The sequence below is a fragment of the Triturus cristatus genome, chromosome 3_1 (genome assembly GCF_964204655.1).
Source record: "Triturus cristatus chromosome 3_1, aTriCri1.1, whole genome shotgun sequence".
Classification (NCBI taxonomy): domain Eukaryota; kingdom Metazoa; phylum Chordata; class Amphibia; order Caudata; family Salamandridae; genus Triturus; species Triturus cristatus.
This window is the reverse complement of record NC_140583.1, coordinates 137,034,597-137,322,954: the sequence shown is the minus strand read 5'-3', so window position 1 is coordinate 137,322,954 and position 288,358 is coordinate 137,034,597.

Here is a 288,358-nt window from a genome sequence, read left to right as displayed (position 1 = left end):
ACCTGTACAGCCTTAGCATGTTAGTACAGTGAACAGGTCCCTAAGCAGCATGTCTGACATGTATGAAAAGCCTTCATCAGCATGTTAGTACAGTACATGGGGCCTCAGACACCATATCAGACATGTATGAAGAGCTGTGGACAGCATGTTAGTACAGTACACAGGGCCTTAGGCAGCATATCTGACATGTATGAAGAGCTTTAGGCAGCATTTTAGTCCAGTACACAGGGCCTTAGAAAGCATGCCTGACATGCATGAAGAACCTTCAACAGCATATTATTACAGTACTCGGGCCCTAAGCAGCATGTCTGACTTTTATGAAGATCCTTAGATAGCACGTTAGTACAGTACACGGGACCCTAGGCACCATGTCTGGTCTGTATGATCAACCTTAGCATGTTAGTACAGTATATGGGTCCCTAGGCAGCATGTCTGACCTGTATAAAGAGCCTTAGACAGCACGTTAGTACAGTACAGGGGGTCTCAGGCACCATATCTGACATGTATGAAGAACTTTGGACAGCATGTTAGTACAGTACACAGGGCCTTAGGCAGCATATCTGACAGGTATGAAGAGCTTTAGGCAGCATGTTAGTCCAGTACCCAGGGCCTTAGAAAGCATGCCTGACATGGATGAAGAACCTTCAACAGTATATTAGCACAGTACACATGGCCCTAAGTAGCATGTCTGACTTGTATGAAGAGCCTTAGATAGCATGTTAGTACAATACACAGGGCCCTAGGCAGCATATCTGACCGGTACAGCCTTAGCATGATAGTACAGTACACAGGGCACTAGGCAGCATGTCTGCCCTGTATGAACAACCTTAGCATGTTAGTACAGTATACAGGTCCCTAGTCAGCATGTCTGACATGTATGAACAGCCTTAGCACGTTAGTACAGTATACAGGGCCCTAGGTAGATTGTCTGATCTGTATGAACGACCTTAGCACGTTAGTACAGTACACAATGCCTCAGGCATCATGTATGATCTGTAATGAATAGTCTTAAACAGCATGTTAGTACAGTACACAGGGCCCTAAGCAGCATTTCTGACTTGTATGAAGATCCTTAGATAGCACGTTAGTACAGTACACGGGACCCTAGGCAGCATGTCTGGTCTGTATGAACAACCTTAGCATGTTAGTACAGTAAATGGGTCCCTAGGCAGCATGTCTGACCTGTATAAAGAGCCTTAGATAGCACGTTAGTACAGTACATGGGGTCTCAGGCACCATATCTGACATGTATGAAGAGCTTTGGACAGCATGTTAGTACAGTACACAGGGCCTTAGGCAGCATAGCTGACATGTATGAAGAGCTTTAGGCAGCATGTTAGTCCAGTACCCAGGGCCTTAGAAAGCATGCCTGACATGTATGAAGAACCTTCAACAGTATATTAGCACAGTACACAGGGCCCTAAGCAGCATGTCTGACTTGTATGAAGATCCTTAGATAGCACGTTAGTACAGTACATGGGACCCTAGGCAGCATGCCTGGTCTGTATGAACAACCTTAGCATGTTAGTACAGTATATGGGTCCCTAGGCAGCATGTCTGACCTGTATAAAGAGCCTTAGATAGCACGTTAGTACAGTACATGGGGTCTCAGGCACCATATCTGACATGTATGAAGAGCTTTGGACAGCATGTTAGTACAGTACACAGGGCCTTAGGCAGCATATCTGACATGTATGAAGAGCTTTAGGCAGCATGTTAGTCCAGTACCCAGGGCCTTAGAAAGCATGCCTGACATGTATGAAGAACCTTCAACAGTATATTAGCACAGTACACAGGGCCCTAAGCAGCATGTCTGACTTGTATGAAGAGCCTTAGATAGCATGTTAGTACAGTACACAGGGCCCTAGGCAGCATGTCTGACCTGTATGAACAGCCTTAAACAGTACATTAGTAAAGTATACAGCAGCATGTCTAGAGTATGAGGAAACGTAGGCAGAATGTTAGTACAGTACACAGACCTTAAGAAACGTTGGTGCAGTACACAGAACTTTCGTACAGTACTCAAAGCCTTAGCAGTGAGCCCACACAGACGGCAACACCTTAGGCAGAAGGTCCGCTTGGTACAAACAGCCATAGAAAGAGTGTAGTTAAAGAATATAGTATTGTCCAGTTTAGCTGAATAATTGCCCCCGTTGGAATTAGGCAATGGCAGGGCCGTGGAGTTTTCCACATAATTATGGATTTACTGCACTTGCCACATTATCTACCAACTGCTGCAAAATTTTCAAAAAAATAGATTGTTACTACTTAAACCATACCCAGTGCCGCCCAGTAGCAGACTCTTTGCAAAGATTAACAGATTACATTGTATTTGCTCATTGCTCAATTCAGTTGTAAGTAGTGTTTTTTTTTTTACTATACTATTTTAATATGGCCTAAAATAACAAAACAGCAAAATAATGCTGACACAGAATGTGCGAAATTAAACTGCGTAATTTGCATTTAGTAACCACCCTGCCACATATGTTTTGGTCCTAAATTGCCAAATAATTCCTGTGGCCCTAAGTACAGCACTGGAGAACCTACAACAGCATGCCCGCGTTGTACAATGAGGGCTAGGCAGAAATCAGCACACTATGCCCGGCCTTGGGCAGCGTGTCTCTACAGTATGCGTGCCCCCCACAGGGAAGCAGGCAGCAGAAGAGGGAAACAGTTGGCTTCACCACATTAAGTGCGCCACAGATCGGTGTCGACTCAATGGGGCTATTCACCGACATGTGATGAACACAGTAGGTAGACAATCCGGGCATATCTGGGCAATTGTATGTTTTCTCCCCTCCACCGAGGGTTTAGCCTAACAATTTGGCCATTGTGGAGGTGGTATTCCTTCCCCTTCCCGCTCACGCAGCCCTCTCATGTTACTCCATCGTTTTAGGCCCCTAATAGGGCTGAGATGAGTCCATTGAAGTGGGCGCGCGGGGGCCCGCTCGCGGCGTGCCTCCGAAGCCGGTCTCCTAGCAGCAGCCACTCAGGTCATGCGGGCTTTCAGCTCCGGTCGGCGGGCCTGCGCCCACCCCGCGCCCCTGACCTGACTCCAGGCATTTTTCACCGCCTGTTCCGCGTGAATGGGCGCAGGCCTCTCGCCGATTGTCTCGGCTCTGAAAGGCCGCCTCAGTCGCGGGCGCTTTCAGGCCTGCTCCCAGAGAGCCGCGCGGGCCGCCGCCATTGTCGCCAGCCCGGGGCCGCGCGCAGGATAGCGGCGCAGACGGGAGGCCACAATGGGAGGTGATTGGGGCTTCATGCAGTCTCCGGATGCCGGCCTGTTTATTAATTTACAAAACTAATGTCACTGTCTTTAGAAAGGGGGGCGAAGGAGGAAGACGCCCTTTGAGGAGCAGGCATGCTTGGGTGCATTAACATGGCATTAGCATTCTTATTAAAATGATTTTTTCAAGTCAATTAAAGTAAGACTTTTTTTTTTCTAAGGGGCACAAGCCAATCAAATATTGCAGAGTTTAAGTATCAAGTGAAGTACAGTAAGAGATGAAATAATCATTCCTTAGGTGTGCAATCAAATTGAATTGCATGCTTTTAACAGCAATTCACACATCGCTGACAAGCACCACTTTGCGAGACAAAGTACACTGAAATACAGTGTGCTCATGCTAACATATTATTACTATTATGATGGCGATTAAAATTACCATTATTATTATTACCATTAGTTTTATTTATATTTTTATGCTTATTATTATTATACTTGCTGGGACAGTTATTATTATTATTATGATTAAATCGTAATAATAGTATTGTTTTTTATAATAATATTAATAATAATATTGTATTCTTGTTATTATTCTCATTACCCGTATAGTTATTATTAGTATTATTGTTACTATTATTAATAATAATAACACATAATGAAAATTTAAATAGTATCTTTGGTATTATTATTATGACTAATGCAACAATAAAACTATGAATAATAATAATAATATCGACCTCGAATATGACTACTTCCACAAATGGTATGTTCTCTTTGAGTTCCAATACTAGGTATTTTTATTGGCCAGGCCACTGGAATTATAGGGCGCTGAATGACCACATTAAGATTCAGAACTGACAAAATTATGTCACAAGAAAAACCAAATTATGTGGCACTATTTGTAAGAGTATTTTTGCCATCCCATGCGGTTTTACCAACTAATAATACTGTCTGGGCGTAGTTGCACCTCATTAGTACTAGTTTAACACTTGAGTATATAAATTATCAACTGAAAGGTGACCAGTTAAACTTTGAAAATTGACTTTCTCTGTGTAGAACCACCTGTGACACATTTTCCAACTTTTGAAGTAATTTATGAACTACAAAAAATTATTTTTAATGAAATCTGAAATTATGTAGCAGATGTTGGATTATGTGGTAATGCATCGAATCTATAATTATGTGGACAATTTGCATAATTACAGTAGCCCTGATTATTACCAAACTAAATGGTACTACTTTGAAGGATAAAATTCAGTATCAGCCCTCCTGATATTTGTACCTCTGACCTGCAAGTTGACCATGTGTCTAACAAGTGGAAGCTGGAGCAATGGAGGTATCTTAACCCAGGCGGACACAAGAAACACAAGCTACCAAATAACGTAACGGAGTAAGGCAAAATATCTTCAAGCTTATTATGACAGTACTACACAAGCATGATCACTAACGTACCTTTGTACGTCTTCTCAACTATGCACTCACATCAGTCGGGTTCATGGACACGGTACTGTATCTGGGATCACAGAAACAGTCCACTTCCAGTCAAGATGCAAGTTAAGAAATCCCTTTGATTGATTCTCAGCAGTAGGCTCATCCTTATTACTTCCTTCCTCATAGTTGTGGCAGTAACAACATTGTGCTTGCCTCAGAGCACTCATGTTTTTTAACTTGTGTTGGTTTCAAGAGACATAGCTATCAAAGCAGTGGATGCCTGGGTCTCTGGTTGCTGTTATATCTGTGCCTCTCATAGAATGTTCTCATACTGGCATCTTTACTCAAAGACCTTAACTTAACTTATTGGACTTTGCTTCTTTCTGCAAGTTCCCCACACCTCCTATGCGCACATGAAGAATATAGATTGAGTATGCGCAAGACATCTGGAAATATGCGATTCAGCAACACCTGCTGTATCATTTGCTGATTCCACACAAAAAAGTGTATCTAACTCAAGTAGATCAAAAGTTACTAAAGAAAGAGCAGCACGTGGTGCTGTGCAAGGTAGTAGTGTATGGAAAACACCCACATAAAAGGCAAGATCACTGGCAACTGGGAGATCTGCAAATTAGGACGGTAACTGCCTACAACTACCCCGGGTTCTGGTTTTCAGAAAAAGCTAATTAAACCACCCACCAAAAACACCTTAGCACAAAGACCAAACAAGTCATCCATACACTGAAACAACTGAGCCACCGCCAGCTAAGTCCCACCGCAGAGCCAATGCTGTAGTTTTAAGAACAAACCTGCTACCGGCCATTAGCTACGGTCATCTGCCTTTCCTGGAGCCCGGGAAAGGTCTTTAATTACTGGATAAGGCCAAGGCATATAAGTTAGTGCTGCTAGCACCGCGGCACGCCAGAAAAGCAAGGTTGAGGCTGGAGCTCAGTCTTGGCAGCCTGAACTAACCTAATACAACTCTACATTAGGAACTTGAGAGCCCCAGTAGACACACTTAAACACCAACTGACCTCCATCTTTCAAGGAGGAGGGCTGCCCCTCGCTCATCGGACTAGGCCAGGTAATCGACACCTTGAAGATTGAAGTTGCAAGCCTGCAATCATTCGAGATTCCTCTCTCAGCTTAGAAGAGAGCAGTGAATAAGCAGGTTTTGGTAACATCGTCTGAAAAAGACTGCAACCTTCCGCCCCAGCTCCATTTCAGAGCCACTGGAAAGGACATATATTTAGGGGAAAGCTAAACCCTATTTTTGCGATGCTTTGACAGCACAGGCACGGATGAAGATACTCCACATGTGATTTATCGCGTTACGAATCACAGATTTTAATCCAGCCTGGGCACGCAAGGAGAAGGTGGTAATTGTGCAGACTATGTTTTTACCACAAAGAATCTTGGCTGCATCTTCTGTGCTGCTGCCCCAAACTGGCCGATGACCGTAGTCGCCTGATTCGCCCTATATTTAGGGCAAAGGGAGTCAGGACTTGTAGGGAGGCTTCGGACCTGTGCTTTACTGAAACCACAGCACACAATTTAGCCAGATTGGGGAAGTTCATGAATATAATCAGAATTGCTCTTAATGGGTCGCCACAGAGTATCGCCTCCTGCTGGACGGGCTAATGTCTGCACATTTTTAGCACACTGCTCTTTAATCCTCTAAGGGGGCAGCAAGGCAGGGATCTGACAGGTTATAAGGGGGGGCACAACAAGGGCCACCATACATTCACTAATTAGTCTAGTTTACTCATTTTCGACTAATAAGTCCCTAACATCTACCGATCTGCATTTACTGAGCTGAAATAGAACAATCAATAGGCATTGGAAAACACCCACACAAAAGGCAAGCACACAGCACTTTAAAGCAGTACTAATCTGCACTTTATCCTTTTTAACGCATCTGCACAGTAGATCCATACTAGGAGCAGATGATTCGGACAACAAGGGCCTCTTTGTCCACCTGCTTATCCCATCTTGGTTAGGAAGTTCCAGCTCACTCATAAATCCTTAGGACGAGGCAGGCCTTATGTAGGGTAGCTTAGTACAGGCTCAACATGAAGAGACTGGCTTTAATTTATGATAAACAACCAACTGTATAGGAGGAGTTGTCACCACCAACAAACAGCCCTGCACCCAATTCTTTATCCACCTGCAAGCGCATGTAACTCTGACTCAGGAGCTCACGCGGGCCAGGGGAATGTTGAGGTTCTAAGGACTCAATGGAGGGTGTGGGGGAGGAGGGCAAGGGGGTACAGAATTGCACATTTTACTGCAATGATTTTAATTGATCGAACAGTTAATAAAGAAAGTATAAAGCACATGGTTCTGTGTAGTGGCAGACACATTGGAATTGTGAATGGATCCTCCTCAAGAGTTGGGGAAGCCATCTGAGCACACTCGGGGACAGCCACATTACCCACTGCTTCCTGTAAATCTCCTATGGCTTCTCCATCTGCAGGTCCTCACAATATCTGTGAGGTGAGGTGGTCACCTTTGTGCTAGAGATTGCTGTATTCAGGTGTTAATGAGGTGCATCTTTGCACAGACGGTATTATTAGTGACTAAAATGACAAAATAAATAATACTGCTGCAGATTGTGCCAAATTAAGTCAAATCATTTGTTTTTTTGCCACATAATTTTGCTAACCCAGCAGAGAGATATGGTCAGTATGTTAAAGATGGAAAACCCGAGGTGCGCCTGAATACCCTGGTGGGTGATAAGCAGTGCTTTATAAATCCTGATTGGTTGATTGATGTGGAAAAAGAAGCAATACGAAAGACCTTCAGGCGGAAGAGAGGAAAAGGGCTACTGTTAGGTATCTGACAGACACATTCTATTGGTCATTTGCTTTAATAATGGCTTCTGGCAGCAGAGAAATCACAGAGGAGCTGCTATCTTGGGTGCCAGCTGGCCCCTCCCCTTGGCTGGCTGTATTCTGAAATGAGGTCTTGAATGGAACTCTAAAATGATGACTGAGCTCCAGGTAGAGAGGTCCCACTCCCTCTTTCAGACTCGGGTCTGATTTAGAGTTTGGCACGGGGGTACTCTGTCTCAAAGGCGATGGAGTACCCGGACAACCAAACCCTTGGTCCTACTGCCTCATTTAGGACCTTAAGATTTCTGTCGACAGAGGCACATTAGTGCCAAAGATGGAATCTTTCCTCTGATGATCCAATGCAGTAGAGGCCATCACAGTGTAATGTCTTTTGGTTCTGGCCATCACCATCAGGAAAAACCTGTCCGTGAGGGAGAGAAAAAATATAAGGAACCCCCGCCCTGGGAAAAAAATTCTATGATATGGAAGTCATTCGTTTTTTGTTTTTCATAACCAAACTCCCAAACCAAAGTTTGGTGGATGGCCATCAAAACAGAAGGCGGCGTTCATCAAATATTTCTGTATTTTGCAGGAGACCAATGTGACTGTGGTTCCCTGCAAGGTTTAGAGATGACCATTGGGCTGGTGGTGATCGTTATATTTGACGGATGTTAATCAGGATTTGAACTTGCGGCTTGCACATTTTACAGGTTACTGTACAGTAAAAGCATGAGTTTAATTCCCTCTCACAATTGTGAGCTCTCAGCCTATGTCTAGGAAGGTTTGCAAGGGTTTGGAGGGTGTTTGTCCCCAGTATTTATAACCCAAATGATTCACAAGAGAAAATTGGCGAAGTGCCACGTGTAAGTCGAAGCATGTCCCATGCAGGTGTAAATCTATGCACTAGTTCAGGGAGCCACTGCTGGCCTTCTATTGGTTTGTATATTGTGTACTAGACAAGCCTCCCACTCCCTTACTACAGGAGTGCCATGCTTACTATGCAAGAACACCCTCTCTACTGAAGAATCAGGATCACTATGCAAGTACTGTGCTCACTTTAAAAGTTGGCCATACATATATCTTCATTTCTCACTATATTACATACTTTAAAAGTATCCTGTTTTCATGCAACCAACTAGCTCATCATAGATGTACCATGCTCACTGTACATTTACCCCCTCACCATAAACTAATAGGCTCACCATAAAAATATATTGCTTACTATACAAGGACATAGCACATAATACAAGTCCAACACACACTATACAAGCACATTATATAAGGAAGTCAGGAAACATACAAGTACCTTACCCTCAGTACAGGCCCCCCACTCATTTGGCAAGTATAAGTATAACAATTACTGTAAAAATGTCCCATAAGTGCCATTATCGCTATTCCAGCGTGACATACACTATGGAAGTAGAGCGCTTACTCTGGAAGTACAACACTCACTATAACCCTTCCACAATAACTGTATAAGAGACTCCCTCACTCTGCGATATCTTCACCCACTATGCAAGTACTCCACCCACTCGCTGTACAAGTACCCCACACACTGTCTTCACCCAACTCTGCTTCACTCAGTATGTTACACCCTTCCTATATACAAATTACAATGCTTCACTCACCAGGACATCCACTTCTCTCAACTAGATTATTGAGAAGTAATTTATCCTCAGTTTTCACCTGGGGTTACAAGGAATACAGGCCACTACAACTCAGAAGCAATGTTAATCTTGAACTTCAACTCTTAGACCATATTCAACTGGTGCCGTAAAGGTTCCAGTGTCAGTCCACACTCTGTTTAAGGCACTCTGCTCTGCCCACAAGCCAGTCTTACGGGAAGGCCTAAAGTATCCCGGATTGCTATAACAGGAGCCCCAGATTCATCTATTGCAGCTATCCTTTTTGTCAGTCTCTTTACAAAGAAGTTCTAGGTGGTTAGAGGGTTGTATTTCTGGGTCCACAGCTCTGGAATACCTTACTCAACTATCTAAGTGGTTGCATACCACCATGGGTTGAGAGGATAAATGCATGTCCTCTGTCAGATGGCATTCATTTACGGCATTCAGTAGTGCTTTCCCAATGAACAGGTCATGGATAGCACTGCTCCTGAGCCCTGACACGCCCTTCTTGCCCTCCATTTTGAACCTGTTTATTGTAACGCTGTCACCGATATACATAACATTCATGCTATGTACATTTTGAGACTATAAACGTGTTGCACAAATAATAACTTTATTTAATACCCTCACTTGGGTCCAGATTTACTAAGGACTTGTGTTGTCTTGTTTTTTGCAGTTTTATATAGCGCAAACTCGACACAAAGTTATTGGAGTGCTTATACATGAGCACTAGTTACATTACACAAGGACACATCTATATTTGTAGGCACAGGGAGATTAAGTGATTTGCCCAGAATCACGGGATGGTGAGCTGACGCTGAGACTCAAACCTGATTCCCTAGCTCCAAAGTTGACAGCTCTGAATGTTATGCCACGTTCTCTCCCAAGTCATCATACAGATATGCAAGTCCTTCACTGGATTTACTAAGCCATGCTATTTGTGTCACCTTGCGTAGTTTTGTACAGAAGTGGTAACACAATACAGCCCTTGGGCTGTGTTGCACTACACTGCATCTGGGAGGAATTCCACGCGTGGAGCATGGATGTTCCAATGCATCCACCCTTGGATTTTGGTGCACTTCCAGATTTACTAAAGCTAGTAAACTTGGGAAAGCATCAAAATGCTGTGCCTTCCTCAGTGAGAGGTAACAAGGAGAAATATCTTTATTGCTGTTGTTACCTACTATTTCTGTGCGTGAAGCTTTCCACATCACACATAGAAAGATGATTGTATTTGTGCAGGAAGGTGTTGCTACCTGCACACAAACATGCTTGCCCATAACACAGGCACCCTTGCACTATTGTACAAGGGTGCCTGCATCAGAGCTAGGCAGCACATAGTGCTCCAGCTCCAGCAAACATCAGAAATGCTTCTTATCTCTGTAAGTATGGAACATTTCGGATCTCTCCCGCAACACAGTACTGCTCTTTGCTTGCGGCCCTGTGTTGCGTAAAATACTGTTAAATATGCCCCTCAATCTCTAGGGCTGGTCTGTTGGGGTCTCACCTAACCCTCATTTGGAGGTTATTACCCTCATTGGAATCATAAAAACGACCTAAGCAGCCATATGTCTCCATTGATCTCCAAGGAAACACCCACTCTACAAACCCACAATATCATTGATAAACTAATTTGCCTTGTTTACTTTAAATGGTTTCCTTCCCACCCTCAAGGTCTAATTGAAGAGTCAGCAGGTTGATGCTGTCTGTGTTTACCTACATACATCTCCTATTTCATAGGGTTTTCTCGTATATTAAAGTATCACTATGTATCCTCAATGTATTTAGTACAGACAGTGTACTGCAGAAAATATCTCTTTACAAGCAGATGCACCTGAGTGCAGCCATATGCAACTGTGTCAAGCTGGGTGTATCTAAGTACAGCCAGATGTATCTAAGTACAGCAGGATACACCTGAGTACAGCCAGAGATGCCTGGGTACGGTCCGATGCACCTGAGTTCAGGCAGATGCACCTGAGTACAGTCGGATAAATTTAAGAAAAGCCAGAAGCATCTGAGTACAGCCCGACGGACCTGAGTAAAGCCGAATGCACCTGAGTACAAACAGGTACACCTGAGTACAGCCGGATGCATCTAAGAACAGTCAGATGCACCTGAGTATAGCCAGAGGCATCTGAGTACAGCCAGAGAAATCTAAGTACAGTCAGATGCATCTAAATACAGCCAGATGCACCTGAGAACAGTTAGATGTACCTGAATGCAGCCGGATGCATCTAAGAACAGCCAGATGAATCTTAGTACAGCCAGATTCACTGAGTGCAGCCCGGTACATCTGAGTACAGCTGGATACATCTAAGTGCAGCAGGATGCATCTGAGTACAGTCAGGTGTACCTGAGTATAGCCAGATGTATCTAAGAACATCCAGATGCACCTGCGTACAGCCAAATGCACCAGAGTGCAACCGGGTACACCTGAGTACAGCCAGGTGCATCATAAAACAGCCAGATGCATCTAAGTTCATCCATGTTCACCTGAGTACAGTCAGACGCATCTCAGTACAGCCGGACTCAGTTCTAAGTACAGACAGATACACCTTAGTCAAGCCAGATACACCCGAATTCAGTCAGATGCACCTGAGAACAACTGGATACACCTGAGTACAGCTAGATGCATCTGAGTACAGTCAGGTGCACCTGAGTATAGCTAGATGCATCTAAGTATAGCGAGATGCATCTAAGTACAGCTGTATGCATCTAAGTATAGCGAGATGCATCTAAGTACAGCCAGATGCACCTGAGAACTGTTGGATGCGTCTAATTACAAGCAGATGCACCAGAGTACAGCCAGGTGCACCTGAGTACATACAGATGCACTTGAGTATAGCCGGATAGATCCAAGTTACACCGGATGCATCTAAGTACAGCCAAATGTATCTAAGTACAGCCAGATACACCTGGGTACAGCCGGATGCATCTAAGTACAGCAGGATACACCTGAGTACAGGCAGACACACCTGAGTACAGTCGGATGATCAAAGTACAGCAGGAACCATCTGAATACAGCCAGGCACACCTGAGTACAGACGGATAAATTTAAGAACAGCCAGATGCATCTGAGTACAGCCCGATGCACATGAGTATAGCTGGGTACACCTGAGTACATCTGGATGCATCTAAGTACAGCCAGATGCACCTGAGTACAGCCGATGCACTGGAGTGCAGCCAGGTACACCTGAGTACAACCAGATGCATCATAGTACAGCCATAAGCATCTGAGTATAGCCAGATGTACCTACATACAGTCAGTTGCATCTAAGTACAGCCAAGAGCACCTGAGTACAGTCAGACACATCTAAGTAAAGCCGGATTCTTCTAAGGTCAGAAAGATGCACCTTAATCAAGCCACATGCACCTGAGCACAGCTTGATGCACCTGAGCATAACTGGATGCACCTGAGTACAGCCGGATGCATCTGAGTACAGTCATATGCATCTGAGTATAACCAGATACATCTAAGTACAGCCAGATGCATCTAAGTACAGCACGAGAAATCTAAGTGCAGCCAGATGTATCCAGTGCCGGCTGCCATATACGAAAGGTAGTGGTGCAGGGGAGAGGAGCCCACAGGAGGGGGAGCACACAGGGGAGTATAATAGAAAAGATTGCAGACCGCGTCCCGCTGGGTGTTTCCTCTTCTGTGTCCCAGCAGGCACTGGGGCTGCATCAGACTCCTTGTCCAATTCCTGCCTCTGCTGCATGGGGATTGGCCTGAGTAGGCTGAAAAGATGCTCTGCTCAGGTCATGGAGTCTGTGGGGTTTCTCCAGTCCTGGCTGCTCAATGCAGACGGGCTAGAGAAACCTTATTGCGCATTTGTGTTTTGGTTGGCCTGAGACTGCCGGGGAAATACATATGTGCACTGAGAGGGTGCACATAGCATTCCTCCTACCCCCGCCTATCCCCGGCTCACCCCTCCCTGCACACGCTGGCTGAGCCAGCTGCTTAAAAGTAAAACGATAATCAAATATCGTTTTATGTTTTCTAGCTTCTGGCTCTGCCAGTGGGGCGATGCTCCTCCGCCATTGTGGAGGAGCCGCCCCTGGATGCATCTAAGTATAGCCTGATGCACCTGAGAACAGTTGGATTTACCTGAGTGCACCTGGATGCATCGAAGAGCAGCCAGTTGCTCCTGAGTACAGCCAGATGCACCTGAGAACTGTTGGATGCGTCTAATTACAAGCAGATGCACCAGAGTACAGCCAGGTGCACCTGAGTACATACAGATGCACTTGAGTATAACCGGATAGATCCAAGTTACACTGGATGCATCTAAGTACAGCCAAATGTATCTAAGTACAGCCAGATACACCTGGGTACAGCCGGATGCATCCAAGTACAGCAGGATACACCTGAGTACAGGCAGACACACCTGAGTACAGTCGGATGATCAAAGTACAGCAGGAACCATCTGAATACAGCCAGGCACACCTGAGTACAGACGGATAAATTTAAGAACAGCCAGATGCATCTGAGTACAGCCCGATGCACATGAGTATAGCTGGGTACACCTGAGTACATCTGGATGCATCTAAGTACAGCCAGATGCACCTGAGTACAGCCGATGCACTGGAGTGCAGCCAGGTACACCTGAGTACAACCAGATGCATCATAGTACAGCCATAAGCATCTGAGTATAGCCAGATGTACCTACATACAGTCAGTTGCATCTAAGTACAGCCAAGTGCACCTGAGTACAGTCAGACACATCTAAGTAAAGCCGGATTCTTCTAAGGTCAGAAAGATGCACCTTAATCAAGCCACATGCACCTGAGCACAGCTTGATGCACCTGAGCATAACTGGATGCACCTGAGTACAGCCGGATGCATCTGAGTACAGTCATATGCATCTGAGTATAACCAGATACATCTAAGTACAGCCAGATGCATCTAAGTACAGCACGAGAAATCTAAGTGCAGCCAGATGTATCCAGTGCCGGCTGCCATATACGAAAGGTAGTGGTGCAGGGGAGAGGGGCCCACAGGAGGGGGAGCACACAGGGGAGTATAATAGAAAAGACTGCAGACCGCGTCCCGCTGGGTGTTTCCTCTTCTGTGTCCCAGCAGGCACTGGGGCTGCATCAGACTCCTTGTCCAATTCCTGCCTCTGCTGCATGGGGATTGGCCTGAGTAGGCTGAAAAGATGCTCTGCTCAGGTCATGGAGTCTGTGGGGTTTCTCCAGTCCTGGCTGCTCAATGCAGACGGGCTAGAGAAACCTTATTGCGCATTTGTGTTTTGGTTGGCCTGAGACGGCCGGGGAAATACATATGTGCACTGAGAGGGTGCACATAGCATTCCTCCTACCCCCTCCTATCCCCGGCTCACCCCTCCCTGCACACGCTGGCTGAGCCAGCTGCTTAAAAGTAAAACGATAATCAAATATCGTTTTATGTTTTCTAGCTTCTGGCTCTGCCAGTGGGGCGATGCTCCTCCGCCATTGTGGAGGAGCCGCCCCTGGATGCATCTAAGTATAGCCAGATGCACCTGAGAACAGTTGGATTTACCTGAGTGCACCTGGATGCATCGAAGAGCAGCCAGTTGCCCCTGAGTACAACCGGATGCACCTGAGTGCAGCTGGGTACACCTGAGTACAGCCAAATACATCTAAGTTCAGCAGGATGCATCTGAGTACAATCATGTGTACCTGAGTACAGCCGGATGTATCTAAGAACAGCCAGATGCACCTGATTACAGCCAAATGGACCTGAGTGCAGCCGGGTTCACCTAAGTACAGCCAGGTGCACCTGAGTACAGTCAGACGCATCTAAGTACAGCCGGACTCTTTTTAGTACAGACAACTACACCCGAGTAAAGCCAGATGCACCTGATTACAGTCAAATGCAAATGAGTACAACTGGATGCACCTGAGAACAGTTGGATTTACCTGAGTGCACCTGGATGCATCGAAGAGCAGCCAGTTGCCCCTGAGTACAACCGGATGCACCTGAGTGCAGCTGGGTACACCTGAGTACAGCCAAATGTATCTAAGTTCAGCAGAATGCATCTGAGTACAATCATGTGTACCTGAGTACAGCCGGATGTATCTAAGAACCGCCAGGTGCACCTGAGTACAGCCAAATGGACCTGAGTGCAGCCGGGTTCACCTCAGTACAGCCAGGTGCACCTGAGTACAGTCAGACGCATCTAAGTACAGCCGGACTCTTCTTAGTACAGACAACTACACCCGAGTAAAGCCAGATGCACCTGATTACAGTCAAATGCAAATGAGTACAACTGGATGCACCTGAGTACAGCTGGATGAATCTGAGTACAGCCAGATACATCTAAGTACAGCTGTATGCATCTACATACAGCCAGATGCATATAAGTAAGGCCACATGCACCTGAGAACAGTTGGATGCACCTGAGTATAGCCGGATACATCTAAGTACAAGCAGATGCACCGGAGTACAGCCAGGTGCACCTGAGTACATTCAGATGCACTTGAGCACCGCCGGATACATCCAAGTAACACCAGATGCATGCATCCAAGTTCACCAGGATGCACCTGAGTACAGCTGAATGCACTTCAGTACAGCCGTATGCACCTCAGTACAGCCGTATGCATCTAAGTACAGGCAGTGCACCTGAGAACATATGGATGCACCTGAGTATAGCCAGATGCATCTAGGTACAGCCAGCTGCATCTAAGTACAAGCAGATGCACCTGAGTACAGCCAGATGCATCTGGGCATAGCCGGTTGCATCCAGCACAGCCAGATGCATCTCAGTGAAGCAAGACGCACCTGAGTACAGCTGGACTCATCCCAGTACAGGCCGGACTCATCCCAGTACAGGCCGGGCTCATCCCAGTACAGGCGGGTGCACCTTAGTACAGGCGGGCGCCTCTTAGTACAGGCGGGCACATCTTAGTACAGGCGGGCAGGCGCATCTTAGTACAGGCTGGCACATCTAAGTACAGGCGGGTGCATCTTAGTACAGGCGGGCCCATCTTAGTACAGGCGGGCGCATCTTAGTGCAGGCGGGCGCATCTAAGTACAGGCGGGCACATCTTAGTACAGGAGGGCGCATCTTAGTACAGGTGGCCGGGCGCATCTTAGTACAGGCGGGCACATCTCAGTACAGGCGGGCGCATCTTAGTACAGGCGGGCACATCTTAGTACAGGTGGGCGCATCTTAGTGCAGGCCGGTGCATCTAAGTACAGGCAGGCGCATCTTAGTACAGGCGGGCGCATCTTTGTACAGGCAGGCGCATCTTAGTACAGGCGGGCGGGCGCATCTTAGTACAGGCCGGCGCATCTTAGTATAGGCCGGCGCATCTTAGTGCAGGCCGGTGGGCGCATCTTAGTACAGGTGGGCGCATCTTAGTACAGGCAGGCGCATCTTAGTACAGGCGGGCACATCTTAGTACAGGCGGGCATATCTTAGTACAGGCGGGCGCATCTTAGTACAGGCGGGCGGGCGCATCTTAGTACAGGCGGGCGGGAGCATCTTAGTACAGGCCGGTGCATATAAGTACAGGTGGGCGCATCTTAGTACAGGCGGGCGGGTGCATCTTAGTACAGGCGGGCGCATCTTAGTACAGGCGGGCGGGCGCATCTTAGTACAGGCCGGCGCATCTAAGTACAGGAGGGGGCATGTTCGTACAGGAGGGCGCATGTTAGTACAGGAGGGCGCATGTTAGAACAGGAGGGTGCATGTTAGTACAGGAGGGCGCATGTTAGTAAAGGAGGGCGCATCTTAGTACAGGCAGGCGCATCTTAGTACAGGCGGGCGCATCCAAGTACAGGTGGGCGCATCTTAGTACAGGTGGGCGGGTGCATCTTAGAACAGGAGGGTGCATGTTAGTACAGGAGGGCGCATGTTAGTAAAGGAGGGCACATCTTAGTACATGCAGGCGCATCTTAGTACAGGCGGGCGCATCCAAGTACAGGTGGGCGCATCTTAGTACAGGTGGGCGGGTGCATCTTAGTACAGGCGAGCGCATCTTAGTACAGGAGGGTGCATCTTAGTACAGGAGGGCGCATCTTAGTACAGGCGGGCGCATCTTAGTACAGGAGGGCGCATCTTAGTACAGGCGGGCGCATGTTAGTACAGGCAGGCGCATCTTAGTACAAGAGGGCGCATCTTAGAACAGGCAGGCGGGCGCATCTTAGTACAGGCGGGCGCATCTTAGTACAGGCGAGCACATCTTAGTACAGGCGGGCGCATGTTAGTACAGGCAGGCGCATCTTAGTACAAGAGGGTGCATCTTAGTACAGGCAGGCGGGCGCATCTTAGTACAGGCGGGCGCATCTTAGTACAGGCGAGCACATCTTAGTACAGGCGGGCGCGTCTTAGTACAGGCGGGCGCATTTTAGTAAAGCCCGATGCACACCCAAAACTCCCCGACAGGATCATGGAATATGTAAATGCTCCTACGTAATATCTACTGCCCACCTATCTCTGGCGCGCGTGCTGTTCTCGGGCTACGCTTGTTGCACGCACCTGGCTCGTGTCCTCTGCTAGTGAACACGTCACAGACAAGGCCTGTTGCCTGCTGAGGTCGCCTGATATCAGCTCCCTTTTCAAGAAGTCAAGTTCTACTGGAGGCGCTCGTGCGTCTGACGCGTGGAATGGCTTGGCTGGCCCTCAACACAATTCAACAACATGCGCAAAATAAATACATATATAAACCCAACAGGCACCCCTAAGACGTCGGATCAACAAATAAATGCTGTTCTTCACGCAGGCAGATTGTGAGTAATTTACCAGAGGTCACCCGGAGGTTTTCCGGCAGCGGGCACGGCTGCTGAAAGCGCCTGTGTGCCAGGCCAGGGGTGTGCACGGAGGGGGTGGCACAGAAGGGTGAAGCACTCGGGTGAAAGGCTTGAAAAGGCATAAAGGCCTGCCTGCCTGCCATCCATCAGCTTCAAAGAGCTTTGTGCGGCAGCGCGAAGGGCTGCAGCCTCCGAGGCGATCAAATGCGTCCCAAGTGACAGGGCCAAGTGAGGGGGGCAGGGGGCTCCTGTGTGGGATCGCCCCCCCAGTGATAGCGTCCCGCCGCCGGAATGCGCAGCCTCCCTCCCAGGCAGGCTCATCTGCATAGGGCCCAAGGTTTCCTCAAGGTCGCCTGTCGCCGAGTCATTGAGGCCCGCACCTCACGGCGCGACAGGCCCATGGCAGGCACTGGGAGTCTGTGTACCTCACCGGGGATGCGGCCAATTGTGGCCGGGCAGGCTTTGTGTCGCTGTTTCAAAGCAAGGAAGCGCCCCAGAGAGGAGGTAAAAGAACTTTTTTTTGGAGTGTCTATTCCCTGCTAGAAGCCACATGAAGGCAGCGAAAACTAACGTTTGTATCACAAAAATAATTTATTTGTATCTCTGGGTAGAAATATTTTACCGTCATTAGATTGTTGGTGGCAGAACAGGAGGCAGGAGTTGGCACCGGATATGACAACTTGGTCAAGTGATGGATCCTTGGTAAATTGCTTCATTTTCTGAGTTCCCTTTTTAAAAAAAATAAGAATTGAACTGATTACAATCGGGATAAACACGAGATACATACATACATACTGGTCAGTATTATTTCTGTGACATCCCAAAAGACAAACAGCATATTTACAACAGAATGGCGTCGCGTGACATTAAGCAAAAATTGCTAACGCCACACTATGCCATTCTGAAAACGCAGAGATGCGCTGTATTCACAAGAATGCGATGCACCCTGCGTTTTCCCTAGCAATTGCGCTAAATTAGGCTGCCTAGCGCCAACGCAGGAACTCTTGCACCATAGTGTAAGGGTGTCTGCGTTGAGGGGAATAATTGTTTATGTGCAAGAAGATGTCCCTTCCTGCACATAAACTATCCAGAATGCCAATTTGCAACACCTATGTGTACTGCATTGTGCAGCACACTTGGAAGTTGCAAATCACCATTTGTTTAATGATTGTTTATGTGCAGGAAGTGCCACCTACCTGCACATACACAATCATTCATGACGATTTGCTGTTTCTATGTGTGTTGCACAATGCAGCACACACAGAAACAGCAAAAATAAGGAGAATAACAAATGCGTGTTTGCCGTCAATGTCAAGAGACAGTGAGGAAGATCGGTGCGTGATGCCAATGTTGACTGCTGGAGGACGTGCACATGTACGATTAGCTTTGTGCAAGGAAGAATGTCGTCAAAGCTATGTCAACAAGTGAAAGTGCAAAATTAATTTGGACACTATCCCAAGATCACACTGAAAGTGAATGGGTGATCCATACCAATTATCATAGGCAGTGGTGGGCCGATAATTATTATGCCAGTGGAATAGTGCAATGACCTGTCGACCTCAGTCGAAAACCAAAGTGTATATGTTGGCTGCTACAATGCCACTGCAAAATCAAGGTTGATTCATAGCAACTGTGAAGCATAAACATACGAAAGTTTTAGCATGATTCATGTTTTGCCAGGCACTTCATCGAGTGCATATTTGCTCAGTTTCAGTACTGTTGCCAACATGGCCTGATTTCTGTAAACTAATATGTCAATGCCTAACATGAGATAGTGAATCAGTTTCATCCTTGTTTTATGGACTAGGAAGACTTAAGACTATGACAGTGTAACTTCACATTAATGAGGACATTTGTTTTATTGCTCAACGACGTCATTGCATTTCATTAACAAGAGGATGTTGAGAAAGAATTCGAGACACTCTTAAAACACAACATAGTTCAGCGATCAACTGGTCACCCATAGATGTAATGCCGAAAAAGAATAGTATAGGAACCATGTGCATCTGCGTTAATATGCGCCAAGCAAACAAGGCGAATGAAAGAGAATAGCATCCAGGTCCGCACATTGCTGCCATCTTTACGCAACTGAATGGAGACAAAGTCTTTTCCTGCCTTGATTTGAACAAAGGATATCACCAGTTGAACTGGAATAGAATTGTAAGTACATTACTACCTTTTCGACACATGTTGGTTTATTTAGATACAAAATGCTACGTTTCAGAGATTCATCAGCTGCAGACCTTTTTCAGGATGTTATTTGTCAAAAAATACAGCCAGTCATAAAGGATTTCAATTACAATGATTAAATACTAGTTTTTGGGGCCACACGAAAGGAACGTGATAAAACTCTTACACAAGTGTGTCGTATACTTGCCGATGCAGGTCTCAGTGTGAGTTTCATCAAACCAAACTCAAGTTCTTTGGTCATATCTTATCTGATGGGGGAATGACTCCGGATCCAAATGAAGTACAAACCTTGCCATTCACTTCTTCCCCACAAGATGTAACTGTTGCGATCCTTCCTTGGTATAGCCAGTTACTGTTCAAGGTGTTTTCTCCCGCAACAGAACGGAAATTAGACTACCTTCGATGTTGGCGCTTAACATGGTGCTGAACTAATTGATATATCCAAAATGAATTTTTTTTGCTGATTTCATACATAGTGCTCTATTTGTTGGTGGCATATCTAAAATGTGGGCCTTATACTCCGGAAGGTTATAGACCACACCGCATACTTGGTGCCGGCCTCTCATATGCTGCTGAACAGTGTTTATTTTAGGAATTGATTGACATATCTACTCTTGAATTGTGCCAACCACACTTGGATTAAAGACGTTTTATCTCTTCTGGATGCACTGTATACACCCAGCAACTAATCCTTGAATATAGTTGTTTATAACTATTTTAAATTATTATCGGAGTGATTGAGCTGTCTGATCTTCAGTCATCTACTTCGGCCACAGATATATTGGCCCATCGTTTAGAGCAAAACCATTCCTGCCCTGAAGAAGTCCATCTCTTTGGACGAAACGCATTGGCTGGTCTACCCTATATGTTGCTTGATATTCCTGATCAATAAAAGACGACTTGAAGAACAAATCTTGTATACAGACTCTATAATTGTTAATGTATTAATGTGTTGGTGCACCAATTGCTCTCTATGTGGAACATTTTGGGTCCAGTAGGACCGCACTTTGACAGTGGGTGCTTATTTTGAGTGCACACATTTTGGGGTACATTCCATTTGCTCTGAAGTGATATATTAGGGACAATAGGTTATGTGCGAGCCAGTATAGGGTTTCACTGTCAACATTTGTATGATACTGCTCAAGGTATATACGCGACTTTGCCACTGTAAGTGCCCAACCTGCTGTGGTGCCTGTTTTCTCCTCACGGGTTGCGATGTAGCTCGCGGTGCCACTCCCTCCTCTTCGGGGGCGCCGTCGTGCGACATGGCGGCCCGCTGTTGCCATTATGGCGGCGACGATTAAAGCACCTGCAACGCCTGTTGGTTTGCTCTCTTGGGCACGCCGCTTACTTGCACAGTGGCCCATCCATGTCATGAGGGACTTTGAGGTACTACACTTACTTTGTGTTGTCATCTGGTGATCCCCCTTCCTTGTGGGCCATATTGTTGCTATCCTCTTCTCAGCCTTGCTCCCAGAAGGCAGTGGGGGAGGGTTACCTTCCTTCCTAACATGGTGATCTTCCTATACTGCACTTCACTCCTTTCCCTACCCAAGATGGCGACACCTCTCCTTCCTGTTTTGTCATTTCCTGTTCCTGTATGTCACTTCCTGTTTTTTCTGTATATAAAGGATCAGAACCTTTCCTTCCTTACGTTGCAACACTCCTTGTTCCTGCTGGTGTGTCCTCGCCCCTGTTGGTTCCTTGACTTTTATTTTGGTGTCCCCTTCCTTCCGATGGCGGTCCTGGTTCCCTTGCGACTTCTGCTCCAGCTCGACTTCCAGTTTTTTCCGGGTTCCTCAAGGGCTCAAGTATTGTAAGAAAGACCCTAAACCCAACAATTACAGCTACTGACACCCCCACTCACTCACCAATACAGACACTCACACAGTGACACACACACCCACTTATAGACAATACAGCCACCCACGCAACCACTCACACCCCATGCAGCCACTCACACTCTCACGCACATACAGAAACACACAGTCACACAGCCACACACATAATATAGGCTATAAATACTATCTCTCATTAGTACTACACAATGCATACTAATTTATATATGTTTAATACTCATAAACCTTTAGAAATCACTCACTCTCACTGGATGATGTCATCAGTGATGTCATTTTAGATACATCAGTGATTTCGCTGACCATGTCATGAGTGATTTACTATGTGAGGTAATAAGCAGTGTATTGTAGGGATGTAAGTAAGTAAGCATTTAAAAAGCACAGAGAGTGCCGAGGCGTCTTGGCGCTGGCAGTAGTATATGCATCATCTAAGAAGGTGGGGGTAATACTGCAGTTTACTTTGGCGATGTAAGTTATTGTTATCGCGGGTAACTATAACTGCTGAATTTCTAGGGTTTCGTATGAGTGAAATCTGAACCTTACTATAACGTCCCTATAACCTTTGTTTTTTTTAGTGAACATATATATATATATTACCTACTGGCTGTCGCCAGTAGGTAGTTATAGTTAGGACCTTCTTTCTATTCAAAAAGCTTTTTTGTTTTGCCAATATCTTTGGTGCCTTTTGACGAATCTTCGCAAAATTTTCAAAACTAATGGTTCACTCAGGTCAGCTCCTGTCCTGAAAGTGTCGGGGTGATTTGTCAAGCGGGGGCCGAGAAAAAAGGGGGTCCCAAAATGCGTTTTTCCCACGTTAATTTCCATAGGAAACTTTAGACACAGCTACAGCCCGAACTGCTGAACGGAATTACACCAAATATAGCAACAAGGTAGCCTTTGGTCCAGAAAGCACTCTTTTCTTTAAATGGTGTAAATCTGTTCAGTAGTTGATGAGAAATTCAAAAAAGAAAAATATCGATATCTGAGCGCCGAAGAGGAGTCACGACTCCTCCCAAGCATGAGCTGACTTCTGATTGGCTGCCAACACTCCAAACCAGAATGGGTTGGCAGCCATCTTGTGACTTGGTAGAATGAGTCACCAGAAAAGAGTAAAATAAAGGTTAAAAAACAAGAAAAGGTGGCAGGGTAGAAACACCCTGATCCCCTATGCCTGCCCAGGGGTCCCACAAGGACCCCCAGGGCTAAAAAAAACATTTTTTTAAAACCAATTTCGGCCGAATTTGCGCTGGGTGTGCGAACCCAGCCGATAATATATAAAAAAACGAAGCGCGGTCTCCCGTGCTTCGTTTGTTTCAAGGCCCCGGGTGGGCCAGGTCCTGGGGGCTATTGTTAATTATGGTGTGGCGGTCTGTGAGGGCCCTCACAGCCCCAGAGACCGCCACCTCCCTGGGGCTTTTTCATAAAAAATTTGTTGGGGAGATCCTGCCCCCCATGCTGCCCGGGGGACTGCCACCTCCCCAGGGCATTCTGTAATATGTGGGGGGGCCTCGTGAGCCCCCCATTCCTCGGAGACCACCACCTCCCCGGGCCTACCTGATTTAAATGCAGGGGGTTACATGGCCCTCACGCAGCCCCAGATACCGCCACCTCCCCGGGGCTATATTCAAAATTAAAGTGTGGGGGGGCTCAAGCCCTTCCACACTGCCCCAGGGACCACCACCTCCCCGGGGCTTTAAAAATGCTGGGAGGGGGCCTGCATGGCCGTCCTCCTGGAGCCCTTGATGGCCCTGGGGACCACCACCCCCAAGGGCCGGGTCCTGCAATGTCTTGGGTTGCCCACCCCCCGGAACATTGCCATTTGCAATGGCAAGGCGGGAGCAGGGCTCCCACCCTGTCATAGCAAACTACTGCTTTGCTTCGTTGAAGCGAGAGCAGGAAACCTGCTCTCGCTTCAACGAAGTAAAGCAGATTGCTTTTGGGCAAGGGGAACTGCATGTTAGCAGCTCACCTTGCCCAAAAGCAATGCTGGCTCCCGCAGGAGGCGGGGAGCCGGCTGGGACTGTGGGGGCATTGGGGCTTTCCCCATGGTCCCCATCAAGGAAACCAGGCCCCTGTGGATGGGGTCCCCTGGCCAGAAGTGACCAAGGAGAGGGGCGACGGGAAAACAAATAATGCCGGGGCCACGGGGATGGGGTCCCCGGGGCTATAACTAGCCTCAGGAGGGGGGCCACGCAGCCCTCATCCCCCCAAAAAAACATGATGGCCAGGCCTTGGGGGATAGGGTCCCCGGGGCCAGAAGTGGCCCAGGGGAGGGGGTCATGCAGCCCCCCTCCTGGGAAAAATAATTAATTTTTTTTGTTTTTAAAAGGAAGGCCGGCCCCGGGGCCATAACTGGCCTGAGGAGGGGATCCACACTGCCCCTCCAAAATAAAAAAATATATAAAGGCTGGCCAGGCGCCAGGGGATGGGGTCCTGGGGCCAGAAGTGGTCAAGGGAAAGAGGGCCATGCGCCACCCCCAAATATTTAATTATAAAAAAAAAAACTCCCTGCAGTACTCAGCACATGCTCCCCCTGGCGCATTCTAAGTTGGGGGATTAAGTCCCCTTCATTGCTGAGGATCCCTGGGGGCCAACTAGCCCACCAGGTAACTCCAGTATGCGTCACACAGCTGGATTGCTGAGAGGTGGTCTGAGGCCACGTCCCTTCCTCTCTGCAAACGCACCTCTTGGCGCACGGCTGATGGGGCTATGAGGTCCTCTTGTGTCCTGAGGACCTCAGAACACAAGTGGCCTTCATCCCCCGAGCAGCAGTGCACCAGGAGGTGCGTTTGCAGAGTAGTGTAAAAATTGAAGTATCCTCGGATCACCTATCAGCAATCCCACTGTGTGGGGCCTACTGGATGTACCTAGTGGGCTAGTTGGCCCCCAGAGACCATCATGAGAAAAGAGGAGTTCATCCCCCGACCAAGAGCGCGCCAGGAGGCGCGTTTGCAGAGTGGTGGAGAAAGGGGGCATGGTCTGAGTCCACCTCTCAGCAATCCCTTTGTGTGGGGCTTACTGGAGGTAAGAGGTAGGCTAGTTGTCCCCTAAGTATCCCCAGCAGTGAAGGGGACTTCAGTCCCCAACCAAGAGTGCGCCAGGCAGCACGTATGCAGGGTGGTGGGCAAAGGGGGCATGGCCTGTTATGAGAACTTAGCAATCCTGCTGTGTGGTACTTACTGGAGGACTACGGTATGGGGGATGAAGTCCAATTTACTCCTGAGGGACGTTTGGGCCAAGAAACCCTCCTGGTACCTCCTGTAAGTCCTATGCAGCGGAATTCTTGAGTGCTGGTCGGAGGCCCAGCACCCTTTCTCCACCACTCTGCAAATGTGACTACTTGTTAAAGTAGCATGTTTCTGCACCTCTGACTTAGAGGTAGTTTTAATCCCCCTGCCACATTATATACTAGGGCCTTACAGGGGAGCCCATGCCAATCACAAGGGGACCCCAACCCATAGTGTATCATAGCGTATGTTGGTGTTTTCACTGTTTTCTAAGTGTCTTTTAGCATAGCACTGGCTCTAGGCCTGGTTAGTCAAAGTAAGTTACCACCTGTACCCATCAGCAAAAAGTTGGGATCACAGTATGACTTTGCAACAAGGCCCCTTTCTGCACCTCTGTGGTTCTTTCTGCATATTTTTTGCTTCTTTCTGCACCTTTCTTTGTTTTTCTGGACTTCTGCTGCCTCTTTCTGCATGTCTCTTGCTTGTTTCTGCGCCTTTCTTCCTCTTTCTGCACATGTTCCTCCTCTGTAGGCATAGGTAGAAAATAGCATTTAAAAGACCTTAGAAATTCACTGAAAAAAACATAGATTTCAGGGACGTTATAGTTAGAAATTAGCATGTAAAAAACCTTTGAAACTCACAGAAAAAAACATAGGTTTCAGGGATGTTATAGTTAGTAATTATCATTTAAAAAACCTTAGAAATTCCCTGAAAAAACCATAGGTTTCAGGGACATTATAGTTAGTTGGACATTTCACTCGTAGAAAACCAGAGCAAATTCGGCTGTTATAGTCAGTTCAGCTAACTATAGCTCGCACCCCCGCAATGTGCTGCTGATGATGTCACATATTACATCATTCATGACATGGTCAGTGACATCACTGATGACAACTCAAATGACATCACTGATGACATCACTGATGACATCACTGAAGACATCCAGTGACTGTGTGTTTCTGTAAAGTTTAAATATGTTTTATATATATATATATACATGCCAAGGTGTACTGAAGTATGAGTAGGTGTATGAGTGTCTGAATAGATGAGTAATATGTGACTTTTTCAGTGAAAAAAAAACTATATATATATAATATATATATATATATACCCTATAATTGGTTAATTGATTATCATGGTATTCCCAATAGCAGTTAATAGTCAGCCCCAGTCCTAGCCTATCACTAATTGCTTTGTGCCCAAGAGACATATAGACCACTGCGAAATAACATCCTGCACACTGCACATCACCCCCCTTCCCCCTCCCAGGTTACACATGACACCACCAACTAACCAGAGAGAGACCATATCATACCAGAAAGGTCGTAGCAGGTTCACTCCCATTCTGGTCTGCGATGGAAACCCTGCCATACTAATGGCAGAGTGAGCAGCTCACAGCGCCTCGCAGCAAGGGTTCTCTCCCCGGCGCCCCTCCGCGCTAGTACGCGAGCTTGCACCTGTTTGTAAGAACGTTTCCCCTGCAGACAAGTACAGACTTTTACTCGAAAATACAGCATCCTAAAACAAAGGGCCAGCTCAACGCTATACCACGCTTTAATGTATATAACAATATAGTTATTCTTCAGGGGGAGACTTGCTTGATGTGTGCATTGACCAGGCTAAACTGCGCATGTTAACATCTCTGCCTCCAGCCCTATCCACCTCCCCTCGGAGACTGCCAAGTGAAAGCAGATTACTTGCTCAGGCACGCGCTTCCCACGCTCATAAAAATGCTTTGATCCTCCTGCCATGATGTCATGTTTGTGGAATCTGAGAGGCCAGCTGAAAAATCCATATTCGTGAATCAGCAACTGAGCGGGGGCCGTGCGGAAAGTAAAATAATGATTTTAGAGTGAACACGGGAGATAAAATCTGGAAATGTCGGTGTACCATTATTGCTGACCATAATTATTCCGTTTCCAGAAAGCGCCTCCTGCTGGGGTGAGGAGGGACTCTGGGCGGCCCATCACAGCTCAGATGCAGGTTACTAGAGTTCACGTGTAGAAAGGCCCGGCTCTAACAAGACCGCACCTGTTCACTAAAACCCAATGCATAAATACTCAGATGTAAGATGCACGCCTGTTAATGAAGAGATGTGCACACCACTAGGGTTATTAAAACTCACATGCATAAATACTCAGATGTAAGATGCACGCCTGTTAATGAAGAGATGTGCACACTACTAGGGTTATTAAAACTCACATGCATAAATACTCAGATGTAAGAGTTACGCCTGTTAATGGAGGGATCTGCACAGTACTAGTGTATGAAAACTCACATGCATAGAGACTCAGATGTACGCCTTTTAATAAAGAGATCTGCACAGCACTAGGGTTATCAAAACTCACATGTATAAAGTCTCAGATGTAAGTTGTACGCATGTTAATGAAGAAATCTGTAGAGTACTAGAGTATTAAAACTCACATGAATAGAGTCTCATATATACGATGTAAGCTTGTTAATGAAGAGATCTGCACACTGCTAGGGTATTAAAGTGAGCAAGGGTCCCATCGTCTGAGCATACCCTGTCAATCTATGGCGAACAAAGCAAACACAAGGAGATGGTGAACGGAGCGCTGAAACGTTCCAGACACTCATCCCCAGCCAGAGATCTGGGTTGAATCCTTTATCGTTCTTTAGCTCACTTCACCACCCCAGTGTAGACCCAGCCATATGCAAATCAGTCTTGACCCTTTTCCTTATGGGAACTGTCCACCCCAAACTGCCAAGCCAGGCCTTCCCTGGACCAGAAACAAGCATCCTGGGACCGGTTTTGGGGTAACACCCCTTACCAGCCAGACTAGCGTGAATCTAGTGGCAAATGAAATGCCTGTAAATGAAGAGATCTGCACAGGGCTGGGATTATCAATGTTCACATAGAGAAAGACACAGTCCTAACAAGATGCACGCCTGTTAATGAAGAGATCTGCACAGGGCTGGGATTATCAATGTTCACACATAGAAAGACATAGTGCTAACAAGATGCACGCCTGTTAATGAAGAGATCTGCACAGGGCTGGGATTATCATTGTTCACACAGAGAAAGACACAGTCCTAACAAGATGCACGCCTGTTAATGAAGAGCTCTGCACAGGGCTGGGATTATCAAAGTTCACATAGAGAAAGACACAGTCCTAACAAGATGCACGCCTGTTAATGAAGAGATCTGCACAGGGCTGGGATTATCATTGTTCACACAGAAAAAGACACAGTCCTAACAAGATGCACGCCTGTTAATGAAGAGATCTGCACAGGGCTGGGATTATCAACGTTCACATAGAGAAAGACACAGTTCTAACAAGATGCACGCCTGTTAATGAAGAGATCTGCACAGGGCTGGGATTATCAATGTTCACACAGAGAAAGACACAGTCCTAACAAGATGCACACCTGTTAATGAAGAGATCTGCACAGGGCTGGGATTATCAACGTTCACATAGAGAAAGACACAGTTCTAACAAGATGCACGCATGTTAATGGAGAGATCTGCACAGGGCTGGGATTATCAGTGTTCACACAGAGAAAGACACAGTCCTAACAAGATGCACGCCTGTTAATGAAGAGCTCTGCACAGGGCTGGGATTATCAACGTTCACATAGAGAAAGACACAGTTCTAACAAGATGCACGCCTGTTAATGGAGAGATCTGCACAGGGCTGGGATTATCAACGTTCACATAGAGAAAGACACAGTTCTAACAAGATGCACGCCTGTTAATGGAGAGATCTACACAGGGCTGGGATTATCAATGTTCACACAGAGAAAGACACAGTTCTAACAAGATGCACGCCTGTTAATGGAGAGATCTGCACAGGGCTGGGATTATCAATGTTCACACAGAGAAAGACACAGTCCTAATAAAATGCACGCCTGTTAATGAAGAGCTCTGCACAGGGCTGGGATTATCAACGTTCACATAGAGAAAGACACAGTTCTAACAAGATGCACGCCTGTTAATGGAGAGATCTGCACAGGGCTGGGATTATCAATGTTCACACAGAGAAAGACACAGTCCTAACAAGATGCACGCCTGTTAATGAAGAGCTCTGCACAGGGCTGGGATTATCACCATTCACATAGAGAAAGACACAGTCCTAACAAGTTGCACGCCTGTTATTGAAGAGATCTGCACAGGGCTGGGGTTGTCAACATTCAACATTCAAGAGCATGAAGACTCAGAGCGAACAAGATGAACACCTATTAATGGACAGATCTGCCTCATCTTGGAATTATTAAAGCTCACGTGCATGAAGGCACAGATCTAAGAATATGCCAACCTGTCAATGAACAGATCTGCACAGGGTTGAGATTATCAATGTCAATGTATATCAGTGGTAAACATTATTTCAAGCATTCTTCCCATTAGGTGTTTGTTTACCTCAGTGTGACAGCCTAAGTATGATTTGTATGCCTCGACATGGGACCCTCACTGGCTGTGCCACTGGAACCATGCTATGCTTGCTTGTGTTCTGGTGAGAAGGGAGCTGGCCAGACAGTTTGGCTGCATTGTTCCTACTGGAGCAGGACCAATGTCGATTTGCATATGGCTGGTTTCTGTCTGAGCTGGATTGGTGGGCAAAACAATGATGGCCTGCAATTAAAGTCAAGGTGCTGAGTATCACCCACCACAGGTACAGGACAGGGGCAAAACCCCACCTACCTGCCGAAGTTGTTGCACCACTAAACATCTACCACAGACAGCAGTGGCCCATGCAGGTAAGAGCAGTGTGGCGGTTTAATTCACCCTTGTCATCGTTCATCGAAATTCTCTCCACCCGGCCCCGCCGCCCCACCACTCTTACCTGCACTGGCCGCGGCTGACCATAGATTTCTGTTCTCTGCCAGGTCATACAATCAACGTATGATTCTTCACAGGAGTAAAACACAGGCAGATGTCTGGGTGTACAAGGATTAAGACTATGGAATTTAAGATCCGAACCCAGCCCCATAAAGTTCAGGAAAGTCCTGAGAACCATGGGCCAAATTATCAAGGAACGGCAATAACATTATCACCGCTTTAGCGGCAGGAAACTGCAGCTAAAGCGGCGATAATGAGCTTGATAATATGCCCTTGTGAATTCCCATAGAAGCCCAGGTTCACACCAGAACCTGGGCTTCTATGGGAATTCACAAGGGCATATTATCAAGCCCATTATTGCCGCTTTAGCGGCAGTTTCCTGCCGCTAAAGCGGCGATAATGTTATTGCTGTTCCTTGACAATATGGCCCTATATTTGTTCGACTTGCATTCAACTAAAATTGCCTAGAAATAAGCAATGTGCCGATCAACATCATTCATGGTTTCTTCTCGACCTGCTTGTACTCTAACATCATTCTCCAAAAATGAAGCTACACATGCAACAAGTGCTCTGAAGTTACCAAAAGGCGCAAGATAGTGCTATATAAATCTCCACAAATAATCCATTTGAGGTACAGTTCTAGTAACGCCCAAATCTGTTAAGGCACAGTATTATAAAATTACTTATTTATTGATGTTCAAATTAGTTGAATCTTTGCTTTATCAGAGTTTTTGAGTACCAAGCAGAGAAATCACAAAGCTCACGTCTTGCAGAGAATATCTACTCAGAAAACAAAATCAGGCTATCAGGCTACAGGTGTATCAAGTACGGATCTGTTTCTTGTCTGCTATATTTTCTCGTGCTACGCATCTGCTATACTCATTTGTGCTATGTATCTGCTATACTTACTTGTGTTACACATCTGCTATACTTACTCATTCTACACATCTACTTACTCATTATACACATCTATTATACTTACTTGTAGTATGCAGGCGCTATACTAACTCATGCTACGCATTGCTAATACTTACTCGTGCTTCACATCTGCTACACTCACTCGTGCTTCCCATCTGCTACACACACTCGTGCTTCACATCTGCTACACTTACTCGTGTTTCACATCTGCTACACTTACTTTTGCTACACATCTGCTATGCTTACTCATGTAATGCTTCTGCTTCATGTACTCATGCTTCTTATGTGCTTTACTTATTCATGCTATACATCTTCTTTAATTACTCGTGTTTCTAGTCTGCAATATTTTTTGTGCTACGCATCTGCTATATTCCTTGTGCGATATATCTGCTATACTTACTTGTGTTAGGCATCTGCTATACTTACTCATTCTACTCATCTGATATACTTACTTGTATGCAGCTGCTATGCTTACTTGTGCTACACATCTGCTATAATTACTCATGCTATGCATCTTCTATACTTACTCGTGCTTCACATATGCTACACTCACTCGTGTTTTGCAACTGCTACACTCACTTGTACTTCGCATCACATTCACTCACTTGTGCTTTGCATCTGCTACACTCGTGCTTCGCCTCTGCTACACTCTCTCATGCTTAGCAGCCGTTACACTGAGTCGTGCTTCACATCTGCTACACTTACTGGTGCTTTACATCTGCTATACTTACTTGCGCTTCTGTGCTACACAACTGCTACACTCACTCGTGCTTTACATCTGCCCACACTTACTCGTGCTGTGCATCTGCTACACTCTCTCCAGCTACGTATCTGCTACACTCACTCATGCTACGCATCTGCTAGACTCACTCATGCTTCGCATCTGCTACACTCACTCATGCTTCACATCTGCTACACTTACTCGTGCTTCACATCTGCTATACTTACTCATGCTTTGCTTCTGATTCATGGATGCTTCTGATGTGCTCTACTTATTCGTGCTATACATCTGATTTTATTACTCGTGTTTCTAGTATGCTATATTTTCTTGTGCTACACATCTGCTATACTCACTTGTGCGATATATCTGCTATACTTACCTGTATTACGCATCTGCTATACTTACTCATTCTATGCATCTGCTATACTTACTCGTGCTACGCATCTGCTATACTTACTTGCGACGCATCTCCTTTACTCACTTGTGCTATGCATCTACTATACTTACACAGGCTTCGCATCTGCTATACTTACTCATTCTTTGCATCTGCTATACTAACTCGTGCTTCACATCTGCTATACTCGCTTGTGCTATGTATCTGCTTTACTTACTTGTGTTATGCATCTGCCATACTTACTCATTCTACACATCTGCTATACTTAATTGTAGTAAGCAGCTGCTATACTTACTTATGCTATGTATCTGCTAAACTTACTCATGCTATGCATCTGCTATGCTTACTCCTGCTACGCAACAGCTATGCTTACTCATCCTATGCATCTCCTATACTTACTCCTGCTATGCATTCGCTATACTAACTCCTGCTACGCATCTGCTATATTTACTTGTAGCATGCATCTGCTATACTTACTTATGCTATGCATCTGCTATACTTACTTGTAGTATGCAGCTGCTGTATTTACTCATGTTATGCATCAGCTATACTTACTCTTGCAACGCATCCGCTATGCTTACTCATGCTATGCATCTACTATACTTACTCCTGCTATGCATCTGCTATACTTACTTGTAGTATGTATCTACTATACTAACCTATGCTATGCATTTGCTATACTGACGTGTTGTATGCATCTGCTATACTAACTCATGATATGCATCTGCTATACTTATTTGTAGCATGCAGCTTCTATACTTACTCATGCTATGTATCTGCTATACTTACTTCTGCTACGTATCTGCTATGCTTACTCATGCTTTGCATGAGAAATTAAAGCAGATGTATAGCAAGAATAAGTAGAGCACATCGGAAGCATGAGTACATGAAGCAGAAGCATAGCACGTAAGTATAGCAGCTGTGAAGCACGAGTAAGTGTAGCAGATGTAAAGCATGAGTGAGTGTAGCAGATGTGAAGCACGAGTAAGTGTAGCAGATGCGAAGTACGAGTGAGTGTAGCGTATGCGTAGAAGAGAAGCGCAAGTTAGTATAGCAGATGTGAAGCACGAGTAAGTATAGCAGATGTGAAGCACGAGTAAGTGTAGCAGATGTGAAGCACGAGTGACTGTAGCAGATGCGGAGCATGAGTGAGTGTAGCAGATGTGAAGCACGAGTAAGTGTAGCAGATGCGAAGCACGAGTGAGTGTAGCGGATGCATAGAACAGAAGCGCGAGTTAGTATAGCAGATGTGAAGCACGAGTAAGTGTAGTAGATGTGAAGCATGAGTGAGTGTAGCAGTTTTGAAGCATGAGTGAGTGTAGCAGAGGCGTAGCACGAGTGAGTGTAGCAGATGAGAAGCACAAGTTAGTGTAGCAGATGCAGAGCACAAGTGAGTGTAGCTGATGCGAAGCACGAGTGAGTGAAGCCAATGTGAAGCACGAGTAAGTATAGCAGATGCTTAGCATTTCCCATAAGTTCTCTTCTCCATCAGAAAAATATTTCTCCCAGTGGAGAAAATCCTCGACCTGCAACACTGGTTTTTAGGGATGTTCCATTCCTTCTCCTGCCCTGCTACTACAATTATTCAAAGGTTTTTGGAGCATGTATGTGCTTCGAGGATGGAAGAACATCAAGAGCACTTGACTTTCTTGGGGGCATATCAGCAACCACCGGCTATAATTAGCGCTAAGCGCACTTAGCGCTAGGATAATTATCGCCGCTAACATGGATTTTTATCGCTGGGTTCACACCAGAACCTGGGCTTCTAGGGGAATTCACAAGGGCATATTATCAAGCCCATTATCGCCGCTTTAGCGGCAGTTTCCTGCCGCTAAAGCGGCGATAATGTTATCGCTGTTCCTTGATAATATGGCCCTATATTTGTTCGACTTGCATTCAACTAAAATTGTCTAGAAATAAGCAATGTGCCGATGAACATCATTCATGGTTTCTTCCCTACCTGCTTGCACTCTAACATCGCTCTCCAAAAATTAAGCTACACATGCAACATACAAGTGCTCTGAAGTTACCAAAAGGCTCAAGATAGTGCTATATAAATCTCCACAAATAATCAATTTCAGGTACAGTTCTAGTAACGCCCAAATCTGTTAGGGCACAGTATTATAAAATGACTTATTTATAGATGTTAAAATTAGTTGAATCTTTGCTTTATCAGAATTTTTGAGTACCAAGCAGAGAAATCACAAAGCTCACGTCTTGTAGAGAATACTACTAATCAGAAAACAAAATCAGGTTATCAGGCTACAGGTGTATCAAGTACGGATCTGTTTCTAGTGTGCTATATTTTCTCGTGCTACGCATCTGCTATACTCATTTGTGCTATGTATCTGCTATACTTACTTGTGTTACACATCTGCTATACTTACTCATTCTACACATCTACTTACTCATTCTACACATCTGCTATACTTACTTGTAGTATGCAGCCGCTATACTTACTCATGCTGCGCATTGTCAATACTTACTCGTGCTTCGCATGTGCTACACTCACTTGTGCTTCGCAACTGTGACACTCACTTGTGCTTTCCCTCTGCTACACTCACTCATGCTTCGCATCTGCTACACTCACTCGTGCTTCACATCTGCTACACTCACTCATGCTTCACATCTACTACACACACTTGTGCTTCACGTCTGCTACACTTACTCGTGCTTCGCATCTGCTACACTAACTCGTGCTACGCATCTGCTACACTCACTCGTGCTTCGCATCTGCTACCCTCTCTGGTGCTTTGCATCTGCTACACTCACTCATGCTTCACATCTGCTACACTTACTCGTGCTACACATCTGCTATGCTTACTCATGTAATGCTTCTGCTTCATGTACTCATGCTTACGATGTGCTTTACTTATTCATGCTATACAGCCGCTTTAATTACTCGTGTTTCTAGTCTGTAATATTTTTTGGTGCTACGCATCTGCTATATTCCTTGTGAGATGTGTTTGCTATACTCCCTTGTGTTACGCATCTGCTATACTTACTCATTCTACTCATCTGATATACTTACTTGTATGCAGCTGCTATGCTTACTCGTGATACACATCTGCTATAATTACTCATGCTATGCATCTTCTATACTTACTCATGCTTCACATCTGCTACACTCACTCGTGCTTCGCAACTGCTACACTCACTTGTACTTCGCATCTCATTCACTCACTTGTGCTTTGCATCTGCTACACTCACTCGTGCTTCGCCTCTGCTACACTCTCTCATGCTTAGCAGCTGCTACACTGAGTCGTACTTCACATCTGCTACACTTACTGGTGCTGTACATCTGCTATACTTACTTGCGCTTCTGTGCTACACAACTGCTACACTCACTCGTGCTTTACATCTGCTACACTTACTCGTGCTGCGCATCTGCTACACTCTCTCCAGCTACGCATCTGCTACACTCACTCATGCTACCCATCTACTAGACTCACTCATGCTTCGCATCTGCTACACTCAGTCATGCTTCACATCTGCTACACTTACTCGTGCTTCACATCTGCTATACTTACTCATGCTTTGCTTCTGATTCATGCATACTTCTGATGTGCTCTACTTATTCATGCTATACATCTGATTTTATTACTCGTGTTTCTAGTATGCTATATTTTCTTGTGCTACACATCTGCTATACTCACTTGTGCGATATATCTGCTATACTTACTTGTATTACGCATCTGCTATACTTACTCATTCTATGCATCTGCTATACTTACTCATGCTATGCATCTGCTATACTTACTTGTGTTATGCATCTACCATACTTACTCATTCTACACATCTGCTATACTTAATTGTAGTAAGCAGCTGTTATACTTACTTATGCTATGTATCTGCTAAACTTACTCATGCTATGCATCTGCTATGCTTACTCCTGCTACGCAACTGCTATGCTTACTAATGCTATGGATCTCCAATACTTACTCCTGCTATGCATTCGCTATGGTAACTCCTGCTATGCATCTGCTATATTTACTTGTAGCATGCATCTTCTATACTTACTTATGCTATGCATCTGCTATACTTACTTGTAGTATGCAGCTGCTGTATTTACTCATGTTATGCATCAGCTATACTTACTCTTGAAACTCATCTGCTATGCTTACTCATACTATGCATCTACTATACTTACTCCTGCTATGCATCTGCTATACTTACTTGTAATATGTATCTGCTATACTAACCTATGCTATGCATTTGCTATACTAACGTGTAGTATGCATCTGCTATACTAACTCATGCTATGCATCAGCTATACTTATTTGTAGCATGCAGCTTCTATACTTACTCATGCTATGCATCTGCTATACTTACTTCTGCTGCGCATCTGCTATGCTTACTCATGCTTTGCATGAGAAATTAAAGCAGATGTATAGCAAGAATAAGTAGAGCACATCGGAAGCATGAGTACATGAAGGAGAAGCATAGCACGTAAGTATAGCAGCTGTGAAGCATGAGTAAGTGTAGCAGATGTGAAGCATGAGTGAGTGTAGCAGATGCAAAGCAAGAGTGTGTGCAGCAGATGCATAGAACAAGTGAGTGTAGCAGATGCGAAGCACCAGTAAGTGTAGCAGATGTGAAGCACGAGTGAGTGTAGCAGATGTGAAGCACGAGTGAGTGTAGCAGATGCGGAGCATGAGTGAGTGTAGCAGATGTGACGCACGAGTAAGTGTAGCAGATGCGAAGCACGAGTGAGTGTAGCGGATGCGTAGAAGAGAAGCGCAAGTTAGTATAGCAGATGTGAAGCATGAGTAAGTGTAGCAGATGTGAAGCACGAGTGACTGTAGCAGATGCGGAGCACGAGTGAGTATAGCAGATGTGAAGCACGAGTAAGTATAGTAGATGTGAAGCATGTGTGAGTGTTGCAGTTTTGAAGCATGAGTGAGTGTAGCAGAGGCGTAGCACGAGTGAGTGTAGCAGATGAGAAGCACAAGTTAGTGTAGCAGATGCAGAGCACAAGTGAGTGTAGCAGATGCGAAGCACGAGTGAGTGAAGTCAATGTGAAGCATGAGTAAGTATAGCAGATGCTTAGTATTTCCCATACATTTTCTTCTCCATCAGAACAATGTTTCTTCCAGTGGAGAAAATCCTCGACCTGCAACACTGATTTTTAGGGATGTTCTATTCCTTCTCCTGCCCTGCTACTACAATTATTCAAAGGTTTTTGGAGCATGTATGTGCTTCGAGGATGGAAGAACATCAAGAGCACTTGACTTTCTTGGAGGCATATCAGCAACATCCGGCGATAATTATCGACGGCTAAAATGTATTTTTATCACTGGGATAGCGTGCTATTAGCAACGCTTATCTCAAAAGCGATAAAAATCCTAGCGCTAACTGCCAAACAGTGAGATTATCGCTGGAAACCCAGCGATAATCTCACGAAGATTAGCGCTAGCTTGATGATAGGGCCTCACATACTTAGCCATAATATCCACCTTCCATAGGATATCATGGCTAAGTCAGTTCTGAAGCAGGCGTAAGGAAAGTAGCGTTAACAGGGGTTATTGCTACTTTTCTTGCCGCTATGCTTCATAGCGTGGGGCTTGATGATAGGAGAAATGTCGCTTAGTGACATTTCTCCAGTCATGTCAGGGCAGGAACGCCCACTTTGCATCTCATTAGAGATTCAAAGCTGGGCGTTAAGAATCCGGGCGCTAATGCAAGGTGACCTTGCTAATTAGGCGATAAAATTATCGCCGCTTTTCGCCCGAAAACGGACGCAAAAGCGGCGATAATTTTATATCGCCTTGTTGCTGATATGCCCCTTGGTGTTCTGTGCCATCCCTTAGGTCCCCTCCTTCCTCGATCGTCGCTCTGGACTTTGACCTGCAGAAGTTCTTCATTTTAATGCTTTTTTTACCTGGTGGAAGATTTGTCTGCAGCCCTGACTCTCCACACACTCTGAGTTTGCACCCACTATCTGGGAAATGGTGGTTGCACGTGCTTATTTTACAAAGTTAATTCTTACTGGTGTGCAAAGAAGTTTGTAAATTCTGACCTCTAAACATAAGGTTATCACCAGCCATGAGTATAGACCCACACGTGTATCCAAGCGCTGGCACTTCACAGCTTAGACATACAAAACCTAAACGCACATATATGTATCTCAGTTCTATCAGAGGCCAGAGGTCACAGCCGTCAAAACTAAGATCTGGCTACCTTGACATCAAATGGCCCTTTTAATAGCACTCAGAGGTGTCAAAGCTCCTAAAGCAAATATCACCATCAGCTCCTCCCTATCATAGGTCAGATCTATCAAAAGGAGTGACTTATTACCACACAATCTCACCATGGCAGGACTGAGCACCCACTGAGCTAGCTACCTGCAACTGACCAATCACGGCTTACCTATGGCGGCACTGGCCTGCTGCACACAAGATGTCACTCCCGAGCCTCTGCCTTACAAGGATTTAACGTCCTGACATCAGTGAGGGATCCAACTGTCACGAGGGAGAGGGGGGAGGGGGGGCTCTTAAACGTGCATGAAATGCTGAGCCTCTAGGATTCACAATATTCAAACAGGGGGCACACGGGTGGTCCTGTCTCTCCTCATGTCACTTCAGACACCACTATGATCGTGACATTCCATGCATGACATTCAGACACCACACTGACGCACTGAACACGTCATCCCTCACATGACATTCAGAAACAGCACTGATCATGACATTTCTCACATCACATTCAGACACCATACTAATCATGCCATTCGTCACATCACATTCAGACACTACACTGATCATGCCATTCGTCACATCACATTCAGACACCACACTGATTCTGTCCTTCCTCACATGATATTCAGACACCACACTAATCATGTCATTCCTCACATCACATTCAGCCACCACACTGATTATGTCATTCCTCACATGATATTCAGACACCACACTGATCATGTCATTCCTCACATCACATCCAGACACTACACTGATCATGCCATTCGTCACATCACATTCAGACACCACACTGATTATGTCGTTCCTCACATGATATTCAGACACCACACTAATCATGTCATTCCTCACATCACTTTTAGACACCGCATGATCATGTCATTCCTCACATGATATTCAGACACCACACTGATCATGTAATTCCTCACATCACATTCAGACACTACACTGATCATGCCATTCGTCACATCACATTCAGACACCACACTGATTATGTAATTCCTCACATGATATTCAGACACCACACTAATCATGTCATTCCTCACATCACATTCAGACACCACACTGATTATGCCGTTCCTCACATGATATTCAGACACCACACTAATCATGTCATTCCTCACATCACTTTTAGACACCGCATGATCATGTCATTCCTCACATGATATTCAGACACCACACTGATCATGTCATTCCTCACATCACATTCAGACACTACACTGATCATGCCATTCGTCACATCACATTCAGACACCACACTGATTATGTCGTTCCTCACATGATATTCAGACACCACACTAATCATGTCATTCCTCACATCACATTCAGACACCACACTGATTATGCCGTTCCTCACATGATATTCAGACACCACACTAATCATGTCATTCCTCACATCATATTCAGCCACCACACTGATTCTGTAATTCCTCTCATGATATTCAGACACCTCACTAATCATGTAATTCCTCACATCATATACAGACACCACACTGATTATGCCCTTCCTCACATGATAATCAGACAACACACTAATCATGTCATTCCTCACGTCACATTCAGACACCGCATGATCATGTCATTCCTCACATCACATTCAGCCACCGCATGATCATGTCATTCCTCTCTTGAAATTCAGACATCACACTGATCATGTCATTCCTCACATCACATTCAGACACCACACTGATTATGTCGTTCCTCACATGATATTCAGACACCACACTAATCATGTCATTCCTCACATCACATTCAGACACCACACTGATTATGCCGTTCCTCACATGATATTCAGACACCACACTAATCATGTCATTCCTCACATCACATTCAGCCACCACACTGATTATGTAATTCCTCACATGATATTCAGACACCTCACTAATCATGTCATTCCTCACATCATATACAGACCCCACGCTGATTATGCCCTTCCTCACATGATAGTCAGACACCACACTAATAATGTCATTCCTCACGTCACATTCAGACACCGCATGATCATGTCATTCCTCACATCACATTCAGCCACCGCATGATCATGTCATTCCTCTCTTGAAATTCAGACATCACACTGATCATGTCATTCCTCACATCACATTCAGACACCACACTGATTATGTCGTTCCTCACATGATATTCAGACACCACACTAATCATGTCATTCCTCACATCACATTCAGACACCACACTGATTATGCCGTTCCTCACATGATATTCAGACACCACACTAATCATGTCATTCCTCACATCACATTCAGCCACCACACTGATTATGTAATTCCTCACATGATATTCAGACACCTCACTAATCATGTCATTCCTCACATCATATACAGACCCCACGCTGATTATGCCCTTCCTCACATGATAGTCAGACACCACACTAATCATGTCATTCCTCACGTCACATTCAGACACCGCATGATCATGTCATTCCTCACATCACATTCAGCCACCGCATGATCATGTCATTCCTCTCTTGAAATTCAGACATCACACTGATCATTTCATTCCTTGCGTGGCATTCAGACACCGCACTGATCAGGTCGTTCCTCCATGACATTCAGACACTGCAGAGACGGTACCTGGCTGGTGTCTCCATGTATGTGTGTAGTGCCTCGTTGGTCACATAGTGCCTTGTAGTATATGTGTGCAAACATCACATTGCAAGTAGCAATGATCTGTAGTGCTGGCGAGTGTGGGCTTCACCTGCACCTGGGTCTACTGTAGGTGAATAGGAGGAGGTTTCATTTTAATGTTCTTGTCATGAACATTGTGCTCTGTCAGCCACCAGCATTCTCGCTTTTGCTTTTTGAATTTACGCCAGTGTTCATGGATAGTTAATAGATGTATACATAAGGCCTGCGGAACGGGATTTTGATTAATGTTTATAACTTAAACGCCGCTGAAAAACTACAAACAAACTTCTGTGGGCGCCATTAACTAAATATCCGTTTGCTCTACACAGCAGTGAAATCTGATGTATTTCCACTCAGCACCACTTCTATTAGTTGCATAAAAAGTTCACGTAGGAATCAAAAATGACATTGTTCGAGGCCGCACCTGTAACTTTTCGCCCCTGACCAATCAACACCAAGGGGCGTATTTACAAAGAATTGTCGCGGGGCAGCACCGCAAGTCATTTTGCTTCGTAGCCCTGCGCCAATTCTAAAGCACAGCAATGACCCGCATCTTCAAGATACGGTTCATTCCTGTCCTTTCAGCCAGCGTCGGTTCAAAATGTGCAGCCATGTGCCAACGCAGGCCCCCTTGCACCATGGTGCAAGAATGTGTGTGTTGTTGGCATGATGCCTGTGCACAAAAACAACGTTCTATATGGGCTGCAGAATGCAGCACTAATGGAAAGAGGAAAAAACGAGGAGAAATGAAAATGTGATCATTTTTACGCCTGCTCTGGGAAGGTGTATGTTTTTGGCACTGCCCTAGATACACGCTATATTGTAAGTCTGGGGCAGTGTCAAAATATATGGGTGTTGATTGGGACTACCCACAGCAGCACCCATGGCACGCCTCCTTGATGCAATGCAAGGCAACGCAGCGACTTGCGCTGGGTGACCTTACATCTCATCCACAAGGCCATGAAGTACCATTCGGAGTGACGTTTTGTGGCCTTGCAGATAAATGGGCCTGCACTTTGCGCCACCAGAGCATAAAAAAGTGACACCCCGGTGGCTAACGGGGCTTGGAAATATGCCCCCTAGTTGGAAACCTGCATAGTATGTTTTCCAAAGTTTTTTGATAATTTGTTCGGATGGGAAATGTTATTAAAGAAGCAAACGTACTTTTTCTATGATATGTTCCATCAAATCAAACACCCTGAGGCCCACGCGCACCTCCGTATTTCAGTGGCAGGAGTGAGGTCCTTGTATTCCCTCCCACTTACAGCAGATGAGTGAACTCAGGTAAATGTGAGTTGTGCAGGGCTTAGGAAGTATGTCAATTGGGGAAGACAGAATTCAGGCTTTGCACCGCCTCCATCAACAAATTAGTCACAAGACCACACGCAGAAGTATCTCGGCTTTCCACCAGAATGTAGATATGTAGTTAATTTCCCATGTGGCCAAAGAGCCTCCCGTTGAAAGGTCGTCAAGCAGTGACCACTTACAAAGTCCTTGACCCAGCTTTTGTTTTGATGTCTAACTTTCACCGCATTAATACCTTCCACCTTTCAAGTGCGAGGAAACCAAAAAGAGTACATTAACTTTGCCGGCCATCTAGGCCAGTACAAAAACATACGAAATTTGGTGAAAGTAGCTTGAACATATTCATTCTGGACACCATGAGCTTCTACCAAATGTAGGGCCCTATGTGCCAATATTAGCAAATGCTATCTCCAAATTGCGATTATTAACGATAGAAATTCGGAAATTACAATCACTGATGTATGAAACTTTTACTTATAAAGTAGCAGATCCTAGCAGGTTGCAGATCGACCTACCTCATGAATATTAATGAGGTAGGTCACAATTTGCGACCCACTAGGACTCAACAGTATCACCAGGATGGTGGCCTGCTAAGGTCAGAAGACCGTCATGTTTGTGATTGCTTTTATATGAAGCAGATTTTTTCGTTTTTATAAACCCGTTTTACTTAATGAAAAGCCGGGTGAGTTTAAAAATATTAGTTTTTGGTTTTTGGTTTGTTTAAGAAGACACAGTGGTACCGTGGACCATTGACTCCTCTTAAACAAACTTATTTTCACATTCACAAAGCGGAAGTGGCCCCTAGAGAACTCCCATTGGGAGCTAGTTATAAAACAAAAAACATTTGAAAAGTTTGATAGCCATGTTTGACGGTAGCGTCCGTCAAACTTTCCTACATTGACAGCGATCGCCTGAAAGCGGTTCCTGTCCATGTAGAGAGCTGTCCACAGAACTGACGGACAACACGTTCTTTGAAGGGAAGAGGTCACGAAGGTATTCTTCTGTGCCATCGCGACGGATTTAACTTTGTCTGCCAAACTCCAAATCAGGCCCTATATCTGCAAGAATCACTGTCCTCTCCGGAGTTATGTCCAGACTAATGGTCTTGTCGCCTCCCAGGCTCTGCCTGCACTAATGTACGTGTCCCCAACAAGACTATGGGCAATATGTAGAGTAGGATGAATGGGATACTCCATCACAAACCTGGCAAATATCCTGTCCACTGTATTACAAGTGCCGTAGCTTATAATGCACTTCAAATATGGTGGATGGACTATCCGCCACCCTCGTGACAAAGTAACGCGTCTGCCAAACTCTAAAAAAGACATCATCCTGCACTAATGTAACCGTCCTCTCCAAGGCTACGTCTACACATTCCTGCCTTCTCCAAAGCTATCTCCACACTAATGTTCCTGTCGCCTCTGGGGCTATTTCTATATATTAATCTACAGAGAAACTGGTGTGAATGCATGGAATGGAATGCTTTAGTAAACAAGACTAATCCCAGTAGCACTTTCCTTACCACTAACCTTGGGTTCTGGTGCAGCCATATTCTATGAGGATATGTCTACATTATTGGTCCAAAGGCTATGTCTACACTAATGTTACAGTCTGCTATCAGCCCATATGTACATTACTGGTCCAGAGTCTATATCTATATTAATGTTCATGCCTTCTATGATGATATGCCTACATCAATATTTCTGAGGCTATGTCTACTCTAATGTTCCTGTCTTCTCCAAGGCTATATGTACATTAATGGTCCAGAGGCTGCATCTACACTAAAGATTCTGTCTTCTAAAAGGTTATATGTACATTTAAGGTGCAGCGGTTGCATCTACACTAATGATCCTAGCTTCTACGTGGATATGTTGACATTAATAGTCATAAGGCGACGTCTACACCAACGTTCATGTCTTCTCCAAGGCTATAGCTACATTACTGTCCCTGAGGCTATGTCTACACTAACATTCCTGTCTTCTACAAGGCGATCTCAACACTCATGTCCTGTCACCTACATGGCTAAGTCTACATTAATGTACCTATCATTTTCAAGATTATGCATTCAAAAATGTTCCTGTCCCCATAAAACAATGTCTACACTAACACTACTGTTATCTGTAGGCTACATCTACACTACTGTGCTGTCTTGCCTTGATTCTATGTCTCCAGTAATCTAGGTGTCCCATCAGAGGCTACGGCTACATTAATGTTGCACTAATGTCCGTAGCCGTGTCTGCACTGATGTTCTTTTCTTCTTCAATGGTTGAGCTATACTAATGTTCCTGCATTCTCGGCAGCTCTGCCTGCACTAATGTTCCTGCCTTCTCAGAGGCTGTGTCTGCACTAATGTTCCTGCCTTCTCAGAGGCTGTGTCTGAACTGATGTTCTTTTCTTCTTCAATGGTTGAGCTATACTAATGTTCCTGCATTCTCAGCAGCTCTGCCTGCACTAATGTTCCTGCCCTCTCAACAGCTGTGTCTGCACTAGTCGGCCTGCCTTCTCAGCAGTTCTGCCTGCACTAATGTTCCTGCCTTCTCGGCAGCTCTGCCTGCACTAAGCACTAATGTTCCTGCCTTCTCAGCAGCTCTGCCTGCACTAATGTTCCTGCCTTCTCAGCAGCTCTGCCTGCACTAAGCACTTATGTTCCTGCCTTCTCAGCAGCTCTGCCTGCACTAATGTTCCTGCCTTCTCAGCAGCTCTGCCTGCACTAGTGTTCCTGCCTTCTCAGCAGCTCTGCCTGCACTAATGTTCCTGCATTCTCGGCAGCTCTGCCTGCAATAATGTTCCTGCCTTCTCAGCAGCTCTGCCTGCACTTATGTTCCTGCATTCTCGGCAGCTCTGCCTGCACTAATGTTCCTGCCCTCTCAACAGCTGTGTCTGCACTAGTGTTCCTGCCTTCTCAGCAGCTCAGCCTGCACTAATGTTATTGCCTTCTCGGCAGCTCTGCCTGCACTAAGCACTAATGTTCCTGCCTTCTCAGCAGCTCTGCCTGCACTAATGTTCCTGCCTTCTCGGCAGCTCTGCCTGCACTAATGTTCCTGCCCTCTCAACAGCTGTGTCTGCACTAGTCGTCCTGCCTTCTCAGCAGCTCTGCCTGCACTAATGTTCCTGCCCTCTCAACAGCTCTGCCTGCACTAATGTTCCTGCCTTCTCGGCAGCTCTGCCTGCACTAAGCACTAATGTTCCTGCCTTCTCAGCAGCTCTGCCTGCACTAATGTTCCTGCCCTCTCAACAGCTGTGTCTGCACTAGTCGTCCTGCCTTCTCAGCAGCTCTGCCTGCACTAATGTTCCCGCCTTCTCGGCAGCTCTGCCTGCACTAAGCACTAATGTTCCTGCCTTCTCAGCAGCTCTGCCTGCACTAATGTTCCTGCCTTCTCAGCAGCTCTGCCTGCACTAATGTTCCTGCCTTCTCGGCAGCTCTGCCTGCACTAAGCACTAATGTTCCTGCCCTCTCAACAGCTCTGCCTGCACTAATGTTCCTGCCTTCTCGGCAGCTCTGCCTGCACTAAGCACTAATGTTCCTGCCTTCTCAGCAGCTCTGCCTGCACTAATGTTCCTGCCCTCTAAACAGCTGTGTCTGCACTAGTCGTCCTGCCTTCTCAGCAGCTCTGCCTGCACTAATGTTCCCGCCTTCTCGGCAGCTCTGCCTGCACTAAGCACTAATGTTCCTGCCTTCTCAGCAGCTCTGCCTGCACTAATGTTCCTGCCTTCTCGGCAGCTCTGCCTGCACTAAGCACTAATGTTCCTGCCTTCTCAGCAGCTCTGCCTGCACTAATGTTCCTGCCTTCTCGGCAGCTCTGCCTGCACTAAGCACTAATGTTCCCGCCTTCTCGGCAGCTCTGCCTGCACTAAGCACTAATGTTCCTGCCTTCTCAGCAGCTCTGCCTGCACTAATGTTCCTGCCTTCTCAGCAGCTCTGCCTGTACTAATGTTCCCGCCTTCTCGGCAGCTCTGCCTGCACTAAGCACTAATGTTCCTGCCTTCTCAGCAGCTGTGCCTTCACTAATGTTCCTGCCTTCTCAGCAGCTCTGCCTTCACTAATGTTCCTGCCTTCTCAGCAGCTCTGCCTGCACTAATGTGCCTGCACTAAGGCTGCACTAATTTCCCGGTCCACTCCGAGCCTATGGCTCTGTAGTATGTCCTGTCCCTGCCGAGGCCTAGTTTTTACACGAATGCTAACACGTCTACTACACTCATGTTCGTGTTCTCGAGGCGCAGTCAACAATGTGCACTTCTCCAAACATAGATATAGTCTGGGAGCGTCGATAGATGCTCTGCACGTGCCCCTGAATTACTGTCAATAAAATGTATTAATTTAAACGTTAATCCGCCCGTGAAATACCAATTAAAAACTCTATGGAGAAATCGCAATGCAAATGTCACAGTAATAAGAATAAATGTCTTTCTATTCGTTTTTATTTTTTTTAAGAATCATTCACATTAGGAACGCAGTCACTCAGCGGGCGTTGCCGAGAGAGGCGCAGATGCCTGCCGAAATTATGTATGTTTTTGAAACCCAGTCGCCAGTCTGGGGTAAACCCTCGGGAATGGACGCCTTTTGAACTGCACTTCTGGCTGTGGGGTAGCTTTGGTAAGTGAACAGCACTTGTCCAGGGCACAGATTAAAAAGACTGCTTTGAAAGGTACATTCCGGTGCACCCTTTTCCCACGATTCAATGAGGGCATGTGTTTCATGTCAAGCGTCGCGACCTTAAGGGCCGTTATTAACCCCCAGCTAATAAAATGTTTTAGGATAACTCCATTGGCCAGCGCAGCTGTGATTTTACGAGGCCTCTTTATGGGCGCACACACCCACGGAGGAAGCAATAGCGCGACGCAGGCAGTCACTCTTCATGGGGGGCGGGCCATGGCATGCTGTCACTTCCTGCATTGTTCGTAAGACTCTGGGAACAATGACGGCACGCGCCCGCCGGTTCACGATGCCACCTGACCTCTGAAAGTGGGAAGTGGACAATGTCTTTGAAGTGATGCATTTATGGACAGCCCCTAACTGGACATCCAAATGACAAGCAAACTATCCTGTTATTTTACCACTTCCTGTGCAATGAACTTTCACTAATAGGTTATGTGTCTGTTTACAAGTGTCTCTGAAGGTAGGTCACAGTTAAAAGGGGGTGCATGTGTTGAGGCTCTTATTAACTAATTAGGAGGGGAGATGTACTAGATCGAGACTGAGTCATCGTAAGACCTTGTGAGTCTTTGTAAGACTTAGTTCAAGGCTAATAACTAAATCTGCGCAAGACTAAAATCCACATCAAAATTTAATGGGTTGATTCACAAATATGATCATTGCCACAAAGCAAGAAATAAGAAGCCAACTATTTATTTAGCATAAACAAATAAGCAAAGTATAATTTTGCAAGAGGACTAATATAAGGCCACACTCCAAAAGGAAATCAAAGGAAAGCGTAAGTACAAATCAGTAAAGAAACTGACATAGTGTCTGCTCAGTTGAGAAAAGTCAAAAGAGAATCTAAGTCCCAATCAATAAACAGACTAGCGCAGAGTCTGCGTTCTAAGAAAACCCAACTGGCCTAATGCATTTCATTGACTAGTCTATGCACAATTAATTAAGGAAACAAATTGACACTCTATGTAACACATCAATACAATGGTTTATTTTAAAAGTTTATATAGCGCTAGCTTGACCCGTAGGTATCAGAGCGCTTTACATACACACTGTAAAAACAGAAGGAAATTGCATTCCATAGTAGGAAGGCTGTATGGACGCAAACAGAGATAAAAAAGTACAACATGAAAAATAGGTAAACAGTGCAGGGGAGGGAGAGAAAGCAAACGAAGGTGGCCAACACAGTCCAGTCACCAACTATCCTTGAATGTCAAGAGAGAGAGGAGTCAGCTCGGATAATGAAGTCGTTGGTCAGGAAACTAATGAATAAAATATACAGAAAATCATCAGGAAACCTTGGGACGTTACAAAATTATGAAACATTCTAAACATTGCTTCCTCGAGAAAGCACAATTGTTACATCAAGTTAGTTTTTTTCATTTATTTTCTTCAAACGCAAAACACACGAGCACACAGAGAGATAAAAAGGTTTGCTCAGATAAGGTAAACATGCACTATTATTCTACAAATGTGAACAGCCGTCAATGCAAACTGACAGTGGCCTAGTCATGCCAACTAAAACTTGTTTAAATTAAGCATTATTTCTTATTGCTAAAAAACTTGCCCCTGGGTGTGCACCCCACACAGTTGTTAATCTGTCAAATAATAAGTGAGGGGTTGTAAAGGTTTCCTCAGAATCTCACTACCAGTGCTACTGAAGGCCAGGGTTGCAAATACTAAGGCTGTTTATTCTTGATTCTACTTCATGCCCTTTTCATCTATATTCCTACAGTTACTGCCAATTTAGCTCACTCTTGCTGCGTCTTGCAGGTTCTTTTTCATCCTCGCTTTCTCCCTTTTTATTGCTTCTCATCTTTCTCTTCCTCTTTTTCCCCCATTTTCTGCCTTTCTCTCTCAAGTTCTGGATCAAAATTTGATGATGAAAAATATGTCCCGGTTCCCATAAATGATTGCTACTTGGTCCCCATTGCAACCACTGGCACAAATTAAGCTTTGCCCACACCTGGTAATTACTGAGTGCGATATAGACTGCACCTCTGACATTTTTTCCCAAAAAACTTTCAGAAACGAAACCTTCACAAAATCCATGTATTATGGCCCTTTTACAGGGCTTAACTTGTTTTAAGCAACACCTATCACTATATCACTGAAGTCTTATTATTTACCTGGAGAGATAACTATAATCTACCATTCCAGGTCACCTATCATTTAGCCCTTAGATGGAGTGGAAGGAGGCTTCATTTCTGTTTCACAGAAGCCAGAGATGATACCTACAGTCTACAATGGTAGTTTTAGGGCCACCCTACTCCCTAACTTGCATACTCTGACACAAGGAGTATCTCATCAAGTCATTGTTGATTCTTTAAGGTGATGAGTGATGGAGTTATTTGCATTTTTGCAGTATCTACTCCTGCAAGACTAAGTTTCAGAATGCAGAACTGCCCTTAAGCAGGAGTAGCATGACTGTTAGGATGGAAATTTCCTCTACATGGTGCCTTTAGAAATTACAACAACAAGGTGATGGATAGAATACTTGATTTAATCTCAGTCACTGGCAGCTGCTCGGGCCGCATTCCACTCAATCGTATTCCGCCCAGCACGCCATGCTAGAAAAAAAGGCCCACCTTATGCAAATCAGTACCGTACCTGCTCCTCATGAGAACATATCATCCTGAACTGCCAGGCCAAGACCCCTCCAGACGGGACTACAAGCAACCCAAGACTGGTTTCGCCTTACTTGGAGTTTGCCAGTAGAATGTAGCTTAAATCCTATGGCACAGAGAGCATGGTACTCAGGTTTGGGATACCCGTCACACTTTAGTACATCAACTGCAACGAAAGAGGATAGATAGACTCCTTGATAATTCTTATCCATTGACAATCACCCCAACCTCATTCCAATTCAATGATTTTGCCCAACATGCCACTCTAAACAAAGGCCCATCTTAAGCAAATCAGCTCTACGGCACAGTGAGCACTGGACCCAGGCTAGCATAATTGTCACACTTACGGTATTAACTGCAATAAGATGATTTATGGAATGCTTGTGTTCTGGTTCATAGTGGAACTGGCCTGGCAAATTGGGCTGGATTATTCCCATTGGAGCAGAGTTAAGACTGATTTGCATATCGCTGGGTCCAAACTGAGTTGGCATGTTTGGTAAAAAATGATGGATTGGAATACTGCCCGAGCAGTTGCCAGTAGATAGACTTAATGCAAGCATTTCTCACATCACCTTCTGTGTGTTTGATTTAACAACCTAAGGGGAAATAGTATGTCCAGATGTGGATCCCGTGCACACTGTGCCACTGGAACTAAGCCACATATGACTGAGGAGCCCCTATAAGGGCAAAATGAATTTAAAACAATGATTTCTGATCAGTCCACTGATATTAAAGAGGGAGAATATAGGCTATAGCTCCTCTTCGGCATGTCCCTCTCAAAAGAAAATTCCTGGGCAAACTAATATCTGCTGTAACTAGGTGCTAGGGATGTGGGTGCTTGATGGAGGGGCGTGCACAACAGGGACAGTAATTGCACCTTGTGCAAGGAGCCCAGATGGTTTGCTCGTGTTCAGATTCAGGGAGTCAGAACTTGACCTTGGAAGGAAGGGAAAGGTCATAGCAGGGAATGGTGGATGGCTGCCAAATGAGATCTGCAATCATTGCACTGTCCTTTGTAGCTCCTACAGAAGTGGAAATTGTTTCCGTGAAAGCCATTCACCAAAACTTTGCAAGCTTTGTGCTTTGAGAAGCTTGCATTGTGCTTTCAGAAGATGAAACATCAATAGCTATAGATAATAGTCACCAACCTGACAATACCCTCATCGATGTGGGACCTGCAAGAAGACTCTCATGCAACCAATTGTAATAAACCTAGCAATAACATATTCGCAAAGCTGAAGACCTTTTCTGCCCCATTTACATGAAACAGCACCTTACTCTGATAAAGCTGGTCCCTGGGTCTCCCACAAGGGTGGAACTCATATATGACACTATTCTTAATTTGCTTGCAGTCTTTCCCCTAGGCTTTGCAATTCAGACAACTATACACACCCAAAAGCTGCTTTAGAATTCAATTGCAATTTAATATTAATAGGGAGGATATACAATTATCACTTAAGTCTCATCTACAACTAGAGGTCCCAAGTCCTTCTACTTTGAGCTTGACAGCCACATACATCGCACCCGAAACTCACAGACCATCATCATCATCTCATGGATGAGGCCTTCTCCCCTTTCATAAAAGCTGACCCTGGGCAGAGGCAATCGTACTACTGAATCCAACTGCGCAAGTGCCATAGTCTGGCCTTAAAAAACACAGACCTCTCTTGGAGCTGTAACGCTGTAACACTGAACAGCAATAGAATACCCAGAAAAAAACACATGCCTCTCCCCATGCGATGGACAAGAACATGTGAATAGACTCTGTGGATTCTTCTCACCAATCAAATTCCAATAATATCCCACTACACACCCTTTATAGATCCAAATGCTAAACACCTCAGAAGATGATCCGTTGACACCAGTTTCCACAAGACGTGGCCAGCAGGTAGGGATGTCCACATAGACCTTCAGGACCAGACAGCGAGGGGATGCCTTGATGCTGAGAGGTCTCGCTATACCAAAGAGAAGATCTTGATCGTAGCTAGCAAGACTGATCTTCATCTGCAGCTGCTCCATCATCCTGGGAATAAAGGACTGCGCTCTTCGAAACTCTACATAGACGTCCACGTACCAGTCATTCTGTGCACTAATGTAACACAGTTGAACAATGGTACAATAAAAGATCACACATTTGAAGTTACACATGAGACAACAAGTAAAGAATTTCTTTTTTGAGAGCTGGCCCTGGATGACAGCAACTGAGAATTAGCCACAGATCTACAGATATTTGGAAGGATGTGGGTAGTCAATTAGCTGCACAAATGCACAGAGGTGAAGTCGGCAAAATTGGTGAAATGCAACAGAAAACGTCTGTGTCTGGGAAAAGAGTGACACAATGTGGCAGCAGAATGTTCAAGGCTAATCGCATGTGGATAGGCTGGTACAGGCAGGTTTCATGATCTGCAAGTGCACCACCAAGATAGCTGGCGGTGAAACTCTGGCCTCTAGCATACAACAAGCCCCGCCACAAGTATCTACTGCAATGTTTGCACCTGTTATTTCATGGAGGACTTCTTTTCCCCTTACAGCCAGTGCCTGAATACCCTCACTAGTGACAAGCAGCAAATCTACCCTACATTACATTACATGTTGGTGAGGGCAACCATCTGACCACACTATCTGCAGATGCCCCTTTCCAGGCTGTGAAGGCTGATATGGGTGTACCAGTGACAAAGTGTGATAAAGGTTGAGGGCTCAAGATAGGAGGCCCAAGCTTGTGCATGCATCCAGTGGGCTGAAACTCAATAGGGCACAGTCCATTGTCACACTCTTGTAAATCTTAGATGCCTGTACAGTACCTGGCAATGTGCCGGTCAAAAATCCCTGGAGTCTGCTGTTCGAAAGCTATTGTGAGTCAGTGTTGTTTGTATGAAATTATACTCGCCATTGCCGGGGTTGTCCATGGTCATCCAGAATGGGGATTCATCTGTTGAAGGGTGTGGACCACGAGGCAAAACTGCAGCAGACCTCCAGGCTTCAGTGTCACCCCGTGGTTTATGTATATGCTCGATGCAGGCACATACATCATTGTTTGAGAACCCCAACAGAGGGAGAGGTGTGGGGCAGTGGCCAGAGCGGCTGATTCTTGAGCGCCGGCGCACGGTTCGATCGCCGGTGGCAACTCAGCTCAGCATCAAGTCACTCTGGGCAATAGCTCACTTAATCTCCCCCACATCCCCCGCGCCTTGACACCTAAAGGGGTGATATGTTTGCGCTTTAAAAATAGGAATTATTATTATTACAACCCATTGAAATGTAGATGGATCCTGGATGGGATCTGTGTGGCTCTTCCACTGCCCCCGTATTGATCGGGACCTGAGTGATGGTAGGCTGTCATCAGTCATGTCTTCATGGAGTACCTGCTGCTACCTAGGGGGAACCAAAGGGACTCATTAGTTCATGCATTATCAGGTATTTGTATTTTGTATTGTAACATTTCTAAAGTGCATTAGACCAGAAGGCATCAAAGCGCTCTTAACAGAAGAAAACAAAGTGAGCAATGACACCCTGAAGCAGACAAACCCTCTAAAATACAACCCCTAACGCCTGATCCCCCAAAAGCCACGTTTTAACTTGCTTACAGAACAACGGGTGCGAGTTCATGCTCCTGATATGTTCAGGAAGGGAGTTCCAGAGCCTGACCGCCGCCACTGTGAAAGCATGTTCCCCCCACCTGGATTTCTTACATCATGGAACCGCCACCTTATGACGGCCAGCTAATCTCAGAAGCCTCCTGGGGACATACCAATTAAGGGCTGTCCTAAGATAGCTCAGTCCCTGAGAGTGGAGGGCTTTAGGCATCAAGCAAAGCACTTTAAAGGGCACCTGCTTCTTTACTGGCAGCCAGTGAAGTAATCTCAATCCTACCCCGAACGAGAAGTGTTTGGGTACTCCCTGGATCAGGCGTGCGGCCGCATTCTGAATGATTTGGTGCTTGTTTAAGAAAGGTTGGTTAGCGTTTTGATACAGGGCGTTACAGTAGTCTAAGCGAAAGGCGATGAGTGCAATGAATGCTGACACCCTAAGCTCGTTTGGAAAAAGAGGCTGTATTTTCTTCAAGATCCCAATCATTCAAAAACAAGAATTTACTGTTCTATTGACCTGGGTGTCGAAAGTCAAGGTGCTATCAAAAATCACACCCAGGTTTTTTCCCACCGCCGCTGGGACAAGTAAGGTACCAAAAGTTTCTGACCATCAGCGGTTAGTCCAGATTGAGCTGTCCACTCCAAGTGCCATGATCGCGGTTTTCTCCCCCTTTATATTGAGCCAGTTTTTCTTCATCCACCTGCTAATCTCCTGCATACAAGCCCTAAACCTGTCCGCTACCTCTTCCCAGTCATTGGAGATATAAAAGATGATCTAAGTGTTGTCCACATAGGACGAAACCTGGAAACCGAAAGAGCCCGAGTTGGTACCAACTGACAGGGTCTTGATCTTAGATGCAGATAGTGGGGAGAACCTGGCTAAACAACTGGGGTTTAGTTGTTCATAGACCGCCCCTTCCTCACCGTAAAGCGACTGAATCACAGAATCAACAGGACCTTCGGCGGGAGCCTGGAAGTCTGTGTGGATCTTCAAGATTTTCTCTTTAAAGACCTCTGCCACCTTATTGTAAAATGTTTGTGAGTTCTCAATGCCCTTATACATCAGAGGTGACATAATGATACGCACTGTATTGAAAAGTCCTTTCAGGACATTGATGGCCGACCTTATCCTTTGGGAGAGACATGCTGATTTCACCTCTTTAATTGCGCTTTTATACTTGAGAGTGAGCTCCCTACATTTGATTTTCTCTTTCAGCCAATTTCCATCTCTGCTCCAGCCTCCTGCTCTGCCTGTGGAGCTCCTTGAGCTACTCTGAGAACCATGGGCCCTTTGAGCCGATTCTCATCAGGTGGGCAACCTCTTCTACTGCTGTCCTGACCCAATTATTAAACGTCTCTACAGGTGAGTCCAGACTCGAAAGGTCCCTCTCCTTGAATATTTCCTAGCCGTAGATGAGCTCCCCTCTTCCAATTTTCCCCATTTTCTAATGCTCTTAGCCGTGCTCTGCGTGCATTCCACCTCACGTGCCCCATGGACCTTAAATGAAACCATACTATGGTCGGTCTAGTCTGTAGGAAGCTGGATTTCTGTTGCAGTAACCCCCCAGTCTTTTTTACCAGACTACTGATGCACTTTGACTCTATGTGCCCTGGGTGCCTGCCAATCAGGGCCTCTGTTCTTTCCCAAAACTGTACTTTGTCCCCCTATTGACACCTCTCTTGCCACATGTCAGTCCTTTGTAAAAGGTGCCATGGGTATCAAGGCACTGTGGCCAGGGCAGCTCTCTAAGGGCTACAGCACTTGTGCCACCCTTAGAGGCTCTATATCTTTATACACACACACTGTCATTGCAGGCTGAGTGTTTTGGTGCAGAACAAAGTATCTGCCATGCCTACAACCCACTGCCCTGGCATAGGTCAGCCACCCCTCTAGCTGAGTGCACTATACCAGTGGTGAGGGTACAGGTGCATGAGCCTTGTACCCCTAGAATGTCTAGACCAATTCTTAGACATTATAAGTGCAGTAATCCCATTAAGAGTATATGGTGCTGGAGTTTGTCATTATGAACTTCACAGCACCATAATGGCTTTACTGAAAACTTGAAAGTTTGGTATCAAACTTCTCAGCACATTAAACCCACACTGATGCCAGTGTGGGATTTAATGAAAAATGCACTCAGGGGGTATTTTAGAGATGCCCCCTGAAAAACGACCAGCCTCTGGTGGGTTCCCTAACTGGTACACACCAGCCTCCCACCACAAGACATGTTTCTGGACCCCTGGGGTGGGAGCCTCTGCTTCCTGAGCCCAGAAACAAAGCCTTTCCTGGGTGGAGGTGTTCACACCTCTCCCAGGCCAGGAAGAGCCATCTGCGGCATAGGAGCTTCAAAAGCCTTGCCGCCTTTGACATGCGACCCCCAGCCTCTCCTGCTATCAGGAGCAGGCCCCATTCCTGTCTCCCTTCCTTTTCGGTGGGAAGACAGGCAGGAAAAATGAGCCAGGCCAGGTAGGGGAGGCGAGGTGAAGCCCATTCTTCAGTGCCCACGATCTTATAAATGGCAGGCACTCCCCATTCAGGATTAGGGATTGTGCTCACTCACCCACATGGGGTGTGCACACCAAGGGTGTTGTCAACCTAAGGTCAGTGGCCCATTGGCTACTGACCTCGAGACCCCTAAAATGCCCCCTAAATACAGTATTTAGGGAGCAGCCTTGAACCAAGAAGACAGATTCCCGCAACGTACAAAAGAAGGACGAAAGAAGATACCCAGCAGAGGAGACTGTAGGGAAGAACTGACTTGGCCCTAGCCCTGCCAGCCTGTCTGCAGTTTCCAGGGATCCTGTGCCAAAAGTCACCTTATCCTGCAGACAGCAACCACCTGAACCCCTGGGAGGACTGACTGCCTTCCACAAAGACTGGATCTCCTGTGGACAGCAGCTCTGTTCAAAAGAAACAGCAGAGAAAGACTCCAAGTCTGCTGAGGACAGAGAAACCAACTCCTGGAACCACCACTGCTGCCGATGCCTAAGGCCTGAGTCAGAATGGCCCACGGGTCCCAGCGAGGTCTTCTGGCGCTCCAGAGTCTGAGTGCACTGTGAGTTGATCCCTTCAGGACTCCCAAAAGTCACCTGCAGCCTCTGCATGGAGTCCCCCCCAACTGCGAGTGGCCCGGTAAGGGGAAATTCAACCTCAAAAGACACCCCTGTACTTTGGGCGCTAACTTGGATCCCCCTTTGCCCTGAGCCTAACACCAGGAGCTTTGCTCCCACAACCCTGTGGCCTACTCGTGAGCAGCCACCAACCGGAGGCTCCGTATCCCCATTAGATAACATTAGGCCTCAGCACTCTGCACCCGGCCGCCCTAGTGCCGCTGAGGGTGTTTTGAGTGTGCATCCTTGACCCTGGGGGAACCCTGGTTCTAACGTCAGAATACCAACTCTCACAACAACGTACTTACCTGTTAACTGATATCGTCATTTCTCATTTCTCTCCATAGGAATACAGTGACTATTTTTCCTGGAAAAATGTTCTGTAAGTGTGGAGTTAATTTGTATGAAAACCTAAAAAACTGCAACTGTAGACTCTGGAGCGCCAGAAGACCTCGCTGGGACCCGTGGGCCATTCTGCAACTGTAGAACAACTGATTTACTTACCTTTTCTCTAGGAAATGTCCCTGTGTGATATCTAGGCATATCACACTGAGTAGAAAAAGTAACTTAAAAAGTAATCTGAAAAGTAACGCACATAGTAATCTGTAAAGTAACTAAAATGAAATTTCAACAATTTGACTTACCTGTATTTCAATCAACTGCATTTGAACTTGCATTCAATTGTAAAACACTGCATATTATTTTGCAAAGTATTTGTTTCACTTACCTATGCCAGGCTTGGCTTGGTTCTAGAAATAAAATAACCAAACAACCTTTTTATGCAGTCTTTGAGTGTGTGACATCATTTGCTGAATAAGTGTTCACAACAAATGCTTAACGCTACCTTCTGATAAAGCCTTACTGCTCACCCACACTACCACATATGGATAGTAAGGTGCTATCAACTACCTCTGCCTACCTTTGGGGTTCCACTGGACTGCACACTATTTCTAATTTTGATATAGTATATACAGAGACAGATTCCTACACAGTCTGACTGTGAGTACTCGCTTATGATGAGGGTTTTTTGATTGGTAAAAATCCCATCTTGTATGTGTCTGGCTTTATGAGGTAAGAACGTGACCCGTTGAGTCAGGCCGAAACTAAGCATGAAATCCAAAATACCCTGGTGTCCCAGTCATGCTTCCCTTATCTAAGTGAAGATTAAAATTCCCCAGAATAGTAAGGTTTTTACAAGAATGAAAGGGCTCATGCACTTGGTGCCAATTAGAGATAAATTGCTTTTTGGGGCCAGGCTGGTGAAAGATCAACAAACTGGGGGGCGTGGCCAAGCCGCAGACTAAGATGGCCGTGCGGCATTGAAGCTCTGCCAGCCTTTCCAGCCACGTAGCTACTATCCCCCATAAATACGGTGCCGATCGCCATGTGCCTGCCACCGCTCGATCCCTGAGCGTGTACTGTGCTCGGAGAACCTACTTGCGGTGAAATGGTGCAGTGATTGCGGAGCTCTTCACCATGAGGCGAGTAGAGATTGGAGCGAGTAATGGCGGTGGCTGCAACCTGTACCAGCCGGCATCAATAGGAGGAGGGGGAGCCCGACACCTGTGGACAGACGAGACAGGGAGATCACAACCGCGGTGAGTGTGCCGGGTGCGGGGCCTGTAACCACACTGCCCTGAACTCTGCGTAGACCGAGCCGCGGCCACGTTTGGGTGCCCGCTGGTCACGTAATGAACCCATTCCTATTCCCTTAGGCCCCGCAGGCGAGCCCGGGAGGTGACCACCCGGGAGGTGACCACCCGGTTGCGCGCAGGTTCACAGAAGTGGATTGGCTGGGGGCACCTTGTGGTCCCATGCCCGGTCGCCTGCCCATACACAGACGCTGCCGTGCTGCCAAACCGGCGTGCGGGCACTGCCACTGGGCCTTCTGATCAACCGCAACCCTCACTGCCTAACTCGCCTATGCTACTGCCGCTGCTTGCTCTCCTCACAGACAGTGCACTCAACGTGCCTCAACGGGAGCTTCAACTCGCCACAAGCGCCCAATACTTGTTCCCTGCTACTACGTTGCTCTCTCCTAGGGGATTCTCACGGAGGCTGTTTCTGCCAGTGGCGCCTGCCATTATTCACTCTGCTGGGCAGCTGATGCATACGATTGCTCCCACTGTTACCCACGTGTGGCGGATTTTGCATAGAGACGGGCCGCATTGCTTGTACCTAGATGCTGACCCCGGAGCTCCCCATTCCTGTATTGGGTTTCTTCCACAGAGTGCTGCGCACCGATCCCTGCCTTCAGTTTGCAGTTTAATCTAGGGCCGTCCCATTGCCACTCAATCTACTACATCGCCGTGCGGCATGGGCCACAAAGACCCTAAACAAAGGACCCTTTGATTCGAGAAACTCGAGGAGACGGTCCCAGAGGGTGGATCAGGCATGGCTGAGGGAGAACAAGAGGTGGAGCGGCCTGACAACTCCACGGCCCTGGTTAACTCACTGCTGCAGGAGATGAGAGCTGAATTCAGAGCCATTGATGGAAGATTTGACGCCCTTGACAAGAACCTCGCAGATCTGGGAGCTAAAACCCAGGTGCATGACAGGTGATTGGATGGCACAGAAGCCCCCATATCTGACATCAAAGATTGCACTGCGCAATCCCTCAAAAGGTGTGAGCGTGTGGAACGCATCCTCAAAGACGTGGCAATTAAAAACGAAAACCTGGAAGCGCGTAGTCGACGGAACAATATGCACATTTTGGGCGTTCCGGAGTCCACCGCCACTGGCCGCCTGGACGTCTTTGTAGAGACACTGTTGGATGATATGTCCCGGAGAGACTCCTTCACTCCTGGATTCGTGATAGAGCGGTCCCACCACATGCTGGGCCCCCGGCCCAATCTGAGATGCCCGCCAAAACCCATCATTGCACGTGTTATGAACTTTAGGGACCGTGACACTGCACTGCGCCTTGCCAGAGAATGAGGGGACACTACATGGCAGGGCTCCAAACTATCGCTCTACCCGGATTTCACTATCATGGTTCAGGAGGCCCGCCGCAAGTATCAGGGAGTAAAAGCCACCCTCAGGAACCTCGGCTTAAAATACGGCATATTGTACCCTGCCAGATTGCGAGTGGAGGTCAACCGCAGGACCCGCATCTTTGACAGCTCTATGGAGTTTCAGGAATCCTGCCGCACGTACAAGCAAAACAATCGGGCGGTTGCGGACGGTATTAGACCCTCCCCGCCACACAGCGGCTCCAATGCTGGCATGGAGCTTTTCTCTGGGGCAGGCTCTGGCTGATCCATACATGTAGAGCCTTCTCCATTGGTTCATGAGAATTTTGGGATAATACTCTTCATCATTAAATGCTTCATGTTGCTGGTTGTCTGGTGTGGCGATGTCAACCTCCCTTGGTGTACACCGTGGTTTTGTTTTTTGCTACGCAGATGTACCTCTCTGAGATTTTTTTTCTCACTTCTGTGTTAAGTCGTTTGGTAATCTTGGTATCTTTGTCTAGTTGGATAGGCCTTACTTGTTTGGGAGTGAGATTGGGTGGGGGGTGGGGACAATGTCTATTGCATAAACATGTTTTGTTGTTCATATGTCTGTTTACTGTCACAGTCTACATTGAATTGCTGCCAAATGCAAATGTCATGCATGCCAGGACTATCAGTTGGCCCAGATAGGTAGTGTTGACGGTCCTTCTGGCCTGTCCCTGATGTCATGGAATGTTAGGGGCCTTAATAATAATCGTTAGAAAGGCATGTTATACATTTTCTGCTACAACATAACGTCAATATTGCCTTTCTGCAAAAGACGCACTTACCCACATCTGACTCCGCCCACTTTGCCTCGAGCTGGGGTGCGCATAGATATTTTGCAAATTTTAGCACTTACGCAAGGGGCACAGCTATTCTCATACACAGACGGGTTCCCTTCAGCCTCCGCACTGTGGTGAATGATAGCGAGGGCAGATATACCATAGTTGTTGGGACATTAATGGGACACAAGGTGGCACTGGTATGCGTGTACGGCCCAAACACCGACTCTCCAGAATTCTTTCATTCCTTGCTCACTCAGCTCACCAAATTAGGTCCCTTGTTCCTCCTAGTTGGGGGTGACTTCAATTTACTCCCTGACCCGTCCCTGAATAGCACCTCTACCTCCTCGGATTCCAAACCACGCGCACGCCGTGCTCTCTTTGCCTTACGTGAGCAGCTTTCACTACTAGACATCTGGCGCTCATGCAACCCCTTCCTCACTGACTACACTCATTATGCAGGCCACCACGAAACCTGAACTAGGATAGATTACTGGCTGATCTCCCCGGGAATCTCTAGTTGGCATCATTCAATCACGACACTCCCGAGAATATATTCAGACCACTCACCTATTTTGCTTCTTCTCAGGGTCCCCCGCCCAGAAAGGTTTGAGCAGCAATGGCGTTTCCCCAGCCGCGCCCTTACTGATGACCTGTTCAACAATGAAGTGCGTGAGGCAATTGAAGACTACTTTACCATCAGCACTGGCTCGGTGGTCACTTGGGCAGTGCTGTGGGAAGGGTTCAAGGCATACATCAGGGGTGTCTGTATTGCTAAGCATGCTGGAGTACTCAGAGACCTGCGCACCAACCACGCTGTCTCGCCTAGAACGCAACCTGGCGGCGCTAGACAGTGCCGCGGCATGTGCTCGTGATCCGAAGACAGAGGGGTGACACCTGGCCCACCTGACGGAATATAGGGACACCGCTGACCGAGAGATACTCTTTATGGGCAAATACCAAACTGCTAGGCAATACGGGGAGGGCTTAAGACCGGGGAAGGTGTTAGCTCAGATGCTCTGTCCCCCATACAGTAAAGCCTACATCACTGAATTGCGGTCTTCCACAAACCAGATGCTCTCCTGCATCTTGGAAATTTGTGATGTATTTCTGGCTTATTTTAAAGCCCTATACACTTCCAAAACAGGGAGAGATCCCACCGCCCAAGAATCCTATTTTTCCGAAATTGCGTTAGTGTATCTTGAGAAGAATATGCAAGATTTCTTAGCTGAACCTATCTCCGGAAATGATGTCCTCGGGGCCATAGACACCCTTCGGTCCTCATCTGCCCCTAGGTTAGATGGGTTTTCGGGAGACTTTTACTAGGCATATAAATATCTATTGGTGCCGCAACTCATCGAGGTGTACGCGGAGGCCCTTGAGAAACAAATCCTACCTCCTACCCTTCGCGAGGCTGGCATTATTCTTCTCCCTAAACCAGGCAAAGATCCGCAGATATGCAGGTCGTACAGGCCTTTGTCTCTATTAAATCTGGACTACAAAATCCTAGCAAAATGTATTGCCGGGGCATCTGTCTCAATTGATAGAATTCATTATCTCGCCAGCACAATCGGGCTTTGTTCCCCATCGTTCCACATCGCTAAATCTCAGAACTCTCTTCTCCGTTCTCCACAGAATAAATCCGGAGGTACCAGCGGCCACAATTCTGCTTGACACGGAGAAGGCATTTGACTCTGTAGAGTGGCCCTTTTTCTTGTCAATTATGCGCCTGGGAATGCCTATGGGCTTCATAGCCACTACTGCACTACTCTATTCTCTCCCAACGGCACGGCTCCAGTTAAATGGTATGCTCTCCCATGCCGTCTCTTTGTATCGCGGTACACGAAAGGGCTGTCCGCTGTCGTCCCTATTGTTTATCCTCGCCATGGACCCCTTAATTAGACATTTCCAAGAAAAACATTTACAGAGAGGCCTACAATTCAACACAGGCCCCCTTTTTGTCTCGCTATATGCTGACGACACTATTCTATATGTTAGGGAGCCGCAGGTCAATCTCGTACCACTCATAAGGGAAATACTTCGCTTTGGGCAACATTCGGGACGCGGCATCAACTGGTATAAGTCCGTGATTTTTCCTTGACATCCAGCACAACACCTTGGGAGTGTGAATTCCCCCTGGACTGGTGTACGGATTCCGTTAAATATTTAGGCATTCACATCCACTTAGACGCCGAACAGATTGTGCGCCTCAATTATGGGCAAGCAATCAGCGCCCTTGAGACACAAATTGACAGATGGCTGAGGTTGCCGCTGTCCATCGCAGGCAGGGTGGCTATCATTATTCGTATACCTTTTTAACAACATTCCTTTACCCCTTCCGAACAGTTTTTTTTAAAGCTAAGATTGCATTTGATTAGATTAGTATGGGGGGGCTGGCAGGCCCGGGTTCCCTGGCAGGTGCTCACTCTACCTTACAATAGAGGAGGATGCGGGGTGCTGGATTGAACATTGAGCTACCAAATAATACAAATTATTTGGTAGCTCAATGTTGCTATGCATATGCTTGGTACCACCCGGATGTCAGGATCCCGTCCCTTCGCCCAGAATCTGACTTAGTCCTTCCCGATCGGTAATCCACAGTTCTGCACAAGGGCTTACCTAGAGACCCCAATGACATACAGACAGTTTCCACAACCAGCTGGGCCTGGGAGAAGCTTCGACGAGTTATCAACACGGCCACCCTGTACTCTACTGCTCTACCGCTCCCCAACACCCGTTGGCTGCCAATTACGGGTGAACAGCTATAACATTGCACAATGTCTAAATCGATATCGCAAAAATTGGGACCTGTATCCCGACGATCATGCCTTTTCAGTGCGAGACGACACCCGCTTCCCTAACGCCACATCCATGATAGCTTTGTATTGGGTCGGATTCACTCGGCTGTCCGCGCCACGTTGCCCAGTATCCCCTCGAGCGCCACTCGTTCGCTCCTTTATCTCTGCTCATTGAGAGCTAAGGGGGTGTTCACCTCATATCTAAATTATACAAAACATGCACAGGGATCATCACGGTCAGCGATGACAAGATCCGCAGAGACTGGGAGGGCGACCTGGGCCACCAGATTACTGATGACCAATGGGCTAAATGCTGTGCAATAACGAAGGAAGTCTCCCTTAACAGTAGGCAAATGCTCCTACACTTCAAATTTCTTCGCAGAACATCCCTCACACCTGCCAGAGTCCACAGAGTTGATCGGTCCAGACCCCAGTCCGGCCGCAAATGTGCTGCTCCTCAAGTTAATTTTGCACACCTCGCATGGACCTGTCCACACTTACAACCGTACTGGGAGGCTGTGCACAAGATACTGGGCGAAATGACCAACTTGTCCCTGGTTCCCACGCCAGATGTTGCGCTGCTGGGCTATGTGGTGAACTTTCCCCAACAAAATAGGAAATTTGTAGCTCCCAGTTTACTGTTGGCCAAGAGGGAGGTAGCTCTCCACTGGGGTCGCAGGACAGTTCCAAATTGCAGAGCTGGATGGGTAGCCTGGCTTCATGCAACACCAATAGAGAGGTATATTCCACCACAGTACCCTCCTCATCCCGTCCCTTCAGAACATACATGGTATCCCGACAGCGAGCCTCCGAGTCACAGCCGGAGCAAGGCGTAGTTCCCACCGGGGTTGGGTAGCTTGGTTGTCATTTTCAGTTCTTGCTTCAGCACTGTTCTGTGGCCGGCTCTAATTGAGTGTATTCCTTAGCAAAACTACAGCTTTTCCATATTTGTGCACAGATGATATAAGCGCCACATTGGTGGAAGATGATGTGCTTACATGAAGGGATGAACCGAACCCTGAGGGCGGTAACACTGGAACTAAGTTGGGTTTTCCCGATATTTGTATACATGACATGTACCTATATGACTGTTTTTGCTACTTTTCATAATGATGTTGATGACAGTGAACGGATGTATGACGTTACAACGCACACTTTTAGAACGCATGCACTTACAACGCATTTTTTACAACGCATAATCCATTACAACGCATGACATTACAACGCATGACACTACAACGCATTTTTAAAAACTACCTTTACAACGCATTTCCATTACAATGCATAATACCTTTACAACGCATACCATTACAACGCATAATATTAAATTGCATTTAAGGTAAGTATTAGATAGTATAGGGGTAAAAGTTACTTTTCTAACTCCAGGGGGTGCAACAGTAGAGTAAGTGTTGGATAGTGGGTGCAACAGTGGGGTAAGTGTTGGATAGTATAGGGGTAAAAATTACTATTCTAACTCCAGGGGGTGCAACAGTGGGGTAAGTGTTGGATAGTATAGGGGTAAAAATTACTATTCTAACTCCAGGGGGTGCAACAGTAGGGTAAGTGTTGGATAGTATAGGGGTAAAAATTACTATTCTAACTCCAGGGGGTGCAACAGTAGGGTAAGTGTTGGATAGAATAGGGGTAAAAATTACTATTCTAACTCCAGGGGGTGCAACAGTAGGGTAAGTGTTGGATAGTATAGGGGTAAAAATTACTATTCTAACTCCAGGGGGTGCAACAGTGGGGTAAGTGTTGGATAGTATAGGGGTGAAAATTACTATTCTAACTCCAGGGGGTGCAACAGTAGGGTAAGTGTTGGATAGTATAGGGGTAAAAATTACTATTCTAACTCCAGGGGGTGCAACAGTAGGGTAAGTGTTGGATAGTATAGGGGTAAAAATTACTATTCTAACTCCAGGGGGTGCAACAGTAGGGTAAGTGTTGGATAGTGTAGTGTAATATTATGCGTTGTAATGGTATGCGTTGTAATGGTAGTATGCGTTGTAATGGAATGCGTTGTAAAGGTAGTTTTTAAAAATGCGTTGTAGTGTCATGCGTTGTAATTTCATGCGTTGTAATGGATTATGCGTTGTAAAAAATGCGTTGTAAAGGTAGTGCATTGTAAAAGTTGCGTTGTAAAGGTTGTTCCCCCAGTGAACGCTTTGCTCATTTGTTAAATATGTGATAAAATCATACATAAAGTTAAAAAAAAAAAAAGATCAACAAACTGGCCAACCTAACAGAATTCTTATTTTTGGTTTTTAAGTGCCCCACCTCGCAACTTTTATAGCTGTATTTGCTTATATAACTGAATCATCCAGTAGAACACTAAATCTCTGTATTTTTGTTAAGATTTAACTTGTGTCCAGAAGGATCTCAATGAGTAGAGTGATTTTAGTATGCAGTGAAGGGTAAGTAAGCGCACCAACTGGGCATGGAATCTGGTTATTCTTTGTGGTTGAAGTAGACAACAGCACAGATAATGGACTTCTGTTTTTTTTAAATTTCTGTTTATTGATTTCAAGGCATCAGAACACAACTTGCTTAAACAGCAGTATACCAGAGCCACAATCCCTTCCCATTGCCCAGTCGACCAATAACCAGCACGTTGCACAGGACAAAACATAACCAAAAGTACAATCATGAAATTGAGTGGGCATGGACATCAGTGTCTGGTCCAATGTTACAAGATTAGGCCCCTCCCTCTTCGGACCAATTGATGCAGTCACCCGCCCCATATTTTGTCATGTTTACTGGGGCAGCCTTGGCTTTATATACTGGCTCCTCAGCCACAGCACATCTGTCCATGCCTCCATACCATTTTGCAATAGGTGGGGCAATAGGGGGCTCTCCAGTATTTTGCTATAACTCTCTTAGCGAGTACTAGACCTGTGAATACAAATCGTCTCTTAGCCAATTCACCACTCTCATCAACCACGATCATAAGGAGAGTGAGTAGGGTGTCAACAGTCAGTGGCCTCCCACTGTCTGGAATATGAACGTTGTGTATCCGTGACCAAGATTCCTGGATCACCGGGCATTCCCTACACTGCGTGGGAAAATGTGTCTGGACGCAAGTGGCATCTAAAGCAGAGGTCATCTGTACTTTTCCCCAGTTAAAAAAGACAAGATTGTGTGTAATAAATTCCAAGAAAATACTTAAAATGTCTAAGACAAAGACGGTCCAGTATGATCAGCGGACAGGCGTTCCAGTATGATCAGTGGACAGGCGGCCATCTTGGCCTCAACAAAGTCATCATCTTCCAGGGTCCCCTAGTCAAGTTCTCACTTCTCTCTCATAGACTGAAGATGATTCGGGGTGTTAACGGCCAGTGCCCTATAAATACAGGAGACACCCATGCCCTCCAGTTTTCCCTGAACTAGTGTTTATTCAAGCGATTAAAATTCGGGAACCATGGTCAAATCACTTGTATAATCATACAGGGCATGTAGGAGTTGTAGGTATCTAAAAAACTGTGAGTTATGCAGTTCACATTTGGCCCATAGTTGCTCAAAGGAATTTATATGATCAAACTCCCATACACCACCACCCCCTTTTGGAATTCTGAGAACCTCTCAGGCCCTGAATATAGCACATCAAGACTCAGACGGTACCCTATTTCCATACCATAAGGGTGTCCCCCTGTGTATCCTTTCGCTCCAGCCTAGTAACTTCAGCACCCAATTCAAAATGTTTGAAAACCAGTGGGAGGGCTGGGGTGATCCTATCTCAGTATAAGTGTGACAGTACTTGTGGAAAATCTCAAGACAGAGTTGGGTCCACTCTGTCAGCAAAGAACCAGTCATTTATTGTAATTATGTGAGAGGCGCAGTAGTAAATCTTGATGTCGGCCATTCTCAGTCCCCCGTCATAGAGGCGTTGCACACACTTAGCAAAGGATACTCTAAGGACACCCCCTGTTCAGAGATAGCTATTGACTACTGATTTCAATGAAGTGAGAAATCTATCTGAAAGCGATAAGGGATAATTTTGCCGTACATACAATAGTTGAGGCTGGGTGAACATCTTAAAAAGTTTGCCTCTTCCCATAATAGAAAACGGCAGCGTACTCCACCTACCAAGTTCAAGGTTTTATGAGTAGCAGAAGGACATGGTTCCAAACATCTTGCCGGGTCCATTATTATGTACATGCCAAAGTATTTAAACTCCGACTGCACTCAAGGGGCACTGTCAGGGTCCTCGGAGTCTAAAGGGACATTCTCTCACAGCGGTACTATTTTAGATTTCCCACAGTCAACACAGAGAGCAAAAACCTCCTCAAAGACCTCTGGTGTATGGAGAATCTCAAGGATAGTGGATTGGGGTCTGGTAACATATAGCAAAACATCATCTGCATAGAGTGCAATGCAGTCTTCATGTCCCCAATCCAGGTTCATACACAGTACCGGGTATCAATGCACATCCACGTCGCTAAAGGCTCAATAGTCAGTGTAAATAGGAAAGGAGACAGTGGGCATCCTTGCCCCGCAATTCGCTAAATTGAAAATACATCCAAGAGGACCATGTAAACGCTGATGAGAGCCCAAGGAGAAGTACAGAGCAATTGTACATACAATCTGAATAGGGGGGCGAAGTTCATGCACCGAAGCACCGCATTCAAGTAAAGACCGACCCACAAAGTCAAAGGCCTTCTCGAAATCGAGCAGAACCAGGGCAGCAGGGTGTTGGAGGCTTTTCTCGTGGGCCGGGACAAAGTGAGGTCTCCTTAAGTAATGCCTTTTCCTTCAGCGGCCACAAATCTGTTTTGATCCCACTGGACTAGAAGGTGTAGTACCTAGACCAATTTATTTGCTAACACTTTTGCAAGGATCTTCACCTCTGAATTAATCAGGTAGAGTAGCTTATAAGTGGCACACTCAGAGGACTGCTTACCAGGTTGAGTATGATCATCACTGTGGATCCCAGTATGTCATAAGATAATAGGCTATTTTAGAGGGACTCCTCAAACCTAGATTTCTTGCAAGGGGTGAGTATGGAGGCATGCTTCTCAAAAAATTAAACTGTGAAGCTGTTCGGACCTGGGTTTTCCCCGATGGTATATGTCTTATGGCCAACAACAGTTCTTCCTCTCAGACAGTAAGATCTAGTGGCCCCTCTGTCTTCGTCTAGCAGTCTGGGCATGGGCAGATCGCTCGATACGGGTCTTTCCCTCTCAATTCTACAAGGAGCTTTCCAGATACTCACAGAGTATCTGGCAAATGCATTGTCAATGGCCAAGAAGTCTGTTATCCTCCCATTCTGGGGATCTACTAAATGGGTTATAAACCAAGCTTATAGTTCTCAGTTAGCCAGCCAGAAGTTATGTTTTCCCACTTAATCCATGGCCTTATAATATGTTGCAAGGCCAGCCAAGCCGCCTTTCCTGATGTTTACTCTTAAGTCTTTCCCTGGCTGCACCCAGCTGGGGCAGCATCTCTGGGTCCTGTGCCGAGGAATCCTCTAGTGCTGCCACTTGTCACACTAACTCATTAACCTCAGTAACCTCAGTAACAGCCCACCATACCTCCAACTGTCTTTTAAGTTTGAGTGTATAGGAAAGTATCATGCTCCTTACCACCACTTTGAGTGCCTGTCATAGTGTGATCCCAGAGGTGACTTCATTATTATAAATGTCCAGGTACTTGTCTATGCTTTCTCTCAGGCGATTAGCAAAGATGGCATCTGATAGGAGCTAAGTATTGAATCTCCATCCTCCCATCCAGCTCTGGTGTCTTTCGGCAGGGTCACTTCTAGCGGGGAATAGTCTGATAGTCAGCTAGGTAATCTGCGGATATCCTCCACCCTACCAAGATCCGTCGCAGGCATAAAAAGGTCATCAATTTTGGACTGAGTTTTGTGGGTGTAGAAGTGATATGTGAACCTCAGTGTAACTGTGTTGTGAGTCCTGCAGACAACACCGAAACCCATAGATTCAGCCCACTTGGAGAAAGTTGTGACCCTTGACTTATAGGGGAGACAGTGCTATCTAATCCTGGGGACATTACAGCTTAGAAAATATTTCCACCCACCATAAACTTTCCCACTGGAGGCTCTAACAACAGTGCTGAAGTGCCCTGCAGGGTATTCACCATCAAGGCTGGCAGTTCTTACACACTAACCGCATTCCAAGGTTGCACTTCCATGACCCTGGTTATCGATATCCAGGGCCGAAGGAGTCTCTCAGAAACTTCTCTAACCAGCATGAGACAAGCCTTATGTAATAGGATAGCTACCACCCTAAAGCTTCAAGTGCACCCTGCATGGAATATTCTAGTGTAATCATTCATTTCCAGGAAGTAGCAGTTGGAGACAAGGACATGTGTCCTCTGCAGCAAGATGGCGGCCACGGCCCTCTTCCGGACGCATAGAAGGACTGCATTTATTATTGAGTCCATTTACATTCCAGGAAATGAGCTTAGTTCTCATACTGAGCAGCGTGGGGAAAAAATGTAAAACAAACAACAGCCCGCCATACCTCCAACTCTTCCCACCCTGCACTTCACAGCAGCAAGCACCTGTCATCTGCACAATCAGCTAGGTTTATATACTCTGGGTGTAGAACCACATCTTCAGCCCCCTGTTTGTAACTTTGTGTATTTCTCAGTGACATCATCCGCAAACTACCCCCCGCTTCCCAACATTTTCCCCCTCCAACCTGATAGTCAGATGCAGGAGACTTGGAATCGTTCAAGCAGCGAAAGTCAAGCAGTCAAGTCAGGTGGGAGGTGCTTGTTGGTTTTCATCTTCGCTAGCACCCTCTTCTTGGATTTAGTGAGGCAACGACTCCGCCCAGGGACACTCATCGCTGGCCAACTCCTTACCACCTCAGGTGAGGATTTCTATCCTGGGGCTCTCTTCCTAGAAGGTGGCAAGTTGCGTTCCTCTGCCAACTCCCAGGCACTTTCAGCAGTCTCAAAAAAGAAATATTTTCCACAGTGCAGGACTTTCAGTTTATGTGGGAATAGCAGCATGTATTTAAGCTGGATGGTCCTTAGTTTCCGCTTGACCCCAACAAGGGACTTAGGCATTTGTTGTACCCATGTTATGTAGTCTGGAAAAACTGACACTTTAGCATTTGCGCAGTGAAGCTCGGGGATCTGGCACGCCCATTGCAGGATGACATCCCTGTCGAGAGATTAGTGCTCGCATAATTACTGGTTGTGGAGGGCTGGGGGGGGGCCTCGGAGTTAGTGCTCTATGGACTTTCTCTAGGATAAAGCATAGAGAAAGACCAGACTTCGGTACCCAAGATCTGAACCATTCCAGAAAGAATTGTTCCAGCCTATTGCCCTCCGCACCTTCTGGCTCCTCAATCACTCGTAGATTGTTGCGCCAGGAGTAGCCTTCTGCATCCTTGGCCACTCTCTCCAGCTCCACTGAAGTCCCATTGCTGCATTGCACCTTTGTGAGTTACTGGACTACATGCTTGACCTCTGAGATGTGTAATTGCTCCTCAGTGGTGCGATCTGCCAAGTTCCTGATGTCTTGCCTGAGGAACGAGACCTCTGTGCCCACTCCTCCTATTTGAAGCTCTAGCACCTCCCTGGACGTCCATATGGTTTCACGATCATTATAGTGAATGGTTCCTCACCAGGGTCAACCGTTAAATGCATCACCATCTCTGGTCGCTAGTCCAATTGGGTAACAAGTGCCCTGGTGTTATGTTATGTTAGGTTATGTTATTGACACTTGTAAAGCGCGTCAAATACCCGGAGGTGTCCAGGCGCTATCTAGATTAACCTGAATTTTACTGAACCAATGCGGGGTGGGAAGGGGTGCTTACTCATTGAGAAAGAGCCACGTCTTGAGTTCCTTTCTAAAAGACCAGAGATCAGTCATGGACCTAAGATAGAGAGGCAGATCATTCCAAGCCTTTGTCGCGCCATAGACAAAACTTCTGCCCCCCCATCGGGCTTTCCTAATACGTGGGACCCGGACCAGTTTAGCTTCTTTAGACCGCAGGATTCTTTCCGGTACATACCATTGAAGTCGGAGCTTTAGAAATTCTGGGCCCAAGCCATGCAGAGCCTTGAAAGCCAGGGACAGCGCCTTGAAACAAACTCGGCTTTTGACTGGGAGCCAATGAAGGGCTTTTCTATCCAAAGTAACTGAGGAAAATCTTGCGGAGCCTGTGAGGAGTCTGACTGCCGCATTCTGTAGGATCTGTAGCTTATTTAGTGCTCTTTGTTGAGCATTCAGATAGAGTCCATTACAATAATCCAGTCTGGCCATAACCAGAGCCCTGACCACAGTTTGCCTGCTATCCCAGGGCAGCAAGGGTAGCACTTTTCTCAGCATTCTGATGATGTACATAGGTTTTGATGTTACATCCTTCACTTGAAGCTCTAGTGTCAATCTGTCGTCGAGTATTATGCCTAGGTTTTTCGCCTTTCTAGTTGGGAGTGGGAGCGTGCCCATGGAATCGGGCCACCAAGCGGGAGTCCAGAAATTAGTGGTGTTGCCAAACAGTATAACCTCCGTTTTGTTCGAGTTCAATTTGAGACAATTCATGGCCATCCAGCTACCCACAGCTAGCATACACTCCTGCAAACGCCCTTCTGTATCCACCTCCCCGCCTGGTGTCAGAGATACCACAATTTGTGTATCATCTGCATAGGAAGTGATGCCAAAACCATAGGCGCTTATGACAGGTGCCAGAGCACTCACATAAATGTTAAAGAGGGTAGGACTAAGAGATGATCCCTGAGGGACCCCACAGGGTGTTGTGAAAGGTTTAGACTGGAACTCCCCCAGAGCCACCACTTGTTTCCTGTCCGCCAAAAAGGATTATATAAGGTCCCATGCTTTACCACAGATCCCACACGCATTTAAGCGGCTCAGGAGTATCGAATGATGGACCGTGTCGAAAGCTGAGGACAGATCCAGCAAGATCAGTGCCGCTCTGCCTCCCTGGTCCACCGCTTCCCTAATCTCTTCTGTGGCTTTAATCAGGGCGGACTCCATGCTATGACCTGGCCTAAAGCCGTATTGAGTTGGATCAAGTACATGAGTCTCATCCAAGAAGAGACTAAGTTGTCTATTCATAAGTTTTTCGACCAATTTAGCCGGTAGGGGGAGTCTGGCAATTGGCCGAAAACTATTTGGATCATTGACAGAGAGGCTAGGTTTTTTTAATAGGGGCAAAATCGATGCCAGTTTCCATTGCCTGGGGAAAAGCCCTGAATCAAACATAAGATTAAATATTCCTGTAAGCCGGTCCACAATCGGACCTGAGGCCAATTTAGCCACTTTACTGGGGCAGGGGTCAAAAGGAGATCCTGAATTAGCCTCCATAAGGATCTTTTGAGTGTCAGAGGAAGAGACTGACCGAAATTTGTCAAAGGTCGGGCAGGGGGCCAGATCTGACCTCGTGCCCTCACTGCACAAGTCCATATTGCTGGTACTCCCTTTACTGAAAACCACTGGTGTATCTGTCAATCTTCCCCTGCACTGGGCCCCATGTCCACTGTCTTTCCCCATTGGAATGGGAGTTCAGTGACTGAGTCCTGAGAGCGGTTCTGCCCAAAGCCTCTTCTATACCACAAGACTGCTACAACTCAACCAGTAAGGTGTGAACCCGGTCCCAGCTTTTCGCCTCCATGCCCAGAAGGCCGTCACCCCAAGGCCCAGGAGAATTAACCCGTTCCCCTATGGCAGGTAAGTTGATGGTGAGCAACCAGGCATAGCCAAGCCCATGGTGGAGCAAGTCGTCCAGAGTCCCTCCTAGTCTATGTTCTAAATCCAAAGAGTCTCACTCTTAATCATTTCAGGCCACAGAGACCCACCAGCATGGTCCCACAGATCAGGAAATTGATGTGCTGCAGCAGGCAGACCCAACGAGAGAGGAGGCCAGAGGAAAAGGATACCTCGTATCTCCCTGCAGATAGTGTACGATCTTGCACGCTCACACATGACACAGTCAAACTAAGAGGACACCGCCCACAGTCTCTCCAACAGCACAATGTCACCATGGCCTCAGCCCCTGGCACCAGCATCAGGAACAATGAACGATCTCTGCCTCTCCTCCAATGGCCCGCCATGCTGGATCATCAGGCTGTCCACTTCAGGAGCTCCGTAATGGGGGTTTGGTGGGCGGGTGTAAGCTTTTGAAGGGCCCACACCCACGAGAGTACCGAGGTACCACTGTTATCTGCCCCAGGGAAGCCGGGTGCATAGGTCGTTTTCGATGTCGGGTCGCGGGCTGGTTTTCAATGGCAAAACGTGAAGAACTGCTGCTAGCAAGAAGCGTTGTCGATGTCGTGAAGAATTAAAATGTAGATCTTGCAGAGAAGGACCTGAAAGCAGAGGGGACAGAGTCTGGGTCACGGCACAGTGACCAGGGGGCTCAAGAGAAGGAGCCCTTCAATGTCGGGTGCTTCCAGGTAGAAGAGGTGCAGCTTGGATCGTCAGCCACGGGGTCCAGGAGGCATCAAGGAAGGCCAGCTTCTGGATGGCTACTGTCCCACAAAGGATGAGGGTCGCTGCAGTGTTAGTGTCCGGATTGGATCCACTAAGCCTTGGCAACCGCAACCCACGTAAGAAACACAAAACTGCTACTGGTGCAGACCCACGAGGTCTGAGCGAGGTCTCCAGTGAGGAGACTGAAGAGAAGGCCTGGAGCAACCAGGGGAACTCTTGGAATTGAAGATTGACCTCCGCTAGGGCCCACAAGTCGCGAGACAAGGGACCGCGGGAGGCAGCAAAATGGCATGTGTAAAGATGCGCCAACGGGTCACCGGAGCGGGCTAGGGCGTCGATCTTTGGCACAGATGACGCTGAGAGGTTGGCTCAATAATGGGCTAAAGCACAATTTCCCCACTCGTCGGGGTCGGGTGCTGTGCAAGAGGTGGCCGGTGTCCTGGGGTATTTGGGATCTCGGTACCCACGAGGTCCACGGTGCTGAGCTTTGCTGTGCATACTCACTGGCCTCTGGGATGCTTGGAAACCCACATCAAGGTAGGAAAAAGTCGTCGATGTCCGTAGGAGCAGCAAGGTTCTAACTGGGTCAGTTGCAGTGTTTCAGGTGCCTGCCAAGCAGGGGGGTAACTCCTTTACCCCAAGGAAGATTTCTTCATTCAGCTGTGTGGCAGCAAGTCGAAGTTCAAGTCTGTGAAGTTCAAGAATAATCTGAGTCTCTGGGGACCCTGTATTCACCTTTATCCAAAGATTAGGGGAGTGTCCAGATCAGAGCCCACCAATGAGAGTTCAGGCGGGAAAGGGTGGCTACACCCTCTCCCCTTTGTGTGGTTTCCCACCTGGGCAGGGGACAGGATGCCCCTGAACCGGTTTGAGGCGGTGTATGCAGAAGTAGGCACTGGAGAAGCCTACGTGCAAGTTTGAAAGACATCCTATGGTGCACCCACCCAGTTCCAATCCACATAGCCTGTCTGGGGAGGTAAGAGCACCTCCCTGCAACAAGATCCCTATTGTCCAGCTGCCGTGGCTGGAGTTCTGCCCAGCAACAGGCAGCCAGAGTCGTGTGGGTGGCGGGTAGCATCCATTTTGTACTACGTGTGCACTTTTAAATTGGTGTCTAAATTCTGCCTCTTTTCCCATATCGCCCCTCTAGAAGAGGGGAATCATGCCCTCAGTCCCATAGCTGGATTGGGGGAATGATTCCTACATGTTTGACACCAAACACGATATGGTTCTGTGTAGCCATTCTCAAGTTATCACGCTATTGCGATTACATAATGCGGTTAAGAGTATATGGTATGGCTACACTACAGACAACCCAGCAATGGTTTTACAAAGGTTGCAGAGGGGCCCTACTCAGGTAGGGGTCCCCCCTCACACATATCTCAGCACCCTGCCTTGTAGGATTAGCAAGGCCTGCTTCAGGGGTGACCTATGAGGATATATGTGTTGTATTAAGTGGAATACAGGATGCCTATATCCCTGTAAGGAGTGCAAGCACCACCTTACCCAGACTACAGTAGTGGTCTGGTGGTGTCATTTGGTATGGCTGTCCCAGGGGTGGCACAATAAGTGCTGCAGTACCTGGTAGGCCTCTGATGGACCCATGCCCTGGGTACCTAGGGTACCATCTACAAGGGTGTCCTCAGTATCCAATTGGAAGGTACCTAGGGTACTCACATCAGTTTATAGAAGAAGCAGATAGGCTGGGGTCCTGGATAGCAGGGCCACAGCCTGGCTAGTGTCATAAAACAGTCAAAACGTTAGCAAAAAGTTGGGGGCAACTATGCAGTCGATGCCCCTCTCCTACAGCGGGCATTTATCCCCACCCACCCCCTGGGTTTTTCGGGTGGGTGGTGTAGTCTGGAGATCTGGGAGTCAGGTATTGGTGGGTACCCTCAAAAGGCGTGGTCTGGGGCAATTAAGTGGGGACGGTTGATGAGTGACCAGTCTTAGAGGTTATAACAGGTCAGTCAGAGGGAGTTGAGAATTTTGTGGTGTAGGCGTTGGTAGGCCCATGTTCTTTTTCATGGCCAGTGAACAAAGGGTGGAAGCCCTTGCTTACTTTAGAGGCAGAGGGGAGGTCTGACCTCATAATGCCAAGTGTTCTGGATGAGGCTAGGCTCCCAGAAAGAGGTGGCTGCAGTGGAGGTAAGCAGGGTGGAACGGTGGCAGTGGCAGTGGCAGTATTGGCCTGTTCGCCCCCCAAATCGAAGGTGAGGAAGGAGGGCCCCCAATGAAGATGGAGTGGGCGATAAGGAAGAAGCGTCTCTGCAACCCGCCCTCCAGGGCTGAGAGGCTTCGCCGGGCTGCGTTGATAAAAATCAAATGAGAATGTTCGGAAGGAAAAGGGGCAGGCAGGTGTGTGGAGAAGGGAAGGGGCGGTGATGATGGGGCCGAGTGAGGGCCTAGCGCCGAAAGTGAGGGTATCTTACTGGCGATGGTGGAAAATGTCAGTTCGGTGGATGGGCTGCTGAGTATTCGTTCCTGTACGGAGGGGAAGGCAATTTGGGTGGTATCGCATGCAGGCCGACAGCATGAGGCCGCTTTGGCCAGTGCAGTAAGCCCACGCCAACTGGAAGTGGTGCCAGCATCAGTAGGGTGTGTGGCTACCTGTGACGCGGGACTGCCACTCAATGTATCAGGCTGGTGAGGAAGAAAGAAATTTGAACTTCAGCAGCTAGTGCACACTGGGCTGGGAAGATGACTTGTTTCCAGTTGGGAGAGAGGAGGGTCTTGCAGGTGTCAGTGGGGGGTAAACCTGAAGTTTTCTTGCAAGGAGGGATTTTTTGCCTCATGGGTTGGGCCAAGAGCAGGCTGGAGGTTGGGAGTAGTCTGAGTGTGGACAAGTGGGGAGACAGCCTGTGGCGGGATAGGAGGTAGTCAAGAGGGGCCTGAGAGAGTTCACTGGGGTGTGCAGTGCTAGGTGCATTTTGGAAGGGCAAGGACCATGGTGCTTGCTCGACCTGTGTATCAGCAGTTGGGGGCAACAACCAAAAGGGAGCAGGGTATGGAGGAAGGTGGATTTGGGTTACAAAGGATGAAGTAGGGGGTATTGGGAGGAGTGACAAGGTTGTGAGGGTGGGTGACCAGACGGGCCTGGAAGGGGACTACAACAGGGATGGTGGTCGCACATTTCTAGCCGGGAGACTTTGGTACAATTCATGAACCCCACTCCGAAGACAGGACTCATGCCAGTGCAACCAGTTCTGGGACAGCGGGGGACCTAAGTGGACATGGCAAGGGAAGGCTTTATGCGGCCTCCTCACAGCTTTATGAGATGCAGTTTGATGATGGAGGTGTTGGTGATGGGGCGGTGACGAGCATGAGTGCATGTGGGCATGATGACTTTGAGTGCGGAATGGAAGAGCCTGTTTTGGATTACAATGAGGAGGACCTGGAAGATGGACATGGACTGTAAGGTCACGTAGTGGTGTAGGGCATCTTATGATTTGCGTCATGCGAGCCCAGTACCTAATCGTAGCAAAGAAGTTTGTGTTTTGCAGGCGAAGTAGAAACATGATAAGAAGAAGGAGGTTTATGCAGATGGACGGAGGTCTGGCATTGGGGCAACAGGCTTTGGAATGGGCCAAAACCTTGAAACCAGGTAAGGAAGGCAAGCTACTCCGCTGGGGTGAGTACCAGAGGAGGCACGGATGGCAGGGGGGTGCGGCTAGTGTAGGGTCAGTATGTTTAGGATCAAGTGACGGGTTCAGAAGCTAGTGACAAAAGGGGAGAAATTAGAGAAATCAGCAGGATCTGGTTTGGGTGAACCCCTTTGATTCAGTGAAAGATGAAGATGAGGCCGCAAAAAATAAGGAAACTAAAAAAAAAAAAGCTCCCTTACATGGGGATTACCAAAACGCTTAGGGCGCATCTCATGGCATCTACTAAGAAGCGTATTTGGAAGGAGGAGTATATAGAGTGGTTCATGGTGTTACATAGGGAGGTCAGTGCTCAGGAAGGGTCAAAGGAGGAGGAGAACGAGCTGCTCAAATGGCCACGGGTGCTGATTACAATAGAAAATAGGATGGCAGCTTTTCTGAAATTCGCTGGCATAATTGCCTGAAATTCCCTGAGCAATGCATGGCATTGTTTAAATACCTGGATGCAGTGCAGAAGGCTCTGATAGCTTTTGGGGGCTGGGCTTGGGTGAGGTATGATGAGTAAATTAGGGCAATTTGGCAGAAGATGCGGATGGAGTTTGGGGACAGCTAGACCACAAATGGTTCTTACTATCAATGATGCCAGCCCGGCTCGAGGATGTGTACGCCAAGTGGGGGGCTGGTGATTTACAAGCCCTTTCACAGCAGTCCCATGCAGGGAGGGGTGGAGTCTGTGGGTCGGGATAGGCGCCTAACAATGGAGCATACTGGGCTTACAACAAAGGCATATGCAATAGAGAGTGGATTACAGCATTGCAGATGCTCGGTCTCATTACCAGTGGCAGAGATTACTTGGGCTAGTGACTTGGCTGGACAAGAGGAGGACACATGCCAGGGCACCTATGGAACGTTGGTGGGAGTGCATGATGGACCTGGTTAGAGGTTACTTTTTTTTTAACTCCACACCGCAAGCGTATCGTCAGATGTGGATAGAGTTCATAGCGTCCTGTGCTAAGAGTAGTGTAGAGTATGGAGAGGAGTTGTGCTGGGCTGATGTGGTATCGTTCATTATGGTTTGATTAAAAGGGGTCTGTCGGTAGTGATGATGAGGGGGTAAGCTGGCCGGTTTGGCCTTTTTCGGTAAACTATATTGGGGTTATGAGCCATCGGCAGGTGAGTTGGGCAAGAGTAGTTTAGAAGGTTGGACCAGAGAGAGGGAACATAGTGAAAGGATATGGAGACCAGTGACTTTGCAGATTTTGAAAAGACTGGTGGAAGTTCTTCCACAGGTTTGTCAGGAGGTACAGCAGATACATCTTTTTCTGGTAGTGGTAGTTGAACTGTTTTTTGGGGCATTTCGCGTGGGGAAGTTAAATGGTTCCAAGTAGAGAGACAGCACCAGGGGGAGAATGTGTGGGAGTTGTGAGAAGTTGGCCTGGTATATGCTGTCCACTAGTTATAGTGGGCATCTTGCACTAGTCCAAACAACCCTTATTGATGATTAGGTTAAAGACAACCTTTATTGAAAGCTATCCTAGTGGTAGCTATGGAGAGCAGCCTTCAGACTAAGTCTCGAAAGAATGTAAAGCAGCTTGGCTTACCAGATTATAACCTCCTGAATGACCAAATGAAAAGAGAACCACACAAGGTATATATATATAAAATATGTATTTATTACTAAATACTCTCTACTAACCTCTTTATGAGATGAGAGAGCAAGGCAGACAATATTACAGTTCTAAAACGACAGTAAATAGTACAATATACAATGGGCCCCAAGGGGAGACCAAACCATATATTAAGAGAGTGGTATAAGAACCATAACTTGACTATATACAGTGCCTAGACCCCAAGGAACCACCCAAGGTAGTGACACAGGGGACCCACGGGGGATGCGTGCAGTGTGAGAACACAGCCGCGAGCTCTGTACAATCCTATGGGAAAGTCGCTGTTGGAATTTTAAAGATTAAGGACACTTAGAAGAGGACTTGGAGCAAACCCTTTTAGTCTTAGAAGGTTCTAAGGCCAGCACCCATGTGAGCACCGGAGTGCTCGTGTTACCTAACCCAGGGAAGCCGGGTGCATAGGTGTCAAATGGTGGCGGGAATCTTCGCTGTTTTCAGTGGCGAGTTGCTGAAAAATGCTGCTGCTGTGGAAAGGAAAAGTGTCTGGTGTGATCCATGCCTGGATCGAAGATGAGACAAACCTGAAAGCAGAGGGGACAGAGTCTGGGTCACTTGCCAGGAGCACGATATACGAATGCCCACCGATGTCGGGTGTTTCAGGTGCAATGAGGTGAAGCTTGACTCCACTGCCACGAGGACCAGGAGATGTCGACGACAACTACAGTCCGCAGGCGAGCTGTCCCACAAAGGATGTTGTGTGCTGGGGCGTCGGTGTCCGGATTGGAGACCAACAAGCCTTGGCAACGGCAACCCACGCGGTGAGAGGAAAACGGCTTCGTGTGGACCAGCTATGTCCTGTGGACTCCACAAGCGATGGAGAGTCAGGGCACATCTGGAGCAACCAGGTAAGCCCGTTGCAAGTTAAAGTACCCTTCTCAGGGATCACATGTCGACGGACCAGGGATCGCGAAGGGACCTCAAGAGGAATAACTAAATACCAGCCCACGGGTCACTCGAGGAGTGTAGGCCAGTAATCTTCAGTGGAATGACTGCTCGGGGTCTGGACTACAAGTAGCCCAAAGCACAGCCTCAGGGATTGCCAAGAAGCATATGCTGCTGCAAATGTGCACGGTGTCCATAGGTTCGGGTTGCACGGTCCTCACGAGTGCTTTGGATCTCAGGATTGCTGAGAGAAAGATTCGGCCTGGGGAAGCTTGGAAACCCCCCTCCTGTGTTGCAAAGCCTACGGAGTCCTTCAGGAGCTGCGTAGTTACAAACCAGACAGATGCGTCTTTGGTGCCTGCCTTGCAGGGGAGTAACTCCTTTACTCCAAGAGAGATTCGTCGGTCATACAACATCGTGTTGATAGTAGAAGTTCTGGGATTCTGTAGCAGAGTTTCGTCCAGGTAAATCTAAAGTCCTGTAGCCAGAGGTTCCTACTATGGGAGGGTCAGGACAGAGGGGTGGCTTCACCCATGTTCTTTGCCCAGTTTCGCGCCAGAGCAGGGGCTGATAACCGGTTGGAGTTGGAGCTGGACTATGCACAGGAACACCAAATGTGCCCCTAGTGCAGACATCATAGCACTCTTGGAGTGCACCCACCCAGCCCCAATACACTAAAGCCTGTTGGGGAGGTGGTCACACCTCCCTGTGACAGGAAACCTATTGTCCAGCCGTCCCCTACTGGAGTTTCGTCCCGCAGCAGGAGGTCAGACTCATGTCTGTGACTGGCAGCATCCATTTTGTGATGCCAGGGTCTGTGAAGCTGGTACAGGGTGTACCGGTGCTGTCATGTTTCTCCCTCTAGCAGGGTAGAATCATACCTCCCACACCAGTTACTGGTGTGGAGGTATAATTCCATGGTGTTTGACACCAAACACGACATGTGTCCATGCAGCCATTCCAAAATTAGCAATTACCGCGAGGTTATAATGCACTTAAGAGTATATGGTATGGCTGCATCACAAACAAGCCCGGAATAAAGGTTCCGAAGCCTGCAGAGGAGCTCTGCTTCTGCATGGCACCTTCTCACATAAAACCCGGCACCCTGCCTTCAGGACTGATAAGGCCTGCCATAGGGGTGACTGATAGGTTTATATGTGCAGTGATATGGATAGACATAGGGAACCTATATCTGAGTAAGGGGTGCATACACCACCTTACACAGGCTGCTATAGAAGACCTGTTGTGTCATTTCAAATGGTCTCCCGGGGGTGGCATTATACATGCTCCAGCCCCTAAAAGTTGTCTGGGGTACCTATGGCAGAGGTACATAGTATACCATATACTACGGACGTATAAGGGTACCCCAGAATCCAATCTGTGGTGTACCTAAAGTACATGCAATCAATTTAGATAGAAAACAGCTAGGCTGGGGCCCTGGGTAGCAGGGTCCCAGCCAGTCGAAACACAGTGAAACATCAGCAAAAAGTGGGGGTAACCATAAGAAGCAGATCCTACTCTCCTACAGGCGTTGCAGGGGAAAGTGAGGGTGTGGCTGCCACAGATCAAAAAGTTGGGGGTAGTGTGTCAGTCTCAGGTGTTACCAAGATGAAAGGGTTTGCCCGCTGCATTGGTGGCAGACGTTCACAATGGGGAGTCTCTAGGGTGAAGCTTTTCAAAATGCAACAGGGCGCAGAGTACAGTCTCAGGTTCTGAGACTGTTGCGAAAGCTTCAAAAGTGATGGGGTAGATTTACAAGCCCCTTCATCTTTACGACACCGTTGTGTCACTTCAGTGACGCAGCAGCGTCATAAACAATGCGCTTCTATGCGACATATTTAAAACGTGACGCATCTAGTGAGATGTGTCACGTTGTAAAGCCCTACACAACATTATACCTGCGTCAGGTATAATGTATGCAGGGTGGGCGTTCCATCGCAAGGAAGCCCTGTAAAAGTGACGCAGTGAAATCTATAAGATTTCACTGAGTCACTTTTACGTCCCCGCTGCGTCAAAACCTTACGTCTGCTTGTAGCAGGCGTAAGGAGTGACGCAGCACAGCAAGTAAAGGGGGCCCCTGAGCAGTCCTGGAGTTACGTTGCGCTTCAACACGTCTCCAGCACTGCGTCCCTATAGGCTGACAGATGCATCACGCATCTGTCTATCCTTGCCCCACGGTGCATCCATGGTGGTGCAAGGGATTTCTAACGTCACGCAAAATAACTGGCACATCCCTGCTGATATGCAGGGATGCGCCAGTTATTGTAAATCTGCCCAATGTGTTTACAGGGGACGAACACATTCCTTTAGAGTGAGGTTGGCAACAGGCATAGATGCAGGGTTGGCTGGGGCATGACATTCAGTGGGTGAGGAGGTGGTAGTCTGAGTTCTACAAACAATACATGAGATGGGGTCTGACATGGTAGAGAGGGTTATAAATGTTTCTTTTTAGGTCTCGCCTACGCAGCGCACATGCGCTACATAGGAGACCTTTAGCCGTCGTGCAGATCCTTTTCAAAGCACATAATCGTGCTTGTGGCGGCATACGCCTTGCGGGAGTGCACAGCGGCGCACCACAAGCATGGGTATGTGCTTTGAAAAAGAGCAAAATGCGCGCATACACGTGCTTCTTCTTTCATGCCTCTCCTTGTCGCTCGCTGGCCCACGGTGCTGCTTGCTCTTCATTTAATCTCCCAGTTACTTCCCCCAAAACACCTCCCACCCCTCGCAGCTTGTTCTGTCTGGTCTTTGATGTTCTGTTCTACATGTATATACCGCATTGTTTCTGTCAGGTCCCTTTCCCGAGAGCACTTTCACAGGTTGTGTTCGTGCATATTGATCCCGTGCCTTTACAACATTTGGTTACACTCTGTGTCTCTAGTATTTCACCTTCTGTTTTCTTCGTTGTTTATTCCAGCATGTTGAGTAAAGGTAGGAAAGGGAGCACAGAGATATTAAAACAACCTTTCTCTCCCAGTGTGTGCCCGTACGCCTCCGCATTTCCACTTTTATAGGTTGTTCCCATTATCACGTAAATCCATGCAACTTTGTTTTCTCTTCCTCAGCAAACCAGTCAAAAGTTTCTTTGTCTTCACGACAGTTCCCTCTGAGGCACACTGTCAGGACTGCTGTTTCGCAGCTCAGTTATGTGATTCTTGATTTGTTCTTCGTACAGCCATCCTCTGCAGGCAGCCTCCCTTACTGTCCTGCCCGGGGCAGGGTTTGGCAGTAAACAGCTTACTAACTGTCTACTTGTTTTCCTTGCCTAACAGCCATCCTAGGTGCTCATTGGCAAGTCAATGTCGGAGCAGCTAGCCATCGAGAATCTTGGCAGAAATGTCACAAAGAGCCGCTAAATGTGTGACAGAGTAGCGCCTTGAAACAAACCGCCTGTTTAAGCAGAGCAGGGGTGACGAGTAATGTAATTAATTTATAATCTCGGTACGGTGTCATAGAAATGTGTGCTTGGCATCGGAATGGGTACCTTTCTGACGCGGTCTCTGTGTTTTGTTTTTGCAACCAGGAGGGAAGTGCTCTTCGGAAATAGAAATCATAGTCATTTATGTGGTTTATTAGATCATAGGAGCAAGGCAGAAAGTTGGCATGCTGTCTCGCTGCTTGTTAGTCTCACTACTGCTCTCTCATTCGTGTAGGTTCCTCATTAGTGCTTCACACACATCATAACAAGTATCCATGCCCACAGTTACTCATGAGGAGATGCTGAGACCTCCCGGCATATGCTGACACCTCTGTGTTTTCTAACCTTAGCAGAATGTTTGTGTTAGTTGGAGGGTAGGGTCTTCACACAGGAATCTGCAGCCTTTTGGATAGGAGATTTGTTCTGTTTTTTCATGTTAGGCTCCTAGGTTACACCCACAGCCTGGTAAGTCCGGTTACTGCTACATTCTCCCTCCGATTGTACTTAACTGCAAGGCTACGCCCAGTACAGAAACTTCAGCATTCCATGCATCATTACATACCCATGCATAATATCACACAGCATAAGTGCGCTTATGCAAAAATGAAAGCGAAGCAAACTTTGCTTTCAAATATGCCCATTGCTCATCAACAGAGCCATTTACAGTGATCCATATCTCTAATTAACAATATTTTGGTTGCTTCTCACCTGAAGTATTGTTTATTCGACAGCTTTTCACTTTGTTGCTAACTACTAAAACTGCTGTTTTGCTGACTTTGATATTAATGTTCTTCCTAAACCCAGTTTTCAGTTATCGGGTTTATGTTTGTTCTCTCACCTTTTATTATCAGATCTTCCAGTGCACTTGTTGTTGGTCTACCACTGGTGAATGTCCTCATCACCAGCTCATTTCCATTAAGCATATATTATCTGATAGTACTTGTAGTGGGAGAGGCTACCACTTTCCACTAAAATGTATTTATTACGCCTCACAAAACAAAGGACACTGCGGTTGCAGGGAAGAAGGAGCCCGATTCACAGAACTAACTTAAGACAAATTCCTAAACTTACTACCATTTTGGTATTCACAGAAGGCACTTACTCATTTTGGTATTCACAGAAGGCACTTACTCATTTTGGTATTCACAGAAGGCACTTACTCATTTTGGTATTCACAGAAGTTAGTAGTCCTAACTTTAGGACTCCTAAATGCCTTCTGTGAATACCGAAAGTCTTAAAGTTAGGATTTTTCTCAGTTTAGGAGTCCTAAAATTAGGAGTCCTAACTTTATTACTCCTAAACTGAGAAAATCCTAACTTTAAGACTTTCGGTATTCACAGCAGGCATTTAGGAGTCCTAAAGTTAGGAGTCCTAACTTTACTACTTCTAAACTGAGAAAAATCCTAACTGTAAGACTTTCGGTATTCACAGAAGGCATTTAGGAGTCCTAAAGTTAGGACTACTAACTTCTGTGAATACCGAAATGAGTAAGTGCCTTCTGTGAATACAAAAATGAGTAAGTGCCTTCTGTGAATACCAAAATGGTAGTAAGTTTAGGATTTTGTCTTAAGTTAGTTCTGTGAATCGGGCCCAAGGTGTTTTGGTTTAAGTGGGCAATATACAAACCATCAGTCTCAATCATCTCATCTTTAAAAGTAACATCGACTTCGGCATCCCAGCACCGGCGACTTCCCCAAGACTCCAGCAACATGACATGGGTAAGATTACACAGCACAAGTAATTCATAACACACCTTTTATCCTTACAATAAATTGTAACAACATTGTAAAACAAAGAAAACGAACAACCAGAATCAAGGAACAGAACAAAGAAAAAAACAAGCCAAACTGATAAATATACATAACAAGCATTGGCATAGCCAATAGGCCTTGCCTATAAACAGTTGATGTTGTTGCACCAAGGATATTGTGCTGCATAACTAAATACTTATAAGGTCCCAAAGGCGAGACCTATTCGCTATGCCATTGCTTGTTTCTGTTTGTTATAGGGTGCGTTGAAGGGCCTGGGCGAGAGCAGATCTGGATTTTCGGGCACTCTTTTGTAAAATGGGCCGAACGACAGGCTGAGTCCAGGAAGTCCGGCAAACAATTGAGTTTTGCATATTTGAAAGTTCAGATAAAATGGTTTGGCAAGAGTGGAATGCGTTATTTCACGTTGGTCCCTAATTTAGAATGTTTGCGGAAACCTTTCATTGTCCTGATGTTATGGTGCTACATTTGGGGCTAAATTAATTTGTTAATATGAAGGATTTGGCCCTAACAAATGGTGTCAACGACAATTTGCATGAAATCAAGCAAATGTGGGCAGGGATGGCGCTTGTGTAGACTGCTTTTTAGTCGCGAGAGATTGGAGAGGCGTTGGGAGGACTGGAGTGATTGACAGGGTGAGGAGGAAATGTAACCGAGAGATTAAAACAAATTGCAGAGGTAGGGGTATTTATTATTGAACATGACGATATCAGGTATGAAGAAGTTACATTGTTAGGGATGAGGGGGTACATCCGTGGGTTTTAGGGATGGATTTGTTCTTACTACAGCTGAAGTTGGTGTTGGCAAACTGGTTGAAAGAAACAGTTTGGTGCACTGGGGGGGGGGTAAAGAAAAATACTTAGGAGGTTTTTCTGGTGGCAGGTAGTTGAACAGATTTAAAGTTTTTTCATGGGAAATTGTTCAGATTAAGACCCGGTTGAGAGATACAGAGGGAGGGGGGAGCGAGGGGTAATTTGAAAGGCAAGAGGTAGGCAAATGTTTGGGGGATATACAAGAGTTTTCGACGGTTGAAGTATTGAGTGAGGAGAGATGGGAGAGTTTGAGTTTGGCATGGACATTTGAAGGGTTTTTTAGGAGAGGTGGATGGTTAGTTATGGTAATGTCTAGTGAGGCTGATTTAAAGAGTCCATATGGCTAGATGCCATGTTTTTTGCATGACTGAAGTTTGCACTTGTCTCATGAAAGTGGTCTTTTCCGCACACATTGGGGACTCGTGGTTTTAGTCCCACCTGACTGCCACAGAGCCCACTCTTGTGCTGTATTTAAAGCAGCTATTTCCACACACAATGAGGACTCATGAGGTTCCTGGACGCACCGTCCCACCCGATAGGGTGTTGGGGAGGGCGTTTAGCCCTACCTCCCTTGGCTTGTCGGGTAGCTGGTGTAGTCTGGAGACCTGGGAGTCAAGTATTGGTGGGTCCCTTAAGGGGCGCATCAGGCAGAGCTAAGTGGGGACGGTTGATGAGTGACCATTACAGTGTTAGTAGAGGTTATAACACGTTGTTCAGAGGGAGTTGGATATTTTCCCACCCTTCCTTCCGGCAATAAGGCCATATTATTTGAAGTTTTAGCTTTGCAGGGGCTTTGATTTGGCCATACGTTGGAGGTGGCAGGCTTTGGTGAGACAGGTTTGTTCTGTTTTCAAGGTTCTGGTAGTTTAGTTTGTCACTGGTAGCAGGTGCAAAGAGGGAAGTGGTTAGTTGAACAGGTTTAAAGTTGTTTCAAGGGAAATTGGTCAGGTTAAGACCCACTTGAGGGATGCAGGGAGGAGGGAGGGGCAATTTGGAAGGCAAGAGGAAGGCAAATGCTTGGAGGATACGCAAGAGTTTAGGACGGGTGAAGTTTTGAGTGAGGAGAGATTGAAAAGTTTGTGTTTGGAATGGACATGTGAAGGGTTCTTTGGGGGGGAAGTGGATGTTTTAAATAGGTTGAGTGGCTAGATGCCAAGGTTTGTGTATAACAGAAGTTTACACCTGTCTCATTAGAGTGGTCTTTTCCACACACAATGAGGACTCGTGGTTTCCGTCCTACCGGACTGCCACAGAGCCCACCGCCGCGCAGACTCCAGGCTGTCTGCCTATCCACAGGGCCCCCTCCATCAGGCCCTGTCCATGGATACCTTTGCTTTATTACCATCTCATATGCCATGAAGTACCACCAGGCATCTCCTCTCGCAGGCGCCATCATAGCCTCTGGTTCATCTGCAGAGGGACTCCTAAGCAGCAGCCCCAGTTCAGAGAGAGGTGCGCCTAGCACCGGGAGTACAATGAAGCCTTTAGGGCAGGATTATACTTGATTAGAAGGGGCACCAAAACAGAGCTCTAGGAAAGTGCGGCCGCCATGCAGGGGTGTAGCTTGGGCAGTAAGACTGGGGTTGTGAGCTTCAGATTTTCCCACATTCACGCTGGCATTTTACTTTCATTATTATATGAGAAGCAGCGCCTTAGGGGGGCTCAAGGACCAGTGGAAAGGGAAAGGAGTGCAGATTGTGAGGGGATACTTAGAACGTATTATTTTGTTAGATAATGATGTTTTAAGATCTTCAACACAGAGACAAGAGAGAGTGTGTGTGTGTGTGTGTGTGTGCGTGCGTGCGTGCGTGTGTGTGTGTGTGTGTGTTTGCTTTGTCCCGGTGAATATTTAAGAATCCCACGGGAAATCTAAGAGATACTTTACCATACCCAACTGAAAGCTCCTGTACCCATCTACTTATTAAAAAAGACATTTATTTGGGGGGGGGGTGAAACCCCAAACACCCCCTTTGAGGCTACGCCCCTGCTGCCATGTGGGCTGCAAGCCCCACTCCCTTGTTGCACATCTTGTTAGCTTTGTGTGTGCAGCATAAGGCTCTTATACTTGTCATTAATGCTGTACAGTATATGGGAAGATGGTGTTGGGAGCCACATGGTACGTGAGTGCTTCACGGTTCGCCATACAGTCTTGCAGGCAGGGGGTATAAAATGCTGGTTGTATCTCTAAAGACTTTTAGTAGGGCACCGGGTCATAGGCAGCGCAGTTTGCCATCTCTCCCGCTGTAAAGTAAAAGTTATTTTTTTTTTTACATTTTATTTTGCCGGGAGGAGTGCAAAAGTTCATCAAGCTACAACACTTTCAAACATGCAGAGCATCTAAAATGCCAGGGACTTGAGACAAAATATTTGAGCAATTTCTTGAAACAATGAAGTAAGCTCCACACCTTGCTCGGAATTTATGATCCAAGCTGCCCCTGGGTACAACTCATCACCAGCACTTTGGAAGCTCTTAGTAACCTGCTATGTGTTGTGTTTCTTTCTGTGGTATTTTAAGCATCTTTTCTTGCACCTTTAATTTGAAGCACAAAGTCAGCCCTATGGGAACTAAGCATAGTCCTTAAAAATATGTCTCTTTCCTCTTTAAAGAGGCTAAGGGACAAATTTATCAACGAGTTGTGTGCTCGTCTGCCGGAAGGTGTCAGTTCCTGCACAAAAACAATCCTGCTTACAACACAAGCACCACGGTGCAAGGGTGTCTGTGCTGGTGCTAGAAAAGACAGGAATTCACCGTATACAGTTAAATACAGCCCATTCCTGATCTCTCCCTATCACGCAGTGCAGCTCCGCGAAGAGACTTGCTGCGCTGCATGATTTTTTGATAAATATGCCCCCCAATCTTTCCTTTCTGTGGATTGTTTCAATTCCATTTGATGTGAACTAGAATTCAAACGTCCAGCGCGCACCTCCACACTTAGTATTGGTGGGACAACTGGAGGTGAACGTCATCTTGTGGGAAACACCTCAGATCCGAATGTTTATAGCTGGGAGGACACTTCGGAAGTTAGCTGTAATTTCAAGATAGTGGCAAGGTGCAGACCAGTGACGGCCCGTGTAGGGCGTTTTACCGGGGCGGTGACGTGGCGCAGAGGAGGGGCAGGGTGGGGGGTTGCAAAATGCGGCAAACGGCCGATTTCAGGTAAGTTAAGAAAAAAATTAATAAAACGAATTTCGTTGCGCGCGCTGCATCGCATTTGGCGATGCAGCGCGTGCAACGAAATTCGTTTTATTAGTTTTTTTCGGAACTTACCTGAACTCGCCGTATGCCACATTTTGCAACCCCCCCACCCTGCCCCTCCTCTGCGCCACGTCACCGCCCCGGTAAAACGCCCTACACGGGCCGTCACTGGTGCAGACAAGTGTTTCAGAGACGGTTCAGTTCCAAGAAGGCTGGCATCTTGAACCCTTGGAAGCCTATGCCCTCCCTGCCTTAGACCCCTCTATAATTTGCAGTTCCTCCATGTAATGTACCCCCCTCATTTAATGTACAATGCTCCATTGCTTTGCAGCTAGGTTTATACCATATATCCATATTCATATATATGCGTTATTCAAGTAGTAATGCTTGATATTGGAATTCTGCTATTCAGGTGAATGTATTTCATGTAACGTATTTATTTTGAGAAGATTTAAAGGGTACAATTGTAGTGGATAATTTGAGGGCAGAGTTTGCTACGTGTCTATATATGCAGATACCAAGCAGAGATTACGAAACTGCTGAATCTTGCTTCTTTCAATTTCTGGAGTTTTTTGTCACGCTTGCAAACCTTGTACACATTATGAAACTATCAAAGCTTAAAGAGACTTGTACAAGAAGGTTTCACAGAAAAAAAAATCCACCTAAAAACTATTTGCAGAAAAGTTCTTCTGAAAAAAACATTTTTTTATGTTGACTAGCGGGGGCTCTTCCGCTATGGAAGAGGAGTACGACCCCCCACAGCACTTTAAAAAATAAGAAAAATAAAACTATAATAGAAGGGGTTTAAAACCCATTTTATTGTTGTTTTGTATAGCTTATGATGCGGCTTGGGGCGGGGCCAGGGTGGTGACAGGCTGCGGGTGGGTGTTTTGCACTGCCCTTACTGCACTTGTAGGTTTGGCTGGCCGTCCCAGGCCGGCCAAACCCACAAGCGCAATGAAGCTCTCTCCAACCCGAGAGAGTGCAGGCACATGCTAATAGTCTTTCCTGGGGTGCAAATTATCGGCGCTTAGGCCAATCCTGAAGCTGCTCTCTCATGAAAGCAGCTTCAGGATTGGCCGCAGGGCAGGCTGGGCGCCTGCCTGCAGTGAAGAGGACCAGAAGAGCGCGATGCTGGTGGGCAGCAGGGAAGGGATTTTTTTTAGTTTGTCTCCACCCCCCGTCCTCCTATCCCCTCCCCCGCACTGCCTCTTTTCCCCGATACGAGCTGTCAGTAATTACACCTCACTTATTAACAGCTGTATTACGTTTCACTGGCGCCCAAAAAAACTGTTTTTATCCAGGCTGGAACAGGGATTAACAAGCATTGGCATAGCCAATAGGTCTCGCCTTTGGAACCTTATAAGTGCTTAGCCACGCAACAGTTGATGTGGCTGCACAAAGGATATTGTACTGGATAACTAAACACTTATAAGGTCCCAAAGGCGAGATCTATCGGCTATGCCAATGCTTGTTTCCCATAGCTGCGGAAAATGTAATGCATTCTCTCTCCCTGTGACCTTGGTTGCATTATTGTATTACAACTGCAATGTTTTCCATTTAGTGGTGCTAAAATGTCAAAGTACAAAACCACAAGCATTGGCAAGGGACTCGACCTGGTGTTGAACTTCAGCCTTTTGGCTTTGTCATTGCTTATTTTACCTTGCCAAAACAGTACATGCCACTGAAGGATAGTACTGTGTGTATGGACGAGCTCCTTATGAAAGGATAGAATGCTGCCACTTACACTGAAGTTAGCCATTGGCTGAAGTGAACTAACCCATGTTGATGGCAGAAGAAAAATGTGACAAGTATGGACCAATGAATGAAGGGGGTTGGCTGAAAGCTGCTAAAAGTAAGTCAAATAACTTTAGTAAAAATCAAAAAGGCTGGGCTCATGCCCGACCTTGTGATTTTACTGAAGTTACATGCAAAATATACTTGAGCGCAGAATGTATGCACTGCCCGTGGGCCGTGTTTGTGCACAGGGATGCAACTCCTTTACAGGCTAGGACGGAGGTTAGGAGAATAAAGTCAAATGAACAGAACAAATATTGTATCCACTCGGATTCCCTTGGAAGGGTCCACAGTCTCTCATGCAGCTAGCTGTGTAAAAGGCCGTATCTGTGTCTCGGCAGGGATAGACCCTTAGTACCAGAGGAACGTCAGCTCCGACAGATTATGCCCATGTATAGCATGCTGTCCAGTACCATTAATCCACTGGTTTAATGCTATGAAAATTAAAGCACACAGAGGGAGTGCTCAGGAAGCACTGGCTTCGTACACTATGTCGGTGCTATGATGGCTGGGGAATTAATGTTACAACGTAGCTGCCAATACAAGAACCAATAGCAGAACGGCCACGTACTCCATAATCTTACATCAAAAGAAGACGATAGATAGGCCAATGTTTTCCTTGTCTGTGTCTAACAAAATGTAATTGGACAGAAGCGGAGTCGCAATCATCGCAATCAACAAGCAACATCCACCGGTCATACTGCCGCCAACGTGTGACATTACGACGTACATTACCTAATCTAAAGTATGGATTCAGTGAATTGCTTTTATGGATGACAATAAATAGAACTAAAATAAATTGCTAGCCAGCTCAAATTGATACAACATAAAATGCACCGCAAAAAATAGCAGTCGCTCTACTCATAGGAGAAGGCCTTTGGATAAAAAGTGATTTTGCTCTCAGAAGTAATCAGGACAAATATCTGGATTCTCCTTGAATGGGGAAAAACCTTCAAAATGACTATAGGCAAACTGCAGTTTATTACAGAACAGGGAAGAAAGGAATATTGACCTATCTGCAGGGAAAGTCACTCACAATACAAACATTGGCAAAGTCAACAGTTATTTAAAACAAGCGCGTGCGGGAGTTGAGCAGACGCCAAGATGCGAGACAGAGAGGACGGAGCGAGTGAGTGGCCGGGACGAGTGGGCGAGCAGAGAGGCGCGCGCGCTCGCTTGGGAGACCAGTCGGCTCTTTTTCAAAGCACATACTCGTGCTTGTGGCGCACCGCTGCGCATTCCCGCAAGCTGTATGCCGCCACGAGTATGTGCTTGGAAAATGAGCTGCACGATGGCTAAAAGTCTCCTACGCAAAGCATGGGCACTGCGTAGGCGAGACCTAAAAAAACACTCTCCAGGTTACAAATTCTACACTTTAACCACAAGGCTGCTTTGAATACCCCTCACTCAAGCTCCCCCCCATAATTTATCCACCTCATGCAGATGAACTGGTGATTTCTCCTTGCTGTAATCTAAGGGACTTATTTATGAGAGGCTTACACCGCTGGAGCGTCACTTTTTTTGATGCTCCGGGGGCTCTAGCCTCTCAGTCATATCTATGAGGCGACGCAAAGTCACCCTGAATGGCTTTGCGCGGCCTCATGGGTATGGAGTCAGACAATTCAGCTCTGTGTCAAGGAGGCGTTGCATAGGCGTTTCGGCGGGTTTTCCCACACAGCACCCATGGATTTTGAAGCTACCCCAGATTTACATAATCATGTAAACCTGGGGCAGTGACAAAATCTTACGACTCCCCAGAGCAGGCGTAATGATGAGAAATACTTTCCTTTCGCCTCTTATTCCCTCTTTCCATATGTGCTGGGATTGTTTTTGTGCAGGAAGGTGCCCCTTCCTGCACAAAACCAATCCTGCCTGCAGAGGAGGCATCCTTGCACCGTGGTGCAAGGGTGTCTATGTTGGCACTTGGCAGCAGCTTGCGTGCCAACATAGGGGGGAAGTACAGGAATGCACCGTATCTTACAAATATGATACATTCCTGCCCTTTCGCATTGGCATAGGGCAGCACAGCAAGAAGACTTGGGGTGCTGCCCTACGCCATTTCCTCATAAATGAGGCCCTAAATTCTTGCTACTCAGACTTCACACAGAGAATAATTCTTGATAATACGAGACAAGAAGTCATACACAATCCGGGCAGCAGCCCAATCTGGCATCTGGTGACTTACAAGAAACACAGTAATCTGCTTTTACAGATGACACCACCTACAGCTGGCTCTAAGTACCTTTAGAAGATGTTTAAGATCCTTAGAGCCTGGAGAGTGGAGTTTTGCAGGGTTGTAAACCCCAATCAAAGAATATGATGTCAAATGAGGAATAATTCATCTATCAGCTCCTGACACTGTCGACCCTACTAAGGTCTTCATCAGGGCTCCTCGTATTTTGATGAAGGGATGCGGGGACCTAAAACTACTGATTCTGGTTGGTATCTAGTACAAAATTATAGGGGTTACATGCTATATTCAGGGCTAGACTGGGAACACAAAGCAGCCCTGGCAATTTGTTGGTCCAGCCCCCTGTGGACAGCGCAGTGTGAACCACTACTGCTTTTGTTACTAGGGGCCGATATTGCAGCACCGCTGCAAAACCGGCTTCTACCGCATCAAAGCCAGCCACTACCCTTCCAACCTCACTGTGAGATGCCCGATATCCGCTATGGTCAGTCCGGCCCAGGTTATATTCCCCCGATTGTGGAGTACCATCCATCTCTGGGAATATTAGGTTCAGTTCCACAGGGTTTTCCTCATTCTGGGAATATAATAATCCCAAATCCACATCCATTCGCAGCCTCCTTGGTGCACATGGCACGTGGGTGTGGTGTATTTTGAAAGCGATGTTGAGGGTGGCGGTGTTGAGGGTGCAGTGAGCGCAGAGCAGGTGAAAGGTGAGCTTTTCGGAGTGCTTTCTGCACCTTTGTTGTGCATTGGGTAGGATGGACGGAGGCCAGACGTTGCATCTTTCAAAAGCCCCTGCAGTACGGCACAAGGGTCTGGGTCAGGGGTCTCCTAGCCCAGGATACTGGATCAGGAACTTGCAGACCATGCGCCACATTTACGCCACTGTTGCATCACTTCTGTGCAGCGGCGGCTTAAACCATGCGCCACGTTGCGCCTTATTTATAACATGACGCATCTAGGGAGATGCATCATGTTGCAAAGCCCTGCGCCACATGAAACCTGTGTTAGGTTTCATGTGGGCGTTCCCTGCGCAGGGTTGGCGACGTAAAAGTGACGCAGTGAGATCTACAAGATTTCACTGAGTCACTTTTATGTCCATGCTATGTCAAAACACTGCGCCTGCTTGAAGCAGGCATAAGGAGTGACGCAGCATGTTAGGCATAGGACGCCCCTGAGCATTGCTGGAACCGTGTCGCACTTGCGACACGACTCTAGCAATGCGCCGCCCTTACGCCACAGGATGCGACATGCATCGCCCTAACCTTGTTCCGCGGTGCACCGCATTGTAAATGCGACACATTCGTGGTGGCGCAGGGAGGGAATTGCGTGTCGCATCTTTTCTGGCGCATCCCTGCTGATTTGCAGAGATGCGCCAGAACTCGTAAATCTGCCCCCTGGTATCACCGCTCCCAAAGAGGCCAAGCAAACTGTAGGTACCACTTAGGGCCACTCGAAATGATGCAAATGCGTTCATCACTACCACGGCTGTCTGGGTACCACTGCTCCCCAATTTCATTGCATGTTTATTTTTGTTCATTTGGTGTGGCGTACGTTTTTAAAAGCATCCTAAATTAGATAAATGGATGACAATTTGCCAAGATCTGATATCAAAAGTGGGTGGGTCACGTGAGGAAAGACTGAAGCCACCTCACACATGAAAGCAGGCCCCCATGGGAGAAAGTGCTTGGCAGCAGCAGTGCGCCTCGAGGCGGCACATGAAAGGTGTGGGGTGGAATTAATAGTTGTGCAATGCCACATGCATGAAAGATGTTACTGTATCAGAGAACACAAGGGCGGTACGAAAGAATGTTCTGTAATGCCACATGAGTGAAAGTTGTTTTACTCTCCAGCCCCTTTCCAGTTTTTGTGGACCACCCAGCTTCTAGGAGCTGAGTAGGAGGCACTAGAGAATCTGCCAGAAGAGGCAGCAGCCGTGCACAGGAAGGACAGTACTGTTGTGACTGGTGATCCCAGCCAAAGGGTGCAGTGCACATTACTAACAGCAGTGCCCTGGAGGGAGCAGTGGAAGCACATGTGACTTCCTAGGAACCCAGTGTGAATGCTCATCACAGGAAGCACCGCGCTGATTGGCTCTCTGCAGCAGGTTGTGCATGATTCATTTTTTCTGTGTCCCCCATTATTACTTGCTCTTCTGCCTATGAGGGAGCTCGCCAAACTATAAAGCCTTTTCCCTCCTCTTTTCCTGTCCTTCTCCCCAATAGGAAGTGGTGGCCAATGTCCAGTGTGCGGGAGGACAGGATAGCGGTCCCTAGGGTCTTACTGCCCCCACTTTTTTGCAATTTTTATATAGCACAAACTTAGCCCAAAGCCATTAGAGCGCTTTACATGAGCACCAGTTACATTACAACGGGTAAGCTTTTTAGGCACGAGGAGATGAAGTGATTTACCCAAAATCACAGGATGTTGAGGAGAGGCTGGTATTCGAACCTGGTTGCCCAGTTCCAAAGTTAGCAGTTCTGGCCATTAGGCCACATCTCCTCCCCACGCTAGATGACATGACACAGACAGTCAGTTTAAAGCCATCCAGAGTCCAAAAACATATTAGTTCCATTTATAAGCAAATTAGAGTTGGTCCCTCCCTAAAAAGAACGGTCTAAACTAAATTAGTTGATCCGGCTCCCCGTGAACAGAACACAAGAAATCCCAGACTCGAATGGTGTCTGTAATGGCATAGGTGAGCTCAAAACGATGGAATGGAATGCCCGTACTGCTATTACCAGTGGTTCAGCCTAGCCCATGGGGCCCTTCTCTCCTATCCCAAGCTTGAGGCCAGCATTGAAGGCTGCCTGCTTGGGAGGCGGTGGTACCTACATTCATTCCCTGCTAAGGTCTCACATTCTACATCGGTGCTGTCAGCAGTACACAGGGCGCTGTTCTAACAACGAAGCCCCGCCTCTTTCATTGGCAGGGCAGGGACAAGGAGTGTTGTGTACCTGGCACCCTCTCTGTTTGGATGGCATGTTTACCCTGGCTCTCAATGATCCTGATAGAACTATAAGGAAGGAAACTGACTGCGGTGGAATGGGCGGGCCCCTTTTATCAGTCTGTGGCCTTTAATTTAACCCATTCCACTAATCGTTTGGGCACATTACTACACAATAAACCGGAAGACTTCCCACACATGCCTCTGTTCACTATCTAAGCTCCTCCTGTGCCTGCTTGCCATCCTTCCTGCCAGTATGGTTATCTCAGAGCCCGCCCTTTCTTCACACAATTGTTTAAGTTTTATGGGCTTGTTGGGTTTGTTCTTATCGTATTCTTTTGAATACATAATGCATTTCGGCCTACAGCTGCCGGAAATTCGCGTTCTAAAAGGTGCAGAGGTATCCAGCACCCATGACATTCAGGGCCCAGGTGTATTAAAGCCATGCACTGGCGCAAAGCATCACAAATCGACACAAAGTCTGACCCGGGAATTATGTAGCCCTCAGCACAAAACGTGTTTTGCACTGGAAAGTTTTTCTCAGTGTAAAAGAGCCCGTTTGATGCTTCGAGTTCCCTTACAACAAGGGGGTTACTGTGGCAGGCTGGCGCAAGTGGCCAGAGGTTTTGATGCGGTAAGGGAAGACAGTGGCAGTGGCAGTGGCAGTGGCAGTGTCTCCCGACTCCGCTTGGTGTCAGGTAACATTCAGAGCGGAGCATTTTGAGCAACTGGCATTGAAGTGCGTCACTGTGAATCAGGAATTGAGATTTTAAAATCACTTGCGGCGATATTTTAAAAATTGCATATTGCATATTGAAGCATACTTTCACACCGTGTGTTGTATTGTATGGACAATTAATTGCTTATCTGTTATTTTAATTATCTGCACTCTGACGATCTTACCTCTACTGTAGGGGTTCTAGGGGCCAGGTTCTGTCTCTGCTCAGTGTTCCAGCCTACCCGCCCTGGTCCGACTCGGTATCCAATACCGTTGAGCGGAGGGCGGGTGGACAAGAGCAAGACACGCCCACTAACCCCGGAAACAGTTGAGCGGTTAGCGCTCTAACAACACTACACTCAGGCTATTTAGCCCCTCGTCGGCCAAAGCGCGCAGCGGTTGCGCGCAGAGGGGCGCCATTGACAGCGCCGAAGACAAGCCAAAGACCTGCCCGTCTGCGCCCGTCCGCGACAGGACGGGGCCAGGGGCCATGGGGACTGTTAAGACCTACACACAAAGGCATCCACCGGTGAGGCTTACTTATAGTTCACAGGTATTGAAGGGATATAACTTATATTCGTTAAAGGGTGGCAGGGCAATCGAATACCCCGATATAGAAGGGCCTTTTCCATGCACACAACGACGCACTGAGAGCACCATTTTCTTACGAGATCCGACTGATATTGATCGTTCCATTATAGTCGACCCAGAGATCAGTTTGGTTTCAGGAAGCAACCATACCCTACTTGGGAGGAAGAACATCCTGTGTAACATTAGGTCGCTCTCGAAACACAGTGCTGAAGTTTGGGACTTAATCTCTTCCAAACAACCCGATCTATGCTACCTCACAGAAACGTGGTTGAAACCACATTCCACTCCTGCCATAACCTTGGGAGTCCCTAGTGACTATAAAATAGTTAGACTGGATCGCCCCACCAAGACTGGTGGTGGGATTGCTATTGTACATAAACAGGAAATTAATATATCTGTTTTAGACGAAATAAGTTCTCCAGAAATTGAATTACTAATTTTTAAAATAATACTGCCCTCAAATGATAACCAAAAGGGTGCATTAGTATATCGACCTCCTGGACCGTGCAATAACTTCTCTAGCTTATTGATTGAGCTACTTGCCCCATATGTCAATGGTGATAGCGATTTTATTTTAGTCGGAGATTTTAATGTGCACTGTGAAAAGTCGGATTGTTGCGAGGCTCAATCCTTATTACTCGACCTGTCCTCATTAGGCCTTATGAAACGTAACTCTGGGCCCACACATCAGGCAGGTCATACCCTTGACGTGATATTTTCTAATTTTATGCTGGTCTCCTGTCCGCCCGCAAGACAGGTTAACTGGACAGACCACTATGTTGTGGAATTCCTTACTCCTCACGACCCAAGCAATTACCGAGGATACGTAGACAGTGGCACAAAATTACCGATACTATTTTTAAAAACAATTTTTATTGCCCACTTTTTGTTCCTCACGAAAATATTGATATGGCCGTTAAAAATTGTGAAAAAGCTATTATGGAAACTATTTTCAAGATTGCCCCTATTAAACAATTCAAACCCAGACCAACAAAGAAACAAGAAATTTGGTTTACTGATCAACTTAGGACGTTAAAATTACATGCCAGGAAACTAGAAAAGAGATGGAGAACCTCTCAGTTTATCGAGGATAAAAATAAATATTGGGACTCACTATCTACTTACCATAAAGCCATTCGTGTCGCCCGTAAAACTTACATTGCATCGCAAATTACAGCTGCAGGGAACTCTTCAAGGATTTTGTATCAAGTTTTACAATCCTTTGTTAAACCGGCAGCATGTGAATCCTCGGAACTTGCCTCCCAACAGCTGTGTGACAACATCTCCTGCTTTTTCATGAATAAAATAGATACAATCTATGACAAAATAGTTTGCACCAATAATAAACTGACCACAGATATGGCACCTCTGGAAATAGATTCTGACCCCAAATTGCATAAATATACGTTAAGTTCCTTTCCACCCATTTCTTTACAAGAGACATCTGCACTAATATCCCGGATTAAAAGTGGCAGTCCTGATGATATCATCCCAGCCAGGATTATGCCTGTCCTGACTGAACAGCTATGCCCCATGATCCAAAGGTTGGTGAATCTCTCTCTGGGCTCAGGCACGGTCCCAAGAGAGTGGAAACGTGCTCTTATCAGGCCTATTAGGAAGAATACTGCTATCCCATGGTCCGATTTAACAAATCTCAGGCCCATTTCCCTACTACCATTCTTAGGGAAACTGATCGAAAAATATGTTAACTGTCATCTGTCCAATCACATTGAACTTGTTGGCGGCCTGGACTACTCACAGTCAGGGTTCAGGCCGAAACACAGCACGGAGTCTACCGTGCTGTCTGTTATGGATGACTTACATATGTATCAGGACAAGGGCTTCTCAGTAATCCTAGTTCTTTTAGATCTTTCAGCAGCGTTCAACACCGTGTCACATACAATTCTTATTGACCGGTTGTCGAACGCTGGTATTGAGGATAAAGCCATTGATTGGCTAAAGAGCTTCCTATCCGGGCGTTCCCAGAGAGTTATCATGGACACGTACCGATCAGCGGAGATGGAGATATCTAAAGGGGTGCCACAGGGCTCTTGTTTAAGCCCTACCTTATTTAACATCTATGTGGCACCCCTGGCAAGAGTGATGCGCAGTTATGGATTCATCCCAGTATCATATGCTGATGATACTCAGCTCCTCTTCCCTTTTAAGACCATGTCCACCGAGGTTAAAAACTCCTTTTCTGCGGGCATGAAGGCGGTGGCTCATTGGATGTCTTCCAACTTCCTTCAGTGTAATGTCAGCAAGACGGAGCTAATGCTGTTTGGAGAAGCCAAACTATTGTGGACCCCTGATTGGTGGCCTCCCGATTTGGGAATAGCTCCGGAACCCAAACAGGTTGTGAAGAGTTTAGGGATTTGTCTGGATCAAGACCTGTTATTTGGACAGCTTGTCAACCACATTGTTGGAATTTGTTTCCATACTATTGGCCTGCTACGCAGAGTTTTTCCCTTACTACCGGACTCTTTTAGGAGAACTCTGGTTCAAACACTGGTTATGAGTCGTATTGACTATTGTAATGGCCTGTTGCTTTCTGCCAACGAACACGTATTGGCTAAGCTTCAGGTCATTCAAAACACTGCGGCTCGTCTTGTCCTTAATGCTCCTCCGAGAACGGCGTCCAAACCTCTTCTGGAGAAATTGCACTGGCTTTCTATTCGCCAGAGATCTAAGTTCAAGATATGCTGCTTGGTTCATAAATGCTTAAATGGACAAGGGCCTATTTATCTTCAGAACAAATTTGTTCCTTATGTCCCTATTCGTTCACTTAGATCCAGTAACTATCTTCTTTTGGTGACTCCCCGTGCAAAAAAATCTAGACACGGTAGTAAAGCACTATCAATCGTAGGCCCCACCCTGTGGAATAGACTTCCCCTTTATCTGAGACAGTGTAAAAAACATCTCATTTTCAGAAAACTCCTGAAAACTGTGTTGTTCAGAAATGAGATCTAGCTCCTCTATTCCTCTGTTTTACCGGCTCCATAAAGCACAGAGATACTCCAGTTGGAGTCGATTCTAGCGCTATGTAAACCTACAAATAAATAAATAAATAAATGCAAAACCAAATCCACCAAGGTGCCAGGCTGGGTTTTGCGTCAGAAGGTAAAAGTATGCCATGCCGTGTGATATGTTATTATGTCATAATGAGCTTGGCTATTTTATGTCAGCCTATGTTATGTTTTTGCTTTGATATGCAACGCTTTGTTATAGTTTTATACGACAGGCTAAGTTATCCGATTTACTGTTATTTACTGTTAGGCCTTCTTATGTTGTGTTATGCTATGCAATGCTATGCTTAAACTTACTACATGCCTTGTAAAGGATGCTCATATTATGAACGCGCACACACGCACCTATAACCAAAGCAACAAAGAGTTTGAGGACTTTTTTAAATATAAAGTATCCATCCTGTCTTCTCACACTCTTCTTTCCGCTTGAATGTTCTTTTGTGCACCACAAGTCCACACTTCAAAATGAAGGAGGCCACCAAATGATACTTTCCGAAGGGGCATATTTACAAAGCCACCAGAACGTCACTTTTAGTGGCGTTCAGGTGGCGCTATCTCCTTCTCCTTATTTACAAAGCGGCGTTAAGGCCCCTTTTCACGCTTCGCTTAACAGGAAGAGAAGCGAGCAATGGGTGTTGCGTTGGGCGTTCCACCACAACACCCATTGCTTTTTGACGCTGCCCCATACTTACAAGGTTGAGGCAGTGCCAAAAACTAAGCCAGGTAAAATCTGGTTTTAGGATGGCAATACGTGGAGAAATTATTAATTTCTCCTCGTATTTTAATCTTTCCATTCTGCAACACACATAGAAACAGCAAATCGCCATTAATGATTGTTTATGTGCAGGAAGTTGTCCATTTCTGCACACAATCGCTCCTGCAGCGCAGGCACCCTTGCAACATGGCACAAGGGTGGCTGCGCTGGTGCTTGGCAGCTTTTTTAGCGCTATGGGAAACGCCGGGGTGCACCATATGTTTTTAAATACGGCGAATCCCTGCGTTTAAAAGATGTCGGAGCGCGGTGTTACCAATATTGCCGTATCATCACGCTCTGGCATTGTATTGTAAATATTCCCCGAAGATTTCAAACCAGCCATGTCCTGCCCCATGCTTTTCTGATGAAGCAAACCACATTTCCATACATGCACTTTTGCACTCCACAGCACTTGACCATTCCTGCGGTGTTTGGCTTTTTCCAACAGAAAGCGTCCATGGAACAGAGGGTCCTCACAGTGCACACTGGTCTACAAGGGTCCTCACAGTGCACACTGGTCTACGAGGGTCCTCACAGTGCACACTGGTCTACGTAAGCTTTCACAACTCTTCCTGATTCTGTAGTGACAAAATGTAAAATAAATCTTGGCACAGCAACAGGACAGCAGCAATACTTCATAACCTGGGAATGGTAAAACTCAGGAACTTCACTTATAACAAAGAGACATTTCTAGTGTACTACCTTGTAACGCGTCAGTCCATATCGAGGAAGGCGGGGCCAGCATCGGCCCTGCCGCCATTATGGTGGTCGGCCGTGCCCCCACCGTAACTGTGCCCTCCACCAGTCCTGGTCACTCGCTGACTACCATGGCCCGGAAGTGATTGAATCACTTCCGGGTCACGTGAGGCTCCCCCGCGCCCCGGAAGCGATCCGATCACTTCCGGGGGCGTGGGCGACCCTCGGGACTTTAAAGCCGGGGGGAGCTCTGGGATCATTCTCTCTTTCCTCCCGGCTGCACATCGGGCGGATGTGCGTTACCTCCCTCGGGAGGCTCTCTAACTGTTTTTTCTTTTTTTGTTAGCAGGTCATTCAGCCTCGTGTTGTCGGCGGCTTTGGAGGACACGCGACGGGACATCGGTGGAGCCAGGGTCGGCGGCAGCGTTGTGTGCGGCGGACTCGGTTACTTTCCCCTTTTTGCGGACGCGCTCCGTTTGAGGTAAGGTGTTGTGGGCGTGGGCGGTGGCTCGTTCTGCCTACAGCGGTCCGTTTGCTGGTCTCCGGGCAGTTTCGCTGTGTCGGCCCCCTTTCGCTGTGTCGGCGCCCCTTTCATTCGCGAGGCCTACCGGTACAGTCTATGGCAGGCCTTTCCGGATTACCTGCACAGCGGTGAGCACTGTGTTTGCTGCGCGGCGCCTCGGGACATTTCCCCAACACGTACACGAAAGGCTGTGCGAAGCGCATGGACAGATTGCCGTTTTTTCAGTCATGTGGGTGTCCAAGGACCTGAGAGGCTGGGGGGGTTATTAACCAGGGAAGATTATTAAACACGGAAGATCGTTTTGGGAATTCGTTTAATTTAATTGGGAGCTGCAAGGGTTTAGCGTGGTCAGAAGCCTTTGCTATTCACTGTGTTTTGTGAGCCATCAGCCGCCTACTATTCCACTGCGCAAGCATATATTCATCGCTTTGTCTTTTCTACTTAGCAGGAAGGCGCGGGGTGTAACGCTGTAGTTTTCACAGGCACAGGGTTGTTTTACGTAACATTTATACGGTCTTGGATACCATTGGAGGTTTAATGCTGTTGTCTTTTATTAATCACTTTCTTTTGTTCCTGCGTCATAGGAAGGCACGCTGTTTACGCACTAAGCAGATCAGGTAAAGGCAGCTCCAGGAGCAGGAAGGTGCCTTCTCATCGGCGGGACGCGGCAGTAACATCGGAGAGTGCCTGAGGACACGGTCTGTGGACTGCACCCCGGCGCTGCTGGGAGCCAAGCGGGTTGGAGCCTTTTGCCCACCTGCCCTGCTGGGTTAGCCAGTTGTGAGGCTCCGGTAGCGGGGGTGAAGTGGCCCGCGTGTTTCCTCCATCAAAATCTTTGGTAAAGTCTGGTGCAGGTAGTAGGGTAGCCATGCCCCCGAAGGCTAAGCGCGGCGAGCGGCGCCCAGGTATAGCGACTGTGTTAGACGCACTCATGAGGAAGATTGGGGAGATGGATAGTACCATGGCACAGCTGGCAGAAAGGCTGGATGCGCAGGAGGGGCCATCTGGGAGGTCACGCAGGGACGCTTTACCTCCAAGGGAAGCGTTTCCTCCCTTGCCAAAGAGGAGTAGAGCTAAGAAAGGCCCGCGGGTTGTCCCCGATAGTGGTGGGGCCCCAGTTTTGCCAATACTTCCCGCATTGCCTAACGCACCGGAGGGCGAGCCCCTGCCTGTTGCCCCACTAGGGGGGCCTGTTCCCTTGCTCCCCGCAACGCCTCTTGTCCCGCCTGCACCCCCTATCCCCATTCCAGCGCCAGCGGTACCAATCCCGTCGGTTCCAGTGCCAGCGGTGCCAGATCCTTCCCTACCTCTTCCCCTGGCACCGGCAAATCCTGCCCCGGCGCCAGCACTGCCAGTCCCGGCGCTGCCTGCGCTTTCGGTACCTATTCCCCCCGCACCTGGGGGGGTGCCAACGCTGCCTCCCGATTTTGTTTCCAGTTTAGCAGCTGTGCTACCCTGGCTGGGGGGCATGGGTTTGAACGTGAGTGCGGCGGGTGTTGTCGGGGCGGACGCGTTGGAGCGGGCGAAGCAGCTGGTCGAATTAGCAAAGCCTAAAGACGTGCCGGCGGTTGAGGCCCCCAAGGAAACCCCGGGACCTTCGCAGGGTAAGCCACAGACGTTGCCAATGTTGGGCATGGGTGAGGCACGTACGTCTTACGAATCGCTCTCGCGCCACCTGTCGCAGGAGGTGAAGGAACGCATTTGGAAAGGGACTTATATCGATATTTTTTCACTCCTGATAGATGATGTGGAGAGGGAAGAGATGAGGAGAAAAAAGGATTATATGCCTGCGCGGGAGTGGGCTAATGAAATGTCAAAGTACAGGGTTGAGGAGAACATTAGGCATTGGATGCTGGCATACAACATCTACATGGCAGTGGTCACAGAACGTTTCCCTGAGGAGGCACCTGCAATGGCATGCTATATGTCTAGGATTAGCACGGCGCAGGCGACTAAAGGGGGCTCGGGGTGGTTGGAGTATGATAAGAAGTTCAGGCGTATCAGGGCTTCTGATCCTACGTTAAAGTGGAATCAGGTAGAGGGGATTTCCTGGTTGGATCATGTGGGCGGACTTTCAGTGGATGCTGTCACTGACTCGCCAAAACCACAGCCCTTTCGGGCGTTCCCCCCAGCTGCGCAGGGCGGGGGGGGCGGCAAGAAGGGATGTTGTTGGGATTACAACAGACGCTCCTGCGTTAGGGCACCAGGGACATGCAGGTTTAGGCATGCATGCAGTTTCTGTGGTAACGCAGGGCATGGCGAGGCAAAGTGCCTTAAGAAGCAGAAAGATAGGGGGGGAAAGAAACCAGACGGTAGGGGTTTCCACCAGAACTAGGACTCCCATCCTCCTCCACGCCATGATGCCCTGGTTAAATCGATATAGGTGCACAACGTCTGCAAAAACCTTAATTGGGGGTTTCAGAGATGGTTTCAGAATCCCGGTAGTGAATTTTGTGGGCCCCTCTTTCTGCAGAAATCAAGTATCGGTAACCCAAAATGCCGGTGTGGCAGAGGCCAAGATTGCAAAGGAATGTCGATTGGGTAGAGTAGCAGGGCCCTTTGACAGCATTCCAGTGCATAACTTCGTGTGTTCACCCCTGGGGGTAGTCCCGAAGAAGGACCCAGGAGAGTTCCGGCTGATTCATAATTTGTCAGCGCCACGGGGGCAGTCTGTGAACGACTCCATTGATGATGATTGCTGCTCGGTGCGTTATGCATCTATTGATCAGGCGATTGAGATGCTGAGGGGTCTGGGGCCGGGCGCACTGATGGCAAAATCGGACATAGAGTCTGCTTTCAGGCTCCTGCCCGTACACCCGAGCGATTTTCACCTCCTGGGCTTTCAGTTTGAGGGCAAGTTTTTCATGGACATGTGCATGCCAATGGGGTGTTCGGTGTCATGTGCCTACTTTGAGATGTTTAGTACATTCTTGGAGTGGGTTTTTAGACAGGTGACAGGACATGCCCATGTGCTGCATTACCTTGATGACTTTCTCTTCCTGGGGCCTCCAGGGGGCGCAGGGTGTGGGCAGGCACTGGAGCAGTTCTGCGCATTAATGAAGAGCTTTGGGGTTCCACTGGCTCAGGGAAAAACCGTGGGCCCCTCCACGGTCATAGAGTTCTTAGGGATTGAACTAGACTCAGTCGCGGGATGCTCACGGCTTCCTGCTGACAAAGTGGCCAGGTTTGGGGAGACACTGAGGCAATGTTTGGAAGCAAAAAGGGTAACGTTGCACCAGCTACAGCAGATGGTGGGCCAGTTGAACTTTGCGCTACGCATTATACCTATGGCACGGCCTTTTTCCAGGTCCATCGCACAGGCAATGTCGGGCCTTAAACAAAAACACCACCACACCAGATTGAGCGGCGAGGTCAAGCAGGATATGCGGATTTGGCTAGCATTCCTGCGGGATTTCAATGGCTCTGTCCTGTGGCCCGGCCCTGTCACTTCCTGCGAAGAGTTGGGTTTGATGACGGACTCCGCGGGTAGTGAGGGGTTTGGCGCCATACTGGGCGTTCAGTGGGTGGCGCAGCGTTGGCCAGCATGGTGGGTGGACAATGGACTAACGTCTAACATTGGTTTCCTGGAATTATTCCCCATCTGGGTGGCATTGTGTGTCTGGCCTGAACAATTACGCAATAAGGCAGTGGTGTTTTGGTCTGATAACATGACAGTAGTGGAGTGTATAAATAACCAGGCGGCAAAATGTAAAATGATCTTGCGTTTGATTAAGGAAATTGTGTTGAGATGTCTCCAGCTGAATTTGCTTTTTAGAGCGAAACATGTCCCGGGGATGTTGAATCATGCTGCTGACGCTCTGTCTCGTTTCAAGATGCAGGTGTTCAGAGCACAACTCCCGGGAGCAGCACCATGCCCAACACCGTTTCCCGAGCAGCTCTGGCAGATTGGTGCCCACACTTACCAGACTTGGTGGCAGCAAGTCTAGCACCAGGAACGCGCAAGGCATACGAAGGGGCGTTTGGTGCATATTGTAATTTCTTACAGAGTCAGGGGGGCACTGATTGGACGGATGCGGGCGGGGTTTGCTGCTTCTTGCAAGCCCTGCGGGACAATGGGAAGTCGGTGGGGGTAGCTAGGAGACACATAGCTGCAATTTCATTCTTTGCACAGCTGGGTGGCGGGCGGGACCCTACGCAATCATTCATAGTGCGTAAGGCATTGAAGGGCTGGCAGCGTTTGCAGGGGAACGCGCCGGATACTAGACGCCCCATAGGTTTGAATACCCTGACTGCAGTCTTGACAGCGCTAGAACAGATCTGCAACTGTGTCTTTGAATGCTTATTGTTCAGGGCAGCCTTTACATTGGCTTTCTATGGGGCCTTTAGAATAGGGGAACTAGTGGCTAACAACAAAAGGGACCTGGAGGGTGGTTTACAGGTGGGTGACATTCATTTCCACAACGGTGCTTTGCAAGTTACAATCCGGCGTTCAAAGACTGATCAGCAGGGCAGAGGTCAGGTAGTGTTTCTCAGCCGGGCGCCGGGCAATCCCTGCTGCCCGGTTTATCATGTGGAGGCTTTCCTGTCACACAGGCCGAGGGATAGGGGGGGGGCACTGCTGATACACATGGGGGGGGATCCGCTGACAAGGTTCCAGTTTAGGCGGGTTTTAGACAAGGCAATAGGCAGGGCGGGTCTGGACCCAGGTAGTTTTGGGACACATTCATTCAGGATTGGTGCCGCCACCGAGGCGGTTGCGCAGGGTCTCGGGGACGAGGCGGCGCGTAGGATTGGGCGGTGGGCTTCCAATTGCTTCAGGCGTTATGTGCGGGTGGATATGTTGTGCCAAGCGCGAAATATAAAGAAGCGCGCACTTAGGACTCGGCCCCCCCGGGCACCCGGTCGCGCCCCTCCCCTTTGGTGGTTCTCGTCCTTGGAGAAAGCGCGATTGCAGCAAGAAGTACTTCCGGGTCAGCAGCGACGTGACGTCACTTCCGTTCAGAGCCGGCGCCTCGAGGGGTGAGAGGGCGTGGGCCTATTTAGGGCAACTTGCCCTTGTCCTCGCCCTCTTTCTGACTGCGCCGGCCCCGGTATGCAGGGGTCTCCTGTAATCTCGGCGGGAGGTCGGTGCGGTATTCTGAAGGGGTCGGGCGGTATCCGGAAGAGGTTGGCGCGGTTGGAGTCTCGGCGCGGTTGGAATTCGTTGAGGGGGCGCTGCCCCGCCCGTTGACCGTGGGCCGCATGGGGTTTGAGGGGCATTTGCCCTGCTGGAGTGAAGCGCCCAGCGGTGGCTCCATGCGGGGGCAGGTGGGCCCGGTTTGCCAACTTATATCGGTGGGTGCGTTTGTTGCGGCCGTTGGCTGCGGTCTTGTAGCAGGGCGCGGATATGTCTGGTTTAGCGGATTGGGCGTGGGGGGGGACCGCATTGCATTGGGCACTGGTGAGCCCCCCCCCCCCGCCTTTGAGCTTGTGAATTGGGAGATGGCGTCGGGGTCGTGTTTGGGGCAGGCGGATGCCCGGTTGTTAAGCGAGTGGTTGCGGGCATAAGTGCGGGTTGATTGGCTGCGGGCTCAAAGCGGATGGTCCGAGGTTTGCCAAATACTACTTCCGGGTGGTAATACATCTTGGGGGAGGAATACTCGATGTTAGCACATTCTCTTTCGTACTGGACATAGAGATGTGCACTGATTGCGACAGCGAGGGTGGTTGAGCGCACTCGGACTTGAGTGGCGAGATGTAGGGTGCGAAGGAGGATCGAAATACCAGGTGTGGCCATATAGGCCTATGTCGCAAGATGTTGTACCGACGCCTAAGGAATGGCGATTGCGAATCAGTTGTAGGGGTTCGTAGGTGCGGATATGTTGGCAGATTTGGGGGTCACTGTTTAAGTAGCAGGAGGCTGGCTTCATTGGGGCTAATACGTTTTTTTGTGAATTAGCAGCTGGCGTGGTGCAGCGCAAATTTCGATGAAGTAGAGGGGTCCCGGGCGCTCGTGATTAGATAGGGCGCCGTTTTTTCTGAAACACAGCCTCCTTTTTATATATACGGATCCCAGCTTGTGAGTGGTGTGCTCGTGAGTAGCGTGAATGAAAACCTGGGCAGGTTCCTTTCGTGTTTGCTTCCGAGGTGTGTGGGCGCTGATGCTTCGAAGCAAACCCGAGCACGTTTTCTTGGGTATATTGTTTCCTGCGTGCGAGGGGGGTGCGCAGAAACTGCTACGAAAGCCCGAGCAGGTAGATTCCTCGTGTTGTAATGATCCCTGCTTCTGTGTGGTTTTTGTGTCTGTGTCGATATGTTGAAGGCATGAGATGTTTCCTTTGTTATTTTTGCGATCCCGGCGTCCGAGGGGCGTCAGTGGGGACGCGGTTACCTCGAAGTAAACACGAGCACGTGTTTCTTTGATATAATGATCCCGGCGGGCGAGGTGGGGGCGCTGAGACTGCGGCGAAAGCCCGAGCAGATGGATTCCGCTAGAATGATCCCTGCTTCTAAGTGTTTTGTGTGTGCCGATATTTGGTAAACACAAGAGGTTTAATCTTTAGTATAGCGATCTTGGCGTCCGAGGGGTGGATGGGCGTCAATATCTTGTAAGCCTGAGCAGTTTCCTTCTTTAGAGTGGCGTCCCCTGCTCCGAACATACCTCGTGGTAAGCATGGGCATTTTTCTCTTGGAAAAAGGGATCCCGGTCTGCGAGTTGGGCAAGGGATGATACCGTGGAAAAAGCTTGACCACCCTTGGGGGTCCCAGCTATGTAGGTTCTGTCTTTTTGCCAACCGGGGACTAGCGTCGGTTTGGCGGCGGCTCCCCCACGGACGGCGTACGGTGAATCAGCCTTTCTCGATTCCAGGGCGGCCGGCGAGAGAAAGCAGCAAGGTGGGCCTTGTTGACCACGGATCGGTGCGGTGAAGGGGATGGGCTTCCATGATACATTACGATGTCCTATTGATTTCTAGGAGTGGTTATGGGGTGGTTGGCTGCCCTTTACTGTTTTGTGGTCGGTCCCAAGTTTACATGGTATTTCAGAGAGAGTATCAGCTGGGGAGAGGTTCAGCAATGTTACACTGGCAGGGCAAGGCAGGGTCGAGACTGGCCAGAGGGCAGCCACGTGACGGGCAGGTTGGGTGCCAGGGGAACCGGATGTTCTAAGTGTCTCAGGGATTGGGGCAGGCGGGAGGCTTCAGTTGTTTTCAGAAAGCTGTGACTAGCTTGCTCTTAGCGCAGACACCTAGCCGGGGTTTTTTAGGGCATGTTTTTGTTGCACAAGTCGACATGTTGTCCTCGCAGCTGCGGGCGGTTTTTTGGGGAGGCTACAGGCACTTGAATATGGCTGGGGATACTCTATCATGAGTCGCGGATGGGGTGGGACCCCTGAGGTAGCGAGAACCCTGATGTAGTGAGAAGACGGATGGGCGAAAGCTGGTGTTTAGGCTAGTTTGTGGTTACAACTGTGGGCATCAAGATCTAGGCGGTGCGAGACGGAGGTAGCGGTTTGCATAGGTCGAAGGACAGACGGTGGGGCCTTCGGCTGTGGTGGTCGTCAGCGTTTCCGAGGAGCCGGGCTTGAATTTTGGCAGGAGCACCTGATAATGCGCGACTCAGGGCAATTCGCTTAGTCCCGCGTTTTTTGGAGGGCCGTTCGGTAACATAAGGGAGCTCGTGAGGAGGGCTCCGAAACCACATGGCTAATCGGTGAGGATAATATAATGCCAAGAGGGCTGCGGAAGATATTTGACTGGTAGCATTGTCAAGATTGTGGTGGGCCCCCGATGGGGTTGCAAGTTTGGACGGAGGTGTGCACACCGGGAAATTTTTTCTCAAATCTTGCTGAGGGACGTTGCTAGTGAAAACGCCAGGGTGGCACAAGAAGGGGTGAACCTGTTGTGGGTAGAATTCGACAGGGCGCTCGGCGGAAGGTTCAGGTTACAGGAGCACAGGAGTGCACATTTTGGACACCAAGGGGTCAGATGCCCTGCCGTCCGCTAATTAGGGTTAAGATAAAGTTCTTGCTTTGCCTACAATAAGCACCATCTCACTCTGGGCGAGGGGTCACATCTTGGCCGTGTTTGGCAATGTCAGCGGTTCATTGCTGGATGACATCGCTGTGCTGACTTTTTGAGGGCAATTAGGCGTTAAGGAGAGGTCCGGCACGGCCACGTATATATAGGCATTTATTTCTTACAGGGGGCTAGCCTCATCTTTTAGTATGCAGGATCTTATGCACCTATGCACCACAGAATAGGCTGACCGTTGGTATCACAGGGAGGAATTGGTAGTTGCTTGGGCCCCCCCCCCGTTGCTGGTTGGCGAGGGGCTACATTTGCAGTTGGGATTCGGCTGCGGGGTCGCGATACCCTGTTAGGGAGGGGACCTGACCCTAGCACTGCAAGCACACTCAGAAGGAAGTGAAGGCAGTGTAACGAACCTCACCATTTGGTTCCCCGGGGGCTTGCGCAGGGCTGATTTGAGAATGATAGGGGGCACGGAACACCAGGGCGCCGGTTACAGCATCGGAGGGTGTTCGGTGGCTTCAGCAAGCGGGGTGGAAGGAAGAAGGAGGTCCGTCTTCATGAGGTGTAAGACAACAAGTAGGGCACCAGTCGGTAGAGGATGCCTTATGCTTCGCTGTTCATCTGACCAAGGGGGGGCACACAGGAATAGGCGGGCCACTCTTTCTCGGGGGTGGGGTTGGACGCTGGGTCACTTCCGGCTGCATCTGCATTGTGGCATCCATTCAGGCAGCAGTTATGCGGTTCGACCGGGGTCGTTGGGAGGGGTATCCCTTGGGAGCGCTTTTCAGTGGTCAGGACTGGGAGCACATCTGAGGGTGGGCATTTTTTCAGTACAAGACTAGGGGGACTCTGTATATGGGCAACTCCTACAAGAGGGATAGGTATCAGCAAGTCGTACGACAGACTTTCCTTACTAAATTTTTGGGGACCCCCCAGGCGGAGCAGACTAGTGGGGGCTTCAAGACTCGGGGCAATGGGAGGCCTGCAGTTCCTGTGCACTGGGATTCTAAAGTAGACAGGCCCGCTCCCTACAAGAGGTCATAACCTGATCATATTAAGAGGTGTCCGGTAACGGCTGGGTGTTGCTCAGGGTGGAAAAAATATGCTCACCAGGTATCAGGGGCAGTCTGGTCCATAGGTAGGGCATATCGCACACTGGACTAGTTCCTGCAGCGGAGAAAGCAAGGAGGGTGGGTCACTAGATTCAGAATTGGGGCCGCGACAGGCGCAGCTAGCCAGGTATTTCACCGGGCAAGATGGAGGTAGTATGTTTGCCCTAATCGGTGTAGACACAGAACCACTGGCCCGTGCGTTTTTGGCTCGGACTGTTCATTGGTAAGCAGCAGCTCGAGCGAAGCGGTTAAAAAATGTCTCCCTCAGGTGAGTGACTGGGCTGCTCCTGGGATCCTACTCTTTAGCAGCTGGCCGAAGACTCCAGGTGGGACTGCAGTCCCCTTGAGTTGGTTTGTCCCGCATTGATGAGTTAATATGAATGACGAATCAGGGCATTTGGATCGGTCATGACCGGGTCACTGTGGACTAATGGTTAAGGTCTGGCATTCTTACTCTCATGGTTAAAGGCTCAATTCCCATTGATTCTGTTTTGGATAGATGTTTCTTCTGAGTTGGTCTATCTTGCGTTACTTAGGCCAATGGGCCTCGAGGGAGATCGGCCTGATTTTGCCCATACTTAGGTAGGTCTTTTGCCAAGATAGCGTGGTCTCATGACGCCAGGGAGAAATTAAGAGCCACAATTATGGTTAGATGCCCTGTTAAATTTCGGCCAAGTGCTTGGAAGGCTGGTATGGCCTAGCGTTGCCCTGGGTAGGGGGCCTGCTTGTTGATGCAGCCGAAGAATGGGGATCGTGGAGTTCACTGCAAAGGTGGGCACAGGTATACCTGGGATCCAGGAGAAGGAATCCAGGCATTTGAATCCGACATGGCTCCGAGCCGGAGGATTGGTAGGAAATGAAGGATCCAGGGGTTGCCTCGTGGTGGGGAGGGCGAAGGGCGGTCTGCCCTGGTCCCCCTTGTGGCGGTAAAGAGGCCACATAAATTGCCTTTACATTGTTAAGGGGAGTCCTCCTGCATACTCCTTAGGCCAGCACTGAGGTGGAGAGACGGTAAGCTCACCCCAGAGAGAACAGGACACCGGCTGGGGGCAAGGGCGCCAGTTTAAAATAGGGCATGGGGCTTCCGCCCCTGGTTATTCCCTACGAGCCCCGATGGGCAGCCTGGTGGTGGAGGGGTGGGCCCCTCAGGTGGCGGACAAGGACCAGATGGCAGGGGCTCACCCCTCAAGGACGCAGGTGGGTTGCGCCTTGCGTGGTTCTCAGTTGGTTGGGGGACGCGAGCCAGAAGGCCCCTTAGTGCTGGAGCAATAGACAACGTTCTTAGTGTAAATAAATTGAGTTCTGCCCGACTTGAGGATGGAGCATGAAGATAGGAGCAACTTAAATATAAGTATTTATTAACGATTGAATTTGATAAATCCATATCGTATTAAATTGTATGAATTATATATTGTCATGTTTGTGTGATGATTTGTAATAAACATGGCCTTTTTAACCCACAGCTCTGGTCGTCAAGCATTGCTTTGTGGGTTTGGTTGGGGGCAGGGCCGGGAGCCATCCTGGGGGGGTACGAGTCCTATGCCAAGCGCGAAATATAACGAAGCGCGCACTTAGGACTCGGCCCCCCCGGGCACCCGGTCGCGCCCCTCCCCTTTGGTGGTTCTCGTCCTTGGAGAAAGCGCGATTGCAGCAAGAAGTACTTCCGGGTCAGCAGCGACGTGACGTCACTTCCGTTCGGAGCCGGCGCCTCGAGGGGTGAGAGGGCGTGGGCCTATTTAGGGCAACTTGCCCTTGTCCTCGCCCTCTTTCTGACTGCGCCGGCCCCGGTATGCAGGGGTCTCCTGTAATCTCCCACCCACCCGTCCCTAAAGTTAGAGCTTGGGGAGGTGTTGCATGTGGAATATTCTAAGCGGCGGTAAAGAGGCCACATAAATTGCCTTTACATTGTTAAGGGGAGTCCTCCTGCATACTCCTTAGGCCAGCACTGAGGTGGAGAGACGGTAAGCTCACCCCAGAGAGAACAGGACACCGGCTGGGGGCAAGGGCGCCAGTTTAAAATAGGGCATGGGGCTTCCGCCCCTGGTTATTCCCTACGAGCCCCGATGGGCAGCCTGGTGGTGGAGGGGTGGGCCCCTCAGGTGGCGGACAAGGACCAGATGGCAGGGGCTCACCCCTCAAGGACGCAGGTGGGTTGCGCCTTGCGTGGTTCTCAGTTGGTTGGGGGACGCGAGCCAGAAGGCCCCTTAGTGCTGGAGCAATAGACAACGTTCTTAGTGTAAATAAATTGAGTTCTGCCCGACTTGAGGATGGAGCATGAAGATAGGAGCAACTTAAATATAAGTATTTATTAACGATTGAATTTGATAAATCCATATCGTATTAAATTGTATGAATTATATATTGTCATGTTTGTGTGATGATTTGTAATAAACATGGCCTTTTTAACCCACAGCTCTGGTCGTCAAGCATTGCTTTGTGGGTTTGGTTGGGGGCAGGGCCGGGAGCCATCCTGGGGTGGTACGAGTCCTATGACTCCATATGTTAACGGTACTGACGGCATTCTTTTCTTGTCTATCACCAGTTCCCTCTGCCTGCCACGCGGGTAGAGTGACGGCGACGCCCCATCAAGACAGCAACACAGTCAAGTCCACAAGGATTTCCCCGAAGGCACAGCGGGAGCGTCATGCCTGTGTTTTTGGCCATTCTTATGTGTCCCGGTTGGGCAGTTTTTTCAGGGCAAGCAATGGGGCAGCACGTGCAAAGCGTTTGGGTTTCAGGGTTTCCTTTTTCGGCTATGGGGGCTTACGTTTTGACAGGTTCAGGGAACGGATAGGCCACATGCTTACCTCTTTGGATGCCCCTCCCGACGCCATCATTTTGCATCTGGGAGGCAACGATTTGGTACACCTCAACAGGAGGGTCCTGATAGAGACGGTGCTGTCGGAGTCGGCATGGCTGGCAAAGCAGTGCCCTGAGACGGTTATCGTGTGGTCACACATGATACCGCGACTCGAATGGCGTGGGGGGGTATCGGTGAAGGCGCTCAACCGCTCGGTGCAGAGGGTCAATAACAAAATAGACAGGCTGTTTAGGACCCCTAGATTACAGGTGATTGCTCATGGTTGTCTTAAGGGGGACGTATGCTATGTGCAAGACGGAGTCCACCTCTCTCGATTGGGTAACGAGTTCTTCCTGGGCAATATTTTGGCTTGGTTGGAGGGTTTCCGGTGGTAAGTATGACCTTGGGTTTGGGGGGGGGCCTGATAGTCGGTCTACTATGCAGGCCTGTGCGGTAAGGTCATAGGTTGGACAGACTAAATTGACTCATCTTTTGGGGCGTCTCATTACGTGAGCCGCCCAGAGGGGAGGGACATTTGGTTCTCACCAGACTCCAGGGGCAGTTACAACCGGTTGGTTGGAACGGTGCGGGGACAAGGGGGGGGTTACGCTTTCCATTGGCTGGTTAGCCACCCCGCACGCGGGCGTAAGTAAGCTGCGCTGTCTGCATGGCCCCTTTATGGAGTAAGTCCTGAACGTTTGGGGGTTGCCTGGGGGTAAGTACTTCCGGGTCAGCTGGGCCTCCGGCGCATGCGCATCCCGGTTGGGGTGCGCGGGACAGTTTCGGTGTAAGGGGGAGGGGCCAGCATTTTGACCTTGCCGTAGGCCCAGAACAATACGCAGAAATGTGAACAGCAATGTGTTAGACTAGGATAGGAACATTTATGTATTAGAGTTTTGTTAAAGCTAGGATCTAAGCAAATGTACCGAATCCTGTCTTGTCATTTCTGCGTTATGGTATGTTATGAATATAACTTGTTTGTATGTTAATAAATACGATCGGGGGTCAACGACCCCTTATTCCAAAAACAAGAAAGTTTCTTTGTTTTTGTCACCAGCAGGGGAGGAGGGGGCGTTAGGCCGTACCAGACCATAGAGGAAGGCGGGGCCAGCATCGGCCCTGCCGCCATTATGGTGGTCGGCCGTGCCCCCACCGTAACTGTGCCCTCCACCAGTCCTGGTCACTCGCTGACTACCATGGCCCGGAAGTGATTGAATCACTTCCGGGTCACGTGAGGCTCCCCCGCGCCCCGGAAGCGATCCGATCACTTCCGGGGGCGTGGGCGACCCTCGGGACTTTAAAGCCGGGGGGAGCTCTGGGATCATTCTCTCTTTCCTCCCGGCTGCACATCGGGCGGATGTGCGTTACCTCCCTCGGGAGGCTCTCTAACTGTTTTTTCCCCACCCACCATCCCTGAACTGAGAGCTTCGTTGTAAAGTGTATGTTTTCTGTAAATTTTTTCCACAGGTTACCAATTTGTAGATATGTTTTGATGCCTTTTTTGTCGTGTTTTTAGGCGAGATTCCTAGGCGAGCGGTAAGGTCATAGGTTGGACAGACTAAATTGACTCATCTTTTGGGGCGTCTCATTACGTGAGCCGCCCAGAGGGGAGGGACATTTGGTTCTCACCAGACTCCAGGGGCAGTTACAACCGGTTGGTTGGAACGGTGCGGGGACAAGGGGGGGGTTACGCTTTCCATTGGCTGGTTAGCCACCCCGCACGCGGGCGTAAGTAAGCTGCGCTGTCTGCATGGCCCCTTTATGGAGTAAGTCCTGAACGTTTGGGGGTTGCCTGGGGGTAAGTACTTCCGGGTCAGCTGGGCCTCCGGCGCATGCGCATCCCGGTTGGGGTGCGCGGGACAGTTTCGGTGTAAGGGGGAGGGGCCAGCATTTTGACCTTGCCGTAGGCCCAGAACAATACGCAGAAATGTGAACAGCAATGTGTTAGACTAGGATAGGAACATTTATGTATTAGAGTTTTGTTAAAGCTAGGATCTAAGCAAATGTACCGAATCCTGTCTTGTCATTTCTGCGTTATGGTATGTTATGAATATAACTTGTTTGTATGTTAATAAATACGATCGGGGGTCAACGACCCCTTATTCCAAAAACAAGAAAGTTTCTTTGTTTTTGTCACCAGCAGGGGAGGAGGGGGCGTTAGGCCGTACCAGACCATATTACTTACATAGGGGCATATCAACCACAACCGGCGATAATTATCGCTGAGCGCATTTAGCGCTCGGATAATTATCGCCGGCTAGCGCCGATTTTTATCGCTGAGATAGCGTGCTATTAGCAACGCTTATCTCATCAGCGATAAAAATCCTAGCGCTAACTGGCTAACGTGAGATTATCGCTGGAAACCCAGCGATAATCTCACGTTAGCTTGTTGATAGGGACTCACAAACTTAGCCATGATATCCACCTTCCATAGGATATCATGGCTAAGTCAGTCCTGAAGCAGGCGTAAGGAAAGTAGCGATAACAGGTGTTATCGCTACTTTTCCTGACGCTATGCTTCATAGCGTTAGGCTTGCTGATAGGAGAAATGTCGCTTAGCGACATTTCTCCTGTCATGCCAGGTCAGGAACGCCCACTTTGCATCTCATTAGAGATGCAAAGCTGGGCGTTAGAAATCCTGATGCTAACGCAAGGTTTCACGCGTTAGCATGACCTTGCTGATTAGGCGATAAAATTTATGCTGCTTTTCGGCCGAAAACGGCCGCAAAAGCGGCGATAATTTTTTATCGCCTGCTTGTTGTTATTCCCCATAGTAGGTACCACAGCCCAATCATTGCATCCATACTACCTTTATCATATAACCCTCTCTACAAATGGTCATATGCCCCATTTGCTGATATGTACAGTCCTGCCATTAGAAGGGCTTCAAATATACAATAAATATACATCAAATTATCACATTAATTCAAAACAATTATCAGATGGAATCTCAATAAAAAGACAGAGGTCCGGATTTACTAAGGTTAAGGCTAAGATTAAGAGAGTTGCTGCGCTGCGTGAAAGGGAAAGCGCAGAACGTTGTCATATTTACAAAGGTACAGTGCAGTCCAGCTCTCTCTTTGTGCTGGTGCTCTTTCTGGTACCTAGCACCAATGCATGCACGCTTGCACCATGACGCTTGCACCAAAGCATGCACGCTTGCACCATGACGCTTGCACCAAAGCATGCACGCTTGCACAATGACGCTTGCACCAAAGCATGCACGCTTGCACCATGACGCTTGCACCAAAGCATGCACACTTGCACCATGACGCTTGCACCAAAGCATGCACGCTTGCACAATGACGCTTGCACCAAAGCATGCACGCTTGCACCATGACGCTTGCACCAAAGCAGGCACGCTTGCACCTTGGCGCAAAGGGACCTGAGTTAAGGTCAGGAGAGATTCTGTGCAGGAAGGAATATCTTCCTGCACTAAAACTATCCTCCCAGGCTTCTTTGCTCTGTGTATGTGTGCTGCAAGAGGAAGTAACAAGCAGAAATACAGTTCTCCTTGTCACACCAGCCACAGACAGGCGGGACATTTTGGTGAAAACCCATGTTTCCAATTCTTTGCAAATATAGGTTTACGTCACAATATGTAGGGGGGTGCAAGGGACCATGCATGCTTCTCTCATGTCATGCCTACCTGACTCTAGGTAACAAAAGGCAGCGCAATGCTCTGCGTTGCATTACTTAAAAAGAAATGCCAATGCCAGGCAAATCGAGCTTTGTGTGGCTTTTTAAATCCCAAAATAGATTTTACGTCGGTGCTGTTCGAAACAATGACGAAACTGTGATGCAATGCGATTTATCTAAAGAGGTTTTAGTCTTCATTATGAGTGCCTTGTTATTAATTGCAATAATACAGCATCTGCTACATATACACATCCGCAGGTACAGCCGGTGCAACGTTGTCGCTCTTCGGAATGGGGATAGTGTGGTAACACTACGTGTCGAACCCCATTTTGAGGTGCAATTCTGGGAATGCTGAGGTTTGTCGAAGCACAAATTTCACCAGGTATCATTGCGAGGACCAAAATAGCTGTATACATAATCTAAACTGACATGGAAACTTCCTTTTGGGTCTAATGTGGGATTACCTGCCTCAGAAGAATGCAGGCGTTAGAGTGCCCGCTATATAAGCTGCTATTTACAGATAATATTACATGGACCACAGAAGAATATTCATTTCTATGTCTATGTATGTCAAGGTTTATATGCACCGGTGTGTTGGGTAGGGTGGCACTGTTTTATGCATATGTGTATTTTTCTTTCCTTTACCCCCTTCTGTATGTCTTCCCAGCTCATGTCTACCTTTTGTTTAATTACATGAAAAACGCAAAGAAAACTATTTGAGTATCGATAGAGAAAACGTTAGCAATCCTAAACATTATATTTCTTTTGTTGTCCCAAAAACTTTACATATATGACTGTCCTAAAACGTTGTAAAGCCTTCAAAGTGAGTCATATTTCAGAGCACCGTTTACTTGCAGAAAGACTTCCAGCTGCTCGGCACCTGGCCAGCAACACCGCCCCCCCACATTAAGGCCACACAAACGAAGGTTGCAATGAAAGCAGTTTGTTGAAAGCCTGTTAACAAGCGCTACACCTAATCCTGTCAGGTTTGCGACCCTGTTGCCTTAAAGTATTACTGTGCTTGTTTGGGGTAAACAGATGAATCTCCTGATTAAATGCTGTGCTCTTAATTCGATCTAATGGGCTGCGGACCCCTTTGTCAGATGATGGTTGTGCTATAAATAACCTGCACTGGTGTTAATTAACTAATGACAGTAGGAAAGGCAGCAGTCTCCTCCAATCGGATCTCAGCAATGCAGGTTTATACAAAGAGCCTGCAGCAGGTGCAAAACCCATCCTGTGGTACCCTGAAGCCAATGATGGCTTGCTGGCCCTGTGCAAAATGCAGAGCAAAGAGGAAGGGAAAGATTTATTAAGAGGTTGCCTTGTCTCTAAGTCACGCAATGTGAAGCAAGCAGCGCTTAATTTGAGCCGGTGGTTTCCAGTGCTCTGCACCAGCACTTAATTGCTGAAACCATGCACATGGTGGCGCTGTTTGTGAAATTTAAAGATGGGCAGTAAAACAGTTGTTTGTTAATTCAATATACATTGCCTGCCACCCAAGCCATTCTAGAAGCTTTGGCGGCCTCGAACAGTTTGAATTGTCAAACTTGTAGCAGTGTGCTCATTAGTAATTGTTAGTAGTTGTGTAAGGACAATGGCAATGTGGGGTGCAAATTGCGGTGGTTCTGGCACTTATTTTTTTTTCTACAAATTAAGCTCTAGTTGCAAGGCAGCGCAATTCCTTAATTCAGATTTACAATGCCACGTGAGGGGTGTTTTGCACACATTTCATTGCTTTGTAAAGAAACATAACAAAACTCAACTGCTTGTGCGCTGGTATAGTACATTTTGAGCCGGGAGGCATTCCGCGGTGGAGCATGGGCATTCCCGTACATCCACTGATGGAGCTGATGTCGTTTCAGACGTACAAAGCTTTGTAAACATGGGATGGCATCATACAGAACGCCTCCTAGAGGGAACAACATATTTTTTCTCCTTGTTATTTCCTCTTTGTACTGTTTCTGTGCAGGAAGGTGCCCATCCCAACACCAAAACAACCCTGTCTGTAATGCAGGCGACCTTGCACGAAGGTGGGCCACATTTGCTGTGCTTTGACGCAACACAGCAATCATGCAAGCATGAACGCAGCATGACGGACCACTGTCATCAGCACTGCAGTGCATCTGCATAAGTGCACGTGCGCTGACCCACACACCCATTAGCCGAGGTGCACAGGGGAATATGCAAATGCGCTCCTTCCCCCAGGTGTCTTGGTAGCTCCCAAACTCGCCCAAGGAGAGTGACTTGAGATTTAGCGAACGTGGACGCTTGTTTATGGGCGACAGCGCCTCGCCAGATTATGTTACAGGAAGTGGGAGAGGCGCAGGCGCAAGAGGTGCGCTGGCTGATTTGACTGGGACATCAGGCAGATAAGTTCCTTTACAGGTTAGAATCAAGTGGGTCGATTGTGTGTGTGTGTGTACATTTTTGCAAACTCCACGCCCAGGTGCATTAACTCACTGAGTTGATATCACATGTCTTGCGGCACTTTCTTGACCTCTTGGTGGTGCCCACCCCCTAATTCTGGGGTTTTTCACCTCACCCCATGAAGCTTGGAGAGTGCGTGGCACCGAGTGAAGGCAAGTGAATAGACTTAAAACCTTTCTATTCTGGGGACAAGGGCTCAGCCCAGACCCCAGTCCTCGATCCTTCAACCCCTGACAGCCTCTCGCACCGGCCCCTGGTGTTTATTATTTTCAGGCCGGCAGGAAGCTCGAGCCCTGCTTACAGGCAGCGGGGAGATTAATTAACAGTGTGAAATTGAGTGATGATGCTGCCAGAGACCCCCTCTATGGCAGGGGTCAAAGGGCAGGCGGATTTTCCGTCACTGGTCACAGTTGTTGAAGCCTTTCTTCAAGGGTGGGGGGAGAGAAGGATGGGAGCTGGCAGGATTATCCAGGCAGCAAGCCCACCTACCTCACAGATTAGAACCCCTATTACCACCCTGAGGCCAAAGTATCGAAGAGGCCAGTGCAGGGCCGGACTGGGAACCAAAGCTGCCCTGGCAACACATCCCAGACCCTGCCACTTCACTCCATTCCCTCAGCAATCATCCCCTCCATCCATCCCCTCTCTCTCTGCTCTCTCTCTTTGTCTCTCTCTCTCTCTATCTCTCTGTCCTCCCCCCCCTCTCTCTCTCTCTCTGTCTTTCCTTCCCCCCTCCTCTCTCTCTCTCTCTGTCCTCCTCCCCCCCTCTCTCTTCTCTCTCTCTGTCCTCCCTCCCTCACTCTCTCTCCCTCTGATCACTTTCTCACTACCTTCCCTCTAACTCTTTCTCTCTCTTGAAGCCTCCCGGTACCTGCTGCAATAACCCCAGGGAGCAGAAAGTGACAGAGGCAGCTAGAGGGGCCACTGCCCTAAACCAGCTTCCAAGGGCCGGCCCACCGAGGGAATATCCAGTGGAACTACAGACCTGTCCGGCCCTGGCGGCCCAGTCACACGTGTACCTGGATGCAGAACTGAAACGAGAAAATGTCAACATTCGCAACATGAAAACATTGAAAGTACTTCCGAGAGCTCTCTTCTGAGCCCTAGGCCGCGTGCTTGCCTGATGCCTGGCATTCCACTGGTGGGCATGTGCCTCTGGTGCCCTGGGGGAAGGGAGGCACAGGCATCCAAGCCCACGCTGCCGCACATCGCGCGCCACGCTGACTCCTGGTTCGACAGTCAGTCCAACATGTAAAAACGGGCCCCTTCGGGCTGGTAGATGTGCGGCACTCCTGGAATGCAATAAAAGTGCACGCATCACTGTGTGTGTTTTTGGACTCTGAAGATGTCATTTGGCTCGCCCTCCTCGGGAGCTCAACAAAAGGGGCATTATGCGCCGGAGACATCCGACACAATTTATAAGCGCTGTTCTGCTGTAGCCCATGTGGGTTTGGGTGAGCTCAGCAGCTGGAAGGGAGCCGATCTCCCCTCTGGCTGCGCTCCACCAGCCCACCCGGATGTACAAACATGACCTCACCTTGTCCCCGCCTTGCCTTCCACTCCCACAAGGTACGTCTACCTCCCAAGTGAGAACCACCTGCCCCGGTGAGGGTTCAGAAAGGGAGGGGCGTCAGGGGAGCGCCCACGTGGCTCGTGCTCTTTCACTTGTTGTGACGTGGGTGGTGTGATGTCATCCTACATGACGGGGTTCCCCCATGACGCAGAACCCCACCACAAGAAGAATGACCACAGCTAGAAAGGGGTGTTGGTTGGTGGAGAGCCTCACGTTTTGCGGCTGCAGAATGCACGTCATAGGGTCAGGGTCAGCCACGGGAGGAAGTTACAAGACTGAAGGAATGGAATGGAATGGCTTTAATATCTACAAAGGTTCCTCAGATACATTTTGATTCCCAGATCTTATTCTATGATTTTGGATGAAATCTTTGTGCCTATTGCAGAATATGAAACAATGGCGGGGAGCATTGTAAGACAGATGTCAATAGGGTTCTCCACCAAGGATCATCTTGGTCAGTGTGTGGAGGGCGGGAGTGGTACATTCACTTCTTCTCCAACAACCCATACACAAAGACTGCCAGGAGATATCCACTCCATCACACGCACTCTTGTAGTTGAGTCAAACGTCTAAATCAGACATGGCTAACCTACGCCTGCCTCAGGTCCCGGGATATTGTAGGAGGCTTTACGAACAAGCTTCAGAGCTTGAGTCCCTTGCATGGGAGAAATACTCAAATAATGGTTCAAACCCTTTAACACTATTAAATCAATTAACCTTTCTAGGCAAAGGAGGACGCAGATTATACGATATAGATAGAAGACACAAAATGATAGGCTGCAAAGGTAAAATCAAACCAAAAATATCTACTTGCAAACATTTGGAGCTGTACCTGATCTGGTATCAGGCACCCTTCCCTCTATATACCGGGAACGGAGTTAGAATCGTAATTAAACCTCGTCCAATGAGAGGCTGCAGTTGAGTGTGCCTGTATTTGAGGGTATTTACCAAGATGACATTTTAGTAGCTAGATGTTTCTGCATGGTCTTTGTTTTTCCAATCTGTATTTTGGAGCATTTATTTTTTAAGTGGCTGGTGTTGAGTCTTTATTTTTGTGATCTATATATTGAAGTCTATATCCTCACTCTTTCTGATGATATGAATTCACTATGTGAAGCCACAAACCCAAACATGTATCAAATCCACCTTTGAATAACAGTAACCAGAGCCCTTGCCATGGGTTTTGGCAGAAAACACTCATGTAGGAGGAATACTAAACTGCTCCAAAATGCTCAAATTTCCGTTCTTGATCAACCTTGCAATGTACAATTGCTTGGAACAACAGACACAGAAACAAATTCCAAATCTGCAAAAATGGAAGGAGAGATCTTAAAGAGAGCACTTGAAAGGTGAAGAAGAAGAAAGAAAAGCAGCGTGCTAGAATCCTTCTGCGTCAGTTCTCTTGGAGGTTTCCTACTGGAGCTCGTAGGGTCATTAGCTAGTCTTCCTGAAGGCTTAAGGCCAAGACTGGAACACCCTGCCCCTGCACGTCGGGCAGTCCCCGTCGCTGACGCAATTCAGGGTCGATCTGAAGACCTGGCTCTTTGACGGGACCAAAGTGCCCAGTTGGATCAGCAGCCCCATTCAGCGCCTTGAGACCCTCAAGGATGAGTAGCCGCCCTTTACAAACCCTGATTGATTGGTTGAAGCTTTGCATTTCCAGGATGCGTGATCCTTCTCGGTTGTGATCGAATGTTTCGCGCTCCTTCCGCCTTGGTTGTGTCAGAGACTGGAAATAGTCTTTCTTTGTTGTTCCGGTGTCTGAGCCAAGTTCCTCCTTCCAGTTCTTCCTTCCCATCTCTCTTTCTAAACATGCACACAGAGCTAAATTCCAACTTTAGTTTGCAAACTATCCATTGGTGGAGCTGATTTGTAAAATCTGTTCGGAGAGATTTGAAATTATTCAAATATGCATGTTAATTTAGAGATTTCCCTGTAACTCGTTCATTGTGTTTTAATTTGTGCTGATGAAAATGAAACTAAATTGAATATAAAAAAATACAATTTAAATAGAAGCTTTTTGTTCCCATACTCTAGGGCTCCTGCACTACAAATGGAGGTCATAAAATACCACTGATTACCCACTGTAAGTTGCACACTTAGGGACATTTCTTTTATATATATACATACATTTTTATTAAATTATTTCTTAATATGGAAACATATAAAGATTTGCTCCTATCCACTGTCCAACCCCCTTCCCTACACCCTTCTTTGTCATTTTGTTGTTACCTGCGTGACATTCCTTACTAGAGTGTCCAGTGGGCCTAAGAATGGTAGATCATGACACAAAATCATTGAGAGGCGAATTATTCAGTGTAGAGAAGATGTATGCAAATTAAGGTGGACATTAGATCTAATGGCTAGCTAGAAAATTAAAGAATTAAATCAGATTAAAGAAGTATCCAAAAGCATGGGAGGAAATGACATTTCTGGTTTAATACTCCAATGTGAATAAAAAGGACGGCTTCCAAACTGTAGTGTGTTTGATACACACTCCAGTACTACTTTCCTCTGCAACCTTAAGTGTTCTGGTGTAGCAAACCTATTTCCATTCAAAACAAAGCTAATCCCAGCCAATGGCATCCAGCTGGCGGCGATGTTTCAAAGCACTAGGATAACAAGGCAATCCTTGAGTTTGCACAGAAGGGTATCATGTGCATCAACAAAGGCTCAGGGGTTGGAGAGAAGAATGTTTAGGTAATGGGTTCAGTAATGTGAGTGATTTCCTGTAACCTTCCCCCACATACAGACTGACCCACAGGAGAAAAGGGCTATGCTGCAGGGCTCCTGTGACCCAGGAGCAGTGCTGCTGTAAGTTAGCCCTAGAGGTCTGTCTGTGAACCCCTCAGTGAGCTCCAGGCGGGCTGCATCAATGCCAGGCTGAAGATGTGGTTGTTAGAGGTGGGTCCATAGTGTGTAGAAAGAGGAGAGATGGGAATGCTTAGACTGGATGGACTCTATCATGAGGCAGGTTTGGCCCTCTCATCAGGGGGGGATGGGCGAAGGTTTCAGGAGAGTACTCCAAGCTCACATGTCTAGAAGGGAACAGAACTGTTACCCACCTAGTCAGACAAGCTTACCTCTCCGATGTTCTAGGTAATTTCAGAAACCTTACATTTCCACAGGAAGTACCTTGTGGCCTTCTCCTATTCTTGAACATGATAAGTAAGGTACATATAGATACAGGCTCGTATTTATCAATATTTCACGCAACGCAGCAAGACACCTAGCTGCGTTGCACTACGTGAAAGGGAGAGAACAGGAATGCTCCATATTTAACATTACAGAGCACATCCCTGCGCTGGCGCACAAACTGCTGCCTAGTGCCAACACAGGCACCCTTGTACCATGGTGCGGAGGTGCCCCTGTTGTTGGCAGGATTGTTTTTGTGCAGGAAGGAATACCTTCCTGCACTAAACAGTCCTCAGAGGCATTACCTCTTTGTATGTGTGCTGCACAATGTAGCACCCGTAGAAAGAGGAAATAACCAGGAGAAATAAAGATATTTCTCCTCGTTGTGCCTCTGGTGGGAAAACATACAAATCTGATGCTTTCCCAGGTCTACCAGCGTTGGTAAATCTGGGAATGTGTCAGAATCCATGAATGGATGTGAGGGAAAACCCACACTCCACCCATGTGTGAGCTCCTAACTGAAATAAAATCATGACTTACCTGAGACGCCTGATTGCTCTTGGGGTAGGCCTCACAATGAATCACAAGGTGATGTAAGGGCGGGGGAGAGCTTAAAGGTGGGTTGACCGCTCGCCAGAAAGTCCATGACACAGGTTTGGACCCAAGTGCTTGGTTTCCCCATCCGCTGATTGGCGGCAGGCTGTGGGCGCACATATGATACTAGCTAGTGTGAGGGTAATGCAACAAGACACCACTGGCCCAAAAATACAGATTAGATGGCCAAGTTCAGGACAGTCTTTACAAAACATAAGAATGGAACTTGGAACAAGAGACAGGGCAATCAAGACCCTCTCCGCATAGTACAGACACTATGGGGCCGAATCCAATCCGGGTCGGAAGGGTACCGAATGCGATCCGGCTGGAAAAACTACGAGCCGTACTCGTGTTTTCCGGCCGACTCGTACAGCTGTACGAGCGGGCAAGTACTATGCGAGCTATGTGAAATTCACGACCGAGTCGTTTCCGGGTCCGAACCGCTCCGTACGTCTCGGTCGTAAGCTAACTGTGGCATGCAATGGATGCGATTTACTACCGAGCCAGTGCGATGCACGCATCGGACAGCCGGTGCGAGCCAGAGTGACCGGCTCGCAAAACGTCCGGGAAGTTGCCTTTGGGGGTCCGCGTCGGACCCCCTGTCACCCGCAGCCCTACAACTCGGACACAGGGGGAGAGCCAAGAGTCCCCCCAACACAGGCATGTACGATGCTGATGGCACCGACGCGTACCCACTGTAGGGACGCCCTTGTGTGAGACGTACCCATTCAGTCAATGGAAGCCCATGTACGCGTCGTACGACCGGCTCCCTTTGACTTCAATGGAAGTCTGACCGAACCGAGTCCGGCAGCATACGGCCGCATCGTACTCGCTCGGTCGGACTGCAGGACTCCGGCTCGGTCGGAAAACACTCCGGATCCGGATCCGGCTCGGTCGGAGAGCTTTCCGACCCGGATCGGATTCGGCCCCAATGTAGGAAATCGTAGTTGAGCTCTCTGGCCACAGGGTGGCCAGGCTGAGAAAAAGTGAAAGCTGGTATTAGATGAATTAGAACAGCCCATTTGGCTGAGGTTATGTGTAAGGAGGAGCTACAGGAAAAGGAGCATACGTGGGGGCATACTTACAAGGATTTAATGCCATCAGAACGTCACTTTTTCTGATGTTCTGGTGGCGCTGCCTCCTTTGCCTCATAAACAAGGCAGCGTTAAGCAACATAACATGGCTTAACACCGTCTTGTAAATAAAACTCCTACTCACGCAGCACTTAGCGCAAAAGTGGCATGCAATGGGTGTTGCAGAAGGCGTCCCGCCGCAACACCCATTGCTTTTTGATGTTGTCCCATATTTACAAGGTATGGGGCAGAGCCAAAAATACCGCCAAGACTTTTGGTCAGAAGGTCCAGAGGTACGAGCTGGCCCATTGCAGTCAGAGTAGATGCGACTGCTATACTAAGACGGCTCCGATCAAAAGTGTGAGGCCCTCCTAGCATAAGTAGTAGGAGGGGAAACCTCTGGGATAAATCCTGCAGAGCCCCCTATGAGTGAGCAGAAACAGTGGATTGCCCATGCCCATGTACTCGGAACTGAACCCGCAATGAAAAAAATTGTAAAAGATAAAGGTCTCTTACCTAATAAATGGAAACTGAATAAATTCACTAAGCAGGATTCCACAGCAGATTAATGGTGCTTCTGTGGAAAACTTAAAGGGAGGCGCAGGACAAACATCACTCCCTGTACCAGCTGACATTAAACTTCAAGCAATTTAGTCCCGTAGTGCATAACTAGAAACAAATATTGGGGAAGTTGGCATGGATGAGGGCCTTGGCTTGCAAGATCTATGGAATACACTGGACAGAGTCAAAGAAGCACAGAGCACATATGCAAGCTGGAAGACTCGGTAACATACATACAAGCAACAGTACCTGAGTGCTAACAACATCGAAGGCAGAGGAAGCTTGTGTGGCAGATATGGTAGGAACTTCCAGAAGTATATTTATTTATTTACAAAGTTTTGTATAGCACAAACTTAACCCTAGAGGGTATCACAGCGCTTAAGAAATGGTTAGGCAAGAAGAAACAGGTAGAACAACCAACAAAAATATATGCTGACAGTATACGGTGTAAATAAGGAGAAGGACAAGTCTACAATGTGAGTGTCTTAGAGGGAGTGACATGCCCCCACCAGGAAATAATTAATAAAACAATGATTCAGAAGCTTCATGCCTAAAAAGAAACTCAAAAAGAACAATTGATGGACAGAATGCAGAACAATGTCATACATTCACCCCAGTACAGAGATCTGGGCCTAAATCCATCATTTTTTTGCTCATCATGCCATTCCAGTTTGGACCCAGCCATATGCACATCAGTCTTGACCCTGCGCCCAATGGGAACAGTCCAGTCCGAACTGCCAGGCCAGGTCCTCCCCCAGACTGGATACAAGCATCCTAGGACCGGTTTCGGGCTTTCAGCCCTCATCAGCCAGGATAGCTTGACTCCAGTGGCATGGAGAACACGGGACCCACGTCTGGGCATACCCGTTCCACTCGGGGTGATAAATGCAAAAAGAACTCAGCCTGTATTCTGGCTGAGTGGACATACCGGGTCCTGATTTAGAAACCCTTCCCCTGGAGTACCCTGCCACAGTTATTTTTCTACAACTTATACATGCATTGTCATCAGGTTTGTTGACCACAGACCCAGTGCCCTGCTTTTACCCACTTGAGGTTAAACTGAAAATTAGTCTAATTTATGGATTTGGTGTATTGATTACTCCATCAGAAATGTCCTGGATATTGTGTCTCCTTATTAAAAGTGTGTTATATCCTATGCCACTTCTAATACGTCAGACAGGAGTAACCCTTCCACCAAACTCTGAATAAGGCCTAATGTCTGAAGTGCAAGACAAGGACATTTCCCAGATTTCGTTAAAATTGGTCCAGCATACAACAGAGAAACTGGGCACCATTTCATCTCTCTATAAACTCATACAATTCAACTTCCACTTGGCAAGTGACGAAGGCCAATTCTGTACCCTGATACAACTGGATCTATCTACCACCTTTGACACCTTCAACCATCTGGTACTTATTGATAAATTGGCAGCCTCAGCTGGGATCTGTGGTACTTCTCCTGTGTAGTTCACCCACTTTTTGCATAACTGTAAGCATGACTCTTATAATGTTGGATACCAAATGTATGCCACTGACATGCAGCTCCATCCGAAGCTCAGAGATGACGACGTTGGCAAACCTACTAACCTGTATCATTGTCTCCCTCACAGTTATCGGTGGATGCAGAACAACTGGCTATGCCTTCTTAGTGAAAAGGCAGTTGGATTTTTCAGTGCATTCTCTCGCCCCATTTCTTTGCCTAAGGAATTGGGCTCCCACCCCGGTGAAACAAGCACATAATCTGAGTGTGATGTTCCACAGTGACCTCTCATTCTCTCCACAGGTAAATGCATCTTAAGAAACTGTATTTTTCCATGCTCGACAACTGAATGGATTCGTGCTGATATTACTTTGCTCACAGAAAATTGCCTTGATTATCACTGTGGTCATGTTCCACCTGGACTACTACAACGGCCAGCCATAGGCCTCTTCGACACATCCTTCGGCAAGCTTCGAGCACAAAATTATGCTGTTCAACTTGTATTTGGCCTTAAATGTTACTGTTACCCTCACATTTATCCACAGGCACCCTATGAAGGAAAGAGTGTAATTTTAAACATTATGGGCCAGATGAACGACTATTCCAAATTGCGAGTCGCAATTTGGAATGTACAACAGTGTCAGAGACACTGATTGCGATTCCCATTGGGGTCGCAAAATGCGAGGCTCATGAATATTAATGAGCCACTCGCAATTTGCGACCCCATTAGGAATGGCTGGCCCTCCAAGGGATGGTGGTCTGCTGGGCTCAGCAGACCACCATGTCTGGGACTGCTTTTCAGTAAAGCAGTTTTTCTTTTTTAATGCATCCCGTTTTTCCTGGGACCACTGACTGCCCTTAAAAAATATTTACAGATCCAGTCACAAAGGGGAAGAGTTCCCCTGGGGACCCCTTCCCATTTGTGATTCCATTACCACACTCTTGAAGAGGGTGGTAATTTGCGAATGTTTTGCAACCGCATTTGTGGTCGCAAAACATTGGTACATGGCTTTGCGGTCGCTATTAGGAAGGGAACGCCCCTTCCTAATAGTGAGTCGCTAAATGCAAGTCGCAATTTATTTGCGTGTCGCAAAATAGTGTTTGTACATTGGCCACAGGTTATTAGCCTGCCCCAACGGGTTGCAAACCCTTTGGCACATGCTAAACACCGTCGTACATCTGGCCCTATGTCATATCCACAAAGACATGACCATACCTTGAATTACATTGCCTGCCTTTTTGTCTCTTATGAATCGACCCAAAGTCTCAATTCTGCTCAAAGTGGCCTGTTGTCACACCATCAATTCAGATATACAAATGATGGTAGCCTTTCCTCACCAGGGCACCTCCTTCTCGATCTTATTACTTAACTACCCGAGACTTGAAAAGGACTGGTCTAAATACAGGGAATTCCTGAAGACTCACCTCTTCAACCTGGCACTCAGATAACTCTGCCTTCACAGAAAGAGTATATCCTAGCTTTATCCTAATCTTCCGGTCACACGACTAAGATTGGCCGGGCCTTTACACGTAACCTCTGAATAGCTGAAAGCTCAAGGCTTTGATTTCCCTGTGAAATACTTAGTGGGTCTTTTATATGCAATTGTAACAGAAGGACTAAATAAGAGCCACAACTACATTAGGATGCTTCCCGAGCGCCTATTATACCCACCTCTTGAGTGCCATGATGCCACCAACAATGTGGCCCTTAGTGAGTCATAATCAATCAATCACGAAATTTGTATAGCTCGCTACTCACCCGGAGGGTCTCAAGGCGCTTGGGGGAGGGGTTCTGCTACTGCTCGAAAAGCCAGGTCTTGAGTTGCTTCCTGAAGGAGAAGTGGTCTTGGGTCTGACGGAGGTGGATGGGGAGGGAGTTCCACGTCTTGGCTGCCAGGTAGGAGAAGGATCTTCCTCCCATGGTGGCTCTTTGGATGCGTGGAACGGCGGCGAGGGCGTGGCTGGTCGATCGTAGCTGGCGGGTGGGAGTGTAGAATGTCAGGCGGTCGTTGAGGTACCTGGGGCCCAGGTCGTGGAGAGCCTTGTGTGCGTGGGTGAGGAGTCGGAACGCGATTCTCTTGTTGACGGGGAGCCAGTGCAGGTCTCTCAGGTGTACGGAGATGTGGCTGTGACGGGGGATGTCCAGGATGAGTCGTGCGGAGGCGTTCTGGATGCCTTGGGGTCTTTTCTGTAGTTTGGCTGTGGTTCCGGTGTAGAGGGTGTTTCCGTAGTCCAGTCGGCTGGTGACGAGTGCCTGGGTGACCGTCTTCCTGGTTTCGGTGGGGATCCATCGGAAGATCTTTCAGAGCATGCGTAGGATGTTGAAACATGATGATGAGACGGCGTTGACTTGTCTGGTCATCGAGAGGGAGGAGTCCAGGTTGCGTCCGTGGTCCGTTGGTTTGGGTGCCGTTGCCCAGGGCCGGGGGCCACCAGTAGTCGTTCCAGGCAGAGGGTGATGATCCAAGGATGAGGACTTCCGTCTTGTCTGAGTTCAGTTTCAGGCGGCTGTTCATCATCCACTCGGCTACGTCTTTCATCCCTTCATGTAGGTTGGTTCTAGTGGTGGCTGGGTCGTTGGTGAGGGAGAGGATCAGCTGGGTGTCGTCGTCGTAGGAGATGATGTTGAGGTTGTCTTGGCGTGCGATGGCTGCAAGGGGGCTCATGTAGATGTTGAAGAGGGTGGGGCTGAGTGATGATCCTTGCAGAACGCCGCAGATGACTTCGGTAGCCTTGTCTCTGAACGGGGGGAGGCGGACTCTCTGGGTTCTTCCTGCTAGGAACGAGATGATCCATTCTAGTGCCTTCTCTTGGATTCCGATGTTGCTGAGGCGCTGCATTACGGTGTGGTGTCAGACAGTGTCGAATGCTGTGGAGAGGTCCAGGAGGATGAGGGCCGCTGTTTCCCCAGTTTGGATGTCGTCAGTGGCTGCGATGAGGGCGGTCTCGGTGCTGTGGTTGGCTCGGAAGCCGGACTGCGAGTGGTCGAGGGATCCGTTCGTCTCGAGGAAGGCGGCAAGCTGTCTGTTGATGGTCTTCTCGATGAGTCATATAGCCCTAAAAGGATCGATAAACTATGTACATTGTATTTATTTTACTAGAATATGGTTATATCGTATGCAAAGAGAGTCATCTCTGAGATGTCGAAAGGAAGAGGGAGATTTGGTTGGCGGGTGATTCAAGTGTTCTGGGAGATGATGGCTAGAGTCTGCTCAGAGGCCTTGGAGTGTCAAATTGTTCTTACACCTCCACCCCCCAAAATAGCATTTCTAATGTACTTGAAGATTTAGACATTGGTAGATACGAGTGAATCCTGGCCAAATGGAATAGTACCTAAAATTGGAGAGCATTGGAGATCCATGCCTCGGTGGTATCGTGAGACGATATGGGGCCATGAATGGCATACTGGGGTATATTCTATAATTAATGCTTAGTTACTGTTTGTCATCAAACTTACATTTATAAGGAGGGGAATAAATGTCTTGAGAAGTTCCTTAGAAGTGTGTAAGTTATGGTTATTGGTAAAATAACACGCCAATATGAAAATATATATTGGTGAGGTGCTATTGATTAGACTTTCAGTTTTCAAGTCAGTTAGTTACCTATTTATGTCTTTCTCTCTTTGTTTATTTCCTTGTTTATTTCTTCATTTATTTACTTTTAGAACACAGCGTACACCCGTGAGTATCTCGAGAGAAGAATACACTGGAAGGAAGGGACAGTCATCAAACCAAACAGAATAATCATGTTCCGAGAGATCTACGAAAGAGGACAAAGTAGGAGATACTCCAAATGGCTACTGTTGCATTATTGGGGGCAAAATACCCCTCTTGGACAGGAAATGGACTAGATAAGCATGCGCCCTGATCTCAAAGTCCATGTGGGAACATTTTGCCAAGACCTGGAACACCATCTCCATCCACCTACGGCAGACCCAAGACCTGCTAACCTTCAGAAGACTACTCATGACCTTGCTTTTCGAGCAGTAGCAGCATTCCCCACCCCCCAGCGCCTTGAGACCCTTACGGGTAAGTAGTGCGCTTTACAAATGCTATGATTGATTGATTTCATCCAGTTAGAAAGAAACAGTGGGACAATTTAATAAATGGCTCTACAGACAATGCTTTGGGTATTGAATTAGACACGTTGTTTGACAGGATCCAATTGGAGCAATTTACGACATCCAAGATATGCTTAAAACTGCTTTGCCTACAGACTAGTCTTATAGGGCCTCATGTAGGTAAATAAATTTTACCGGTTCATAAATACCGAGCCGTACCGAATCGGTAAATTAGAACCGGTAAGTCATATGTAGGTAAAAATTCGGTAACAGTTACCGATTCGGTAACATTCGGTAAATACGAATCGGAAGTCACCGAATCGGTAAATACCGAGGTGGTATCCACCGAATCGGTAAATACCGAGGTGGTATCCACCGAATCGGTAAATACCGAGGTGGTATTTAGCGAATCGGAAAATACCGAGGACACTACCACCTTCCCTTAACTAAGTAGCCAATATCACAATCATGTCATTATAGAAGGTCTCTCAGGCTTGAATAGGGGACCCCATACCTCAAAGATCAGCTTAGTGAAATCACATCACAGGAGCATCAGGAGTCTCCTCGCAGGAAGGCTCGTCTTCGGTCTGAATAATAAACATGACGTCTGAGATATGAAAAGCACCAACTGTCAGGTATGTGCAGCTGCGCGTGTGCCATGGCTAAATCGTGGGTCGAACAACCTAGAGTGGAAAACAAGCATTGTGTAAAATTCCAGACTGTGTGTCACAGCATGTACAGACCAAGGTCGCTGCGCAGAGCTTGGGATGGGAACAACAGAATGCACTCGTCTGAAGGAAGTCTCGAGTCAGCAGTTTATTCAAGAAAGAACATGTAAACGCAGTGTCGTGTGCAAAGACACAAATATGGCTACATAACATTCAACGTGGTAATGCCAACTGAACAATGCATGTACGTATTCAGGGAGAACTCACTACACGCCCCCTTGAGCGAAGCAATATGTAATAGGCACGAAAAGAGAGAACGCAGAGTTCAGTTTCGTCAGAGCAGAACAGGGCGTAACCAATGCAGCGCCAAAGTCCTACAGTCCAATTAATTGCAGCATACAATTCCAAAAACACAATGCAAGTATAGTAAAAAACTCAAGCAGACCATCAGGAAGAGAAAAACGAGAACTAAAAGAAATAAATGTTGCGCCAGGGTGCTGTCCAGTAGCACAGGCGCAATGGACGACAATCCAGTTAATCCATGAATGTATAGGCAGCATATGTGGCCACGGCTTCCAACAAGCAATCGTTTTCAGGGCCACTAAAAGTCTCAGCCATCCAATTGAGTAAAGAAAAGGAACATACGTGTTCTCCAACCAACGGAGCCTCTAGCACAATCAGAGGGCACCCGGAATGTTCCTCCAAATAGCTCATGGACAAGAAGTCGTAGGCTGCCGCTGAGATGTCCCAATTACCCAGGATACCATGCGCCGCTCCACACGCCATGATCCGGACACCAGAACAGGACAACTCGTGAGACACTAAGGGCCTCATCAGTCGATCGAAATCCGGCACCGGAGACACCATGTTGGTCAAGCACAAATCCAGAGGCCATTCAAAGGGACAATCCAGGCAGTGCAATACAGGTTGTACGCAGGTGAAGTAGGAATACCTGAAGGATAATCCATAAGCCAGGCTCAAAGTCGCCAATGGCAAAGTACCATAGAAGTCAAGCATCCTATCACGAAGAAGATGCAGACGGGACAGGTGCTCGTGTGGCACAGAAGGAGCAGCCATTCCGTAGTATGAAAAGTAAAAGCAGCACACCTGCCACCAGCGCCAGAAGCAGCGGAACACCTCCAAAGATGCTCGAGAACAGTGAATGAACAAATGCCGGAATTACACCACAAATTTTTCGGAAAGAGGTCACGAGACCCGAGCCCCACATGTTAGAAAAAATTGAGCCAGGCCGGTCGTGGACGAGGCATTGATAATACTTTGGATCAAAGAGCCGAAATGCAGGGGGAGGTCAGTATTCAGAGGCGCCTGTTCCTCAGTGCGCGTAGTAGCAACGTGAAGGACAAATATTTTAACGAGAGAAAGTCAAAGGCACCTCTTTGTGGGACAATGGCGCTCTATTCTGCTCAACTTGTTGGACTCTGCTTTCAAGGTTGGAATCGAAGGCCAGATGGAAACATCCCGCCGCCCATGCGGGGGTGGAAAAAGAACAGTATTGCAGCAGACAACTTCATGCGAGACAGTTATGTACGGGATTACCACTCACATCCCGCAGCAAACTTCATTAATCATTATTAAATGAATACCGTTTGCAAGCACAGTGAAAGAAGGTGTAATCACAGGCACTGGGATACCTCGTAGGACGCACGCCAAAATCGGGGCTTGTACATTGCATGCGCCGTGTACTTGCATGTGCCTATTGTCTCATGTATGAATCCTAGAAGTGAGAGTGCTAGAGCTAATATCTATAACGGCTTAGGCCTTCTCCATGTTTGCTTGGTCAATAGCTCTCAGTCTGGAAGCCGCCTCACTGTGCGACAACTTGCAGACCTCGTTGTAAATAGCATACGCGCACCTGTTGGTTCTGCCACCCACGGGACCATTCACAATATCATTCCATTCGGTATGCACATTGATGGAGTGGGTGGACTTCCTGATCCTGTAGATGTGCTCTGTGTCAGCTGGTGGACAGAGTGGGATGTGTGTCCCATCAATGCAGCCAATATAATGGGGGAAGTAATTCCTGAAGGAACGGGACAGGCAACTCTGGGATACCCCACCCACCGCAGCTGTCACCACCTGAGAAATGCCGGATGCCAGCAGATGTGGGCTGCAGAGCACCTGCACATGTGGGGGTATGGCGTGCGCCCTTCTCATTGGCTGGTCCAGGAGTGGGTGCGGGTCCCTGATTGAGTCCATGATGGTTTCGGGGTGTAGCCTGTACCTCTCATGTATCTCTGCATCAGTCAGCTGGAATAGTGTGATGCGCTGTCTGTGGATGCGTTCCTTCCGTCGCCAAACCCTCAGTCCTGCTGCCTCTAGACGTAGGCGCATTGCAATGACGTACATAGCTGCCAGGGTGTCCACGCTGTTGCATTTTGGGATTGCTTAGCTGCACTGTTGTTGGTTACCACCTGCTTTCAATCCGTGTTAATTACCGACTCTTATTTACCGATTCTCTTGGATTTCTTAATTACCGAGTGCTCCTACATGTCATTTTAACTTTTTACCACTTCATATTTACCACTTCATATTTACCGATTCGTTAATTATGTATTCGGTATATATGAATCGGTATTTACCGCCTCATATTTACCGAAAAGTGGTTTTTGGTCTCCTACATCTCACTTGTCTGAATACCGGTCGGTAACGGAATATTTACCGAAATTGGGCCGTTACCGACCGGTATTTCGCTACCTACATGAGGCCCATAGTCCTTTTCTGTACTAGTTGAAATGTGTTGCTCACAGTGGCCTGCAGTCCAATATAAAGAAAATTCCCATAGTTCAGGTGGGCAAAGACACAGGCTGCAACCCCATGGCATATTTGCCCAGCAGAAAAATGAGCCACCAAGTATTTAAACCATGGCTGTATTTTGAACCTGAGCCTCAATATATGGGTTGTAGCATAGGTTTGTAAACTTGATTCCAAGACAATGAATGTTTTGGATTATTAAAGGCCCTGTGTGTTGCAAGACACCTGAAGCAAGGACAGAGTCCCTCCACACAACACCTGATAGGTCTGTTAGTAGCAGATGATCTTAGACTGGCTCTAGGAGCTGGTGGATCTGGATCAGGGGGTGGGTCAGCCATAGTCTCTGGGTCTGATGATGAAAATCAAGATGACCTGGAGTCTGTGATTGTAGGGCCAGACCCAGAAAGGTCTGAACAGGACAGAGGAATCCTCCCTAAGAGGGCTGACAGAGGGGAAGAGAGGCCTAGATCCCCTTCAAGGGAATCTGACCACTCATGCCACTCTAACAGAGATTCTGTCCATCAGAGGAACTCATACTCACATAGAAAGACCTCCTCTGAAAGAAGGTACAAGATGCTCCAGTATGCGGAAGCTAAGCTTGCCCTCAGAACCAAGCAATTGGCCTTAGATAGAGAAGCCTTTGAGCGCCAGAGAGCTTCTAGAAAAGAGGGGTTAGATACCCCTGGTGGCAGCAACAGTGTCCCTAGAGGCAGAGATTACATTCCAGAGCAAAGGAACCTGTCCAAGGATGTTCCTCCCTACTAGAGTGGGGATGATATCCACAAATGGGTAACTGCTATGGAGAGGGCCTGTAAAGTTCAACAGGTCCCCCAGAAACAGTGGGCAGCAATCTCGTGGCTCTCTTTTCCAGATAAAGGTAGAGATAAGCTCCTCACTGTCAGAGAAGAGGATGCTGATGACTATGAAACCCTGAAGAGTGCATTAATAGATGTGTTTGGGTTAACCACTGAACAGTACAGGTTGAAGTTCAGAGATACCCAGAAAGCACAGACTCAGGATTGGACTGACCTTGTTGATTGCGCAACCAAAGCTCTAGAAGGTTGGCTGGTTGGTAGTAGAGTAACTGATTTTAAGGGATTGTATAATCTTATAATGAGAGAACAGATCTTTAATAATTGCCAAAAACAGTTGTTGCATCAGTACCTGGTGGACTCTGATCTGACCTCTCCCCAAGAATTGGGAAAGAAGGCAGACAAATGGGTCAGAACCAGGGTGAGGCGGAAAACCCAGAACCAAGGTGGTGACACTAAGAAGCAAGATCCTAAAGGCTCAGATAAAGGTGGGGATAAGTCAAAAGACCAGAAGTCTTCACAAGGGCCCCATAAATCTGCAACTGGTGGGGAGTCACAATCTGCAAAGGGAAAAGGCCAAAAGAAGCCCTGGTACAAATTCTGTAAACAGAAAGGGAACTGGACTTCTGATTGTACCAAGTCCAAAGACCAAACCACCACCACTCCAGCTCCTAAGGCAACTGTTCCCCCTAGTGCAGTCATTGGTGGAGGTAATACTCAGAATAAGGGTGTAGTAGGGTTGACCCTGGGTTCTGATGTGGACTCTGGCCTAGTCAGAGTACCAACACATGCATTGCTAGTTTGTGAGGGAGACCTTGACATGTCCTTCCTAGTGAGCCCCATTAATCTAGGCAAGTACAAACAGCAGCCTATCATAAATGGCAAACAGGCTTTGGCATTTAGGGACACAGGTGCTAGTGTCACCATGGTGGCAGAGGATCTAGTGGACCCTGCGCAGATCATCCTGGGTTAAATGTACCAGGTGACCAATGCAAGCAATGTCAGGATCAACCATAGTCTGGCAGTTGTGAATTTCTCTTGGGGAGGGGTAACAGGCCTCAAAAAGGTAGTAGTCAGTCCTCCCTGTCGAATGTTTGTTGGGCAATGATCTGGAGACTTCAGTCTGGTCTGAAGTAGAATTATGGACTCATGCTGAGATGTTGGGCATACCTGCAGAGGTATTTGCTGTGACCAGGTTACAAGCCAAAATGCATAAAGCTGTACCAGCTCTGGATACTGAAACTATGGACCAGATGCTACCCAAGAGGAGAAGCAGTAGGGTTAAGGCTGGGCCTTCCCCTCTGTCTCAGATATCAGATTACCCTCCTGAGAGAGGAGAAACAGAGCCTGAAGAAGGAACTGCCCCAGAGGAACTTGAGCCTGGTCAGGTTGAGTTCTTGGGGGCAGGGGGACCTTCCAGGGAAGATCTGAGCAAAGAGCAACAGTGCTGCCCCACTCTTGAACCCCTCAGACAGCAAGCTGCTGCTGAGGCTGCTAGGAGTGCTAGTGGGTCCCATAAGGTTTATTGGGATGAGGGGCTCCTATATTCTGAGGCTAGAGATCTTACCCCTGGAGCCACCAGGAGGTTGGTAATACCTCAGAAGTTTAGGGGGTTCCTCTTGACCCTAGCACATGACATCCCATTGGCAGAACACTTGGGCCAGAACAAGATCTGGGACAGGCTTGTCCCTCATTTTCATTGGCCACACATGTCTGAGGACACCAAGGAGTTTTGTTGCTCCTGTGTTACTTGCCAAGCCAGTGGCAAGTCAGGTGGCACAACAAAGGCCCCCCTGATACCACTACCTGTGGTGGGGGTTCCCTTTGAAAGGGTAGGGATTGACATTGTTGGTCCCCTTGACCCTCCAACTGCATCTGGGCACAGATGTATACTGGTGGTAGTGGATCATGCCACCAGGTATCCAGAAGCTATACCCCTCAGGACTACCACAGCCCCTGTGGTAGCAAGAGCCCTCATTGGAGTTTTCTCCAGAGTGGGTTTCCATAAGGAGGTCATATCTGACAGAGCTACAAACTTTATGTCAGGATATCTAAAAGCAATGTGGAAGGAGTGTGGTGTCAATTACAAATTCACTACTCCCTATCACCCACAATGCAATGGGTTAGTTGAGAGATTCAACAAAACCCTAAAGGGAATGATTAAAGGCCTCCCAGAAAAGCTTAGGCGAAAATGGGATCTTTTACTTCCCTGCCTTCTGTTTGCATACAGGGAGGTTCCGCAGAAGGGATTGGCTACAGCCCTTTTGAACTTATGTTTGGGCACCCTGTGAGAGGACCCTTATGTCTGGTGAAGGAGGGATGGGAGTTACCTCTCAAACCTTGCTACTTGCTACTGGCAAATCAAGTTAGCTGATGACGCCAAGGCCAAAACAGCATTGTCAACCCCTGGTGGGCACTATCACTTTGTGGTAATGCCCTTTGGTTTGAAAAATGCACCTGCCACTTTTCAGAGGTTGGTGAATAAAGTTCTGACTGGTATGGAAACTTATTGCTCAGATTATCTTGATGATATTGCTGTATTTAGTTCCACCTGGCAGGATCACCTGGTCCACCTCAGAAATGTACTGAAGGCCCTGCAAAAAGCAGGCCTCACTATCAAGGCCACTAAGTGCCAGATAGGGCAGAGTCAGGTTGTGTACCTGGGCCACCTTGTTGGTGGAGGCCAGGTTCAACCATTGCAGAGCAAAATCCAAACCAAAATGGAATGGGTAGCTCCAACAACCCAGACACAGGTTAGAGCCTTTTTAGGTCTGACTGGGTATCATAGAAGGTTTGTTAAGGGATATGGATCTATAGTGACCCCCTTAAATGATATGACCTCTAAGAAAATGCCAAAAAAGGTTCAGTGGACAGCTGGCTGTCAAAAGGCATTTGATGACCTCAAGCAGGCAATGTGCACTGCCCCCATCTTACAGAGCCCAGATTACCAAAAGAAGTTCATTGTTCAAACAGATGCTTCAGAGCTGGGTGTGGGAGTTGTACTGTCTCAACTTAATGATAAAGATCAAGACCAGCCAGTAGCTTTCATAAGCAGAAGGCTGACCCCTAGAGAGAAACGTTGGTCATCTATAGAGAGGGAGGCCTTTGCTGTGGTGTGGGCCCTGAAGAATCTGAGGCCATACTTGTTTGGCGCTCACTTCATAGTTCAGACTGACCACAAGCCCCTCCTATGGCTCAAACAGATGAAAGGTGAAAATCCTAAACTGCTCAGGTGGTCCATTTCCCTACAGGGGATGGACTATACAGTGGAACATAGACCTGGGACCCAACATGCCAATGCAGATGGACTCTCAAGGTATTTCCACTTAGAACATGAAGACACAACTGGTCAAGGTTAGTTTAATGTCCCTGCGTTGGGGGGGGGGTTGTGTAGGAGAGTAGGATCTGCACTTATGTTGCCCCCACTTTTTTTCTGATGTATACACTGGTTTCTGGCTATAGTCTGGCTGGGTCCCTGCTAATCAGGGCCCCAGTCTCTCTGTTCTCTCTAAATGACTTGGTGTGCATATTAGATGCACTAGTGATTGGATACTGTGGTACCTTATGAGCCCCTAGTATATGGTACCTTAGGTACCTAGGGCATTGGTACTTCACAGGCCTACCAGGGGCTGCAGCATGTATTATGCCACCCCTGGGAAGCATTCTCAATCTGACACCACAGGCCTGCTACTGCAGCCTGTGTGAGGTAGTGTTAGCACTCCTCACTGAGATATAGATTTCTATATCTCACCATACACACACATATAAACCTATCAGCCACCCCTATGGCAGGCCCTATCAATCCTGAGGGCAAGGTGCTTGGTTTACAATGTGAGGGGGTGCCTCTGCCTGAGCAGGGCCCCTCTGCAGCTACCAGAGTCTATTCTCTATGGCTATTTGTGGATGTGGTTAAACCATATACTCTTAAGTGCATTAAAATGCTAACTTTGGAATGACTGCATCAAAACATGTCGTGTTTGGTGTCAAACAACATGGAATCATACCCCAACATCAGTCCATGATGTGGGAGTATGATCCCACCCTTCTAGAGGGGACGACATGTAAAACGATAGAAATCCTATAGAGCCCTGGCATCACAAAATGGATGCCACTAGCACAGACACTGGGCTGCCCTCCTGCTGCTGACTGAAACTCGCAGTGGAGGAGGCTCAACAAAAGGCATCCTGTCACAGGGAGGTGTCACCACCTTCCAGACAGGATTTAGTGTATTGGAGCTTGGTGGGTGCACTCCTAGAGTGCTTTGAAGTCCTGCACTGAGGGAGCAGTAGGCTCCTCTGTGCATATGTCAACTCAAACCGGTTCAAGGGCTACCTGTCCCTGCTCTGGCGTGAAACTGGACAAAGGGAAGCGAGTGTAACCACCCCTCACCTGACCCTCCTAGAGGAGTGGTCATAGAGCTAGTCCCTCCCCTATCTTCACTATAATAGCAAGCATTGCCCTTACAAATCAGATAACCCTGGACGACGCTCTACAAAGAAGAATCCTGGCCCTTCGACATTCCACTACCTTTGGAAGATAAAAGAATCTCCCTTGGAGTCAAGGAGTGACTCCCCTGCTTGGCAGGCACCAAAAAACCTTAATCAACAGTTGCAAACATTCCCGCTCCCGCCGGAGTCCGAAGTCCCTGCGACCCCAGAAGCAGATTTCCTGACCTCTTGACAGCCATTTTGAGTCCCCAGTGAAGCTGTGGCGTCTGGACCTCACGAGTGACGAGAAACTGCAATACCTGGGAATCGTGCACTATTTTCAAGTGCAAACCCTAAACAACGTTCTACGAACTTGTGCTTTGGACCATTTGTGGCCCAAGCCCCCAGCAGATCTTGCACCAAAAATCAGTGGCCTACCCCATCCCGAGTGACCGTGGGCTCCTGTGAAGCATTTCCTGTGGCGGCGTCTTTGCGATCACTTGCCCATTGGCTAATGGGTCCCCCGAAGACTTTCTCAACAACTCAAAGGGCTCTCCTGGTTGCTCCAGGCCTGCCCTCACTTATCCTTGCTGGGTGAGTCCATCAAACCTTGCTGGTCTGCACCATTGACTTTCTTCACTCTACATGAGACTTGCATTTGCCAAGGCTTGTTGGCTCCAATCTGGTTGCCGATACTGCCATCAGCTGCAGACGTTGTTGCACACTCCAAATCCAGCTGCTGGTCATCATCAATCTCTCCTGGACCTCGTGAGCAAAGAGTCAAAACACCATTGACGACCTGAATCGACGCAACATCTGTGGTCATCCATCTTGCTGGCCATCGGTCACTGGCAAGTGACTTTCAACACTGTCCCCTCAATTTTCAGGTCTCTTCCATCTTGAATCCACCTTCGGATTCCACTGGACACTTCTTCAGACGACGCTAGCAGCAAGTCTTCTTTGGTCTCCATAGAAACCAGCGACGCGACCCGACACCAAAAGACACCTATGCACCCGGCTTCCCTGGGTGAGGTAACTCGTGCACTCCGGTGCCCAAGTGTGTGTTGGCTCTCGAAATACTTACCTTGTAAGTGGCTTGCTTGTAGTCTTCCTAGAAGTACCCTAGAACTGTAAAAACCTAACCGTGACTTGCACCATTATAACCAATAGGAAATCCGCGGCTGTGTTCACACACTGCACGCGTCTCCCGTGGGCCTGTAACTTACCTGCTAACACTGCAGTAGTGAAGCCCCAGCGATTCCTCATGCCCTAGGCCTTGTTATTTTGCAAGTCGACATCCTTATACCACTTTCTTAGTATATGGTCTGGTACGCCCATAGGGCTCCAGCCATATTTGTGCTTAATTTATTGTGAAACGTTGACATTTGAATGTGTACCTGGTTTCTAATCTCATAAAGAGATTAGTAGAGTGTGTCTAGAAATAAATACATATATATTTGATATATATACCTGTGTGGTGTCCTTTCATTTGGTAATTCAAGAGATTATAAGGTAAAACCAGCTGCTTTACATTCCTCTGAGACTTAGCCTGAAGGCTGCTCTCCACAGCTACCACTAGGATAGCTTTCTTTAAAAGGTGGTCTTAAACCTATCTACCATAAGAGTCGAGTTGGACTGGTGCAAGGTGGCCACTATAACTAGTGAACAGCATATGCCAGGCCAACGTCTCACAGAAAAGCATAACATAAAGTAGCACAGCATAGCCCAACACAATACAGAACAATGTGACATACAACAGAACAAGACATGGCATGACATAGCATAGGATAGTGCAGCATAGCATGGCACTATATGACATGTAATGACATAGAATAGCATAGCAGAACAAACCTTATCACATTACATGAAATAACAAAGCATTACATAAAGTAATGTGTGCTCATTTAGGGCCTTATGTAGGTGGGCTTGCATTTACCACTTCATAAATACCGAATCATACCGATTCGGTATTTATGAAGTGGTAAATGCTATGTAGGTAATGAGTCGGTAATTATTACCGATTCGGTAAAATTCGGTAATTACCGAATCGGTATTTACCGATTCGGTAATGAGGCATACCTTCCCATTGATGGGAAGGTATGCCTCATTACCGAATCGGTAAATACCGATTCGGTAATGGGGGGAACACATGCAAGGGTGGCAGGGTGTCACATTGACACCCTGTTGCACCCCTGAATCGGCCATGTGTGCACATGTGGCACACATACATGCCCTAAGGGCATGTATGTCTGCCACATTGCACACTTGTAGGCGCTATGAAATGCATTTCCACATCCATTCTTTATTTACCACCAACTGTTAGTTGGTGGTAAATACCGACTCCAAACAACACCCACACACTCCCCCTACATCTCATTTCTGTATTCGGAATTTACCGATTCGGTATATTCCGAATACAGAAATTGTCCCCCTACATACCAAAAGCCTAAATACCGGTCGGTAACGGTATAATTACCGAAAATCGGCCGTTACCGACCGGTATTTGGCTACCTACATGAGGCCCTTAATAACAAGAATATTACAATCGTCAAAACAAAACCATTTGAAACATGGTGCTAAGACTAGGCCATTATCGAACTCGTGCATGCAAAGCTGAATGGTCCTGCGCGTATTTTATGTCTATTCTTTGTGGATTTTGCTGAAGATCCGTCGGTGGCCTCTGCCAGCCCAGTGTGGTCTGCTGGACACACATGGCCATCAATCAGAAAAAACATTGGGGGACATTTCATTGAGATCAAATTGTGCAGACCCACAACTGTGACGTGTCGCCATTTGCCTTCAATAGGAAATACAAGGAAAAGAAACCCAAAAGCTTAGTGATGTTCAGCACAAAGCGTTTGAAAATTCCTACCTCATATAAGTCTATCCTTGGAAGAGTCTGTACTGTGAAAGAAACAGTGACTTGCGCTCTAGCAGTTGGTAAACTGGCAAGAGTTAACCAAAGAAACAGGCAACACTTTTGAGAACTTGAGAAAAAAAAATGAAAAAGAAAAAAAAGAGATTATGTTCACTCTGACCTTTATAGGCAAGAGCACATCTTTAGGATGTTTGAAGTCATGTTTACTTTTTTTGTATTTGTCCTACCGGTCACTATATGGTCTGTGACACTGCAGTAATTGCATCATTTTGCAATTTCACCATTTCATTATGTTAACACGTTGTTCTAATTGTGCAATTGTGTGTACAGAGAGACTGTTGTAATTTCCTTTGCAGCTCTGATTCTGTTCAGGCAAATCTCAAAATACTGAGACCATAAAATGTGCATGGTAGTTGGGAAAGAGATCACACCAAAATGCTGGAGCACATCTTTCCCTACAGCTACTATTAGAAGGTGGTTTTGACCATCTGAGCAGCCCGAATTGTTTGATTTTTGAACACCAAATTTCCGAGCTTCTACTGTGGGAGAGCCTCATAAGTTTGGACTCACCCACAGTGAACTTATGATAAAAGAGACTGCATGTGAATTTTACCGGTGTCCCCCTGTTGAGAGTAGGCCACTGCGCTGCAGCCGGAGTAAGGGGCACAGGACTGGTTACATGCAGACATGTGTTTACATGTGTGTGCACATGTGTAGGGGCTGCATGGGGGGAGATTCTTGTCATGCGCAGGCCAGGAACAGGTACCGATAGAATGGTGTGGCAAGAATTATGCAGAGTTGGGTTGTGACATGGAATAGGCTTTATACTATGGGAAGACACATGTAAAGGAAAGACAGTGTGCTGTACTGTTTTCACTGAAGGACCACTCCATTATTCTCCTATGAAGATGGGGACCCCATGGGGTAGTTTCACTTCCCTAGGGCCTACAAATTCCAGACACACACCAAGTACACTGTAAGTTGTGTAAAAAGAAGTTTTCTGCTGAGTCGCAAGCCATATCTGTACTGCTTATGGGTCATCCAGAAATGTCATATTCCTCTGACCCAGCTAATAACCAGAGCCTAACTGGGTGTGACCCTGCCCGGCTGGATTAATGACCTTCCTCCCCAAGCTGTAGCACCAGAGGCTTAGCCCTTCACTGCAAGCGTTCCAAGGGAGAAGGTCTCCTTTCCAAGAGGGAGAGATGGTGGGCGGAGCTGCAGGTTATCCAACAGCAGCTGTCACCACCAGCAAGGCACCAAGCTGCTCTGGACCATAAAGGCAGCAAGTGGGGAAGGGGGCTTTGCAGACACCATGTGGCATGGGACCCCTGGTTGAACTATCCCAGAGGCCTGTGCAGGAAGGAGGGAGCAGGGGCAGAGAGGTGATGTGTCGCTGCAGGATAGCGGGGAAGAGCCTTCCTGCCAGCCCCCTCTAAATTCTTTAAAAGGTGCACAGGAAGAGATGCTCTCTATGGGGTGTGGTCTGCTGAGGAAGACTGGTGCTGGAGCCTGGGGGGAACAACCTTTACAACGCAACTTTTACAACGCACTACACTTACAACGCATTTTTTACAACGCACAATCCATTACAACGCATGACATTACAACGCAGGACACTACAACGCATTTTTAAAAACTACCTTTACAACGCATTCCATTACAACGCATACTACCATAACAACGCATACCATTACAACGCATAATATAGTAATTTTTACCCCTATACTATCCAACACTTACCCTACTATTGCACCCCCTGGAGTTAGAATAGTAATTTTTACCCCTATACTATCCAACACTTACTCTACTGTTGCACCCCCTGGAGTTAGAATAGTAATTTTTACCCCTATACTATCCAACACTTACCCTACTGTTGCACCCCCTGGAGTTAGAATAGTAATTTTTACCCCTATACTATCCAACACTTACTCTACTGTTGCACCCCCTGGAGTTAGAAGAGTAATTTTTACCCCTATACTATCCAACACTTACCCTACTGTTGCACCCCCTGGAGTTAGAATAGTAATTTGTACCCCTATACTATCAAACACTTACTCTACTGTTGCACCTCCTGGAGTTAGAATAGTAATTTTTACCCCTATACTATCCAACACTTACCCTACTGTTGCACCCCCTGGAGTTAGAATAGTAATTTTTACCCCTATACTATCCAACACTTACCCTACTGTTGCACCCCCTGGAGTTAGAATAGTAATTTTTACCCCTATACTATCCAACACTTACCCTACTGTTACACCCCCTGGAGTTAGAATAGTAATTTTTACCCCTATACTATCCAACACTTACCCTACTGTTGCACCCCCTGGAGTTAGAATAGTAATTTTTACCCCTATACTATCCAACACTTACCCTACTGTTGCACCCCCTGGAGTTAGAATAGTAATTTTTACCCCTATACTATCCAACACTTTCCCTACTGTTGCACCCCCTGGAGTTAGAATAGTAATTTTTACCCCTATACTATCCAACATTTACCCTACTGTTGCACCCCCTGGAGTTAGAATAGTAATTTTTAACCCTATACTATCCAACACTTACCCTACTGTTGCACCCCCTGGAGTTAGAATAGTAATTTTTACCCCTATACTATCTAATACTTACCTTAAATGCAATTTAATATTATGCGTTGTAATGGTATGCGTTGTAAAGGTAGTATGCGTTGTAATGGAAATGCGTTGTAAAGGTAGTTTTTACAAATGCGTTGTAGTGTCCTGCGTTGTAATGTCATGCGTTGTAATGGATTGTGCGTTGTAAAAAATGCGTTGTAAGTGCATGCGTTGTAAAAGTGTGCGTTGTAACGACATACATCCGGAGCCTGGCACCATTGACAGTTGTAAGGAGGAACCCCCTGACTGTCCCAGGACCCTGGATTACGCCTGTGGGGGAGTCAGTACCAGTGAGCAGAAGCCTGGGTCTCTGCGCAAGAAGAGAGGCCAAGGAGAAGAGCCAGGTGAAAGGCTGGGGCAGGGAGCCAGTGAAGACAGCACCCTGCTGAGTTCACCCTCTTGGAGGCGAGGAGGGTGGCAGAAAGTGCTCCAAGTAGCTATGGCAGGCCACCAGGAGCAAGAAGAGGCCAAGATGGTGAAAATCGGTCCCCTGAGGGCTAAGATATGCCCCCTTGAAGGTAGGTGACCTTTGACCTCTGAGAAAACCGACGATGAAGGGCGTGGGGCTCTGCCGCCGGTCTTGGATGTGCCCCCGGGGTGGGTCAGGTCCCGGGGGCTGACTCCAGAAGAAGAGAAAGTCAGGGAGCACTGTCGCGCTCCCCGTGAAGGTGCCCAGGAGGGGTGCCAGGAGCCTACCCTGGCCCCTAAGAAGCAGAAGACGGGGAGCACCGTTGCGCTCCCTGTGAAGTGATCCTAAGGGACCTGGGACCCCCAACTCTGGGACCTACCAAAGGTGAAGTCGGGGAGCGCCGTCACGCTCCCTGTGAAGAATTCTGGGACCCAGGATCCATAACTCCGGGCCCCGGTGGCTGAGGTAAGTTGGGGGGAGTGCCATCGCACTCTTCCCCCGTAGAAGTGTCGTTGTGCTCCTCCTGAGGACCTCCTAGGGGCCCGGGACCTCCAACCCCGGTGATGCCGGAAGGAGTGGGGAATGCTACGGCACTCCCCCTGTGGTAGAAGGAAGGCGGGGGGAGTGCCGCTGCACTCCCCCGAGGTCTCGCCCGACCAACATCAGCCTCCGTGTCTGCTCCCCTTCGCCCACACACGAGAGTGTGGTCTGGACGGGGAGCCGGCCCGAGCAGCCAGGGGTGGGATCCCCACACTGGAAACACCTCACCTGTGGAAGGACAAGGTCCGGGTGCGACTGAGCCCCCAACGAGGATCCGAAGTGGCCTGAGGCTGCCACCGATGGCAGCGTGGCTCTCCCTGAGCAGTGGGAGAGCCCATGTTATGCACCAAATGAGCAATCCCCCCAACAATGCCTAGTAAGGGCTCAGCTGTGCTCCAACAGCAATCTGGGGCTGGAACTTTTGTTCTTCAGCTGGGTGTGTGCATTTGGGACTGCACCAAGATGTGAAGGGCTGAACTGGGTATGTCCGGAGAAAGGCATTCTCTGGAGGTGAAGAGGTGCAATTGCATGAGAGGTGCAGTTACCTAAGGTCATTTCTTTTGAGGGAGTGAAAGTCACATGTGTACTGTGAAGTCATAAGCAAAGTGGGGTTATGTTGCTGGATATTCCTGCTAGGGTATCCGGCTGTACATGCTTAATCCTGTGATTATAACTATGATGCCTTTTAAGGGCTTTAATTGCAATGCATTATAACTGTTATCAGCTATGATAAGTGCTGTCATTTTAAGTGATGCCTAAACATGTATTCTTGCTGCTGCATTAGGTAAAGAACAACCCAGACTTTTAGCCACTAAGATGTAGAGGTGAATACTGTATGGTCAGTATGAGATGCTCAGTCAGGTTCTGTGTCACCATGGCAGGTGTGCTCATTTTAAATGCTTGTTGAGATAATGGGGTGGGTCGTCACTGGGATGGTGCCAGTAGGCAAGGCCCTCACTCCAGGTTATGGTCAACTTACTGCATTAGGGGGAAAGATAATGTGCATACATGGGAGTGATGGTATCCCACACCCCCTGTGGAAGGGGTGGGAATGTTATGCAATGTCACAAAGTAATTCCAACAGCTTATGTATATTTGTAGATTATTGCATAGTATTCAGTAGTGTGTATGTTTAATAAATGTTCTCTTCCTTTTATAAAGCAAAGGACAGACTGGAAAATCAATTATTGAGTGTTATTTCCGCGTACTGGTAAATGGCGATTACTAGCCCACACCACCTCCCTTGAGTAAGCCTTAGACTGCTCTGCAACGCTACCCTCTGAGAGGCAAGCGCTACAATGGGGTGTTTGGTTCCCAGTGAAGGACAAATGTAGACATGTTATTTATGCATGCCTCACAGACACTGCCTTGTTTTTCAACAGTTATGATCATCACTCAATTGGCTACGCCATAAGTAGTATTTCCATTTGAGGTCATCAAATTCTTTTAATCTATTTACTTGACGACAGTGTGTCAGACAGGATGTTAATCCTTTCAAATTTTCAGGACAGGAGCGCAGGACAGTTGCAAATATTGAAAGTGCTCCCACCCTAGTGTAGTTGAATCTCAATCAATCAGGAGTTGGTGAAGCGAAGCTACTCACCTGCATGGGTTTCAAGGCGCTGGGGGGTGGGGGGGGAGCTGCTCCGTTGAGTGCTGGGGTCATCCGAAGAGACAGGTCTTGAGGTCCTTCCTGAACTGGAGCAGTGTAGGTGTTTGTTGGAGGTGGAGGTCGTTCCAGGTCTTGGCTACGAGGTAGGAGAACGACTTTCCTACCTTTCTAGTCTTGTAGATGCATGGGACGGTGGACAGAGAGAGGTCAGCTGATCCGAGATGTCTCTTGGGTGCGTGGAAGGAGAGGCAGTTGTTTAGGTATGCTGGTCTGATGTTGTGGAGGGCCTTGTATGCGTGAGTGAGGAGTTTGTTGGTTATTCTTCTTTCGATGGGGAGCCAGTGGAGATCTCTTAGGTGTTGGGTGATGTGGTAGCAGCGGGGGATGTCTAGGACCAGTCGGGCTGTAGCGTTCTTGTTGATCTGGAGTTTGCGAAGTTGCAAAGTTGTTTCTTGTTGATTCTGGCACAGAGAGTGTTATCGTAGTCCAGTCTACTGCTGATGAAGGCATGCATGATAATTTTTCTGGATTCGACTGGAATCCATCTGAATGATTTCCGGAGTATGCGGAGGGTGTTGAAGAAGGCTGTGGTCATGGCATTGATCTGGCAGTTCATCATGAGTGTTGAGTTCAGTATTATGCCAAGGTTTCGTGCAAGGTCTGTTGTGGTGGGGGGCCACCTAATGTCGTCCCATGCGGAGGGTGTGGAGCCAAGGATGAGGACTTCTGTTTTCTCTGAGTTGAGTTTCAGACAGCACTCCTTCATCCAGGTGGCGACAGCTTTCATCCCTTCTTGAAAGTTGTGCCTGGTGAAGTCCGATTCTTTGGTGGGGGAGAGGATGAGCTAGGTGTCGTCGGTGTAGGAGACAAAGTTGACCCCAGGTTTCTGACGATGGTTTCAAAGGGGGCCATGTAAATGTCGAAAAGAGTGGGCAAGAGGAAGGAACCATGGGGCACTTCATATCTGGTATCCGTTAGTTCCAAGAGGAAGGGCGGGAGTCTGACTAGCAGGGTTCTGCTTGTCCAGGGCTGTGCCGCGGATGCTGGCATTGTGGAGTCTGGTGGCTAGTGTGCAGTGTGAGAAGGTGTCGAAAGCAGCAGAGAGCTCAAGGAGGATGAGGGCTGTCATTTGGCCCTGGTCAAGGTGGGGGCGGATGTCGTCAGTGGTGGCGAGTGGGCTGGTCTTGGTGCTGTGGTAGGTGAGGAATCCCGATTGGGAGATTTCCAGGATATTGTTGGCTTTGATGAAGTTTGCTAGCTGGTTGTTGACGGCCTTTTTCGATGACCTTGGCAGCAAATGGAAGCAGGAAGATGGACCTGAGGTTTTTGAGGCCTGTCGGGTCTGCGGAGTGTTTCTTCAGTAGGGGGTTGACTTCGGCGTGTTTCCAGTCATCGGGGAATGTGGTGGTTTCGAGGGAGCAGTTGATCGTCTGGCATAGTTCGGATGCGATGGCCCTGGCAACTCTGTAGGAGATGCTTATTTATTTATTTTAATTTATCATTTTTTATATAGTGCAAACATGGCCCAGGCAGGTATCAGAGCACTTCACAATTAGGATAGGTGGGGTATAAAACGGAGAAGGAAAGTATTACTTGAATATGCATAACACGGACAAGATCAGAGTGTATTAAAATTAGGATAAGACGGATACAGTACAGGGAGAAGAACATTTAATACATCTATGAGCATAGCAGACGAACGCTGGGATACACAGGGGCACACCAGTCTAGTTGTCAAACAGGGGGAAGTAAATAAGCAGTGGGGCCAGGGCCGTTTAAGGGAAACATTTAGACAGAATGTTTTCCACTTCCTTTTTGAAGGAAGCAGTGGAAGAAATTCCTCTGACATCTGGGGAAGAGTGTTCCAAATCTTCAGGCAGCACCTGAGAAGGCTCTGTGACTTGTTCTAATTTTACTGAAGAGCTGCGGTTTCAGGAGCAATAAACGTGACTGTCTGCAACCACCAGGTAAATTAGATGTTCAGTGGAGGGTAGGGATCTCCAGGATCTTTCCGGTGCCCTTAGGTTGCGGCGTTTCGAGTTTAGATTATCGTTGAACCAGGGTTTGGAGATTTTGAAGGAGGCATTCTTTTGTTGTAGAGAGGCCATATCGTCCAGGATACCAGAGATGGTGGAGTTATAAAAATCAGTGAGGACATGAACATCTAACATGCCCGAATGGGGTGCCAAGGCCTTTCTTCAACGGGTTGCAAGATCTTCAGAGTTAATAAACCTAAGGTTCTTTTTCCATTGCTTCGTTTTCTTGGGTTGGACCCTCTTCGGGGACATCTCCTTGTTAATAAGGAAGAAGATACTGTAATGGTCAGACCAATGGCAATCTCAAGGGATAATGGAATCTATTGAGATGTTGTTTCCTTTAGATATGATGAGGTTCAGAGTTCACCCTTGTCATGGGTTGGGCTGTCACAGTTTTGTGTCAGCTCATGATCCAATAGGAAGGATTTTAGACAGTTTGATCATTTGAGTTAGACTAGTGAAGGTTGAAATCTCCCAGGATGATTTGGGACACTACGGTGTCGTAATTGGAATTGATGATTTCCATTAATTGTTTAATGAAGAAAAGTTTGTCTCCAGGGGGTGATAGAATGTGTTTAATTTGCATACAGGGCGGTGTTTGCTTGAGATGTTGATGCATAGGTATTCACTGGAAGTCCGAGTCGAGGTAACTGATTATGAAACCGAGAGTGTATTTCGGTTTATGCAGGATATTGCTCCACCCTATTTAATAGATCTGGCCAGTCGAATTATTTCATGGCTAGTTGGAACTAGAAGTCAAGGATAGGGGTGGATGAGCAATTTAGCCAGGGTTCCGTGACGATGATGATATCAAGCTCATTGTTTAGGATGAGGTCAAAGATTTGGGAGGCATGTTTACTCGCTGATCTGCAGTTGGGTTCTATGCATTGCAATCAGAGAAGCGCATGGAAGGTCGGAGTCTGAATGATGTTTATTCGCTTGAGATTGGCATTATTTATAACGCTGATGTTGTGAGAGAGTTCCCTGTTTGAGTTGGGATGAATGGCATGGATTAAAGCCCAGAGGGGTCTTGCTTAAGCCCAGAGAGGGGTAAACATAATTTACAACAAAGTCGATACAACGCATTCACACAGTCATTTAACGACCCCATTGTTACATTGCATACCATTACAACGCACGTCATTACAACGACTTGCTGTAGGAGGCAGAAGGTATTGTATTTTAAATCCAAGACCTTCCCTACTGTTGCACAGACTGGAGTTTGAATAGTAAATTATACTATTCCAAACTCCAGCGCCCCCCTCGCAAGTCATTGTAATGACTTGCATTGTAATGGTATGCGTCGTAACAAAGCGGTCATTGTAATGACCGCGTTGTAATGGTACACATTGTAAATGTGTGCGTTGTAGCGTGTCCTACTCCCAAAGGGGTCCTGTCGGTGATTAAAAGGTAGGCATAAGAGAGGAGTAGATCTTCGATATCACTGGTCGATAGCTCTGTCTTCATTCTTCTGGGGCGGGAGAGGGCATTATGGAGGGGTACGTGTTTCGAAATAAGGTGAGAGGAACGGATGTCAGGGACTGGGACTGCACCCGTGAGGAACAAGGGCAGATTCCCTAGAGAGCATAACATTCTGAGCTGGGGGAGATGTTCATTAGAGAAGGCTTTCAACTCATGAAATTTGTCCGTAAGGCACAGGTGGAGAGAGATCTCATCAAGGCGCACAGCCAGATGTGTGTGTTGGATATAGGATGAGGATTGTACGGATAGTTCTGGCAGAGAGGTGGGGTCTCAAGGGAAAGCTGGAGAGTCAAAGGCGGCAATGAAGTGGCCAGGGGTAGCGAGTGAATCAATTGTGTCTTGTGTAGTACAAATTTGCGTGGAGAGAGGAAACGGGTATGGTGGGATGGTAGGGAGACATAGGTGTGGCGGGTAGGCGGTGGACGAGGAGAGGTGGGATGGAATGGATAGATTGCGTGGAGGGCAAGAGCCTAGAATCAGACTGAGATGGAAAAGCCCGACATGGGAAGCCTATTTGAAACCAATATCGTAATCCAGGTGGCGGAAACATCCATAGGGATTACGGTGAGGCCACTGACTGGCCGTCGGGCTCCTTGAGACCCTCGAAATCTATCCGGAATGACCTGCCGGTTTCACTTTTGACTGTTTGCATTGTAATGCGGAGGTTGAAAGTGAAACCCACACTGTGACTCGGAAAGCCTTCGACCTGTGGGCGGAGGCGTTCTGAGGCTCATCATAATGAGGTCCTCTATGTTCAACTCCAAGATCACATCACTGAAAAGCATCCTCTGCTTGACTTCCAGTCTGGTTTCAGGTGACGATGGATTTGCTTACTGATATTGTTGGACCTCACAGCTAATTTGACGTAGTTAACCATCCCATCTTCAAACGCACCCTAGAGGCTCGAATGGGATTAAAGGGCAGTGTCCTACACTGGTTCTCCTCCTGTCTTTCCAAATGACACCAGTTTGTGACATGGGCACCTCCAGGTCCCTATCACCTGTGGGATCCCCATGGCTCAATACTGTCGAATATCATCTCCTCTACATGGAGCTTCTTGGTACTCGACTCATAGATAACAGAACCATGGTTCACCAATATGTCAGTGATACACCGCTCTACTCAAAAGTCTTCTCTGCTTCAGACAAGCAATGCTTCAAACACTGCCTACACATCAACCAGACCTTGCTGTTCAGTTCAACCCACACAAGACAGAATTCCTGTTGTCTGTCACAAGCAATAAACAAGCAGCAATCCTGGCTCAATTCAATGAACCTTGACAGCTTCAAAACCTTGCTCAATGACATGGCTCTCGACGAATTCGAACCCCACCTGTAGGAGAGTAGGATCTGCACTTATGTTGCCCCCACTTTTTTCTGATGTTAACACTGGTTTCTGGCTATAGTCTGGCTGGGTCCCTGCTAATCGGGGCCCCAGTCTCTCTGTTCTCTCTAAACAACTTGGAGTGCATATTAGATGCACTAGTGATTGGATACTGTGGTACCTTATGAGCCCCTAGTATATGGTACCCTAGGTACCAAGGGCATAGGTACTTCACAGGCCTACCGCTGGGAAGCAGACTAAATCTGACACCCCAGGCCTGCTACTGCTACTGCAGCCTGGGTGAGGTAGTGTTAGCACTCCTCACTGAGGTATAGGTTCCTATATCTCACCATACACACACATATAAACCTACCAGTCACCCCTAAGGCAGGCCCTATCAATCCTGAGGGCAGGGTGCTTGGTTTACAATGTGAAGTGGTGCCTCTGCCTGAGCAGGGCCCCTCTGCAGCTGGTTTGGTGTCAAACAACTTGGAATCATACCCCTACACCAGTAACTGGTGTGGGAGTATGATCCCACCCTTCTAGAGGGGACGACATGTACCTACTGTGGAAACACGGTAGAAATCTGAAAGAGCCCTGGCATCACAAAATGGATGCCACCAGCACAGACACTGGGCTGCCCTCCTGCTGCTGACTGAAACTCGCAGTGGAGGAGGCCCAACAATAGGTATCCTGTCACAAGGAGGTGTCAACACCTTCCAGACAGGATTGAGTGTATTGGGGCTGGGTGGGTGCACTCCTAGAGTGCTTTGAAGTCCTACACTGGGGGAGCAGTAGGCTCCTCTGTGCATATGCCAGCTCAAACCAGTTCAGAGGCTACCTGACCCTGCTCTGGCGCGAAACTGGACAAAGGGAAGTGGGTGTAACCACACCCTACCCTGACCCTCCCAGAGGAGTGGTCATAAAGCTAGTCCCTCCCCTATCTTCAGTATAAGATAGCAAACCTTGCCATTGCAAAGCAGATAACCCTGGACGACGCTCTACAAAGAAGAATCCTGGCCCTTCGATGTTCCAATACCTTTGAAAGACAGAAGAATCTCCCTTGGAGTCAAGGAGTGACTCCCCTGCTTGGCAGGCACCAGAAACTCTAATCAACGGTCGCAAACTTTCCCGCCGGAGTTCGAAGTCCCTGCAGCCCCAGAAGTGGATTTCCTGACTTCTCGACGGCCATTGTGAGTCCCCAGCAGAGCTGAGGCGAGTGAACCCCACGAGTGACGAGGAACTGCAATACCTGGGAACCGTGCACTATTGTCAAGTGCAACCCCTTCACGACGTTCTACGAACTTGTGCTTTAGACCATGTATGGCCCAAGCCTCCAGCAGGTTGTGCACCGAAAATCAGAGGCCTACACCGTCCTGAGTGACCGTGGGCTCCTGTAAAGTATTTCCTCACAAGGCGTCTTTGCGATCCCTTGCCCGTTGGCTTGTGGGTCCCCCGAAGACTTTCTGATCAAACCAAAAGGCTCCCCTGTTTGCTCCAGGCCTGCCCTCACTTACCCTCGCTGGGTGAGTCCCTCGGACCTTGCTGGTCTGCACCATTGGGTTAATTCACTTTTCACGAGACTTGCTGTTGTCAAGGATTGTTGGTTCCAATCCGGTTGCCAACACCTCAGTAAGCTGCAGACGTCGTGGGACACTCCGAATCCAGTTGCTGGTCATCGTCAATCCCTCCTGGACCTCGTAAGTGAAGAGTCAAAACACCCTTGATCACCTGAAATCACCCGACATCTGTGGGCATCCATCTTCCTGGCCCCGGGTCACTGGCAAGTGACTGTGAACACTGTCCCTTCTGCTTTCAGGTCATCTTCATCTTGAATCCAGCCTTGAATTCCACCGGACACTTCTTCAGTCTTCACAAGCAGCAAATCTTCTTTGGCTTCCATAGAAAACAGCGACTTGACCCGACACCAAAAGACACCTATGCACCCGGCTTCCCTGGGTGAGGTAACTCGTGCACTCCGGTGCCCTAGTGTGTGTTGGCCTTTGAATTGCTTACCTTGTAAGTGGCTTGCTTGTAGACTTCCTCGAAGTACCCTAAAACTTTAAAAATCCAACCACGACTTGTTCCATTGAAATCAATAGGGAACCCGCGGCTGTGTTCTCACACTGCACGCGTCTCCTGTGGCTCTTTTACTTACCTGCCTTGGGTGGATTAGTGAAGCCCCAGCAATTCTACAGGCCCTAGGCCTTGTCCCCTTGCAAGTCGACTTTCCTAAATCTCTTTTTTAGTATATGGTCTGGTACGCCCCTAGGGCCCCAGCCATATTTGTGCTTAACTTATTGTGAAACATTGATATTTGAATGTGTTCCTGACTTCTAATCTCCTAAAGAGATTTGTTGTGTGTGTCTAGAAATAAATACATATATATTTGATATATATATACCTGTGTGGTGTCCTTTCATTTGGTAATTTAAGAGATTATAAGGTAAAACAAGCTGCTTTACATTCCTCAGAAACTTAGCCTGAAGGCTGCTCTCCACAGCTACCACTAGGATAGCTTTCTTTAAAAGGTTGTCTTAAACCTATCTACCATAAGAGTCGAATTGGACTGGTGCAAGGTGGCCACTATAACTAGTGACCAGCATATGCCAGGCCAACTTCTCACACTACCTTTCACTGAATGCCAAGTCACTTGGGGGCATATTATCAAGGTCCGGCGTTAAAATTATCGCCGCTTTATTGGCAGAAAACTGCTGCTAAAGCGGCGATAATGGGCGTGATAATATGCCGCAGAGAATTCCCATAGAAGCCCATGTTGACACCAGAACCTGGGCTTCTATGGGAATTCTCTGCGGCATATTATTCAGCCCATTATCGCCGCTTTAGCGGCAGCTTTCGGCCGTTAAAGCGGCGATAATTTTAACGCCGGACCTTGATAATATGCTCCTTGGAGTTACCCTGGACACCAAAATTACCCTCAAGGAGCACACAGCTAAAAATCAGAGAAAGACTAGTAGCAGCTCTCTCCTAAAGAAAGTGAAACTGTTTCTTCAAGAAAGTGACTTCAAAACTACTGTTCAAGCTCTCGCACTATCACATCAGGATGGTGGTAATGTCCTGCTCCACGGCCATCCAGACTCCACACTTGTACCCCTTAAGGGCATTCTACATTCCACAAAGGCCTGTGGAAATATGCTCACATCACCCCCTTTCTCCATTGGCTCCCTGAGCCAGCCTGCGCCATCTTACATACCAGCTGCATCGTTTACAAAGCCATCATGACCTGCAACCCAGCTTATCTTGCAGACAAGCTCCCCATTACCTCCTCGTTAGTCTTCCTCGCCACATGACTAACAAAGTGAGCGTCAGCTCCACAACAGAACCCTCCAAAGCAAAGCAAAAAACAAAGTCAGCATCCCATGCCTCCCATCCCTTCCCAATATGTCCGACCCAGTCACCCATGACCCCTATAAGAGGCGGGCCGGCCCAACCCAACAGCCTGTTTTTTTTGTTCTGCACTCTCTCCAGAGCGCATCAGGTGAGTGGTGCCTGCTGTAGCAGGTACTTGGGTCCTGGGTTGGAGGTCCTGCTCTAGCGGACCCTAGGAGCTTGGACCTTGTTGTTTCCCCTACTTTGTTACCCCCGGTGTGTGTGGCGGTTGCTGTTCTGTGGTACCGGTGAGGCTCTGCTTCAGCGAGCCATGGGTTTTCAGGGTAGGGGGGGGAGGATTGCGTGGGGTCTGGTCTTCCGGTTCCCTTGCTTCTTTGCATTCCCTTAGCCGCCCGCCTTTCGTATTACTGCGGGTGGCAGCGGTGATCGGTTCCGAGGTTTTCGGGCTTGCTCTGCTTGGTTTCTCGGCCTGTGTCTGATCCCGGCTGGATGCCTCCTTTCATTGGGACTGTGTCCCGTGCGTGGGGGAGGTGGCGGCTCTACGGGGCTCGATCCGTCCCGAAAAGAAGCTCTTCTCTTCCTTCCATACTGCATACGCGCTGCGTTCCTTGAGATATAGGGCCGCTGTGCGAGGGGGTTGGCTTACCTGCATCCATGGAACTCCCTCCGTCTTGCTTCTCTTCGGGGTCGCCGGCGTTGCTGTGTGCGCGCTGTTGTTCCTCGCGGCTGTGGGCCGGCTCGGGGTTCTGGGGGCGGGGCTTCGTTGTTTGTGTATCCCGCCTTCCTTGTTCACCGGAGGTTTTCTTCTCTGCTGTCTCACGGCCTGGCTCTGACAGGGGTTTTCAGGGGGCCTTCATCCCCCGGGAGGGCGGCTGACCTGTGTACTGAGTTTCACGTTCATGGGGACTCCACACGGGGGACTTGTGCGTTCGTGGCTTCAGTTGGCGCGCATTCTTTTGAGCCCCGGGTGGCTTTGTGTGATGGGTGCTTTTACTGTTGGTCGCTCGTTCTCTTGCTGAGTCCCCGTGCTCGGGCGGCCCTGCTGGACAATTTTTGGACGACCCTGCTACTGCGGGCTTTTGTGCAACGTTTTGCTGGTACAGTTTTCTCGTCACTTTGCACTACGTGGCTAATTTACTGCACGCGATGTTTTATGCCGGTGTAGAGGTGCTCTTTGTATGCGGCACTCTGGCTTCATCCTGGTCCTACGGCTCCTCAGTAGCCGTACGTTATGTACTAGCTCCCTGGTTTACTTGGTATATATCCAGTTCGTTCTGTGATTTTCCATTTGTGGCACGGCTCCTGCTTGTTTGTTGCCCTGCTCTGGCGGTGCCCTTGGTAGATGCCTCTGAATCGTTTGATGTCGGGGGCCCTGAGACACGAGTGTGTGTTCCCTTACCTGCCTTGGTGTGTCGGGCGCTTGTACCCGTGGTGCTCCCGTTCCATTGGGTCGCAGTCGGGTGTGGGGGCTGCGGGCGCGCTACTCTCCGCCCCAGTCCCGAGAGTGGCGTTCTGTCACCTGCCGCTGAGTCCGGCTCCCTTGGCTGCTGCGCTTCCGGGACGTGAATCATTTTGGGGTTCGTGGCCCATTTTTTTGGCCGACACCTGTGAGATCGTTCGTTGCTCTCCGGTGCCGTGTGTTCTGCTCCGAGGGTGTCCTGAGGCGCCGGCTTGCTGTGCTCGCTGTCGGTATTTCTGGCGGTGTTTTTGTTTTTCCTGTCAGGATCCTGCTCACCTTGTTCGGTGTACGCTTCGTGTCTCCGCTTCGCCTAGGCGTTTGCGGCGCTGGCCCGCACTGTTGGTTTTGCCACGGTGCTCGCGACTGATCCCTGTGGTTCCCGCCACCCCCGCGCCTTGGGGCGTTTCTGCCTGGATCTGGCTGGGGGGGGCGGGATGGGCGGGGGTGGGCTTGCCTTCCTGGCCCGCTGCTGCCGTTGCCCTGGTGGTTCCCGGTCCCAGGGGTTGCCACATGTTCTCCTGTTCCTTTGGCCTTCGACTATGCTGTCTCCCGATCCGGACCGGCTCGTTGCCCCGGGGGCGGGGTTTGCTTTGTCCCTCGCTGGCTCTCCATTTGTTTCGCTGCCTCTTCTCTGCCCAAGCAGGGGGGGGGGGTTTGCTGCCATGGTCTTGTGCCTCTGGTTTTCGGGGGCCTCCCGGGTCTGGGTTCGGGTCCCGCATGCACTTTGTCATTTTTGGCTTCCTTCACGCTCTTCTGGATGCCGTTTCTAGTTGTTGCGTCCGGTGCCTTGGGTTGTTTCAACTCTCCGGTGACGGGTTTGAGTCCCGCAGTCGCTGTCAGCGGGTCTTTGGGTGCAATACTTTCATTGGCGTCGTTGTACTGCCTTTCCTGCTCTTCGCTTCATGGTGGAGTTTGTTGGGTGCTGGCCTCGCTGCTTGCCTCTTCGCGCTGCGGCTTTCCCTGGACTTACATTGTTTCGTCCCTCAGTGGGTGTTGTAGTTGTTGTTTTGTCCTTCTTCTGGGGCTTCTCGGTTTCCGTGGCTTGCTTCTCTTTGCTGGTAAGCATGTTCTGTCCTGGTGGTTGGGGGTGCTGGCTGGGTGCTTGCTCTTCCTCCTCCGGTTCTGTATTGCTCCACTGTCATCCTTCCTGCGCACAGGCAGTTTGTTGCCTTCTAATCTGCCCCGTTTGGTTGTGGGTGTCCCGGGTGGTGGCCCCGCCTTGTCGGGCTCACTTTCTCGTTCCCCCTCCTTCTGGCCCTCGCGGCCCTGCCCTGCGCTCCCCCCTCCCCCGCCGCCTTGTGCTTGATGCCCTGCTCTAGCGGGCTCTGGGGTTTGGGTTCTGGCATTTGGCTCCCCCTCTCTGTGGGGGCGGCTGTGGGCTTCTCTGTACCGGGGTGCGTGTGGGTCTCTCGGCCCCCTCTGTTGTGACTCCTTGTCCCCTCGCGGGCTTTGGTTTCCTTTCGGCTTGCCGACGGTGTCCGCTCTGTTAGAGTCACTCTGGCCTTAGGGTTCAGGTCTTAGACTCTTCCCCTGTAGTTCAGGTGTTCCATCCCTGGTCTTTCAATGTCAGGGGGTGCTCAGTCTCTGGAGTGGGCACTGGACTTTCTTTCAGTGAGGTTGGAATGTGTTTCAAGGTTCCCGCGGTTGTTGTGCGGGGTCTGTCCCTGTCTGTTGCTGACCGTCCTCCGGGGTTTTCATGGGGCTGTGGGGCTTTCGGCGTTGCCTCCCTGTCTGCACCTGGCCTGGTCTGCTTTCTGCGGTTGTGCAGGGTCGGGTCTGGTTGGTGCCCGGGTGGGGTTCCACCTGGGTCTTCCGGGTGCTGTGGACTGTGGGGTCCTCCTTGGACTCGCCCTGTCTTAATCGGGGCTGCGGCTTGGCCGCTCCTTTCTCGTTTTTGTGTTGCTCACTCCGGCTTCACGTTTTCTCCGCCTGGTGCGATTCTGTGATTGGCATGGTCCCGACGCAGGGGTTACTCGCACTTTCGTGTGGCGTTCCATGCAGTCTTGTTGACTGGCTGTTTTTCTTCTGCCAGTTGACTCTGGTCCTTCCTTGGAATTGGCCCGGGCCATTCCCGCTCCTGTCCTGGTTCGGCTGGGGGGTTCGGGCTCTGAGGACTCTCTGGCCTTCTGCGTCTCCTGCTTGGGTGTCCGGGGGTGCTGGTGCCTCCGGTTCTCTGCTCCCTGGCGGGCCCGTACGCTTCCGGTGTGCTTGTTTCCTCGTCTTTTGTCCCTGGATTTGGGGTTCCGGGGTCTGTTGGCTCTGGTGGCTCTCTGGGGGTTTTGACGTGGGTCGGGTTCGGTTTCACCCTGCCCTCCTGTCCCTCTCGCCTTTGGTGGGTGCTCGCTTCGGCGGCTCGCACTTTCCGCTTTCTGCGATGGCCTGGTTGTGTTCCCTTGGTGGCCCGGTCTCTTCGGTGTCGTTTCCGTCCCTTTTCCTGGGTCTTTTTGTTCCCTTGTTCCGGCCTGGGTTCTCTCCTTGGGGTCGCGGTTTCTCTTCGGCGCCCCTTTTCCTTGTTACCTGGAGCTTTAGCTCTGTGGTGGGTCTTGTGCCTGTGGTCATGTTGGATCTCACGGGTCGAGCGAGTCTCGCGCACGCTGTCACAGTGTCTTTTGTTGGCGTGCGGTCGCGCTCTTCTTTTAATGCGGCTCTTGCCGGTTTGCTTCCGGATGGTTCCGCTGCCCCGTTCCTCTGGTGGTTTGGGCTCTCTCGCGGGTGGTGTGCTCCCTTGCGGGGTGGCTGTGTTGGTCACACTGCGTCTCCCTTGCGGATGTGCCTTGTCTGTTGGCTCGCTGTGGCGGGGTTGCCCTCTGTTCCTTCGGTTTTGCTTTTTCCTGAGGGGGGTTTGATGCCCTTTTTCGGGTTCTCCGTTGGCCGTTCCTGGTGTGTGGGTCCGGCGTACTGTCTGGGCTCTGTTTCTGTGACGTCTGGTCCGGAGCTTTTCTCTGTCCCCCTTTGACCTTTGCTGCGGCTGGTTCTTGCCGGCGCCTCGTGTTTCTGGGGTGCGGGTTTATTGTTGGTCCCGGGCTGGTTTTTCCTGCTCGTGGTTGCCTTTCCTCTGGGTGGTCCTTCCACTCGTTCTGGCCCGTTGGGTTTTGCCCTCTGGTCTGTTGGTGTCTTGTGAGTTTCCATGATGCCATTTGGCTTTGGTATGTGCTCACTTTGTTAGTCATGTGGCGAGGAAGACTAACGAGGAGGTAATGCCCCGATTACTTACCGGTAATCTTCATTACTCCGAGTATAGTCTTCCTCGCCACATGACTTCCCATCCCTCCCTCCCTGTCTGGCTATCGGCTTCATGTTTTGCTTGGTAGTTTCAGGCTGTTGGGTTGGGCCGGCCCGCCTCTTATAGGGGTCATGGGTGACTGGGTCGGACATATTGGGAAGGGATGGGAGGCATGGGATGCTGACTTTGTTTTTTGCTTTGCTTTGGAGGGTTCTGTTGTGGAGCTGACGCTCACTTTGTTAGTCATGTGGCGAGGAAGACTATACTCGGAGTAATGAAGATTACCGGTAAGTAATCGGGGCATCTCTGATGGCTCTCGTTACATCTGCAGCCAGGACTCCATCAGACTGCAGACTAAGAAGTATAAAAAAGAAATAAAACGATTGAGCAGACCTTTTCCATGTATGCGTACAAGCTCTGGAACATCATTCTTGTGTCCAACAGGACAGTCCCCACGCGTTTCCAAATTAAGAAAGGGTAGAAGTTGCACCTTTTTAAAGAACACTGCATCATAAATGCATTAACTGTCTGCAACCCAGTTACCTCTCCTATCACTTATTGGCATTATGCGTGTCTTTAACCCTGTACAGCTCTCCGCTGTGTTTCAGCGTGATTAACAGTACAGAAATGACATGTGCATACACACCATACATAAGCAGGGGAGATTGAAGGGGTGAAACTTTGCCTAATTCTACCTCGCGAAGATTTCAGATAACAGGAGGGTTTTACTGATGAAAATCTAGGTAATAACAGTTCTAACTAAAGTATTTTCCAGCAGAAAAAGTTTTTGCCAAATAAATGTATCTGGAAATACATTGTAATGCCCATGGAACTTTTTTCCATGGGCAAAGCACACAAACCTGGCCACTTCTCGGACTACATCAGTTGTGAACGTCGTCCAGCTTTGGCAGCAAAAATAAATAGTAGCACAACCAAACTCTTCATAGAGCTCTTCCTTTAGATGCAGTGCGCCTTTTTTAACTACAGGCTGGCAACCAAGTCTGTTGAATAAGGCTTTCGATTTTTTTTTATCTGTCTTTATATTTTCTTGATAACGCAAACAACTCGATCCATTTCACAAAACAAAGCCAGAAAATAAACATTTTGCTTTGATGAAGTGTTCATTAGTGTGATGGCTAGTTCTGCCACCGAGGCTTAAGTTAAAGATGTGTATGTTTCTAGATATATGTATTTGTGTGTGGGTCTTTTGAGAGAGCATAGGCCACAGAATGGACGCTGGTAAGTCCAACTTGCTTTAAGTACACATTCAAGGCCCCGAATTCTAGGGTCAACCATTCCTTTTTAAGGAACACCAACCTTTCCCTGCTAACCTGAGACTGTTGTGGTGGTGAGAAGGAATGCAGGAAAATACCTCCCAGTGTCATTTCCAAGAAAGAAATCGCGCTCTTCCATGATCAATGCTAAATTTCAAAATGCTAGAAAAATACATTTTAATATTCAAAACCATACCAATTTTTAAAGGTCCATTTCTAAACATACCAATTTTTAAAGGTCCATTTCTAAACATACCAATTTTTAAAGGGCCATCTCTAAACATACCAATTTTTAAAGGTCCATTTCTAAACATACCAATTTTTAAAGGTCCATTTCTAAACATACTAATTTTTAAAGGTCCATCTCTAAACATACCAATTTTTAAAGGTCCATTTCTAAACATACCAATTTTTAAAGGTCCATTTCTAAACATTCCAATGGAACTCGTTCCTTTTCTCTCGCCAAAGTAATCTTCTGGGCATTGACTGGCCGCAACAAGAGACAACTTGTGCTGCTCTTCCCCTCTTGACCCCACTTTAAGTGTGCAATGCGCCTCTGCATAGGAGTAGCGTCATTAAAGCAAATGGCATTTTTATGGTGGTTTGACAGTCGGATGTCGGAGGCGGGAAGCTGCCTTGTAAAGGGCTGACAGGATGCTTTATGGCCAAGAATGACTGTGCAGGCTACCGAGGGGCCTTTGGGTGCCACTCGTAAATAACACGAATATTTTTAACAGTTTAAATAAAAACATTAAAAAAAGACTTTTAGAGCTTGTGCAGTTCCGCCTAAAGTGCCTTGGTCACCCTGAAGAACAGTCCACTTGCTTCTGGTTGCAGCTTGTAGGTGTGTTCTGATACCTTTAATTTATTTTACTCGTGTATATCACGGTATCTAATCAGCTTGGTTCCGCAGCCAATTGTATTCAGTCATCAGCTTTACCTTTTTATTCTTCATCCCTTAGTCTGATGTCGAACGTACATGTCATTACCGCTTCAAGTAGAAAATAGTTGATGTGTTTTGCAACTTGAAGTTCCTCTAAGGCCAACATTTCATTAAAGAATGCTATGATTCCCAAAGGTAAACCTACACTTCTAGGTAAGTTTATGTTTTTTTTTCTCATATTCACAAACTATGAGTTAATAGTAAGGTTACAGCTGTCGAGACTTTGCGGCCGTGTTGAGAAATCCATACATAAAAATATTTTCATGTGCAGAGTTCTTCTCCCCGACTGTGAAGTCACCACGGTCATAGACTCACTAATTATGAGTAGGCCTGGGTGTGAAATTCCGCTCTGCTTGTGGAGTTTTTCCTACTACGAGCTCTGCGTTATGCAAGCTCATCCTTGCCTACGTTAAATTGGTGAGCACGACCAAGGAAAATCTTAATCCAGACCTCCTCCTGGCGAGAATTCTCAATGCGGGCAGTCGCAGATGGTCGCTACCGCTCGCGTTGAGAAACATTCTGTTCACGTTGAGGAAACTGCCGCCTGAGTAGATCATCTACTCGAGTGGCAGAAAGAAGCACGTGTAAATATAAATGTAGTGCATTTATATAGCACTCCGCACACCCCCAAAAGGGTCTCTCAGGCGCTGTGCACATACCGCTGTGGAACCCTTCCTGGCCTTTCCCTGTGAAGTGCCCACTCCTGGGCACCCCTAAGGTGAAGCCAGGCATCCTAGCGCTGTTGAGGCCGTTGTGGAGATTAAGCAAGCTTTTGCCCAGAGTTGCAGAGTTTGACCCATGATTAGAATAGGCACCGAGGCGAGAATTATCGGGTCCGGGGAAATTGAGCCCAAGACCCGCCGAGGAAATTGAGCCCAAGACCCGCCGAGGCAGGAATTGAAACTTGGTCCGGGCCAGACCTCTGCATCAGTGTCTGCCGCTCTAACCATTGAGCCACACTTCTCCATGTGGTGCCGTTCGTGATGATTTTACAGTGCAGGAGAGACTCGGTGCTAAAAATCGATGTGAACTGCGCAATGTAACGCACTCTGGCGCTTGCGGATCCCACGTAGTGCAGCTGAGTTTTTGGGACACTTTGCGGAGTTCTCCCAGGCCTAATTTTACATTTTTTTGGAGTATTCACAAACTACGAGTGAATAGTAAGTTTACATCTGTGGAGATGCCGTAGTCGTAGCGGAGAAGTCCACACATAAAGATAAACAAGTCCTATCTTTAACGTGTGCAATTTTCTGTCCTGACTGCGGAATCTTCCAAATTGTGAATTTACTCTTAACTCATAGTTTGTGAATACCAAAAAAGATGTAATTTCACAAAACTGTAAGTTTACCTTTGTGAATCACGCCCTAAGTTTGTAACATTAGTTAGTTCGGCAACTGGAAGCTTACATTTCTTGTTTCTTTTCTAGGTTCGTTTTTGTTCTTCTCATGAGAAATATGTGCACCTGTTATCTGAGTTTTGGTTCCTGTCACATTTCCTCTCTTGTTTGAAGTATGCGTGAAGAATGGCTATAATAAGTAATGTAATTTGGGTGGATGCTTACAGCTAATGGTGGGGAACTGCTGCCATCTGGGTTGAAAGGCATCCATTCCTAAACATTAACAAAATGTTAGCCACAGTGAAGTGGACATCAATTTTCTCTTTGATCGATTACTGTTCTGCACATCGTGTAGATTCCAGGCCCCTAACTTTTCTCGTGCCTCATTAATGATCATTTACATCGCTTTTTAGGTCTCGCCTGACCCAGCGCATGCGCTGGTCTGGCGAGACTTATTGAGAGGGCTCCAAAAAGTGCTACCAGGCCAGCCTAGAGCTACAGTGCATGTGCGCGGGCGCGCGCGCCGCGTTTTACCGCGATTACTTTCACTTTCGGCCGCACGGCCGCTTTGATGTTTGATCGCGATCACTTTCACTTTCGCGGCCGCAGGGCCGCTTTGCATAGCCAATAGGTCTCGCTTTTGGGACCTTATAAGTATTTAGTTACGCAACTGTTGCATGGCTAAACACTTATAAGGTCCCAAAGGCGAGACCTATTGGCTATGCCAATGCTTGTTGGTTGGTGTTGGCGGTATTTCAAAGGGCTGCACATCAATATTTTAAGGTAGTGGTATGGATAACGCGCCATATTTGAAAGGCTACATTTTGGTACCCAGAAAGAGCTGAGAGCAACAGGTCTTTATTTTGAGGAAATTAATAACGATTTTGGAGGAAAGTGGGAGGATTGTCAGGGGGGTGAACTGCTATCTGGGGGACAGGGGCTTGCACTATTCGTGTCATTATATCAACGAGAATGGCGTAAAAACTGATGGGGAATCTTCTTAAGTGTATTTTGGAAGCAATTTCTCTAAGTGCCGAACAGTTAAGATCATTCTAAGGCTCTCTGAATTAAAAGTCTGTTGATAAATTTGCTGACTAGATATTTGCATTTATATAAATCTATGACGATTTTTTTCAAGGGGGTGAGATGAATGTGGACAAATGTTTTTAAGAATAAATAAAAAGGTTTGAAAATTATCATATTCAAATCCTTTGACTCTGAATGTAAATCAATTGTGGGATAGATGAGAACAATTATATGTTAGGTTCCCTGCGGATGCTAAAGGGAGGGGTGGATCTGAGGTCATTAATGCATATGCATCAGTGGCATTTCAAGGTGATAAAAGTAATTACTTCATTGTGAAAAAAGAGGTATTAGGTTGCTGGTGAGGATTTGTAATTTCAAAATGTAGGTGTGTAAAACTGAATTTGAAGTGTGTATTTTTCACAAGTCCTCCACCACCAAAGGGACTGGTAGGTCTACGCTGAGGATTGCCCAGTGGTAATTCTGGTAAGAAGATTTGGGGCAAGATGTACAAAGTTGCATGTTTGTGATTTCCTAATAGCGAATCTTAGCGATTCGCTATTAGGAAATTGCAGACTGCAATGTACAATAGTCTTTCACACTGTTGGCGATTTCAAATTGACCTGCCTCTTTAATATTCATGAGACAGGTTGCAATTTGCAACCCATTGTGAATGACTTCAATCAAGGGATGGTGGCCTGCTGTCCGTGATTGCTTTTTAAATAAAGCATTTTTTGGGGGGGAATGCAGTCCATTTTTCTTAAAGAAAATGGGATGCATTTCGAAAATAAAAATGAAAAGCCACCTTTTCATTTTTTAGGGCAGGTATGCTCTTAAAATACATTGGTGCCTACATTCACAAAGGGGAAGCGATACCTTGTAGACCCCTTCCCGTTTGGTGTTAACTGAGAATGTTTTGTGACCGCATTCCCAGTGGTGGCTCCTCCGCTAAGTCAGAGTAGCGTCACCTCGCTGCTCACAGAGCAATGTAAAAGAAAAAAGGAAATGATAATAACATGAGTTATTATCTTTTTATTTTTAGTATCACCAGGTTAGGGCACGGCGGGGCTGGGATCCCGTGGCATCCGGGAGGAGGAGTGGTTGCTGCACTCTAAAATGCACATGATGGTGTGGCCGTTCGTCTTGGCGTGTCCAAACCGTCATGCGCACTTTGCATGTTCTCCACCCAAGCTGCATTACAGTGTGGCTAGAGAACATGCCCAGGCTCCCATTCCAGTCGGCGCTCAGAGCAATCACAACACTGCATTGTAGCATTGTGATTGGCTTAGGGGAACCAATCATAATGCTGCTTTGCAGCATTGTGATTGGCTTAGAGGAGCTAAGGAGGGTGCTTCCTGGTTGAGGAGCGGAGTAGAGGCCACATGGGAGAGATGGAGGACAGACGTGGTGATCATGTAAGTGAATTTTCTTTTCCCTCCCACCCCCTTCAGCCTCCCGTCACCCCCGTACCATACTGGCCGCCACTGCACATTTACAGTTGCAAAGCATTCCTACATACCAGTGTGGCTCGCTATAAGGTAGTGATGCCCTTAACACGCTGCTTCCTAATAGCGACTTGCAAACCCTATTTTGCGAGTCGGTCATAGGTTACTGACTGGCAAAATAGGATTGGTACATGCCAAATAGCATTTTACCGCTCGCAGGTGGCCCTATGGGCTGTTTGCGAGTGATGAAATACCTACCTCCATTTTCTATGTTGGTGTTGACAACGCCGTGCAGATTGCCAGGCTAGGTTTTCTATGCAAGTTGTAAATGAGGAAGAGTATTTGGACGTTGATGATAGATGCATCATAGGAAGTATGAAGAAAATTAAGAACAACAGTTTATTGGAGGAAGATGAAGTGATGTGCAGTCTAAGTCATTATGTGAGACTGGGTTGGTCTGGAAAGAATAGGCTGACAGAAGGAGATAAGGTTTATCAGAATGTTGTGGCAGATTATTTTGTAGAAATGGTTCATAATATGTGGAGGAGCATTGGTTGTTCCTAAGGGTTTACGGGAAAAAATACATGGTTTTGATATCCATGTAGGAATGAGTTTAGTTAAAAGAGAGTTGACAATTTTGTTTCTGGCCACAACTGGATAAAGAGGTCGAACGAAAAGTGAATGAGTGTGAGACATGTATTTGGGGTGATTAAATGTAAAAGACGGTGACTGAACCTGCAATTAAAAGGCTATTTGTTTCATGGCTACATAGGAAGAGGAATGGGTATTTAATAACAAAGCAATTCGATTAAAACTGATTCCTTGGTAAAGGTATATAGATGATATACACGAATGGAACACAGGAAGACCCGACCACATTTCATGAATGGCTTAATGCAAGATCCCTAGATATAAAGACAATGGTGGAGTAGAGAAGAAAGAAAATCAATTCTGTGGATTCGAAACTAAAGAAGAAGACAGGCAGATCAGAACGAACACCTTTTGACTTACTCCAGTTTCCACTATAGAAATTTGAAAGGCAACTTAACATTTAGCCATTTCTTTATTTTATTTTTTTACTTTTTTAAAAATAATCTTTTTTATTGAACTATTGCTTAGCATACAGCAAATGTAGGGGCATATCATCCAGGAAACGCGATAAATATCGCATTTCCCGCTTTCTACAATTCTGTTTAATGCCGTATATCGCTGGATTTAATCGCCGAGATATCGCGCTATTACCAAGGCATATCACCACTGCGATTAAATCCTGCAATAGCAGCGTGAAACAGAACCACGGAAAGTGGGAAATGCGATATTTCACTAGATGATATGCCCCTAAGACTTCAGTCGTACAATCCATCTGCCATAATAAGTATGGCTAAGTCAGTTACAAAGCAGGTGTAGCAAATTCACGATAACCGCGGTTAGCACCGTTTATTTTATTTTAACGCGGGTTTCCTCGTGGCTTGATAATATTGCGCTGCTGTGTCTGCACCGATTTCCTCAGAGAAATGTAAGGAATACCTACTTTGCATGTCATTAGCGATATTCATCGCTGACATGCAAAGTGGCGTTTGAAGGGCTGCTTACTCAAGGTAACAAGCGTTAGCGTGCCCATGATGCTTGAGCGTTAACAACATCGCCCTTTTTGGCCGAAAAGGGCCGCTAAAGCGGAGGTATTCGGCTTGATGATATGCCCCGTAGTGCTCAAGTCAATCGTACAGTGTACGTGTGAAACAGAGCAGACATTAACTTGAACATGACAGTGGCATCATGCTTGAAGTCTTAACGTCTTACAGAGATCTAATTTCCCCACATGCGGAACTCCGGAACGTCAAGTTTCCTCCCCTTGCTTCCCTGCCCATCCCATCTGTTTAGTCACCTCAATAAGAGTAGCAGGTGCGCCATACCTTTTCCCATTTCTTGGTACAGCCCCTGCTCTGGTAGACCACCTGCTTCTCCCGTTGATATCAGTCCATGTCAGATTCCCAGTCTCCAAATCGACGGCGGTTGTTGAACCCCAAGCACGCACTATTTTGTGCTTAGTCACTACTGCCGCCACACCCAGCCAAATATTTTGATATCTAGGCCATGTCTCCTCACCAGTAATATTTTAAAGGAGCCCGAGGCGGCTACAACTATAAAAATATGGTGGGGCGCTACGAGGCCAAACTCACCATTTACCGATCCTCCGGTGTGCACCTTTCTCCCCGATCAGTGTCCACGAGCAGGAAAGGGAACGACTTCCTTCCTGCTTAGTGGACACCAACACAGCCAATCCTGGAGCTGCCCTCATTCTGAGACCAGCTCCAGGATTGGTGAGATCAGGCTAACCCAGCCCTCATTTTGAGCCTGAGGGCCTGTGCCAGAAATCTCTTGGCTATTTCATAGCCAGGGGATTTCTGGGTACACACTGTGCATGTCAGGCTGGCCGTAGCAATAGAGTCGGACACCTTGACATGCGCACTGCAGGGGCAGCTGTAATCCTGCAATTGCAGGATTCAACCCCTCCTACTTCCCTCTCAGTGCGGCATTTAAGTAGAATGGAATTGATATGCCATCTTACTTATACGTGTGTGCCTGCTGCACTTGCAGCAGGTGGGGTGACGCTCCTCCACCCAAATGGAGGAGCCGCCTCTGCATTTCTCATCTAGGGGTACCATCAGTCTGAGCACTCAGGCCGTAATCTGCACTAGTCCTGTCTAGTGAATCTGTATTTCTGGGCACTCCTACAGTATATGGAAGAAGGTTCCCACATGCCCACAGCCCCTCAAGCAAAGCGCAGAGTCCCCTCTCTCCATCTTATGCAGAAGCACCCTGGAATAGCATTACCTATGCCGTAATTGACACAGCCTGAAGTAGGTTTGTAGCACCGTCTCGGACTCTACACTGCCACAACCCAGTCATCGTCTTCAAGCGTCCTGGTGTTTCTCTCCCAGGCTTACCTCAGAGCTGTCAACAGATCAGGGTAGTTGTATATTATTTTTTGTATATAATGGAGATAGCCCTGTCTTCCAGTGGGGCCAGGAGGAGACGGTCCTCCAGTGGTGCCACCTCAGGTAGTTGTTCCCCTTCTAGAATATGGCATCGGAGAGCATGCCCTAACTGCAGATAACTGAAGCACTTAGTCTTACCCATCTTATTATTCTTGTTGCAGGACCTCGAAGGTCGCCAATGCCTGCACTCTACATATGTTGCCTAGATGCTCTATACCAATTAGTGCCCAGGCTTAAAAGCCTCCAAGTGTCCCAATCTCCAGCATGAGATCACTAATCCAAAGAGCGGTCTGGTCCACCAGCTTACCCCATCCAGCTATCTAGTCACCTCTCGCCACAGTAATACCACAGAGTATCAGTCGGCAGGTCACGTTCTCACATCTGTCTATATAAAACTGCTGCATAGCCTCTGTTTCCTATAGCCTCCCTGTCGATTTGCTATGCCAGTTCCGTTCGACCCAGTCGTTAACTGCCACTAACTGTGTGGCCCAATAGTATTTGAGTATGTCAGGGACCGCTAGTCCCCCATCATAAACTCCTCTTTACAATTTACAGAGCGGATACGGGAGTTGCCCTTATCCAACAGTAATAATCTAATCTCATGATTGACGCTTCAAAAGAAGTCCGAAGGGAACCTGTAGGGAGTATTTTGGTGTAGGATTGCCCATCATTTCAAAGAGGGCGGCTCTACCTATCAGAGAGTGGAAGAGCTCACCAATGTCCCAAATCTCTGTGGAGCAGGGTCCTATGCATGAATTCTCCAGGATCTCAGATGACATAAATGCCATGGTATTGAAATCCGCCTTTTGCTAAAGGATCTCCCAAGGATTTGTCTGAATGTACCCAGAGTGGTCCCAAAATATTTGAAAAATCTGCAATTTTCTGTCAATGGACAGGATTGGATGAGTAGCGCAGAGTTTTATATCATCGGCGTATAGGGAAATTTGTTCCTCCCACTCCCCATTCGTGCCCACTCTCCATATGAGGGGGTCTTGGTGAACCCAGGCCGCCAAGGGCTCGAGTGCTAACGCATATTTCATAAGGGAAAGAGGACATCCCTGCCTCGTGCCCTTCTGCAGCACAAAGACTCTGGACTGTGCAGTATTGACTGGCACTCTCAGTAATGGACCCTGATATAAGAACCTTACACAGTCACAAAACTTGGGACCAAATCCTAGCTTATCGACTGCTGCGAAAATATAGTTCCGTTCGATGCTGTTGAATGCCATCCTGGCATGTAAGGACTGAAGCAGCCTGACCAAATCATGGTGTATTGGTCATGTGTAACTCCCCGTAGAGACTTGTCAGGTTTCAGTGTGTTCCCCTGTGTGGTATAAAACTCGATTGGTCTGGGTGAAACACTGTGGTGATTCCCTTCTGCAGCCTGGCTGCAAGGGCTTTTGGTAGCACCTTGGACTCCAAGTTAAGCAGAGATATGTGTCTATATGACCCACACCCAGCCGGCGGTTAGTCTTTTTTGGGAATAACGACTATAGTAGCAGTTCTCTGGTCTTCTGGTAAGCGCCCCTCATCCCCTGCAGCCTGGAGCATAGCCAACATATGTTCTGCGATCTTGTCTTTCATACATTTATAGAGTTCCAATGACAGGTCGTGCAGCCCCACCACTTCCTCTGACTATAGGTCTTGTCCCGCCTTAGCTATTTCCTCTACTGTCAGACCTCCCTCCAGAGTACCCCTTTGCACGTCAGTGAGTGTTGGGAGAGCTAAGTCGTTCAGGAGGTTGACAAAATCCTCAGACATGGTGGTCGTGGAGGTGTATACCGTTAATAATACGTGGCAAAGATTTCTGAAATTGCGTCACTGGTTGTCCATCATGATCAAGGATTTCCAGGACCCAATTTCATCCCTTATACCTCTTGTCCAACCAAGTTAGTAATTTGTTAGCCATGTCACCTACATCGTGCAGGTGGCGCTTGGTTTCCGCCAGCGCTCTCATCTCTAGTTGCTTGAGGCGTAGCTTATGTTGGAGGTGGAGGTCTACTGTCCCTCCTGCTAGGAGCCTGGCTTCTCGGGATTCAATGTCGCACTTGAGTGCTTTGCACTTCAGTTTTCGCTGTTTATTTTTCCCCCAAATTAGGGCCTGCACGTGTCCGCGGATTACCTTTTTGAAGGCCTCCCATAGCACTCAGGCCAACTCGACCGTGCCTTTATTTTCTTGGAAGTACTGGTCTGCCCTTTCTCTCAACTAATCCTCGAGGGTTCTATATTTTAAGGCCCGGGGACCGATTCTAGGAGTCTGAATACAGTTACTGACAGGGCCATTTAGCACCTCTCCCACTGGCGAATGGTCATAGGTTCCACGCGCATTATGTTTTGCATCTCTAAACATGCCCGCATGCATACACTGAGTGGGGATGTGGTCCAGGCCGGAGAAACTGCTATGGGCCGCCGATAAATATGTGTATTGTCATGCCAAGGGGTTGTGGTCGCTCCTTAAGTCTACCAGTCCCATTGCTTTCATGAAGGCCCGTAAAGGACCCAGTTCGCCCAGCGACACATTTAGCAACTTCTTGAAAATAAGAAATGACTGCTAAAAAACCTCTATTTCCAAGCCACCCAAGTGTCCTTTCTAGTTGAGTGGAAGAAGAAGGAGACCTCGATACTGTGGTCCTTTTTCGATCAATCTATAGTGTGAACACCTCTTTGGCTCTCTCCATGGCTGAAGAAAGCACAGAGAAGCTGGAGGCTATAATTGTCACCAGGGTCACTCTTGCTATCTGGAATAAGGTGGTACACAGGAACGGATTCACTACAATCATCTTGCCACTATCTACCTCCTTTTTTCTTCAATACGGAATTCACACTCGCTATTGACTTAGCGAACTTTAGGTTGCAGATGTAGAGAGGATGCTTGACTATTTAAGAATACCCAGATTCTCTCATTTGAGTCTTTTTGACAGAAATGTAGCCTCCCAGAATCTGGAAGGTTTGCATACACACAGGGGGGACAATGGCATATGCACCCGTCCATGAAGGCGGAAGTCTCAGAAACTCTCACGCTACCTGAACGATGGATCATGAAGGTCCCACACACAAAGGGACGAATATCTACACTATACAAATTCCTCATTGACCCCCCAACAAACTAAAACACCAGGACACCAAAGAAGGGAGAAAGAATTTGGGGAGGAACTCTCATTCAAAAACAGGGTAAACCGTATGAGAAGGTACGCACATTCGCAGTCAGTGCCCGTACAAGAGAAACCCAATACAAACTATTGACATATTGGCACATTAATCCAGAGCAAGTGTGGAAATGGATTAGTGCTAGGAGCACGCTATGCAGAAAGGCTGTGTTGTGGAGGCAACTCTCCTCCACTTACTGTTGAAAAGCCCCAAGTTGGGGAGATTCTGGCACTCAGAGATTAATGGTTTAAATGGGGCGTTCGGTATACAGATTCTGAGAGAGCCAGAAGTGGTTCTGTTGGGCAGACCAGTTCCATCTGGTAGGTCGCTAAAATCTACCAGCGGCAAACAGATAACCATGGAGTTGACAGAGGGGGAGCAAGTAGTCTTGGCATTCTGGGGCAAAAACACGACACCAACACTCTCAGCTTGGCACTGGCAAATGCAAGAAAGTTTCACCATGAGCCAACATGTATTGTTAGCTGGCGAGGGGAAGGAGGGTGGGCGGGACTGGGAGGGGCAATCTATGATTTGTTATGAAGTATGCTCAGCGCTTCTCACCGGCCGTACTGTTGTACACGAAGGTATGTGTCAAAGCAATAAAAATATAGTTGAATCCCCAAAAATCATTTCTTACACCAACACAACTAGAACAGCGATGGCAGCAACAGAGTTGCCCAAAAAGACTTCTCAGGAGATGTCTTAAGAGAGCGTGGCTCACCCTGAGGGAAGAGCTTTTAAAAACAGAGGAGATTCAGAAACTGGAAGGTGTCACGGTGTTAAATAATCATTGTGATAGAATCAGGAGGATACCTAAACATTATTGTAATATTATTTCTGAATTAGATCTCAACTTGACCTAACCCGTTTTTTCCTTCAAGAGAAGCGAGAACTTGAGAAGGGGACTGGTTACGCCTGATTTAAAGGTGGACACAAAGAATTGGACAATTGGTACCGTGTTTAATCTTCTCCCACTCATAGGGCATGCATCACAAATGTGTCAGTTTGTACTGCAACAATTGCCCAAAACTTTCTTAGGGCACAACATTGGGGAGAAGATGTTGGCTAATGGCTAGGGTGGTCGATCTCAAATCTGGGGAACCGGGTTCGAGTCTCGGCAATGACGCTCAACATCCTGTGATTCTGGGCAAATCACTTGATCTCCCCGTGCCTAACAAAAACGGAACGCAACTGGGGATCGTGTAAAGCTCTTTGATACCTGATATCTGCAGGTCAAGTTTGCTCTATATAAAACTACGGAAAAAAAACCACAAAAAAAAACCCATTAATCCACAGAAGTTAAATCCTGTTTATTGAAAATGATCATTAGTAACACAGAAAGTAGTGGAGAAAATACTATTAAAACAAGAGGCCAAGGTTACCTTACAGCTGCAGTCCATGTAAAATGGGCTCAATTAATTGTGGAAATGAATTGTGAAACTAGTCAAAAGATTTGGCATTCGTTTCAGACACCACTCCTGCAGCTGCATCTGTTACCAATCCAAGCTTAACCATAGCCAATTCACAGGGTAAAGGAATTTGTATCATGAATATTATGCGATAAAGTCATTTAAATTTTAATTATTTAAAATAATGCTAAACAACTGCTATACATTGGGCAGTCAAGACATGACTATGCATTACTGAATTACATCATTTCCAATCTGTACGAGTACAATGGGCAGTCTTTTCTTTATGTAGATTGGAATGTATATGCTAGGAATGTTAGAACATAAACTGTGGCAGGGTTCCATGAATGGCAGTTGTTCTGGAGTGCGTACCGGGCAAAGAGTTATTGGTGTTGTCCTTGAGAAGTTAATAAATCTGTTGGAAAAACATTAAACATCTCCGCTACATCCTGCTGTAATTGCTACCCTACGGAGGACCTGTGGAGTTGTGGTCATTCTTTGTCCGTGGATCTGCGGACCTCTGCGGAAGTACTTATGGCAGTGTCCACCCCAGCATGTAGTCCCCACATACCATGCTGTGCTGGAGGGATCAGGTAATCCCGCTCTCCGTGAGCCTTGATGAGCATGGTCCAGGTGTGCCGCCTAAGACTGATGACGCCCTCGCCCCGCTTTCCCACACAACTGCTGCTCGACATCAGGTACAGTCCATGCCAATCCTCTTAAAATGGGGAAATATAGATATGAAATGCCCCAGGCTCATACAAGGGGTGCGTCGGAATCCTTGGATCACCCATCGGACAACGCCCAAGCCAAAAAGATAATGGCAAACACCCTACCAGATCATTCTCACCGGTTCGTTGAACTCTTGGCAGCAGTCTAGGACATTAAGTCCACCCTGGGCCCCAAGATAGACTCACTGTGCATGAAACGGGAAGATCATGAAAGGTTAAAGGACAGGGTCGAGAACTTTGAATCAAAGCTGCTAGCCCTTAGACTCATGTTAAAGTCGGCAGATGAACAATTTAAGATCCTACAAAAGGAGGTGGACTATCTTCGGGACCGTGTGTAGGATCAGGAGGAGGTTGTGCAAGAACAACACAGTGGGCCTTCCAGAGCATGTTGAAGGTCAAAGCATGGACCTCTACCTTGAGACCTGGTTCTTCGACACAGTCTTTCAGAGCAAACAGTCAAGAGATCTCACAGAGTGCTGGGCCCCGCCCCACCGCCCAGGTGCCCCTCCGAGACCAATGGTGGCGCGAGTTTTATTATCGCAACAGAGACCATATATTGCAAGTAACAACAGCACACAGCCCATGGTCGGTCGAAAATGCCTTAGTGCATATTTACCCAGATTACACACTGGCAGTACAGCGACGCAGATCCTCCTTCCTTGACATGAAGAAAACCTTGAGGGAAACCAATGTAAAGTATACTCTTCAATTTCCATCTACCCTACAGATACAACACAATGGCAACACCAATTTCTGCGCAACCGGAGAATGCTTGGGCCTGGATGGAACAGAATAGAATAGCACCCCTTCAGGGTGTTATGGCAGAGACCCGTTAGAGGTGGCAGTCCCAAAGACGTCAGGGACTGCGGAGTAGGCGTCAGCACCAGTTCCCACCAAAGACCATGCGGCAAGAGAAAGAGAGCAAGAAGTGAAGAATGCTGAAAGACATGCTACATCCCGTCCACCATCAACCTCGGGGTCAGAAGTCGAGAATCCGGCAGAGGATGCCCCATCATTGACGGACTCGCAGCTTTCGGCGGTGGTGGGCGGAGGCACCACTGTCACCCCACAGACATCCGACGACCTAATGTGATGGACTTCATAGAGGTTTGCTGAGTAATGTTGTGAGTGTATAAGTATCTGTGGGGAACGCCATGGCGCTCTCGCCTGAACAGCATATGACTACCTAGGACTATGCTCTCCACTCACATTGTGTTTCTGAGATAGAATTACTGTTTTATATTTTCTTCCTTTCCTTTCTAATCATATTTCATCTGTATCGCAGATCAGTTCTGGTGGCTGGCCATCCGTTGTGTACTGGCCTGGGAGTTGGAGTTGGGGAGTGTTTAAATCGCGCTGTCTGTGTCACACGGTAGCACTCACTGGTCAAGGTGGGAATACGCACCTATGATCAGGAAGGGGACATGACAATATTATTTTGGAAACTGTGCCTCATCACATTACAATTATGCAATAAGACACAAAGGGAACTCCAGTCGTATTACTGATATGGAATGTCCGTGGTCTAGCAGGATACGCTAAATGATACCGGGTTTCCCAGTATCTACGGAGGCGCAAGATTACTATTGTGCTTCTTCAAGTGACCCATCTGACTGCTCTGATGCTCAACACAATGCGTAAGTGCTGGAGGGTTACGATAGTGAGGGCCACATACTCTGGATATGCAAGGGGTGCCATAGTATGGGTTGCACCTGGGACCCCACTGGAAGTAATTTATCCCGCATTTAACCAGACGGGTGCCAAGTGACACTGGAAGGAGTATTCGACTACATACTGATTTCACTGATCTCACTGCATGCTATAACTCTGGCCAACCCTCGGTCCTGCAATCACTGACCCCATCGCTGCTCCACGACCCTATAACACTAACATATTTAGGTGGGGACTTCAATTACATCCCAGACCTAGATAAGGACCACTCGTGCCCTCCGCTTCCAGGCACTCACTCTATTACTCTGACGCAACACTTACAGTCATCGGCCACTTATCTTCACTTACAGGATGCATGGTGCAGTATGCACCCCACACACAGGGAGTACTCCTATTACTCAGGACTACACGACCTGCACACAAATAGGCCTAATATACCGTTCTTGCACGGCCCTCCCCAAAGTGTCTCATGCGGAATATCTTGGGCAAACGCTCTCAGACCACTGCCCCCTACAAACACAGCTGACATGGGGGAAAACTAAACCCAGAATTCCTACTTGTCACTTGCTCCTGGAGCCTCTATATGACGCCCCGCTCTGCACCTCCCTGACACAATCTATTACATAGTATTTCCAAAACCACATCTGTAGTACCATATCCAGTGCTGGGATAGAATGGGATGCAAAGTGGTCCTGCGCAGACACATGAGAAAAGCAGTCTACGGTGCCCGCATGACCCTTAGCAGAGAACTGGGTACCCTTGAGAGGGAGATACAACACTGAGAGCACCTGTTACCCACTAACTCATGGATCACATCTAAATTGGCTCAAGCTAGACTGTTCCATAAAACAAGTCTTGACCAGCAGTGTGCCCTAGACTACAAAAAACCCCTAGCCAGAAGACATGCGGCGGGAGAGAAAGTGGGCACGATGTTAGTATGGCTTTTGAAGTCCGACTCACTTCATACAGCTATCACCCATGTAGGGGTCTGAGAAGGCATGGAGCAAGATATCTACAGCATTCTCTCTGTCCTTCGGTCCGAGACGCTACTGGAGCCGGATCTGTGACACTGCACTGCCTGATGGCGCGGTGCATGGCAGTATAGCTATGCTGCTCCCACTCTCCAGGATCTAAGCCTCCGAGCCAGACGTATGGCGACTCTGACACCCACCGTGTCTTGCAGTCCGAACCGCTACCAGAGCTAGGGGGCCGGACCTGTGCTCCTCCACCGAGGACGGCGCGGTGCATGGCAGAATAGCTATGCTGCTCCCACTGTTCCCGCCGAAGTGACAGTCAATCAACGAACCTACCCGTCACAAAGATGACCGAGAACTGAAAAAGCGGCAGATCCTTGAATATCAGAATACCATGGGCAACCAACGAGCATGGTGTCGGGCTGATAGTCGAGCTTGTTATACTGATTTTTGTCCCATTAGCGCTGAACACTGAGCGCACTCTACTCTACGAGGGACAAAATGGCTGATGTCCTGAAGCGCCCCTGACACAACGCGATTTATGTTGAAGCTGTGACCCACAAGTAAGTCTATCTGCTTGCCTCCTCGAACCTTTGAGTACTGGGCTCCCTCCAAAAATCCATCTGGGCATGGTCACAAGTGTAAACAGTGTCTCTGAGTGATACATTCATGTATATCCTCCCTGTGCTCTGCCTGACTATAAAATGGCCGCAGCCCACGAAGCACAGGTTAATGTTGCCCTAGCCGGAGCTTGATTTGATACATATAATTACTTATTCCTATCAACCCCTCTGAAGTTTGCTGATTCCTAATGGACACAACCAATTAATGATGCTTTCGCCAGAGATTGATTTGATACATTCTCCTTTCAACCCCTCTGAAGTTTGCTGATTCCTAATGGTCACCACTAATTATCCACAATACGTGTCGACTCTTAGTGAACACAGGAAGCATTGTCACTGGGAGCCTGCACAAATGCCAAAAAACTCATTACTGTCGCTGGGAATGGGGAAGATCTGCAGTCTTTGTCCTCTCCCTTCCACCTCTCCTCTCTCCACTCCTGGCCTGGGGGCGAGCTGGAGGACGAGGCGACCAATGCTGATTTCGATGGAACTATGGCGTTGCCCCCTGGGCGGAATCCTTACCTGTTTGGACTTATTGCGGAGCCAGAGTAACCTTTGGCTGGTGCCCGGTGGAGCTATCATATGTAGCTATAGAGGAGTTTGGCTCTGGGGTTCACACCCTTCGGCCGGCACCTACCCAGCCGGACATCGGACATTGTTTTTCCTCGTCTTCCCCGTTGTGTTCCCTTCCCTCCCCCACCTTAAGGGTGTTTTGACTCTGACTTTTTTGGTGTCCCCTACTTGTTCTTTACCCCATGGCCTTTCTGCTGATCCCTGATCTGCACTCAAACTCCTTAACTTTTTCCACTACTACCCTCCTTACTCCATCGGTTTTGTTTTTCTATGCTATTGAATGCACGAGTAACAGATGTAACTGTAACTGATTTAACGCTGTAACACTGTTTAGTCCTCATGTAAAGCGCTCTGATACCTCTGGGTCTAGCCAGCGCTATATAAAACTCAATAAATAAGTAAATAAATAGCCCATTTATAACACGGAGGGATACCTGGTTAACACACCAGGGTGAGATTAACTCAGCCTTCTGCCAATATTACGCTTCCCTTTACAGCACTCCCCCGAACCATGATCCGGCAGAGCCACAGCTCTTCCTAGAGCAAACAGCACCTCCCCAGATCCTGCAGGCCCATTACACAACCCTAGAATCCCCCATCTCGGAAACTGAAATAACAGATGCCCTCCAACAGTTGGCTAGGAAAAACTTTGGGGACTGATAGGTGGCCCCTAGAATTGTATGTCTCATTGCCCACACAACGGGCCCCTCATCTATACCCGCTGTACGCAGAAGCCAATGAACAGGGTATGCTGCCTCCCTTGCTTCAAGAGGCAGCATTAGTGGGGCTCCTCACACCGGGCAGGGACGCGTCACAGCGGGGCTCAAATGCCCACCGGCACTTTTGATCTTCACAGTCATGACACCACTGCATGGCCTAATGGGACTGTTTTATCATTACGACCCATTTCTGGCCTCAAAGTCCCTTTTATTCCCAATTACACCCCTGTCTCTAGAACAACAGACTGATCAGCCACACGCTCTACTCACCTGGTCCTGTGATTCCTTCAGGTACCTATGAGTACTAGTGTACCACATTTACAAGCGGATTTAATAGAAGGCAACCTCCTTGGCGTTCTGTACGGAACTGCCACTCTCCCCCATGAGACGCGCAGCCATATCTAAGATGTTGCTGCTCCCCAGGTTGCTGTATTTTTTCGCAGCCTTCCCTTCCCATTGCCTGGCAAATTATTTTGAGACCTAAAGTCACTCCTAACGTCTCTAATTTGGGGTAAGACGAGAATTAGAGTCTCCCTCACTAAACGTTATGCCCCAATAACGGAAGGTCATTTGGGAGCCCCTAACTATGAGCAATATTAAGCGCCCACCCAGCTGCAGTGGCTGGCAGGTCGCAACATCACCGAAACTGGGACGTTGGGCATCGGGCCTTCGCCAAACAACAATATTAGAGTGGCTGCTCGGATTTGAGACAGTGATCTCGAAGAAGAGGGGAAACATATTAATGTCTATGGCCCGCAGCAGCTGGACTCCTTATCTATGGACAGGGCAAGCGCTGACTTCCTATGCCCCTGACTTACCACCAGGGTACTCCCTGGCCCCGCTACCAGGGTTCTAGGCCTGGAGATGGCGGACTGGTCTGAGGCCGGAATAACCACATGGGGCGACCTGTTCGCTGACTTGACCTTATGCGAGTTCAAGACTCTTGTGGGCGACTATGGCATACCCACAGGCTCCTTCCTAATGTATGCATCACTTATTCACCACTTACACAGGACATGGGGCAACACACATGACAAACCTTAGGTATGCAGGTTACTCCAGACATTACTAACACATGGCACGTGCAAACGTGCAATTACAATGTTATACAAATCTCTGAGATCAGACACAGGATCCCCCTTAATGACCCACAGAGATTACTCGGATGTGGCACTATCAATAACAGAATGATGAGCAGTAGGTGCAATGTGTAGGGTTCCTGACGATGATCTCCACAAATGCCAGAATTAAATACACTCAATTCAACTACCTTCATCACACATACCTTACTGCATGAATGTATGTGAACTCCCCTGAAATTTGCCCATGATGCCACAACCCGCTGCCACGTTTATACACATGTGGTAGGCTTGCCCCCAACTGTTAGCATACTGCAATCCAGTGGCTGATATACTCTCCGAGGCCACGGGCATGAAGGCCACAGCACAAGGCTCCCCCTTCCTGTTGGGCATCACCAAACGCAACACACAATGCAAAACTCTCAACAAATTCCTTGATCTGGCGCTGGGACTAGCCAAACATAGGCTGGCTATGCCCTAAAAGTTGAGCTCAGCACCCCATATACACTCATGGCTCACTGACCTTCACGGGGCAGTAGTGGTCGAACACGAGCTGACCCACAGCAATATTGACAGGCTGCCCAACCCTTACCTTCCACCAAGGTACCTTAGGTTTATTGAATCGCTTCCCTCAACCCGGGGTCTTACTAGGGACAAATGAATCCCTAGCGGAAGGAGACCCATCTCATGGGGACCACGCCCATATTAATGTACACCCTTCCTCCATTCTCTCTCCTGTCACTCCCTCGACCTTTACAGAATGTACAAAGTGCCATGTTGCACCCATGCACCCACAAAGGCAGGTCGGCATCAAATCCTCTTCTGGGCACACAAGTGACAAGACTGTACCTGACCAACCACAGGCTTCGAATCACACTACTGCGCACAAAATACCATGACCAAGACTGCCAGTTTACCAGGATGTGCCCACTGAGGCACGACAGACGCTACTGAGTTTAATCGTTATGTTAATAGTGTTATATGAAACTGTAAGAGACCGTAGCAGCGCTGATACTAAATTTCTGATTGTGACTAATGTATTAGATGTAACATTGTATGCATAGCTACCATTGCCCTCGGAGGTGTGTAAGCTTCACTGAAAGTCAATAAACACTATTTTTTTTAAAGTGTTATAGAAACATTGTATCATTGTTGCTGACTGTGATAAGTGATATTGTAATTGCCAACAATTTGAGTGCTCGGTTATGTGGTGACTTATTATTATTTGCACCATGAATAAAAACATTCCACAACCGGAAGGCTTGTTATTGAAACAACATCACCAATAAAACAGCCATATCAGTGAATATTTTTTAATGTGCTATTTTTCGAAATCATAAAATGGCTACGTATAAGTCACAGCACATTATTTTATTTATTATATTCCTATAATGTCCTTGCAATAAAAAATGTAAAATAACCATTGTACCTGCTTGCCAAGGCCAGACCTCTTGGGTTTGTCAATGCTTTATTTCAGTGAAGTTGTCACGGTGAGTGTGGATGGCAATATGCATTCCAAGTCTTTGTGACTCTTAATGACCAATTAAGTAATTCTGCAGATGCTGCGTACGTTTCCAGATCAACAGACCAGAGTAGCTGAACCAAGTGATGCCCCTTTGCACTGTTTGATCTATGCACTGCATTCAAGTTTTCTAGAATGACCATGTTCAAATCTTGGACCTGTTGGATTGGTATTTAGACAGAAAACGGAATTAATAATATTGTGTAACATAAATATCGTATTGTAATTATCATTTTTGTAAAATATTGTGGTATGATTCATCGAGGTCAAGAATATCAAATTTTGTTTTTGTATTGAATATCAATGTCAAAAATATCACAGTATGAAATGTTGTTACAAATATTGTTATTTTGATGTAATATAGTTTAATTTGTTTAGTGTTATTTTTTTTGAGTAGTAATTTATATTTTTTTAATACTTTAATAATTAAAAAAACGTGTATTCATTTTTTTAGGAGCAGAATGTTGGATTTATAGAGGATAAGGGTGGGGCATTTTAATATATTTTTAAAAACTGAAATACTTTAGGAGTGCGATATTGGGTTTATAGGGGTTATGGATGGGGAGTGTTTTAAATTATAAAAAATGAATTTCCAATATTTAAATACTATAAAACCAAAAAGATTTATGTATTGTTATATAAAGCGGGATGTTAGATTTATAGGGGATAAGGGTGTGAAGTGTCTTAAAATATTATTTTTTTAAAATAAAATAAATGTAATTTGAATTTTAAAATTGAAATTTTGGTTTACTGTTTTTGGCATTGGGATATTTGGTTTATAGGGGATAATGGTGGCGAGTGTTTTAAAATATTGTTAACAATTTTGGAGAAAAAAAATAAGTAATATTAAATAGAAAATATATATCTTTCCCCATTTGGGGTTTATAGAGTATAATGTTTGTGAGACTAATTTAAAAAAATAGTTTTTTTGTATTTTTGTTATTTACAAGTAAAATTTAAAACTGAATTTTTACATTTTGAAGACATTTAAAATATTGGTTTAATTGTATTTTTTTTTCAAAACAGTTCGACAATATTTAGAAATTTTGATAAATCAAATTTAAAAAAAATATTTAGTAGGTTGTTAAGCTATGTTGTTTTTATTTTTTTCCAGAAGATTTTAGGTTAATTTAAAATTTCAATATTTGTAGAAAATACTGCTATATTTTAGATTTTTTCAATTTGTTTGGCTTTTGGGTTTTACATTCCAATTTAATTTATTTGTATTATTCTTTTTTTCAATATTGTGATTTTTTTTAAATATTTTAAAAGTAAAAGATGTATTGTTCTGTTTATATTACTAGTGAATAAGTTAGATTAGTTTATTTTGGTAATGTTGATATTTGAATTTTACATTTTAAATAAAAAATATATATATTATATTTTGTGTATGTTTGTGCTATTTTTAATACGAGAATTTTTCTTTTTTTGCCATTATTTCTCAAATTTTTAAACATAATCAACAGTATTTTACATTTATTTTGTTTGAAAAAATGTTTTTCCCGGTAATAAAAAAGAGAAAAGTTGCATTTATTTTTTTATACGGAGGAACCAAGTCGCTTGGAGACGACTCTTACGCCTCTATGGACCGCGTTTCCGACCGAGCTTACGATGTCGGATTCGGACAGCCTATCTGACTCGGTTTTTCTGACATGGATCGGCTGTCAGAATCTGACTTTGGGGGCCCATAGCAGGCCCCCCTCCACCAGGAGGCCTCCGGTTGGGGCACGTGGTGGTACCCATGGGACCCCTTGTTGCAACCATGCACAGTGTGGTAGGCACCATAGGGTGCCCGCCACAGCGTGCATAGTTTTCAAACCACCCGTTTCTTTAATGGGAGCCTGTGTTGTCTGTCGGAACACAGGTTCCCATTGAAGTAAATGGGTGTCCGACCAAACGGTGTTCGGAACCATCGTAATTGGTCGGTTTTAAACCATTTCGACACCGAGTCGGTGAAATGCTTTCCGATCGGTATCGTAATAAGGCCCTTTGTCTTGGTTAGTATTGCGGCAAGAAGTGAAATACCGAAGTCATGTATTAAATTTGCATTGTGGCTAAATAAAGATTTTGAAAACACTTACGTACTGTGAATTACATGTAGTCATCCAATACACCGTGCACACTGATCACACCTAGGGCCTTGTTATGAGGTCTTTGTTGCAAGCCCATTTGAGTTTGTCTGCAGACTTACCTGTCCCGAGAGTACTAGTAACTCAGAGGCGGTGGAGGTAATGGGGATTACAAGAGGGGACCCTGAGGCTCTCCTGAGAAAAGAGGAATTACAGTGTCAGTGGATAAATCAGATCAGCCTCTGGTTCCCCAGTCAGAGCCAGCATTTGCTGGAGTGGCACCATGGACATAAAGAAAAGCTGCTGCTGGTATATAAAATGAGGCAGCTGGGAGATAATTTTGCGTTCACAGGTCATTACATCAGAGCAGTGCCTAGCATTTAAACACAAACATCTCCTGCAACTTACCTGAAGGACCCACAGATTAGATCCATCAGCAGATGCCAGCTTGTTGCTGGATGGGGAAGGGAATGTTGGTCCATGCAGCAGGGGTTGAGCGGGTGATGTGAGGAGAAGAAAGGGGATTGATGGTGTTTTAAAAATAGTGCAATGCAATAAGAAGAATTGGCAAAGTGAATAGGTCTTGTCTTTGGGACGTATTGCCTCTGACAATGGTTTTTGGGCATGCTGTACAGCATCAGCAAAAGACATTCATTTTTTGACAATGATATGCAGCACTGTCAAAAGAAACAAAAAGAAAAGGTACGATGATGCAGCCATTAGTTATTTTTGTAGGTGCATTCAACCAGGATGTATGATGATGTACATGTGATCATGAAGGAAACACAGCTTTTTTCGCTATTTACCGATCCGACTTGGGTGGGAAAGTAAATAAAAATCAAATTGAAGTAGCACAAAAGCTGTTTTTAAATACAAGGGCGAGTACCAATTTCCGGCCTAGTCCTCAATAAAATATATTTTTTATAAGGACAATGGGGGTGGGTGGAAAATAGAGGAGTGGGTGGGGTGAATTCGACAAAAATAAAACAGAGTTTGGGGAGGAGGGGAAAAGCAGCAAATGAGCAAGACCTGAAGGAACGGGAAGAAGTATACAAGGGAAAGAGCAATAAGGGCGAGGGGAGAAGCATGAAGGAAAGAGCATCAAGGAGCTTGGTGGAGTGGTGGAGGAGAACCATACGAGAGAGGGAGAACCAGCAGCACAGGAGGAAGAGAGCAACATTGACCATGTGGGGGAGAGTACACAAGGGAGAGAGCTGGAAAACCCATGCATACCCATGGAGAGCATAACCACAAATACAAAAAGTAGTTCCCTAAGAGTGAGCAGTGAAAGCATATAAGTCAGACAATAAAAGGTTGGCTAAGAGGCTATGCTCTAGGGCAGAGGTCTTCAAACTGTGGGGCGGGCCCCCCGGGGGGTCTCTGGAGGCATTCCCAGGGGGGCGCAAATGCTTCACTAAGTACTTGTAAATAATGATGGCCTGAAAGCGTGACTTTCTTTGTTCCCTTGTTTCTAGGCCATCTGTAGTTACATGAAGCAGGTGAGGATAGCAGAGCCACCTTTCACAGTGAAAAATGCCTGCCATCTGTTCACATGTTAAGATTTATTAATATTTGCATCGATATTAACTTACTGGTCATGCCAGCAGCTGTATTCCCGAGTCCTGTGGTTGCAATGTAAAACACATGGCAAAACACAACTAAGGGCCCGATTCTGATGTGGGTTGGAAAATCTTCCCGACCGAATCAGTTGGGAAATAGTTTCCGACCCACTCGGATCGGGAGAGTCCGACCGGCGGAGTACGATGCATCCGGATGCTTCCAGATACGATTTGGTTGGACTCCCATTGACTTCAATGGGAGCATACGTTCCTAACCGCATCATAATTGGGCCCTCGGTCGGGAAAACATGTTCCCGATCCAATTTGGATGGAGCAAATGCCATTAGGAGGCCTTCGCAACCACATCAGAATCAGGCCCTAGGTGGGAATGCTTTCCTAACCGCATCAGAATCAGGCCCTAAATATTCTATAAGTATTTTTTTTTTACTTTTTCACAATCACGGCAACTGCATATAAAATACTGCACAAGCTCTTAAAAGACATCTTAAATAAAAAATAAATTCAAATGAAATAAATTGGTATGAAACACTAATTAGGTAATGCAGTCACTGCAGATGTATTTTTGTGAGACCAGTGTGACAGAACTGAATTCAACTTGGCACAGTGCAGAATACTGACACATGTATTTATAGTGGTCTGAGGTCCCAATAAGTAACAGAAAGCACTCAAAATATTGAAGTCATTATTTTAAAATTGTAACAGTATAAGATAGGCTGCCATACAATAATTTGGTGTATATGACGGAAACAAGTACTTTCCAAGAATACATAGTCATAATATCTAACCTAGGGGCATATTATCAAGAAAGGGCGTTAAAATTATCGCCGCTTTAGCCGCAGAAAACTGCCGCTAAAGCAGTGATAATGGGCTTGATAATATGCCCTTGAGAATTCCAATAGAAGCCCATGTTCTGGTGTCAACATGGGCTTCTATGGGAATTCTCACGGGCATATTATCAAGCCCAATATCGCCGCTTTAGCGGCAGTTTTATGCCGCTAAAGCGGCGATCATTTTAACGCCGTGGTTGATAATATGCCCATAGTGTAGACATTTTTATAAGTCCATTAATGGACACTTTTTAAAACTCAGCATCCTTATATTATCTTTCAAAACATGTTATAAATGTTTGTCTTCAGGAGACTTCAAGTGAATCCCTAAATTAAAGAACTTTTGAGCCCTCTTCCCTGAACTCTCACCTTTGGGAGTCTCCAGATACTCCAGGTCCCCATTAACAATTCAGTGATTGTTGTTTTTAACACAATTGATTGTTTTGTAAAATTAAGAACACCTTGGTCCCCATACATGTAGCCAATTTCAACCTCTGTTTTCATGCAGATGTCCTCTCAGGCGAGTAGAGGGGGTTGTAGGAAGGAGACCAATAGGGTCATATTCCGATCCCTGATCGTCCTGACCTCTTGGGCCTCAGGAAAAAGGGAACAGAGCAAAATCCAAGGATAGATTCAAAGAGATGACCCTGAAAAGAGGACGCTATGGTCTAATTTTTGTATTCACAAACGGACAGAGACAGCTACCCGACTTCCTGAATGAGATGCTATGAAGAAGGTTTCAAGAAATGCAGATTCATTTATTTTTTATTTTTAGTGCCATCACTACCATTAATGCAGCAGGTGCATTGGCACTGGGACAATGGTGTGAGGAATCACTACACCCCAATTACGGATATGTCACTAGCAAAAAAGGGGGGGAGGGGAGCCATTTTCCTGGTTGGTATTGGGGCCCAAGCCCCCCTTGCTGCACAGCGAACAGGTCCCAAGCAACAGAGGGGCAACATTTAGGACCTTTCCTGTTTTTTTCTGTTTTTTTACGGAAAGGAGCAGACAGCCTCCTTTAGGTCTCGGCCTTGCAGTAATGTCCCAGTAGTGTGGGCAGAGTAGTAGGGATAATTCTGTTGCAGGTGCAGTGTCACCGGGTCCCAGGGGTGTGACATACCAACTTAACCCCTATTATGGCTGTTTTACCATCATTCCTTTCATATATTAGGGCTCAATGCTCCCTTGGTTTGCCAGTGTTGTTTTGAGCATTAAATTAAGGGCACCTGAGAGGAGAACATTGATGCAGAGGAGACACCTTAGTTAAGGCCACAAAGAGATAGCAGAAAGGAGGATGGGGGAGGTTAACAGGGGGCAGAGGAGATGTCCTGCTTCACAAGGCATTAGCTCTTATTAGTGAGGCAGGTGCAATGGTGCCCTGCACAGGAGTGTGAAGGGCCCCTTCCATCTCAATTATGACAGTCTTACTTTAGAATAGAGGCGTGCTGGATAGCATTAGGGCTGAGAGCACCATTGCTGCAAAGAAGTGGGAAACACATGGGAGCTCATGTTTCTGAAAGGGACAGAGCCTTTTTTTAAATTGGGGTGCTAGCAAGGCATGGAGGGGAAGGGGTGAAAGAGGCAGAAGGGTTACCCGGCTACTCAGGGCTGCAGCTATAATTAGTGCAGCAGGTGCAGTTGCATTTTGTGCCCAGGAATGGGAGGGGTTCACAAACCCCCAAATACGTTTTTTTGTCTATTTCATGTTTTTTAATGTATTTTCTCATTTATAAGTCTCACATTTGTGGCTTGTGAAATACTGAAAAACATGCTACCCACAGTGCTCAGCCTTGCTCATTTAGCTTTCCCGAGTCTTTCCATAAAGTTTTGGAGGGGGGCGTGTCATCAAAACATTTTGAGAGGGGTCGCACAGAGTAAAAAAGTTTGAAGAGCTCTGCTCTAGGGGATGGACAAACACAGGAAGATGAAGGCAAGCCAATGCAAGGCATTGACTACAAATTAAGCAAATGAGTGACAATAAAGCCAGCCAACAGTAATCAATGGAGAAGTTTTAAGACCACTTAGAGCTCTTGGTAAGCTGACAATAGGTCTTTTGCAACCAGGCATTGTGCTCTGTTTGGTAGGCTAGACTTAAAATGATTAAAAGCAGTTCAAACTGGGCCACTGCAGTCAAGTGACCGGGTGCTGCTGTTTCCATGATCTTAATGCAGACAGCTCCCTACACCCATCTGAAGGTTGATGCCTTGCTAGACCGGCCATGCACCCAGTAAGTTCTCATTCCCCCTCCAACATAGTTTTGCACTGAGATTTGTGGCTACTGACTTCTTTGGTGAAACGTATCATGTCCACAATTTTATTGCCGATCTTGTAATTCCTAATGGAGCCAATAACTCTTTTACGGGCCCCATCAGGAATTCCAGGAACCTTGTAATCCACCCAGAGTTCTCCTTGCTCTTACTTAGACAGATTACTTTCTTTATATCTGCCTCAGGCCGTTTCCTATATGTTTGGCCTTTTTGCCTCCAGTCAGTTTATTGGGAAATTGTATCTTCCTAAAACTTGTCTTTAACATCAGCCCTAAGACTTCACCTTTTCAGTGGGTTGACTCTCTTGACATTTTGGCTACAGGTGTTAGATTGAAAGTATGGTGGCTACTGAAGCTTTGCTGAGCAGTATGCATCTTTGATGCTTTGGTCTGCTAACTTTCTTGTTTTCTGAAAATAAGCTCCCAAAGCAAGAGTTTGTTTTTAGAGAGCAAAAAAAATAAAATGACTCAGAGACGCTTTCCCCTGCACACAGGAGTAATTTTGCGCTTTGCTGACTAGAACTGACATGCCTCCCATAGGGTCCCTGGTCAGAATGATTCAAGTGAGTGATTTTTGCAGCCCTAGATAAGGCAGGTCTATAGTCACTATGATATGATAGCCCGGTGGTGGTTGGGCCTTCAGGTCACGAAGTTATGCTGGTGGAGCCAGCTGAGGATTTGTCAGTCTAGTGTTTTCCCAATTTCTGAAGAGAGCAACAGAACCATAAATTTGATTTGGCGGAGGCACAGTTGAGGCTTTGCCCGTGAAAAGCCATTGCTTCCTCGACTCTCAATAGAGCAGAAACTGACAAGTGTGGCGAGGCAGGAGCATAGCCGATTTGGCTGTGCTACTTCTCTGAAAAGCTCAAATTAGTCTCAGGCTAGACTCGACTACACACATGAACATTCATTACAGTTACTTATAATTAGCACACAGATATTGGCAATCTGATCCAATGGGGATCACTGACATAATATCAACAGTACTAATATCGAGCAACAAAATTATCGACACACTAATAGCAACAATTAAAATATCGCCATTCTATAATTATTTAAGAAAATACAGAAATACCGAGAAAAAAATATTGCTAGTAAAAACACCGATACATCTAATCTCGAAAACACAAATATCGTAAACAAAAATATTGTAATCATTAAATAAACATACAAAACAACAAAAATATGGGCCAAATAATTATAATACACACACAAATACTGATATAAATAAAAATAACACAACATATAATATTCAAAATATAGACAACAGTCTATCACACACACACAATAATAAACTAATTAAAAATCATTTAAATACTAAAATAAAACACCACTACACAATAGTTAACCTTACTCTCATCATCAAATAAATACATTTAATAAACAAAGTAAATAAATAAAAATAAATATTTTATATAATTCACTACATTATTACCTTATAAACAAATACTTACATATTACTAAATATACACATACTGTTAATTAGCGTTTGCCAAATAAGGAAACAACTGCCAAAACAATTTAAACCCATGCTTCAAAAACCAATGAAAAATAATTGCTAATTAATTAAACCAATAAAAATGAAACTGCAATTAAATAAAAAAATATACACAAATCAAAAATCAAGTTAAATCTGTATTATACAAGCAAAGACCAGAAGAATTAAAATCTCTGCCAGATTTCTTCAGGAACATCACACTGCCACATCTAAAACGTCTAATTTAAATTTACAAAGTAAGTAAAATATAACACTTAGGAGCTGATTAAGATGGCTGGCGGACATTCGTCTGCCCGCCACCTTATCATACATGGGACCGTCCGACAGGCTGTCGACAGTCCCGACGGAGGCATTACAATGCGGCCGCCACCACGGCAGTAGCAATACCTATATTTTGCATTGCAGCAGGTGCTGTTGGCTGCAGCACAAGCCACAATGCAAAAATGGTATACATTACATATCCCTGCACTACGTGGCAGAAGGGTCGGACTGGACGTAGCGGGCACCGGGTGTTTCCCCGGTGTGCCACCAGCATGGGGGCCGGTTTTGGGCCCCTGAGGGGCAGTTTTTGTTACCGGGGGCCAGCCCTGTTGATCCCCTGCACCGGGTGCAGGGATCAACAGGGGGGTATCAAGGTGCCCCCTAGGCCAAGATTTGGTGGCCTTGCATCCATGGGGGCCCTGCTAGGAGCCCCCAAAGACAGTTTCCCAATGCCTTTCTGTATTGGAAAGGCTGGCACAAAAAGGCAATGGAAAACTGCCATTGTAATCCCTCGGCTGCAAAGAGCCGGCCGAGGGATTACTGAAGGCCATCAGAATGGCGGTCGGGCTCTCTGATTTCATCGTAAGCCATTTGGAAATCCTGTTTGGTATAATTTTCAAACGACTCCATTAAAATGAGTCGGTCGGAAAGTATTCCATACGGTCAGAGCCATTTCTTACCGCATCGTAATCGGGCCCTTGGTGTAGAATAATCAACTAACAGCAACTTTCCATATGAAATAAAATAAAACGAATTGCACTAGCCTACGTCCCCAATAACAGAAGTTGCAGAACATTACAATTTATTAATTGAAAGCCCTCTTTCCAAACCAACCCAACTAGACTATTTCGAGGACACCTGAGTAGTAAGACTACATAGATCTGGACATAGAAGACAACCAAAATTCCACATTTAATGGTGGAATGTGTACAACAGTACCCTAGCTCAGGAAGCAAAAACTAATAACGCAGTGAAAGGATGGCATAACATACCTTACATAAATTACTAGAATCGATCCAAAAAGAACAAAATTAGCAACAACTAAGAATAGAGCAATGTGTAACAGAACAATGGGCCACATTTCAATGTCGGACAGACCTGAGTCCGTCCGACATCGACTCGATACTGGGACTGACCTCCTGTCATCAATCCCAACCCAGCAATTAGGATGAGACCGAACACTGTTCGGTCGCAATCCTATTCTTTCCGACTGGAATGCATGCTCTCATTGTAAAGAGAAGACGTACAGTTCATCCATGCACCTCAGGCAGGTACCTCAGGGAGCAGGGATCAACAGGGGGGCAACATAGGATGCTTCTTGGCATCCAATTGTGGGCTGTGCACACATGGGCTGTCGGAATCCAACATTGTAATCCCTCGGGCGGAAAGAGCCATCCTTGGGATGACTGGAGGCTTTCCGAAAGACAGACGGGCTTTCCGAGCCCATCGAATCCATTGGAAATCCAGTTCAGATTCCTTTCCTACCGACTCTATCCAAATGGGTTAGTCGGAATATGAACAGCTGATTATGATGGGGTAGGAACGGCTCTAACCTAGGGTTGTAGTCGTTTACTACGGCGTTGTAATCGGTCCCTATGTCCTAAATCAACCAAACAAACTAAAACAATGTATGAGCATTTATAATTCATAGTAAGGCTCAATCAAATCACTAAAGGACTAGAATACTTAAAAACCACACCAATATCCATACTCCCAAACCTACATAAAAAGCCCCAATCTGAAATTAAATTCCTAACTGAACCTTAAAATGATTTTTAAGATATAAAATATAAATATAATGTCAAATAATATATTTATACAAAAAATAATTATTTGCCATAATAAAAATATTATTTATCTTTAAAAATATAATACATAGATTTCATCAAAAAACACAACAAACAACGAAATATATAATTCTACCTAAATCGAAAACAAATATAAATCTATCATTAAAATAAATAGCAATAACAAATGTATATATTATATTTCCTACCCACTATGAATAACATAAAATTACTTACTATTTTGTAGATGAAGCATTTCAACCACACAGCAGTTAAAAAATCCAAAGTTGTAGAAAATCCAACAGTTAAATGTAAATAAACTCTCAAAAAAATGGAAAAATGCAACTGTCCTAAACCAAATCCTCCGACACAATCTCCATACTGTAGAACCCTAAAAAAACTGAAAAATAGAAAGAAAAAAAGATACACTGCATGAAAACGTGAAAAGTAAAGAAAATGTAAAATAATTGTTCGTTTCGTTAAAACGAATACACATCTCCTTAAAAAAAAAAAAAAGAAAACCTTGTTTCAACGCCAAGTCTGCAACGAACAGTACCTGTAAAAAATTTTTTTTTAAATCCCTCCCACCCAAACATGCAGTAATAAAACTATAAAATAAACAGAAACATACTTACAATTCCTCAACCCATACTACTCTACATATGACTTACACTCTAAAACACACTATTACACTATACTTATGACACACTAACCGTACTTCAAATAAAATAACCTAACTAACACACTCCACAACCAAAAACACAATGTAGAAACCCTAAACACTACCTACCTTCCTCCTACTCTTAAATTACAATACAAATTTATTAAAATAAACTTACCCTAACCAATGCTACGCAGCTACCAATCGGAAGCTCCTCCCATTAGAAACTAACACAAAAGAATGCTGATAGACTCAAAAACACAACTTAGTGAAAACAAAAATGGCCACCTAATTAAACTAAAACAAATACTATACCCCATTGAACTCGATGTAAAATGAAAACCTTAAATATAAAAATATATTAGAAATACACATCAATGTGATAAATTGAAAAAAACTTTTTTATCTTATGTTACAAATTGTACAATATATAGTAATAAATATTACAATATACATAATAGTTTTTACTATACAATAAAAATATTTCATATCTTTTTATTATTACAAATTATTATTTACTGTTTATAAAAATATTAAAAATTTATAATGTGTTCAAAAAAATGTATTATTACACAATGCTTTCCTAACTATCGGTCTGATTAGGATGGCAGTGAGATCGCCACCGACAGCCCGTCAGTGGCAGTCTCAGAGCCATCAAAAGCAAGTTTCCCGACTGCCACATTAGGATAGCGGGTGGTTTGTTGGCTGTCATCAAGACAGAGTGCCACGCATCCGACGGGCTCCTTGATCCTGCAGGCGGAGTAATGCCTACAGTAGTGGCGGTGCCTGCTAGGCACTGCCGTAGGCATTACGATGTTCTTTTCGGCCGGCTCTTTCATGGCGGTGAACCCACCATGATAAGGAAGGTGGAAAGGGACATCGGGTGCCAGTAGCGGGCCCCCCTTCCCTCTGGCACTCTGATGTGGGCACTGAGGGGGCCTACATATTCCTGCACCATGTGGCAGGCACTACATGGTGCCTTTTTTTGTGTAAATAACAGGGACCCCCTGAATATGAGGAAATAGAGTATAGGGGGGGACTACATGGTGCCTGCCACCTGGTGCAGGGATATGTTAGGTGTCCCTATTCTAGATTGTGGCAGGTGCTGTGGCCATCAGCACCCTCCGCAATGCAAAGTATAGGCTTTGCGACTGCCGTGGTGGCGGTCACTTCATAATGTTTATGTCATGGTCCCTTTTCCGATCGGGTGGCAGGTGGACGAAAGGACGTGGACGTGGGACTCATAGTATGGCCCGCGGGCCGTACTATGAGTGCCACTGATCTAGACACCCTTTTTTGAAATTGTATAGTGGTATTTCCTCCACAGGGTTGATAATAACAATATCTAGATATTTTATCTTTGTACGTACTTCACCCCTCCAGCCTTCTATATTCCAACACATTACGTCGAACTTAGAATCATTCACCAAGTATCCAGATAAGGTCCCAAACTCCGCCGCAAGTTTCTCCACCCTAGGTACAATTTGAAAAGAGTCGGATGTATGAATTATGAGGTCGTCGGCAATAAGCGCAATCTTGGTGCTAAGAGAGGGGGAGTAAAAGGGATAACCTGATTGTCTCTTCTGAGTAGCTGTACAAATGGCAATATAGATGTCAAACAAAAGAGGAAATAGGGGACAACCTTGCCTTGTGCCCCTTTAAAAACTAAAACTCCTACTCAATGAGCCATTAAGGAGAATTCTAGCTGATGAGTTTTCATAAAGTTTCCGAAGCGTAGAGATGAAAGAGAGGCTAAATCCCACTATTTCCAAGACCCCCCACAAGTATACCCAGCATACTCGGTCGAATGCCTTGGCCGCATCTATTGTTACCACGACCCGGGGGATTGAGTGAGCGGTGAAGGAACGCAGGCCCTCTTTGTCGTCCCGTTCTCTGAACTATACGCAGAAGAGGTTTACCCGTACTTGGAGAGGCTTAGAGATAGGTTGAAAAGTGTAAAGCTTCCGGGGTTTGCAATGGAGGGTAGAGAATATTTGGAAGCACCAATAACCAAGGGGGAAATTAGGGAGCAACTCTTATGTGTAACGGGAAGGCTGCCAGTCTGAATTCCATCCCATCAGGACTCTATGAGCTTCTAATGGAGGAGATTGTATCAGAACGGGAGCCATTATTCAACTAAATATATCGGTGGGAACAAATCTCAAATTTGTGGAAAGAGGCCACAATTGTTTTGGTTTTAAAACCTGCTAAGGATCCTATGAATGCAAAAACAACAATTGATGGACAGAATGCAGAACAATGTCATACATTCACCCCAGTACAGAGATCTGGGCCTAAATCCATCGTTTTTTTGCTCACCATGCCATTCCAGTTTGAACCCAGCCATATGCAAATCAGTCTTGACCCTGTGCCCCATGGGAACAGTCCAGCCCGAACTGCCAAGCCAGGTCCTCCCTGGACTGGAAACAAGCATCCTAGGACCGGTTTCGGGCTTTCAGCCCTCGTCAGCCAGGATAGCTTGATTCCAGTGGCATGGAGAGCAAGGGACTCAACGTCTGAGCATACCCTTCCCACTCGGGGTGACAAATGCAAAAACAACAATTGATGGACAGAATGCAGAACAATGTCATACATTCACCCCAGTACAGAGATCTGGGCCTAAATCCATCTTTTTTTTGCTCACCATGCCATTCCAGTTTGAAGCCAGCCATATGCAAATCAGTCTTGACCCTGTGCCCCATGGGAACAGTCCAGCCCGAACTGCCAAGCCAGGTCCTCCCTGGACTGGAAACAAGCATCCTAGGACCGGTTTCGGGCTTTCAGCCCTCGTCAGCCAGGATAGCTTGATTCCAGTGGCATGGAGAGCAAGGGACTCAACGTCTGAGCATACCCTTCCCACTCGGGGTGACAAATGCAAAAACAACAATTGATGGACAGAATGCAGAACAATGTCATACATTCACCCCAGTACAGAGATCTGGGCCTAAATCCATCGTTTTTTTGCTCACCATGCCATTCCAGTTTGAACCCAGCCATATGCAAATCAGTCTTGACCCTGTGCCCCATGGGAAAAGTGCAGCCCGAACTGCCAAGCCAGGTCCTCCCTGGACTGGAAACAAGCATCCTAGGACCGGTTTCGGGCTTTCAGCCCTCGTCAGCCAGGATAGCTTGATTCCAGTGGCATGGAGAGCAAGGGACTCAACGTCTGAGCATACCCTTCCCACTCGGGGTGACAAATGCAAAAACAACAATTGATGGACAGAATGCAGAACAATGTCATACATTCACCCCAGTACAGAGATCTGGGCCTAAATCCATTGTTTTGTTGCTCACCATGCCATTCCAGTTTGAACCCAGCCATATGCAAATCAGTCTTGACCCTGTGCCCCATGGGAACAGTCCAGCCCGAACTGCCAAGCCAGGTCCTCCCTGGACTGGAAACAAGCATCCTAGGACCGGTTTCGGGCTTTCAGCCCTCGTCAGCCAGGATAGCTTGATTCCAGTGGCATGGAGAGCAAGGGACTCAACGTCTGAGCATACCCTTCCCACTCGGGGTGACAAATGCAAAAACAACAATTGATGGACAGAATGCAGAACAATGTCATACATTCACCCCAGTACAGAGATCTGGGCCTAAATCCATCATTTTTTTGCTCACCATGCCATTCCAGTTTGAACCCAGCCATATGCAAATCAGTCTTGACCCTGTGCCCCATGGGAACAGTCCAGCCCGAACTGCCAAGCCAGGTCCTCCCTGGACTGGAAACAAGCATCCTAGGACCGGTTTCGGGCTTTCAGCCCTCGTCAGCCAGGATAGCTTGATTCCAGTGGCATGGAGAGCAAGGGACTCAACGTCTGAGCATACCCTTCCCACTCGGGGTGACAAATGCAAAAACAACAATTGATGGACAGAATGCAGAACAATGTCATACATTCACCCCAGTACAGAGATCTGGGCCTAAATCCATCGTTTTTTTGCTCACCATGCCATTCCAGTTTGAACCCAGCCATATGCAAATCAGTCTTGACCCTGTGCCCCATGGGAACAGTCCAGCCCGAACTGCCAAGCCAGGTCCTTCCTGGACTGGAAACAAGCATCCTAGGACCGGTTTCGGGCTTTCAGCCCTCGTCAGCCAGGATAGCTTGATTCCAGTGGCATGGAGAGCAAGGGACTCAACGTCTGAGCATACCCTTCCCACTCGGGGTGACAAATGCAAAAACAACAATTGATGGACAAAATGCAGAACAATGTCATACATTCATCCCAGTACAGAGATCTGGGCCTAAATCCATCGTTTTTTTGCTCACCATGCCATTCCAGTTTGAACCCAGCCATATGCAAATCAGTCTTGACCCTGTGCCCCATGGGAAAAGTGCAGCCCGAACTGCCAAGCCAGGTCCTCCCTGGACTGGAAACAAGCATCCTAGGACCGGTTTCGGGCTTTCAGCCCTCGTCAGCCAGGATAGCTTGATTCCAGTGGCATGGAGAGCAAGGGACTCAACGTCTGAGCATACCCTTCCCACTCGGGGTGACAAATGCAAAAACAACAATTGATGGACAGAATGCAGAACAATGTCATACATTCACCCCAGTACAGAGATCTGGGCCTAAATCCATTGTTTTGTTGCTCACCATGCCATTCCAGTTTGAACCCAGCCATATGCAAATCAGTCTTGACCCTGTGCCCCATGGGAACAGTCCAGCCCGAACTGCCCAGCCAGGTCCTCCCTGGACTGGAAACAAGCATCCTAGGACCGGTTTCGGGCTTTCAGCCCTCGTCAGCCAGGATAGCTTGATTCCAGTGGCATGGAGAGCAAGGGACTCAACGTCTGAGCATACCCTTCCCACTCGGGGTGACAAATGCAAAAACAACAATTGATGGACAGAATGCAGAACAATGTCATACATTCACCCCAGTACAGAGATCTGGGCCTAAATCCATCATTTTTTTGCTCACCATGCCATTCCAGTTTGAACCCAGCCATATGCAAATCAGTCTTGACCCTGTGCCCCATGGGAACAGTCCAGCCCGAACTGCCAAGCCAGGTCCTCCCTGGACTGGAAACAAGCATCCTAGGACCGGTTTCGGGCTTTCAGCCCTCGTCAGCCAGGATAGCTTGATTCCAGTGGCATGGAGAGCAAGGGACTCAACGTCTGAGCATACCCTTCCCACTCGGGGTGACAAATGCAAAAACAACAATTGATGGACAGAATGCATAACAATGTCATACATTCACCCCAGTACAGAGATCTGGGCCTAAATCCATCGTTTTTTTGCTCACCATGCCATTCCAGTTTGAACCCAGCCATATGCAAATCAGTCTTGACCCTGTGCCCCATGGGAACAGTCCAGCCCGAACTGCCAAGCCAGGTCCTCCCTGGACTGGAAACAAGCATCCTAGGACCGGTTTCGGGCTTTCAGCCCTCGTCAGCCAGGATAGCTTGATTCCAGTGGCATGGAGAGCAAGGGACTCAACGTCTGAGCATACCCTTCCCACTCGGGGTGACAAATGCAAAAACAACAATTGATGGACAAAATGCAGAAGAATGTCATACATTCATCCCAGTACAGAGATCTGGGCCTAAATCCATCGTTTTTTTGCTCACCATGCCATTCCAGTTTGAACCCAGCCATATGCAAATCAGTCTTGACCCTGTGCCCCATGGGAACAGTCCAGCCCGAACTGCCAAGCCAGGTCCTCCCTGGACTGGAAACAAGCATCCTAGGACCGGTTTCGGGCTTTCAGCCCTCGTCAGCCATGATAGCTTGATTCCAGTGGCATGGAGAGCAAGGGACTCAACGTCTGAGCATACCCTTCCCACTCGGGGTGACAAATGCAAAAACAACAATTGATGGACAGAATGCAGAACAATGTCATACATTCACCCCAGTACAGAGATCTGGGCCTAAATCCATCGTTTTTTTGCTCACCATGCCATTCCAGTTTGAACCCAGCCATATGCAAATCAGTCTTGACCCTGTGCCCCATGGGAACAGTCCAGCCCGAACTGCCAAGCCAGGTCCTCCCTGGACTGGAATCAAGCATCCTAGGACCGGTTTCGGGCTTTCAGCCCTCGTCAGCCAGGATAGCTTGATTCCAGTGGCATGGAGACCAAGGGACTCAAAGTCTGAGCATACCCTTCCCACTCGGGGTGACAAATGCAAAAACAACAATTGATGGACAGAATGCAGAACAATGTCATACATTCACCCCAGTACAGAGATCTGGGCCTAAATCCATCGTTTTTTTGCTCACCATGCCATTCCAGTTTGAACCCAGCCATATGCAAATCAGTCTTGACCCTGTGCCCCATGGGAACAGTCCAGCCCGAACTGCCAAGCCAGGTCCTCCCTGGACTGGAAACAAGCATCCTAGGACCGATTCAGGCTTTCAGCCCTCGTCAGCCAGGATAGCTTGATTCCAGTGGCATGGAGAGCAAGGGACTTAACGTCTGAGCATACCCTTCCCACTCTGGGTGACAAATGCAAAAACAACAATTGATGGACAGAATGCAGAACAATGTCATACATTCACCCAAGTACAGAGATCTGGGCCTAAATCCATCGTTTTTTTGCTCACAATGCCATTCCAGTTTGAACCCAGCCATATGCAAATCAGTCTTGACTCTGTGCCCCATGGGAACAGTCCAGCCCGAACTGCCAAGCCAGGTCCTCCCTGGACTGGAAACAAGCATCCTAGGACCGGTTTCGGGCTTTCAGCACTCGTCAGCCAGGATAGCTTGATTCCAGTGGCATGGAGAGCAAGGGACTCAACGTCTGAGCATACCCTTCCCACTCGGGGTGACAAATGCAAAAACAACAATTGATGGACAGAATGCAGAACAATGTCATACATTCACCCCAGTACAGAGATCTGGGCCTAAATCCATCGTTTTTTTTGCTCACCATGCCATTCCAGTTTGAACCCAGCCATATGCAAATCAGTCTTGACCCTGTGCCCCATGGGAACAGTCCAGCCCGAACTGCCAAGCCAGGTCCTCCCTGGACTGGAAACAAGCATCCTAGGACCGGTTTTGGGCTTTCAGCCCTCGTCAGCCAGGATAGCTTGATTCCAGTGGCATGGAGAGCAAGGGACTCAACGTCTGAGCATACCCTTCCCACTCGGGGTGACAAATGCAAAAACAACAATTGATGGACAGAATGCAGAACAATGTCATACATTCACCCCAGTACAGAGATCTGGGCCTAAATCCATCGTTTTTTTGCTCACCATGCCATTCCAGTTTGAACCCAGCCATATGCAAATCAGTCTTGACCCTGTGCCCCATGGGAACAGTCCAGCCCGAACTGCCAAGCCAGGTCCTCCCTGGACTGGAAACAAGCATCCTAGGACCGGTTTCGGGCTTTCAGCCCTCGTCAGCCAGGATAGCTTGATTCCAGTGGCATGGAGAGCAAGGGACTCAACGTCTGAGCATACCCTTCCCACTCGGGGTGACAAATGCAAAAACAACAATTGATGGACAGAATGCAGAACAATGTCATACATTCACCCCAGTACAGAGATCTGGGCCTAAATCCATCTTTTTTTGCTCACCATGCCATTCCAGTTTGAACCCAGCCATATGCAAATCAGTCTTGACCCTGTGCCCCATGGGAACAGTCCCGCCCGAACTGCCAAGCCAGGTCCTCCCTGGACTGGAAACAAGCATCCTAGGACCGGTTTCGGGATTTCAGCCCTCGTCAGCCAGGATAGCTTGATTCCAGTGGCATGGAGAGCAAGGGACTCAACGTCTGAGCATACCCTTCCCACTCGGGGTGACAAATGCAAAAACAACAATTGATGGACAGAATGCAGAACAATGTCATACATTCACCCCAGTACAGAGATCTGGGCCTAAATCCATCCTTTTTTTGCTCACCATGCCATTCCAGTTTGAACCCAGCCATATGCAAATCAGTCTTGACCCTGTGCCCCATGGGAACAGTCCAGCCCGAACTGCCAAGCCAGGTCCTCCCTGGACTGGAAACAAGCATCCTAGGACCGGTTTCGGGCTTTCAGCCCTCGTCAGCCAGGATAGCTTGATTCCAGTGGCATGGAGAGCAAGGGACTCAACGTCTGAGCATACCCTTCCCACTCGGGGTGACAAATGCAAAAACAACAATTGATGGACAGAATGCAGAACAATGTCATACATTCACCCCAGTACAGAGATCTGGGCCTAAATCCATCGTTGTTTTGCTCACCATGCCATTCCAGTTTGAACCCAGCCATATGCAAATCAGTCTTGACCCTGTGCCCCATGGGAACAGTCCAGCCCGAACTGCCAAGCCAGGTCCTCCCTGGACTGGAAACAAGCATCCTAGGACCGGTTTCGGGCTTTCAGCTCTCGTCAGCCAGGATAGCTTGATTCCAGTGGCATGGAGAGCAAGGGACTCAACGTCTGAGCATACCCTTCCCACTCGGGGTGACAAATGCAAAAACAACAATTGATGGACAGAATGCAGAACAATGTCATACATTCACCCCAGTACAGAGATCTGGGCCTAAATCCATCGTTTTTTTGCTCACCATGGCATTCCAGTTTGAACCCAGCCATATGCAAATCAGTCTTGACCCTGTGCCCCATAGGAACAGTCCAGCCCGAACTGCCAAGCCAGGTCCTCCTTGGACTGGAAACAAGCATCCTAGGACCGGTTTCGGGCTTTCAGCCCTCGTCAGCCAGGATAGCTTGATTCCAGTGGCATGGAGAGCAAGGGACTCAACGTCTGAGCATACCCTTCCCACTCGGGGTGACAAATGCAAAAACAACAATTGATGGACAGAATGCAGAACAATGTCATACATTCACCCCAGTACAGAGATCTGGGCCTAAATCCATCGTTTTTTTGCTCACCATGCCATTCCAGTTTGAACCCAGCCATATGCAAATCAGTCTTGACCCTGTGCCCCATGGGAACAGTCCAGCCCGAACTGCCAAGCCAGGTCTTCCCTGGACTGGAAACAAGCATCCTAGGACCGGTTTCGGGCTTTCAGCACTCGTCAGCCAGGATAGCTTGATTCCAGTGGCATGGAGAGCAAGGGACTCAACGTCTGAGCATACCCTTCCCACTCGGGGTGACAAATGCAAAAACAACAATTGATGGACAGAATGCAGAACAATGTCATACATTCACCCCAGTACAGAGATCTGGGCCTAAATCCATCGTTTTTTTTGCTCACCATGCCATTCCAGTTTGAACCCAGCCATATGCAAATCAGTCTTGACCCTGTGCCCCATGGGAACAGTCCAGCCCGAACTGCCAAGCCAGGTCCTCCCTGGACTGGAAACAAGCATCCTAGGACCGGTTTTGGGCTTTCAGCCCTCGTCAGCCAGGATAGCTTGATTCCAGTGGCATGGAGAGCAAGGGACTCAACGTCTGAGCATACCCTTCCCACTCGGGGTGACAAATGCAAAAACAACAATTGATGGACAGAATGCAGAACAATGTCATACATTCACCCCAGTACAGAGATCTGGGCCTAAATCCATCTTTTTTTGCTCACCATGCCATTCCAGTTTGAACCCAGCCATATGCAAATCAGTCTTGACCCTGTGCCCCATGGGAACAGTCCCGCCCGAACTGCCAAGCCAGGTCCTCCCTGGACTGGAAACAAGCATCCTAGGACCGGTTTCGGGATTTCAGCCCTCGTCAGCCAGGATAGCTTGATTCCAGTGGCATGGAGAGCAAGGGACTCAACGTCTGAGCATACCCTTCCCACTCGGGGTGACAAATGCAAAAACAACAATTGATGGACAGAATGCAGAACAATGTCATACATTCACCCCAGTACAGAGATCTGGGCCTAAATCCATCTTTTTTTGCTCACCATGCCATTCCAGTTTGAACCCAGCCATATGCAAATCAGTCTTGACCCTGTGCCCCATGGGAACAGTCCCGCCCGAACTGCCAAGCCAGGTCCTCCCTGGACTGGAAACAAGCATCCTAGGACCGGTTTCGGGATTTCAGCCCTCGTCAGCCAGGATAGCTTGATTCCAGTGGCATGGAGAGCAAGGGACTCAACGTCTGAGCATACCCTTCCCACTCGGGGTGACAAATGCAAAAACAACAATTGATGGACAGAATGCAGAACAATGTCATACATTCACCCCAGTACAGAGATCTGGGCCTAAATCCATCCTTTTTTTGCTCACCATGCCATTCCAGTTTGAACCCAGCCATATGCAAATCAGTCTTGACCCTGTGCCCCATGGGAACAGTCCAGCCCGAACTGCCAAGCCAGGTCCTCCCTGGACTGGAAACAAGCATCCTAGGACTGGTTTCGGGCTTTCAGCCCTCGTCAGCCAGGATAGCTTGATTCCAGTGGCATGGAGAGCAAGGGACTCAACGTCTGAGCATACCCTTCCCACTCGGGGTGACAAATGCAAAAACAACAATTGATGGACAGAATGCAGAACAATGTCATACATTCACCCCAGTACAGAGATCTGGGCCTAAATCCATCGTTGTTTTGCTCACCATGCCATTCCAGTTTGAACCCAGCCATATGCAAATCAGTCTTGACCCTGTGCCCCATGGGAACAGTCCAGCCCGAACTGCCAAGCCAGGTCCTCCCTGGACTGGAAACAAGCATCCTAGGACCGGTTTCGGGCTTTCAGCTCTCGTCAGCCAGGATAGCTTGATTCCAGTGGCATGGAGAGCAAGGGACTCAACGTCTGAGCATACCCTTCCCACTCGGGGTGACAAATGCAAAAACAACAATTGATGGACAGAATGCAGAACAATGTCATACATTCACCCCAGTACAGAGATCTGGGCCTAAATCCATCGTTTTTTTGCTCACCATGCCATTCCAGTTTGAACCCAGCCATATGCAAATCAGTCTTGACCCTGTGCCCCATAGGAACAGTCCAGCCCGAACTGCCAAGCCAGGTCCTCCCTGGACTGGAAACAAGCATCCTAGGACCGGTTTCGGGCTTTCAGCCCTCGTCAGCCAGGATAGCTTGATTCCAGTGGCATGGAGAGCAAGGGACTCAACGTCTGAGCATACCCTTCCCACTCGGGGTGACAAATGCAAAAACAATTGATGGACAGAATGCAGAACAATGTCATACATTCACCCCAGTACAGAGATCTGGGCCTAAATCCATCGTTTTTTTGCTCACCATGCCATTCCAGTTTGAACCCAGCCATATGCAAATCAGTCTTGACCCTGTGCCCCATGGGAACAGTCCAGCCCGAACTGCCAAGCCAGGTCCTCCCTGAACTGGAAACAAGCATCCTAGGACCGGTTTCGGGCTTTCAGCCCTCGTCAGCCAGGATAGCTTGATTCCAGTGGCATGGAGAGCAAGGGACTCAACGTCTGAGCATACCCTTCCCACTCGGGGTGACGCTTTTCGCCCTAAGTGGGATGGGTATTCCCAGACGTGGGACCCGTGCTCACTACGCCACTGGAGTCAAGCTATCCTGGCTGATGACGGCTGATAGCCAGAAACCGGTCCTAGGATGCTTGATTCCGGTCCAGGGAAGACATGGCTTGGCAGTTCGGGCTGGACTGTTCCCATGAGGCACAGGGTCAAGACTGATTTGCATATGGCCATGTCTGAACTGGGGTGGCGTAGTGGGCAAAAGAACGATGGATTTAACCCAGATCTCTTGACTGGGGGAGAATGTCTGCATTGTCAGCATTCCGTCCATCATTTGTTTGTTCTAACGCTTTTCGCCCTAAGTGGGATGGGTATTCCCAGACGTGGGACCCGTGCTCACTACGCCACTGGAGTCAAGCTATCCTGGCTGATGACGGCTGATAGCCAGAAACCGGTCCTAGGATGCTTGATTCCAGTCCAGGGAAGACATGGCTTGGCAGTTCGGGCTGGACTGTTCCCATGAGGCACAGGGTCAAGACTGATTTGCATATGGCCATGTCTGAACTGGGGTGGCGTGGTGGGCAAAAGAACGATGGAGTTAACCCAGATCTCTTGACTGGGGGAGAATGTCTGCATTGTCAGCATTCCGTCCATCATTTGTTTGTTGTAACGCTTTTCGCCCTAAGTGGGATGGGTATTCCCAGACGTGTGACCCATGCTCACTACGCCACTGGAGTCAAGCTATCCTGGCTGATGACGGCTGATAGCCAGAAACCGGTCCTAGGATGCTTGATTCCGGTCCAGGGAAGACATGGCTTGGCAGTTCGGGCTGGACTGTTCCCATGAGGCACAGAGTCAAGACTGATTTGCATATGGCCATGTCTGAACTGGGGTGGCGTAGTGGGCAAAAGAACGATGGATTTAACCCAGATCTATTGACTGGGGGAGAATGTCTGCATTGTCAGCATTCCGTCCATCATTTGTTTGTTGTAACGCTTTTCGCCCTAAGTGGGATGGGTATTCCCAGACGTGGGACCCGTGCTCACTACGCCACTGGAGTCAAGCTATCCTGGCTGATGACGGCTGATAGCCAGAAACCGGTCCTAGGATGCTTGATTCCGGTCCAGGGAAGACATGGCTTGGCAGTTCGGGCTGGACTGTTCCCATGAGGCACAGGGTCAAGACTGATTTGCATATGGCCATGTCTGAACTGGGGTGGCGTAGTGGGCAAAAGAACGATGGATTTAACCCAGATCTCTTGACTGGGGGAGAATGTCTGCATTGTCAGCATTCCGTCCATCATTTGTTTGTTGTAATGCTTTTCGCCCTAAGTGGGATGGGTATTCCCAGACGTGGGACCCGTGCTCACTACGCCACTGGAGTCAAGCTATCCTGGCTGATGACGGCTGATAGCCAGAAACCGGTCCTAGGATGCTTGATTCCGGTCCAGGGAAGACATGGCTTGGCAGTTCGGGCTGGACTGTTCCCATGAGGCACAGGGTCAAGACTGATTTGCATATGGCCATGTCTGAACTGGGGTGGCGTAGTGGGCAAAAGAACGATGGATTTAACCCAGATCTCTTGACTGGGGGAGAATGTCTGCATTGTCAGCATTCCGTCCATCATTTGTTTGTTGTAACGCTTTTCGCCCTAAGTGGGATGGGTATTCCCAGACGTGGGACCCGTGCTCACTACGCCACTGGAGTCAAGCTATCCTGGCTGATGACGGCTGATAGCCAGAAACCGGTCCTAGGATGCTTGATTCCGGTCCAGGGAAGACATGGCTTGGCAGTTCGGGCTGGACTGTTCCCATGAGGCACAGGGTCAAGACTGATTTGCATATGGCCATGTCTGAACTGGGGTGGCGTAGTGGGCAAAAGAACGATGGATTTAACCCAGATCTCTTGACTGGAGGAGAATGTCTGCATTGTCAGCATTCCGTCCATCATTTGTTTGTTGTAACGCTTTTCGCCCTAAGTGGGATGGGTATTCCCAGACGTGGGACCCGTGCTCACTACGCCACTGGAGTCAATCTATCCTGGCTGATGACGGCTGATAGCCAGAAACCGGTCCTAGGCTGCTTGATTCCGGTCCAGGGAAGACATGGCTTGGCAGTTCGGGCTGGACTGTTCCCATGAGGCACAGGGTCAAGACTGATTTGCATATGGCCATGTCTGAACTGGGGTGGCGTAGTGGGCAAAAGAACGATGGATTTAACCCAGATCTCTTGACTGGGGGAGAATGTCTGCATTGTCAGCATTCCGTCCATCATTTGTTTGTTCTAACGCTTTTCGCCCTAAGTGGGATGGGTATTCCCAGACGTGGGACCCGTGCTCACTACGCCACTGGAGTCAAGCTATCCTGGCTGATGACGGCTGATAGCCAGAAACCGGTCCTAGGATGCTTGATTCCAGTCCAGGGAAGACATGGCTTGGCAGTTCGGGCTGGACTGTTCCCATGAGGCACAGGGTCAAGACTGATTTGCATATGGCCATGTCTGAACTGGGGTGGCGTAGTGGGCAAAAGAACGATGGATTTAACCCAGATCTCTTGACTGGGGGAGAATGTCTGCATTGTCAGCATTCCGTCCATCATTTGTTTGTTGTAACGCTTTTCGCCCTAAGTGGGATGGGTATTCCCAGACGTGGGACCCGTGCTCACTACGCCACTGGAGTCAAGCTATCCTGGCTGATGACGGCTGATAGCCAGAAACCGGTCCTAGGATGCTTGATTCCGGTCCAGGGAAGACATGGCTTGGCAGTTCGGGCTGGACTGTTCCCTTGAGGCACAGGGTCCTAGACTGATTTGCATATGGCCATGTCTGAACTGGGGTGGCGTAGTGGGCAAAAGAACGATGGATTTAACCCAGATCTCTTGACTGGGGGAGAATGTCTGCATTGTCAGCATTCCGTCCATCATTTGTTTATTGTAACGCTTTTCGCCCTAAGTGGGATGGGTATTCCCAGACGTGGGACCCGTGCTCACTACGCCACTGGAGTCAAGCTATCCTGGCTGATGACGGCTGATAGCCAGAAACCGGTCCTAGGATGCTTGATTCCGGTCCAGGGAAGACATGGCTTGGCAGTTCGGGCTGGACTGTTCCCATGAGGCACAGGGTCAAGACTGATTTGCATATGGCCATGTCTGAACCGGGGTGGTGTAGTGGGCAAAAGAACGATGGATTTAACCCAGATCTCTTGACTGGGGGAGAATGTCTGCATTGTCAGCATTCCGTCCATCATTTGTTTGTTGTAACGCTTTTCGCCCTAAGTGGGATGGGTATTCCCAGACGTGGGACCCGTGCTCACTACGCCACTGGAGTCAAGCTATCCTGGCTGATGACGGCTGATAGCCAGAAACCGGTCCTAGGATGCTTGATTCCGGTCCAGGGAAGACATGGCTTGGCAATTCGGGCTGGACTGTTCCCATGAGGCACAGGGTCAAGACTGATTTGCATATGGCCATGTCTGAACTGGGGTGGCGTAGTGGGCAAAAGAACGATGGATTTAACCCAGATCTCTTGACTGGGGGAGAATGTCTGCATTGTCAGCATTCCGTCCATCATTTGTTTGTTGTAACGCTTTGCGCCCTAAGTGGGATGGGTATTCCCAGACGTGGGACCCGTGCTCACTACGCCACTGGAGTCAAGCTATCCTGGCTGATGACGGCTGATAGCCAGAAACCGGTCCTAGGATGCTTGATTCCGGTCCAGGGAAGACATGGCTTGGCAGTTCGGGCTGGACTGTTCCCATGAGGCACAGGGTCAAGACTGATTTGCATATGGCCATGTCTGAACTGGGGTGGCGTAGTGGGCAAAAGAAGGATGGATTTAACCCAGATCTCTTGACTGGGGGAGAATGTCTGCATTGTCAGCATTCCGTCCATCATTTGTTTGTTGTAACGCTTTTCGCCCTAAGTGGGATGGGTATTCTCAGACGTGGGACCCGTGCTCACTACGCCACTGGAGTCAAGCTATCCTGGCTGATGACGGCTGATAGCCAGAAACCGGTCCTAGGATGCTTGATTCCGGTCCAGGGAAGACATGGCTTGGCAGTTCGGGCTGGCCTGTTCCCATGAGGCACAGGGTCAAGACTGATTTGCATATGGCTATGTCTGAACTGGGGTGGCGTAGTGGGCAAAAGAACGATGGATTTAACCCAGATCTCTTGACTGGGGGAGAGTGTCTGCATTGTCAGCATTCCGTCCATCATTTGTTTGTTGTAACACTTTTCGCCCTAAGTGGGATGGGTATTCCCAGACGTGGGACCCGTGCTCACTACGCCACTGGAGTCAAGCTATCCTGGCTGATGACGTCTGATAGCCAGAAACCGGTCCTAGGATGCTTGATTCCGGAACAGGGAAGACATGGCTTGGCAGTTCAGGCTGGACTGTTCCCATGAGGCACAGGGTCAAGACTGATTTGCATATGGCCATGTCTGAACTGGGGTGGCGTAGTGGGCAAAAGAACGATGGATTTAACCCAGATCTCTTGACTGGGGGAGAATGTCTGCATTGTCAGCATTCCGTCCATCATTTGTTTGTTGTAACGCTTTTCGCCCTAAGTGGGATGGGTATTCCCAGACGTGGGACCCGTGCTCACTACGCCACTGGAGTCAAGCTATCCTGGCTGATGACGTCTGATAGCCAGAAACCGGTCCTAGGATGCTTGATTCCGGAACAGGGAAGACATGGCTTGGCAGTTCAGGCTGGACTGTTCCCATGAGGCACAGGGTCAAGACTGATTTGCATATGGCCATGTCTGAACTGGGGTGGCGTAGTGGGCAAAAGAACGATGGATTTAACCCAGATCTCTTGACTGGGGGAGAATGTCTGCATTGGCAGCATTCCGTCCATCATTTGTTTGTTGTAAGGATCCTATGAAGGCAGACTCCTATCGTTCAATCTTACTGTTGAATACATATTATAAAGTATTCACGAGCATCCTGTCAGGGAGACTGGCCAAGTTAGCTCCCCAGCTGATATATCGGATCAGAAAGGATTTGTGCCAAAGAAGCAAACGCAAGAACTCACGAAGCAGTTGATTGAAACTATTGATCTTGCTATCACTTGCTCGATATCCCTGACTGCTAACTAATCTTTAACCTAACCCCAAACCATAAAACTTGTCTTAATCATAAATCTAACCTTAAGTTCATTCCTAAGCCTAAAACTTTTCTGAGCCCTGAAAAAAGCATATTCTTTATTCATACGCTATACACAACACTATGCCTAACCCTCATCGTAATGCAAAGTTTACTCTCACATAATACATATTCCAAAATCTAACCCTGAAACTAACATGATCCCTGACCCATAACCCCAAACATAATGCAAAACCTAAGCCTACCCTTTGACCTAAACCTAACACTATCCTTTTTCCCCTATTTCAAAATCAATATCATTTACTGTCCCCTTAGACTTACCCTTGTACTGATCTCTGTACAATCTATCAGGCACTGAACAGCCCCTTTCCCAGATAACAGTAGATCGAGCTCATCACATACTGTCAGATCTAAAGAATCCTTTAGAGGTCAACCAGATAAAATGTTCAAAATGATCTTCAACTTAAGGTGTGCTCGCTATCCCAAAACTCTTTCCCTGTTCAACCAACAACCAACATCCACAAATGTACTCTTGTGAGCGAATCTAACTTCCTCTGTGTACACTCACAAAATATTTAAGCTCCTTACTGTGTCCCACAGAACCTTGGTCTGAAATCCTACAAATCTACAGTTTGACCAGAACCTACTTGGTTAAGATCCCTAAAGTTAAAAAAGCCAGAATGGGAGCCCGCTCCTTCAGCTATCTAGCGTCCAAGCACTGGAATGCACTTCTTCTCTTCCTACGTGCTGAACTATCGGAGTTACTCTTCCGGAAGAAATTTATAACCTGGCTCTTCCACTCTCCTGCTCCTTACATATGACGAGCCTGTGCCTTAGCACGGGAAGACCCCAGTGGGTGTAACCATGCACTTTACAAGATTGCCTATTTCTACAGTGAGTTCTGTTGAGAGATGCAATTTGTTTTGCGAGATTTAAGGTGCTTGAATCAAACACCTTAATACAGAGCAATGAATGTGCAATGCCACATATGTGAATTAGATTTGTGTCAAATTAAACTTATGAAAAAGATCAATCAATGATTATACACGACACACATAAGTCTGTGCTTAATAAGTATAGTTGTATTCATATATCAAGGTTATACACAAGATTCAAACATAGTGCAAACGTAAAAAGGTACTATGAAGTGTCCATTATTTCAATATAGTCAGCTCAAAAACACAGTCCTATTGTACTGATAGTACACTCTTCAGGCTTCTCGGCGACATTTTGACCCGTGAGTCTGTTTACAGACCCCCTGACTTCACGTAGATATCAGCTATCACACCGTTCTAATCATTATATACTATGTTTCAAATTTAAAGATATCTATAATATCCACACATACTGGATTTTTAGTATTCGTGGAAATTTAAGACAAATACTTCCTTTATCACTACAACCCATATAACTGTGTGCTTAATCAACCCTATCAACATCTGTATATAGTATTCACCACATGGCCCTGATGAGGTGACATGTAGTCGTGAAACATGTGTTGCCTTAACTTTATAAATACCTGATGTTTGGAAAATAAGCTTCACCTCAGATCAATACTCAATTGAATAAGTCTGTTCTTTATGATGATATAAGAAACCTCAAAATCAGTCTGAGTTTCTTTGTATCATACACAGGATAGTCCTGCTTAATTTTATTTGTTTGGAGGTTTAGTTTCATACCCATTAGAGAGCCTCTGTTACCCTCCCATTTTACTTTGGAACAAATGAAAAGAATACAGTCATTTGAATAGACATAAACAAAAGACTAATGTTCATGTCTAACACTACATCATCTTTCCCCTGATTAAACTAAACAGTTGAAAAACTGAAACTTATTCATTGCACATAAAGGTCTTTGTACTTTGCAAGTATAGATACATTACAAGAAGAAGCTCAAACAGTGCTGACCGGTTCTGTTGCATTGGTGCATTCAGATGGAGTAAGATCACCATATCCATCTGAATTACCTGTTGAACTCTACTCTACTAGTGGGATCCAAATCCGTTCCCAATTCAAAAGAGTTAAACAAAGTATTGGTAGGAGACCTGGCCCAAGGTGAGTGACAAGCCCCACTTGTGTGACACTGTAGTTTTCAAAGAAAACCAAGCATGAGTGTCTTCCCCAGCTTTGTGTGTGATAATTCTGCAAGCTTGCTCAGCTGTAAATCTCACAAGAGCCTTTTTGCTCCACCCACCCTTTTCATTAAGCAACGCAGAGCCCCTAGAAACTCTGATTATCTTGACAGGCTCAGAGAAGTTTGACTCTCCTTTTCTTACCCTGGTGGGTTGTTTGAACAAGACCCAATCATCAACTTTGAGATACACATTTTTTTACATCATGTACTCTGTCAGCAACTCTCTCTTTAACCATCCTATTAATTTTGCATTGACAATTTTCCTCTTTTGGCATAAGATCTTTAACCCAATCAGGACATAGTTCAGACCTTGGTTGTATTTTCTGTAACAAAACACAAGGTGATATAACAGTGCGGCGTGAGATGGTATGCCCATACCTCTTTCCTAAGAAACTCTTCAACAGGAACCCTGCTGGCCAGGGTAGATTGTATTCCTTATTTGAGGAACCTGTTCATCCTTTCCACCAGACCATTTGATGTTGGCGAGTACAGAGCCACCTTCAAATGTCTGATATGAAAATTATGAATAAATTCCTTTTATCTGTAAGGAAGTTAAATGTGTACCGTTCTCGGTGACTAACTCCATTGGCCAACGTTCTGTGTCAAACACCTTCTTCAAAAATAGTATGACCATAGCAGAATTGGTTGCAGGAACAAATTCGAAATATACCCATTTAGAAAAATAGTCCACTAAGACTAGTAAAATGTTTTGTCTCAAGGTAATACTTCAAATGGCCCCACAAAGTCGAACGCAACTTTGAACCACTCATCATCAGGAAACGGAACTATGTGTAAAGGCATTTGGTGTGTGACCCAGTGCTTGTCTGATAGCAAACACCCATTACATCCTGAAATACAACTCGCAATTTGGGAACCTAAAAAGACCACCCAAAAAATTGTTTAGGGTTTCTACAGGTAGCTCCCAACCCTAAATGGCCTTGGTGAGCAGCTTCAATAAGTTTGAGCCTAACAGAGGAGGGAGGAACAGTGACATAATTGCATAATAGAATACCATCTACAATGGATAGTTCACCCTCCACATGCCAAAAAGGTTTAAAAGGGGTGGCTAAAGACCTCTCTGTGGGCCAGACGTTAAGTCCATAATGTAATTAAAATGTCATTTTTAAGGGCATTAAACCATTCATCATGGGAGACTAAGCCAAAAGAGCTCAAAATATCATCCAATGTGGATACCTCTGATTCAACCTCATCAGACAGTTCAGTTTTGTCAATGCGCTCTACCAGCATTCTGCTTAAACAATCGGCTCTAGAGTTTTTGCCTCAAGGGATGTAGTCAATTCTAAAATTGTATTCTTGCAACTGGGAAAGAAGCCTGACCAACATTGCTGATGCCTTTCCTGATCTATTGACATTAAGCAAATGTATTGGAGATTTGTGATCTATGAAAAAGTTAAACGGCATGTCCCAAAGAAGAGTCTTAAACTTCTTAATAGCCTATGAGCAGGCCCACGCCTCCCTCTGAATGGTACTGTAGTATGACTGGGGATTTCGATGAGCGGAGGGCGAAGGCAACAGTGTGTTCTTTGTTGTCAGAAAATTGTAAGAGAATAGCCCTATATCAACTTGACTTGCATCCACAGTAAGAAAGCATTTACTTTCAGGTCTAAAAGAGGACCAGGCCGGAGCCTCAATTATCAGACCCTTGACTTTCGAAAAAGCTTGGTTAGCAATACCATCCCCAGTAAATTGTACAACCTTCTGCAATAACGTACAGAACGGTTTAACAACCAGTTCATGCACTCTAATAAACTTGGCATAGTACTCACTCATACCTAGTGTAACGCCCTGAACGTCTCAGGATCGTTTAACAGACACGACAATGAGGACGCAACCACTTGTGAAGGGTTAGTTCTTTTAATGAAGGCAAATAAAGTACAAAGAACAAACAAAAGTTATAGTCACTGGAATCCTCCAGGCTAAGTACGTTACCAGCCCACAGCACGGATGGTCCTAACCGTCCTCTGCATATACGCCGATCCCGGCGTATGCCAACAGAGGGCAGAAATGAAATGGCCGACAATGCCAATCGGTAGGCTGTGAGGGGCACGAAGAGTGTTGGGGAGAATCGAGGAGTCAGGGAAACACCCAGCCGGGGTCTCTACCTGAAGGGAGCAGCCGCTCAACCTCTTCCTCAGACTGCACCGGGACGCGGAGTCACCTCCTGGTGATGCGTCACCGATACCCCAATCACAAGCAAGAAGACTGAACCGAGAGCAGCCGCTCGATCGATCCTGTGGACTTCCGAGTCTGTAACGCGGCAAACACCTCCTGGTGTGCGTTACAGCTGGCAGTCCCTGTGTCTCTGGTCGGGCTGGGAGTTACGACTCCAACCAGCAAAAGCGCCACTGCGCTTGGACTCAGCCGAGTCAAAAAGCGAAGCTCAATGGTTGACCGGTAGAGCTTCCGGGTCCTTCACAGGTGACGATGGGGCAAGACACGGCCCAGGGAGTAACGACTCGACCTACCTCCGTTCTTGCCTTACTGGAGCACCACTCCGGAACACTGCTCTTCACGAAGCAGGTACGTCGGTGTAAACACAATATCCGACAGCCTTGTACCTCCCGGTTCCTCCCTTTATAGGGCGTGTTTTCCTTGAGTTATGTAACAGCTCTCCTGTTTACATAAGGGTGTGTTTCCCTTGAGTTATGTAACAGCTCTCCTGTTTACATAAGGGCGTGTTTCCCTTGAGTTATGTAACAGCTCTCCTGTTTACATAAGGGCGTGTTTCCCTTGTATGACAGGAATTCTTGACAGTACATCCTCCCTCTCAGCGGCTCCCCACGGGTCCAGCGCTGGCAGGAAAACGCCGATGGAACAAGGAGACCAAGCGCGGAGCATGAACCCCTTCAGCCGGTTCCCATGAATGCTCCTCCGGGCCATAGCCTTTCCACGCAACCAGGTACCACAGCTTCCCCCTGCGCCATTTGGACGCCCGTATGCCCGACACTTCATACTCCACCTCCGACTCCACGCATACCGACCTAGGTGTCCCAGACGGCTTGGAGGGTGCTGGTTTGAGCAATGATACATGAAAGACAGGGTGTATCCGCAATGACTGGGGCAAGCACACCTTCACGTTCACGGGACCCATACACTTGGTAATTCGATAGGGGCCCATGTACTTGGGATGGAACACACTGTTCTTTCGAAACCTCATGTTTCTTGTGGATATCCAGACGTAGTCTCCAGTGCGGTACAGTGGCCCGGGCCTTCTCTTCCTATCTGCCGCAGCCTTGTATCTTCTCTTGGCCTCTATTAGGACAGCCCTTGAGCGCATCAACGTGTCTTTTATGTGTGCCACCCTGTCCGCTGTGGCGGGAATCCTGTCCTCTCTGAACGGATGTAGAAATGGCAAGAACCTGGGATGTTGGCCATAGTTGCTATAGAACGGAGATGACTGTGTGGAGCTGTGAGTGGCGTTGTTATAGGCTATCTCTGCAACCCATAGCAAGTCGACCCATTCTTCCCTGCCCTGGTCCACAAAACATCGCAGATACTGTTTGAGCGTTTGGTTCAGGCGCTCGGTTTGGCCGTCCGTTTGAGGGTGGTAGCTGGTGGACAGGGCGGTCTTAACATGCAGCGCAGTGCACCAAGTCTTCCAGAATTGCGCAGTAAACTGCGACCCCCGGTCCGACACAATCACCCCAGGTAATCCATGCAGTCGTACCACATTCTTTAGGAGTAGTGACGCCAATTCCCCGGCCGTAGGGACTCTCTTGCAGGGGATGAAGTGCCCCATTTTCGTCAAGTAATCCACCACCACCAGTATTGCCGTCATCCCCTGGTCTACCGGTAGGCCCACCACGAAGTCCAGTGATATGCTATCCCATGGTCTATCCGGGGTCGGAAGTGGATGTAAGAGCCCTTGGGTTCGGCCATGGTCGGCCTTCATGGTAGCACACGTAGGACACTCCTGTCCCCACCTCCTGACATCCACTCTCATGGTTGGCCACCAGAAATGCCGTCCCATGCTAGCCACCGTTTTTTCAAAGCCCAAATGACCTGCGCATGGAGAGTCATGGCACCAGATGAATGCTTGTTTCCTTAGCCTAGGCGTGGGTATCAATAGGCACCTGCCCTTCAGGGGTATCCCGTCCTTCAGCTGCCATTCTCTGTGACTGAGGAGCCACCTCCGCCATGCGAATGACCTGATCCCTCTCTTTATTCCCCTCAGGAAAGTATCCGGTTGGATAACCCCCAATACCATCCTCGGGGAAATGATGGAACGCTCGGTTGCAGGCAATGGTTCCTTAACTGCAGATTGACGGGACAGGGCGTCCGCCTTCCGGTTTTCCGTCCCCGGCCGATATGTGATGCGGAAGTTGAACCCCGCAAAGAAGATCATCCACCGCAGCTGCCTGGGAGAAAGGTGTCTAGTGGCCGTCATGAACTGTAGGTTCCGATGGTCCGTGTACACCGATACCACATGTCTTGCCCCCATCAACCAATGCCTCCATTCGGTGAAGGCGTCCTTGATTGCGAGAAGCTCCTTCTCCGCAATATGGTAGTTGCGTTCGGCGTCGTTGAGTTTGCGGGACATGTACGCAACGGGATGAAGCACCCCTGTGTCGTGGTTGCGTTGGGACAAGATAGCCCCCAGCGCCACATCCGACGCGTCCGCTTCCACCACGTAGGGGAGATCCGGATCGGGGTGAGCCAACACCGGCGCCTTACCAAAGGCGCTTTTCAGGGCCTCAAAGGCTTTGTTCGCTTCAGGGGACCAGACAAACTCCTTGGACTTCCTCAGTAGCTGTGTGATTGGGGCCACGACTCCTGAAAATCCATCTATAAACCGCCTGTAAAAGTTGGCGAAGCCAATGAAACTTTGGACGTCCTTCACGCTTTGGGGCACCGGCCATTCTTTCACCGCCTTGATCTTTCGTTCTGCCATCTCCTGTCCCTCTGGACTCAGCATCACTCCGAGGAATTCCACGGATGTGACGTGGAAGTCACACTTGCTGAGTTTACAAAACAGCATGTTTTCCCTCAGCTTTTGGAGCACAGCTTTGACGTGGTGTACGTGCTCCTCCACACTGGACGAATAGATGAGGATGTCGTCGATATATACGACCACGTAGATATCCAACTCCTCTCTGAATACCTCATTCAAAAAGTACTGAAAGGCTGCCGGGGCGTTGCACAGACCGAACGGCATGACGAGGTACTCAAAAAGGCCGAACCTGGTCTTAAAGGCGGTCTTCCACTCGTCTCCGTCCCTCATGCGCACCAGATGGTATGCCCCTTTCAAATCCAACTTGGTGTAGATACGAGCTTTCTTGACCTGTTCCAGAAGTACACTGATGAGAGGCAAGGGGTACCGATTTTTTATGGTTATCGCATTCAATGCCCTAAAGTCCACACAGGCTCTCAGCTCCCCATTAGCCTTCGGGATGAAGAAGAGTGGCGAGGCGGCCGGAGACTTGGACGGGCGGATGAATCCTAGCTTGAGGAGTTTATCCAGGTACCCCCGGAGATGCACGTTTTCAGGCTCCGTCAGGGCATACAGCCTGCCGCTGGGAACGCTGGACCCTGGCACCAGGTCGATCTGGCAGTCAAACTGTCTATGTGGTGGTAGCACTTCCGCCTTCACCTCATCAAATACATCCTCAAAACTGTGATAAGCCTGGGGGAGAGCCACATCTTTTTCTGCCGCTGTAGCCACCGTCTGACTCCCGCTCTCATCTGCGTCAAGGGATTCCGTTCTTATTCCACAATGCAGGATGCAATACGGTGACGTCATTTCGATGCGATGTGTTGGCCAATCCACAAAGGGGTTGTGTTTCTGTAGCCACGGCAATCCCAATATGACGCCATATTGGGGCGCTCGGATGATGTTAAAATCGATTTGTTCCAAATGGTTCCTCCCATATTTCATCGGAAGGACCCCCGTGTGCTGTCCGATGGGCCCCGTCACCAATCGCCTTCCGTCTACCGCATAGACGTCTTCGGGTACTGCTTTGGGAAGAAGCACTAGCCCTAGCCTGCATGCCTCGTTGTGGTCCATAAACATGCCAGTGGCCCCTGAATCCACCATGGCCACAACGGGTATCCACTGGTCATGCACTCCCACGTGCACCGTGATAAACAGGTGTCGTTGTCCCTTAGTGACCGAGTTGGAAAGTGAAGGGATGGATGAGTGACTCCGAGATGCCCCTTCTCTGGTCTTGGAGTCCTCTAGTTTTCCGCCGGTATGTCCACCACGGCTGTTACCGACCGGTTGGCCCGATAACGTGACGTCTTCGGTTTGGCAGGGCATTCACGTACGTAGTGGCCTTTTTTGCCACAATATAGGCACAATCCTTGTTTACGGCGTGAATCTTTCTCCGTGGCTGTGAGGCTCGCTCGTATTGCGCTGATGTCCATGGGTTCTCCCTTGGATGCGGTGGAAGTTTCAGGACTTCCCACCGTCACATAGGATGGAAGGGATTTTCCTTTTCTCCCATGATCCCCCTTTCTTTCACTTAGCCTATGTTCCAGCCGTAATACCAGGTTGATAAGGCCCTCACATGTCTTGGGTTGAGGGTCAATATGAGCCACGGCGTCCTTGAGCTCATCGCACAGCCCTTGATGGAAGAGCGCCGTCTGTTTAGCAACAGGCCACTTGGTTTCCGCAACCAGCCTTCGGAACGCGTTGAGATACTGCACCAGGTCGTTGGATCCCTGTCTCAACTCAAGCATTTCACGGTCCGCCGTGTACGAGTCAGCCCTTCTGTCGAATACCTTCAGGAATTCCTCGCGAAAAGCACCCCAATCACATAAGAGGGGGTCGTCCCTGCTCACCAGAGGTACGGCCCATTGTGCCGCGTTTCCAGCCAAATAGGATATAAGGAAAGCCACACGAGCCTGACTCGTGGGGAACGCCTTTGGTTTGCACGATAAATGTAGCGCCACTTGTGTGAGGAATACCTGCACTGTGTTAGGATCCCCACTGTACCTCTCTGGTGTTGCCAAGGGGATGGCTACCGGCATTTCCACTACTACCGCAGGGGTCTGGTTCGTGAGGGAGGTGCTGGGCGTGAGCGGGTCCAATTGGATAGCATCCAGTCTGGCTTTTACATCGGCTGTTTCTTGCCTAGAGGCAGCCACTTCAACTTGCATGGCCGCTAAAGCAGCCAGCACATCATCAAGTGTTGCCATGTCTGTTATCGACCGGGAGACAGTTAGTGTTATTAAGGTCGGATATTTTGTAACGCCCTGAACGTCTCAGGATCGTTTAACAGACACGACAATGAGGACGCAACCACTTGTGAAGGGTTAGTTCTTTTAATGAAGGCAAATAAAATACAAAGAACAAACAAAAGTTATAGTCACTGGAATCCTCCAGGCTAAGTACGTTACCAGCCCACAGCACGGATGGTCCTAACCGTCCTCTGCATATACGCCGATCCCGGCGTATGCCAACAGAGGGCAGAAATGAAATGGCCGACAATGCCAATCGGTAGGCTGTGAGGGGCACGAAGAGTGTTGGGGAGAATCGAGGAGTCAGGGAAACACCCAGCCGGGGTCTCTACCTGAAGGGAGCAGCCGCTCAACCTCTTCCTCAGACTGCACCGGGACGCGGAGTCACCTCCTGGTGATGCGTCACCGATACCCCAATCACAAGCAAGAAGACTGAACCGAGAGCAGCCGCTCGATCGATCCTGTGGACTTCCGAGTCTGTAACGCGGCAAACACCTCCTGGTGTGCGTTACAGCTGGCAGTCCCTGTGTCTCTGGTCGGGCTGGGAGTTACGACTCCAACCAGCAAAAGCGCCACTGCGCTTGGACTCAGCCGAGTCAAAAAGCGAAGCTCAATGGTTGACCGGTAGAGCTTCCGGGTCCTTCACAGGTGACGATGGGGCAAGACACGGCCCAGGGAGTAACGACTCGACCTACCTCCGTTCTTGCCTTACTGGAGCACCACTCCGGAACACTGCTCTTCACGAAGCAGGTACGTCGGTGTAAACACAATATCCGACAGCCTTGTACCTCCCGGTTCCTCCCTTTATAGGGCGTGTTTTCCTTGAGTTATGTAACAGCTCTCCTGTTTACATAAGGGCGTGTTTCCCTTGAGTTATGTAACAGCTCTCCTGTTTACATAAGGGCGTGTTTCCCTTGTATGACAGGAATTCTTGACACCTAGAAAGGATCTTGAAGAGTCCTTGTCTTTGGGTGGGGTGACATCCTGTATAGAATGAATCAAAGAAATAGTGAGTTTTATATAGCACAAACATGACCCGAATCGGGTATCAGAGAGCTTTACATAGCACTAGTTCCCCGGTTTGAGTGTAATACCCACCTCTCTAAAACACTTCCAGGACGTTTAGTATGACATTATGTTCTGCAAATGTGTTGGCAAACATAAGAACATCGTCTTGATAGGCCTGAGTACCTGGTTTGTTGGCTAAGATGGAATCTATCAATTTCTGAGAACACACTCCCTGCAGTCCCTACCACGATAGACTCCTCCGAGCTCTAACACAAGTGCTCAACACTGAGAATTTCTTTCACCTAAAGACGCACCCGTCTTTATGTTTCCCCATTTTCCGGGGATCACATGAGAAGATTATCTTGCTCATCCCGCCCTTTCGCAACATTACCCGTACCAGGACCCGGTCATAGTACACCGGCTTTCGAACACAGAACCGTCATAGCACTTACAGCCCTGAAGAGTCACAAACTGTAACACGTTGTGACGAAACACGTGTCGGCTGGTCTGTTTTTTATACTGTATTGATCTGGATGTAAAAATCAATTTATATAAAAGATCTTTACATATGATACATCTGATGTGGATCCTCATAATTTCATAAACAAGAAAATTCCTTGATTTCTTTGACATTACCCGTTGGGTACACCTTTAATTTTACTCCAATACGTGTGCACAGGACCTCATTTCACTCCCTGCAGATGCAAGGCTAAAAAGCAAACATTGAGTATTGAATGCCCCAAAAGGGGTGACAAAAGTGTTGTGGTCTTGCGAATATGCGGCGAGTGGCATCTGGTGAAGCGGGGCGTAATCCAAGAAAGAGGAAAACTTGGCCTTAGTTACGTTCGTTAACAAATCATTTATCTTAGGTAAATGGTGGCAATCCAGAACCAAATTTTTGTTTAGGAGGCTCAAATCTGGACAAAGCCTAATGTCCCCCTCCGTCGACTTTTTTCGTACCACAAGGATGGGACTTACCCACTCAGAATAGTCTGTCTATGTAATAACACCTTCTACAATCAGTTTATTAAGGAGAGCATACATTTTGATCATACCGATAAGGGTCCTGGCCTAACCGTATGAGAAACAGATATGGCATGTTTCTTGAGTTTTTTTCTGTGCTCAAATTTATGAATTATGTCAATTTTATTATTAGAAACTACCCAAACTGTTGACCTAGTTCTGCTAGTAAATTGCCACTATTTTCAATAACCGGCCCCATAATCATATGATTCGACCTGATGGAATTCGATGAACCAGGCAACAGGATTAAACCGAACTTTGCAGGTCTCGCCATCCTGCAATGAGTTTCAGTTTTCCGGCCACATATATCTTGGTACGATTCTCCCCGTCCAAACACCGTACATTATTCATAAAGTAACCAATCATGTGAATATTCTGATTATCGTAAACTTTGGGAGAAACATCAGGCGAAATTAGAGTCATGGTTTTACCCCATGTCTGATTCTACAAATTATCTGAAATAATCGTAAGGGGTGCCGCTGAATCTGCCAGCATGTTGAGATTGACCGGGCGCACATATACATCACCAAGGCGACCTTTTATGGGTTTGCCTTCCTCAGCATCTCCATCAAGCGAAAGGACCACTCTCGATAAATCCTGCAAGAATTCATCCACAAAGGAAGCCATGTCCACAGAAACCACCCAAAAGCCATCCCTGATACTCCTGCAGATTCCTTGGAAATGTCCCACCTTATGACACTCGGGACAGCATTACCAAGATGCCTTCCTTGAATTACAACTGTAAATGAACTGATTACTGATGTAAGTGTCTAATGAATTTCTAAAGTTACATTTCACTGCATGAATCCTGAGCACAGAAACAAATTCCTTTACAGATTTCTCTTGAGCCTGTATTCTCTTGAAAAAGTTAAATCTTCAAGCAAAATACTTGGTTGTTCCGAAAATTTGTTTTTCAGCCTTGCAATTTTTTCCATATACTCATTCCAATCCTCAAACTCAAGCAGGGGTAAGACAACTGCTAAATTCTTATAAATTTGTTTACCTTCAACCCTCAAAGTACCATAGAGGATAGCTGCTTTTCTTTTTGGAGAAAACTTCACAGCATCAATGGCCACAATAAAATTCTCAAATGTTTGAGCCATTTTTCCCATACAACTGGAGGTTTACCAGGGTTCTGGAGAAAAGGGTCAATCTGTACAAACTGCTGTAAATGCAACATTACTGAATGTTGTTTGTTTTTTCTTTTAAACAGTGCAATTAATTTCTCAAAATGTTGAAGGAATAAATACCCTTTTCCTTTTTTTAAAGTGTTTGCGACTGAAAGAACATGCCCTAATGTAGTTCAACCCTCCGTAATATCTGTTGCCTTACACGGTAAATAAATGCTGCAGCATGAGGATCCAAACCAAATGCAGCACTGCCAATTACAATGAATGGGTGACTGCCCCAATCCAAGATGGCCGCCATTTAATAATGATACGGGGTGTCAGGTGACGTCCACCGTTGTAGTTGAAGTACTGTGAGCATCAGTACCTGCATCAGTTAATTTCCCAACATGCGCCAATGAGGTCTCCTAAAATGCTGCAAGTGCTGAAAGATCCTCCAAGGCAAATAGCGATGACGGTGGATTCCTAAACCTCCTTGTACTCCACTCATCACCAGATATGTTGTGAGGTAAGTACAGGTACAAAGGAGGCTTTAGAATTGTTTCAGAGAAGAATTTATTATCGGGGTAAAGGAGCCAGCATCCCATATGTTCTGTCTCCACAGAGTGCTGTCTGCACCTGCCAGAGTTGTAGTTGGATGCCATGGAGAAGGAATCCGGAGCCATAGAACTGTCAAAAGTAAACAATTACAATAACAAACACAGTGCGAGGAAAAGACGATAAGAATACAGTCATGCACATAGACATAAACAAAAGACTAATGTCCATGTCTAACACTACACATCCACAAACCAATGGCATGAAAGGCATGATCATGGGACTCTCTGAAAAACTCATAAGGAGATGCGATGTCCTTTTGCCATGTCTGATTTTCGACTACAGGGAAGTACCACAGAAGGGAGTAGGATTTTCCCCCTTTGAACTTCTGTTTGGTCAACCTGTAAGGGTACCATTGTGTCTACTGAAGAAAGGCTGGGATACACCTCTCAAAGAGCCTAAACAAGACATAGTGGACCATGTACTTGGCCTACGCTCAAGGGTTGGCTGAGTACATGGAGAAGGTATCCAAAAACCTTGCAGCCAGTAAAGAGCTCCCGAAGCTCTGGTATGACCAAAAGGCTGCACTGGTGGACTTCCAACCAGGGTAGAAGGTGTGGGTTTTGGAGCCTGTAGCTCTCAGGACCCTCTAGGACAAATAGAGTGGACCCTAACCTATCTTTGAAAGAAAAGGGGAGGTCGCTTGCTTTGTGGACCTTTACACTTCCAGGAGCCCCAAGAGGGTCATCCATGTGAACCGCCTAAACCCTACCATGAAAGGGCTGATGTGGCCATGCTGATGGTCACTGATGATGATCGGGAAGGAGAGAGTGAAACTCTCCCTGAGCGCCTCTCCCACAACCCTAAGGATGGGTCAGTAGAAAAAGTTGTCTTTTCAGATACCCTCTCTGCGCAACAAGAAAGCTGAAGGCAGGCAAGTCCTGCACCAGTATGCTGAACTCTTCTCCTTGACCCATGGTCAGACAAGTTGGTGTACACATGATGTGGACACTGGAGCCAGCTCATTTGTCAAAAATAAAATATTCAGGCAGTCTGACAAAGTCAAAGAGAGCATCAAGGCTCAAGTCAGCAAGATGCTGGAATTGGGAGTCATTGAACGCTCTGAAAGCCCCTAGGCAAGCTCAGTTGTTTTAGTCCTAAAACCTCATTCCAAGGGTGGAAAACCAGAGATGAGATTTTGTGTGGACTATTGGGGTCTCAATACAGTGATCAAGACTGATACACACCCAATTCCTAGGGATGATGAACAGATTGACAGGGGCAGCCACATTTCTCAGTACCTTTGAATTAACATCAGGCCACTGCTCGATTGGTCTGACCCTTGGAGCCATAGAAAAATTATTCTCTACTCTAGAATGACATTACCTAGTTACAGTAATGTCATTTGGACTAAGGAATGCCACTGCCACCTAACATGTGTTGATGAACAAAGTCCTTGCTTGGCTGAGTCATTTGGTGCAAATATCTTGATGATATTGCTGTCTACAGCTCCACTTGGCAGAATCACCTGATCAACCTTGGAAAGGTCCATGAGGCTCTGCAGAGGGCAGGTCCCGCTAAGAAGGCAAGCAAGTGCCAGATAGAGCAGGGCTCTGTTGTATACTTGGGACACCTTGTAGGTGGAGGCAAGTTAAACCCTTACAAACCAGGATCAAGACAATTGTGTACTGGGTAGCTCCCACTACCCAAACTCAAGTCCAGGCATTGTTCGGCTTGACTGGGTATTACAGGAGGTTTGTGAGGGTGTATGGTACTATTGTGACACCCCTCACAGAACTGAACTCCAAGAAAATGCCAAAGAAAGTAAACTAGATAGTGCACTGTCAAAAGGCTTTTGCCACTCCGAAGGAAGCAATGTGCTCAGCAACCATTTGGAAAGCTCCAGGTTATTCTAAGCAGTTCATAGCGCACACAGATGCCTCTGAACATGGGATAGGAGCGGTCCTATCCCAAAGGAATTATGATTGCCATGACCAGCCCGTTGCTTTCATTAGCAGGAGGTTACTCCACAGAGAGTAGCGTTGGAGTGCCATTGGGAGGGAAGCCTTTTCTGTGGTTTGGTCCATGAAGAAGTTGAGACAATTCTTGTTTGGTTCTCACTTTCTTTTTCAAACTGACCACAGTCCTCTCAGATGGCTGATGCAAATGAGAGGTGAAACCCACAAACTGTTGAGGTGGTCTATCTTCCTACAAGGTATGGAGTTTATAGTGGAGCACAGAACCTGGGACTCACCATGCCAACGCAGATGGCCTTTACAGATTTTTCCTCTTAGATGATGAAGACTGTCTTGGGACGGGTTTCATTCTCATTAGGTTGGGGGGGGTAGGATTGTGTAGGAATGTGCCTTTTTTGACATGGTCACCTCCACTTTTTGCCTGGTGTTGGATGCAATTTTGACAGAAAGTGCACTGGGTTCCTGCTAAACGAGTCCCCAGTGCCAGATCTCTTTCCCTAAACTGTACTATTGTTTCCCTAATTGGCAATACCTTTAGCACCCCCTTGTATGTCCCTAGTAAATGACACCCCTGGTACCTAGGACAAGGAGGCTAAAGAGGGTCCCTAATAGCTACATCACATAGTGCTCCACCCTAAGGGACCCCTCGCCAAACTCGTGAAGACTGCCATTGCAGGCTGCATGTATTTGTGCAGACAAAAGTGAAAACATGACATGGCACACAGCCTTGTGTGCCATGCCTGCAGACACTGCATGCAGTATAGATAAGTGACCCTTCCAGCAGACCTTACGCCCGTATGGCAGGGTGTACAATATTACATATCTGTATGAGCAGATATGTCCCTGTACTGGCCAGTTCAATTACTATCAGTACAAGGGTCCAGGGAATCTATTTTAAGTACATGTGCTTGGCACTGGACAAAAATGAGTTCCACATCTACATGATGGCTTCACTAAAACCAAAGATGTTTGGCATCAAACATCTTGTAATAATAACCCCACACGGATTCCAGAGAAGGATTTATTAATACATGAACCCACAGGGCACCTTAGAGATGCCCCCTGAAAGCTTACCACCTACTAGTGTGCTGGCTGACTGGTTCTGACCAGCCTGCCACTACAGATGAGTTTCTGACCCCTGGGGGGGAGAGCCCAAACTCTCAGGAGGTCAGGAGAAAAGCCTGCTCTGGCAGAGGGTTTTTTACGCCCCCTCCAGCAGGATGACCCAAATCTAGTATTTAATGGAGCCCCTGGCACCAGGAAATCAGATCCTGCCAACCTGAAAGAAGAAGACGGACCCTGAAGAGCCACAAAAGCAATAACAGAGGAGCAGCAACTGACTTGGGGCCAACCCTGTCTGCTGTCCTTGACAATTACACCAAAGATGACTCGTCTCACAGCTGCTGTGCCTCCAGAAGCATAGCAGGACTTCCAGACCTTCAGCCAAGACCCAGGAACTCCAGTGGAGGAGCGGAGCTGCTCCCCTGCACCCTGCAGGCACCCAAGAGACCTGTGAGGACTCGCAAATTGTGCATGCAATTTCGAATTCATTCCTATGGGCCTGCAGGCCCATAGGAATGAATGGGAAGCCATTCCTTAATTGCGACTCGCAATTTGCGAGTCGCAATTAAGGAATGTTTAGGACGCATGTAATTACAACGCATTCCCCAAAGTAATGCCCCGGCGGAGTGCGATTAGTAATTTGCGTTGTAATGGATTATGCATTGTAATTGCTCGCGTTGTAATAACATGCGTTGTAATGGATTTTGCGTTGTAAAAATGCGTTGTAATGGCACACGTTGTAAATGTGTGCATTGTAACGTGTCCTATTTCCCTATTGGCCCTGGTAGTGTGGCTGGAGATCCCTGGGTGTTGGGTGTAGGGAGTGGGGTCTCAAGGCCTATGTGTGCCACTAGCCGACACCCAATCAGCTGATGAGCACAAAAATGTATCTTGTATATGGTTTAACAGACCATAATGGTGTTCCATCTACAACAATACAGCTGCTGCGAGCACAGTTTGTCAGCATGGGCACAGCCTGTTGCATAGGGTGCAGAATGATTACAGTGACCGTGCTGTGAAATATCCAATGTTTGCCAAGGGCCTTACCCTTAGCATGTCATACAGGGCCCCTTCGATTAGCGCGAGCTGGGGAAAAGGGTCCTGTCTAGTTGCCCTTCCGACAGTGCTGTACTTAGCCATTTGGCAGAACACAGGTTCATTGGTATGGTATATACACTGTAGTTCTCAAAGACCCATCTTTGCTTCCAGTTGATTTACACCATACAACGTGGACCCTAGGGTGAAGTAGGAATTTTCACAAAAAATGTGTGACTCTAACTCTAGATGTGTGACACTTGATAGAGGTGTTGTGAAGGTAACTGTCACTTTATGCTATGTTCAGTTTACTCACTTTTTACTTGACTGTATTCATCACCTTCTTCTTGCTAAGTGTATTGTCACCCTTCCTGTAAATCAAATATACCAGTAAGGATAGGGTAGTTGAGGGGAAAACAAAGGCCGCAAGACTTTGATCCACCGGGCATGCACATACATTTCTGACATACTTACCATGATTTTAAATGTATCCCATTAGTCACATCATATATGTCTGCTACTACAATACAATTGTAATCTGAAGTTTATTTCTGTTAAACTACACTTTATGTATATGTGACCCCACAGTATGGGGTTTCAATTAATTTTTTACTTGCGCAAAACGGATTTAAAAAATCATTAATTTCATGGCAATACAGTGTGATATTGTGGTTTCTAAAATGCAGAGTTTTGTTTTCGAACTGCGAGCTGTAGTGCCTCTATCGCCTTCACTAAGCACATCATTGGCCTCTGACGATAACTGGAAGTTTGCTCCTCGGAGAGAGGATGCTGCAGCCAGGATCCCTCCGCAGCCAGCATCTTATTTAACTGCCCCAGCGCATGTGGTCCAGCCAACAACCACCGTCAGTTTGCAAAATCGTGGCACTTGTTTTTTATATGCTAAATTGTGCAGACTTTGGGGCAGATTTACAATTCCTGGCGCATCCCTGGAAATCAGCAGGGATGTGCCAGGAAACTTGCGACACACATCACAATCCTTGCGCCACCACGGATGCGCCGCATTTACAATGCAGCACATCATGGCGCACGGAAATGCAAATGCGTGTCGTAACGTTGGCGCAGTGCTGGAGTTGTGTCGCGGGCGCGATGCAACTCCAGCACTGTGCCAACCCGGCCTATCTTGCACATGATGCGTCACACCTTACGCCTGCTTCAAGCAGACGCACGGTTTTGACGCAGCGGGGTCGGAAAAGTGACTGAGTGAAATCTAGTAGATTTCACTCAGGCACTTTTCCGAGGCGTTCCTGCACCAGAACGCCCACATGAAACCTGACGCAGGTTTCATGTGACGCAGGGCTTTACAACGTGATGCATCTCCCTAGATGCGTCACGTTGTAAATCCCCCGTAGCATGGCACTAGCTTTTTTTTTTTGCATATTTATATAGCGCAAACGCGACTCGAGGGTATTGGAGCGCTTTACATGAGCACCGTATTTACATTACATATTTAGGCACGGGGAGATTAAGTGATTTGCCCAGAATCACAGGATGAGGACCTGACCCCGACGCTCTAACCCTGGTTTCCAGCACCAAAGTCGGCAGTTTAGCTGACGGACCACATCCTCTTACGCCACCGCTGTGTCACAGAAGTGACGCAACGGCGGCGCAAAAGTGGCGCACAGGGCTTGTAAATCTGCCCCTTTCTGTTTTGCTCCCTTTTGTGCTATATTACTTGTAGGATTACATAATTTGCTGATTTGCACTAATATCCTTTGAACAGCTAAAAGCTGTGGCTGTATTTAACCAGCTTTGTGTGTGTAATTTTCAAAAGGAATCGTGGTTAAAAAGGCTATTTGTCATTTGTATTCCGAACTTTAAATCAATGTTTTCATTTATTTTATACGAAAAGTTGCTTAATGCTGTGACCCTTTCTGCACTTTGCTCTCCTAATAATTCTAGTTATGAACTACACACGCAAGAAGTGTACTTAGAGGCGTTCTCACATGGACGTTTCAGACTATGTAAAGTAAGTACTCTTTTACATATTCTTACATACCTTTGTGAATTAGTCCAAAAAATCTAAAATACGAATATTCTGGTTATAAACATATATATAAATTGAGAGGACTGTGGCCTCTCTTCACTTCTATTATTAGTTAGTTGTATATAGAAGGCGTGTGGGAGTACGTCAAAGAGAACTCTTATATTGCTACTGCCCATACTCATGAATGCTTGTCCAAATCTGCAAATGCAGCCACTTCTGACAAGTATTAGGTGCACTAAATATGCCTGCATGTTAGTAATAATGAATCCTCCTCTTACAGTACTCTATAAAAAGAGATAAACCATTACCCTGCCGATATATAAGTTGCATGTTTTAAGATATGCACCACCCAGCAGGAGCATCGCCTACACTGGTGCAGCAGGTGCAGTGGCACCGGGGTCCTAAGGCCAGAGATGGGGCCCACTGAAGGCTGATTATTTCTGTACTTTGTTATTCAGGCAGCAGCCGGGGGTTCATTTCCCATGATGCACCGCTGCGCTCTTGCCACCCAGCACAGTTCATGGAGTCGGCCCTGGGCCCTGTATTGTTACTTCCTCATATTCACCCTGGTCACAGAGTTTCCTGATCAGTGCTTATCTGTCAATAAAAGGAATAACGAGGGCCAGAGGAGACAAAGAAAGGGGGAGAACTTACATGCAGCGACTTTTTTGTGCAGAGAATTAACATGAAAGAGGGGTCGGCGCCGGGTCAAAGGTCGGATACGCATTTTCTCGAACTGCGGGGACCTTTAGAAAGCTGGACTGTGGGAAGGGGCGGCCAATCGGAGGGTGGCCGGCAATGTCAAGGGTGAGGCCTGTGTTTTTTCTTCCACTGCTGCCCTCCGTCCCACAACTGTCAGCCCTCATTGTGGCCGGGGCAAGCCCTCAGTCGGCGGCCCCGGGGCTGGTCGCTGCCCCTCGGCTGCGCCTGCATTGACACTAATGCAGTTAGCGCCGTTCCGCGGCCTGGAGGGCTGGAGGGGCGACTTGCCCCCATTATTCCAGAACATTCCACTCCCGGGTGGTGCATTATAATTAGACGAATATGCAAAGTTGAGAGCATTTTTAGGTCAGCTAGCTTCCTCCGGCTAACAGGAAACTTTCCCATCGACATGCCTGCCCTTCCTGCCCGAAGAGAAAGCGACGAAAGTCCGTTTCTTCACCTGCTCATATTTTCGTCCACGTCACGTGGTGTCCTTGGCGCGCGCGCCTGCAGCAGATTTCACGCGCTTTGTCAACCGCACCTCTCCATCAATGCTTTATTACCCGGTTTGGAAAAGTTTTGTGGAAGTTAGAAAACATTGCATTTACCACTGTCTTCTAAAATAACTGTCCAGAATGACAATAATCTTCTTCACTTTATGATGATTAAAAACATAAATTAACATGCAATGATTTATCATTAATATCTGTTCTCTTAATTATTATTATTATTACATACCCCTGTCTTTCAAAATGAATGACCTCATCACCTACTTATATGTAATTTTCATCCCTTTGAGGCTAGTTCGCTTGAGCTTTGCAATTCTCCGTCACGGTCATAGGCGGTGGAACACGTCACGTTAGGGGCTATGACCAGGAGTGAGGAGGGAGTTTCATTAAATGATAGTTATGGAAAATGGACAGCTTGATTCGCCAATGCGGGGAAGCTGCGCGTGCTTATTATGTAGGACTGGTCTTTTTTTGTCTGGCATTAGCCAAGACCTTTTTATCACAATCAGCAACTGTTCCAAAACAGGTAGACCCACAAGGTCTTCGATTGTAATGAAGTATTACTACGATGAATACTATGTCAGGTGGAATATCAAAGATATTGAAGAAGACGCCTCACTCACATAATAGTGACATGCTTCATCATAGGCGATTTCTCGACACCCAGATAAGGTGGTACTATCTGGGCGGACTCGACCAAAGATGTAATGGGAGTGCTTAGATAAGTAAATAACTGGTTAAGCAGGGAACCAGATTTTGAATAAAAATACCTACAAGTATCCCCCTACTCAATCTTTTATTCTGGAATACTCGTGGTACCGTTAAAAACTATGTGTAGGGTTTTTTTTAAACATAATTTTATTCAAATATACCCTCAAATAAATGCCAACATGTTTCGGCCCATGTTGATAGCCCAATCGGGTCTGGGGGCCTTCGTCAGGGCGATATATTTCTGTTCCTTAGCTTTAAGGTCCCTGTCTTATTTCTGCGCATGTGCTACATGCAACCCAAAAGTGAGGCCTAATGCACTCACCTGCACATCTTGTACTCGAACTCCAGTAGGTTTTCTACTGATCGATGCCTACTAGCATCATGCAGACCTCACATGTCAAGGTGATGTCCTGTAGTCAAACATTCGTCAAGGATACACCACCGCAGATCCGCCTATTTTGACACATCGTAGCCAAGACCTTTCAGTTTTACTAAAATTATCTGTATACGCTTAATTATAGTGGCTTTCAGCCAGCCCTCTTCATCCAATGGTCTGGTGTTGTACCACTGACATTTTCCTTGCATCCACTAAAGCACACAGCATGGGCCATCGGGTCAGCCCACATCAGCCATTGGCTAACTTCACTGTGAGTGATGGCCTTCTGCACACTTTCACAAGGGGCAGGTCCATACATAAAGGAGTTCCCTTTAGGGCCAATAACTACTGTGTGCTTTTTGAAACCAAACCAGCATTTTTGCTTTTAGCAACTTTCTCTGTTTTACATTGATAAGGGGCCAGCAGCCTGTCTAACAATACATTTTTACAAAAACCATGACAAAACAATCATTACCCAAAGACCTGCGGCCAACATGTTATCTTTGCCAATACTTGTGTAACCAGGGTTGTTCTTAAATCAAGTGACTTTTATACAAAGGTCACTTGATTTAAGAACAACATGATTTTAACATATAAGAAACGACATTAATAGATCACCTGAGTTTGATACCAAAACTGACCATCACATTACAATTTTCGTACTTTAAAAAAAAGAGTGGCTTTATTTTTATACCGGGGAGGAGGCTAGACGCATGCAGCGCTAGGTTTTCTAGAGGGGAGTACACCTTGAACTAATGTGGCCACAAGGATTTCCCCCCTAACCCTCCCATGGGGCAAATAGGTTTTTCCAATAGGGTTTCTTTAAACAGGTGGCAGCTGGCTATAGGCCTACGCCCCCAGTGGTAAGATTGGAGCCCAATATCTAAGGTCCTGACGAATGCCACGTACCCAAGTGGACAATACAGGCAGAAACATGTTGACCCCCTATTAACAATCACTGATTCACAGCGGCGACAGGATGATAAGGTCCCCACTCACCGCACTTATGTATTTTAATCCCACATAGTAACCCCATAGAATAAAAATTGTTCAGGTATACTATGATGGTTTTTAAATTCACTCACTCCTTTTTTTGTTTGGGCCCCCACTTAGTTTAGAAGTGCATCCCTGTCTCCAGGTGTATGCCCGCCCTCTATCAAATGCAGTTTTTAGAGGGCGAGGACTGGCAGATGATGAAGCATGACACCTGGTGGTGTGTGATGCCAGTCCGTCAATTTTTGTGATTTGCCCCCACTAAATTGGGCATCTCTTAGATACAACTAGGAACGGTCCCTTCTGTGGTTCATACTTTATTTTTATATACCTGTATTTTGTACAATAAATTCCATTATACAGCTAACAAAGGTTTCTACTGCCTTTTAGATTTTTAGGGATAAAACGTTAAAGGAGTTTTGTAAAGCACTTGCAGCTAACTATGAGGAGCATATAAGTATTCATACATACATGTATAAATACAATGAACACTGAAACTTGATGATAATGCAGTTTTTATTTTTTTTAAGTTGAAAAAAAACATGGATAGTTTTACTATGGGCCTCCTTATTATGTCGGGCAGAAAGCCATTCAACAGCTCGTTGGAGGCATTCTGCCCAACCTCAGAGGATTCCGTCCAACTGCCGTATTACGATACTGGCGGTCGGAGGGAAACCTGCGTGGGAATACTCATGGAGCCCGTCAGGCGGCGGTCGGAAATGTAATCCTCAAATGGCAGGAGAGCCAGCCTCGGCTTCACCGTCGGGATCCCAATTGCGCTTTCTGCCTGCCCTTTCTTGGTGGTCCGTCCGCCATGGAAAGGCTGGCCGAAAAGGACTTTAGGGCCCCTAGAAGAGCCCCCTTTCTCTCCTGGCCCTCCGCTATAGGACCTGTCCCACTTCTGCTACGATGCCAGTCAGACGCGCGTCCTACCGGCTTCGTAATCGGCGCTATATGTTTATACGAATGTTGTATTTGTATGCGCTAACCTAGCCAAAATGATTATTAAAGTATTAATAAAATGTACCAAACAAAATCCGGTTCCAACTAGATTCAGTAGAAAACTATATATTTTGTCAACTGTGATTTTCACTACGCCCATACAAAATTTCTGTTTTGCAAATGAAATCTGTAAAATTTGGAAAATATTCTAAACCTCACTGCTTCGAAATTTGGCAGTTTTTCACAGGGGACTGTTTCAAGAAGAAATCATCTTGCAGCATCACAAACGCCTCACAGCATTTGGTCCTCGAACCAGTATGCTTGCATGTGTCTCGGGTGAAAATTGAATGTGAGGGACGTGGTTATATTTAAATCCACATCAGATAGGCTTCTCTTGTTGGCTCTCATGGCGTGGAATGCCACTCGAGTGAAACCAAGGAAGCACCACCCTTTTCCAGAAAAGAACTCCATTAGCTGTTCTTCAAATGACATGTCATCACTGTGCCATTTCCCCGTTTCTGGATTTAGCAGAATAATGTTGTAGCAGAATCCCTCCCTCCAGAGCAGCACAACTCCTTCTTACCCTAAGTTCCACCCACACACTACTGTGTTGCATCAACACCTGTACCGAGCTTATCCCACTTACCTCCTCCAAATTTTTCTCACATCCACCATTATTTTGCTTATTCATCTGTGTGAATAATTCCTAGTCAAAACCCTAGAACGTACACATTAATAAAAAACATATTTCATCATTAAGGGGATGATTTACTATTTCTTTGGCGAAAGACAGAACTCTGTCCGACTAAGAACAGTCATTGCACAACGGCAGACACGCCGCAGAAGTAACAAGCATTGGCATAGCCAATAGGTCTCGCATTTGGGACCTTATAAGTGTTTAGCCATGCAACAGTTGCATAACTAAATACTTATAAGGTCCCAAAAGCGAGACCTATTGGCTATGCAAAGTGCGGCCGCGAAAGTGAAAGTGATCGCGATCGTGATCACGATCAAACATCAAAGCGGCCGCGAAAGTGAAAGTAATCGCGGTGAAGCGCGGCGCGGCGCACATGCACTGTAGCTCTAGGCTGGCCTGGTAGCACTTTTTGAGCCCTCTCAATAAGTCTCGCCAGACCAGCGCTTTCGCTGGGTCAGGCGAGACCTAATAAAAGGAGAAGGCCTGAAATATACACAGATTTCAAATTATATTGCCAGGAATTTTAGTAAATACCTTGCAAATTGAAAATAAATGCAAAGCATAGAAGTAGACTTCTGATGCATGGCAATTTTAACAAGCATTGTCAAATACAATATGCCTTGCCTTTGAATGAGCTATTGGATTTACCAATGTTTTTAGTCATGTTACACAACAGCATGTGTTCAGCATGGCTAAAGGTTAGTGGTGTGGAACAGAGAGGCATAGAGGGGAGTGAAGTAGAGGCGAGTGGTGAAAAGGAGAATGGCGTACAGTGGAGTGGTGAAGAGTGGCGTAGGGTTGAGTTGCATAGAGGAGCGTAGAGTGCTGTGGCAAAGCGTAGAGTAGACTTCAGTACAATATAATGGAGTGACAGTGAGTGGCATAGAGTAGAGTAGCATAAAGTGGAGTGGTCTAGAGTAGAGTGGCATGGAGTAGAGTGTGTAGAGTGGAGTGGGGTGGCATAGTATGGCGTAGAGTGGCACAAAGTAGTGTAGTGTGTCGCAGAGTGGAGTGGAGGGGCATAGAGTCGAATGGCGGTGAGTGCCATAAAGTGTCGTGGCGGGGCATAGAGTGGAATGGCGAAGTGTGGTGTAGAGAGGAGTGTAGAGACGTAGAGTAGAGTGGTGTAGAGTGGCGTAGAGTAGCGTGGAGTGGCATACAGTGGCCTAGTGTACAGTGGAGTGGTGTAGTGGAGTTGTTTAGAGTAGAGCGGAGTGGCATAAAGTAGTGTGGCTTAGAGTGAAGTGGCGTTTTACAAGAGACAGTGGTCCCTGAAAGCAAAGGAGTATTTCGAACAGCAATCAATATAGCCACAATTGGTACTATATTATAGCCTATGCCCAGCCGGACAAGGCAACTTTAATAAGAAACAATAATTTGCAATGATAAAACAAATGTAAGCAAGGTATTGGTGGGACACAAGCCTGTATCCTGTGGCTTACATATCAAGAGGACATAAATTTTCTGAAAAACATACAGGCAATTGAAGCGATATGTCAGAGAGTAACAGGTAGTGAAACATCTTAGTATAAATCTAGTCACCTTCACGACATTTTTTACACACAAGTAGTCAAAGTGTAAGGTGAACAACATAGTCGACGACGTTTCGATCCTTAAAGAGGGGATTTTAGGATCATCATCAGGACTAATTAGTATGAATTGCCCATTAAAAATGCCTGAAATAACAACAATCAGTACAAAAACCAACATATACAATAAAGGAAGGAAAAAAAGGGGGGAAAAAAAGAAACAACATAATGGTTAAAAATAAATTGAAACATAAGACAATATTGTCAGAACACGTGCCAGTCATAATGGGATTGACGTAGTGAAAAGCAAGCAACGAATCGATGAAAAATGAGGATGATTTGAGAATAAGTGGCGTTGAACATGCTCCCGAGGAGGTCGTGTCGGAAAACGAGAGTTGTAATTACCGCGAGTGAGAGGGAGGTTCTCGTCGGTGGAGATAGAGGGTGAGGAATGCTACTATGTCTCGTAAAAGGGCGTAGGTGGGGGGTGAGGGGTGAGTGCATATACAGGAGGAAATTACCTCGTGCTGTGTAGAATTACAGCAAAAAATGGTACTTCGGCTTGGTCAATTGACCTAAGCGAGTTAAAATTCCAAGGAAACGGCCTGCGAAGAAAAATTCTGAAAGTCACAAAAGAAGCGGGAAAGGTGAAAGGTGCTTAGCCTAAATGGTGTGGGGCTTACCTTGGGCCGCGAGGGTTGATATGTCAACACGGTAGGAAATATCTGCCGAGGAAAAAGGGAATTACAGGGGAGGAGCCACATCGTGATAGCGTGGTGCGGAGCCGGCGAGTTAAAAGTGATAATCTTACCTCAATGTGATAAAGGAGATGCGTGCCGTGGAAACTGCGGGACACCGCGTTCGGTCAATGCCGGATAGGCTGTGGGGAGGGAGTGCACTGCCGGTGTTTTGTGAATATGCTCCATCAGGTGATCAGTCACATGCTAGGCTGGTGATCACTGGTAGTGCAATGCAGGCGAGTGAAGGAGAGCAGGTAATTTGGGCGCCATATTGGGTGAGTGAAAGCCGGCGCGAGGCGCCGATAGAAAGGGCAAATTAAACGTAAGGTGCAGGAGGAGTAAGAGGTCAGTCAAAGCCAACGTGGGGAGCTGGCATAATCAATAATTGTACATAATTATACAGGCCCACACAATTTTTGGACATAGAGTGCGCAACTTGTAAAAATTATTGAGAGTAAAAAGTAAAAGGTAAAAAGTCAAGGTTTCTTCAGTTTTAGCGGAGGCTCTGTGTTTGCTTCCTGAGTTACGGACAGGTCCATATGCGAGATCATAGTAAGGAAGTCCAATCCTCTAAACGGTTCAATCCTCTGTGTATGCTTCCGGTTTTCAGAATCCATTTTAATTCTTCCTTATTCAATAATTGGGATATATCTGCACATCTGGGTGGGATTTTGACAACAGAAACAACTGTCCAACGAATATCGTCCTCAGTGTGGCCAGCTGATTCAAAATGTTCTACCAGCGGTGCATTTGGTGTTTTGCACCTCAATCTGCTTCTATGTTGGCAGATTCTGATCCGGATTTTTTGTGTCGTTTGTCCTATGTAAATCATTTCACAGGGGCACAGAATTGCATAAATGACATTACAGGTGTTACAATTACTGAAATGATTATGGGGTTTACGTATGTTACCAAATACAAACTCTTTACAGTCAGTAGTGAATCCACACACAGAGCAGTTGCCACTCCTGTTGTGCCCAACAACAGCAGGTAAGGACCAATGATCAAGGAGTGTGCCGGTGTTTCTAGTGTCAGGGAGTGCTGCTCTAATCAAATGGTCTTTGATATTTTTGTTTCTCTTAAAGGCAAAGAGAGGTCTCTCAAAGTCCAGTATTCCAGCATTTAACACATTCCAGTGTTTGAGAATACTTTTGCGTACTTTGTTGGAGGATGGAGAGAATGTAGTGACGCATACTAAGCGGTTTTCTCTTTTCTTGGTTTTGGGTTCCAAGAGGACATCCCTAGGACAGTACCATGCTCTTTTCAGGGCACTGCGGATGAGTTTTTTTGGGTATCCTCTTGAGGTTAGTTTGTCGCTCAGTGTTTTAGCTTCCCTGAAGTAGTCCTCCTTAAGGGTACAATTACGTCTGATACGTAAGTATTGTGAATAGGGAAGAGAGTCTTTTAAGGCCCTGGGATGACTGCTGCTGTATTTCAAAAGAGTGTTCCGCTCGGTGGGTTTCCTAAAAAGGCTAGTGATCAGGTGTCCATCATTATGTGTTATGTTCAAATCAAGAAATGGTATGGATATTTTGTTGTATGTAAGTGTGAATTTGAGACAACCACAATTATTGTTGAGCCAATGAAGAAAGTTCTCAAGCATAGTTTGAGTATCATGCCAGATAAAAAAGATGTCGTCTATGTAACGTTTCCAAAGTGTCATTGTAGAGTGGAAGGGGTTCTGTTGGACCATTATGTGATTGACCTCAAGGGCATTCATGTATAGGATAGCCAGATTCGGTGCGAAAACTGCTCCCATGGATGTGCCCTTGGTTTGTTGGTAGTAATGACCGTCAAATAGAAAAAAGTTTCTGGTCAGGCAGATCTCAAGGAGTTGTAAGATAAAAACGGTTGGGACAGCGTGTGGTCTGATGCGAGTGTCTAAAGTAGTCTCAATGATGAGTAATGCGTCTCGCTGGGGAATGTTTGTATAAAGTGATTCAACATCTAGTGTGCAGAGCGTGTCGTTTGAGGGGTTGAAGCTGTGATTCTCTACTAGGGTAATCATCTGCATACTATCTCTAACGTAGTAAGGAGTTGATGGAACAACATCTTTTATAAAGTAGTCCACATATAGGCCCAGTGGCTCTAGGATAGACCCGCAGCCTGATACGATGGGCCGTCTTGGTGGGTTAGAATTATCCTTGTGGATCTTTGGTAGAGTGTAGATGACTGGTATGCGTGGGGCCTTGGCATTAAGAAAATCGTATTCATGTTTGGATAGAAAGCCCTGTTCCAGACCTGATTTATTGGTCTGCTGTATAATCTGTTTGAGTTCATTTGTGGGATTGGTGGGAAGTTTGGAATAGTGCTCAGTATTCCCTAGTTGCCTCAATATTTCATTTCTGTAGGTCGTAGTATCTTGTAGTACTATGCCCCCGCCTTTATCGGCAGGCTTGATAACCATCAAGTCATTGGACTTGAGAGTTTGCAGTGCTGTTTTTTCTTCCAGTGCAATGTTGTACGGAATGAACTGGTGTTCTGTCGCTAGTTGAGAGAGGTCTTTAAGTACCAATTTCTCAAAGCAGGAAACCTCAGATGGAACCATGCTGGCCGATGGGGAGAAAGTGGATGGGGGTCTCAAGGGGGTGTTTGGATGTTTTAGGTGGGAGAGGATTAAACAGAAAATAGCTCTGTAGTCTAATCTTCCGGAAGAACCTAAGTACTTCAGTCTGCAGGTCGAGAAAGTTTGTCCTAGTAGTGGGTACAAATGAGAGGTCCTTGCTGAGAATGGATAATTCAGAGTCATTCAATTGAAATTTTGTGAGATTGAATATAGGGAGTAGGAGGTTGGTTTGTGTCTGATTGGAGGAGTTATTGCTGTATAACTCTGAAGAACAATCTACCAACGGTAGTAATTGCGTCGGGTTTGTCGTTCTCCTGGAGGGTTTTGCCAGTGAGCACGTTTCAACCCACCTCTTCTTGGAGGTTCGTTTGGGCCACGGCCTAAAAAAGAGGGGGCTGAGGAATGTGGGTTGGTAGGTACCCTGTTCGCACTACTGGTACCTTCGCCGGGATCCGAGTTATCGGATGAGTCATCTGAAGTGTCAGAAAATCCGACTAGGGTATTTCCTTTGTTGAATCTGCCCCAAGGGCGGTTGTAACGTTGATTGTTATAGGACCTATTAGTATAGAAATCCTTAGTAAGGTAGGGGTAAGTGCGTTCAGTGGAGTAGGATTTGATGTCCTTTTTCACTTTGGTGGATTTTTTGTTTTGTTCTATTCTATAGAATTCATCCACTGTTTTTTGTATTTGTTCTAACAATTTTTTGCTGTCTGATATAGTGTCACTGGTTGTTAGTTGTTGTTCGATGTCTGTTATCTCATCCAGAGTTTTTTTGAGTTCCTATGTCGCTATATCTATGCCTAGAACTAGCCAATGTCTCGAGCAGGTTGTGCTAATGTAACTAAAGTTGTTGATGTATTTTGGGATATCCGTAAAAATGCCAGGTACGTTTCTAACTTGGAGGCCGGTGGGAATAATATTCGCTTTTAAGTACTCTGTAAGCATCCGTATCATAAGTTGTAACCTAACAGACTTTTTCTTAGTTTTTTCTAGTTGTTCAGACAAAGTGGAACTAATTTCTTGGGGAGCATTGGTGGAGTCAGTAAAGAGGGAAGGACCTTCTAGAATTCTCTTAATGTATTCGTCCGTGTAGAGAGGTGCGTGATCTGACATGACAAAGAAAGGGTGAGGAGGAGAGGGAATCTAGATATGGTAGTCAGAAGGAGAGGAAAGTGACCCACTTCCAAAAAGAAGGGGGGATAAGAGCGTGAGCCCTTGCAATCCAGCGATTGCGCTTAATCAGTAAAGGAGGCACAAGGGCACCCAAAGCAATTGGACAGGGACCTTGGGAAGTTACGTTTTACAAGAGACAGTGGTCCCTGAAAGCAAAGGAGTATTTCGAACAGCAATCAATAAAGCCACAATTGGTACTATATTATAGCCTATGCCCAGCCGGACAAGGCAACTTTAATAAGAAACAATAATTTGCAATGATCAAACAAATGTAAGCAAGGTATTGGTGGGACACAAGCCTGTATCCTGTGGCTTACATATCAAGAGGACATAAATTTTCTGAAAAACAAACAGGCAATTGAAGCGATGTTTCTATGTCAGAGAGTAACAGGTAGTGAAACATCTTAGTATAAATCTAGTCACCTTCACGACATTTTATACACACAAGTAGTCAAAGTGTAAGGTGAACAACATAGTCGACGACGTTTCGATCCTTAAAGAGGGGATTTTAGGATCATCATCAGGACTAATTAGTTTGAATTGCTCATTAAAAATGCCTGAAATAACAACAATCAGTACAAAAACCAACATATACAATAAAGGAAGGAAAAGAAGGGGGGAAAAAAAGAAACAAAATAATGGTTAAAAATAAATTGAAACATAAGACAATATTGTCAGAACATGTGCCAGTCATAATGGGATTGACGTAGTGAAAAGCAAGCAACGAATCGATGAAAAATGAGGATGATTTGAGAATAAGTGGCGTTGAACATGCTCCCGAGGAGGTCGTGTCGGAAAACGAGAGTTGTAATTAGAGTGAAGTGGCGTCATATAGAGTGAAAGTGGAGTAGAGTAGCGTGGCATAGAGTAGAGTGGCATAGAGTTGAGTGAAGTGGTGTAAAGTGCTGTGGAGTGGCTTAGAGAGAAGTGCAGTTGTGTAGAGTTGTATAGAGTGATGTAGAGTGGTGCAGAGTTGTGTAGAGTGGAGTAGAGTGGCGTAGTTTAGAGTGACAGAATGGAGTAGCGTAGAGTGGCATGGCATGACATATTGTGGCATAGAGTAGTACGGCGTGCCGTAGTGTGGCTTGGAGTGGAGTGGAGTAGAGAGATGTTCAGCAGAGTGGCATAGAGTAGAGTGGCTTAGATTGGCATGGAGTGGTGCAAACTGGTGTAGAGGTGCCGTAGAGTGGCATGGAGTGTCGTAGAGACAAGTGGCAAGGAATGGAGTAGAGTGGTATAGAGTACAGTAACAGGGTGTGGCATGGTGTAGAGTGGAGAGGGATAGAGTGGAGTTGGAGTGGAGTGGCATGTGTTTGAGTGGCATAGAAAGGAGTGGCTTAGAATGAAGTAGAATGACCTAGAGTAGAGTGGCTTAGAGGCGAGTGTGGTAGAGTAGAGTGAAGAGACGAAGAGTGGAGTGGCGTAGAGAGGAGTGGTGTGGAGTAGCAATAAGTGGTATAGAGTGGCGTGGACAAGAGTGGTGTAGAGTACAGTGTAGTGGTGCATTGTGGCGTGAAGTGGTGTAGAGTGGCCTGGAGTGGTGTAGTATGGATTGGTGTAGAGTACAGTTGCGTACAGTAGGGTGGAATACAGTTGAGTGGAGTAGAGTAGAGTGGCATAAAGTAGAGTGGCATAGAGTAGAGTGGCGTAGAGTAGAGTGGAGTGGCATAGATTAGAGTGGCATAGAGTGGTTTGGAGTGGCGTGAAGTGGAGTGGAGCAGAGTGGCATAAGGTGATGTAGACTGACATAGAGTAGACTGGTGTAGAGTGGCATGGAGTGGCATAAAGTGGAAAGGAGTGGTAAGGAGTGTCATAGAATGGCATACAGTAGAGTGGCGTAGAGCGAAGGGGCTTAGAGTGGAGAGGCACTGAGTGGAGTGGTGCTGAGTGGACTGCGCCGAGTGGACTGGCATAGATTAGAGTGGAGTCAAGCTAGCCTGGCTGAAGAGGGACGATAGCATGAAACTGGTCCCAGGATGCTTGTTTTTGGTCCAGGGAGGACCTGACCTGGCAGTTCAGGCTTGACTGTTCCCATTGGGTGCAGGGTCAAGACTGATTTGCATATGACTGGGTCCAAACTGGAATGGCATGGGGAGCAAAAAACAATGGATTTATGCCCAGATCTCTGTACTGTGGTGAATGTTGACATTGTTCAGCATTCTGTTCATCAGTTGTTTTTTGGATAAAGACTGATAGCACAGATAGTTGCATGACAGCTACTACAGGTTTAAACGTATGCTCCTTAATATGGAACTGCCTGAACATATTCTCAGTGGCATTGATACATCTTGCACTAGATGAGTGACATTTATCTACACCATAATTGATCCAAGATGGACAAAACGATAACTGGGGAATCACTGATAACACTCTTCCACCAGTTTACCCACAATAGGAAGGAGAATACAAAATTATAAAGAAAGTTACCGAAGTACTAGCTGTAGTATAAAATGTGATATGGCCTCAGGTATGTGCAGTAATACAGCATGCATACATGAAATTACTGCTCGTGCATGTAAATTGACCCACACAGCCAAGAGCAATCAGGAAGGATGTGGAGGAAGATGTAACCTCCTGAAGTGAGACACATGGTGCTACTGGGATTCCTCATACTTTCCAAGCACTGCTATAATCCAGGAATTGCAGAGACCTGTTTCCAGCCAAAAGCCAGAAATGCCTCCTCTCGCTTTCCCCCATTCACTGCTGCTCCGTACCACGTCACTGGTAAAGCGGGATGCCGAGGACTGCAAGAAAACATGGGATGACATGGAAAGTCACATGAAGAACTTCATAAGCCAGCAGTGGTTTGTGATATGAAAATATAGAACGATATGGTGGGTAATGTGAGTGTGTGTTGTGTGCTTAGGTGGAACATGATTTAACCATGTCAGAAGCTTTAAAGAAGGAATTAAGAGAAATGTTTCCTCGGTTGCCATGGTTTGGCCACCGCAGATGTTCGGTGAAGGCAACATGATCTGAGGGTCTGTCCAATTACCTGATACGTGTTCTGTAGGAGGAGGATATGTCTAACTGATGGCTTGAAGGAGATACAGTGGTGTCATTTGCCATCTGTAAAATATGATGTCCTTGGGGCCCAGATGACCATGCCAGTATGCAGTAGAAAGGAATTTCTCTACAAAGTTTACAATAAAATGTAACCTCGGGCCAAGTTTCTTAGGCATGCCCTTATCTAATCTGCTCACAATATTCAAGACTACTTTGTAGGTGAAGAATGCGCTATATTTAATAAAAGTGATAAATCATTGTGAATAGCATAACATTAAAAAGAAAAGACTCTGAGTGATACTTTAGTATCTTTCAGAAATCCCAAATATGTGGACATTTGACCAGAAACACTTGCAAGTTCACACTTACAGCTTTAGGCATGAACACTTGGGTTTGATCTCTTGGCCAGAGCTTAATTTTAGCCGGTGGTTTCCGGTGCTCGGCACTGACACCTAACTGTCAACACCAGCCCCTAAGGCAGTCTGCCACACGGTGTCACTGTTTGTGTAATTTAGAGATGAGCAGAACAACAGTTGTTCTTTAATTTAATATACATTAAAAACGACTTATACCTGGAATCCAAGTTATTCTAATAGCCTTGGGTGCCTGAAATAATCTGAGTTCTCACACTGGTAGGAGTGTGAGGGTTAGTCGTTGTGTTGGTACTGTCGCTGGCAGGGCAATGGGTGGTGCAAGCTGCAGTGGCGTCCTGGCAGGGCCCTGGCACTGATTTGTTTACTGCAGGTAATGATGGTGTAGACTTCACTGCCGCTTTACATTACCATCTGCAGGGATGCCACTTGCCTCACACTTTATGCTGCTCACAGATTGCAGCTGACAAGCGTAATAATGCCCTCTAAAGGTAAGCACCGGTCAGCATAAGCATGCCATCGAGGTTCCAGGCGTCTACACCGCGCGCACTATCTTCCCAGGCTATACAAATATGTCAAGCTTTGCTTCAACGGTGCTATTGCAAACAAGGTGCTAGTCCAGAGATTTCTCAGCAAACATCATATTCTGTGGTCCTTTTCAGTATCTCTACCTGAGAGGTAAGTTTTATACTTTTTCCCACCATTGTTTGTTTTCAGTCTGTGCATAGAGTTCACACCACGTGACGCGACGGAAGGTTCCCAAAGCAAACCTTCAGGCGCACTTAGCAACACGGATGTAAGTAAACTATCCATATCTCAAAGATAGTTTGGAATTCGATAAACCTGTCCAGATAAGGATAAACTATGTTTGTGACGTCGAAGGCCTGTTGAAAATATCTTAAAAGACTTCCTAGCCATGTAGGCTTAGTGTTACGTGATATATTACAATGTGCGAATTCATTTCTCTAATCTTCATACCTGTACTTAGGTACGATTTGATGTAACATTTATTTGACACTTGTATGTTGACGTGAATCTAGGCTCCCTCAAAACAAAAATATGACACCTGCAAAGAGATTTTTGAAATGCAAAAAATATGATGCCAAATTATAAATTAAAATGATGACGCACCGCACAAAAAAAATTGCAAATAATCTAGAACTATGACATCACATGGATGGTACACGAGAGAGGTGATGCGTCTCGTAGAAGTCCTTGGAAGGACCAAGCGCTCATCAAGCGAGGAGGAGGAGAGCAGAATGGAAGAAAGATAATCTGACAAATCTGCAAGAGAGAGAGAGGGAGAGAGAGAGAGGGAGAGAGAGCGAAAGAGAGAAAGAGATAGAGAGAGAGAGAGACAGAGAGAGAGAAAGAAAGAGAGAGAGAGAGAGAGAGAGAGAATGAGAATGAATCAGGACTAGTTAAATACAATAGGAATACAGTACAACTCTGGTGAAGGAAGAATGGAATGGCCTTTTGCCCAAAAATCACAGCTTGAAAAGTTTAGATCACATATTAGGGAGGCAAAATCCATACCACAGGAAGTAGCAGACACTGACCTGTGGCTACACCACCGACGAGGCCCATGCCTGCAGGTCACAGTAGAGGAGCTTGCATTTATTACTTTCTCAAAACCCTTCCACATGAATCTTGCGCATAGTGGGGTGGGCTGCCAACACATATGAAGTCCCATTCGGTGGTGCCGGTTGGAGTAGAGGTCTGCCATGCAGATTTTATCGTACAGAATGCAACACACATAGAAGTAGCAAATCATCATTGTTGATTGTTTATGTGCAGGACAGGAAACCTTCCTACACATAAAAAATCATCCCTGTAATGCAGGCACCCTTGCACTATGGCTCAAGGGTGTCTCTGTTGGCGGTAGGTAGGTAGGTGAAAATGACGCATCGTGCCGCTGCAAAATTTGCCACCGCACTGCACTATTTCGTTGTACATATGCCCCTAGTTATGCAATGCTGTCAGGGCTTGAGAGGAGACTATGCAGTAGACAGTGGGGCGAGAGGCACTGGTAGGGAATGGTGCTAAAGAGATTATTCCCAAGTTAAGCAGAGGGAGCTGGTGGCAGAGGGAGCTGGTGAGGTGGTTTGAAACTGATGATGTAGTTGTGGGGCCGTAAAACAGTGAAGTGTGAACAACACATTTATCCTATGTTTTACAGGGATGAGCAGGATCAGTCCATGACCGTCTCTGTTTTAAGGGACTTGAGCAACAAGCTCAAATAGACCAGAAGAGGGTTTCATGGAAAGATGGAGGATGCCTTACACTGAGACTGGGTACATTGGCAGATAACATGCCATCTGTGAGAGGCTAAAAAAAAAACATACTAAAAGCAAAACTAATGAATGAGATAAGCAAACACAAGACTGTAGGGCTATCCTGCACATTGGATGGTAGGCCGCTTCTCAAACCAGGATGCCAAGCCCTTCCTCAGATATTCATTCAGAGATTGTGACAAAAAAGAACAAATAAGTGTTAAGATTAATAAAAAAAAAAATGTGGCACAACGGGACGGGTCACCAAACAATCTCCATTGATAGAATGGTTACTGAGTGGTATTTGATCGTAGACAAAGCAATTATTGCAATTTAGTGAAGAAACGCGACTGTAGTGAAAATGGTGAAATTCCATATAGAACTTGCCTCTCACCTTTTTCCTGTAGATCCTGCTGACTTTTACCTGCCAGGTAATCAGTTCACAAAACTGACATTCATAGACAAGGAGATGCCGGTTAGTTGTTCAATGCTATGTGACATGTTGAAAATGTTCAGCGCATCCTAACAGCGCCAGCTACGCTAAAGACGGACCCAGTATACACCCCATCACCTAGAAGACTTTCTGTATGTGTGAAAGGTGAGAAAGGAAGGTCATTGGGCAGAGCTGTTAGAAACATTTGAACACTTGGTAGAGGAGCTCGGGGTATCACTAACCCTTGAAAAGATGGAGAGTCTGGCCACTGGATTGGACTTGAACTGGATTTTTGGAAAAATGGAATCTGGGTTATACGAATACAAGGTAGACATGTTAAGGTGGTTGTTGAGTGGAGAAGGGGAGAAATGTGAACTATAGAAGATTTATTAGATATACGAGGATTGTTATTTTATTTTATGTTACGTTATGGATATTCATAGAGCACACCTACACCAAACGCTTTTTATGCTATTGAAACATAAAACACAAGATTGAATGGGAGACAGAAAAAAGACTAGTTTTCAATTATTCCAGATGTCTTTCATAAAGGATAGCACACAGATCAATGGGGGAGAGGCTACCCCGTTGCAACTGTCAAAGAAATCTCCTTACATTACAAGTCCAGAGTGAGAAAGGATTTATTGACAAAAGAAAGATGAATAGTCTGTGAATCACAGTCAATGAACCAGAGGGCCTCTAAAATAATTGGTGAAGGCAAGCTTGTCAAGTATAGGCATGATTCAAATGTATGTTCCGCTACACAGGTTTCTAGTATTGGTCACACGATTGGGTTCCCACACTAAACGGTAGAAGATGTCTAGCTCAGCTCATGAGAACTAGTAAAATAGCCTTCAAAAGAGAGAAAATTGATAACAATTCTTGCTTAAGCAAGCTTCTCCCATCTTCTTGTCTCAAGTGCCAAGGAGGAGCTTGGCTTGACCTCAGTGACAGGCACATACTTATAAGCAAGAAACCTTTGTTGAAGCAGGTTACAGTAATGATAAGAGAGAATATGCGTATAAAGTATCGCACATAACAGAAGGCTCTGCCACTGAATGTATCACAGTGGGACGTAAAGATTTTTAGCAAGTCTTGACTTGCAAATAGCAGAGTGCATTGCGGCACATGTAGTTGAAATTTAGCAGCCATGTACAAACAGTAGGTGCAAGAATTGCATGATATGCCTATACCAAGGACTTAAATAGCATTTTTTGTCTGATAGGAATGTAGATCTTAGGATAGCAGCAATGTTATCACGATGCCTGGTGCTAGTGACAAGTCTGGCGGCTGCATTCTTCCTCAAATGTAACCTTTGAAGAAGCTGATCTTGTAGACTGAGATAGATAGAGTTCCTGGGATTGTACTAGGGCATTGACCGGCAATATGATATTGTGAATCAATATCGGGCAGATTTTTTTCAACAAGTTAATTTGCACGAACCATGCATTGGCTACTTATAATAGTTATAATAGTTGACACGCCTTAAAAGAAAGGTTGGCATCCATATCAAACATCTTCAGATGGAGGAGAAGGAGGGCCTGAAGCAGCTGGCCACGTAGTGCGTCCCATTTCTCTTTTGTACTTCGAGTAAGGAGGAGCACCATCTTCACTGGAGTGCCCTTCAACAAGTTGGAAGCCATCCATTCTTTTTGGGGACTGAAACTGGACCCAAGTGTGATAGTTTGGGTCCCACTTTTATGCATATTTGATGTTGATCCCACTGTCAATGTCCAGGAACCGGTTTGGAGCAGTTCCGTTTCATAGTTAATTTTCCTTTCTGCAGAGATGGTCCATGTTTTGTCAAAGGCGATAGCAGCATTCACAGAAATTAGTGATGACGCCAACCCCTCCAGAAGCACCCAAACCATGAGTCCATGTTACTTAGGTTTGCTGTCTCTTGTGTACATATGTATGTACAAAACCTCAGTCACTGGCTTTCATGGATCAACCCTGGAAGGCGGAGTTTATTGTAAGGATGGTAGCTACCACACAGACTATGAGTTTGTTTGTCCCTTTCCTCAGTAGGACAGAGCTGGTGGTGCAGTACTCAGGTAAACAGTACAAGACTTGTAAGTAGCTTTCTCCTCCTGGAGCTTCAACACCAGGGACAGAAAACCTGCAAGTCCCAGAAGTTTTCTATCTCGCTCTCATCACAGGTTGAAGATCTGTCTGACAATTCTAGACCTTTCAACTCTCTCCTGCTTCATACTACCACTGTGCTGTGGTTTGTGGCAAATTATTTTCACTCACTACTCTGATAATGAAGGGTGAACTTCTCCAACCACCTCTACTGTGGCTTTCCTTTCCCTTGTGGGTGGTGCACTGAGGGATAGGACCAAAGTTTGCTCAGTCCTGTAGGGGTTTATGTGTTGGAAGACGGTATTAAATTTACGATGTAAGCGCGTGCGGAGGGTGTAAGTGCGATTATGGCTGCACTGGAAGGGATTGTGATCATTGACGGGTTTGGAAACTAGAGTGAGGGACTTGTGCTGGGACAAGATATACACACTGAGCCATCATGCTTGATGATATATGTAGGAGGTGGATCCTGGAGGAATGAAAAACATCCAGGAGGATTGATTGAGACCTAGGAAAGAAGTGAACTTATGTCAGTGGTTATTACACTGGTTACTGACCCTGAATAACTCAGCTGACATATATATTAGTAGCAAACTTACATTCGACCAGCCGCGGCCGCTGCAGGTGAGAGCGGTGGGCCCGGCTTTGGATATCGAGAGACGACCACAAGGGAAAATTGCATAAATTATTAATTTTCCCTGTGGTCGTCTCTTGAAATCCCTCCCAGCCGGCCCCACCGCCCAACCGCTCGTACCTGCAGCAGCCGAGGCTCCATTCGACAATTTTTTTTAAATTCTGGAAAGCCCTCGAAAGCCACTAAAATGCCAAAGGGGATCAATTTATGGAGATCAAGGCCTAGTTGACATTCAAATGGTACATAAAGACAGCATTCCCATGAGAATCACAAGTGAAGCCGCACCTACATTGTGAATCTTCTAGTTGATAACAAGATAACCATAACCATATTTTGCCTTTTGTTCAGGAATGTGATGATGATGGTGGTTTCAGTGCTGATATCCTTATTTTGGGTGCATGTTGACAGATTTCGCACTTGTTGCTAGAGCATTATATGAGTCACCCACTGTGTCATTAATAAACATACATTGTATTAGGGCATAACTTGGTATCAAAAGGAAGGAGGGTGCACGCTGTTTTGTGGCCCACACATTTTTTGTGACGTTTATGTTTGTTGCTCAAAATTTTGTGGTTTAAATACACCTTTAGCCGGATTTTGCTTTTCTGCACATTGCAAAATAATTTTCATTGCATTGAGATATAGATTTCACACTACTCAAATGCAGCAAAGACAAAATAAATGTGGACTTTTTCTCTGCCTTTTTACCTTTTTAAAAAAATTTCTATTCACAATTGCAAATGTGTGCAGAATTTTTTGAAGCAAGTTTAATTTACGTGACTTTAAGTTTCTCAAAAGTGCCAATTTGAATCAAATGGAGGAAAGTGTAAAACTTAGAAAGTAAACACAGTTGCAAAGTTTTCCACAGAATTTTGCAAAAGTCACACAAAACCTTTGAGACTTCACACACCTCTCTCTGCGCTAGGATACCTCATTGGCATAGCCAGACGTTGTGCCCGTGGAGGTCCCTGCTTTTGCCGCCCGGTGGCTGTATGTAAAATCGCACCGGGTGTGATGCCACTACAGCTGCAGGTAAGAGCAGGGGGGCCTCCGCCCCAAAACTCCAGCTGCCCAAGGCGGATCACCCCCCCATTGCTACACCACTGGGATACCGTATTCTTGTAATCCTGAGCAGTATCACATTTATAAGGTGAGTAGAGCAATCATTTCAGAATTCACCCCTGTGGTGCCCAACTGTTGCATACTCTCATCTTTACTAAGATTATCCATTAGTAGTCCCACTAGGCCCTAGTTGTGTCTAGACTCACACCTGCTCAGCGCCAGGATACTCTCCACAGTGATAATGCGCTTTCCAGATCTGCTTAACATCTATTACTGTCGGGTATCTTAACAAAGCGAATTAGTTTGTTCTAATCACAATTGCTTTTATTTCTTTTATTGAACAAACTCTACTTCCCCTTGACGGGAGTAGATTTGTTGTATTTTACATTTTTTGGCTAGTTAATGTTTTTGATTAGAAAATAGGACAAAGAACCAACGGTGGACTCCAATTGCCGCACTATCCTCAACGTGATCCCCTAGTAATAGGTTGCTTATATGATGGAAGTCGGTGTGCACACACAGCTCCTGCACCTGCCGTTGTGGGATGCCAACTACCAGGCAGAAATACAGAACTATGAGACCAATGGAGCACATTACAAATCCCATGGATCATTGAAAATAAAGATTGGTATATTTTTGCAACGAAGACACTGAGCAAGCTTCTTTATTGACGCAATACTGATTGGGGAGTGCACCGCTCCATTGGTCTCATAGTTTTTGATTGGACATGTAAACATTTAGGTACTATTCCTTGTTTATTTTTAATTGGCCTCAAAACATCTAAAATGGGAATATTCCATTGGTATAAGTAGAAAGGACTGTTCCCTTGTTGCACTTTTAATATTTGGAGATTGGACATTTTGTGACTGCTTTACAAAGGTATGTAAGTGCGTGTAAGAAGTACTCCTTCGGCACTGCTTCCTGTACCCCTAAGTGTTTTTGTGATTATCCCCCTACATATTTACTCTTCTTTCTTTTCATTATAAGTCTATTTTTAGCTCCTTATTTCTTTCCTACTTTTCCTGACATTTAGCCTTTGCCAGCTTTTCTCAAATGTATTGTACCATCACCTTAATTATTAATGCATCGCAAAGATAAAAGCGCTAACTGAATGCTTAAACAATAAGTTATAATATAACAGCCAAACACAATCTAGTTCAGCAATTGCATGCAAAACTCAGATAAAATGATAAAAACAAAAAACAATTCATGTCATACTATTTCATAAGCTTTCTAATTCATAGGCAGTTAGTCCCCAGAATGAACCACTTCTAGCAACACAGAGATGCAAGCAGTAGAAAGGGGGAAGCATTTGCTGCTTCGAGTGATTTTTCTATTCAGGGAATTCCATTAGAAATGTGACTGTTGACAAACACAGGAAGTGAAGCAGAATAGCATGATGTATGGATTCCTGTAAGGAAAAAACTTTTTGCGGGATATCTATTTCACATTAGAAAGTATGTTTATTTTAATTTAAAGCGCATTTTCTATGCTGGCAATTAGACATTTTTGCAATAAAGGTACTTCCTGTGAACAGCCCTACACACCTCAGACGGGTACTAATCCACACTATTTCATGGTCTGTTGTGCATTAGTGCACTATAAATTACCCAGACGTGGTAATAAATTCTGTACACATATATCACTCTTATTATTTCTTTTATTTTTTAATGGCACACTGTAAAAAAAAGTTACCCATGGCAAGTGTTTTTTTTCCCCATTTTGACTTGGAACGCATAAAGGCTGAGGGTTCCGCATTGTCCCGCGTGCCGCCTCGTGTTTGATCACGTTGGCCTGCGTCGCCCCGCGCGGCACCACGCATCAAAGGCGCGGCGGCGGCGCACACTGAGATCGCTTTCCGCCCTCAGGCGGGGAGGCTGGGAGACCCTTCTCATAAACTCCGGCTCAAAAACTTTTACTTATCCAGAGGAAGTTTCCAATTGCTCGCTCACATGTGGGAAAATATGTACGTCAGTTCGTGGCTGAAAAGGCATTTTGTCTGGGACTTTAATGGGGGCAATTTGCAAGAGGTTGGAGGGGGGCGGCAGAGAATCTAATCTGCGGTGTGCGCAGACAATAAGCAGGCCTGGACTTTGTGTTTTATGAGGTCCCATGAATCACTGGTCAGGCGCTAACTGTACTGTTTGATAAATCAGATGCAGCCGTCTCAGGTCACAAAGCTGTGCAGCTCATTGGTAGCAACACCTCCAAAGTGGTAGCAGGGTGTGTAGGCCAGAAACTGAGGTGCCTCAAAAAGCGAATTTGAGGGTTCAGTGTATTGAATAAGTGAAAGTTAGTTAACCAGAATATGGTACCCCTGCCTCAGCAGCGGCTGCCAGCTATGGGAAGTGGTGAGGCGGAAATAACGGGACAGAAAACAAAATATATACATTTTCAAAAAAGTCACTTATCTGGCTGCACGTCTTCACTGGTCTGGCCTTTAGCATGGGCCCAGCCAACTCCCTTAACCAATCATGGCACTGCTCTCATGCTGTGAGATCAGCACCAGGATTGGATGGAGACGGCTCGCTGGATGCTCCTTCAGGCCCTATAAGCCTGTGCTTGGTTTCCACCCAGCTGTGTAAGACAGGTAGGTGGAGAGCTACACAGTGTCCCTGTCACTGGCTGGCGCAAGTGAGTCGGCCAAAGTGACATGGGCACTTTGGAGCATCCAGCCAGCCACTGCTCCTGTCCTCGCCGGGCTCGGGCCGATGCTGGTGCAAGTGCGCACATAGAAAAAATAAAATGGCAATGAAATATTTCATTGCCATTTTATTTTTTCCTGCGCAGCTTACTGCGGGCGGCGGGGGTGCTCCCCCGCCCAAATGAAGAAACCGCCTCTGCCCTGCCTGCATCTTCGTATCCTTGGGGCTGCCAATTACACCCCTGCTGTCATGGCCTATTGAATCAGTGGAAGGAATAGAAAATAAACAGTCCTCTACGCGCTCTCTTAAATTAAAGTAGTTTCCATTTCTTGCATTTCCTTTAAGGCAAATTTAAGAAGGATAGAAGGAGGATGTGGCCTTATGGCTAGAGTGGTCGAACTCAAAGCTGGGGAACCGGGTTCGAGTCTTGGCAACGATGCTCAATATCCTGTGGTTCTGGGCAAATCACTTAATCTCCCTATGCCTGTAACGAAACGGATGCTAATGTAAAGCGCTCTGATACCTGATATCTTCGGGTCGAGTTTGCACTATATAAAACTCTGAAAAAAAAAAAAGATAAGGGAGGGAAAAGAGATCAACAATACATCTCAATTGAGGACAAACGCTAAACTATCTCACTTCTGCCACCTCTGGCGGTATGGTGAATTGCACCACTAAATGTGGCGCTAGCAAGAGCAATGATTCTTACCAGGCTCCTGACCCACCTGAGCAATGTGAGGCGACCAGGGGAAAATTACAGTATTACGGGATTGAGGATCATGGACAGTCTGAGAAATGTAAGACACGACAGATACTGTGAAGGATACGTGAGGGCACCATTGAGGAACACTGGTGTGCAGTGAAACACTAGGAGTTTGGGGCACATCAGTAGAGTGTGTGGGGAGCCTGAGTAACATGGACAGTTGATGGAGTTCGATGCACAAGGACAGATATGAAAAGAAGTATGGCTCAGGCACAGTATCCTGACCTTGTGATGTAGTGACGGTGAGACACACATAGATAGAGTGTAGGGCGTGGGACACACTAACAGAGGGGATTGATAGCACGAGAATGTTAGACTCATGCACAGTATCCTGACATTGTGATGTACTGTCGGTGTGACACATGGACGGAGTAAAGTACGCAGGACACACTAACAGAGGGGACTGATAGCACAAGAAGGTTGGGCTCATGTACAGTTTCCTGACCTTGTGATGAACTGACAGTGTGACGCACATGAATAGAGTGTAGGGTGTGGAAACACTAACAGAGGGAACTTCCTCCCTTCCTCTCCTACACCAACTGCACTGGCTTCTAGTGCGTAAGCGGATCAGATTCAAGATTTGCTGCATTGGGCATAAATCCTTGAATGGCAAAGGTCCAACCTACCTGGCAGAAAAATTCACTAAATATCTGCCATTCAGGCCTCTATGTTCAGGGACTATGTTTCTGCTCCTTGATCCATGCTGCAAAAAATCGCTATCCAGCTCTGGCAATGCCCAGATCATCTACAGTACAGAAGGCTCCTCAAAACTGTACTGTTTTAACTGCTTGCATGCTTATGACGGGCCCAGCTCGTCATGAGGCACAGCGGAGCTGTGCTCATGACGAGCTGGGCTCATCATAATGGTCGCGGCACTTCCACGTGCAATTGATTCCCCGCCTGTGCGGGAGAATCAATCAGTGGGCGGAGTCGTGACGAGCCCAGCTCGTCATGAGCACAGCTCCACTGTGCCTAATGATGAGCTGCGCTCATCACGAGCACATCGCCGCCGCCCCTCCCCCGCGCCGCGGGGGAATCACCCCTGCTGCAGAGGGGTTAACCTTTATCCCTTCACTGGCCGTCTGCAGATGTCCATCGAGCGGAGATAGCCCTTGTGGGGGGATTCGGGCGCATTATCAACAAATAAATATCAAATATCACTGATAGCATGAGGTGATTGGGTTCAGGCACAGTAGCCTGACCTTGTGATGGATTGACGGTGTCACGCACTAGGAACTCATGTACAGAGTGAAGGACTTGGGGCACACTAACAGAGGGGACGGATAGCACGAGAAGGTTGGACTCATGTTTAGTGTCCTGACATTGTGAAGTACTGACGGTGTAACACACATGGAAGGAGTGAAGGGCGTAGGACACACTAACAGAGGGGACTGATAGTATGAGAAGGTTGGGCTTATGCACAGTATCCTGACATTGTGATAACTGATGGTGTGACGCACATGGACGGAGTGAAGGACGCGGGACACACTAACAGAGGAGACGGATAGCACGAGGAGGTAGAGCTCAAGCAGTGTCCTGATATTGTGATGCACTGACGGTGTGACACACATGGACGGGGTGAAGGACTTGGGACACACTAACAGAGGGGACTGATAGCACGAGGAGGATGGGCTCATGCACAGTATCCCGACCTTGTGATGTACTAACCGTGTGACACACATGGACGGAGCGAATGACTTGGGACACAATAACAGAGGGGACTGATAGAACAAGGCGTTTAGACTCATGCATAATATCCTGATATTGTGATGTAGTGACAGTGTAATACACATGGACGTAGTGAAGGGCGTAGGACACACTAACAGAAGGGACTGATAGCACTATAATGTTCAACTCATGCACAGTATCCTCACATTGTGATGTTCCGATGATGTGACACACATGGACGGAGTGAAGGGCGCGGGATACACCAACATTGGAGACTGACAGCATGAGAATGATGGACTCATGCTCATTATCCTGACCTTGTGATGTACTGACGGTGTGACACACATAGACGGAGTGAAGGTCTTGGGACACACTAACAGAGAGGACTGATAGCATGAGGAGGTTGGATTCATGCACAGTATCCTGACATTGTGATGTACTAACGGTGTGACACACATGGACAGAGTGGAGGGCGCGGGATACACTAACAGAGGGGACTGATAGCACGAGAAGGTTGGGCTCATGCACAGTGTTCTGACATTGTTATGTACTGCCGGTGTGAAACACATGGACAGAGTGAAGTACTTGCGACACACTAACTGAGGGGACTGATAGCACAAGGAGGTTGGACTCATGCATGGTATCCTGACATTCTTATGTACTGACGGTGTCACACACATGGACGGAGTGAAGGACGCGGGACACACTGACAGAGAGTACTGATAGTACGAGGAGTTTAAGCTAATGCACACTGTAATTACCTTGTGATGGATTGACTGTATGACACACATGGACGGAGTGAAGGATGCAGGACACCCTAATAGAGTGGACTGATAGCACAAGAAAGTTGGACTCATGAACAATATCCTGACATTGTGATGTACTGGCGGTGTGACACGGATGGATGGAGTGAAGGACGCGGGACATACTATCAGAGGTGACTGATAGCATGAGAAGGTTAGACTCATGCACAGTATCCTGCCATTTTGATGTACTGATGGTGTGACACATATGGACGGAGTGTAAGGATGTGGGACACACTAACAGAGGGGACTGACAGCATGAGGCGGTTGGACTCATGCACAGTATCCTGATATTGTGATGTACTGACAGTGTAACACACTTGGATGGAGTGAAGGACGCACAGCACACTAACAGAGGGGCCTGATAGCACGAGGAGGTTGTACTCATGCACAGTATCCTCAAATTGTGAATTACTGACAATGTAACACACATGGATAGAGTGAAGGACGCGGGACACACTAACAGAGGGGACTGATAGCACAAGAAGGTTGGACTCATGCACAATATCCTGACATTCTGATGTACTGATGATGTGACAAACATGGACGGAGTAGAAGGCACGGGATACACTAACAGAGGGGACTGACAGCACGAGAAGGATGTACTCATGCACATCATAATGACCTTGTGATATTCTGACGGTGTGAGATACATTGACGGAGTGAAGGGCTTGGGACACACTAGCAGAGGGGACTGATAGCACGAGGAGGTTGGATTCATGCACAGTATCCTGACATTGTGATGTACTGACTGTGTGACACACATGGACAGAGTGAAGGGCACGGGATGCACTAACAGAGGGGACTGATAGTACGAGAAGGTTAGACTCCTGCACAGTATCCTCACATTGTGATGTACTGACAGTGTGACACCTATGTACGAAGGGAAGGACTTGGGACACACTTACAGAGGGACTGATAGCAGAAGGAAGTTGGACTAATGTATAGTATCCTGACATTGTGATGTACTGACAGTGTGACACAGGTGGACGGAGTGAAGGACTTGGGACACACTAACATAGGGGACTGATAACACGAGGAGGTTTGAATCATGCACAGCATTCTGACATTGTGATGTACTGATGGTGTGACACACATGGACGGGGTGAAGGACTTGGGACACACTAACAGAGGGACTGATAGCAGAAGGAGGTTGGACTAATGTATAGTATCCTGACATTGTGATATACTGACAGTGTGACACAGATGGACGGAGTGAAGGACGCCGGACACACTAACAGAGGAGCCTGATAGCACGAGGAGGTAGGGCTCAAACACAGTGTCCCGACATTGTGATGTACTGATGGTGTGATGCACATGAACGGAGTGAAGGACGCAGGACACACTAACAGAGGGGACTGATAGCACGGGGAGGTAGGGCTCAAGCACAGTGTCCCGACATTGTGATGTACTAATGGTGTGACGCACATGGACGGAGTGAAGGACGTGGGACACACTAACAGAGGGTATTGATAGCGTGAGGAGGTTGGACTTTCGTATAGGGTACTGACCTTGTGATGTACTGATGGTGTGACACACATGGACGTAGTGAAGTACTTGGGACACAGTAACAGAGGAGACTGAAAGCACAAGGAGGTTGAACTCATGCATAGTATCCTGACATTGTTATGTACTGATGGTGTGACACACATGGACGTAGTAAAGTACTTGGGACACAGTAACAGAGGGGACTGATTGCAGGAGAAGGTTTTGCTCATGCACAATGTTCTAACCTTGTGATGTGCTGACGATGTGACACACATGGACAGATTGAAGGACTTGAGACACACTAACAGAGAGGACTGATAGCACGAGAATATTGGGCTCATGCAGAGTTTTCTGACATTGTGATGTACGGATGGTGTGACACACTAGGAACATATGGACAGAGTGAAAGACTTGGGACACACTAACAGAGGGGCTGATAGCACGAGGAGATTGTAAGTCAAAAAAGCGGAGATAAAGCCCTTGTAAATATGCCCCATGTTTCTTTAGATTGACTAATAAAGTTTAGATCAATTTCCATACTTCCACGCGGTCTAGTTGTCAATACATCGTAACCCGGACGTAGCGCGTCATACGCTCTCTGTCGGTGTCACGTGCCAGCTAACCAGCATTTCTATCCGTGATTGCAGCGACGCGGCAACATTCGGGCCGAGGAGGACAGCGTTAGGTGACTAATGGGAGTGTGCGAGTATAGAAGTAAGTTTACTGGGGGTTCCGGACGGGATCCCTCTCTACCCATTGTATCATTATCTACCACTTACGATCTTGCACCATTTGTTCAGCATACCGATCCCCCTCTCCCCCCCATCCCCGGACCCATGACGTAAAACGAGTCCAGTTTTCATGTAAGCTGCCATGTTTTCCATGCTATTGTGTTTCTACATGTACATACATATGCCCAAGCGCTTCCACCCATCCTCATAGCGCTGTAGTAACGTATATGTATGTTTTTATTAGGAGTACGCGTCACTGAGCACCAGTTGTAATGATTGTATTCCACACCCTAAAACGCGTAAATTGTGCGCGATATCGCCTTCATCCAGAGGGCGGAATATACTACAGGGTACTTCCTGTAGTTTGGACCCCTCCACTAAAAGAAAAATATTTATGTTCGGAGTGGCTGAGATGGGAGCACTAGTGGTGTCACAGTTTGGAAACGCTTCCCATACACAGCACGGGATTGCTTAAGCATTTCACACTAGTTGGATGCCAGTTAAACAGTTGACCACTGATTGTACTGGACTGCTTTATGTGTGTCCTGTTTATCTTTTCTTACAGAGTCTAGTGGCCTAAGAAATCCCAGGAGGCCCCACCGGTAGAACCGTGAGTTTTACCGCCCACACAGTTCCACTGGTTACGGTGCGCCTTAGCGAGCGCATTATGCCGTGGAATTTCTTTTGGTCCTGATGAATGCTTCGCGAATTTGCACAGATAAGCTGAAACATGTTGACCATTTCTCATCACTTATTCTACTAAACCGGACGGTCCTGGTCAACCTAACCAGCCAGTCAATGTCCATCTCGCTTGTTTTTAACGGTCGCTAGTTTTCCACTATTAAAATTAGTTTTGGTTAAAACGGCCACCTTTTAAAATTCACGTCACTTATCACATTCACATCCCTGCACAAAAACCTGCTCCGCTGTAACTCAGGTGTCGTAGCACACCAGGGAGGCACTCCGCCTCTCTGGTGGGAACCCGATGATGAAGCATGTCATCAACTAGGTTGGTGAGTGAGGGTTCTTTTAAAGAATAGAGTTTTTCCCTGTGCTGTTCTATGTCACTCATTTGTTGTTTTTGAGTATACTCTCTAGGGGGAACAAGAGTGACTATCCCTCTCTCTCTTGTTGATTTCTATATATACAGCAGCGTACAGCTGTGAGAGATTCATTTTCTCCGTTGTGCTCAAACACAGTGACTCCCTCACCGCTAGCATGGAAAACATAGGCCTCTCATACACAAATGAAGAGGTGGATGCCTTATTGGCAGACCCTTCACTCTTCTCAGACCCCTCTATTGCCCAAACAATATCGCAGACTACAGAGTGGGACAAACTTACAGAACAGAATGAAGCCGAATGCGAACTATCTTACACGGCACGATACTCACAGAGTATTTAAGGAACAATGTGGCACCGAAAGGCCTTTGGTAACCAATGCTCCACCATTTTTTTTAGAGGATGCCCGGTTCAGAAAGGAATGGGCCCAGATCGCGTGGCATTGTACCCGCGACTGGTTAGTGCTCGTAATTAAGACAGCTCTCCGCCTATCCGATGGTATGATGGTAGAGATTCAACTAACAGAAACACACTTAAGGACTACATTGACTGGATACAAAAAGAGGTTGGATGAACTAAACAAGGAAGTCAATGAATACAAAGACTCTCTGACACATCTCGTCCAAAGCACAGAAGTTTCAAAAAGACTTGACAAGGTGGTCATACACTAAAACCTACCCTTATGCTAGTCCGGACTACGTTCCTCCAATAAGGAATGATTATAGTACAGACGGATCTGATGATGGCTCCACCACAAGCGGGTCGAGTGGGGACAGCTACAAGTCACGGCAACGAGGGAGAGGCAGGAACAGAAGACAGCAACATCAACAAACATGGCAACCCTTTCCACAAGCCGGTGAAGGTGGTTATTACAATCCTTTCCAACCACCACCCTTCCAACAAATGATGGGTTGGAATCTTGCTTTTATGTCACATCCCCAATTCCAACAGAACATGTATCGTCCTCGTTTTTTAGAGAGGGGTCGGAGAGGACGCGGCAAAAGGAGAGGTACCAACCAGGTACACTGGGAACAAGACGAAGCGGTAGGCGACAACACACGGAGCAAAGCTCGTGGACAACGAGCAGGACCGAGCAACCAGAGAGTTTAATGATCAATCTCTCTTCGGTAATCCTTACGAATTATGAAAAAGCAGTCCTAGAAAAGGGTTTGGGTTTTATCCCTACAGCATGGCTGGATCGTTTCAAACTGCACTGCGAACTTTCGGAGTTCTTCCACAAATTGAAACTCAAAAGTTTCTTTGAGAAGCAATCTATTGATGGGACACGAACCTGTATGGGCGACTCAGGCTTGAGGTTAAAATCTACCTTCACTCCACCACCCCACACTGTACCACCAGAAATCACAGTTTTCGAACAGGCTGTCTTCAACGATGTTGAATCCTTCCAAGAGACGCCTGTCTTCAAGAACATGAGGGCTACTGAGTTCCAGGCCATACAGTCACTGCAGTCCAACTCCAGCATTGTCATCAAATCAGCTGACAAAGGCGGGGGGGTCATCATACAAGACACAGTGGCCTACGACATGGAATGTAGATGCCTTCTGGATGATCAGGCCAGCTACACCCGCCTTGCGACTGATCCATCAACTGAACTCCGGGCTATGATTTTTGATCTTGTGAATGAGGCTGAGACGTAGGGTCACATTACAAAACATGAGGCTGTTTTTCTTACCAACAGCAAGGGTATTATACCATATTTCTATACCCTGCTGAAAACACACAAAAATAGAACACCCCCGCCTGGTCGACCTATTGTGTCAAGGATCGACTCTTTGCTCAAACCCTTGTCACGCTACTGCAATTTCTTTCTTAAGCCATTGATCCAGTCGACCAGTACCTACCTCAAGGACACCAAGAGTTTACTGGCACTACTACAGGTTATCGTAATCTCAGATGAACCATCATTCCTGGTCACAATGGATATAGAAAGCCTCTATACCTGCATACCACAGGATAATACCATTAGTGTCATTGAGCCGACTTTGGAGACAACCACATGGGACTTCGTCACACCCAAGGAGTTCGTGGTTTCATGTGCTACCCTCGCACTCAAGAAAAACTTTTTTGAATATAAGGGAGAGCTATACCTACAGTCGACGGGCACTTCTATGGGCAGCACCTTTGCCCCTAGTGTTGCCGGGCTGTACATATTTGACTTTGAGTGTAAACACATTCTGTCGAAAAGGAACCCCTATGCGCCCTATGTATCCTTTTGGAAAAGGTACATAGATGACGTGCTCATCATCTGGCAAGGTACCGAAAATACACTTTTGGAGTTCTTCGGGTGGATCAAAACGTGTGACCCTAACCTGAAGTTTACGTACTCTTACAAAGAAGACGAGATGGTTTTACTCGACGTGGTCATTACCAAAGTTGGTAACCAACTCCGGACCAGGACGCATTATAAACCAACGGCAAAAAACAATCTTCTCCACTTCTCCAGCTATCCCCCTCGCCCATTGCGTGAGAATCTCCCCTATGGCCAATACTTACGGCTCAGACGCAACTGCAGTGAGGCTACGGATTTCAAATCTCAGGCCCAAGACCTTACAGTGAAATTGAAGAATCAAGGCTATCCGGACAGGATTCTTAAGAAGAGTTGTAAGAGGGCTAGAAATCAGAACAGGGAAGCACTCCTAGAGGCAAACCCGGCAAGAACCACCAAGACTATATCTGTCACTTGCGTGACTACGTATAACGCAGCCTCCAATGCGGTCAGTAAATCCATCAGGAAACATTGGAGAATCCTGGAGAGCAACAATCGCAATTGGGAGAAACCGCTGTTCTCCTAAAAAAGAGCAAGGAGCATTAAGGACACTCTCGTGCATACACGCCCTAGAAAATTGGACCAAAATGCCGACAGGGCGGTTCTGAATACATGGGGTCTTTCCCCAGTTATAAGACACTCTCCATGTGGGTCGTGCAGTGTCTGCCATCTAACCTTCACCACAAAACAACTATCACTGGAACCCGGAAAACAATGGTCACAAAGGTCCCACATGAACTGCAACTCTACCAACGTGATATACCTGATCACATGCCCCTGCGGACTCAGGTACGTGGGCATGATGGCACGGAAAATAAAACAACGAATATGTGAACATCGGAGCAATATTCGGTACCGCAAGAATACCACGAAACTCACAGATCATTTCTTACTGTCCAATCACACCACGAACGATCTGAGCTGGACTATCATCGAGCAACCTTATGCAAGTTCAAACAGCCAACAGACGCTCTTTGAAAAAGAACAGCGGTGGATTTACCATTTGTCCACACATCGCACAGGACTTAATGATAATATTCCATGGGGCTCAGTTCTTAAACGTTAATATCTACTTCCTTTCTGAACAGTGCCACCCAGAACTTAAGCGCAACCCTCTGATTAGAGATCCATCCACACACTGATTTTTAGACTCTTGGACTACATTGCATCAACAGTCTCTCTCAATAATATGTACCTTTTCATATACAATTAAAACTAGAATTGATGGTTTAGTTTGCTCCTAATCATTACTGTGACATTATCACACTCCTATTTGCTGGAAGGGACATCATCCAACTAGCCCTTTACACTATTTACCATGATTAGTTTCATAATAAATTGAGTTATCCCCACCACTATAACGTTTGTTTGACCCTAATTCCTGGTCTGACAATATCGATTCCTGAGAAAAATCGCTTTAACTGCACCATTCTTACTCCTTTGAATTTATCTTGCCTTTTGTCCAAACATGTTTCTTTAGATTGACTAATAAAGTTTAGTTAAGTGTCCCTACTTCTGCGTGGTCCAGTTGTCAATATATCATAACCCGGATGTAGCTCGTCATACGCTCTCCGTCGGTGTCACGTGACCGCTAACCAGCATTTCTATCCGTGATTGCCGCGATGCGGCAACATTCGGGCCGAAGAGGACAGCGTTAGATGACTAACGGGAGTGTGCGAGTATAGAAGTAAATGTACTGGGGGTTGTAGACGGGATCCCTCTGTACCCATTGTATCATTATCTACCACTTACGATGTCACACCATTTGTTTAGATCCTATCAGCATACCGACCCCCCTGCCCGGACCCATGACGTAAAACGAGTCCAGTTTTCATGTAAGCTGCCATGTTTTCCATGCTAGTGTGTTTCTACATGTACATACATATGTCCAAGCGCTTCCACCCATCCACATAGCGCTGTAGTAACGTATATGTATGTTTTTATTAGGAGTACGCGTCACTGAGCACCAGTTGTAATGATTGTATTACACACCCTAAAACACGTAAATTATGCTCGAAATTGCCTTCATCCAGAGGGCGGAATATACTACAGGGGACTTCCTGTAGTTTGGACCCCTCCACTAAAAGAAAAATATTTATGTTCGGAGTGGCTGTATCTAAAGGACACGGGTGCCAGAGATAGGGGGACTAGTGGTGTCACAGTTTGGAAACGCTTCCCATACACAGCACAGGATTGCTTAAGCATTTCACACTATTTGGATGCCAGTTAAACAGTTGACCACTGATTGTACTGTACAGCTTTATGTGTGTCCTGTTTATCTTTTCTTACAGAGTCTAGTGGCCTAGGAAATACCAGGAGGACCCACTGGTAGAACCGCCCACACAGTTCTAGTGGTTAGGGTGCGCCTTAGCAAGCGCATACCGCCGTGGAATTTCTTTCGGTCCTGATGAATGCTTAGCGAATTTACACAGATAAGCTGAAACATGTTGACCATTTCTCATCACTTATTCTACTAAACTGGACGGTCCTGGTCAACCTAACCAGCCAGTCAACCTCCGTCTGACTTGTTTTTAACGGTCGCTGGTTTTCCACTATTAAAATTAGTTTTGGTTAAAACCGGCCACCTTTTAAAATTCAGGTGTCGTAGCACACCAGGGAGGCACTCGGCCTCTCTGGTGGGAACCCGATGATGAAGCATGTCACCAACTAGGTTGGTGAGTGAGGGTTCTTTTAAAGAATAGAGTTTTTCCCTGTGCTGTTCTATTTTCTAAATATAGTAGTCACTCCTTTGTTGTTTTTGAGAGAACTTAAAACATGTACAATTGGTTCTCTGTGGCAAGGGCTCTGAAGAGGCGGGGTACATGCACAGTACCTGGAGCTTGGGGGGTACTGAGAGTGAGTTATGCTGGAAAACATGGACAGAGTGAGGGACTTGAAACACATGAACAATGGGGTCTCTGGGCCACATGGGCAATGGACAGATACTATAAGGAGACTGGGCACATTCACAGTAGCCGAAGCTTGGGGTGCATTGACAGTGAATTGTACTGGGAACACATAGAAAGATTGAGGGACTTGAGACACCTGTACAGAGTGTGCTTGGGGGCACATGGACAGTCTCCTTTTAAAAAGAAAAAAATAATCAACTTTCTCTTGTGACTACAGAGACACAGGAAGCATTGTAAGTGGTCATATGCAGCCAATGGCTGGAAAGGAATTCCAAGGTGACCTGTGGAATTTTCTGCTTTCCGCCTCCTCAGAGTCCTGGGACATCGGCAATGTGCAGTTAGGGACAGAAGAGCAGGGAAGTACTAGCCTCTGATGCGACCTCTAAGTGATGAGTGTACTATTGATACTCATCATATTCTGACATCACTCACCACAGTTTCATGTTGCCACCCATCTCTCTCTCACATCACTAACCGCACTTGCACTATCTGTACCCACCAACCTTTCACATCACCCAACAGTCACACCATTGCTACTTATCACATTCTCACATTACTCATAATTTTCACCATCACTACCTACTGTACACTAACATCACTTATCATAGTGCCACCACTGTTACACACCACGCTCCACATTTCTACCCATTTTCACCATAGCTACCCTTCACAGACTCACATCACTCAACTATCTACCCGTTGCTACCCAACACATTCTAACATCACTCGCCATTGTTTCCCTATCATTACACACCACACTTTCACATCACTAATGACAGTCTTGCCGTTGTTACTACAACACTCTCACATCACTCACTACGCTCTCACTATCGCTTCCCTTCACATTCTCAAATCACCTACCAGTCTTGCCTTACTACCCATCGTGCTTTCACATCTTTCTCCACAGTCTCACCATCATTTCTAATAATATTCTCACATCACTCACCATGCTCACCATCAATACCATCCACGTTCTCACCTAACTCCCCAGTCTCCCCATCATTATCCTCCACACTCACGGAGGGGAGTGGCTACCACCGATCATGGCCGACATGTTCTGAGAGAGCTCCGTAGCCCGAGTTCTGTTTTGGACCGCCATTTCACCTCCTATATGACATGCTGTGCCAGCGGAGGGTGGAGGGAAAGAAACGCTACTCATCCTGGTGTTGGAGTCGCCCTGGAGCACGGAGAAGACCGAGCTCTGGGCTTTAGTTTGCGAGGCGGCCGATCATTGGGCGCGGCGCTGCTGACGGCCTACGAGAACCTGCGAGGGAGGCTGTGACCCTACTCGGCCAGCGGCAGACTGGGGGGTCGACGGCGCTGGTCTAACAGTGGCATGCGACGGAGGCAAGGTATTAAAAACGACCCCCGCCACCCCCGAGAACTAAACAGGGCCTGTGCCGGATGCGGCCTGCTCTCTTTACGGCGTCGCCTGCGTAGCCACGAAGTGGTGGAGGCCGAGACTGGCACACAGTAGCGATAAACGGAGGTTGGTTGAGGGAGCGCTGCCCCACAGTCTGGAGAACTGAAGCGAGTGGCACGACGATCGGGACTCGCGGCTGATCCTGATGGTAGCCATAACCCAATGATTGTAACTGCGTCATAGACCCTGCACACCCTAGAAGCCGGAATAAAGGGACGACGACGGGAGAGATGAAGTGTGGGGTGGTGCTGTGGAGGACCCCACCTGCTATCCTGCTACACTGTGACGTGGTTGGGGTGTGCAGTTGTGAGAGGTTGTGAGAGGTTGGTCCTGAGAGCCAGGATGACGATGCCGGCCGGAGGCCCGCGCACGCAGTGCCCGGACATGGGAGACAGGAGCTGCTCTGGGAGTTGGAGTCGAGAGGCTGGAGCGACGCTTATCTGGTAAGTATAGCTGTAAGGTCTAGGGCCCTGATGCAGTGGTAACGTGTTGTGCCATGGATTTATCGTCGACCTAAGAGGGGTGGGGCCACCCATTATTGTGTGGTGGACTGGGATGCGACTCATTCGGTGCCCTGGTGTGCTCTCTGCAATCTGGTCTAAGGCTGCCTGCTACGAATCGACAAAGTGACCGACAACGGTTGAAAATAAACGATCATGGGTCGCCCCAAAGGAAAATACAGGAGACAACCGCCCCTGCCTCGAATGACGCAGATGATCAAGATTCAAATACCCCTACAAAATCATCTGACTATGTTCCACCCACCAATGCAGCCGGGACCCTGGATAAACTGGATATGATTCTAAACGAAGTGAGGGAGTCCAGAAAAGTAATAGAACAACAAATGGTGAAGGACCACACCTTAACCCTCGACGAGGTGCTGCCCCAACATGAAGAAGATACGAAAACAACTACAGTCCCTTCAACAACAGGTCACGGGGCTCATGGACAGGGTGGAAGATGTAGAAGGTAGAGCCCGACGCAATAATATACGTGTCATTGGGCTGCCGGAACGCAGTGAGGGAACAGATGCGATGATGTACATGGAACAATGGTTTCACACCCACATGGCCCCTCAAGGCCTCTCCAACTTTTTCTGTATCGAGAGGGCTCATCGCATTCCTACAGGACGGCCGAGGGCAGGGGCTCTGCCGAGACCATTGATTGTTCAGATCCTCAACTACAGGAACCGTGATATCCTGCTGCAAAAGGCACGTGAGAAGCAGCAGATCCGCTTTGAGAACTGCCTTGTGTCGCTGTATCCCGACTACACGTTGCTGGTCTGAAGACAGTGTTCTTCATTTCAGATGGTTAAGAAAAAGCTGCAAACATTGTACCTCAGATATGCTTTACTGTTCCCTGCACACTTGAAAATAATATACGATCAGAAAAAATACTTTTTTGAGTCCCCAGAAGATGTGGAGGAGTGGATCGAAGTCATGGACCCAACACAACAGTCTTAACACCCCCTCCAGAAGTCCCCGGTTAACCCCGGGGGGGCCCGGGGACGACGCTCACGGCGGACTACCGCAGAGACCACCGGCAAATTGGTGTTTTCAGGCCCTATGCGGGAGCAGGCACAGCAGAGCAAGGACTTGGCTCTAGAGGTGGTGACCACTTTCAGAGACATAAATGCACGACGAGACTCGGAATCATCTGAACAAAGTACTGTCCGCTCAGACTCAGAGAACAGCCTGACTCTTTTCCCCAGCGTGACACCACAAACAGCAGATACTTTGTAGGAAAGGCAGATGTCCCCTTAGCTTCGACTCTGCATGCAGACGCCGTGGCCCGGGGTGACCCTGGCACGAGGACTCCAAGATGATTATATCCTTTTATTATGGTACTTTCTGTAACATATGATCTACCATAGTTGATATATATATGCTCGGGCTCGGAGGAGCTCCCAACAGTAGGATTTTTTCCTATGACGGTATCGGCTGCCAGTCCCCCCTTTGCGAATTCCACTGTGTGCTTAGTAACTGTTAAATGTATGTTATGTTTAGTTTGGCTTTGTTTAGTTCACCGGCAAGACCTGGTATTTAACTTACTAGGAGGGTTTATGGGCTCTAACATGATTCTAGTGCTAAGTCTCAATACTGTAGTTGGTCCCCCTCCTGGGACGTCTCAGATGCAAATTGAACACAATGCACAACTTGGATGCGTATAACTTTATCACATGGAATGTCTGTGGTCTAGGCTCAGTGTACAAGCGGCACAGGGTCTACGCGCAACGGCTGAGACGTAAGGCACATATTGTTTTCCTCCAGGAGTCGCACTTCACTCATTCAGAAGCCACGAAGATGCGCAAAAAATGGAGGGGGCCTGTCATATCTACTAATAAATCTGCCTTTGCCAGGGGGGTCACAATATGGATAAGAGGAGGGGTACCGTTTGTCGTAATTGATTTGCGGGTGGACACCCAAGGTAGATCATATTCTTAAAGGGTACGTTAGATGGCAAACATGTCGTCCTGGGGAATGTATATGCACCAAACTTTGAACAGAACAAGTATTTTTTAGGCCTGAATTCAATACTAGCAGGTGGGAAGGCATTCCCATGGGTAATTGGGGGTGACTGTAATGCTGTAATGGATGTCGGTCTTGACCGCTCCACCTTCCCCTGAATGGTACGGTGGCTAGTAAACAGGCTGATGCTCTGTGCGGCTGGGTGGACGGTTGGATGCTTGATGACGTGTTGAGACAGAGACACCCATTGGGTAAAGAGTACTCCTTCTATTCTCCAGTGCACCAGCTGCAAACACGAATAGACAGGCTCCCGTGTTCCCGCTCCATAGCTGATCAAGTGACACATACCACCTATCTTGCCTAGACTTTCTCGGTTCATAATCCATTAGAGACTGTGATTACCTGGGGCAAAATACCCACACCAGTTCCTGCATGGAAACTCTGGCCCCAACTGCTCGAGGATTCGGTGTTTCACAATACTCTTTCCACAACACTCCAAAACAATTTTTCAGAAAACACAAACACCGCATCCACTATGCTGGTTGAGTGGGACCCGCTGAAGACAGTTATCAGGGGGACGGCGATTAGCGCCACGGTAGGTGCCAGACAGGAAGTTTATAAGAATCTAAAGGCAACTGAGGGCAGGTTGACAGTGCTTGAACAGGAGGCAGTACATGATCCCGATAAGCGGGATAGTTTGCAGGAGACTCGCATCACACATGCGGAGCAGCTGGAAACACTCCGGCTGATTGACTATCGCTCCTACACACAACTAAAACACTTCGATGCAGATAAATCAGGCACCCTATTAGCTAAATTAATTAGGAACGACCCACCCATTACCGTCATCAGCCATATCAACCTGCCTGGCGGAGACACAGCGGATACACAATATGACATAAACAAGGCCTTCTGTACATATTACGAGGGGTTATATGAGGCTCCCTTACCATTGGACGGCACCGATATTGATGATTTCCTCATGGACCTACAGTATCCACAGGTCCTGGAAGATATGCGAGACACAATGTCAGGACCCATTACTAGAGGAGAGATCAGGGCAGCCATTTCAGGGGGAACAGGATGTCGCAGAATAGACCTCAAGAAACTACAGATCGACAGCCGAGAGGATGGTCTGGGCGCACCGGACTTTAAAACATATTACTTCTCCTGTCAGCTGCAGTGGCTATTTTACTGGACGGCAGGGCGTAATCTACAGGAGATTGGTTATACCACGAAACACCTAGAACAGGGTCTTCTGCACACTCTCTTACTACCGCACAGCAAGCCGACATCGGCACTACCACCACTGCTGAAAACGGCATTGGACTTTTGGAAGAAGTCTCTGAAGTACCATCAAATTGTAGTCCATACGCAAGGAACATCCCGCTAGTGGGGATCCCACTAGCGAGTGGCAGGTTGACGAAATGGGCGCTTGGCCCGTGGTTCGATGCTGGTGTGGACACGATTGGGTCTTTTTTCGGAGGTGAGACACTCATGGACCATGATAATTTTATACAAGAAACTTGGGTCCTCAGTACCATATACGTTACGCATGCTGCGATAACACAAAATATTAAAAAGAGGTAGTCCCCCGACCGGGTAGAACCTCAGGCGCACCAACTAGTTAAAGCGCTTTATCTAATGGGCCGGGGAAGCCACCTTATTAAATGGTTGTACTTGAGTATTCGCACACATGTGAGACTTCCTCTCGAAGCTCTCCGAGCGCAATGGGTGACAGATATGGAAAGAGAATTCACGGATAAGGAATGGGCTGAAATTTTGTAACACCACAGGAAGATCCCCCATAAATCAAAGTTTAAATTTATACACTGCATGATCATGCACCAAGCTTATTTGACACCACACAGACTACAAAAGATGTACCTGTCCACTACCCACCGTTGCCCCAGATGCCAACTGCTGGAGGCTGATCTACTTCATATGCTGTGGGCATGCCCGAGGTTGAGATTTTTTTGGGAAGAGTGGTACACATACTGGAGGCGGTTACTCACCTTGCTATAGGGGATATGGCACTGGTGTGTTTGCTTGGTCTACGTAAACACAGACCGGTGCAAAAAGTACAACTGCGCTTTCTGGATTTGCCGTTATTGATAGCCAAAAGATCCATCACCATGAGGTGGAAATCGACTAAAGCCCCTTCCTTACATGTATGGCATAACGAACTAGTTCGCTGGGTGGGGCGGAAAGTGCATCCCTACGTAGGGAAGAAGCTAGGGGCCTCCAGAAAAACCCAATATTATTGGAATGGGATATGGTATTGGAGGCCTTCAAAGGAAGTAGCCCAGAGGACACATCAGATGTTCCACAATCACAATGAATAACTATCACAGACTCTTAGGACAGTAGCAGACAGACCGGGGGACCCCTATATTGTGCGATAGGAGGCTTACCTCACTCAGGTGGTTACAAGAGACGTAAAAAAGATCTAGGAATTTTTATCATCAGAGCCCAGGGGAGGAGGGGTTAGAATAGGGGGTGGGGGGGAGTTTAATGGTATTTAATTGAAGTAAGTTAATTTATTTTCGCAATACAATTGAAAGTACTGTTGTGTATTATGTTGGTGATTTTTTATTAGACTAATTCAGTGGACCGATACTGAAACATTTAAACAGGTATGATGAGCGGATGCTCCTTGTGTAACAACTGCATAATGATGAAGAGTTTTGCAAACTAAAAAACCCAATAAAGTTTGTGTTAAAAAAAATAAATCCTCCACACTCACACATCACCCAGCAGTCTCTTCATCACTACCCATCACATGTTCACATCACTCCCCAGTCCATTCTCACATCTCTCACCAATTTTACCATCATTATCCACCACACTCTAGCATCTCACCATAATCTTACCATTATTTCCCAACAGTTACATCAATTCCCAGTATTATCTTCACTACCATTACATTCTTACACTACTCACTACGGTAAACATCCTTTACTACGCAGGCTATACAACGCGTAACGTTTACAACGGTACACTTACCATGTAAACGTCTTTACCACGCGTATGCCTTCCACAAACGACTTTACAACGCAAGTTGCGTTGGCTGGCACAGGCACCTCTTCATCACGGGAATCCTTTCTGCGACCGATCTTTACAACGCGAATGACTTCCACAAACTTACACGTACCTAAGTCAACGTGCTGGTGGAAGGCGTGGGGCAGACAGGTAAGAAATTTTTCTTTTATATAAGTAAACTTTTATTCATTTAAATAAAATAGTAAAGTACACTTTAAAAGAAAATGCAATATTTAAATTAAAGTAATTTATTTTTTGCCTGTCACATACAATGAAGTTTTGTTTTGTTCAGCACATGTGACTAATTATACAGCATTTGTCAAGTCGAGTTGTCAGGTGATATGATTTATTTTGCATTGGCAGTTTTTGTTTGAACTTACACAATGGTGAGCCTTCCTTGCTGGAGGTTAAACTCATTTTTTGCAGACACACTTATATAAAATATAAAATTTAATGGCATGTTTTGTGTGTGTGGGGGGGGGTTTGATGATGTACATGAGTATTTTTTAACGATGGTTAAAATTAGAATGAATTTTAATAATTGGGCATTTTTTATTTGTTAAAATATTTTGATCTTACTATGGTTGAGGCTACATTTAATAGTATGAAGTACTTTTAGAATGAAGTATGCAGTATGTTTAGGATGTAAGAGTATTGGTGTAATACCCGGATATTTTTCTATGTAAAAAGCCCAGAGTATTACATTAAATTAGTGGAGTCATTGTGTGATTTTTGCAAATATTTACAACTATCTATAAGAAAATAGTTCGCTAACGTTTAGCAGTGGTATGTTCGGGATGTTGGGGTATTGGATGGGGTAGTGTTTTAATACCCAGGTAGTTTTTTCTGGGTTGAAAAAGAACCCGAGTATTAAATTTTGAGTGCCATCCCATTATTTATGCAAACATGAACAATATTTTGTTAGAAAATACTAAACCATCCTTTAGGAGCGGGATGCTTGGGATAGAGGGTATTGGGTGGGATTGTGTTTTAATACTCAGGTATTTCTTCCCAGAAAAGAAATTTATGAGTTTAATAATTTTAAGAATTTTTGCTTTTTTTACAAACATATTACTAAATTAAAACTCACTACATTTGCTAAATATAACTGGAAAATTTGAAGCAAATTAGAACATAGGCAAAAATGAACTAAAAATATCAAATGAAAATACAAATAAAAAACCCAGTTAACAGTGAAAAGATGTATTGATTGAGTAGATATAATTTATTGCAATCTTTCCCAAAAAAGGTTTCTGTTAATTTATAAAGAAGCAAAACAAGTAATTTATAACACACTCTAAAACATTTTTCAGAGTTTAAAAAAAAAAAAATTCTACAATTTGGCAATAAGTTTAATGGATAAAATAGTCCATTTTCAATTTATAGAAACTTCACCGACGGATGCTGTTTTTTGGGTGTTTTGCTAGTAGGTGGTGCGTTTCAGACTGCAATAGGTTGAAGACGTGGAGCGGTTAGGTTATGAACTTTATTTACTTTAAATTACAACGTGTGGTAGGTACATTTACTGTCGGGAAAGATGTGGGAGATATGTTTAAATACTGTGGAGAGTATGTTTTACATTTTCAATTAACAACACTTTGATCCCCATGCAGGTTGCCATAATACACACACTTATGGACGATTTGTTTTTTGAGCAAGGTACTGTTTTTAACATATCTTTGAATACCACAGACACCTTCATTAAACCATATCTTGTGTAACACTGCAAACTTAGAAAATTCAAAATCTGAAAAATTTCATGGTTAAAAGCTTAGAACCACAATAGATGTGCCAGTAGTTCTGAAAAATGTAACAAATTTGGAAGACTGCTAAATTTTAATTTATCTGGAATTTAGAAATTTAAAAAAAAGCCAATTAATTCTTTTGGGATTAGTGAAAACAGGCGATTAAGCCACACAGTGACAGTGTTAGCTAAAAATGAAGAATATAAGTAATACTTTCAAGATAGTCAGACTTGCCCATTAAAGGAAATTGTTGAATTTTTGATAGAAGCCTTTCACACATCTCTTTGCTATGTCGTGACACTCGAGGATTCAGATTACCTGAAAGTGACTGAGCCATCCGCATTTCTTGAAAACTTTGCTCTTATTTCAAAATTTCCAAGAAATGATAAAAGACCCTGTCGGAGCAAGCGGAGGTGATATCTGATTCCTGATAGCTGAGGTGTGGTGTGGAACATTTCCCCCTGGTGCGTGGCGTGGTCCCCGGCAGCGCGAACGATCTCTGCCCGGACTACAGTCCCCAGCAGCACTCGCGGCGGAACCGGAAGCCGCAGGACACTTTGGCGCGCCCGGAGGCGCTTAAATTGCAGCAACGCCACCGCCTCGCGGGTCCGCGCGCGGGGCCGTGCCGGGCTAAGCCCGGGCAAAGGGCGGGCCCTCTTAGGCCCTCAGAGGCCGAGTGAGGCTGGGCTGGGCCCCTCCTCCTTGGCGTGTGATTGTGGGACACCATCTATTATCTGCAAACGGACCTCACCCATTAGGTAATACTGTGATAACTGTTTTGCTGTCATTGAAGTGGAGATTCTAGGGGGTTGGCTGCGTCCCCCACGGCTCGCATTTGTATCCTATTATAGCGGAGAATGAGCTCTAAAAATTGTAAAAGGACTGGGGGATTGGGGACTCTTGATAGTTACCTAAAACATGCTGAATCTGCCATTGTAGAAGAAATAGCGTCAGTGGAACGTAGACTATCACTTGAACCCCCCAGGTTAGTTGCATCTTGTACACCTCCTACGACCATTGCAGCTGTTGTACTCCCCGATGATGCCAACCCTTGTACGTCCCAAAATGGGTCTGAAATGGTGGAGACCTCTTTAGTTTTACCTGCCCTGTTATCTAATTCTAGTCCTGCCCCCTCTCCGGTAGCTGTCAGAACTAGACAATCAAGAGGCGTTTCTAACCAGCCATCTAAGGGGGGCAAAACCATGGCAGGTAAAAGAAAGGCTAATAACTCCCTGGGAGCACGGAAACAGGCAAAAATCCCCAGAAAGAGCAATCCTGAACAGGGGCTGCCCCAGGTTAACCTTAGTGTTCCCTGTTTAGTTGGTGAGTCATCGTGCGGGGGAGTCAACCACTGTACAACTCAGGGCCCCGATATTGGTAACAAGTGTATAGGGTCAGATATAGCGTCCATTATTGATGCTCGCCTTAAGCTATTAACTGTACCGTTAATGGCTATCTTGAAACGAATTGAGGACCGCATCACCAAAATTGAGTCACACCTTCAAACTAAGGTTTTAAATGCTGATCCAAGACCTGCGGTAGTTGATTCCCTTAATGCGTGTACAACCATAGTTGACAACATGCTGGATTCTATGATCACCACACACCAGCAACCTACACTTCCTTGCATTACTCCAGCTATAGGCTCTTCTACCATTTCCCAACCCCCTATTGTTGAAGTCATATCTCAGGGCAGGAAAATACCCAAGCTGAACCCAAGGGGGAGGATCTGTTCTGCGGATCGGCCCCCAGGGAGGGACTCGACACTACATTTACCTCCTGAGGCCTGCCCCTATTCTATTATTTTAGCTAATGTTCCAAAGCTTGTGGACGGAAACAGCGAACACTGGTCCTCATTAAAGAACAAAGCCCTTCACTATTTGTCAAATAAAACTGTATTGGGGCAACACTTACATAATAATTTTTTGATGATTAGACGTGTACCTTGGGTGGGTAAGACTAACAAGTGCTTAGATGGTGACTGTATTGTCATAAGTTTTAGATCTCCCAGGTTGGTTGAGGACATTTTGAGGCAGGCAGGTTCTGCCAGAGTTCATTATGATTATGTTAATGTCTTCCCCTTGGGTTTTTTCTATCCCCCCGTTTCTGACCCAAGGACGACAGATAACTTCCAAAAGAGCTGCGCCCACCCTAATTTTGTCGTACCTATCTCCAACAGATATTCTGCCTTATCCACCTTGGATGATAATGAGTGACTAGGGCAGTTAGAACTAAGTATAGTGCCTGAAACTCAGCCAGCAGTCCCAGACATGGTACCCTTGACAGTTAATAGTGTTTGTAATGGTCCCACGGGCCCTCTAACCAAATTGGTCTCCTGGAACATAGCAGGGCTAAGAAATAAGACAGATGACCCGGCCTGGAGACAACTTATCTGCTCAGGCGAAGTAATCTGTCTCCAAGAGACTTGGGATACGGACAACACTCTGAGTTTAGATGGATATAAAAGTTTTTTTGCACCTGCTGTACCGTCTCATATGGGGAGGGCCAAGGGAGGTTTGGTCACCCTGATCTCAGCTAGCATTTCCGGCTCGCTGACTCAACTCGATACAGGCTCATGTAACTGTTTGGCAGTTCAGATCTCCCTCAATGGGGGTAGTAATTTTTTAATTGTTAATTTTTATAATTCCTTTTATAGAGACACCACGGTTGATCATCTTACCGCATTACATTGTTTTTTGGCTAATTTTAGAGAGAAAATTGAGACAACTTGTCCTATTATTATCATGGGCGACTTTAATATTCACAGATGCCCAGAAAAATGCTATCTGGTGGATCCCTTAGGCCCAACTGAATCACGGGAGGCCCATTTTGAGCACTCTTCACAGGGTGCACTTTTGGAAACAACTCTTGCTGACCATGGCTTGTTACTCCCTGCCATGGTGGATGAGAATATCCCAACATTTAAAGGGAATGGGAAATATTCTGTGATCGATTATATCTTTATCAGTTCAGGATTGAGGAACACGACTAAAGAATATTCGGCAGTTTGGACACATTTTAGTGACCATAATCCTGTGGTCCTAATCTTGTCTGATCTTTTCTTACAGCCTATTATAGTCGCCGACAGAACGGACAAATCTCATATTCGCCCAACTGATCAGGATCGCAGAATCAGATGGGACAAAGTTATCCCCGAGGATTTCTTTGCAAATCTGAAAAAGAAGGTTGGCCCTGAGTTGACCATTTGCCTTGACCTGGAAGCAGGGAACATGGAAGTACTAGGGGCGTATTCCGCAATCTGCTCCCAGATCTCAGCTGATCTTCGGTGCCCAGCGAAAACAATGGACAAGGCAGATTTAGGCTGGTTTGACAAAAATTGTTCCTTGGCCAACAGAAAATTGAGGGCGGCCTTGAGTAGTAAACCCTTGAACCGGCCTAACATAGCCCAACTTAGGAAAGATTACACTAAAACCTTGGATACCAGGAAAAAGGAGATCCGGGAGGACGCTTGGGAGGAACTTTCTTCCGTCGACGTCCTTCGCAATAGTGCAAAGTTCTGGTCTGTTGTTAATAAACCTTTCTTTCGCGATCCCTGTAATACTCAATTAGATTGCGGTATCGGGGTTCACCAGTGGCACTCTCACTTCAAGTCAGTCTATGAAGTGGGTAGGAATGGTGGATCAAATCCCCCCCTTCCCACTACAAAACAATATACTTTATTCGTAACCAAGGGCGAGGTGGCTGAGGCCATCGGCAAGATGACGAGCAATAAGGCTCCGGGTCCCGATGGCGTCCCCTCGGACCTTTTTAAATCAGACATTGAGACTTGGTCTACAGTTTTGCTGAACATTTTTAATAGGGTCTGTGTCGCAGGCATTCCGGACACTTGGTCCGAGTCTGTGATCATACCCATTTTTAAAAAGGGTAACAGAGGGGACCCTAGTTGTTATCGCCCCATCTCACTCATTGATTCCGCAGTTAAAGTCCTGGGGCGGGTAGTTTTGGGTAAATTAACAGATTGGTTGGAGGATACCAACACCCTTTCGTACTTACAATATGGGTTCCGTAAGGGCCGTGGCACCATAGACCAAAGCTTGAATCTTTACCTCTTAATAGGCAAATACACTATAGCTAAGAAAGGGACGTTATACCTGGCCTTCATGGACTTATCCTCGGCCTTTGACCGAGTGAATCGGTCGAAACTGTGGGATCTCCTCCTCAAGCAGGGAGTAGACGAAAATCTTGTCTATTTCTTAGCAGATCTCCATAGAGATCTCTCTGCCACTGTCAGATACGACCGATTGGGTAACTGCACTGGCAAGATTGGAATCTCCAATGGTGTAAGGCAGGGCTGTATTTTAGCCCCCCTCCTTTTTACACTTTACATCAATGACCTTGCCACTGCCTTAGAAGAGTCTTGTAAGGATATCCCTAAGGCCGGGAAGTATCAAATTCCTGCACTATTATATGCAGACGATGCTGCATTGTTAGCGTGCACAGCAGTAGGGCTTCAAAGTCTTCTAGACACATTTGCCGACTTTATGAAAAGACTTGACCTAAGCGTGAATTTTTCTAAATCTCACGTCATGACTGTAGGATGTAAACCCAAGAAAATAAAGACCATGTTATGTGAGGGCCACGTTTTATCTAGAATCACCAGCTTCCCATACTTGGGGGTCATCTTTGATGACAAGTTATCCTGGGCCCCTCAATTAGTTGCAAAACGTAATGCCTTTGCTAGATCCATTATAGGCGTTCTGGACTTTGCCCGTAAACTGGGGGTGAAACCCATGCAAGCTATACTGAACATTTATGCAGCTAAATGCATCTCCATAGCTATGTATGGTGCGGACCTGTGGGGTTTCAAAAATGTGAAGGAACTTCAGGTGGTAGAGGACAAGTTTTTAAAATCCATTCTATCGCTTCCCCAGGCCACCTCGGGTTATATTGTACATCAAGAATGTGGGGTCGGTTACTTAACTGATCAGATAGCTTTAGCCCCCCTATTAAAATGGTTATCAATCTGGCTAAATCCGGAACTCGATCTAAATCGCGAAATTATAATTGACTGTTTATCACTTGAGTTCGGAAGGGCTATCCCATGGCTTCGTTATGTTAAGAGCTTAAGTGACGATATAGGTCGCCCAGACATATTTGATAATCCCAATAATCTTTCTAAGGGAGACCTCAAATGGGTAAAAGATATATATAAGCGCAGAACCACTTTAGCCAGAGAAGAAAAGGAGTTAATAAAACCTACAGTAAAGGCCCATCAGCTATTAATTACTACATGCAGCATAGAACCTTACTTGACCATTGTGAATAATATGAATCATCGCTTTTTATTGACAAGGTTTAGACTCAACAAATACCATCTTTTGTTCACTGATTCCGCAGGATGGATGAAGGATAGGGACTTAGAGATCTGTTCATGTGACAGATACTCTCTCAAGGATACTGTTCATCTTATCTTTTTTTGTAAACATTTGTCCCCTCTCCGCAGAAAATTCATCATCCCACTTATCAAGAATAAGGGATTCAGACAAGTCAAACCTGCTCTTTTGTATCTCCAGCTGCTAAGTACTACCTGGGAGATTTTTAACATTGCAAATTTTTTGACTATTGCGATGAGATTAAGGAAAAAAATCAAGTGGTCTTAGTCTCGTTTAAAATTGATTGTGATTTATGAGTAAATCCGACCTTGTCTTATTTTAATGTAGTTTTTTTAAATCATGTGCACATGCTTATTTTAATTGTAATATATATTGTATTTATTGTGATGCTTTGCACTTTTATGGCTCTTGACATGAGCCGAATAAAGTAATTTTGACTGACTGACTGACTGACTGACTGATAAAAGTTTGGATGACTCTTACCAATTGATTTATTAAAAGAGTTATGCTATACTTCAATGGAATTGTTTGTCTTTGCTCCTCCCTCCAAGCAAGTTAAGTAGCAGTTCCACCAGTCAATGGGGAACCTTGGCTTCCTCCTGCGACCTGCCCTGCACAGATGGCCAATCCAGGTTTCCTTAAAATAATTTAAAAGAGGTGCATTTTTTCTTCTTTTGCCATAAAATAATCTGATTGAACAATTGCAGTGTAGAAGTCATCTACACATTCAGGAGGAACAAAACACAAAGCAGTTAGTTTTTTAAGTTCATACTGAAGTCTGCTCCCTGACACATAATCTTCAGCTAAGGAAGTTTTCTGAATTTTACACCAATATGTCTGAGAAAAATTATAAAATTATAAATATAAGCAAACTAAATTCTAAGGGGACTGTTGTGTTGTTGATATTGGCATGAATAGTGTAAATTTGGATAAAAGGATGGGGTGTATACTTAAAAGTGCCATCCATCATCCTAATTTCACTATTCTCAAGTGTGACCAAATTGTATGCTGTAGAGAAAATTAGAAGACGTTTTAGAGGATTTTGATTATCATACAAAAGGAAAGTCTAGTTAGTAAAAGTGACAGTCAGTTCTGGGGGGATGTTAATATCGGAAAACGTTTTTGGTCTTAGTAGGTGTTGATTGATGGCCTGTTTTGTTCTCTGGATCATGCGCCTTAAATTAGGGATTGTGGGCATATTACTACAACATGCATGGGGATGTTTTGCGCAACCTCCCGTAAAACTGAGCCACAGAGTTCATTGGAGATGGCAGCCAAAAATTGTATCTGCTGTAGATTTTCCCTAACTTCTATCTCCATTGCAGAGGCAGAGTGGTAATGCTCTATGGACCTCTTCACTATGTCACCCAGAGTAACCGCTCTGCCTTTGCAATGCGATGAGAAATATTCTTCGCTCCTCCAATGACTCCTGGGCTCAGTTAATCTTTCTTTGCAGTAAATGTAGCCACCAAATTTCAATAACCTGTTTCCCCGCTTTGATTGTAAGTAACTTGCTTGGCGACTGGAATCTACTGTTGATGATTCTGTAAAAAAAGGATGAGGATAAGTGAGTGTAAATTTATGAAGCTACTGTTGTATTTTTACAGAAGATTTATGGTTCCATAATAGAATTATAAAAAGAGGTTAATTTTGAAATAGAAAAGAGGCAAGAGAAAGTTTAAACAACACATTTTAAAATTTGCTAAACTATTTATCGCCAGTTTTAATTTCCTGAAATATAAATGTTAATTATGGTACTTTTTTAGAAGACTAGTGAAATGTTTGCCCTTGTACCTGAGGTTTGCATTTCTTAGTTCTTTGGAGGTGGAGTTTGGTTTTTAAAAGTATTATTGGAAGTGCTGCTTTTGCTGGTACTCTCTTTTCACCTCTGATAGGTATTCCTGGTGTTCTTTATAGAAGTAGCTAAAATGAGAAGTATCAAGAAAAGGATTAGAAAAGTTTGTTTTAAAATGTTGTTTAACCTGCAAATCAAAACATTTTTAAAGTTAGTTTAACAATCTCAACATTTTCAATATCACTTTAGAAACCCTTTATTATTAAAGATCATCAGATTTAGATGGTTGCTCCTGCTGAAATTAAAAATTTAGTTAAGGCAAAACATAAGGTTGTGTCATTTGTACGTGAAGATTTGTTGTTATTTTTTTATTTTGGTTTTCTCTGCAACCGATGTTTAAGGCTTTACTTCCTTTTTCCCTAAAGATTGATGGAAATGGCTTTTTGTGAAATACCTGATTAGAAAAACAAACATGAAGGACAAGCACATGTTTTAATTATACTTTAGACCTATTCCATTTCTTTGAAATAATTTACTAGTAAAGATACTTTTTTTTGGCTTTTAATTCAGTGTCAAACACTTTCCCTGAGGTAAGTACCCAGTGGAGTAAGAATATAAAATCTGGCCCCCAGACACTGACCAACACCTTCCCTGAGGTAAGTACCCAGTGGAGTAAGAATTTAAAATCTGGCCCCCAGACACTGACAAACACCATCCCTGAGATAAGAAACCGGCGAAGTAAGAATATAAAATCTGGCCCCCAGACACTGACCAACACCTTCCCTGAGGTAAGTGCCCAGTGGAGTAAGAATTTAAAATCTGGCCCACAGACACTGACCAACACCTTTCCTGAGGTAAGTACCCGGCGGAGTAAGAATATAAAATTTGGCCCCAGACACTGACCAACACCTTCCCTGAGGTAAGTACCTGGCGGAGTAAGACTATAAAATCTGGTCCCCAGACACCGACCAACATCTTCCCTGAGTTAAGTACCCGGCGGAGTAAGAATATAACATCTGACCCCAGACACCGACCAACACCTTCCCTGAGGTAAGAACCCGGCGGAGTAAGAATAAATAATCTGGCCCCCAGACACTGACCAACACCTTCCCTGAGGTAAGTACCTGGCGGAGTAAGAATATAAAATCTGACCCCCAGACACCGACCAACACCTTCCCTGATTTAAGTACCCACCTCAGATAAAAATTCTATCACTGTCTCTCAGTTACTATACAATATAAATTAAACGAATGGTATTATTTAAAAGACAACCAACCATTCACTGATATACTCTTACTCTGAGAAAACTTGGCAAGCAGACTGAAAGAAATACACTTTTTCCCCACAAAACATAGTCCAGTGCCTTTTTGTGTTACAAGTAAAATGTTGCCCCGTGCTCACTGACAACATTTATTCCTTTGGTATCTTCTCATCCTCTGTTACATGTACATGTACATGTATATCATATAACTGTCTGTCCTGTGCTCACATCACCAATCAGTCTCACCATGGTATTCCATCTCATTCTCATATCACCCATTAGTCTCCTCAAGACTGCCTGTCCTGTTCTCACATCACCAATCAGTCTTGCCATGGTTATCCATCGCCTTCTCACATCACCCATCATTCTTTTAATCATATTCACATATCACTGCCCAGTCTCAATCCTGCTACCCATCACATCTTTACCATCACTCAACCTTACCATCTCTTATTATGCTCTCATAACATTACCATATGGATCCTAGCCACCAGATAAAACTATCCTCTCTTGTGATTTTTAGGTCGAGACTTGGATGCGTATGCGCTGCTATGCGAGGTATACTGTATTTACTTCTACGGGCTTTGGCCACGCACTCGCTGCTGATCGGTAAAAGTGTGTGTCATTCTTCTATGTTTTAATGTACTTATTTGTCCCAACTTCTCCTGTGTTATTTCTCTCCTGGAGTATTGGCCTATAATGGGATCCTTTCTCAAGAGGGCTCTTCCTTTTGTGTTGGTGCGCTCTTTTTTTGTTCTGTTGCTTCCATTCTTCATCTGTTGTTTTGGAGAACTATATGGCGTCCACGCCTTTCATTCATTCTGCACAGTGCGTCTTGCCCGCCTCCATTTTTTTAATAACTAGGAACATACTTTAACTTTCAGCGCTGTGCCCATTTCACGAGCTACCCGCTTTATCTTTTGCTTGCAGCTTCGGTGCTGCATCTGCCCATGGGATGCCATTCCTCCCACCGCCCAAAAAACGTTTGCCTATTCTATGCTCCTCCCAGCCCCTCTGCCTGCATAGGGATACCGCGCCTTTGTAGTCGGCCGGACCACCGCTCTGTCTGGAATAGATAACCCACAGCCGCTATTTCAAACAAGGTCACCTTTCCACCGCCAGCGGCACATCACAGCAGTCACCAAACTTCCATCTCACTTTGTCCGTGATCCAGCCCTAATGTAGCTCACTACCATATTTCAGTCCCTTTCAAGGAAGCGCATTTATAAACCCATGTCAGAGTGCAGATAAAACGCTAATGAAAACGCAGCCCCATTACATTGTAGTTTCCACAGTGAGAACAAGTACCACACTCCAGCTTTGGGAGCTTCCGCGGCTTCGTGAGGCCAGGCACTTTTAGTGCAACAGTAAATGTTGCTTGACCCACAATAATGTCCTGCAAGGCTATATTCTCAGGTCCAACTGCGAGATCGATTGCATTGCAAATGCTTGTTCATAAACAGCCAGTATATTCTGGCAGTTATAGTTTGCTTTAGTTGAACAAATTAGGTAAACAAACTTAAAAACAATAAATTATTTAAGAGCCCAAGGTAGGAATAGGAGGATCTGTGTCCTTGCGCCATATTATAACCATAGCTGCCACTATCACTTAACTGCAGCCTTTTACTTACTCCACTCACCATCATTTGTCACACTCTCTTGAGGACCTATGAGCTCTAGCCTGCCATCCCTGACCAATCAATAATTTGCTCCCCTATCCCACCAGGAACTCTGATTCAAAACCCACCAATCACAGCATCTAAAACCTAGTAGCACTGACATCACTCTAAAATAAGACATGTGTCCTAGGGTCTTGTGGCCCCTGGCCATGCTTTACCTTGACCAACCCCCATCAGCATCCTTCCTTAAACAAGGAGCTCTCTCAGGTAGTGCTTTTACTGGGATGAAGGTGTGGAGGTCTAAAATAGAGGGGGGAAACATGCAAGATTTGGAGCAGTGAGTCAAATTTCCATATATTATTCCCATAATGTCATCATATCTGCCCCCACCTAAACTACCTGGATCTCCAGTAATGGTAATTCTACAGTGGGGGGCAGGGGCAAAGTAACAGGTTTTATCCTGAGCAGCTCGTAAGGAATGCCTTAGTCTCAAACTCTGTTGTTGCGATTTCAGTGGGATTGCAATGAATAGATATCAAAAAATAAAACTTCCAACACATCTTGCTAAAGAGAAAGCAAGTTTGCAAATATTTAGAATATACAGTCTAGTGCAAAATTTTGTATATCAAAATATATGTTAGATATTTGTTGCGTAAAGATATTAGAAGCAGTTTTATAAAAAAAAATAAGGTACAGTTGCGTGGAATGTGCAAGAACATGCAGAAAGATTCTAATGTTTCTATAATTAAGGAGTGAACAAAATAATGTTGCCATAAATATGTTTTTTCTGCTTGCTACTAAACAGCTAGAAAAATCAGAGCAGAAAAAAGAAAAGCAAGGTGTTGCTTTGTTCTTTACATCAAAATTCAACCGTAATAAGTTTTTACTGTTGAGTTCTGATGTCATATCTTCATAAAAGACTACTGGGTGAGTCATAAGTCGCCAATAATACAGAAAATAGGGACTGGCTTTTACACAGGGAGTGCAAAATCCCAGGTATTGAATAGCAATAAACCTCCGCTGATACGTTATGGTATTGGATGGTAAAATATATCAACCAGTCATGGCAGCAGAAAGGCAACTAAGTATCATGATGTGCCAGTGGGGGTTGTGCACCTACACGACACTGTATAGAAGTGGGCGCTTTAGGGCCACAACCACTACAAACCTGCAGTATTTTCCACATAATGATGAATTAATAAGGATGAAGGTATCAAACTGCTGTTTAAGAGCTGCGGTGCTGGGTCTGCCGGAGAGGAAAATGCTCACCTCAGATGTGGATTGCTGTAATGAGCCATTTAACAAGGTGACATTGTTGTCCAGAGAGTGTAAAAAATCCTAAATTGATGGACTTGGGGGACAGCATTTATCTGTAATACGAAGCTTAATCTTAAAATATTTAATAGAAACAGGCCGTAGAAAATGATTCTTTCTCTAGCATGAGTATTTTTAATTTCCCGACCTCAAAGAACTTTGCTTCAAAGGCACACTTTTTATGAAAATTCCAATTATTTCCACAGGGCACTCAGGCGTCAGAAAAATCATTAATATGTTGCATGGGAAACAGCCATTACACCGCAAACGGTACAACGCATGACATTACCCTGCATGCTGTTGTAACGAAAAAGTTGTGTAGCAGTGCGTACAAGGTGTTGGATTTCACTCCAACACCTTCCCTACTGTTGCACACACTGGAGTTGTAATAGTTAATTAAACTATTCCAACTTCCAAGTCACCGCCGGCAGCAAGTCGTGGTAATGGCAGCGTTGTAACGGCATGTGGGGTAATGGCAGCGTTGTAACGGCATGTGGGGTAATGGCATGCGTTGTAAAGTCACATATCTTGTTGCATCTCTTTTTAAGGTACCATGTGCTGAAACCTAAAGTAAATTAATCACTAAACAAGTGCATATTAAATATTATTTTCCGGATTATAGCCAGGTGGAAAAATTCAGATCATTGTAGAAACTCCAGTTTGCACAGAGTTTGTAATTCCGAGACCTGGGGAGTTCTATGCATTGGGTAGTTCTGTGATGTAATACATATTACCCCCTAGCCCCTAATAATTCACATGTCAATTTAGTAGATCTAGCCTGCGGAAATTTCCTTGGGAGGAAATGTATAGTAATTAACAAATCCTGAGGATTTCAGCTGGGCTGGCACAGAATTTCGCATTATGCCCCATTTTTTAGTGAAAACCTTGAATAGAAGACAAAAAACATTGAAGAGACCTCACTGCACTGTGTTGGCTACATCGCCATCTGGGTCACTCATCATTGGGTCCTTAATATACAGCAGAACAGTTTTTAATGAAAAGAGATGCTGCAAAATAGATGCATAATGTGTACCTCATCGCTACATAGTCGAATAAAAATTTCCTCACAATTTGGTCATCCACTGCTGCATTCCTGTGCAAGGCATAAATCTTTGATAATGATATATATACATATATATGTATATATATATATATGTATATATTTATATATTCATATATTTATATTTATAAATACAGAGAGAGAGAGAGAGAGAGAGAGAGATGAGATGTTTCAAGACTAGATCTCTATAATGTTATTTTCTCTTCAATCCCCTGATATAAAACACAGTCCGGCTCATTTTCAAGTGCTAGACTATGGGAATATTTAAGACAATAAAATGGAAATGTCTTTTAATATGAGCAGTGGGATCTTAAAAGCGAAGCATAGATGAAATTCTGTGAGAATTTAGGCTCCTGAATTTGAAAAGACATTAGGGAAATGCTAATTTTGGCTTTTCCACACACCCTTCCTGGCTTCTGGCGACTGGAGATGTCTTGAGTTGTTCCTTTAAAAAAAAAAGAAAACTTTTTCGCAACAAAATGAAATACCCATCACCGTTTCCTCAGTGAAACAGAGGCTCAATTATTCTTGATTAGAGGAAATGCAAATCTCTCTTGGAAGGAAAGGCCATGATGCTTTTCATTCAGTGAAATTCCGGTGCTAAATTAAACTTTCAGATGCATTTTTTTAACACTTTTATTTGGCAAGCATGTATTTAATGATGTAATCCTGGAAACGAGTATCACGTTGGCATTTTCAAAGATATCAGATTTGCTGTTTTTCATTGGTTGGAGCTGGTAGATTAATGCAGATTCCATGATAGATCTCAAAGGTGTGTGTTTATCTGATTTAGAGAATCCATGTTAAGTGCAAGCCCCACCTGAATCTTGTGTAAAGGGTGGCCTGTCACAGGGCTTCCTGAATTTAGAGGCCAGCTCAGAAATACAGGTCTGTCTAAAATTGTAAGTCTTCTTTTAAAATACAAGCTCTGGAAGTGCAGGCTAATCGGGTAAAGGTGTCAAATGCTGCAGCCCACCCTTAAGGTATATGATCGGAAGGTGATGGTGTAAGATTTCAGTGGCTTGTTGCTCATATATACTCCTCATACTACGCAAACTCCAGACAATACAGAACACCACCGCCAGACTCGTCCTCGGCATCCCCCGGCACGAACACATCAGCCCGCACCTGCGAAGACTCCACTGGCTCCCCGTGGAGAAAAGAGTCACTTTCAAATTCCTCACTCACGCCTACAAAAGCTTACACAACAACAGACCCAAATACCTCAACGACAGAATCGACGTCCACGTATCGAAAAGAAACCTCCGATCTTTCAACCTCGCACTGGCCGAAACCCCACGCATCCACAGAGCCAGAGCTGGCGGAAGATTCTTCTCTCATGTGCAGCCAAGACCTCGAATGACCTACTGGCAGACATTAGACACGCCCCCCCGCTTAAACACCTTCAGGAAGACCCTCAAGACCTGGCTCTTCGGCAAAACAGATCTGCGCCCCCCCCCCCCCCAGCGCCTTGAGACACTCACGAGTGAGTAGCGTGCTAACAATTCCCTGATTAATTAATTGATTGATATAACCATATCAATTGCAACCAGTAGACCAACAGGAAACATTGACCTTTATGGATGATGCCCCAGTGGTGGCTGGCATGTACCGAAGGTGGTGAGCAGGCACACAAAAAATAATAAAAAATAAAATCAATTTACCTTTCTTGCTTGCAGCACAACAACCCCCTGCCTCGGGTGTCTTCTCCAGAATCAGAAACTGCGCTACCCAATCCTGGCGCTGCTCTCACAGCATGAGAGCAGCACCAGGATTGGAGAAAGCGGCCTCACTAAGCGCCCTCAAGAACACTGGAGACCTGTGCTTTCTCTAAACCAGCTGTCTAAGTTAGAGAAGTTTAAAATGCTTATGTTTGGCTGGCATCACAAGTGCATAGCTCCTTGCTGCTGCCACTCAGCAGCGCTAGCCCCATCCCATCCTGACACTCGGGATGGGTTGCCATTTTATTTTTCAGCTCTGGGGCTTGTGGGGCGACGCTCCTCCGCTCAAATGGAGGAGCCGCCCCTATGGTGCACTGTAAGTGACAATGATTGTAGGGCTAACCCTTAGCACATCAATGGCATTTTATAATGATGGGGTAAGATGTCTCCGATATTAAACCCATCATCACTGGTAAAGGTGTCTTCTATTACTTCATGCCTCCATAATATGCAGTTTGCAACTGCATGGTGAAAAACAGAACCTCTGCAGATGTATACCTTCATTAAATGGCTGTTTATGTCTTTAAGGAGATTTGTGTCTCTGACGGTGAATTACATATAATGTTGGGGCAGCTCTGCAAGGCCCCACTGCATTCTGGTACATGTGGTCCCTTCCAACCTATCCAAACACTTTCTTTGCATTCTGGTACATTCTTGCAATAATTTCTATTCCACTAGAAATTCAGTCTTGCAAGTAATCGAGGACCATATTATCAAGGAACGGCGATAAAGCTGCGATAATGGCCGATAATAGG